Source organism: Ostrinia nubilalis, chromosome 18, assembly GCF_963855985.1.
Source record: "Ostrinia nubilalis chromosome 18, ilOstNubi1.1, whole genome shotgun sequence".
NCBI classification, from domain to species: Eukaryota; Metazoa; Arthropoda; class Insecta; order Lepidoptera; family Crambidae; genus Ostrinia; species Ostrinia nubilalis.
Window position 1 is genome coordinate 13,559,704 of NC_087105.1, and position 288,358 is coordinate 13,848,061.

A 288,358-nucleotide genomic window follows, 5' to 3' on the forward strand; every position below is an offset into this window, starting at 1 on the left:
GACAAAGGCCTCCCCCAAGGTTTTCCACAAAGACCGGTCCTGCGCCGCTCGCATCCAGGCACCTCCTGCTACCTTCACCATATCATAAAAGATTATAATTATTCATATTATTTTTTTGTCTCTCAGTTGTCTTTAAAGGACATACATGGGAAGAATAAGCGTGGTCCTATTCTACTATGCCGGAACCACATGGCAAAGTGCCTCAGAGGCTCTCTCTCACGTATAATTATGATCTTTTTCACTAGCTCCACTACATATTACGTACTAAATCTTACGTACAAAATAATAATTAGAATTAATTTAATTCCACAGAACCATGGTGTAAAATTGTTCCCCTAAATCCATTCTCTATTGCCTTTTAGCCACAGAAAAGACTAATCCTATGACTATACCTAAATCTATTTGCCTAGCCTGGTTTCCAATTTACTCTCGCCCGATCGACTTTTTGTGCGCCGGATTTGTTCGGCCGATGGTTACGGATTCGAATTCGGGCTGGAGCACTGTAAAATGGATATTTGTATAGGATTTTAAGCTGTAACCGCTTTTTTGAATGTAAATGCGAAATACCTTTTCGGGGAACGTTTTGAAAATTGGTGCAACTGGGTTCATTCAAATATTTTTAGGGCTAGAGAATTTATTTATTTATTTTAGGAATTATAAACAAAAATGTGTTACAGAAATTAACTTATCTACTAGACTTATGTATTATTTATGTGGTAACACATCCCACTACGTAATCCACATATTGATATATGAAACCATGTAATATAGAGCGAGAATAATTTGGCGTGAAGAAGATGATTGGTAAAGTTTTTTAAATATTATTATTTGGTTTTCTTAGGCTTAGTTAGTCTTTACAAATACAATTATTTAGGTACGTACCTCAGTTTAATACACCTGTTTGTGACATTTTATTGGGCTAAGTAGGTACTTAACTTGCTGCTCCATCGGCCTAATCTGGTAGGTCTGGTAGGGCCGATGGAGCAGCAAGTTTCTACAGTGGAGGCCATGTACCGGAAAATGTAGCGTGGGAAAAGGTGGACAGACGACCTCATAGAGATATCCTGTGGCTAAAATGATGATGGTGATGAAGATTTAACAAAAATAATAAAACAGTAGTTTGGTATTTTTCAGTTCATTATTTACCGTTTTCGACAATGTACGGTAACAATATTATTCATTATCTCTAAAAGCCTTTAGAGTTATAATTTAAACGAACTAATTTTGATCATCAATATCACTTAACAAGAACTATTTTTACCATTCGATTTGGTTAATGCGATCGAATTAGCGTATTCGCATTAAAAGCCGATTATTGTGAAATATGGGCTCGTATGTGCGTTCGTTGGAATCAGTTCTAATTAACTTATTAGCTCTGCCCTGATATTGGCTAATCCAACAAATTACTACTCATTCCGATTAGGTGAAAATTGATATTGTTATTAATGAGTGAACTAATTTCGTCGATGAGTTTTGTCGAAAATTGTGCGGATTTCGAGAAAATCATAATAGGGATTTCTCGAAAGTCATAATACGTTCCTACTTATTTACTACTTAACTACGTTAAGTCAAGATAATATAATCCATAAATTATTGACTTGGCCATCGCACTAAATAATTTAATTTACACGTGTTTTCATGCGATGGCCAAGTCAATATATTTATGTAAAACGTTAAAGATTTCCTGGCCTGGACTTGGTATTACATGGATCTCACAACTTTTTACCGTAGAACAACTGAGTTGCGAGACTTGGTTTTTTTGACAAGTATTGTTTTTGATGGGATCTCATTTCTTTTTGTATTTTGTAGACAGCAGTTATGTATCTAGAAAACTGGACCGAAATTGAAAAATTTTACTCGACTTGGCGGTTGCACTACCGTGCCCCCAAATATTTTAGTTTTTTCTTGATTCATACACCAAACACTACTTATATTCCAAATTTGAAGCTTCTAGGTCTGCTAGAAGTGCCTTAGAATTTTGATGATCGGTGAGTCAGTCAGTCAGTCAGTGAGTCAGTGAGTGACAAAATTAAGTAACTTTGACCCGTTATAATTCTTAAACTACTGGTTCAAATTGAATGAAATTTTAAATATACCGTGTCTTTACAATGCCTGCATAGCTAATGAAAATTCAGCCTTCTAGTTTTATCCACAACGAAGTTACAGGCAGTCGAAAATGGCCTGAATTGCTTCGAGAAAAGGATGGTACGGCCGTGCCGCTTTTTTGCTCGACTTGGTGGGGGCACTGCCGTGCCCCCAGATCTTTTGTGTAGATTGGGATAGCAACACACAAGTGAAATAAACTTAAGCGTTGTGAAGCAAATCTTCGTTAATATAGGTCTTACTACTTTTTTCCCCCCTCTGGTGAAGGTCGCGGGAAGTGCCTGGATGCGGGTAACTCAGGACCGATCGTTGTAGAAATTCTTAGGAGAGGCCTTGTCTAGCAGTGGACGTCATGGCTGAAACGAACGAACGAACGAACGAACTATTTTTTGATAATTAATAGGAATAAACAACCTATCAGACAATCGTTAATAACACTGACAAACAAAAGAAAATAGTCTGAGGTTCATCAAAATTCATGGTTTATTTGTGGTAATCTTTTTATCATAATTATCAACATCATCATCATCATCATCAACATCCTTAGATGTCGTAGAATAGGACGTCCATTGCTGAACATAGGCCTCCCCAATGCTTTCCATGTTGCCCGGTTGGAAGCGGCCTGCGCCCAATCTTTTTTAGATATTTTTTATTAGAATGATATGGTGGCTCATCAAGATTCAATCCAAGCCCTGAATATTGAAGTTCAACCAAACAAAACCCTCAATCTTTGCTTGAGATTGAGTCGAGTTTTAAGCTCCGTTTTGAACAGACCTTAGAAGGAACCATTATTATTAAGAAACCGAACACCTCAGGTAGCCGGAATCGATATAGTGATTATAACGCGGTCTCATTTCGGCAAACACTGTAATTTAATAATTAATATTGAGCCATTTTAGCCGTGAGAGCAAACAACGGTTAGTATTACAAGTGGCACTGGAAGCAATTTGAGTACCGACAGCAGAAACATCAAGTCGTGGGAAACATTAAATATTTCCTTGACCGCACAAAAGAAGAATGTCGCCGCTACCAATGCTGTTTGTTACCAATTTTTGTTGCCGATTCCTACGATAATTAATATGATGCAAAAAAAGATTCTTAGTCTGATTCCCCTAGGACTACTAACTTTTCAACATAGTGTGGGCAGGCCCTCCACTCGGTAAACCGAAGTTCTGGTGAGGGTCGCGGTAGGTGGCTGGATTCTGGCAGCATACCACCGTTCGTTATAGAAATCCTTGGGGAGGCCTTTGTCCAGCAGTGGACGTCATTTGACTGAACCAAACGAACGATCTCTTACATTGTAGACCAAATTGTGGATTCTGGCTTTAGATGGTTGAAGTTACAGGAACGACATGGAGTTAGTCATAATATATTGTTTGTTTTTTATTGATATTAGCAACCCCTGCCCTTTTAATCAAATGTTACAATGTTGTTGGTGAATTTATAAAACAAATTACAAACTACACACGTAATAGGCGGTTATCACACTGCGCTACGCTCCGCCGCGGAGCGCGTGATTTCATATAAAAAATCCCGCGCGCAGACGCGTTGTCAGTTTGTTGTGCCGCGCGTGTTTTCTATACAAACTGAGGTACTTGCATACAATGATTAAATCTGTCGTCCCGCGTACCGCGGCGGAGCGCGGCGCATTGTGATAACCGCCTTACGTTTTCGTTCTATTCGATGACTTTAAAAGTTTTAGGAAGGTGCTAGATGCGGATCGCTTCCAACCGGCCTATTTCGTAATCATTGGGGTAGCCTAAGTTCAGCGGTGGACATCTTGTGGCTGATAATGATGATGATGATGATGACACTAGACTGCCTTATAAAAAGGTGTTCAAAGACATTAACTCCCTTTTAATTTCATGACATAAGGCCCGACGGATTAGCAAGCTGAAGTGGCAATGAACAGGGCACATAGTACGCAGAACTGACGGCCGATGGGGCAGCAAGGTTCTGGAATGGAGGCCGCGTACCAAAAAACGCAACGTGTGACGTCCACCTGCAAAGTGGACCGACGACATAGTAAAGGTAGGAGGGAAGCGCTGGACGCAGGCCGCTACCAATCGATCAACATGGAAAGCATTGGGGGAGGCCTATTTTCAGCAGTGGACGTCCTATGGCTGAAATGATGATGATGATGATGAAATGGGAATTTCCTTAGAGTTTTAATACAAATTATTTTCTATTTTAACATCTATTATGCTGCCAGTACCCGTATTTTATATACCATTACTAATTAATGTAGAACAGGCGCCAGATAAGATATTTATTTATGGAGATAGTTCGAGTCTCGGGAAAGGACATAGGGTAGTTTTTATCCCGGTTTTTAAAACAGGGGATTAAGTTGTTCTGTTCTGTTTTGAACACAGACAGACAGACAGTTACTTTCGCATTTATTAGTGTAGATTTTCTATTTTAACATCTATTATGCTGCCAGTACCCGTATTTTATATACCATTACTAATTAATGTAGAACAGGCGCCGTGTGTAGGGTGGATCCATGTGGATCAAAGGGCATATTTTAATGAAGCGCGCATTGTGGCGATCGACGTAGCTATTTGCGATATTGGAAACTGTGGGTAACTTTGTGTTTGGGCCTGATGTTACTGACACTATAATCATTATTTATCCTCCAAATAACTATTTGCCGATAAAAGGTTTACATATTAAAGGACCTATGACTATGTATTTGAGTTATCGTAAAGTTTGGAACAAGGGCCGTCGTACCTAATTTATAATTTAGTTTAAAACTAACCCTTTTATAGGATAAGTCTCGCATTCGGCGGTCTTACATGTTATGTTATCATGAATACCTACAATAAAGATGAATAGATTATTTAGTACAAACTCGTATTAGGCCCTTTCCAGGGCACATAAACACGTCCCAAATATAGCGTGCCCTACCACCACTTCGGGACAACATATGGGCTGGTACTGAGAACTCAGTCACTTCTGTCAGCCTCGGATTTGCTTAACCTGTAATTTGAATTTATGAATATAACCTATTGTAACCACGATTGGTGTGAAATCCTCGAACACTCTGTGCACACCAATAAGATCCACAATAAATTCTTAGGTTAGCTTAGCTTAGATTTAAAAGCGGGAAAACATGAAAGTACGATTGTATATTCTCTTGGAGGTGAAAGGTGAAGGTTAAATCACGATAATAAATATTTACAAGTTGAAAATATCAATTAGCGAAATACTATACAAAACGGCAATGTAATCTAGGCTCTGTATTTAGAATTTATTTAATTGGTCCTCCCACTTAAGTGGAGTCGGGTTTCGACCGAAGATCAGTCTAAGCAAAACTTTATCAAATTCTAATCAACCTTAATTGGTTCAGTCTAATTTATACTTAATACTATAAAACTGAAGAGTTTTTTTGTTTGAAAGCGCTAATCAATCAATCATGAACAGGCGCAGAGCAGTAAAGATGTTGCAATGATGTTGAAAAAAATATTCAAACTATTTTCACGCGCACGAAGTCGCAGGCACAGCTAGTTCGGTTAAGTTTCGCATTTCATCGTCTGGAGTGATCAAACGGTTCCCAAATAGATTTGCTTTGATGGTTTTGTATGCAAGCAGATTCCTAAGTTAGTGTTTACCAATGTAAATACTAATTTAGATTTCTACGCACATATTTGGTTCTAGTCAATTGCAAAATTAAATGTAAAGGCATTTATTTAAACGATGAAATCTTAAAATCTTGACAGGGTTTTGTTATAATGGGACATGTAAGAGCGCCTCTAAAATACATACATTTCTTTTTTATTATACTACTATTATACCAGATTATACTAACTGCTATTTATCTTTATAATCATGAAATTCAAACAACCTTTATAATCAACTAGCTTTTTCCCGCGGCCTCACCCGCGTGAAAATTAGTGATCGTCATAAATTATGAAGTAAAGTTTCATCAACATTCGTTCAGTAGTTTTTACGTGAAAGAGTTACAAACATCCAGACATCCATACAAACTTTCGCATTTATAATATTAGTAGGAAGTAGAGTAATTTAAAAATAATACAGTTCAGCTCTATTTTTTCACTGTTCAGATCATCATTTCACTGCTATAACACTTAGTAAGGCAGCAAAATTACTAAGTAACCAACTAATGACTATTACTAATTACCGAGTTTCCCATTGAATGTTTTTCTTCTGAAGTGCTAACTCCAATTATACGCTGTCGGTGTGATTACTACTTGATATTGCCTACAACCTGTAATTATTGATTTCTTTGAACTTTCAGATAGCTCTTTAATACCCGACGACAAAATTCCTACTAATATTATAAATGCGAAAGGAACTCTCGTCTGTCTGTTTGTTACGGTTTCACACCTTAACCGCTGAACTGATATTGATGAAATCGGGTGCAGATAAGATAAGATAACATAAGATAAGATATTTATTTATAGAGATAGTTCGAGTCTCGGGAAAGGACATAGGATAGTTTTTATCCCGGTTTTTAAAACAGGGGATTAAGTTGTTCTGTTCTGTTCTGAACATTTCACGTTTTATTTGGAACGTGTAAAAGTGCCCTGGTTATTATAATTTCAATTTAAATACTTGCTTTATGTAAGACTAGCGGCCGCCCGCGACTTCGTGCGCGTGGATCCCGTTTTACCCCCTTCATCTATCTTGCGCGGTTTAGATTTTTTCATACAAATGTTTTTTCCCGCTAACTCCCGTTCCCGTTGGAATTTCGCAATATCCTGTTGTAACTAAGCTTTAAGTTTACTACGGGACCAGCATGCCAAATTTCAAGCGTCTAACTTAAGCGGTTTAGATTTTTCATGCAAAAGGATTTTCCCGGTAATTCCTGTTCCTGTGGGAATTTCGGGAATTTCTTTCTTAGTGCACCTCTACGGTACCTAAGCTACGTCCCTTATAAATTTCAAGTGCCTACGTTTAACCGTTTAGGCTGTGCGTGGGTATGTCAGTGAGTCAGTCATACAAAAGGAATTTCCCGATAATTCCCGTTCCCGTGAGAATTTTACAATATCCTGTTGCAACTAAGCTTTAAATTTACTAAGGTACCTGCATGCCAAATTTCAAGCATCTATCTTACGTGGCTTAGATTTTTTCATACAAATGTTTTTTCTCGCTAATTCCCGTTCCCGTAGGAATTTTGCAATATCCTGTTATAACTAAGCTTTAAGTTTACTAAGGTACCTGCTTGCCAAATTTCAAGCGTCTAACTTAAGTGGTTTAGATTTTTCATACAAAAGGATTTTCCCGCTAATGCCCGTTCCCGTGGGAATTCCTAAGTATCCTATAACCTGCCCAGGAGTATGAAGAATAATTGTACCAAGTTTCGTTAAAATCCGTCGAGTAGTTTTTGTTTCTATAAGGAACATACAGACAGACAGACAGACAGACAGACAGACAGACAGACAGACAAAAATTTTACTGATTGCATTTTTGGCATCAGTATCGATCACTAATCACCCCCTGATAGTTATTTTGAAAATATATTTCATGTACAGAATTGACCTCTCTACAGATTTATTATAAGTATAGATATTATGAGTCAATTAAAAAAAAGTCGTAAAGATATAAAAATCGCACCAGCAGAATGAGAATATTGTTATAAGGATATTAGTAATTTGTATTGCACAAATCATTAATAAATAGTTCCGTTAGCCCGTCCTACTAAGTTAAAATAATATGCTTAAGTTACGAGTGGGCTCACCACAATAGTCGAGTTGCGGTGGGGATGGAACCCACGTACCTCGGATGTCTCTAGTCGGCCATTCCAACTCTTTCACCATTTGGCTATCGTAGCTTCAAAATCTAATGCTACTAATATAATTTCATGAATCCGACCATAAAATATGGCAAACGATCGTATCCAGATCGCTCGTTGTAAACCGACCAATTGGCTGGCATCCTTTCTCATGGTTTTTGTTCGCCATTCAAGTTTGTTTTTGCGCAATTATTGTAACACTACCGCAAAATTGTTGCGCGGCATGATAGCTCTCGTGTCTGCCTCTAAAGAGGATACGGGTAATAGCCCCTATAGAAATAGCTTGATTTAGACTAAGTTGCACCATTACTTTAACTTTGACAAACGTCAAAAATCTGTCAAACTCCATACAAAAAACACCGGTTATCGTTAAAGTTACGGTCAAAGTTAGGTGATGCAACTCAGCCTTAGTGTAAACACAGTGATAACATAGATGTATTTGTAATAGATGAAGCTATTTTGCAATAAATGTCCGATTTGCTGGTACCTACTGTATCCTTTTGCTTATTTCAGTTGACTGATTTGATAAAAACTATTTGGTATAGATGATGGCACATCAAGCTTGATAGAAAGGTACTAAGGACTTGATTCTCACCTATTAAGGTGCGATGTACTACTGAAATATGAAGTCTGGTGCTGTCAATTGCACATTGTCATCTTGTTTTAGCTTAGTTTGGAATTTGGATATCATCAAAACCGTGCTCAACTCTGAGGCGAGGTAAATTACATCAAATAGTTGATGATATTAGGTAGACTTTTTTTTAATAACCTTCCTTAGAAATTATAGTATTTAATATGTGGTATTAGAAGTGTAGGTATATTAGGGTTATTCGCCATAACTTATCCAATTTAAAACGTTTTAGTTTGATTGCTAAAAATCAACATAATTAGACGTAGTAGCTCGTAGTCAACGATAAAGCTTTAATGGCGTTTAAATGAGCCATAAAATAACTAATTGCACACGTTCCGAACACTTTTCGCCATAAACTAGTGGTAATAAATGCCATACGGAACACTTTACTATGACAATGACGCATGCGGACTATGGGAAGTCAATTTAATTGTATTGATGACTCACAAATTGATTTACAAGTAGCTTTCAATGTGAATAATCGAGAGCGAATAGATTCTGCTATTAAAGTACTAGCGGCCGCCCGCGACTTCGTACGCGTGGAATTTTGTCTGTCACAGAAAAACTTTATCGCGCGCGTCCCTGTTTCAAAAACCGGGATAAAATTTATCCTATGTTCTTTCCCGGGACTCAAACTATCTCTATGCCAAATTTCATCAAAATCGGTTGCGAGGTTTAAGCGGGAAAGCGTAACAGACAGACAGACAGACAGAGTTACTTTCGCATTTATAATATTAGTTGGGATAGAACGCCGATTATCCGAATTAATTGGGACCGGGGTCGATTCGGTTAATCGAAAATTCGGATAATCGGACATAAACTGGTATTAGAGAAAAACCAACTGTCTTCCAACAATACTTGGCGTTATTGTAGAACTGCTACAAGAACGCTCAGTTGAAATATTTCCGAATTCCAACAAAAAATCAAAAATTACTTGAATCGAATACTCGACGTTCTACTGTACTAACAATTTTGAACTCAAATTTGCAGACTCAAATACCTGCTTAGTTCTGCAAAAAAGAATAGTTTTAAGTGCACCTGCACTACCTAAACCTATGTAGCTAACCTCGGAAAATACCGTTCGTTCGTTTCAGCTGAAAGACGTCCACTGCTGGACAAAGGCCTCCCCCAAGCATTACCACGAAGACCGATCCTGCGGTCGGTCGGTCCACCTAGTGGGAGGCCTGCCCACGCTCAGGGCCGCGCCGACCGCCGGCAGCGCCTGTGTGCGGAACCTATGAAGCGCCTGTTTTCTAATGAATCGTCATAAAAAAACGAATTTAAATTATTTTTAACGAATATTTTAATTGTTAATTTTGACTAAAATAAATGTTCTTCAGTTTTACAGTAGGTACTTAGATAATATTATCATAAGTGTATTAAAACTGAAAACCACTTAGGAATTAGGATACTAAATAGGTAAATCCCGTTCGTTCTGCTTGCCAATTACTACGAAAAAGAAAACTCGAACTAAATTTTTACATGCTTAATACAAAGAATTGTATATTTAAATATTAATAACAAAGAAGCTTACTTGTTTCTAATCATAATAATACTAATATGACTATTACGTACCTACCTATGCTATGTAAAAACAGCAAGAGTCTAACTTTTTTTTTTATATTTGTGCTACTGAAATGCACTTGCAACTGGTGCTAACAAGAATATTTTAATCATACTTAAATTATAATACAGGGTGTTTGGCGGAAGATTAAACATACTTCGTGGGTGTATAGGTAAGGTCATTTTAAGAATACAAGTTCGCCCATTTTACCCTAAGTGGGCTATTTTTTTAAATTTATATTTTTGTTTTAATTTAATTTTTTCCGAAATTTGACCTAAAAACTGCTTTTTTTTCTCGCCTGTTTTGAATCGCTTTTATTATTTCAAATTAATATCGAATATGTCTTAAGTCAAGTAAAATAAATTTCAGATCCAGATAATGATTGGATAGCTAGTTACGAGCCGCCAAAGTTTAACAAAAGTACGAACCATGATAAGAAAAACTACTTGGAATTCTATTTAAAAAAAAATTAAAGATGACAGTGAATTGCCAATGATCTTAAAAACATCTCTAGCTTCTCTTCTTTCCAATGATATTATGTCACATGTAGCCTAATTAGATGTTGAAATTCGTCAAAAATTCAAAGTTTAGGGAAGAAAATGGAACAGTAATACAAAAGTTATCCATGCAAAGTAAATTTAGAATTTTTTTACTGTTTTTTCTTCATAATGTGGTTATTATTTTTAAATTGATTTTGAAATAAAACAAAAAAAGTAATGAAAATGAGTATAGCAGAAAATATAACGACGTTGGAAGAAGCTTTGTATGTGTTACTGTAAAAGCTCGAATTGCAGTAAATCCTAAGATATGCCAGTAAAACCTAAGATCTACCAATTTCTAATGGTAAATGTCCCAAAAGATTTGCGATTCGAACTCTTACCACCATTTCGTTGGTAAATCTTAGGATTTACATTAATGGCACGGTAAATGTTGAAAAACAAAACATGTCATAACGTGCTCAGCGCATCTTATCATCATCATCATCATAGTCCAGTCATTTAAGCTTAAATTAGGTAAGAATCTCGGAATTCGAGATACCCAGCTGTAAGTCTGTAAATACTTGTATATTGACACCCTAAAAGTTGTTTCAAAACCTACATATGGTAGGGTGTAAGCAACTATGTATTTAATTTTAAGGTCAAAGGTAAAAAAAATCGGTTTTTTGCGCTTTTTTTGGAAATATCTCATTTCCTATGGGTTTTTTGCTATTTAATTATAATTATTATTTTTTGCTATTTGTATTTATTATCAATATTGTAGAATACAAAATTCTCTACAAATTTTGTTCAAAATATTTTTTTATACGGTGAACCGTTTTCGAGATAGAGGGCGGCCGCTAGTAGGTACTTATAATAAACTAGCTGACCCGGCGAACTTCGTACCGCCTTAGCGTAGAGATTTTCTTTATATTTTTTTCCGTAAAAACCTTGTACAGAGTATTAGAAAACTACAAAAAAAAATCAGCCAAATCGGTCAAGCCGTTTTCATGTTATGTCGTGACAACGGAAAACGGGTTTCATTTTTATATATATAGATCTGTAGAGAGGTCAATTCTATACATGAAATATATTTTCAAAATAACTATCAGGGGATGATTAGTGATCGATACTCATGACAAAAATGCAATCAGTAAAATTTTTGTCTGTCTGTCTGTCCGTCTGTATGTTCCTTATAGAAACAAAAACTACTCGACGGATTTTAACGAAACTTGGTACAATTATTCTTCATACACCTGGGCAGGTTATAGTATACTTAGGAATTCCCACGGGAACAGGAATTAGCGGGAAAATCCTTTTGTATGAAAGATCTAAACGCTTAACGGAAGTTAGACGCTTGAAATTTGGCATGTAGGTACCTTAGTAAACTTAAAGCTTGGTTACAACAAGGAATTCCCGAGCGGGAAAATCCTTTTGTATGAAAAATCTAAACCGCTTAAGTTGACCTGAAGTGATGCAGTGACCACGCGCTCTCCACCCTCTATCTCGAAAACGGTTCACCGTATAAAAAAAATTTTTAAACAAAATTTGTAGAGAATTTAGTATTCTGCAATATTGATAATAAATACAAATAGCAAAAAACCGGCCAAGTGCGAGTCGGACTCGCGCACCGAGGGTTCCGTACAAACCTGCAAGGTTTACAAAGTTCGTTCATTACGACAATCGAGTCATAACTATGGTATTTTTATTGCAAAATGAAATTCATAAGTTTATATTTATTAAAAAATATATATTTTGTAATGTAACTAAAAATTTAAGGTTTTCGGAATTTTTCCTTCATGTGTGCTATAAAACGTTGCTTCATGCCAAATTTCAAGATTCTAGGTCGACTGGAAGTACCCTTTAGGTTTTGATTCCCTTGCGAGTACTTGCGAGTTTCAAAATATGCAGCTTAAATTGCTGTTTCTTTTGATTGCGTTGACATAGAAGTTTGATTTTGTTACAACTTAAAGGTATTATAGACCTGAGTATTTGGTATGAATTTCAATTTAATACCTCTACGCGTTTATGAGGAAATGGGTAGTAAGTTTAAAATTATTTTAAAAAAATAATATTATGTGATGTAACTAAAAATTTATGGTTTTCGTAATTTTTCCTTTATCTATGCTATAAGACGTTGCTTCGTACCAAATTTCAAGATTCTGAGTTCACGGGAAGCACCCTGTAGGTTTTGATTCCCTTGCAAGTGTCGAAAATTTGCGGCATAAACGGCTGTATCTTTTGATTGCGTTGGCTTAGAAGTTTGATTTTTTCACAGCTTCAAGGGACAGTAGACCTGAGTAATTGATACAAATTTCAGCTTCATACCTCCACGCGTTCCTGAGAAAAAGGGTCTTGACAGACGGACGGACGGACAACAAAGTGATCCTATAAGGGTTCCGTTTTTTCCTTTTGAGGTACGGAACCCTAAAAACCTATAGGAAATGAGATATTTCTAAAAAAAGCGCAAAAAAACGATTTTTGTGACCGTTGACCTTGAAATTTAATAGTTGCTTACACCCTACCATATGTAGGTTTTGAGACAACTTTTAGGGTGTCAGTATACACGTATTTACAGACTTACAGCTGGGTATCTCGAATTCCGAGGTGAACTTACTATAATCACTGGACTATCATCATCAGAAATTACTTCAATTGAAAAAAATCGAATCTATCTTAATATTGAAGTTGCCCTCTTTGTATTTCTAGTCGCTCACTTAGTAATGTAGTCGCACGGACAGAATTTTAATATCTAAAATGGATTAAACATAACCCACTTTTTGTGAGCTCGTTCTGCACTTGATTATACTATTAATCAATATTCGTCGTTAGTTAAGTTAATTTTTCGCTTACGCAAATTCATACCGCTCAAGTTATTAAAACAGTAAGTAGGTATGCCATCATCAGTCGCTAAGTTATTTTTTAGTCGATCGTGTTATAATTCCCCATTAAGAATTACTCATTGTTTTATTCCTAAAACCAACATCTACCAGCTGACAGAGGTAAAACCTAGCATATACTGAATTCGAATGGTAAAAGCTCGAAAAAATCGTCGTATTTTCAGAAATACTTACATTTACCAACTCATGTCGGTAAATCCTAAGACTTACACTTAAATCTTAAGATTAACCGTAGTTCGAGCTTTTACAGTAACATATGGATAACTTTTGTATTATTGTTCCATAGTAACGGCAAGTTTATTTTTGTTTAAAATAAATTTGCCGTTCCAAAGTAAAGTTATGCAAATCGCTCTTTTTCGTTAATTTATTTTTGCGAACATAACTATTTACTTACTTCAGTAGTTACTTACGTACTTAGTAGCTCACTGGGTAAAATGGGCGAACTTGTATTCTTATAATGACCTTACCTATATACCCACGAAGTTTGTCTAACCTTCCGCCAAACACCCTGTATACTGTGGTTTTGGCTTGGCTATCTCGTTCGTTAAAATCCCCGTGGCGGGGAATCCCCGGGACCCCATCCCGTTTGTGTCGCAACTCGCACGCATCGCATCGGGTTGCGTTCATAAACTCACTCATAGTCATAAAAAAAATGTATTACAAACTTGGCGCCTCTAAGGTTCAAAATATGTAACTAGTACTTTATGGTTCAAAAGAACTGCCGCCGTTTTAACGTTGAGCTCGTAAGTAATCTATACTTATAATAAATCTGTAGAGAGGTCAATTCTGTACATGAAATATATTTTCAAAATAACTACCAGGGGGTGATTAGTGATCGATACTGATGCCAAAAATGCAATCAGTAAAATTTTTGTATGTCTGTCTGTATGTTCCTTATAGAAACAAAAACTACTCGACGGACTTTAACGAACTTTGGTACAATTATTCTTCATACTCCTGGGCAGGTTATAGTATACTTAGGAATTCCCACGGAAACGGGAATTAGCGGGAAAATCCTTTTGTATAAAAATCAAAACCGCTTAAGTTAGACGCTTTTTGGCAAGCAGGTACCTTAGTAAACTTAAAGCTTAGTTACAACAGGATATTGCAAAATTCCCACGGGAACGGGAGTTAGCGGGAAAAAACATATGTATGAAAAAATCTAAACCGCGTAAGATAGATGAAGGGGGTAAAACGGGATCCACGCGTACGAAGTCGCGGGCGGCCGCTAGTGTAAACTAAACTAAAACCCTAAGCGTAAAATGAAACCATAAACGTGAATCATAATAAACATATAAATATTGAGAGACTTGTTTAATAAGCGTAATATTTGTTTTGTTGCGCTTGCGCATACTGTACCTACTTACTTATCAATATGTACTCCATTTAAAAAAAAATTGGTGGCAGTAGCGGCGCGGCGCCCCTATTGTCTTGGCGCCTGTGTGCGCCGCACACATCGCACACAGGGGCGGCGCGGCCCTGCCCACGCTACGTCTTCCGGCTCGGCTTCCGGAAAAAACCGTAAACTATCTTATTTGTAAGAAACAACCTCATCAAACGATAAGAATTTTCATTCATTTCAACTAGATTTTAATTTTATTTATTTTCCACATGACTGCTTTTACCAATTCTTTCTTATTTTACTCAAGTAGGTACCGGAGCCTTACCTTTGAAGTAGCAGGACATTATCGTAAAAAGGCTTAAGAATCATTTTTGCAAAATAAGCTTTTAAAAAGCACTTTGTACATGTCGACTAATATTTAACCCTACTACTTCGGGACAGTAAGATTTGATCCAAGCTAGGCAATTTCGAATGTTTTTGTCATTATTAAAATCTTGTATTACAAAATTATCAAGTGATTTTTAAGCTATAAAAGCGAGTTAGTATCTCTTTCGGCTCTTTCTTTTATTCAACATATATAGTTCAATCTATACTAATATTATAAAGCTGAAGAGTTTGTTTGTTTGTTTACTTGATCGCGCTCATCTCAGCAACTACCGGTCCGATTTGAAAAATTCTTTCAGTGTTAGATAGCCCATTTATTGAGGAAGGCTATATACTCGTACCTTCACGCTACGAGTAATAGGTGCAGAGCAAAAATGAATAATGTTGTGAAAACGGGTATTCACGCGTACGAAGTCGCGGGCACAGCTAGTATAGGTATATAGAAGGCTAATCACTAGCTACATGTTCTTCCCCGTTATCACGGTATCTATTTGAGTCAATATCAGTAGGCCTAAGATGCGCGCCGTGATAGGCGGTTATCACGCCATTTTATCGATTTTGCCCATACAAATTGACGTCGATAAAAGTTATCACGGCGCGCATCTTAGGCCTACTGGAGGCTCGATATATCACCGGCTGGAACTTTCAATTACAAACTTGCCCAAGTTAGCACCTGGCCTGCTGCCAGCCGATGCCATGTGGAATCGCGAACTGCGATAAATTCAATTATTCCATTTAAATTGCATCGCAGACAGTTGCGTCAAAGTTGCAGGAGCTTAGTTGCCTTAGTTGCTATGATGTAAATCATGGTTCCTATTCCAATTTGTTTTTGGTTGAAGTTATTATGATAGATAGATAGAACACTTTATTCTATACCACAAAAAACAGATAATCGCTTAAGGCTTCGTGTTTTAAATTGATATAGGGTGATTGCTATAGTAATTAGCCAATACATAGTTATTGGCCAACTTGCCTAAAATGAAAAGAAACAAGCCTAATGGAAGTTATTAAGAGAGGAAAAGAGACAAATATTTTTTCTGACCAATACGCAGTCCAATGTAGTAAATATTTTTGTCTTTTACTTATTAACAATCCAATATGCCAATAACTATGTATAGGCTAATTACTATAGCAATAACCCTAACTGGAACTCAAAATTTGTAGTTCAGTTAATCATGTTTCAGCTATCAAAACTACGTAACGTAACGTAATCGTAGCTCTTAATTTGCATTTGCGTTAATGTTTAATGTCGATGCAGGAAGAGTAAGAGAGAGAGGAATACAAATTAGTATTTTGTAACATAAGTACAAGAACAAAAAACAGAAAGAAACGTTTAGTATAAGGCGGCAATGGGCCAATGGGCCAATGGGCCAATGGGCCAATGGGCCAATGGGCCAATGGGCCAATGGGTGTCAGATTGGCCAATCCGAATTTGCCTAGAGTCGATAGTTCAGACCCGGTACCCCTAGACTATTTGTGGTCCCATATTAAGCATTTACCTATTTTTTTATTCGTTCGTCTCAGCCAAATGACGTCCACTGCTGGACAAAGGCCTCCTCCAAGGTTTTCCACAATGCACGGTCCTGCGCTGCCCGCATCCAGGCTCTTCCCGCGACTTTTACCAGATTGTCGGTTCACCTAGTAGGAGCCCTGCCCAGCCATATTTTTTTTTTAAGTAGACATTTATATACGAGTATGTATTGAAGATTTAGTAGTTAAGACTGACATTCATACTCTTGTCATTTCTTTCTGATTATCCTCGTCGGTTCCAAGAACAATTTAGCTTTCTCTGGAGACCACTTTACCCTTCACTGATATGGTTTCTGTATCTATTATATATGATTTCGAGAGAAAGGTTTGAAGGATGCTTGCAGCAAAAGTAATATTAAGAGCGTTTACGTCTAGCGTGGCATGTCAAGTTTAGGTAATTTCGATGCTATTTTTATTCACACTAAAATAATTATGACTGTGTGCGTGTTCTCACGCTCTATAGTCAAACCAAAATACTTTGATCCACCATCGTAAAAGTGTGCCAGGCTGTCAAGTGACAGCTCAAGGAAACTATAAAATCTTCAAATATTCCAACACCGACTCCATAATTATAAATACTGGTATACCTACATTAGTCCTAATCAATAATAAATACGTAAATTCTTTATCAAATAGTAAATTATCAAAGGTTTTTTACTATTTTGAGAATATTTTATACAGCCTATGTTCAGCAGAAAAAAAAATTGAATTTTAATGGTGAGAGATTTTTTCAAATCGGTTCTATTCAAAACAAACTTTTCCTGTTTACTATTCTTTTTTTGTCCGGAAAATGCATAACATTTCATACCCACCAGCTGCGGGGGCAGCTAGTGGGTTTTGTGGGGTTCTTCCTACCAGAAGGTGGGTAGCCCCTACACCCACTAAAAACCTGACTGTTTCTGCCATGATCCATATGAGTGATATGAGGGAACGCGGGACATCGCCATTGGCTGTTGCCTGTAGCATTCGTCCTTAGCCGCCACCAGACACCTCCATGTCTAGCGACCGAGGCCTGTTAGGAAGGGACAGTTGGAGACCATAAGCTGTCCTCTTGCGCCCAGGGTGTCGGCGGCGGATAACCGGAGTGTCGGCTGAGGCCTCTCGCTCCCCCTTTCCACTGCTTCTTTCTGTGAAAGAACACTTTCACAGAAAGTAAGCACACTATACCATAAGATTATTTGTCTCATCGTATATTTTATACTAATGTAGATATTGTTTCCGAAAGCGAGCGGGTTCATTCCGTACCTGTACGCTTCATGCGTTCTCTAGCAAAAGCTGAAAATCAGTGTTCTGCCCTTTTGAGGGTAGTGTTTATACTGAGCTCTTTGCTTTTTGCATCGCTGCGGCACACATCACTCTGACGCAGGGAACTATTTGAAACGCTAGTCATCTTTATCTTATGTTGTTTTGTCACTTTTGTTATGTTGCAACTGTTGAAATTATTACTAACCTGTGTAACAAAATACCAGTGGTGTCACCTAGTGTGTTTCTTGACTAACTAACTTTATTTCGATATTGAATTGAATTTCAATAGCAACTATACATAATGTGTGTGTTAAAAGCATTATAAAAAGTGTGTTACAACAAATAAACAATTTATCTATCAATCTCACGCCTCTTCCCGATTGGTAGGGAGAGGTCATTTCCAACCGCCACTCGTTCGCTTAGGCTGGGCACTGTTGGAGCGTGTCAGTCTGCTGCGGTGACTCACGTGCCAAGACTACAGTGTTAACTGACAACCATCCACAGGCTCTCGGTCTATACGGTGGAGGAATGGCCCGAAGCACCCATGGCCCGGTAGAACCTGGGTCGCCCTATGTGTGAGGCGATCATGCCGTCGCACCCACTCCTCTAATACAGGCAGAACTGCCTCTATGGTGCGACGTAAAATTTGACTGACGGCCAGGCGTACCCTTCAGCACTCTAGGGCCTAGATCCTCAAGCCTCTACCTTTTGGTTTCCACCTCTCGTGGTGCACGTACACGTACATTCCCCTTGGGACCTATGGTCACCTCGCAACTGGCGTCTATTCTCGGTTGTCGACACTAGCTTTGTCGCCACTGAGTATAAATGGCATAAATAATATTGTACAGTAAACGTAACTATTTCAAATCATGCCGCGTCAACATTCGTTTAAAACTTCATTCGTTTCGCTCGTTCTAATCAACCAATAGCAACGCTCGATTCCTACGAGCATATCGAGGGGAGTCGATCCTGATTGGCTGAAAAAACGAGTGTGATGGCCGTCCTCGCTGCGAGCTGCAACGTTTAAATTGCTGTTGCAAATATTTTCAACTAGCTTTCCGCCCGCGGCTTCGCCCGCGTGGAATTTTGTCTGTCACAGAAAAACTTTATCGCGCGCGTCCCTGTTTCAAAAACCGGGATAAAAACTATCCTATGTTCTTTCCCGGGACTCAAACTATCTCTATGCCAAATTTCATCAAAATCGGTTGCGAGGTTTAAGCGGGAAAGCGTAACAGACAGACAGACAGACAGACAGACAGACAGAGTTACTTTCGCATTTATAATATTAGTTGGGATTTCGCTATATTTTGACTGTATTTCCGTCTGAGAAGTGTTGTGGTGTGTTCTGGGTGAATTATCTCTGTGCCCCATCGTTTGCACCTGAATCCGAAGACTACCAGCTGGGATCCGACCTGCGCGTGAAAACCGCGTGGCTGCAGACCGCACTCGCTAGATTTCAAGAGAGGATCAGAAGAAACTACCCTGTCCACTCGTACGTGGACGCCTGCTCCCACCGGCAAGTGGTTGTTTATTGGTGGTGGGTGGGCGAGCGAACCGCGATTCGTAAATTTGTTGGCAGTGCTCCTTTCAGGGGTTCTGACCCAGAGTGCTGCAATCGGCCTGTTCCGGCAGGGCCATTGACTGCACAAATATCGATTGTTACCAGTGGCGACACATACTTTCCCATTTGTAGCTACAGGCTTTCTCACAACTTATGACAAATTAGAAAAATACATCCCAATTATGCCTAGTGGGGACGTACACAAATATTGACGCAAATGTCATCGTGCATGACATACGTAAAGTAAAAGTCAAGTAAGACCAGATGAATACAAATATTATTAATTTTATTTTGAACTAGCGGCCGCCCGCGACTTCGTACGCGTGGACCTCGTTTTACTCCTTAGTTCGTAAAATCTGTTGTTTGATATCATGTTGATAGATGGCGTTTCACGGCTTCCCCCGCATGAATATTACGCATACGAACGTCAAAAACAGTAGTTTGTGCGCTTTTTAGACACGTCTTATTTATTTATTGAAATTTATTTGTCACATATTATCGTCACAAATTATAGTCTATATTTATGTTAATCTGGTTTATAAACAATAATACTGTAAAGTTTCAACAAAATCCGTTCAGTAGTTTTTGAGTGAAAGAGTAACAAACATCCAAACTTTCGCATTTATAATATTAGTAGGATTGTTATACGTCGCCACTAATGACAATAATTTTTTTCCCAATATCCTCAGTAGGGACATAGTCAGTGTCCACAACCGGGAATAGACGGACTGCGGATACTATGCGGTATCCACGAATTACCTCAGCCTGTGCCTCAGTGATATCATGCGTTGCGCTTTTTTGAAAAGTAGGATGCTCCACGACTACACAGCACTGTGCCATACTCGAGCCCCATATAGGACCATATAACGCGCGACGCAAAAGTATAGTCAGCGACTCAGTGCGGCCGGGCCTCCGAGATTAGGCATCAACCGGCTTAGTGCGCCGGCGGTAGCCAAAAGCTTAGGGGTGAGACGATTCAAGTGGCCGTCAAATGACCACTGTCCAACTAACTACAATCCGAGGTACCTACCGCAAAGATTTTCCGACTGTAATATGTTGTGTATGTCCCCCCTACAACTAGGTGGGACCCTGCTGGCAGAGCATTCCTATTAACTATTCTGTAAACACCTATTTATGGCAAATAAATTATTAGTATTATTCCTCTTTATAATATTAGTATACATACATAACTTGCTGTTCCAAATTTTCGTTTCATCGCTAAAAATACCTTAATTTTATTTTTCATTACGTCTGAAATAGAATTTGTAGTAAAAATAGACTGTAATTTAAAATAACAATAAAATATTTTAATTACCACGTAATCGCAAAATCTACCACCAAGATTTTGCGGATAAACTATAAAAGTCCAGCTACCTGTCAAAGATCAACGTACGCGTGACACCTGTCAGCAGAGCACCGAGCGACGTGACCTCACTCTGGAACGCCTCGAGGCGGACTGAATTTGAACTTTTTTTTTTTTTTTTTTTTTTGAAGGGACGCGCGCTGGTAGCTTGAGGAGCTTTTCCAGCTTCACCGGGCAGAGTGGCGAGTACAGAAGGTACTCTAGCCGTTTGGCGATCGTCGGTGCGCGTGCCGACGAGGCCGAGTGTGGGCTTCGCGTAGCGAAGCCCAGGCTCGTCCGCGTCGGTCGCAGACCGACGTTCGCGATCGGGCCGTATCGAGCGCATAAGGCGCCCGATCAGTGGCGAACCCAACTAGAGGGTTGCCCACCGCGGTGTTGGACCAAAGCCCAGCCTACGGCGGGCTCACTCTAGTGGGCCCGATCGAGGGGACTACGGACGCGGCCTGAGGGCGCCACGGTAGGCTCGGACCTCGGCTCAGGCCGTGTCCGGGGGACGGATAGGGGAGAACCGGCCCGGTACATGTCTGTACCGTCCGAAATGGAAAGCAGGGCCTCGTACTCGCCGGCGAGTACGGTGTAACGAGCTACTGTGTTGTGGAGTATTTGGCGTGCTTAAGGCAGTGATGTCTGTGTTCAGAAATTCGGTAATAGGATCGTCCGGGTCGTCTAGGACATGCCTAGGTCGTCGGTATTGGGCAGCTACATCTTTCTGGGGTGTATACGTGGCGGCGCTAACGATAAGAGGGTTCTTGTGGTTGATCGCTTTATCAAAGTAGCGGCGAGAGGCTTCTTTCATAAAGTGATCAATCGATGGGATCTCGAAATCTCTATGGAGATTCGTATTACGCACGAACCACGGGGCATCCGCGGCTCGGCGTAAGAATTTGTTTTGGAGGGTCTGGAATTTCTTAAGGTCTGTGCAGGAAGTGTGAGCAAACACCGGACTGGCGTAAGTCAACACTGGACGGATGCAGGTTTTGTAAATTGTCAACTTATTTCTAAGTGACAATTTACTTTTCCTTCCAACTAGGTGGTAGAGTCGGTGGATGTAGTGGTTCGCACGGCTCAAGACGCGTCTGAGGTGCGGAGCGAACGATAATCTCTGGTCGAGAGTGACACCTAAGTACTTGGCCTCACTTTTCCAAGGAATAGTTTGGTCAAATAAGGTGAGATGGGTGGGGACATTAGGACGAGTGCGAACCGGAGGACGTTTCGCAGACAAAGCCCTAGAAAAGTACACTGCTGCACTTTTTTCGGGATTTACCTCGATACGCCACTTCCTGAACCATTCGCCTAATTGTGTGACTGCGCGTTGGAGCGCCAAGATGACGTAATTCCGATTACGTCCGGACTTGTAGAGTGCGGTGTCGTCCGCAAAGAGGGCTAAATCCGTATTCGGATATTTGGGGACATCATTGACGTACAATGAAAAGAGGATGGGCGAGAGCACGGAGCCCTGGGGGACTCCGGCTCTTATGGGGCGGGGGGAGGAGAGGGAGCCATCTACTCGGTAACGAAAGGTGCGATTCGATAAAAAGTCACGTAAGATGTGCACGAGACTGTCCGGCACACCGAGTTCGTAAAGCTTGTAAATCAAGCCATTGTGCCAGACTTTATCGAATGCCTTCGCTACGTCGAAGAACAGCACTCCTGTCCCTACGGGTGGCTTAGCAGTGAGGCCGCTAAGTATGTGCTCCGTTAAGCGGTGCACCTGTTGTACGCAGGAATGTGAGGCGCGGAAGCCAAACTGTTCGTTTATTAAGAGATTATTAGAAAAAACATAATCTCTTAATCGAGAGACAATTATACGTTCGTATAACTTACCCATGGTCTTTAAGAGACTGATGGGTCTGTAGCTTGTGGGGTCAGCCAGTTTCTTACCGGGCTTCGGGATGCCAATGACTTCTGCCTCTTTCCACGCGTCGGGAAAGATGCAGTGAGACATGGCCGCGTTGAAAATAGCCACCAAGAGGTATACTAGGGGGGCGGGCAGGGCGCGTAAGACTCTATTAGAGATACGGTCCGGGCCGGGGGCTTTGTTGGGACGGAAACCTTTGATTATCGTTCGCACCTCGTCGACGTTGGTCGGGTCTAGGGTTGTGGTCGGAGGGAGGGCGGCTCTACGTTCGACTTCGCTGTCCACCATGCGGAGGTGGGCAGAGTCTACTGGGAGGGTACTGGGGGAGCACTGTGCTTCTAGACTGTCGGCTAGACATTCGGCTTTGGCGTCGTCGTCAAACGCAAGCGTTTGATCGGGACGTAAAAGCGGTGGCGTGGACGCTACGGTGTCAGACTTAAAGGCTCTCGTCAACTTCCAATAGGCTTGGTGAGATGGCGAGATTTCTTTAAGTAGATCATCCCACTGATTGTTACGGAGTTCCGCGATACGAGCCTTGACAGCGCGCTGTAAGGAACGTAGGCGGACTCTGTTTTCCTCGGTTGGATAAGCGTCATAATCGCGAGTGGCTGCGTTCTTTGCCCTCAATAGTTCTCGCGCGTCGTCCGGCAACCTGAGACGGTGGTTAGCCATCGCAGGCACTTGCCTAGACGAGTCGCCGATGGCGACCGAGATGTGACTAGTGAGCGCATCGATCGCGTGAATAGTTTCGTGAGGCGAAACTATATCGTCGGGGATTGAGGACAGTTGTGGGCTCTGACAGTTCCCAAGTTTTACCTTGAGTTTGTCCCAGTCCACAACTGTCTTCATAGTGGGTGTAGACTCAGGAGAGCCTAGTTGGAGTACGACCGGGCGATGGTCAGAAGTGAGCGCGTGCATGGTTTCTATAGAGTGTAGGCGGAGGCCTATATTCTTTAGAATTGCCATGTCAAGAATGTCGGGCCGATGCTCGACATTGTAAGGATAGTGAGTGGGCGTCATAGGGACTAAGATGTCAAAAATGAGTTCCTCAGAGAGTTCGCTTAGCATCATGCCGTTGGCAGTGGATGTTACGCAACCCCAATGAGTGTGTTTGCTATTAAAGTCGCCGCCAAGAATGACTGCACTATTCATAGCAAACAGGGCCTCAAAGTCGCTCCTTAAGGGAGTCTTGTTCGGGGAGAGGTAAACCGAGCCGATGAGAATGGGCTCGTGTCCAGTCATGGCTAGCCGACAGAGTGAGACTTCTAGGTTAGAGAGAGAAGGGGGATCGACTAAAGCACAGTGCAGAGAACGCTTATAGTAAATAAGCGTGCCGCCGCCACGTGTGGGCCTATCGTGTCTAATGATATTGTAGTTCGCTATCCTAGGATTGCGAATAGAGGGTGTTAGGAGGGTCTCTTGAACCAGAAAGATGTCGACCTGGTGGTCGGTAAGGAACTGAGTAACCTCGTCCTTCTGCTGTCTAAGACCGTTAGCGTTGAAAAAAGCTAAGGTGATTGACCGGGGTTTGATCCTAGCGGTGGGATTAGCCATTACGGAGCGTGGAAAGAGGAGATAGCGTAGCAAAAGTCTACGTGTTCGGCGAGGATAGATAACCTATCCATGATGTTGCCTTCGCCATTAGTCGCGCGCAGTTTTGCGGCGATCACAAACATCTCGCCGACATTAATTTGGCCAAAGAAGTCTCTGACCAGTTTAATGTCAGCCGCAGGTGAATGTGACGGCTGGGGCTTGGCTTGAGGGGCCGGGACTTTGTGGGCCGGTGCCTTAGGGGCAGGGGGACTTGGGTTAGGCGCCTGATGGGTAGGTGCCTTTGGCGTGGCCTTAGGGGCTGGGTGGGGTTGAGGACCCTGCTGGGGCGCGGGTGGGGCCACAGCTGTTTGGGCGGGTGCGGGAGTAAGGCTGGCAGCCTGGGTGTAGGCCAGAGGCCTAGCCCAAGCATTGGGCCTGTTGGGGCGGAGGCTAGGAGCCTCATTTGCTACCGCAAAGTTGCGAGTAGCATTGATCTGCCTGGGGGCAGAGGGGATGGGGGCACGCGGCTGAGTGCGTGGGGCCCGGGGACAACCGCGATAATTCGCAGGATGACCCTGGCTACCACACAGTATGCAGCTCGGTGGTTCGGTGGCTGTGGCCTTGTCACGGACACAGTCGGCTGTGCCGTGATCGCCTAGGCACTTAACGCACCTAGGACGGGCGTGACAATTACGGGCAGCGTGCCCGTAATGTTGACAGCGGTGGCACTGGCCGGGAGCGCCGCGCTTACGGGGTGGCTCGACTTTGAGCCCGGAGATAAAGCAAACCGATTTCAAATTGAAAATCGATTTTGCTTCATCGGAATAGTCCAAGACTACTTGGACAAGGTCAAATGGTTCACGAGTACGAGTCCTGTACAGACGATGAACCTGTTTGACAGGGAAGTTTTGGGCCTTGAGGTCGGCCAAGATGGAGGCGGAGTCTAGCTCCTTGGGAAGGCCACGGATAACAACCCGCAGCTCCCTTTCCTCCTCGCGGGGGAAGGTATGATAACCGATACGGTTTTCATCTAGGAATCGTGTTAGGGCTCGGTGCTCGTCCGAGGTGGACAAGGACACCTTAATACCTACGTTGCACGACTTAGCGTGCGAGAAGTTAATGTGACGCTCCTCTGAATTTGAACGATTCGTGCGCGGCGTTTTATAGTACTTTTCAAATACTCATAGAAAAAAAATTACAATGAATTATATTTTAAATTTCAAAGTAAATATTTTAGATAAGATATTCTTCTATTATATTAAGCTATTTTTGTGTTGAATAAAGGAAGAATATTGGTGAAAAAATCACTTTGATTTTTGCGTATTTCACGTTCTTTTAATTTGTGATTTCTTATTATAAAATGCTTAAATCTAAAAATTTTCTCAGATAACTATTTGCCCAAGGATCTATGCTATAGGATATAAATGTTTGTTAAATCGTTTTCACAGTATTTTTATAAAAATTTCAGCTTGTAAACTGACGCTAAAGTGGAAATTTACAAAACCTGTGTGGACTTATCTTGATAGAATTCTTAAATACTAAACTAATCGCAATATTTTCTCAATTAACTATTTAGACGACGAAATTGCCTAACTATTTATGCCTATAACATATTTGTAGTATTACTGGTTAATGATTGTAACGAGTTGAAAAAGTACTGTTTTCGCGCCAAACGGCGTAAACGCTCTTAAGGTAAAAAGAATACTCACTTCTAAAATCCCTTGTTACTTTTTACTTGTTATTATAATAACCATCCAAAATAAAATATGAAAAATATTACAATATCGTATAAATACGAGTAACACATTTGGAATTAATTATGGAATTAATTAAAAATGTATAATAACTTGTACCTATAATGTTGCAATGCCCTTACATGGCCATGTTTCGCGACTCTGTATTATTATTTAAGATCCAAATGTACCAACATGATGCAATAAACATTAAATGACTATGACTAAGTCATACATCATATCTTTTCATAAATATCTCATTTAACGATTATTCCAATCTCTTTCACGATCAAAATCGCCATCAACTTGATAGCGACTGTTCCAGATGACATCTAAACAGTGCACTTGCCATATTTACAAGATATATCACAAGCAGGGATGTTATGGATATGAAGTTTCGGTTATGGATACGGTTACGGATATTAGAATATTATACCGGTTTCGGTTATGGTTAAGATATTAGAATTTTTTTTTACATTCAAATAGCAAGACGCTGCTCGAGTCGCGACCCACCTAGTCACTTTATGTAAGTACTATGACGGCATCTATGATAAAGGTATATCAGATAGTGCCAGGGAATGCCAGACAAGTAACAAATATTAAATTAATATATTAATGTCTATATTCGAAACTATCTGAAACTTTTGAATCAGTTTCAGTTACGGTTATTTCAGATATCCGATAGTTTCGGTTACGGTTACGGATATCCATAACATCCCTGATCACAAGCCGCAACAAACACAGCGCAGGTGGGACTCTTTGCGTTTCGAATAAATGTTCAAACGTGACGTCAGACGACAACTTTGTTTGGACATGTTTGTTTGGACCAAAACACGCCAAAATCGAAATTTAGGTGTAATCATAATTTTAACATATTTATGAATTTGTTTGTTACGTACAAAATTTTAACTGTAAGGCTGAGTTCCACCAACTTAATTTGACGGTAACTTTAACAACAACAGGTGTTTTTTGTATGGAGTTTGACAGATTTATGACGTTTGTCAAAGTTAAGGTTTAAGATGGTACAACCCAGCCTAAGGCTGAGTTGCACCACCTAACTTTAAAGGTAACTATGACGATAATCGGTGCTTTATGCATACAAAAATCTCCATAGAGTTTGACAGATTTTTGACATTATTTTGTCAAGGTTAAAGTAAGATGGTGCAACTCAGCCTAAGTGTGTATTACTTCAGAATAAGAGTCACAATATGTGTACCCTCTTGTACCCTGACTGTACCCAATCCAAGGCCAAATCAGGGAACACGCACGACAAGCCAATAATAAAATCGACTGCATTTGTAGTTGAATTCCTGATATAAATAGACCTAACTTCCTCCCCCAAAGATTGTCAAAAATGTCCCATACAGAAGCGTCAGTTCATATTTTTATTGAATATAAAATGTTTAAGTGCTTTGTGATGATGTTACGCTGAAGAATTGAAATGATAAAGACGTGTCCATGTTACCTTTCTGCTGAAAATTAATATTGATAAAACATTATTGTAAAGAATGTCTTTGTAATAGTTAATGAAAAATGATTTATGGTGTTTCAACTGGGCAGCTCTTGACCTGAGAATGTTTGCCAAATATTAAGGTTAAACAGTAACTTATTAGTAATCTGTGGCTAAACATAAGTGTCTGTCTAGCCTCAATACTTGGCAGTAGGTAGGTAAAGGCAGTTCTAAGTTGGTTAGTTAAGAAAGTGCAAGGATAGATAGAATCTCTATTACTTAAAATTGTAACAAATATTTGGCCTTATTTGGTACTACTTGTATGCATATAATTGTCTCTAAAATGCAACTGGCTCTTCTGTACAAAAACGAAAACTATTATTCTTTATCCAGACTCGACAACCGTTCACAAATCAGTCGTTAGTATCGGCACAAAGAAATACCTTTTACTTGTTATTTATTCAAGTATTCCACTGCTAGGACGCAACGAGCATTGTTTATACTGTGGCTAAATTAGGTGCAATTAGTTTAGGGGATATTTAGTCTTTGAAGATACAGTACGGTTAGTTACATACACTTTTGTTGTTCAGGTATTTTACAAACCACAAGGCATAACAATAAAATAGAAGTTAACTGTAATATTTATTTCTTTATAATATTTTGATCATCTACGAGCTTGCAAAGTCAAAAAGTGCCGATATGCATACATAAACATTACCTACTTTAAAAAAAAACTCATTTCCTATTAGTAGTATCGTCTTTCATATCGTTGTAAACTATGAAATAGCATAAAATGTAAGACAGTTTATAAAGTCGAATTTCAGGATGTTAATATCAAAATATTAAAAAAAGTGTAGTATTTTTTTATTCTTTCCCACATTTGGACATTTTATAATAAAAATAAAATCTTTTTAAAAATCAACATATAAATAACTGTTTATACAAGTCCCTGTTAATTTAACAACCGACTACCCTCGCCTCCAACCTTTCAGAAATTCAGCACACATCCAAGTATTGAATGGCAAATCATTTCGAAGCACCTCGGGTTCGAAATTAATAAAGCGACGACAAAGAACGAAGGCCTACAAATTATAACGTCCAATTTGCCCTCAATCAGCCGAGGGAATAGGGGGCAAAGGGGGGAGGAAAGAGGGTTCCGTGATTCCAAAATCTTACATGTTGAACTTGTATGGAATCATACACTCATATATGTAACTCAAAAGAGTGGCAACGCAATATGCGGGAAAGAAAAAGTTGTTATCTCTGTACGTAACACTCAAAATCAGTATCAACAGTTCACAAATAAGAAGAGAGAGGCGGCACAACATCACCAGATACGAGAGTGCAAAAAGTGCTCTCTCTATACCACAGTCAAACTCGACAGCAAAGATAGAGACAGACAAAATAAATCTTGAAGACTAAATCCACTTGGTCTGTGGTCGTGTTGAACTTCCATGGATCTTAATTGTACTTATCTAAGTATTGGTTTAAGACAAAAATCTAGAGAACCGCATAGATAGATAGAAATATTGAACGTTTTTATCACGAGCTTTGAAGACAGTTTTTAACTCAAAAACCTGTGAAAATATCAGGCAAATATCCTGTATTTAATTTTTCAGAGCAAAATAAACGACTAATTTCTATGCAAGCAAGTGTAGTAAACAAAGAATTAATGTATTATTCTTAGTACTGTATGAGGTAGATATCAGATTTTTTATTAAACAAAGGGATTGGGCATATGGATCCCTAAAATACTTATTACGGAACTCACCGACCAATGAAAACACATACGCATAAGTTAACTCTGTACGAGATTGAAATGTGTTTTATTACTTTGGTACACTTTTCAATTTAATGTTATTGACATTTCGATGCTGTTGCTAGGAAGCAATCCAAAAAAAATATGACAAAACATTTATTACCGGATTCATTCCATTATTTCAACCGGTAATAGGATAATATTATTGAGCATGAGTAGGTTATAATAAACATACCATTATTACAGATTATTTACATCAAAAACGTTTTGTCTTTGTTTTCCTTGATCATTGAAATCTTTTGATATTCTTTTCACGATTTTCAAAGCTAAACTCAAGGACAAACAATTTTACGTTTTAATTCTATTGTCCTTTAAACTCAATTCTGTCACTAATAAAATCACACGCATTGAACTATTTGATTTTAAGTTAGTGTATCATCACTTCTTAGTTGTAGTCGTGGTTGTAGTTAGTACTTAGTGAAATAACTAAATTGTTGGGAAATAGGGTAAGTAGTGTGAGAATTACTTGGAAAAAAAGTTAGTCACTATTTTCCAATGGGACGTCTACTCACAAGGTGGACCGACGACATCATAAGCAGGGTAGCACTGGACGCAGGCCGCTACCTTTCGATCAACATGGAAAGCATTGGGGGAGGCCTATGTTCATGGACGTCCTATGGCTGAAATGATGATGATGATGACTATTTTCCAGAATATTGCTGTAGAATCTTATTAAGTTTCAATGAAGCTTCGGCCAATCCAACGCGTGCGGCTCGCGTTGGCGATGGCGATGGCGATCACTGCGCGTGTATAGATCGCCGCGACCAATGACAGGACGCGTTGATGTGAACTCATTGCTACAAATTCATACACGACATCTGATCGCCATCGTCAACGCAGGCTGCACGCATTGGTTTGGTCGACCCTAAGTATTTTGGAACAAAGAAGTTTAACCTGATGTATACGTCAACGTGAAATTGTGAACTCTGTCAGTTTATAATACTATAACGCGTTAAATTGTAATTACAATCTAACCTAAACTAACAGTGGGTTAGGTTAAGGTTAGATTGTAATTTAACTACGTCAGATTATAATCTGACGGAATTAACAATTTTACGGTGACATATATATGTCAACGTGAAATTGTGAACTCTGTCAGTTTATAATATAACGCGTTAGATTGTAAACTAACAGTGGGTTAGGTTAGGTTAGATTGTAATTTAATTACGTCAGATTATAATCTGACGGAATTCACAATTTTACGGTGACATATACATTACCTGATTCTATTCAAGCAAAAATAAAACTATACCACCGATATCAAAGTTCAGATCGCAACTAATAGTTTTCGTAAATGGCCTACAAGTTATCTTAATAAAGTTAATAATTTCTTTATGAAATGATTACAGGTAGACTGAGGTCTTCGAGGGCATGCGATCCGCTCGTTTGGCCCTAGCCATTGTTCAGGTGGCCTATTTATTTGCTTAATAACAATTACTGTGTCGATTTTAGGTATTTTAGTTTCTAGTGCACGAACGAAAGTGAATTGTTTCGTATTGCACGGCATTTTACACGAGATTTTATGATTACTGTGTTTCACAGAAATATGAAATAGTAACTGTAAAGTTTTTATAGCAAAAGAGATCTTAAATGGAATGAGGTAGGGATTAAAACTTTAAGTCTAGGCGCAGACCACCGACTTTTAGTCGGCCGATAAAATTGGATCGGGCTGTTAATCAGTATGGAGATGTATGAGAGTGCGCACATTACACCGATTTGGTATCGGCTGATTCTTCATACAAATTAAAATCGGGCCCAACTATCAGCCAACAAAAAGTCAGTGATCTGCGCCTAGGCTAAAAGAAAGAAAGAGAGAAAGAAAAATTGTTTATTTAGTCCAACTTTGCATCAGGAATCTATAATTTCTGAAGTAACTTTTATCTTTTATACGGTAAGAAGATTTGGTTGCATTTAGCTCTACCTTTTGCTTTTGTGATAGAACAAAATATAAGAGGGCAAAGCAGAGAGTAAAAATAAATAGTACAAATTAAATCTATGATTTGATATTATCAACTAATTACATTTTAAATCATGTTTCTCATATTGCTGACATTGAACTCTTTAATACGCTTGTATGTTTACTCCAGCTGAACAACATTCAACTAGTAGCTATCATTCTGACTCGATCCAGTTCTTGTCATCTACACAACATAGTTTACTTGGGTAGGATTGCTCCAAATCAAAAATAATAATAAACGTTAAGCTTCATTTTAGTTCCTTTCTTCATTTCAGTTTTAAAATCCGCCATAAAAGCAGACATCTCAGCCAGTACTTAGGTCCATTTTTAGTGGAAATCTAAAAATTACATAAAACTATGAAGCCCCGTTAATTCTAAGGACTCCCGAACTTTCAAAAGGTTCACTTTGCATAGACCCCGTGGAAATCGCTATCGATTTCTGGGTTTCGAAATAAGCCAATTTAGTTCTTCTACTGACGATCTAATGGAGGCTACTGCTTTTACTCCTATTGTAGTTTTGTACACTGACCGTGCGCCGGCGCTCCGTATTGTCCATCTACTCGTTACGTGTAAACAGAAACCCTTTATTGACGATGTGGGACGTGGCTTGTCTTGAAGCGAGAAGTCTGAGGACGATAGTTTTATTGAATTATCATTTGAGTCTACTAATTCATTGTTGAATGCTCTTTTACTTGTCAAAAGTTGACGAGTCTTTTGTCCTCTAAATTACCAAAGAAGCGCAAGAAAAATAGATTCACTTCACATGAACTTGATGAAATAGAAACTTGTTCCCTATTTCACCATCTGAGCGCATTAAAAATGAAGCGAGAAATTATGAAATCTCATTACTTACATAACACCCACTAAGTAATACTGACTTTAGATTCTATTATGCTCTTAGATGAAACTTTTAACATTTTCACTGAGTATCAGATCACTTTGTTCAAATTTCAAAATATCCAGCCATGGTGTCCTTGAGTTGTCTTTTACCTATTCGGAGTAACTTTCCACTCACCGCTACCTCAAAGCCCCAGCCTTAGTTTACAAGTCGCCTCCTGAGCTGGTACAGTTTTACGCGGGCCATGTGTTTTATTTGCCTACGTTTATTTGGAATTCCAGCATTGCTGGAATCGGAACAAATACGCGATGAAAGACTTACTTATCAGCTTTTATTAGATTTTTGTTTGCAAATATTTTACGCGCCAGAGTAAAGCCATTTTTAGACTCTGGAGATAGAGGTACTAGTCTGACGTCCTTTGATGGTCACAAGTTTCTGGTCTCCTCCTTTTGAGTTAAAACGAGTGTAATCGGGATCAGTTTTATTCTACTTCTGTTTAGATACGATGTTCGTCAACTCATATTCATGCTTATCTAATATCTGTACAGCACATTTAATTTTTTTCTTTGATGTTACTCTACAAACCTTAATTTTAAGAAGAGAATGTATGAAATGATATTCGCATTATAGCCGGTGGCTGCTATCGTTACGAATACTTCTGAAGCCGTCTTCCAATAAAATATAAAATGCAGGTCTTTTATAATGGGTTTTCAGTCAACTAGGTATTTAACCAGAAAAAGAAAATGTTTAGACAATAAAGTACATGAAAATCGAGATTTTTTTTTCTTTGCTTACTAATACTCTAAAAATTTATATAAAAATACTATGTACTACCTCAAAATGATTCCCCAGGGGCGTGTCTTTATTTTTCTTGGAACCTAATTACGGAGTCCATTTGCTAGGGCCGATTTTTACGGCCCACCGTAAGGCACCGTTCCGTCGCTGGCTTTTGTTTCTTCCCTTTGTTTCGATTTTTGCGGTTCTCTTTTGTACCCCAAAGAAATCTCTTTATTTTCCGTCACCGAAGCTTTTTCTTGCCATTACCAAGTTATATTTGCGATTACAAAATGCCTTCTCGCCGTAACATTAAGGCGAAAATTAACCTTATTAGTGGTGAAGATAATTTTGTACCGAACGATTCTCAATGAGTCTGACAATTCCCGTTAACAGTTCTTACGTCTATGTCTTAGAGCCTAAAATCGATCGTTGGCTGTGTAGGCTGTAATGATATAATAAGGCATTGTTTTTGCTCATTGCTGGTGTTTTTACAAAATTCCCTCTAAGTGATGCCAACAAAATGTTTCTTTCACGTCGCCACTCCCTTTTGATCTATTGTTTTTGATTTTCTAACGCGTTTTTTTCTTATAATTAATACAACCGATTGTTTTAGGTTGATGTTTGGAAAGTGATTGATTTTGTAGCAATACCTACTAAAGTTTAGAATACTGTAAATAACACAAGGTTGTCGAAATAAAAATGTTATGGAACATTTTGTTTTTGGTACTTTCAGAAAAAATAATAAGCAGTAAATAGGCATTATAGGCATAATTAATAATCGCCAATTCCTATCTAGTAGTGGACGTCATCATTTGGCTGGAACGAACAAACGAACGAAAGCACATTCTGTTAAATAGTGCTGCAAATGTTAATGATATAAAATAAAACTTTAAACGGAGATGCGTTTAATATCATTGAACAAAACCAGAGTATACAAATAAAAAGTGTAAATATTTATTTCTAAGAATCCGGATTCTTGTGCAATCTGTGCAGTGCCGGAGCTTTCTCAGTGCAGTTACGAGAAAAAATTAGATTCCGAATCAAAAATCCCGCTCTTATTTCAATATCATAAGGTACAAAATTGAATACAAATGAAAGTATGTTATTGCTTAAGTATAATGTCTCGTTTCCCTTTGATTGCGTACCATACAGTGAATACCGACTATTAACCTAAAAATGTGTAAATAAATAAAAAAACGCTAGGAAAAGTAATAAAGCTGATTATACATTTTTGTATGGGAGCCCTATGATTTTCAGCAGTGGACGTCATATGGCTGAAATGATGATAAAGATGAGGTTGGTTCAAATCTGAAAATCCTAATAATTGGAACCATCCCACAAAGATTTTTAACTAGTGTGTCCTATGTTGTAAGAACTATTTATTAGTCCAAACAGATAAAGAAATGTTGACTTTGACTTTGACTATGTGAATCCAAGAATTTGGAGTTTACAGAATTCATCATCATCATCTTCATATTTTCAGCCACAGGTTGTCCACTGCTAAAAATAAGCCTTCCCCACAGATTTCCAGGTTGGTTGGTTAACATACAGCGCCTTTTTCGAACCTATAAGAGGCCGTGGTAAAAATGTAATAACGATATCTGGCAACCCAGAAGCGTTGTATGCTCTATGGCCCCTCTCATTGGTCTCTTTTTCCTACCATTCAAGTGTGTGCACATGGTTGTAAATTATCTTCTCAATAAATAGAATATCACTGAAGTTAAGTGTCTTTTGTACCTGCCGCATCACTCTGTTCATGGTCCTTCAGAGCTGGATGCAGGAGTCTGTACTTGGAGCAGTTTTTTCGTGTTGTGTGCTGCCGGCCCGGAGTGACGTTAACGCATTGCATACCACATATTGCGTGCTTTCAAAATGCCCCTAACCGGCGAGGATACCAGCAGTGATTTTGCTCATCAAGACAAGCAAAAATTGATAAATGTGAGAAGATACATCAAAGGCCGCATATCACTTGTGGAAAATGAGCTGGGGGACATTTCTACCGTAAAATCCACCGCCATGTTGGATGTTGCCGCCGAACGAATTAGCAGTCTTTTTACGAGATTGGAGGACGTCAATCTCAATTTGGAATCGATGGATACTTCAGAGACCGCTGAGGGATCGAAAATCGAGTCAAGGTGTCAAAGAATACTAACTGACATTCGTGAACGTCGTGAGGCGCTGAAGCATCATTGTAACTCATCGGCGAGTGACTCCGGATCGACGCAAGAGCACCAGCATAAACCGAATCTTCCCAAGATATCGTTGCCCAAGTTCAGTGGAAGTTATGGAGACTGGTTGTCGTTCAAGGATTTATACGTCACTATGGTACACGGAAATGAAGATTTAAGTCCCGTGCAGAAGTTCTATTACTTGAAGTCGTGTTTGGTCGGCGAAGCTGCCTCTTTGGTTACGACTTTGGAATGTACGAACGAAAACTACGTGAAGGCATGGTCTGCGATTACATCAAGATATGACAATAAGGTTCTTATAGCTAATTATCATTTGCAACACATTTTGTCTTTACATAAAGTCAATGGTAAATCTTATACACTAAGACAATTAACAAATGAATTTATGCAGTATTATAACTCACTATTATCACTGAATATTTCAAACTTGCAAGATATTATTCTCATACATATTTTGTCAACAAAAATTGATTACAGTTCTTTGCGTGATTTTGAATTGCAAAGAGATTCCAGTGATTTCCCTAGTTTGCAACAATTTCTTAACTTTATACAGCAGCGCTGCCAAGCATTAGATATGCTATGCCGTGATGAAGCAGTGAGCACTACAAAGGTTGTGCCTCCGGCAAAGAGCACTAGTCATGTGACTGTTGGCAGCAGCAGTAATGCAAATGGTAAGTTATTTTCTTGTTTGTACTGCAACAAAAATCACTCAACTTACAAGTGTTTTAAATTCATTAAATTGAGTCCCAATGACAGACAGACATTTGTTAACAAAACTAATTTGTGTGTTGTTTGTTTATCAGATAAACATTGTACTAGCAATTGCACATCCAATATTGTCTGTAAAAAGTGTTTACAAAAGCATCATCACTTATTACATCTTGATTCGCAGACATGTAATGAGACTTCTGCCCGTAGCTCTACTTCAAATGATTCTCACATCAATTCCCCGAGTAATGTTGTAATGACATCTTCAATAGTTACACAAAATAGTACCTCTGTATGTCAAGTGTCCCTTCTGCCCACTGCATTAGTGAATGTGTGTGACAGTGATGGTAAGCGATATGACTGCACTGTGCTTTTGGACATAGGTAGCCAAAAGAATTATATTAGTTCTGCGTTTGCTAATAAATTGGACTGTGTTAATTTTGAAGATGCTAGTCAAACTGTGGCCGGGGTGGGAGGTCATACTTGTAAAATAAAGCATAAAGTTGCACTATCAGTTTATTCTAACTGTTCTGATTTTAAATATTGTTCAGAATTTGGTGTGTTAGATTTTATTACTGATCCTTTACCAATGGTCAATGTGTCTAAAGAGGCACTGCCATCTCTCATGCATTTGCATTTAGCTGACCCTAATTTCAATGTGTCTAAGGACATTGATATGATTCTTGGTGTTTCATGTTTTGCAAAATGTCTTCGAGAAGGCAAGATCGATCTAGGTCCAAATATGCCCACATTAATAAATACTGAATTTGGTTGGGTATTTTGTGGTGAATTGTCTGTGATAGGTCAACATGTTTCGGGTTTAAAAAGCCAATTTCATTTGTCTGTCCTACATAACGACATTAAAAAATTTTGGCAATTAGAAGAAATGCCTAATGATAATATGTTGTTATTTCAGGAGAAAAGGTGCGAACAGAGCTACCTTGATTCTGTGTCCAGGGATGAAGAAGGAAGGTATCATGTCGATTTGCCAATAAACAAAGAACTTCTACCAAAATTAGGTAATTCTTACAATGTTGCTTTTCGTTGTCTTATGTCATTGGAGAAAAAATTCCAAAACAATTCTGACTTTTTTAAGGCCTATAAAGCTTTTATTGACGAATTTCTTAAACTTGGCCATGCTCACTTTGTTCATATAAATCCACACAAAAGTGATGAAATTGAATATTACATGCCTCATCATGCTGTCTTGAACGAAAGTTCCTCTACTACCAAGCTTAGGATTGTATTCAATGGTTCTCAACCCACTTCTACGGGCTTGAGCTTAAATGATGTACTTCTTGTGGGTCCTGTTGTTCAACCTGACATGTTTACCATACTTCTGAGATTTCGTACCTATGTTTATGTTTTTGTGTCTGATATAACTAAAATGTACAGGCAAATTCGAGTGAAACCTCAGTATCAAGCACTTCAGCGCATCCTGTGGAGAGATGATCCATCGCATGATATACAGTGTCTTCAGCTGGATACTGTTACATATGGAACAGCATCAGCCAGTTACCTTGGTACACGGACATTGGTGAAATTGGTTGAGGATGAAGGTGATAATTTTCCATCTGCTTCTAAGGCATTACTTCAAAGTACCTTCGTTGATGACATTTTGCATGGCGAGAATGATCTTTCCTCTGCATTAAATACCATAAATGAGTTGCAAGAGTTGTTAGCTAAAGGAAGGTTTGAATTGCACAAATGGTACTCTAATAGCTCAATGTTAATGTCGCAATTTCCTCCTGAAAAACTTGAAAAATGTCATTTTTCCTTTGACAATAAAGAAGGTTCTTGTATTAAAACGCTAGGTTTGAAGTGGGAGCCAAACTCAGATAAATTTCAGGTCGAGGTACCTAAATATACTTCCACTAGTCATACCAAAAGAAATATTTTGTCTGATATTGCTAAGGTCTATGATCCCTTGGGTTTTATTGCTCCAGTTACAGTCTATGCTAAGTTGATAATGCAAGATATCTGGAAGGCAAACGTTGACTGGGATTCTGAGGTGCCTGACGCTATTTTATCTAAATGGAATTTTTTTTGTGCCAATCTTGAATGCTTGAATGTCATTTCAGTGCCTCGTCTCATGGTTAATACTGACGCAGAGAGGGTTGAGCTTCATGGCTTCGCAGATAGCTCCACGAAGGCGTATGGCTGCGTCGTGTACATCCGCTGCAGTTGTCCTGAAAAAACTACAGTCCACTTAGTATGTGCGAAGACAAGAGTTGCTCCTCTCAAACCTGTCACTCTGCCTAAGTTAGAACTTTGCGCTGCACTGTTGCTTGCTAAGCTTATGAGCACTGTTTCCAAGACTTTAAATATTAGTTCTGAGAACTCATTCTATTGGACTGACTCCATGATTACCCTGTGTTGGATACAGAGTGATCCCGCTAGACGAGATGTTTTTGTATCGAATAGAGTTGGCCAAATACAAAATTTGTCTCCTAAAGACAATTGGTTTCATGTAAAGTCTTCAGAGAACCCTGCTGACATGGCTTCACGTGGTTTGGAACCACAGGATCTTTCCAATTGCAAATTATGGTTTAATGGACCTAACTGGCTTTTTCAAAGTGACTCACCTTGGCTTCATTCACCTCAAGTGTTTTCTCAGGATGACTCAATGGGTGTTGACAATAGTAATGACATGCCAAGTGTAGCACTACCTACCTTTGAGGAGACTAAAAACGATTTTCTTGAATTATTTGAGAGATATTCGTCTTGGAGTCGATTGGTTAGAGTCATGGCTTATGTACGTCGATTTATTAACAATATGAAAAATGCTAAATCTAAAATCACTGAATTTCTCACAAGTAAGGAGCTTAATCAAGCATCAAGTTGTATCATCAAATGCGTGCAGCATGCTCATTTTCAAAAAAATGCTAATGGTAATGTTTCCTCGGAACTTGGTTCTGGTTCTAAGTCTTTGAAGTTTTTAAACATATTTTCAGATGGCGAAGGAATGTTGCGCGTGGGTGGTCGCTTACGTTATGCTGATATCCCTGTTGATCAAAAATTTCCATTGCTACTGCCAGCACGTTGTCATGTCACTGACTTGTTGATTAGGTATGAGCATGAGAGGTTGTTGCATGCTGGAACGCAGACGACTTTGTCCAGTTTACGAAGATTTGTGTGGCCGCTAAACGCTCGAAATTCTGTGCGTCATTTCATACACAAGTGTGTACGTTGTTACAGGTTTAAGGCAGGAACTGCTTCACAAATAATGGCTGACCTACCCAAATGTCGTATTACTCCTTCTCGACCCTTTCTGTTCACAGGCATAGATTTTGCTGGACCGCTGTCTGTCAAAGTTGCTCGTATAAGGAAACCTATTATAACTAAAGGTTATATTTGCCTTTTTGTGTGCTTGAGTACTAAAGCTATTCATATCGAACTAGTGTCGAATCTCACTACTAAGGAATTTCTAAATGCATTGCGTAGATTCATTTCTAGACGAGGTAAATGTGCTAAAATATTCAGTGATAATGGTACTACTTATCATGGGGCAAAAAATGAGCTTCATGAGTTATTCAACATGTTTAAGAACGATTTTGAACAAGTTTCAAATTATGTAATTTCAGAAGGTATTGAATGGCGGTTTATAATTCCTCATTCAGCTCATTAGGGCGGGTTATGGGAAAGCTCTGTAAAACTTGTAAAGCATCATTTAAAGAGAGTGTTAGGACACACTGTACTTTGTTATGAACATTTGTATACCCTCTTAACTCAAATAGAAGCTATTGTAAACAGTCGACCAATAACTCCATTGAGAGACTTGGATGGTGATGAGCAGTGTCTCACGCCAGCTCATTTTTTAATTGGGAGCAGTCTGACTTCGTTTCCAGAGGGTGATTTTGCAGAATTTCCTGATAATAGATTGGATGTATATCAACAAATATGTAAGCTACGGCAAACCTTCTGGAAGCGTTGGAAGACTGACTATTTAAATACATTACAAATGAGGTATAAATGGTACAAAGAAAACCCAGATTTATTGTTAAATACTATTGTTTTATTAAAGGATGATAATCAGCCACCAATGTCTTGGCCATTGGGTCGTGTAGTTGAATTATATAAAGGTAAAGATAATCATATTCGAGCTGTTGTTGTAAAAACTAAAACTGGTTTGTATTCTCGACCTATTACAAAAATTGTCCCATTGCCTATTGAGCAAAATAATTAACTTAAGAACTGATAAATGTAATTTTATAATTACTGTCTAAACTGTAAAAGTTAAAAGGTTAATTATGTATTTGTTTAACTTTCATTATTAAAAACATAGTTTGATTTGTTTCTACACTATGAGTGTATACTATCTTGTGTATTAAACTAAATATTGTATACATAATTACATTGTTATATTTAAAGGATTTACAATAGGCAAAACTTGTTTTACTACTAGTATGTAACTGGTAGGCTATTATAGCTCGTAGGACACCTTATGGTTGTGTACTTATGTATGACGCCAAGAGCTTGTACTTATGTATGACGCCAAGAGCGCTTAGGTTTGTTGAACTTACTTACCTTAATTAATTTCTTTCTTGTTAAGTGCATTTCTTAACTAACTTAACTTACTTTCTTCTTGTTTTGTAGGTGTATTTCATTGCTTAAGTATTATATTGCAAAATGTAAGCTGTAATGTTAATAACTTTAACTTCTTTGTTTGAAGATTGAAATGTAATTTCAATGGGGCGGGTGTATGGTAAAAATGTAATAACGATATCTGGCAACCCAGAAGCGTTGTATGCTCTATGGCCCCTCTCATTGGTCTCTTTTTCCTACCATTCAAGTGTGTGCACATGGTTGTAAATTATCTTCTCAATAAATAGAATATCACTGAAGTTAAGTGTCTTTTGTACCTGCCGCATCACTCTGTTCAGGCCGTCTGTCTACCTTGTGGGTGAACAAAATTCCACTCTTTACCACTAGATGTTATATCATGAGTACAATGTCTGGTCAATGGAACTAGCAATTACCTATACGTGTGCCTTTTAGAAGACTGTAAGCATTTCAATTTAGTGCTTATAAAATGTACTCTACATTTTACGGTCGCCATCTTAATCCACACAAAATTAACCGTTAGTTTGAGGGCAATACATTCAACTAATACAACTTTATGCCAAGGATACACTCGTCAAAGTCTGAGTGTCACTGTTAGTTATTAGCTAACGTTCGTCACAGTTGACACAGTTAAATTTATTTCAGTAGGCTCATGCTCTTTACTACCATATAAGTTTGAGATACTTAGGTAGGTAGATACTTCAGTATAAGTAGGCTCTTAATATTTATTGTGCACCACACCACAGACTATCTAACACTCTTACGCAATATCATCGTGTAGGTTTTATGTGTTTTAATGATACTATTGAAGTTTTTCCAGATTTAACGCTTGTAAGATCTGAATTCATTAAAATTCCTGTCAAATAACAGAGCTAACCCCGAGTTGGTCATCTTAACAAACGTCAAAAGTATCTCAAACTTCACACGAAGAAACCGCTTTTAGTTTAAGTGACGGTTAATTTAAGATGGTGTAACTGAGGATAATTAAGTATGATGAATTTTATCCGTAAAGGTATTGTTTGCTATAATTTTATAAATTTTCGAAAAGTCGACTGTTTTATGAAAATCATCTTATTTACTGCTAATTATTTTCTCTGAAAGTCCCAAAACAAAGTTTAACATTCTCTTGAGATTTCTCTCCTTTACTCAATGGGTTTTGTTGTTGTTCTAGGGCCTAGCTAGTTAAGTGGGTATAGATAACTTAAAATAGCCCTTCTAGCTTTGCCAGTGACTTTCACAAACTTTAGCTTGCAAACTCTCTATATTATATATTATAGAGATTTGTTTGTATGCAATTAGTGTTTCAATCACTGTCAAGTAAAAATCGAAAAACTACTCCCGCGTATTCCCGTGGATTTCGTAAAAGCCAAGTATGGGACAACTATGAGATCGTCAGGCTTTCTTATCCCATCTGGCTGGCTAATTTAGAAGAGAGTCGTGCTTTTCTGAACTTGACTATGATGAGACTATAGGAATGACAGGAAAAACATAATCTACCCCCGAGAAGGGGGAGGGAGTAGGAGGCCTATCATATGTTCAGCAGTAGATGTCCTGTGGCTGAAATAATGATGATGATGATTAAAAGCGCATCGAAATTTTTTTTGATTTAGGTTAAACTTAAGGTCAGGGAACAAACCATTCAAATATTTTTAAATCTTTTTTTATCGGCGCCGTTTTGATTCGTTGTTACATACGTTTTTTTAACTATCGGGGGCATAATTGTCTCGCTGTACTTTGACGTCAAACCTATAGACCTAGGGACTTCTTCATATTCCTACACTGTGGCTGGATTAACTAGTGGTATAACTTGACACCGCCTATGACCAATTACCCAGGGGCCGACGCTGACAACTTGTTATTACGGCTTGATTAGACTAGTAATGCACACTGTGGCTTATTGCTGTCTCTTAAATGATTTATTATGAAAAATATATGTCTACATTACTGTTTACATTCACCAATTTTAATATGGAAGGTATTCGATGAGAATTTCTGTCGCTTTCGAATTTTGTTGCAATGTGATGTTAAATTATTCATAATTTTCGTGGTATCAAATCTCATTTATGTTAAAATAATTAATTGGATAGCGGTCAATAATACAATGATGAAATAGACAAAAGCCCAACTAAAACGTTTAATTGTATGGTCTGTCGATGAATAATCCAATAACTTGCATTAATTATTATTTATTCATAAGTACCCAAATATTGGTCTACACCGAATAAAATATTTAACATTTTAAGTAAATTCTAAATTCCTCTTTTCATATAAGATCAGAAGAATAAAAATATTTCTTAGTAAAAGCCGCAAAAGTCGGCCATTGTTATCAAATTGATGAAACGCCGTAATACGAACAATCCGCTATTGAATTTTCAAGTTCGATTCCGTAGCGTAGGAAGCTTCGCTAGAGCTTCCAGCAAAAAGCACACGACCGCAGTCAAAAGTTCAAAGCTCCTGGTCTAAACTTTCGTGCTTTTCGAGCGGCGTGGCGTGAAATCGAGCCTGCATTGAAAACATGCGCAAAACGTGTTTTAGGATTCCCTTGATTTATAGGCCTGGCCTTAGTGACCTTCTTTCTCACGTGGTACAGTGATCAGCACATTTTAGCATAGCACATAGCATTACACTATCATTACAAAATCGCCATTATTACAACTACTTAAGACTCTGACAACGACTTACTCGCGTGGCAGGTCACTTAAGCGCTGGACTGATCAAGTGAAATCGGCAATGGGAAACGGCGTATGTGACTGCACCAGACAGTCTGCCAACAGAGAGAGATGGCGGGAGATCGTGCGGAGAGTTGTATCTGCCTCTACAACCGATGTGAACAACGCCTCAACGTGACCACGACCGCTCTGCCGAGAGCAAAACGAATAATAAGAAGAAGAAGACTCCAGAATGTTAAGTTCGATGTGCCGTTGTGTGTACAGCCACCGTATAATTTTACCTTTTGTAGCATAAGATTAGCCTAGAGTTTAAACTGTCAAATAAGTTATACAATAAAAGAATTTATTATTATTTATTATTATTATATGTTTGCGATTTTTTCATCTCAGCTATAGAGCTGGTATAATATAAGATCAGCTACGGGCATGGCCAAGTACCTGATCATCTATAAAAATATTTGGATTACGTTGCCATAGCAGGCTCATCTTGAAGGAATCGCCGTACTATTCGGCACGTGTTTAATATAGCTGCTTTTTGCATTGTTATGTAACTGTTTTCCGGAAGGTCAATGAGTTTTAGGCTATGGTGTAAGTGTTTAGGTATGATACCTGTACTAGAAAGAACCAGGGGCACAATGTAGACTTTTGATAAATTCCATATTCGGAGTACTTCTTCTTTCAATTCGGTGTATTTATGTACTTTTTCTGATATTGTGTTTTTGATGTTGTGTGTATTAGGAACTGCTACGTCTATTAAATATGCACATTTATTGACTTTATCAACAAGAGTAATATCCGGTCTATTGCAGTGGATTGTTTTATCCGTTAAAATTGCTCTGTCAAAATACATTTTACAGCTGCTACTCTCTAGTACAGATTTTGGTTCGTATTGGTAATAAGGTTTGGGATCTGGAGGAATCAGTTTGTGTTTTATGGCTAACTTTTGGTGAATGTAATTTGCTACCTGGTTGTGGCGGTGAGTATAATCATTTTGTGTGAGCAATGGGCAAGCGTTAATAATATGCTGAATTGTTTCTGGGTATCTGTGGCATTTTCTACAGCGGTCGTCTTGTGTATTTGGGTCTTTTATAATATACTTCCTGTAGTTTTTCGTATTAATTACTTGGTCTTGTATGCCTATTAGAAATCCTTCTGTTTCCGGAAACAGATAACCTAGTTTTAGCCATTTATTGGAAGAGTCTGTGTCTATGTGGGGTTGTTCTAAATCGTAAATGTGTCTGCCGTGTAGTTGTTTTTTACGCCAATTATCCATCTTTCTTGTCTCTGCCTCTAATGGTGTGCGGAAAACTATTTCAAAATCATGGAGGTTAAGTGGAGTGAGGTTTTCATCAGAATCTATTACTGCTTTGTGCATCGGACTATTTGTTTTGGTGTAAAAGAAATCACGTAGACTCTTTACCTGTGATTCCCAAAGTATATTATTATTATTATTATTATTACCGTCAAAGTTCGTGATACCCAAAGCGGTCAAAATGTTGATAACACAACCTTATTCCAATTGTAACAAAGACGTGTTGCGATCTTTTTGGTTACTTTGGGTGTTACCAACTATCTGACGCTGACTGTATACAGCTCTTAGTATCCATCCAAAATGTGGAATGCACTTTGAAGCTCTCAGGCATAGGAATAGGAATGTTTTGTAGGACATCGCTGCGACGACGTATTTTGCACTTTGTTATGTCTTTTTGAAGGAAAAGTGACGAAGGTTTTACTAATTTGTTTGGATTATGCCTAGGTACAAACGATAAATATCTAGCTTAAACTTGTGGCATCTGTGAAGGTGCGATAGGTGCTATTTAAAAAAAAATGTGGTGTAAATTAAGAAGACGACTGTAATTAAGACTCTCCACAGACGAAAAACTTTTAGTCGAACGATAGTTTGGCATCTAATTTGTATGAGAAATCGGCCGATACCAAATCGCTGTAATTTGCGTTACTTTCCAGACTAGTGAACTGACCAAACCAAAGTATCTGCCAACAAAAGATCTGTAGTCTGCGGGGTATCTAATCTAAATATAACTCAAAGGTGACTGACTGACTGACATAGTGATCAATCAACGGACAGCCCAAACTGTTTTATTTATGGTTTCTGAACTGAATGTCATCTGTCAGATTGCCCGCCATTGCATGTTCTGGCATTCTTTCATGTTGTCTTGGTTTTTACAATAAAATGTGTTGATTAAATTTCTTAGAGTTTTCAATATTAAAACATGGCGCAGCCGTTGTGAAACGATCCTAAAGTGTGATTGGATGCGAAAATATTGCTTTCTACTGAAAGTGTCCTGTTAAATATGGAGTCGTCGTCGTCGTCAGTGAAATTGCCTCCAAATTTCGACATCCGCTCTTCGCAATCAGCTAATGATTGGAACTATTGGAAATGTTTGTTCGAGGACTATTTGATAGCAACTAATCAAGATGGAGCTTCAGACAAAATTAAACTGTCATTGTTGCGAAACATGATGGGTCCGGAGTCTACCAAAGTCATCCTAACCTTTAAATTATCGGAAGAGGAGAGACGAAGTTACGACAAAATTGTGTCTGAGATCGATAAATATGTGAATCCCAAAAGTAATCCGGTATTTGAGCGATTTAAATTCAATGAAAGAAAACAGGAAGTTGGAGAATCATTTGAATCATTTTATACTAGCCTGAGGGAATTAATAGGCAAGTGTGGATATAATGACAAATGTTTAGAATCTACAGAAGATCAATTATTGCGAGATAGGATTGTACAAGGGATCCAGGATCACAGCCTACAGGAAAGTATGTTAAGATGTGAGGACTTGACGTTGGATAAAGCTGCAAATATGTGCCGAACAAGCGAAAAGAGCAAACTACAAGTAAAGGAAATGAACCCCACCTTACTAGTGGATACAATAAAATCCAGAAAAGTAAGGGACCAACAAGGTGTAAAATATAAGGAGTTTAGCTGCAGACGCTGCCAGACAAGACATGGACCACGTGCATGCCCTGCTTTTGGAAAAAAATGTAACAAATGTGGGCTGGAGAACCATTTTGCAGCCAGTTGCAGAGTTAAGAAAAAGGTACAGGAAGTCAAATGTGAGGAGTCTGATTCGGATGAAGGTGCGTATTGTAGAGCTGTTCAGTCAAAATGTGGTGAAAAGAAGGCCTGGTCTGAAAATATAGAAATTGAGGGACATAGTGTTCAATGTAAGCTGGACTTGGGAGCAGATGTGAGTGTCATGCCAATTAAAGTTTTTAATAGAATAAATACAAATTTAAATTTAAAGTTAAGGGAATGTAATTTGAAAATTGAATCTTTTGCTGGTGAAAAGGTAAAACCTAAAGGGATGATAAGTTTACGGTGCAAATTTAAAAATTTTGAGTGTTATGAGAATTTTATAGTACTGGATTGTAGTAATGTGTTGTTGGGATTATCAGGATGCATAGCTTTAAATTTAATTAAGCGCATAAATAATGTGGAAATAAATAAAGATAAAGATAAATTTATTAAGGAAAATATAGAAGTTTTTGAAGGGGTAGGTAGGTTGCCGGGAGTATTTGAGTTTCCTGTTAAAAATACAGATGATCAAATTTGTCACCCTTCGCCAAGGCTTCCAAATAGTATGCTTGCACCATTAAAAGCTGAATTGTTGAGATTGCAAGAAAGAAATGCTATTGTAAAGGTAGAGAATATGCAAAGTGATGCTTGTGTCAATAGGGTAGTCATTGTGGAAAAGCCAAATAGAAATGTAAGATTATGTCTTGATCCTTCAGATTTAAATAAGTTGATTGTAAAAAAGCCTAAAATGTTGCCCACTTTGGAAGATTTAGCATTCAAACTTAAAGGAAAGAAATTTTTTACTGTTCTTGATTTAAAGGAAGGGTTTCATCATCTGAAACTCACTGAAGCGTCTTCTTGGAAATGTTGCTTTGCTACTCCATTTGGGGTGTATAGATATTTAGTTTTACCATTTGGTTTGATGAATGCACCAGAAATGTTCCAAGATGTGCTCGAAAATCACTTCGGAGACCTGCCAAATGTAGTGGTTTGGGCCGATGATATTTTAGTGATGGGAAGTACTGCTTCAGGGCATGATACTGCACTTGCAAGTGTTATAAATAAAGCAAAAGATCTAAATATTGTGTTTAATAAAGATAAGTTGATGAAAGATGATGATGATGATGAAAGATAAGTTACAATACAAGCAGTCGGAAGTTAAATATGTTGGTCAAATTTTTAATAAACATGGTATGTCTATGGATAGGGATAGGGTAGAATCTCTAGTAAATTTAAAACAACCCACTAATAAAGATGAGTTGCGGCAAATTTTAGGATCATTTAATTATGTTCGTAGATATGTTCCTGGGATGGCCAGTCTGATGTCACCTTTATGCAAATTATTGAAAAAGGATTGTGAATTCATATGGTTACCTAATCACAAGAAAGCTTTTGAAGAACTTAAGTTAAAAGTAAGTAGTGCCCCTGCTCTTTGTCCATTTGAACCTAATAAAAAAATAATTTTACAATGTGATGCTTCTAAAGATGGCCTCGGATGCTGCTTATTCCAAAGTGATAAAGATGTATTAAAACTAGTAGCATGTGCCTCAAGATCAATGAACCAATCAGAAGTTAACTATAGTCAAACGGAGAAAGAGCTATTAGCTATTACATTTGCTGTAAAAAAGTTTCATAGATACATATATGGCCTAAATGTAGATGTACAAACAGATCACAAACCAATTGTTTCAATTATGTCTAAATATATTTCCAAAATTGGATCCCCTAGATTAAAGAGGTTGCGATTAAAGTTGTTAAATTACAATTTAAATGTTTATTTTGTTCCAGGTAAATTTGTACATTTTGCAGATATGTTATCTAGAAATAATTTAAGTGTTACTGAACATGATAAAGAAATGTTGCAAATTGTGCACTCTGTGTCCATACATTTGCCCATGTCGCCTGAAAGAAAATTATTGTTTAGAAAAGAAACTAATAATGATGAAACACTTTCATTACTATGTAAATATTATCATGAGGGATGGCCAGAGGAAAACAAAGTTCCTGCTGATTGTCAACCATACTATAAGTTGAGGAATAGCATATACTTTCAATCAGGGTTTGCGTTTCTTGAGGACAAAATCATTGTACCTAAAAATCTTAGATCTGATGTAGTAAAATTAATACATGAAGGCCATATTGGTATTGGAAAATGCTTGAACAGGAGTAGGAAACTGTTTTATTGGCCAAAAATGTCCCAAGAAATATATCAATATGTTATGCAATGTCACACATGTGAAAAGTTTAGATCTAGAAATTGTCATGAACCATTGTTACCACACAAAATACCTAAATTAAGATTTAGTAAAATAGGTGCTGATATATTGGAATTTGCTAAGAAACCTTATCTTGTTGTTGTCGACTATTTTTCACACTGGCTTGAACTTATTCCTTTGCCTGACAAGTCAGCAAAATCTGTAATATCAGGATTCATTGAAATTTTTTCTCGATTTGGTTTTCCTGTTGAAATTGTGTCTGACAATAATCCGTTTAACTCAAAAGAATGTTTAGATTATTTTAAAAGTAAGGACATATGTTTAACTACAAGTAGTCCTCATTATCCTAGAAGCAATGGTATGGCTGAAAAAGCAGTAGACATTAGCAAGAATATCTTAAAGAAAGCTGCAGAGGATAGTGTGGACTATAGAGAATATGTAATGTCATATAACAATGCACCTTTGGCTGGAATGGTAGTATCTCCATCACAAATATTAAACAGTCGAACCATGCGAACACTTGTACCAATTACTGAAAAAGCATTGGAGCCTGTTGTTATTAAAAATATACACAAATTGTTAATCTTGAAGCAGTCTATAAATAAATCTAAATTTGATAGGTCAGTCAGAAAAAAAGAGGTTAAATTTAATATTGGTGATGAAGTGGTATATCGTACAGGAAAGGATGAATATTGGAAAAAGGGTAAAATTGTAAAGAAATGTAAAGAGCCTAGGTCATACTGGGTGGAAAGAGATGGGAGCTTTCCAATCCGTAGAACTACAAATCATTTAAAAAAATATTTTTCAAACACTAAGCAATTTAAGACAAGTTATTATAATGATGATTCCAGGGCTACAAAAGACAATACTACACTGAATTCTGATCCAATGATTTCATCCCCTGCTCGGGTATCTCCACCAAGAGATGTTGTCTATGATAATAATTATTGTACTAGAAGTGGCAGGGTAGTAAAACCACCTAACCGATTAGATTTGTAATTTAGGGGGGAAGGTGTTTTATTTATGGTTTCTGAACTGAATGTCATCTGTCAGATTGCCCGCCATTGCATGTTCTGGCATTCTTTCATGTTGTCTTGGTTTTTACAATAAAATGTGTTGATTAAATTTCTTAGAGTTTTCAATATTAAAACACAAACCACTGGACGTATCGGGCTGAAAGGCATGCTGGTAGATGTTATGACATAGGCATCTGCTAAGAAAGGATTTTACGAAACTCCACCCCTAAGGGAGTAAAACGGGATCCACGCGTACGAAGTCGCAGGCGGCCGCTAGTTGTAAATAATATGTAGCGTCAATTTACTTATACTAAACTAAACCATGATTTTATCATTAAATTGGTATCTTCTATTGAGAGATAATTAGACTTTCTTAATTTGAAGGAATTGCTACGGCAATTAATCCCGTAATCCTATCTACATTCAAAAGCGAGACAATCAACGTCCAATAGAAAAACAACTGGAACGTCTGCCATAACAAGATCATTAAATGGGTTTGAAAGAATCGAAAATGTTCAACAAAAATTGGCTTGTTACAAACTTAGAGCGAAAGTTCTCGAAATAATTAGAGCTTAAACAAAAAGTAGCTTAATTGGAGTCGTCGAATGAACTTAATGAACCTCATTACTGGGGATTTCACGAAAAATAAACTCAACAATTTACTTATGTAAAGTAATTAAAATTTATTTATTTCCGTCCTTCAAACTTTTCAGGTGGGTAAAGCATAGAAACTGGTATATGAAATAGCAAACTGGATTTAGTTCAAGTAAAGAATAGCATGCCTGTGATATTGGTAGGTATACATAATTATAATAGCATCATCAATCGATTTTCAACAAAAGAATAAAAACTGAAATATTTTCATTATTTGAAAATATTTCAGTTTTTATTTTTTTGTAACAGATGAAGATAAATCGAGAAATAAAAAAGTTCCAACGGATTTGAAGGGTTTCCATTTTAGATAGCACATAGTAATCTTACTATGATTGATATCCATAAATACATTTTATTCCGAACTTCGAAGGCTAGACTTCAGTCTGATATTAATTAAAAGCCATGTCAGACACCTATGGCGTCTAATTAGTCACAAACTAGGGATGTGGTCTAAGTTATTTCAATAGAAACCAAGATAGTTTATAATAAAATTAAGGCAAAACGTTCTAAATTAATTTCTATCCATAAACACCTAAATCTCACAATGAAACAAACTCGAACGAGGCTGTTTGCGTAAGACGTTTGGATTTATAATTGCTGCGAAATCACTGAGCGAGATGTACGCTCGTTTTCTTTGAATTAATAAATGTGTGTAAACGTAATGTGTGTCTATGATAATTACACGAGTGTGGAACACCTAAATCGTTTTAGGGTTTTCGTACACTTTATACTTTTTGCAATCTGCCCGACATAAATGATAAACTATGAATAAAAAAGAGTTTTTAAAACCTATTTTCATTCGTTATTAAAATTTCTTAGAGAATAGAGTCATTCCAAATCTCATTTTATAAGATATTAAATGGTATCGTCTTTGCATCCAATATTCTGTTTTCATAACGCATTTTTGTTCTAGGTCATGCCAGTTTCCTGATCATAAAACTTTTTAATCATACCTACCCAAGTCCATTCAAAAAGGTAAAATGCGCCTTGATCTATTAATTTCGGCTGTACTTTGGGTGATAATATTGATGTTGTGATTAACGATATTGCGACTTTATTGATACTCCATCTAGTTATAGGAAGTCTCTGCGTTTGACAGCAGGAAACTGTTTGCTGTTTGCTGTGTGCAACATTCATAGGAATATAATTTAAATGTGAAACCTAGTTAAGTTATCATTGTAATTTTATTGAATTGTATTCTGTGGTTGTGCCTTTAAATAAATAAATAAATAAACACCACACAATTTAGTACTTGTAGCTATCCTGAATCTCTACTAAAGAAATATTCTGTGTGCGCGAACCCTTATCGCTTGCTTGTTCGCTCATTATCTTAAGGGCGCTGCGATCGTATCGTGTATGGGTGTTAGGGAGTTTTGCTTAGGGGATTTTAATTACGAAACTATCGCGTAAAGTGTTGGTTAATGTTCTCGAGATAATTGTGTTTACGCAGTCGTGTGATATCTTAATTCAATGATATTGTGCTTCTTTGGAATTCAATTATACATGGACTTGTTTAAATATGTAATTGTCAAAAAATATCGGATATTTTGTCTGTAAGTGTTTTATTTAGGGGCCGGCATGCCATCTGAATAATGTGCCATTATAAGTAACTTATATTAATTAAATAGTTAATTAAGAAAAATAGAAATACTAACTGAAAATACATTTATTATTATTATGTTTGTACGCTTTGGAGCTCACGGGTCAAAAGTGGCCCGGTCCTTTATAAGGCTTGCGTGGGGATACAGATCCAACACGTAGAGGCCGTTTTAAGCGCAAAATAATCGACAAAAGTGAGAGTGGTGCACATGCTGGATCTAGTCTCTGACTATATCATGGGATGTAGCCAGAGACTATCCCCAGCCTGTGCACAGGAGCTATTGCAGTTATTGGAGAATGGACTAGGGTTATGGATGAAGGATGGATGGACTGGTTACTGGGCTATGGATGGAGACTACGGGTCACCTGCCTGGTTCATAGTCTCGGACTGAAAAAATGACAGGCGGTGACTAGCCAGCGACTAAATGGCCCCCCCCTGGCGTCATGGGTCGTATTGACCGGACTGAGGGGAACATTGGCGTCTGCCGGCTCAGGGGTGTAGAGAGGTGTGCTGCGCTTTCTCCGAAGTTACTCGCGGCGTTATGCCCTTTAACACTTCCACCCCTGGAGCATATAGCTCTAGCGACTCCACTCTGGCCGGCCGGTTAAGGCAAGCCAGAGGTGAAAGTCCTGCAGACCCTCTCGGATTCCACTTCGGCAAGCCGAAGACGAGGGTCTTAACCGACTCTCGACTATTATTATTATTATTATTTATTAATTTCTTGCACATAATCATTGTACAATGGCGGACTTAATGCCGGCTGGCATTCTATACCAGTCAACCACAGTGTCAATATGGGTCCCTATTAAATTATGATGTAAGTTGCTAACTAGCTACCAAGACATACAATTTTATATTTTAATCAAAGTTTATTTTACTTATGAGTAGCCGCTGTAGACTAACCCTATATCACAAGTCTCGCAAAATAATTGAAACGTCACATCGAGTATCAATTACTGCAAACTTGAACATTATGTAGGGGCAGGGATATTCAAACTTGGAACTGCTCCTATTTGCCTCTGATTAAACCGGAGTCTCCGGACAGTTAGCCTTCGGGCTCGCAAACTTGTGGAGTTCGATTGGCGGTTGCCATGGAGGCTATATATTCTGACAGAGGCATTATAAATAGATAGACTTAAGCCCATTTTCACCATCATTCCCTAGTTTTAAGTGACCCCTATGGTAACACATAACAGGAATTTTGTTTTTAAAGGGGTCACTTAATAATTAGGGATTGATGGTGAAAACGGGCATACACCCGTATTCAGGTGAAGGTCGCGGGAGGTGCCTGGATGCGAGCGGCGCAGGACCGGTCTTTGTGGAAATCCTTGGGGGAGGCCTTTGTCCAGCAGTGGACGTCTTTCGGCTGAAACGAATGAACGAACACCCGTATTCACAAACGATGCTTGATTAAGTAAAGCAGCAAATCGAACGCACAGCGTTGAATAGTGTTCTGTGATTGGTTCGTGTGTGACCTTGTGCTTCCACGCGCACTGTGAGACCCTATAATAATGTTTGTGAATACGGGCGTTAATTCGCTAAAACAAGTGGGTCACAGATCCTCACTTATACACTGGTCATCATAAAAATCGACCCACCCGCGACAAGCACTTTCAAACGTATGCATTCCCACTTCCCACCAATATTACTATACTATATTACCATTTAAAAGCCTAGTTCTAAACTTTTTTCTAAGGTTTTTACCCCAAAAATGTGTCTGTAGAAGAATCCAGAGTCACTTCTTCAAAAAATAGGTAGTTACGCTTGAGCCAACTTTTATGGCTATAAAATTGTTAAGTTGGGATTAATCGCTATCCATCTGTTAAAGAGGACACGTGAGATTATTATTTGGTTTTATAACCATAAAAATTGGTCTAATTGATCCCAGAGGTGAGCCCAAAGTGAGGTCTTTTTTCAAGTTTTTCAAGTCACATTTATTGTTATATGTTTATCGTTTATTAGGAAATTAAATGTGTTTTTCTTTAAGGATATTTATTGGGCTTTCAAATAATACCAATATTGTTGGGGCACCATGATTGTGTCAGTAGAAACGAGTTTTCCTGTAAAACGTAGGTGGGCCGATTTTTGTGATGACCAGTGTATTTTGGTGATAAGAATTAAGTGCTACAGGAGCTGTACAAGATAATTTTAAGAACGAAAAGTCCTATAAAGGCGCTAGCACTCGATTTGGTGGTATAGCGCGATATAACTGTCTTGTAACCCCGAAATGAACCCCTAAAGCTTACATTATCTTTTTCCAGTTTAATATTAAAACCAAATAAAAACATTGATTAGTGGTTTTATAAGTGGTGCCCTTTTTAACTGTTTTTCTTTATAGATTTTAATGTAAGTACTTCTACTTTTCCAATGGAGAAGAGCTTGTATTCTAAAACAGTGCTTTAAAGAAGATGATTGAGTTGGATGGTGTTTGGATATTTTTCACTAATAGATAAAACTGGAAAAGCTGTAATTTTCTACTGATCTAAAGTAGATGCATGGCTTGTTTAATTTTTCTCTCTAATCTTTAATACCCAAACACCGCCAAAATCAGCTACGATATTAATAATTTAATATTTTAACCAAGAAAATTAGTTTGAGAATTTTAATCTCGCCTCCTAAGATAGCAGAGCACTATTAAATGCCATTATTCCTGCCTTTGTGACTACGAGAAGTATTAATTGGTTTTTAAATTGTGTTTTCTTAGTGTTTCACATTAAGTACCTAACCTTTATATTTAAACTGGTTGTGTTCTTAAACCTTTTAAAAATACCTCGTAGACATAATATTGTAAAAGAGGTGTACAATTTTTGCGGAGGATTCATGAATGAATTGGTTTAGTAAAAATAATCTTCATCAAATTCTCATTCACTGTGTTTTCGTCCCAACATTGTTAAAAATAATATTTTTAAAATGTCTTGATAAGAACAAATTAAGATCTATTTAGGTATGTAATTGCAGAGAAATTCTTGAGTGGCGACCGCGAGCCGGAAGACGTAGCGCGGGCAGGCCTCCCACTAGGTGGACAGACGATCAGGTGAAGGTCGCGGGAGGTGCCTGGATGCGAGCGGCGCAGGACCGGTCTATGTGGAAATCCTTGGGGTAGGCCTTTGTCCAGCAGTGGACGTCTTATGGCGATGAGTGACGTTCCACTTTTCTGTGCGCGAGCGTTTTTAAAAACGCGCAGTCCGCCCTGACACATGGTCATTCACAATTTATTAGGGTAGACGTAAACACTGTGGAGACGCACAATCGCAATACCGCTAATGGATGGCGATTCATAAAGCAATAACGTTCTTGCTGATAACGCAGAATGTTCTAGAACCAACTTTTGGGTACCGATGATAACGTAACTTAGCGAAGTGTAGGTGTAAATGTTATGTAAAACTTTATTACACAACCAATTAGGTAAATAAAACAAAATCATCCTAAGCGATCTTAAGATTAAATACAGAGGAACAATTTTATTGTAAACAAACACCTTTCTATAGTTAAAACAGTTTAAGGTTGTGGAAGCGTATAAAATATGTTTTTTTTTACAATGAAAGATCTTATTTAAAACCTATAACTTCTAAAAAATTCGTGAGTTATTTCAAATAATGTACTTCGTAAATAATCTTGTTTGATTGAAATAGTTAAAAAATAACTTTGTAATCAACTTTTAAAACTCACGCGATAGAATGAACCGCCAAAATCAGAAAAGATTATGAATGAGTTAGTGATACAGTGAAATTAATGTATAAATTTCTTATTTAAAAATTAACTTGTTAATCACATTTAATAACTACTACTTTCCCCAAATTTACTTCCGTCACTGGAAACCCCGCGTTATTTATTCATGAGATTCCGTTATATCTTATTAGATAAGCGGGGTAAATGATTTCACCACTTCCCGAGATAACGGCTTAAGTGGCGATTCCTTCAGCAGTAATGCTGGTTATTAACGTAAACAATTTACAATTGTTTGATAAGAAAGACGTAAAGTTTTAGATAATTGCCCAATTTTCATTGCGAGACGAATAAAATTTAACCACAGTTAGTTTACGTTTTCTTGGATGTCGTAAAAGGCAAATATGCGAATATTAGGCCTCCCAAACTCAAGGTTCTGGAGTGGAGACGGGATGGGGATACCCACCCATAAGGTGAACCGACGACATGGTAAAGTTAGCAGGAAAGCGCTGGATGCAGGCCGCTAGCGCTACCAACTGAGCAACATGAAAAGCATTGGGGGAGGCCTATGTTCAGCAGTGGACGTCCTATGGCTGAGATAATGATGATGATGATGCATTTAAAGAGAGTCGTGCTCTTATACTGGAGCTGGAGACTAAATAACCTGACAGTTTTTAAAAGGATCTGTTGCAATCACTTCGAGCATAGTTAGAAAGAGTCGTGCTCCTATAGTAGAGACTAAAAATGACCCGATTGTTTTTGAAAGGATCTATTGCAATCACCCACTGAAAATCAGTGTCTTGGCAGTCACACTGTCAAGATATTACTGAGTGGGTGACCTTTTTTGGCAACTGCTATTTTTTTTTGTATGTCTTTGTTGCCTGAATCTGTTGTTGCCAAAATAAAGTTATTTTCTTTCTTTTTTCAATCACTTCGAGCATAGTTAGAAAGAGTCGTGTTCCTATAGTAGAGACTAAAAATGACCCGATTGTTTTGAAAGGATCTATTATGATCATTTTGGGCATAGTGCATCTATTACTGCGGCAATACAAATCACTGTGACGACCGTGTTTATGGGCCAGTGATGGATGCGATAGTCATATTGATAGCTATTGTGATAGGGGTTTAGTGGTACTATTCGGTTGCATCGATAGTGTACACACATTGACGACAGAAAATTGTATAGCCATTTATGTATATTGAGATTAGATTTGGAAAGCTAATTTCGATAAAAAAGTAGTTTAGATAGTAAAAGAGCTTATAAACTTTTTCAAAATCTTGTACTACTGCGACTAAATAAATAGTTGACAAAAAAAACACTTTTTTAAACAATAAAATCCCCCAATGGGATTCAAATCTCTGGCCTAGGCTGTAATCACCTCTCGTTCCCAGCGCTGCAACTCCTATGTAGCCAGGATCTACAGCTTGACCGCCAATAAAAACTCGGTCCGATAGTCGTCACCAAGCCATCATTTTTGATTCATTTATGATGTCAAAATTGAATCATAAGTCAGCTTTATGGATCACACCAATGGCCTAAACATTCCACGAGCAGCTTAGCTTTACCCAACGCTAGAAATAAATACCGCCTCATTTGACTTTCAAAAGCTAATCCCCGCAAACTCAGTATTTCAGCATTGTTTGCGTCAAAAAACCGCCGGTATACAACGCCCGGGCGTGCGAACGACACCGTTAAAAGAATTATTTATGGAGGGCCATAGACAAGTTTACTATTGCTGCAAACATCACCGTAAAGGCCCACAGTTTGTGGTCCGCATAAAAAGTTGGTTAATGCGATCACTCTCTTTTATCTTGGTTCCGTAATTGTTAAAGATGACACTTCGCGTCTTTATAAGATCGTCAAGTGGAATAGGGAAGGTGCTATTCATGCAGGTGCTATTTTGGCGGGTGCTCTACGGAATACATAAGAAACGACCTGCCCCGGGTTCACACAATATGCCTATGTTAACCAGAAAAAAAAACCAATGGTGAAGGATTTTTTAAATCAGCCCAGTAGTAAGTACTAGCAATGCAAACATAAAATGTTTTCCTCTTTATAATATTTGCATGCGGTACGTTAATGCTCAACGATATTAGCATTTTATTTTATTTTTATTCTCGTATTTAAAATGTCCTGTACTTCAGTTATGCTAATAAAAAATAATTTTTCCAAGAACTGCCCGTAAATTACTTTTAATTACTTTTAAGTGTTGTAAATACTAATCTGAATGAAGCAATTCCTGTAAATTATGGCCATTGTATAGCTGGTAACTTTGTTTTCGATTGCTTCATACTCTCCCTTAACATAAAATATGTAAAGTCGATGGATTTTGATAATTTATTGAAATGTTACAATTTATCATTGAAATATGCGCTGAATAAAGCAATTTAATTCTTCTTCTTAAGAGTGGTCAAGTTGTCACTACTATAACTTATTGTGCAATGTTTTATAGTGTACGATCTTATCTATTTCACCTTTTTGTGACAATAAAAGCATCAAATAAGTTACCTATTTTATTCTATTCTATTCTATATTAGAAGTTACGGGGCATAATAATTGTATAAAATATTTTTTGCTGATCACCAACCTTCAAGATGATGAGGGCGAAGCTTGGTTTGAGATCAAACAGAACTAACCCTAGTGACTTTTCTATTACAGAAACCGTTTTCCTATCTCTCCTAAAAACCAGCGGAACCCTAGTTAGTTGACCGATGACCCTCGTAATTTTATATAGTCTCCGGAACTCTTCTAATTCACCGCCCTCGAGGCTCATAATGTTAATAACATTATCTGTCGGGAAGCTTACATCAAGCTGAAGATAATGTATTATAGCGTTTAGTTTAGTATATTCGTCTCCCTCAATGTTTACAACCCTACTCTCTTATTATTGAAAAGTTACGCCAAGCATGAACTATGGATTAAAATGTCATTTACAATCCAAAATCACAATTTAAGCCAGAGTTCAACTAGGGTGTAACTTTTATTAATAATATGAGGGCTAGTGTCTAATGTTGTATTTAGTATTTTATGCAGAAAAACCAGCTACCGACATAGCCCGCAGAATTAAGTGGTATATTAAATGGCAGTGGGCGGGGCACATAGCTCGAAGAAAGAACATTTCTTTGGGGCAGAAATGTTCTCAAGTGGCGACTACGGACCGGAAGACGCAGTGTGGGCAGATCTCCTACTAGGTAGACCGACGATCAGGTATAATTGTCAATAAAAAGTAAGATGACCATCGTATCATACATCTTGACGCTTCTTCAAATTAAATACTTCAACTTAGTTTCTGCGCCGTAATCTGACAATGTAAGAGCGGTTTTATTTTTATCTTGCTCTTAGATGGACGCAATAAAATTTACGGCTTTGTCTAGCTCTGACGAGTATTTGTAACATTAAGGTTTGTGGGGATTCAATTATCCACTGCACATTTCAGTTTAGCCGCTAACTTTGTAAGATGAAGTTTGATTTTTGTGCGAGATGTCTAATAAGTTTCGATTTTGCCTAAAACTTTTATCTTACTAAGGGTGGATTCGACCAAACAAGAGTAAATATTAATCGCAGAATCAGTATGGGAAATATGTCAGTTTTGACATATTTCCCATACTGAAACTATCAATGTCCCAGTTATGCCATGAGTTATTCTCGGAGTGATTTGCTGAAATCAGGCATCCTTCAAAAATTTCACAACGGGCGGACCTTCACCAATTTTTACTCATTATGTGGTAGTGGTATACAGGGTGGAATTTTGTAATGCCACCTGGAGGGAAAGAACTCTTAATATTGTAGATAGAAAAAAATCTCAAAGAATACATTCCTTTATTTTTGAAATGAAATAGAACTGCATTCAAAGATTTCCAAAAATTTGCTTGCCACACCCGGGAATCGAATCAACTAAAATCTGTTAAAAATTACACCCTGTATTTTTATTACATCGATCGTTAGGGTTAAGTCTTAGTATAAAGATAAAATCTCTCTAACAAACTTGATAAATCAAATGAAAGGAAAACTATGCAATCTTAAATTACTTTAATTATGTTACAGAAAATTGTATGGTATGGTAGTGAATTTTCCAAAAAATTTCGAAAATCTTTGAATGCAGTTCTCTTTGTTTTCAAAAATAAAGGAATGTTTCCTTTCAGTAAAATTTTTTATCTACAGTATTAAGAGTACTTTCCCTCCAGGTGGCATTACAAAATTCCACCCTGTATAAGTATAGTTTGTAGAGCTGATGACCGCTAGGACAGAAAAGTTCTCGAGTGGTGACCATGGGCTGGAAGATGCAGCGTAGGCAGACCTCCTACACGGAAAAGTGTATGACAACTGCTTTGTAAATAAAACTAACAATATAATTTTATTACCAGCAGAGAGTACGGTCTTGCAAACACGACTGACGTCCTGCTCCAAACGTCTTAATTTAAAAGGCTCTAAGTGCTCTTTCAAATTAGACGTTTGGAGGTCTAACTGCTACTCAAATTCCACATATCACAAAACTAACTGTAACTATGACATTGACATTGTGATAAAGCTGTAACTGTTAAGGTGTGACCACACCGAATCGTTTGACGTGCGCAGCGTAAGCCCGCGACCCTATTTGCAAATCACATATTGTTGGGATAGCGCGCGTCGCAGACAAACGAATGCGGTTACAGGAATATACAGAGTGTGCTGTCTACTTTAAAATGCATAGAGCGAAGCGAGCGATAGCCGGAAAATAGCTAGAGGAAAATATTTAATTGTTGCTGTCTATTTTAAAATGTTTGAAGCGAACGGAAATCGCTAGAAAGAAGGAAAGATTTAATTATTGACAGAAATGGAATAGTTTCGCTAACTATGGTTAGACAACCTCCACACACACACACACACACACACACACACATTAATGTAGGTATGAAAACAAAGCTTGCAAATTAGTTTTTAAAGAATGCAACCTACAAAAGTTCTTCAAATATTTTTCACCACAGATTGCAATTGAATTCTAGCGGTAGTCTGTAACTGCAAGTTACTAGGTACAAAATTTACAACTTTACAAGTTTAATTTATTCTCTGATTTAAAGATACTAAATACCAGGAAAACAGAAGTAAACATACGAGTGTTAGCGTGCCAATAACGGAAATCAGCAGAATGGAAACATCTCAATAGACACTCGGCCTTATCTTCCAAAATTACTTCTACTTGACGAAACACTACAGTACACGCTTAGCGGAGATTTTTTACTCTCAGATTTGCATCTCAATAGAATAAACTACTTGCTTTGTGTAGACGAAGTAAATTGATTTCTGAGAGAGATTGTGTTCAAAAGTGAGACGTATGACAATGGGGTAAGATCGCAATCTGTTGTTGAGGTATTTTCAGCACGCGTTATTTGAGGATGGGACGGTGTCACATTTGATGTGCCAACAATGATAAGCGGCAGTATAGTTATAGTTATGAGCTAGTTTTGAAACTTGGTCTAGAATTAGATGTTGACGATCGGATTGAACTATGTTGGGAATTTGGCGGTTTGGGGGAAAGATAAAGAGCTTATTAAATGTTGCTTCAAGCGACAATAATATTTGCTTAGATTATACTTTATAATCGTTTAATTGAAACATCATAAAGGTAGCAGGAAGACGCTGGAAGCTGGCCGCTACCAACCGGGCAACATGGAAAGCATTGGGGGAGGCCTATGTTCAGCAGTGGACGTCCTATGGCCGAGATTATGATGATGATGGTGAATTGAAACATTATAAGTGTCAAAGTTTTCATATTATTTGTATGGGCATTCAATGGTATCTGCAAGAATCTACTTTACATTAATTTACAATCTTCTTTTACAATTTAAAAGGACACATTTTGTAAAACTTAACAAAATCAATAGAAATATTTTTTTTCTGATACAAAATTGACTCGACTTTACGAAAAAATGCTACACAAGCTTTGGAGTTCGGCACATTCGGTTTGAAAAATAAATGACACAAAATATCATTATGGAAAAGAATACGTAGTACCTACGAAACTGCAACTGCTCTACCATCAATTCTTAAAAGTTGGACTCTGAGAGTTTCATTTGGCTAATTCAGGAAATTCCTTCGTTATCTACGCAGTTAATCTAATAATAAGACATGACCGATTTTTATCTCCATCCCAGATATTACAGTCAATATACCCGTATTTACTCGTTGCAATAATCTGTCGCCGCACAGCTGGAAATAACTCGTCCAATTTATTTATAGTAAACTCGCTTCGCGCGCGTAAAACCATGAATTAGTGGAATCTGTAGTCTAAGCTCGAGCAGCGGCGCGCGCGCTCGCGTTCGTTCTAAATTCAAACGCCGGTTCTGGATTCCCGCCGATTTCAGTATTCCTTTTTTAAAAGTTTCCGTTGTTTTTAAAAAGTTTTGGAATGTTTTTGGAACGAAATGGTGAATTGGTGATCAGTTGAGCTGATGCATAGTTTCAGTTGTGATGTTTTTTTGGATTTTTCGCAATGTTACCTGTAAGTGTTTTTTGATGACAATCCATTTAGAAAGCAACATTTTTATTTGTTTTGGTTTTGTTATCTACCTAATGACGATATGAAGTACATAAATTATAAATGCAAAACGTGTTTATTTAAAGTTTTTGTTTATTTAAGATAGGTATCAAAGATTTTAATTTTCAAACGTCTGAAAAATGCCTTTGAAATCGTCTGTTTAACTCAAAAACAATATTGTAGATCTTTTTATTTCTTATGTTATTCTCAAATAGTACATTATCACATAAATCATGTAAATTACATACGAGTAAATAAAAAATTCTTGAGTCTCTGACCCAGGGGTTCCATATAGAATTTATTCAGCACCTTTTTATGCCTATTACGATCTAATTCGACTATAAAGGCCCTCGCGAGTGTGATGGAAGGCGATATATTACGCCTGGTCATAACACGGTCAAATAAAGATGAATTGACAACAGGACTGTCGACGAAAATTGATCCGACAATAAATAATTTAATGTAGAGGTCCTAGGTTCTTTTCTTAGATGGGGCAATTAAGGAATAGTGATTCCACGGCATAGTAGGTACCTGGATGCGTAGGACCGGCCGTTAAGGAAATCCTTGTAGGAGGCGTTTGTCCAGCAGTGGACGTCCGTTTGTCCAACAGTGGACGTTATTTGGCTACGATTCCACGGCAGTAACCAGTTGGGGCAAACGTGGAATAGGACAAATCACATGGCAATTGGTATTAACTTAGTGGTTTGGAGATTGAACTAAAATAGCTGCTGTAGTTGTGGATTCATTCTAAATAAGCAAATGTTGGTAGGAGTACGAACATTTATATCCGAGGTCATGGGCGTTTGTGATGTGGGATGAGTTTATGAATAAATTTATTTTCATACTTATAAAAACGTCAAAAGTATGTTATGATGTACCCTTTTAGGCTATACATCCTTTATTACTTTAATATTCTTTTGCTAATTTCGCTTACATAAAAAATAGTATTTTAGATAAAACGGTTTAAAAGACAGCTTAATGTTTTATGAATACTCGTTCATCCTACATTATAATATTCTGTTTTGAGACAAATAAATACATTCTATCTATATATCTAACTAGCTGACCCGGCGAACTTCGTACCGCCTTAGCGTAGAGATTTTCTTTATATTTTTTTCCGTAAAAAACCTTGTACAGAGTATTAGAAAACTACAAAAAAAAATCAGCCAAATCGGTCAAGCCGTTTTCATGTTATGTCGTGACAACGGAAAACGGGTTTCATTTTTATATATTTAGATAACCTAAACAGAACTACTATACGTCAGATCGTAAGTGATTAACTGGTAGGTAAAAACTATCACTTACTACTATTAATCCACAGACATAGTAATTAAGGATAATATTGTAAGATTGATCATGCAATCCGGTTCGGCTTCCGTAGTAAACGGAATGCAGTTAAATGTAATTTTCCATGTTGTAAACTGAACTCTAACTTGATTAATAACTCTTTTAAAACTTGGGTGCAAACGTAATTAGAATAACTAATCTCTATTTAGTTGAAATTTCATTGATGAAGACAATAGTAAGTCGGTTTAAAAAGGATAGCATATTATGAAAGTAAAAATGATCAATGTTTGTTTGTTACGTTATCACACCAATAAATGTTCAATGAATATTCATTTAAAAATAGATGAGACTTTGGAAAAACACTTTTAGGTTGAATAAAAATTGGAAGAAAGAAAATGTAGAAGAATGAAAGTTTGAAAGAAGGACTTAAATACATTTCAGTTAATAAATGACAATAATTTCCTTTCAGTTTTACATAAAAAGTGTTTTAAAATAAGTAGTAAAGATTTTGCTACCAATTCTTGATCTTGAGACGCGCAAAATTTCCATGATAGCTCAAAATCCACGCAGTTATAATCTAGTCTTAATACATATACACAGAATACCTAAGTATCTAAATCTCAGTTTCACAAAAACCGGGCCCATTCCGCAGCTCGCGTAGTTAATACCAACAACGTACCAATTTAGAGGCCGACCTGCTCCCAATTCTCGGTCGCACGGGAGGGATACCTGCTCAATTCGATACATCCTCCCTTTCCTCCGCGTTGATTCATGATACTATGTTATGTAATGAATCAAGGTCACGCTGAAAAAATCCTAAAGGGCAGATTAATGTGACATTGAATCTTTGTAAAAGCCAAGTAGGTATATTGATTTACCAGTGAAGTCAATTATCTGTACATATCTGTCTGGACCAGTGACATCAAAATGTTTGCATATGTACGAGATAGGTATTTTTTTTATCCACAACGAGGAAGCTCTTGGCCTGTATCTCACCTGATAGTAAGTGACGATCAGGCCCAAGGTGGAAGCGAGCTTCACCCGGAATCCTCAACCACGGAGGAACTGGCTATCTTACTTCTATCTGCTGTTCTTAATGGGCTATCTTGAGCCGTTGAAATTGGTAGGTACACTACTCAGTGTCCTTAGATTATTAGACCTTTAAATTAAACCAGTTAAGCTTCAAGCCCTGTGTATAAAAACCAATTGAAAAAAATCATGTAAGTATCAAAATATTGGAAAAAAATATAGAATATTATTATGACTTTGATCCCATTCTTCAATACATGGATGGTGACCAAACAAAATGAAAATAAATTGATTATTTTTTCATTCTGAAATTCATTTTTACTACTTATAAGTGTACTCCGTTCCAGGCCATTTAGTTTCAAATCTATCGTGTAAACACTACCACCCAACTTAAATCTAAGACTATGAAAATAGCCCCATCAACACTCCAATAAAAATCCTCAAACAACAACCAATAAAACGCCCAGCGCCCAATAACCGGTCAATGGGAGGTGAATTTGTCAAACAAACGGCAATAACAAATACATTGGCGAGCGGATCATTAATCAGCCGTTTAGCTATCGGGCCATTGTTATTAATCGTCGGATGCCCGGATCATCTTCGGTTCAACCGGGCATGGGAGCGTGACCGGCATTTTTTGAGCAGTTCCTTTCAGAAGGTTATTCTGGTTCAGATATGGGTTTACAGTTGAAATGAGCATTTCACGTATTGGAAAGTATAGAATAAGAGTCGTAAAGTGAGCTTGGAATGACTTATAGCTGGATTCCTGAAAAAGTTAGATCTATGAGTCGATTGTAGTAATCATTTTTTTCTAGCCCCTGGCGGTGCGAATACCAAAGGGAAGGAAGTCTAATGGCAATTCTGACGATTCAAAACGATTTATAGAACAACTACCTGACCACCCAGAAATTTATATAAATAAATAAATATCCTTGGACATTTTACACTGCGCCTCTAGTCCCAAACTAAGCAAAGCTTGTACTATGGGTACTAGACGACGGATATAAATATCTTTTTTACTACTTATTTTGCACTCAGTTAATGTTTGACGAAAATTCTGACGAGTACTTATGACTGGGTGCCCACCAGCTTAATTAATATAAAATTGAATTTAAATAACAATAAAGTTGAATTCGTATACAATATAATTATACTGCTCGCTCATTCTAAATTATTGTCCAAACGAGCAATTTTAATGAGATTTTAATTTCCACGTTTAATTTCAACAATTGGACAAATTCTCTCAGGACATTAAACTATTTTGCAAGCGGAAAACACTGTCATTATTCTAATTGAACGTAGCTTTGTAGTGGACGTAGTGTATTCAATTTTAGTTGCAAAGCCTTTGAGCATGTTTTAGTGTTTTAAACGCAAATAAAACGGACTTAAAAGGCACTGGGTAAATCCATTTCGGGATAATTGCAAAACGTTAATGTGAAAATGTATATTAGATTTGGTTGAAGGAACTTTTTATTATATCAGTCCCTAATTTTTTTTTAATCCTCAGGCGTCTTACATGTTTTAATTGGACTGACGACGACAACTTTGCAACGTCATAACAAAAACAAATACAAAAATGTAATAAAAAATACATACAGTCGAATTGAAACCTCCTTTTTTTAAGTCGGTTAAGAAGTGATTTCCTCTATCAGGGAATCTAACCTCAAACTGCTGTATGAAGAGAATCCAACTCTATTGGGTTATGGGGCGACTCGTTCTCAATTGAAACATAGAATAGAGGTGTATTAAAAAGGGCTAAATATACCTACTTATGTGCCGATTATATACTCGTAGTTACTAACGCTGTAATATCTTTAAACGTTTCTTCTATTAAAATAAGACTAGTATATTTTTTGTAAGGACAGACGGCGCGCCTGAAATATCTCATACAGGCTCAAACACTCTGCAAAGCATTTTATTTACTTTTGAATGTTAATCTTTGTCACAATTTCGGACATAAGCGCTTTAATTTAGACATTCCATTAAGGGAAAGCCAGACGAAAATAATATAAATCGCAAAAGATTTGCTTTAAGTGTGAGCAGGGCTTTGTGTCTAGATCTGTCTTTTCAACCGACTTCAAAAAAGGAGGAGGTTCTCAATTCGACCCGTATGTTTTTTTTTTTTTTTTTTTTTTTCTATGTTTGTTACGCGATAACTCCGCCAATTATGAACCGATTTGAACAAATCTTTTTTCGGCGTATAGGTAATACCTCAAGGGTGGTCCCATTTAAATTTAATAATAGAAAAAACAACCCCCAAGGGTGGAAAATTGGGGATGAACTTTTTTATACGCAATATCTCCGCCGATTGTAAATCAATTTGAACGATTATTTTTTTGTTGAATAGGTATTATCAAAAGGGTTCATGCGAATTTGAAGAAAATATTTCACCCCCAAGGGTGGAAAATTGGGGATGAACTTTTTTATACGCAATATTTTTAATTTTTAGTTTTTTTTTGTGTTCACGCATTTGAAGTCGGTTTTATTTTTTTTAAAAGTTATTTGTCGTTGTCTCGTCGCTCGTTTCGTTTAAGATGTTGTTAAAAACGAAGACAAACATTATACGCTACGGTCGATTTAGACAAAAGTTTATGCATAGTTTGAGACAAGGCAAAGTAAACCTAATGTATATTAATATTTTGCCCGCGTTTTCCCCTGCGTGAAATTTAGTTTGACACATATCGTCACAAATTATAACCTTTATGTTATTCTGGGTTATAAACAATAATACTGTAAAGTTTCATTAAAATCTGTTTAGTAGTTTTTGCGTGAAAGAGTAACAAACATCCAGACATCCAAACTTTCGTATTTATAATAAGTATTAAGTAGGACTATAAAGAAGAAAGAAAGATTTTGATTGTCTGCATTCAATAGGCTCTGCAACTACTGGACTGATTTAAAAAGATAATTCTACATTATCCCTGATGAACATCTGTAGATAAATTAGTTTAGACAACTTTTAATTGGCGGTACGAAATTCGCCTGGACATCTAGTGTTTAAAATTCTCAAATAAAATATTGTGTAAGAAGCTGAAGTTAAAGACGTCCTACGTCTTTTGTAGTAGTGACCAATTTTGTCTGTGACTCATGTAATAACTTCCTTAGACACTCTACTGACTATAGACTTTGTGTGGCCGATAGTTGATTCGGGCTGCTAATCAATATGAACATGACAATAATAATATGTTCATTTCATTGTATGGAAGTGCGCTCAAGACACCGATTTAGTATCGACCGATTCCTTCCTCAAACTTAAAACATAGAAGCTGACCAAACTTTCGGCCAACTAAAAGTTTGTAGTCTCAGTTCTTACTTTGTTAGCATATCTTATGCAATATTAAGGGCTGATTTTTCAATCGAATAAGTTTGGCACATTGACAGTTTTAGTATGGAAAATATGTCAAAATGACAAGTTTATTCTTCATTTAAAAGTTAACTGATGATTGAAAAATCGGCCCTAAACTAAATTACTTTTTATATTGCGATTATAGAACTCTAAGACCAACTAAATGTACAGTTTGACCTACTTGTACAAAATTAAAACCCCCCTAATAAAAAAAGTTAAACCCGGGACGAACACTGGTTTAAAATGACATTTCCATACTAAATGTCAATTTAAACTAGAGTGCAACCAGAGTTTAACATTTTGTAATAAATTAAGGAGTTTTATGTTTTTTTGAATTCTCGAGTGATTTTCATGAAATTTTTGAATTATTAAATTCGAATATTTTTGTTCCATTGGAAGGCCAGACAAGCAGAGTCGCGGGAGTCGCTAGTGAGCAGTATTTCCGCACTTGATAATGTTGGTTAGTGATTGTTCCTCTAGGACTCCGATTGGGGGTCTGAAGTGCTGCCCATCCTGCTTCAATTAGTGCTTGACCTGCCCGATATGGCACCGGTGTTGGCCAACTGTGCAAGGATGTTCCTAAGAATAGGTAGTATGAAAAAAATGAGATCAATAAATATTAAGGTATAAAATTATTAGAGGTGCATATTGTCACTTCTCCACAAGGAGATTTGTAAAATTTTTTTTTTCTTACTAAATCGATAACATCTGTCATTGCACGTGGAGAAAAACTGACTGTGATTTTGTCTAAAATGAATTACCTATTAATTGTAATAAGCTGATAAAAGCAGGCAGCAAACTTGACCGTCACTGGCTGGGTTTTTATTGGCGGTCAAGCTGTAGATCCTGGCTACACAGGAGTTGCAGCGGTGGGAACGAGAGGTGGGAATAGTCCCGTAATTACAGCAGGTGGCATAAGGTGCATAAATAACAGATAATACCTCCAGTTGTCCGTAATGAAATTATTCATCATCATCATCATCATCATCTCAGCCATAGGACGTCCACTGCTGAACATAGGCCTCCCCCAATGCTTTCCATGTTACTTGGTTGGTAGCGGCCTGCGTCCAGCGCTTTCCTGCTACCTTCATGAAGTAGTTGTTCCACCTTGTCGTCTTGGACGTCTCACGCTGCGTTTTCCGGTACGCGGCCTCCACTCCAGAACCTTGCTGCCCTATCGGTCGTACTATGTGCCTTGCCCACTGCCACTTCAGCTTGCTAATCCGTCGGGCTAGGTCAGCGACTTTAGTTCGTTTAAAACATTAATATTGTGTAAAAAAATGTCACGACTCTCTCTACATGAAGGAGGACTATCAGTCTCTCTCTCTCTCTATCTGTAGTTCTGATCAATACAATATGCAACGTAGTAACATATCGTACGGCACCTATTATGTTCTAATCTGGACAGATTAACCACTTAATTATGTACAAAGTTGGTCTCCAATACAGCAGACTTACATACATACATACATACTTGGAGACTTGTTGCACGAGTTCAGCTATTAGTTCTGACAAGTTGCAACTGTAATGAGCTGGAGTTGGGAGAGCGGTCCAGTAAAAAGAAATAGTAAAATATCTTGGTAGTGGCGCTTTACTACTAATTTTAGTTTTGGTTATGGCCTATTTATTGTTCCAGAGCAGTGGTAGGGTTAATACAAATAGGTTTTTAAAAGCCTACTTGCAAAATAAAATGAGTTTTTATGTATCAGTTGTGACAAGTTACAGTAAGAAATGAGTTGTCGTACGACCCCAGTAAATAGACAGGGAAAATATCATCTTATTAGCTCTTTGAGATGTGCGACAATAATTGGGGAACTAAACTTATTTCAGCTTGCTAATATAATGTTCATAATGTTTATTTATAATGTTCATAACTGATTTAAAATTGAAACAATATTTAATTTTACCATAGTGAAGTAGTTTTTGTACACGCAGATTTTTTGTATGTCCATTTCAGGCAATAGTATGAAGAAGTCATACTTTTCTCTTCAACTGTGGCATCTACTTCGTACCTGCATATTACTCGTGTTTGTTGTTTGTTTATTCAGTCTTATCACATTCACATCACTGCAACCGCCTGATTATTCTAAGAAGAGAAGTAGGTAAGAAGAAAAATATTTACTAAGAAAGAAAAGAACATCGCCGGCAAAATGGAGAGAAGGATTCCATTTCGCAAAAGATAAAATAAAATAGTATATACAAGTATAATAGCGACAAAAAATAAAGCACGTCCGTAGGGTACGAAGAAACCGTATTATTATGTACCTACCTACAAGGCTACAACTACGTAAGGAGTAGATTTTTTTCTTAGATAAAATTTTCTGAGGTTATTTCGTTTTGCGCTAAGTTTGTGTTTAATCTAATATAAGGACATAAACATGTTTTTCACGTTAAAATATCCACTGCCTCGGAATCTTTCGTTTAAGTAAAAATCATATTAACAATATGGTATGAAGCATCGTAACTAGGTCGGCAATGTACCTAAACAAAAACATGTTGTATGTTTTCTGTGCAGGAATTCGGAATTCTGGAAATGCAATGAAAATCTTGGTATATACTTTATATTCTTCTCTACTCAAGTATGGAGGTATAGCAAGGCATTGGGACGGGACTATTCCCACCACTGTAACTCTTGTGTAGCCAGGATCAACTTGACCGCCAGTAAAAACCCTAACCAATGAAGGTAACGGTGAGACGTGTAATAATAACTTTACAGTTCTTTTGCTATTCTTGATTGGGCAAAATAAGATAAGTAAGACAATTAATTAGCTGATCTACATACAGGATGTCCCAAAATTAGCACGTCACACTGACACTGGAGGTAGCCGAGTCTAAGACGCATCGAACAAGCTTAATATGTCCATAGAAAAGTTTCATAAGATAAAATATGACCTATTTTAGTTTGATGAGTTTTGAAATATGACTCATATTAGTTATTTTTTAAAATGGACTTAATATACTTGTCAGATGCGTCATAAGCTCATTTACCTCTGGCGTCAGTGTGACGTTCAAATTTTGGGATACCCTGTATAAGCTGCTGTAAGATGTAGACAATTATTTTATGCAGACAAATGCATGTCAACATGACGTCTTAGTGCGGAATTCCAACCAATCAAACATCGCAAGATTATCCTCAGCTATGCGCTCTATACGAGCTGTAATTGGCCGGCGGCCGCGAGGTCGCTCTATTGGTACTGACATTGATATCATTATTATGCATCTCTTCCAGTGAGTGCAATAAACATTATGTCTTATCTTTCATTGTTTCTGTTTGGAATTTTACTGCAAAGTGTGACAGTATTATCATGGTAACCCAGGGTTGCACCATCTTACTTTAACTATGGCAAACGTCAAAAAGTCTGTCGATACAAAAGATAAATGAATCGCACTTTAGCTACTTGATCAATAACAACATAATACAGGCTGTAGACACTATGAAAGATCTAGGTGTTATATATGACAAAAAATTAACTTTTCAGTCTCATATTGAGTACATAAACAAAAGAGCATCTAAAATGCTGGGATTTGTGCTCCGAAATATTAAGTGTCTTAAACGACGCAAGATCAAAATACTTTTATATAATTGTTTAATACGAAGTATTCTGGAATACTGTTGCACAGTGTGGCGTCCTCACTATGCCGTGCATTCACTTCGTCTAGAACGCATACAAAAGCGCTTCTTGTGGCATCTTGCGTTCGCAGAGGGTAAAGCTAAGAAGCTTTCCTCATATAATAGTAGATTACTGCAATTTAACATTATGTCACTTGAAAAGCGTAGGGATCTAATGGATGCACTGTTTCTACATAAAATATTCCACAACAAGATCGACAGTCCACAATTGTTGGGTCTATTCGCGCTTCGCGTCCCTCTTAGAACACCGAGGAAGCCAATCACTCCACTATATCCCCCTCTTAGAAGAACCGTATTGGGGACTAGTTCTCCAATACCCCGGCTGAGTAAGCTTGTCAACAGCATAAGTGATCTGGTTGATTTACACGCGGACTCTCTGACATCATACCGTAAAGCCATTTTTAGTCACTTGTCCGGTCCCAGCTCTGCGGAAAACACGTCTTCATGAAAATAAAATTCTCTAGATACTTACTTGCTTAATTAATGTAAAAAATCTGTACAACTTTGTTTCTGTTAAAACTTAGCACATGTCTGTTGGATTGATTTATACCTATCATTATAAAATTATATAATGTATAATATTAGTCTTCACGTTAAATGCATGCTGTGTTTGCCTGTAATAAGTTAATACATTGAACATGTACCTATTCTTCTTAAGATTTATACAATTGTATTGGTGTAATTAACTGTTGGTGAACCAAATAAATAAAAAAAAAAAAAAAAAAAAAAAAAACTCCGGTTATCGTTATAATTACGGTCAAAGTTAGGTGGTGCCACTCAGCCTAAGTATTAAATACTTTTTTTTTAAATTTCAATACTTTTTAACCAAAATAAGTATGCAAAGAAACAATGAAAACACCCAGACAGATATATTTATGCACTCAAATTGTTGTTTTGTCCGGACATCGAAACACTCTTTGTTTCAAGTTCCAAACATCATGGGTAGGTACTAATCGAAATAAAAATGAAATGGAGAGATAAACTAAAGACGGGGAATGAAAAAGAGTACTGTATAAAAAGTAGCTCAATTGAAACGGAGTAACTACCAAATTCCTCAACCTAATTCTACATGCTTCTTTTCTACTCCAAATATGCAACCATAACATCGACTACGATATGCAAAATGTGAGTGTTCGCCGTACAAACTAATACATTTGAAAAATAAACCAAACACTGGTTCAACTCCGAAGGAATTTGAATTTTTATTCAGCAAAACACGCGCACAAAGGAACCGCTGACCGAAATAACAGCAGTAGCCTATATTTTGGATCCTAAACTCAACGAAAATTCACGGAATCTACTCGAAACTAGTGATGGCGAAAATGTTATTATCGATAAATATTGATTACCACTTCAAGTCAATCTCAGGATTCCTTTTCAACCAAAAGACGTCCCTACTCTAAAAAAAGGCTTAATCCCTCTAAGAACAACGAACGATTGCCTACATCCAAGCGCTTCCCGTGACCTTCACCAGATCGTTGGTCCTCCGTCATCGTCTTCTTCTTCCTTCTTCTCCATCCTTTTTCTGCTATTTATTTCATTTTCTAAAGCCTATAAATCTTCAAATTGCGCGTCGTCAAGCGCCTTGTCGCGACAGTGTTAAAACCTGCTTTAAACGAAAACCTCTTCGCCACGAAATTAAACAAAAAGGCAATAGAAACTAACCAACCCTATACTTTTATTGGCAACAGATTCCAATAGGTATTACTGAATAATAGCAAAATAAATCTCGTTAAGAGCTTCCTATCATTAAAGAAGTAAGTACTTTTGATTGATAGATTGACTGTGTTTTGATTGATAGATTGACTGACTGATTCGATATCCATCAATATCGTGATGTTTGTAGTGCAGCACTAAATTCAATATAGCTCTTGAGTTGTGACAGGCGATGTTCTATGAAGCTATTGTTAGAACTTGGTAAAATTTTCACAAAGGCTTAAAGAATAGGAGGAAGAAAACTTTAATTTCGCTCTTCACATAAGGTAATGGTTTATTTAGTACCTACATACACAAGTGCGACAGACAATATGGCTGTAGACAATATTAGTGAATATAAATGAGATGACAATGAAGATTACAGACATTCATTTTCAGAGTCATCTCAAGAAATACAATTTCAGCGTACAAAATTCACATGGATAACTTTAAAACTAAAAATTTGTCATTTGTGCTGGACTGGTGATTTTACGAATTAAGTAATCTAAATCAAGCTCAGAAAGTCAATTAATAATCATACATTTATTATAATCTGGGCCTTTTCAAGGCGAGAGCGAATAAGCACTTAGGTACAGGGCAGGTATGAACCATCCTATCATAACATCAGGCGCGATTGCAGTCAAACTGCCTTGTTCTGCTTAAAAAAATCTAGCCTTTGATTTCATTATAGAAATCGACATTAGTAAGGTAGAGTTGCACCACCTTATCTTAACCGTGACTATAACCATAACTGGTGTTTATTTTATGGAGTTTGACAGACTTTTGACATTTGCTAGAGCTAAAGTAAGTTGGAGCAATCTAACCTAAGACTTTTCTGAAACATGACCGTCACAATATTGAGAGTGTTGACTAGAAATATTTTTAGAGAGGCTTTGTTTAAAAAGACAAAAGTACACTGACTACTTAAATTAGCGTAGCGCAATAAACAAGCGGTGCGTGCTTGACCTATTTTGCTCACAATCACTGAACGAAAACAGTGAAAATAGATAAGCTAGGCCACGTTTTTAATTTAACTCACTGTAAAACCATTGAAGTTTGAAGTTTACATTGTAACTTTGTGATTATCAGCGCACTTTATTTTCATTTGTGCGTCTACATTAGGCTGATTTGCACCACCTAAATTTGACCGTAACTAACGATAACCGGTGGTTTTTGAAAGTAAGATAGTACAATGACATTGGCAAACGTGGAAACACAATAGCCATAGAGGAGAAGAAGAAGAACCCAGCCTTAGATGAAAATATAGATAGAAAGAAACTGCTTGAAAATAAACTAGAAAACTGGTAAAAGTTTAACAACAACTAATAAATCTCATAAAATAGGTGTTATGAGATTTATTAGTTGTTCTCAAACCATGTTCCTGTATAATTGATTGTTAGGGATATTATGAATTAAAGTTTAATTTCATGCCTTTTAGATTAACCAATTTTTACTACAATTTTTTGGCGGAAAGGCTGCTCTAAAATACAAATCGACTATACAAAAAAAAGTGTTTTGTTTTCAAATCTTTCAAACTCTAGCATCAGAACAGTCTTCTGTTTTTACAAATCCCCACGAAATAGTCTGGCGTTTTTCCTTTGTATTTTGCAATTGTTGAACGCAACACTGTCTGTTGCAGACAAACTGGAAATTCAGCCGTTTCGCGAAACGTCACGCTTCAGTATAAGCTAGAAAACTGTGTCGTTCTGTTAGAGTTTTATGCCACGTTTACTGCGTTTTCCGCACTGTGCAGTTTCTTTTGGATGTGAGAATTTGGCGATATTTTTGGTGTTGGTTTTTATTTAATTTATTAATGGAATATTTATTTATCCACTAGCTTTCCGCCCGCGGCTTCGCCCGCGTGGAATTTTGTCTGTCACAGAAAAACTTTATCGCGCGCGTCCCTGTTTCAAAAACCGGGATAAAAACTATCCTATGTTCTTTCCCGGGACTCAAACTATCTCTATGCCAAATTTCATCAAAATCGGTTGCGAGGTTTAAGCGGGAAAGCGTAACAGACAGACAGACAGACAGACAGACAGACAGAGTTACTTTCGCATTTATAATATTAGTTGGGATGGGATGAGAGATGATGAGACTAAGTACAAGAAAGGCTGTATTTTTTTTAGCTATACTAATATTATAAATGCGAAAGTAACTCTGTCTGTATGTCTGTCTGTCTTGCTTTCACGCCTAAACCACTGAACCGATTTTGATGAAATTTGGCATAGAGATCGTGAATTCCACGCGGCCGAAGCCGCGGGCGGAAAGCTTGTTTATTTATAAGTACTTGTTGCACAATATAAACACTTGTACAGTAGCGGTGTAACGCGGGAGGAATGGAGACGGATTTTGAAGCATGCCACCAAACCAAGTGTGACAAGACAACCACGAGCACCCCTGCCAAGAGCATAGCGACGAAGAAAAATAATTTCGTCAATATTCTCATATTGATGAAACCAACCTTTTTTGTTGAAATTCAAGAAATATCTCAAACTATAATTTACTCTTCTGAAAATAAGCCAATTATGTATTCGTAGAATACCTGTTTTTGTATTATGAATTTTAGTTCGTGAAAATTCTGAGAAAAACTTAGTACCTACCTATTAAGTTAGTTGTTCTTAAGAAAATCTAGAGTCTTCGCAACTGAGAAGTAAAATTATTAAGGCTACCTTAGATAGTTATTTGTCTGACGTAGAAATAACGGGTTACCTACGCCATATCGAATGACAAATGATCGAAAATCAAAATATCGAATACGTTTCATCGAACGATCAAAATATCGAACGATCAAAATATCGAATGCTCAAAATATCGAACGTTCAGAATATCGAACTATCAAAATATCGAAATATCAAAATATCGAACGATCAAAATATCGAAAGTCGATATAGACGTTTTTATTTAATTCATCTACCTTGCTCGGCTCCGGTGCATGGTTGTGTTTGGTCGTACAGTTTTGTTTTGCCAGTTAATCTGTGCCTTAAGTATTTTTGTGCCTGAAAAGTTTATAAATTTGAAGAATAATGTCCGTGGGGACCTATTATAAGCCTAGCCTGTCCCAAAAAGGAAAAACAGTCCTCATTTTGGAGGGCTTTGTAATGGCAATGAACAACACAACCATGCACCGGAGCCGAGCAAGGTAGGTAGATGAAATTTAATAAAAACGTCAATATCGACTTTCGATATTTTGATCGTTCGATATTTTGATATTTCGATATTTTGATCGTTCGATATTCTGAACGTTCGATATTTTGAGCATTCGATATTTTGATCGTTTGATATTTTGATCGTTCGATATTTTGATCGTTCGATGAAACGTATTCGATATTTTGATTTTCGATCATTTGTCATTCGATATGGCGTAGGTAACCCAGAAATAACATGAAGAGCCTATTAGGCATCTTGTGACTTAGCTAAAATGTTTTCGCTATTAATTCCTACAAAAGTATCTAATTTGAAGTTTCTTATTTAGTGCTGCTCTATGAAAACCTGAGGATACTTTTTTCTAGTCTAATCATCAAGGAACTGATTGTTTTAATTTATTGTTTGCTGTTAAACTTAGTGAAATGTTTATTTAAATAAGCTGTTAAGTACGTATTAAACAATAATAAACTCTGGTCCCCTTAGTATAAGCTCTTTAATATAATAAAACCCAAACCCATACTTGGTGACATTATTACCAGATACTTAGTTACAATTTATGCATCACCTATTTATAAATCAATACAGAAATGCAGTAAAACTAAACTGAGAACGCTACCGAGCTTGAAATCATCTATGAGGGTGAAGGAACCAAAATAGCCGTCTAAAAAAACCACGACACGTCACGACAACGTCACGACAACTCCCGATCCCAACGTCGTGTCATTAGGGAACACATTTGACGCCGGATTCAAGTTTGTCATCACGGCTAAAAAAAGATGGACACAGTGGAATAATGGAGAAAAGTAGTGCTTGCCTTATTTAATGGAAAATGTTTATAAGTAGGTACAGAGGGCCACAGTTCCAGTTACCCATTTCCGATTTTTCTCTCCCTCTCATCAATTGATGATTCCTTGCGATAGAACGAGATGACATGACCGGTAGCTGGAACTGTGGCCGATAGTACATTAAATTACATAATTTTAGATTTTAAAACGAAAGCACTGCGAGTTTCAATCTTAAACTAATCGTCAGTCTACTGGTGAGCAGTATCCTAAGCAATATTTATGATGAAGATTTATTGACTTTCTAAGCTGAATTCAGTGTCCTAAAAATAGCCACTTATAATAAAAAAAATAAGACATGAAACTATGAATGCAAAAAATGGGAGTACTGAATTACCATGCGTTACATTGTCGTACAAACCTGTAAAACCACGTGTTCTAACGATTCTTCAGTCATTACAGAGAAAAACGAGCTCATTGGTGAAGTCATAAGCGAGGATTTAAAAGCAAATTACAGGTTGATGCTAGTTATAGTGGTGTTTGATGTAGATCCCTTTGATCTATGCGACATTTCGTAAACTACAGATGATTTGCCCCGGTCGGTAGCACTTTTCGAAGCGACGAATGACGTATTACGTACTGTCGGAGTCATTGTAGCACTATTTTTAGAGTTTTAAAAGTAAGAAAGATTTATGGCTCGCTGAAAGATATGGGTTGGAATTCCGAAGGAAGCAAAAAGGATTGTGTGATTGATTACTTTTGATAACTGAAGAGATTGAGACTGTGTGTGTGGTCGTAAAAATAGTGCACTCAAAAGTACTATGTGTGGTCTTAATCTCACAGATAGCATAGTACTAATAAATAAACTAAATGTGCGTAAGCACTAACTATAACTAATGTATTAGCGTTGTAATCAAATAAAGTAACAGACGGTGAAATGTTCTCTAGACTTGAATAATAATAAAGACAATGTAATTTCTAAATTCTCACTTGGTAGTGAGAATTTAGAAAGTACTATTGTCTGGTTAAAATACATGACATACTTCGAGCTGTTCAGGAGTTGTAAATGGCAGATAATGGGATGACACTCATTAATTTTACAATATTATTATTTCTAATCTAAGATGCTTTGAGCTCAGAGTTGTAATAATACGACTTTAATTAATAAAGAGGTCGAAATTAAGTACAACCAGAAGAAAATCGCTTAACTGTAACCCACATTATTAATAGACTATCTTAGAGCTTAACTATTCGTGTTAAAGTAACTACAAGTATCTACTAACTAAAAAGTTAACAAAATAATTATCCATTATTTTTGACATGTTTGTTTACCTTACCTATACGCTAAGGCAATTTAGAAGCACAATTTAAGTAAGCATGAAAGATATTTATTGAGGCTGTTATGAGAACAGGAAAACTTTCAAAAGAAGTAGCTATACAAATTAATAATGATTCTATTAAAGAAACATCGGACTCCTTTGAAGTGAGAGTAAAATATGAAGATTCTTGGAGTTATTTCGGGATGTTTAGTCAAAGTAAGCACGTACACGAAAGCGTTTAGTTCTAATTAGTGACAGGAATTTAGTGTTATTATTAGTTGCCGATTTTGTTTCACAATTTGGGTTACTATGACTTATGGTTATTTGTTTTTATTTCAAAATTGAAGGCATAATATTTTTAGTATCAAAAAGTTTTAATCTTTACAAACTAAAATATTTCGAAATTTGTCCAATAGTTGCTATGCCCTAACTCGGTTCACAATGTGCATCTGCTTAAATTGTAAGACCTAGTGTGAATGCGCCAATGTGGTTATGCAATAAAGTATTAAATAAAGGTTGAGAATAATATGTAATTTCCAACAAACAATGGTAGTTTTATGGACCTGCATTATGCTTTGTAGCATATAAGAAGTACTTCCATAAAAACAAAAGACATTTAAGTTTTATATCAATGTCAAAGCTCCACAAATGAGATGCCCCATCCATAACCTTTTTCTCAATCCATTTCTTGTTTCTCAGAATCTCGAGTGATGTTTAAAATATTCGCTGTCTTGCCGGCGCCTGCGCAATTAGCCGCGTGACTATTCCGGAGGGAATGCCGATGTCATAGCAATGTGGACTGACAATATCAACATACTGAGGATATGAGAGTTTCCGTCATACTTTTGAGATAGAAAATATCTATGAATCAGGCACTGAAAATCCTACCCTACTTCCTACTTCTACATAATAACAGCATGACCCATGGTTGACTGGCCACAGTGCATTGTTTGTATGTGTGCTAAAAGTTTCAATAAATAAATAATATTATGAAGAGGAAATATTTGGTTGTTTATTTGCAGTGAATAGGTTCCGAAGTTACTGGATCATTTTGTAACATTCTTCATCATTAGAATCCTAAATTATTTCTGATGAACATTAACGCAAAGTTACCGATCAGATTGTGATAAAACTTTACAGTAATATCGTTTTGTACTGTAACATAACAATGATATTAAGATACCATATTGGTCAAATAAGATGGTCTTTATGTGACAAATTGTACTTGACATGTGCAATAACTATTCAATTATGTAAAGATTGGTTTAAAAAACTGAGGCAGATATAAAAATCATGCACAAACTTTTCTAATTCTATGAGAAATTTTAATATGGGTAATTCTGTACAACTAAAATCTATCTGATTAAAGGTGAGTTAAATGGACTTTCAAAGTCGATTAGAGACTTGAATCTAACTTCGGTTTAGAAAGATTTCATCTCTATACAATTGTGATGTTCCAGGAATCTTCATACTACTAGTTAGGTACTAAATTAGATGTACAGTAGAAGTGGTTTCTAAGAATGGCAAAATCTAATAGAAAGAATGTTTGCTTCTTAGGTAACAAAATTTTTGTCCTTACAAAATAAACATTGAGTACAATAATTGAACATAAACAATATTATATTAACTGCACACATTTATCATACCATTAAACTCAATATTATTCGAATGAATATACCGATATTTTATTTTACAGGATGTGAACTTGACAGATGGATATAAATCACAATAAACATAATAATTGAAGGCAGTTAAGTCTTACGGCCTTAATATAAGGTCCAGAATTGGATAAAATCATGTTAAATAAGACGTAAAACAGAAAAATATGGAATTTGTAACCCAATGACATAAGGTTACAAATCTAATGCCCCCTAAACGTGTCATCATGACGTATTGTATCCTTCCCCTACTGCACCCCCATGATCCTTATCTGAAGTGACGTGACAATAAATTTGATTTGATGACGCAGATAAGAACGTTTCTTTACAATCATGGACACCATCAGTTTTGCAGTAGGAAGTGTTTTGTTTGATATTATGGGGAATTTATGGCGTTTGATGACCTTGGTGGTAAATGTGATGCGAATGTAATGATTATTTCAGTAGATAGGAGAAACACTCTTCAAATAAACATAACAGTCACAGAAAACGCAATAATTTGGAAATACACAATCCGGTAATCATAATTTATTAAATCATCAGCAAGCAAAAATCTAAATCCAAATCCGAAGTCTAAATAAATCCTCTCATCTACCTCTGAAATGTATCACCGACAAAAGATCCGTTTCTTAAAAATTTGAAGAAATGTCCATACAAATCTCAAATCCAGCATCTATTGTTAGTTTAACCACATAATGATCATGACCCTTAGTGCCTAATCGGGAATGCGATCAAGAAGAGGATTCATGAGATAAGGCAGATTGTTGCGTGACCGAAGTGTTTTGACGAAGGCACAGATAGCACGAAGGTCTTTGGCAAACTATACGCGATATTTACGGTCTATACATTAGGATCTTGTTTTCGATGACCAAATAGAGATTAACAAGCATTTTGAAAATTGTCGACAAATTGACAACTTATTTTGATTCCTTCTTCTTTTGTATCAACGGCACACTATGCTGGCATCGACCAAGTCAAGCTAGTCAAATCACATGTATGACCTTAGCCAGTTCTTCAATTGGACTTATGCAGACATAATATTATAATACACAAGGTAAAATTAATTTTCCATCTAATGATCTATCTGCCTCTTAAAAATTTCAACTATTCTCATCCATTTGGGCTTGAAAAAGAATTATTTCCTTCTTCAAAGCAAATATCTGAAGCTGCACAAGTTTTAATTTTATTCTACTTGCGTTTCACACATTTACGAGAGCATTCTTCTTCTTCTTATCAGGGCGATAACAAACCTACACAGTGTCAGCCCAAAACTCCGCTACAAGAGTGGCGTCGTCAGCAGCATTCATTAAATCCTCCTATGAGAGTATTATTGAATATGTTCACTAAGCTCTCAGACTAAATCCCTCTCAAATTTTTTGATTGACGCAAGATTATCTCCGACACTAATTATATTTACATCAACATCTAATACGTTCAAAGTGCGCATCACATTCAATTTCACATCTCCAGATATTCCAATAATCCTCTAATTAGACCTACGCCATACATATCACCTCCCTTATTACGGTTATGGGAGGGCCCTCCGCGCGTTGATTGATTAAGAGCCTTATTAGTAGCATCCAAACAAGGAAGGGGATGTCTACGTGGGTATAGACTGTATAGAACAGAAAACCCACGTGAAAGCGTTTTACAATATAATACGGTAAAAACTTGGTCGTCACTGGTAGGGTGGGTGGTCAAGCTGTAGACCCTGACGGCTAACCGAATAGAACAGGATACTCACGTTGAAGTGTTTGCTTCGGTCTGTCAATACAGTACGGGACAAACTTGGCCTTCACTGGTTGGGTTATGGTGGTCAAGCTGTAGATTCTGGCCACACACGAGTTGCAGCGGTGGGAGAACTCCCGTCCAATACTAAACTTCAGGATGTAAGCATGTATGAAATGTCGATAACAATGTAATGACACTTCGAATCTACCGGTGTTTTTAACACCGGTTATCGTTAAAGTTAGGTGGTGCAACTCAGCCTTAATGATTTCTATTTCTAGTGCACAATTTACACTTGACAAAACATGTTTGTTTTCAACTTTCTGCGAAGTTTATCCAAATGGACTTACAGTCTGATAATTTACCTGAAGATACTGAAACTATAACTGAAGACTGGTTCTTAAATTTTCTGAGAAAATGAAATGGCTGTTCTATTCTATCTATGCTCAGTGCGCCCTTTTATCCCTAACCGTGTCTTTAAGTGACGTGGCGATGAAAGATTGTCGAGCATACGTTGACACCTACTCCTATGTCTTTGGAAATACGCGACTCTTTTTAATTAAGCCTATTTACATTGCAGCAGCTCTACTTTGTAAGCACCCTCGTGCTTGGATTTTTTTCCCCCTTTTCAACCTATAACTTTTAATTTATAGACATCGTCGTCTTGGAAATGCATTTTAGTGCGCGCGATATTAAAAGATAATAACACATTGTGTCAGAATGTTAATATTAAACATGCAATTTTCAGGGCTTTTCAATAATTTGTATATTTTCTGTGGCTTAAGAGGACTTTAGACTAGTGTTCAACAGTAGACATCCTATGACTGAAATATTATTTTTTGTAACGATTTAATCACGTGAAGTGTTCACGTTTTTGTATAAATATGAGTAAATAGTCAATAAGGAAATCATTTGGGGAGGCCTATGTTCTGCAGTGGACGTCCTGTGGATGTTGAAATAAATAGTGGTAATAAAATGGTTAGTTGTATCAACGAAGGAACTTTGTTTCTACTATCACAGAGAGGATGAGAGAGCTTGCTAATGCAACTAACTACAAACATAGGAACCTATTCGGTATACTCGTAGTTCTCGTTTTCATCACACATTTACCCCCAGCGTAACTTACACTCATAACAGTCGATGAGCATTTCCCCGCCCTGATTTTAGCTTTGCAACTAGCTTTTCCAGCCAATGTCTATTTAACCTCTGTACTAGTTGTGTTGTACTAGTATAACTACAATTTCTTATGGAAACCTATCCACTGATGTTGTAAATACATTTTACTTCCATACATAAACAATAAACATATTAAAATTTTATATCCCGCCATAAATGGTTTAAAGATGTCTCCAGCCAAATCTGTTATTACAAGTTTATATCCGAAAACTTAAGCGCTTTCAGTCTAGTAACTCGATAAAAACCCCATAAAGTGTTTTAGTAAAAATATGAATGCAGTGTTTAAAATGTAAACATCTTCCCATTATTTACAAGGGTACTGGTGCAGTGAAGGTGGATACAGTAGACTTTTACTGTGTAATGAGTCAGACTTAGGCTGGCTTGCACCATCTTACTTTGACTTTGACAAACGTCAAAAATCTGTCAAACTCCATACAAAAGACAACGGTTATCGTCATAGTTACAGTCAAAGTTAGGTGGTGCAGCTGAGCCTTATTATTATAATCTTGACGATACTTCAGCATAATAACATTATGCTGAAATACCGTCATAATAATTAGGTAAGTAGAGAATTTGAATCTTACGAATTTGAAACATTTTGCGAAGTAGATATTTTGCTAAGCCTCGTAGTCACAAGTACGAGTATAATTCAGTCTACTGTTGTAGATTCTGACAGACGACGCCGCCATCGTAAAGTTAGTGTAAACTTGATTCACGCTAGTTAATAATTTTTTTTGAAATGATTCATCAGCCCATGTTGATAGGCTCTAACAACACTTTTCAAAGCATTGAACGATTTTTCTATTTCGTATGCTTTCCCGACCCATTGGCCAGTGTGAGAAGTGCCGGCCAAGTCCTTCATTTGCCTCTGGTAATTTAGAGAAAGTCATGCTCCTACAGTAAAGCCTAAATAACCTAAGCTAGGTTATGTAACTTTACAAGCAGTGAGCCTATTGTACAAACTTCTACTAAGCCACGGAACCCGAGTGTAGTCAACTGAGCATAAAACGCTGTGCACATTGTCATGCAAATATGCGAGCAACAAAAATACCTAAAGCGGAGAGCTAAAATGACAAACTCAAGAACGCACAGTGCTCCATGCTCTAATATTACGAGCACGAACATAAAAATCTTATGCATCGTTTGTGGAAAGTTTTGACAAATATATTTTACAAATCGTAAAGATGTTATTTCAGTGGGGTTGAATCTTTACTTCGTGCAATGGATCTGTATTTTTTGAAATAATATTTTTGTTAGGAGCTTGTTGCGATTGAAACGAAAATAGGGTTTGATGGAATTGTTTAATACGAGTTTGAGGAGACAGTGTAGGTATGAAACACATATTTATGTTAGGTATTTTAGTTTAAACAGAATAAAAACGCATTCGCTATCAAAATAGTTTTCAAAAAGTTTTTTACACTTTTCAACATTACCTATTTTTCACAGTAGTTGGAGGGTGCTACTACTGGTTCAGTTAGAGATTAATAATTTAATAATAAATAACAATAAGCTATTACAAGAGTACAATATTTAGACACATTTTCATTTGTTTTTATCCTATCTACTTACCTCATTTTTTTCACAAAAGACAATATTTTCTGCGCTAACCACATAATTCACAACTGTGCAGCGCTTTATTCACGCGCACTAATTAAAAACAGCGAGTATGCGGTTTAAATAAAACTGCAGCTTAATCAAAACGTGTCATTTGTAATGTGAAAAAAAGCTGAGGGCGTGTGACGAAGCGTGCATGGAGGGTTCTACAATTATAAAGTACCTACTACATACTTGCCCATACTTCGCACTGGTGTGGTAAATATTTTAACAGAAACTTGACTAGGTATGATGAAATCATTAAAATGCATACAGTAGACTTCGTCATGAGCTAATGATGCCGTTTGAATCCCTCTCATAGGCCTCCCCCAATGCTTTCCATGTTGATGGATTGGTAGCGGCCTGCGTCCAGCGCTTCCCTGCTACCTTTATGATGTCGGGCAGCAAGGTTCTGGAATGGTGGACGCGTACCGGAAAACTCAGCGTGAGACGTCCACCTACAAGGTGGACCGACGACATCATAAAGGTTGAATCCCTCTATGAACTTCAAAAATATCGCTACATTCCATTACTTTCAATGTTCGTTTGTGTGATATTAGCAGATCGCGAATTTTATATTGCAAGTGAAAAGAATGATTTACAATTTGCAGGAGAAAAGGGTAAGTGGGCGTATGTGCAATGTGCGTCTTGCAGAGAGTTTTAGAGAGTTCAAAGTGTAATAATTACATCCACTCCACGATGCATGCTCTGTCAGTATATTCACCGCAGGTGTTGCAGATATTCAGCATTAGCGGCAAAAAGCCGCAGACAACAATCGTAGCGGCGATATGCCGCCGACAACAATCGTAGCGGCGAAATGCCGCCGGCGAACAATCGTCGCAGCTGAATTAGGCGCGCATTAGATGAATGTTTAATTTGTCCCGAACTCAGATCATAGAAAGAGAATAGATATGAAGTCGCGCGTAACTACAACGAGAACCAGTGTCCCCACATTTCCCCCACCACAGCTCCCACACACACATTCAACTGTGTAAAAACAAAGCGACTGAGACTACGACAACATGTGCAACCGGCTTAAAAGTGCTGTGATTGGCCAGAAGGCGTGCCTTATGGCCAATCAATGGCCGCGTGACGTGACGCACACTTTGAAAAAAGCAATTAGAGAGAAGAAAGATAAAATGGAGTCGATAAGATATCGATACTTTAAATCCTGGGGGCAAGGCTCGAAATTGGTTTAAAAAATGCTTGTATGAAAACCTTTTTATTATTATACGTTATTATTATGTTCTTTAACGATTTTTGCATGAAGGAGTCAGTTCCATTTTGTATGGACGAAAAACTCAGAATCAATTATTGGGACTAAATGAAGTTACCTTATATTAATTTACCCCAACCAAAGCTCAATGTCGTTATCGATGGAGTATAGAAGTTATAGACTGACAAAGTTTGTATGAAAAGTCATGGGTTAAGTAGGTACTTGCGATTTTTACCAGTATTTACAATATTGGTAATATATTATTATTTACTTTAATAATAATAACAGGATCACTGTAATTATTATTAACTACTATCGCGCATTAACTTTTTAATTATGGCGAAATTCGTACCGCCTATGTTTATCAAAAATAATGCCTATATTAGGCTTTCAACTAGCTCTTATAGTAATTACATAGTTGACAGTTACTAATCCCTTCTACTATTGTTATTGTTTTTGTAAAAACTTAAAAATCGCAAGCAACTCATGATTTTTTCATTCAAAATTAGAAAATAGAAAATAATAATTTACTTCTATTTATCGATAATAGGAAACCGTATTAGAACACGAGCCCTGCACTATGTTACGACCGGCACATGCGGCCGTACTGTGTATTTTCACGCGTCAGTGGATATCGGAAGAAATAAAATACATTGCGCAGTAGTTACGCATGACATAAAGTGGTTGCTAACTAAATCGTCAATGTACAACGTGTTTGAATTTTTATCCCCACTAATTTCGATATCGCAGTAAATGTCACGGCACTGAATTCGTTCGTAAAAATGTTTAGTTTTTTTTATTTATAAGCAAAATACCAATGGATTTGCAATACTTACATGTGGTAAATGACTTCATTGTTCCTGTAGTTCTTCGTTTCACTTATGTTATTGCACGTTACGACGCATTATCCAACAATATCGGAGAACATTTCCTCAGTACGACTGAATCGCGACTAACCTGGCGTCGCGGGCGATGTTCGTTTCTGGGCATATCGCGGAGACACGCGCCACGCCCCCGTTTCACATCTATTCCCTTCTATGATCTGAGGTCCCGAATCACGCGACGCGCGAAATTGAATGCAAATTGCGCGCGCGCTAATATTTTGTTTATTGCCGCTGTGGTGATAATTTTAGCAGGATTATACGGTGGTTGAAGCACTTCTGGTGGGTGGTCTCTTTGGGATAATAATATGAACATATTGAATACCAAATTTTAATAGATTTTTGTTTTGCAATTTTTTTAAGCAGCATAAAGCAGTTATTTTTGTCTGCAATCGCACCTGATGGGGTGAGAGATGCAGTCAGGATGATAATATAATACCTGCCCTGTAATTGCCTATTCACTCTCGCCTTAATGTTTGTGTATTGTAATCTAACTAAAAATTGAGGACTAAACTATAAATTGTTGTTATGGATTAGGTTCATAAAGATCGTCATCATACAAAAATGTCCATAAGTTAGTTTGTGTTAATTTAACTCTTCCGTTTTGTTTCCCTTTACATAACTTTTATGCGCCATAAAATGAAAAAAAAAAGTAAATAGTAATTAATTTTATTAAAATTCTGCAATTTTATGCAATTACTAGCGGCCGCCCGCGACTTCGTTTTACTTCTTTAGGGGTGGAGTTTCGTAAAATCCTTTCTTAGCGGATGCCTACGTCATAACATCTACCTGCATGCCAAATTTCAGCCAGATCCGTCCAGTGGTTTGGGCTGTGCGTTGAAGCTTAAAAAATGGAGTAACTTCTCCCGTTTTCCCAAAATTTCCCTTCACTACTCTGCTCCTAAGTATTCTATAACCTGCCCAGGAGTATGAAGAATAATTGTACCAAGTTTCGTTAAAATCCGTCGAGTAGTTTTTGTTTTTATGAGGAACATACAGACAGACGTACAAAAATGTTACTGATTGCATTTTTGGCATCAGTATCGATCACTATAATCACCCCTTGATAGTTATTTTGAAAATATATTTCATGTACAGAATTGACCTCTCTACAGATTTATTATTAGTATAGATAGATGAGCTTTAAAATTGGAATTAACCTCAATTAGTGGCGAACCATCCCAACAGTAAAATTTTTGTACCGCAACATGCATTGGACTGACCACACGAATTATGGGCCCTTTCCCACAAACAAATTGGCACAAATTCTTTGGGCTTAATTGGGCCACGTCAATTAATTTGGTTGATTTATTGTAGGAGTCACAACCTTGTCTTTATAGTGTTGCTTCACTAGCCCTACACGAGGTTTGGGCTTATTTATTACTAGGTATTTCGTACGCTTTAGAGATTACGGGTCAAAAGTGACCCAGTCCTTTATAAGGCTGGCGTGGTCTGATGAAAATATCACTTTTTCGCTTTCATTATTTTTAGGTGCAAAGTTTAACTTCTTGAATATTCGAATTTAGTTCTATCTAAAGGACTAATTACTTTAGCATCTAATAAAATTATAAGAGAATAGAAATTAGACCATAGGACTTTTTGACACTTTATTTTACGCATAGTTCTATATTACGTCATACTTTATTAACACTAATTTCTATTTTACGTTATCATAGAAGCATCTTTGCTTTTTATTTAAAAGCTGATCTCTGATCTTTGACATTTTCTTAGACTAATACCTAGACAGGGCATGTATTGCCGTTTGAGCTAAAAGTAGTCGCAGGACCGGTTTTCTTAAAAGGAAGTGTCAGTAGGATATATTATTATGCATTTAAGTAATTAAGGAAAACTAACGCCGTTGTACAAGGTTTTATACATTAAACTTTATTGGATTGGGTAAGCTGACCTTTCTTTTTTTATTATTTTCTGTAATAATATTTTGACGTTCATAAGTGCCACTTGTGGTCCAAACTGAATAAATATTTTTGATTTTGATTTTTGATTTTGACCACTAGTTGCTAGATTGCCTGTACCCAGACTACTTAATATTAGTGCAAAGTGATTTTCTTTCCCAACTGAAGTACTCAAGTTGCAATGGTTTTCTATTTAGATTTAGTACCGGCTTCATACCTGATTCTGAACTTTCATGTCTTTTTTGACTCTTTTACTAACTTTTTACAGTTAAAAAGTTAGGCTGGGTTGCATCATCTTACTTTAACTTTGACAAATTATGTCAAAAATCTGTCAAACTCCATACAAAAAACACCGGTTATCGTTATAATTATGGTCAAAGTTAGGTGGTGCAACTCAGCCTAACTGTGTTCGCAGAGAACACAGTTAGGCTGAGTTACAGTCAGCGTCAAATACATACATAGTTCGTGACATCCAAAGGGGCCCAAAAGTTGATGACACAACCTTATCCCAATTTAACAAAGACGTGTTACGAACTTTTTGGCCACTTTGGTTGTCACGCACTATTGACGCTGACTAGACTGTACAACCGCTCTAACAAAACAAACATCGGGAGAAATAGAGGCAGATTGTGAGATCTACTCGTACTATGAAGGACGAAAGACCTTATTTAACGTGTAAAGGACGAAGCACCCTCAACCCGGAAACGGATCGTAATCAACTCGAGGCGGTCAGTATACTTTGTATAAAACTCCGTACTGCAACGCGACTTATCCGAACCGTAACGTAAACGCCTCGCCTCGCGGTTTTCAGCGTGGCGAAAGAAGATACGGTGTTGATCCCTTTCCGGGTCGATAAGTGTGTTATTTAAATACTAATCTTACATCCCACCTCGTATTTTCTTAGAACAGTAGGCGAGCCCTAAATAATTTAACGGTCAGTTTTAACGACCTATAATTTTCCACAAAAATTTCAGGCGCATAAAAGCCCATTACCGGCTATTCCATAAACGTGTAAAGTGCGCTTCATAAAAAGCGTGTCTATTAAATGTCCCGCATTTTGAGTTAATTAAATAAGGTAATTAACGGTTCGGGGGAAGCGGGACTTCCGGTACAATGGAGGGGCGATTAGCAGGTCCACTGCACAATGGTTTTACAAGTAAAATTGAATTCAGCAAGCTATAAACTCTAATAAAATATTCAAATTCAAATTTGACTCATAAAAAACTCTTTTACTTGTCCCAGTATCACTTTAACCCCACCACTGCTTTGGGACAGAAATGGGCCAGTGCTGAGAAGAAGTAAAAGACAAGCTCAAAAAATTATACAAGTAGGTAAACATAAAATCAAAATACAACGTTGATTGGAGCAAAATTAGTATTCTCCTGATTGTTATTCAATATAACCAACTCAAAATAGTTTCTTGATCGCGAAAGATAATTACTTATGCTCTTGTGATTATAGTAAATCGTTACGCATTTTCTTACATAAGAGGACTACCATTTGAACTTTCAAATATCAATTGCGTTTTGATGTAACATAAAATAATCAATAGTTGAAGTCATGCCGAATTTTTACAATTCCAAGTTAAGTAGGTACTTGGAATTGTTAAAAATTCGGCATTCGGCAATTCACACACTTTATGTCCTGTGCCTTATTCGTTTGTTTCAGCCGAAAGACGTCCATTGCTGGACTATGACCTTAGTGTAACATCTTACGCTGGGTTGCACCATCTCACTTTAACTTTGACAAACGTCAAAAACCTGTCAAAATCCATACAAAAAACACCGGTTACGGTCAAATTTAAGTGGTGCAACTCAGCCTTTATATTCTGTAACCTTGAATATAGTGAGCCTACTTCTCATTCCTTCTCTATTCTTCCGCCGAGGATATTATTGCTCAGGGGAAGTGACGCATCGAGCAAGGTGTCAACTTAGTGCTGCCGGTGCGGTGGGTTACAGGATTGGAATGCAGACAATGTGGGTTTAATTTGGTATAATATTGTACCTAATATTAACAGGGATATGGGAGAGAGAGAGAATTTTCAATAGTATGCTCAAACTGTTTAGCTGTGTGTACATGTTAGAGTCGTTTTGTTTGATAGAACGTAGGTATGGATCTCACTTTCCTTGCATTTTTATGGGGCATAATAATAATGTCACACTTGGAGACAGTGTTTTGTTGGAAACCATTAAAAAGTTGTAGTAGGTACTTTGAAATGACCACTATTTTAACGATGTACGAGTACATTTTTCTGCATATTGAATATTATACTAACATGTTGATACTTTGTACCTAATTTTTAATTTATCCATCAAAATAACCATAGAAAGGCATGACAATTATACTAGGAGACCATAGAGACACATGCAAAAATAACATTTTTATTTAGACTAAAAAGCTCTTATAAGTACGAGTACGAGAATGTTCACCTTACATAAATTTACTCAGTACATCTTAGGTAGGTAATCTTGCATTAAATTGTCCAAACTCTATCATTAGCCTATTAATACTAGCAATGACGTGTACCGCAGTAGAGGTATAACTCCACCTGCGACATAACTGTCGGCGCGTGTCCACTACATCACGATACACTGGTATTTATTACCCCGAAATGGCACTAAATTGAACCATGTTAACGTTATCCGAATTAGCGAAGGTGTTAAAATAGCTGCTCAATCAACACATGCCAGATAACAGTATAAAGATTCACTAATAACCATGCTTTGATGTCAAACATTCAAATTCAAATTCATTATTTATTAGGCACTTTTTATAGCACGTATAGGTACCTACTTACATGTCCAATGTTTATTTTGCTCTAACACCACTTCAGGACAACTTATCCGATGGTGCTGAAATAGGATGGAAAAATATCAGTCACCTTTGCCAGTCTCGTCATTCTGTGTCAAATTTAAGGTTTGTAATTGTATTTTTCGATAGTTTTTGCGGTAGTCAAGATATTTATCGAGTTCTACTAATAGAGAATACCTAATTCCGACCTAATTTCCAGGTGAACCTAAGCTTATTTAATAATTTAAGCTACTAAGATTAACAAATTACACAAACATCAAGAAAGATTACGAAAGATGCACAAAAATAGTACAAGTTCCTTCATCATTTTTCAGGAATAGCGCCGAGTGTATTTTTGGATCAGAACTTCATGAAATGATGAAACTACGTTTATTTCTGACTTCTTGTATTTCCGTTGGGTGTTTACATTTCGTCAGTTACTCGAAAAAATTGTTTACTATTTGAATTTAGGCAGACCACTCATTAGTCTAAATTTTCTGGCGTTGCAATTAATGAGGAGTTCCGCACTATATTTGGATTGAGTTTATCATATCAAAAGTATTTTAAATATTTGTTCAGATTATTGGAGAGTCGCCATTTCATTAACATCTCAGATCATTTAGTCTTTACCGCAGAAGCACAACCGAATCTCATTTAATGGGAGAGAAATAGAGAATTTTGTTAAAATAAGACCACTCTTATTCTTCTCCTGAAAGTTGCAGGAGGCGACTAAGGGACAAAAAATGCGAATATTGGGCCTTCCAAATGAAAGACATGGTTCAAAATAATCATGTTTGTCGTTAGTTAGGGACATAGCTTGTCAAGTGGAAATCAAACTTTGGTTGAGCGTCATTGAGTAAAAGTAATTTATTTTCGGAAAATAGGCTTTTGAAAAGCGCTTTCACAATCAATCAACTTCTTAAAAAGCATACGGAACTAGAACTACACTCGGCATCAAATAAATCGCACCTCCCGCGACAAGCACTTATCAAACGTATGCATCCCCACTTCCCACCAACATTGGTACCATTTGAAAGCCTAGTTCTGAACTTCATTTCATTAAAGGAAAGATTTTTACCCCAAAAATGTGTTTTTACAAGGATCCAGAGTCACTTCTTCAAAAAATAGGTAGTTACGCTATAGCCATTTTTTATGACTATAAAACTGTTAAGTTGGGATTAATCGCTATCCATCTGTTAAAGAGGACACGTGAGATCTTTATTTGGTTTTATAACCTTAAAAATTGGTCTAATTGATCCCAGAGGTAAGCCCAAAGTGAGGTCTATTTTCAAGTCACATTTATGGTATATGTTTATCATTTATTTAGAAATGAAACGTATTTTTCTTTAAGAATATTTATTGGACTTTCAAATAACACCAATATTGTTGGGGCACCATGATTGTGTCAGAAGAAAATCTTTAAAGTTCGCGTCGCGGAAGGTGCGGTTTATTTGATGTTGAGTGTATTTGATATAGCCTTGGGTCGTTTTTAATCTTTAATGCTTCTAGACTCAAAGAGAATCCGGCCTTAATATCTAGGCTAGCACTAGCATTATTTATAAACTCACCGAGTGTAATAACTAAAATAATATTTTCTTTTCAGATACCCAGTTCCGGTGCTCTAAGAAGATCCGCGATATCAAAATAGTTATTTGGAGTGTTTCCAAAGATTACTGGTGATAGAGAAAAGAATTGGGAAAATTAAACAACGCAAATGTGTTCGGTGAGCTTAAGTGATGAATCGGTGATCAGTTATCTGGTGATAGGTGATGATGATGATGGCGAGGGATACCAGTGTGTGGGCGCTAGTGCTAGTGATACAGACTTTGATCGGGGGGAGTTTGGAGATCATCGACTCTCGTAAGTATTTCTTGACATATTATTTTGAAGGTTGTTTCTTATATTATTATTATGTTCTATCAACGTTTATTAATAGTCCAGTCAATAAAGCATTATAGATGGAAAACTGTAGAACACAATTTCTGACCTCGGGACTTTATTTAGCCTAGTTAGGAGGTGAACATAGCAAAAGTCCCCGCCCTTAGCCCTTGAGCCGGCGGGGAGAGGGGGGTTTAAAGGTACCACTTTTCGGTTTTTCGCTTAATCCTCGGAAACAATGCGTCCTAGTGACATGACTACTATGAACCAAATAAAGCTTATTCAATTTGCTACAGGCGAGACCGTCAAGTTTTTCTATATCTTGTATAGTTTTTGCGGCATCTGCTCTAGAAGGTCTGTAAAATTGGAAATTTTATTTTTGTCTTATGTGTTTCTATCAGGAGAAAATCGACTAAATCAACATTGAGCAAACACTATAGACATGCGGGAGCATGTTAAGCCTAGTTCCAGGGAGGGGACTGCACCGTGCGTATATTTAGACGAACCAATTGTAGCCACTTTTGACTCCTCATCATTCAAAAACTACTGTGCATTAACACTTCAAATTTGGCTCATATGTTGAGACTTGCAAGATATACATCAGCTTCAAATTTCATGAATATGCCTTAAACGGTTCTTTAGGTATTGACGTCCAAAAATCTACATGTCTGACCTATAGACCAAATTCTAACCACTTCCAGATGACCTCGAAGGTTCAAATTTTGCATCCAGAAAGGTAGTTATGTAAATACAAAGGAACAAATAAAAAACCAGTAAATTTTAACATTTCACAGGTGATAGATAGATTTTAGTGTCCTAAATGTCGATTTTTGAACGTCAATACCTAAATAACCGTTTGAGGTATATTTATGAAATTTGAAGCTGATGTATATCTTGCAAGTCTCAATACATGAGCCAAATTTGAAGTGTTAATGCACAGTACTTTTTGAATGATGAGGAGTTAAAAGAGGCTACAATTGGTTCGTCTAAATATACGCACTGTGCAGTCCCCTCCCTGGAACTAGGCTTAACATGCTCCCGCATGTCTATAGTGTTTGCTCAATGTTGATTTAGTTGATTTTCTCCTGATAGGAACATATAAGACAAAAATAAAATTTCCAATTTTACAGACCTTCGAGAGCAGATGCCGCAAAAACTATACAAGATATAGAAAAACTTGACGGTCTCGCCTGTAGCAAATTGAATAAGCTTTATTTGGTTCCTAGTAGTCATGTCACTAGGACGCATAGTTTCCGAGGATTAAGCGAAAAACCGAAAAGTGGTACCTTTAAACCCCCCTCCCCCCGCCGGCTCAAGGGCTAAGGGCGGGGACTTTTGCTATGTTCACCTCCTAACTAGGCTAAATAAAGTCCCGAGGTCAGAAATTGTGTTCCACGGATTTCTCTCTACACCGTCGTTAAGGCATTCATTGACTGGACTATAATGTAAGTATAAGTCTAGTATTGAAGAAAATTGCATTGAATTGTTGTAGATATTTAGTGACAATATGAGCAAATTGATATTGTTTTTGGAAGAGCGTTTTAAGTTTAGTCCTCCAAGATCTAACATGGACATAATTTTGTGACGGTCTTCATATCAATGTATGATTATTGTAAGGCAATTTGTAAGATTTCCCTCTAAGAATGTACTGAGGAAGTTAAGATGTGCCTCAAAATATTAATACCTACTTTAGCGAAATAAACGCAATCGCTTCACTTCAAATCGTATTAAAAAAAATCATAGTCTAGGCAAACCAATTTCAACTGAATCGAAACAAAGTTTCAATATCTTTCAAAGTATTCCTAGTACCTTTGAATACCTTAAGTAGTACAGACGTGAAGCAATTACTACCAATCCATGTAACGTTAAAACACAATCGACGTAATATAGACATTAGATTCCATTTACTAAACCGATTAGCACCCCGTAAACACAGTTTATCCTGAAACAATCAAATGTGCAACATTCCCCTCGTAAACAATCACGAATAGTACAATTTAACTAGTAAACACACCATGAACTTTTAGTTTATTTCGGCGTCAAAGTGTACGGGCGACTAGAGATGATGGAGAGTCGATAGATCGATTATTTGTCGATGAATAAATTTACCTGGAATAAATAAAAAAGTAAAGAAATAGTATCATAGAAAGATAAACTTAGAGTGCGTCCAGACACGGCGCGCAAGGTGTGCGCAGCAGCTACGCGCGGCATTCGCAGGACACAAATTTATGTGGCATGTCCGAGACACGCCGCACCATGGATCGAAAATGCGATTTTTGGACATAGCGATTTTTTTCATTTATTATTAAAAATTACCAATGTTTTTATAGTAAGTTGGGTAAGACCGAGAGATATGGCCATACGGGAGAGATGGCCAGTTCTATTATTTACTACCTTATTTATTTGATTTTTCACTTTAAAAGTCAGATAATAAGCCACCTATTGCTTTAACGTTAGTACTTACAATCAACAGATTTTTTAAATGTGATTCTTCAGTCTAAATACGCCTTATTTTATTGTTTACATGAAACTATGTATATCTCGTTTATAAACAATTACTAGGATAAAAGATAAAGGTAAAAAAGGATTTATCAAAATCCTTACAAGAAGCGTGGTTCAAATGAACAATACTAGGCTTTGAATACATTTTTATCGATATTATCGATGTTTTATCAAGTACTATCACTACGTGCGACCTGATTTCAGTAATTCTGGAGCAGAGCCAAATTGGACGGATATATCGTTGGGTGCGCCGATTTTGTCATACATTGTCAATTGGGAATTTCAGCCCGAGTTTTTAGGTAAGGTGACCAATCTTTTTGAAGTGCATCACTCGAACATTGACTGCCGATGCAAAAGTTATTGGATAACCCACGCTGTGCAATTGGCTGAATGTCCTGGTAGTTGGACTATCGGATATACAATACCAGCTTTGTGGGATTAAGTCCCGCGCGGGATCAATAGCAGAATGATGAGCTGGTTTTTATACTCTGCAGCTCTGTTATAAATAAATAAGTAATAAATAATGACAATGGTTTTTTGTAGCACTTACATAAATCCTAGAAACATAGGTATTGAACTTGAATGAATTCATAGTTTCGATTTACTCATGCTTATAATTATCTTAACCAAGTGATGTTATTTAAAATTTTAAATTACAATGACGTATAACAGTTCAAATACTTATTATTGTTCAGAGCATAACTCACGAACTAGTCACATAGGTGTAAATAAACATAAAGTTATGGCTAGTTGGGCAGATGGCGCTAGCGACTTCTCATCATCAACAATCCAAATAAATAACAAGGTAAATGTAAAACTAACTAATTACTTCTCTCTTTCAACAATTTGTAACCCCTTCAATATAATTTAGTACCTACCAGTGAATCGGGACACCACAATAGAAATTAATTATTATTGTTAACGCGGTCTCATACGACCACTCGTTAAAATGAATTGTATTCTCTAGAATCTACGAGTATACTAATCTATACTTATAATAAATCTGTAGAGAGATCAATTCTGTACATGAAATATATTTTTAAAATAACTATCAGGGGTTAGATTAGTTTAGTGATCTATACTGATGCCAGAAATGCAATCAGTAAAATTTTTGTCTGTCTGTCTGTCTGTCTGTCTATATGTTCCTTATAGAAACAAAAACTACTCGACGGATTTTAACGAAACTTGGTACAATTATTCTCCGTACTCCTGGGCAGGTTATAGGTGTATTACCTATAATACCTATACTACCTATAGTATACTTAGGAATTCTCACGGGAACGGGAATTAGCGGGAAAATCCTTTTGTATGAAAAATCTAAACCGCTTAAGTTAGACGCTTGAAATTTGGCATGCAGGTATCTTAGTAAACTTAAAGCTTAGTTACAACAGGATATTGCAAAATTTCCACGGGAACAGGAATTAGCGGGAAAATCCTTTTGTATGTAGCGCGTTTAGACGCTTAAAATTTGGCATGTAGCAAACTTAAAGGTTAGTTACAACAGGATATTGCAAAGTTCCCATGGGAACGGGAGTTAGCGGGAAAAAACATTTGTATGAAAAAATCTAAACCGCGTAAGATAGATGAAGGGGGTAAAACGGGATCCACGCGTACGAAGTCCCGGGCGGCCGCTAGTAATTATAAATGCGAAAGTAACTCTGTCTGCCTGTCTGTCTCGCTTTCACGCTTAAACCACTGAACCGTTTTTGATGAAATCTGGTATATAGATAGTTTAAGTCCCGGGAAAGGACATAGGATAGTTTTTATCTCGGTTTTTGAAACAGAGACGCGCGCTATAAAGTTTTTCTGTGACAGACAAAATTCGACGCGGGCGAAGCCGCGGGCGGAAAGCTAGTAATTTTAATAAACAATATTCGTAACCTAATACTACTACTAATTGCCACAAAAGCACTAAATTATTGGCACAGATTAATTCAAACCCCTTAGCGCGGAACAAATTATGAAACACCTTATAATCCAACAAAGAACAATGGCCGCTGGTTTAGTTAGGACGTAAGCCAAATTGTGTCACTTTATTTGGTAGGATTATGCAATGGCATACGGGTGGCGGAGCGATAATGCTACAGATGAAATTAAGCACAGAAGGTCTGTGTTAGTTCAAAGCTCTTAAAGTTACCAGCGCACCTAAAGCTGGAAAAGCTCGCGCGTCCGTTAAAAAAATGTAGTTCAAAACTAGATTGAATTCAACGAGACTATTCCCACCTTTCGTTCCCATCGCTGCAACTCCTGTGTAACCAGGATCTACAGCTTGATCGTCAATAAAAACCCAACCGGTGAAGGTCAAGTTTCAAGTGTCCCGATTGAATTATAGCTATTCAAAGCCTCAATCTATACTGAAGTTTAGATTGCCTGAATTTCAGTATTTGGACTAATCACTGCACAAATATCAATTTCAACAATGTTTGATATGCTATGATAAAAACAATTAAAAACTAAGATTTATTTACTTCAGTGGTACAATACCATTTGCTATTAAATACAGGTTAAAGTATTTAAATTACTAATGATAAGAAGTAAGTTAACTGAAGTGGAAACAAGGTTAAAGGTAAAGAATTATGAGCTTTTTGATTTTAAATGAGGAAGAAAAGATTTTTTTGTGATCTGACTACGACCACAAAAAAGTCTCTAAAGGTGAGTGACAGTAAATAGAGTTTCAAATTTGTTCATTTTAAAAAGTGACATAGATTTTCCGGGTTCTCTGACCCTTCTTGTAGTACGTCGGTACCTTTATCTAGAACATTAAAATAGTTTATTGACACTTAGCCCACCGCCAGGCCGTAATATCGGAACATTATGACTGCCAGAAATTTTGCATTCAAATGTTTGTGTACCAATTATTGGGATCCAATTTCTGGCGAAATTGAAGTTTGGTTTATTGTTTTGTTTCTGAATGAATTTGTTGCTTGGTAAACTTTCAGGTATGTATTTGAATGTCTCGACAAGTTCATGATAAATTTATTAATCCGACAAGGTAGTTAATTTTCACATTGTGTTAATATTTTCATTGGAAGGATTTGCGCATTTAATAAAAATAAATGCATATAAAGGTGACTGACTGACTGACTGACATATGATCTATCAACGCACAGCCCAAACCACTGGACGGATCGGGCTGAAATTTGGCATGCAGGTAGATGTTACGACGTAGGTATCCGCTAAGAAAGGATTTTAGGAAACTCTACCCATAAGGGGGTAAAACGGGATCCACGCGTACGAAGTCGCGGGTGGCCGCTAGTTTTGTTTTGTTATTTAGTTTGAAACCCGCGAAGTGCGGCAAATAACGTAGCAATAAATAGTGGGTAACTGGACTAACGTGATTTGTAATATTAATTTAGGGTTAGAATATAGAAGCTAATGCAAGTTTCACTTTTCTCAAATAAATCATTCAATATTAAATTTACGTAAACACTAAACTGACGACGGCAAGCAGGTGGCAATTTATAAATAGCCGGTCCTGAGCCTCGGGTCGTAAACCCTTCTAATTGAGCCACTATTGGCAACGCATAGCCAATAAGTAATTTGTCAACGTACAGTCAAATGCAAAAGTAGTGGTATTAGTTACAACCCCTAGAAAGTAGTAGTCACACCGCCTAGCTGCTATCTTTAAGGACATGTCACACTTGATGCGGTCTGCGGTCAATGTAATAATATATGATGCGGGCTGCGTTTACTTTGTCCTGACCGCAAACCGCATGCAATGTGGCAAATTCTCTCTGTGTGGCTCCCGTTATACTTTGTGCGCTTTGATCTTTTAAACTATGTAACGGATTGCACCAAACGTATGTGACTGCTCCAGACAGTCTGTCAATAGAGAGAGATGGAGGGAGATCGTGCGGAGAGTTGTATCCGCCTCTACAACCGATGTGAACAACGCCTCAACGTGACCACGACCGCTCTGCCAAAAGCGTAACGAATAAGAAGAAGAAGAACGGATATAAGATTTTAAACTTTTGCGTATTAAGTAACATGCAAGGATATTTAAATTTTGGTACTTTGGTCAGATAAAGGAACTAGAGTCAAAAAAATATTGGTCAACTCCTATCAGTAGTAAAATGAGTGACTCTACCTTAGGATACCAGTTTGTAGGTACGCATTTCAACTTTAAATACGATTAAGTAATGCAATACATCACGATTCACGAATAAGCCTAGTCGCAGACTGGCAAACTTTTTGTCGGCCGATAGTTTAGTCGGGCATGTATGGAAGTACACATATTACACCAATTGATTCTTCATATAAATTAGATCGGGCCTAACTATCGGCTGACTAAAAATCGGTGGTCTGCGCCTAGGCTAAGTATGATTAAATTTTATGCCTAGTCCTTTTTAGGTTAGGTCTGTTAATCTATTTTTGCAACTAACTGTACAGGCTATTTTCTAGACAGCCAGTCGGCCATGTGGTAAGTAATCGTCATGTTGTTGTTTTAGGATATGTGAACTTAGAGGAATTCTCAATGTTATTATAGTATTCATTTCAAGCATTGACATTTCATGTATTTATTTAGAAAGGACATTTATTTACCATTGATATTCTTGTGTAATTATAAGTAAATAAAAAACTTTTTGTGATTTGTGAGTTCGTTGGTAAATGAGTATTTACTTTGAGTTACAAGCAGTTTTAGCATTTGTTACATTCTCATCTAAAAATATTGTATTTACACAAACTATACCGTAATGTAGAAGTTCAATAACCTCACCTAGATGGCAATCTACCAACTCATCCCAAAACTTGTCATTCACTATTTCAAACGACCAAAATCTTTCTAAATCAGACCCATTTCTAATTAAAAGCCCATCGCAGCCGTCACTCGTATCACCTGTCAAAACTTCCCATACAACTGTCAACTGTCACCTGTCAAATCTGGGATGCGTTACAGCATCTTACTGTGACGCGGCCAGCGTGTTTCGTATATCCTATTCTAAATTCGTCTTTATCTGGCACGGTGCCAGAAGCTTACCCAAATGCTTCCTTTTAGGTTTTCACAAGTATCTTTATTTTGATTTAGTGGGTGTTACTGTGTTTAGCATTTTTATTGCTCTATTTGGGCAGCTGATTAAAGCTATGCGGCAGTTTGATTAGAATTGAAAGTCGTTAAGAGTCGTTTGAACACGAGGAATTGGTTTTAAGTATACTGTTTTGAGTCTAGTTTTACACGTGAGTTTTTAGAAAAAAAGTTTAGCTTGACATTCATACGAGTATACTTAATTCTTTTACAAGTCTCACTGTACATTTTAACATTACCTCTTACACTGCTTCGGGACAATAATGTTAGAGCGCTTTCACATTTAGGCGAATTAGCAGCGCGACAAACGCGCGACAGACGCGCTGCTAAAATTTCATACTATGTGACAGCTGATGCCTTCACATTATGAAAACGCCGCTGTCGCGCTGCTGTCGCGCTACTAACGCCCTAAAGTGAAAGCGCTCTTAGCCTAAGTGAAACGAAAAGTTAAAGTTAAGAATACACCTACCTATGCAATATTGCCGATCAGTCGAACTCCGAAAAGTGGGTCAAATTCATGCTTTTAAAATTTTAATTACTCACAGATACCGGTTACAGGAATAACTAAATAAAATAAATCTACTTCGAATTAATTTATCACCTCCATCTATAAAGGATAACGTCTATTTTATAATTGGACTTGTTTTGTTTGTCTTTTTTAAGAACTCTTCCTTGATTTCTTATTCCGAATTCTCGAGATTAGACATGAAAACTCTGTAATTCATATTATCTCCAAAAGCAAGTCTTAACTCGCACGTAATAAGTAAATTCGTTGTCAGACAGTGAATTGTCTTCGCAACTGTTACATAATGTCGTGTTAGTTACCCCTACTGTTTTAATATCTTCATTACTGTGTAAATCATATTAGAAACGCTAAAGAGAATATGGGACTGATTTTGGGACAATAACTGAGTAAAACGGGACTATTCCCACCACTCGTTCTCACCGCTGCAACTCCTGTGTAGCCAGGATCTACAGCTTGAACGCCAATAAACGCAACCAGTAATTGAGTAAAGGGTATTTTTCTTTATTTTATTGTATTGTAAAACAAACAATACCCTTACAAAAAAACACTTACAAATACACCAATTGCATAGATACAACAACATAAGCCTTATACTTTTCGCCTCTATGTACCTAACTAACTAACTCTATGTATCTTTAAATCAAAAAGAAAATCCCAATAAGTAACTTGTAATGCAAAAGCCTCCTCATAATGCAAAACGTTCTGTGTATTTAAAACGCATCACATGATTTAAAACCTGACGACCTGATAAAGGTAGCAGTGGAAGTCATTGGGGGAGGCCTATGTTCAGCAGTGGACGTCACGTGGCTGAAGCGATGATGATGACATGATTTAAAAATAAATACCAGTTTACAATGCTGCATCAGCTGCAGTTAGTTCTCAACTTAAAGTGCTATTTCAATGTAAGTAAAGTTAATCATAAACATCTCATAACTCTTTAGATCCTTGTACTTTTATAGACTATCTCTCATCTGCGGACTTTCAAAGCCGAGCTAAGTCCCGATGACAGATCATACTGTAAAACAATAGTCCTTCTAAGAACATGCTATTTTGATAACCTCGGTGATTTTAATCTCTCTTTTTTTGGTGGCGCTTAGGTTTAATTTCATCATTGATCTTTGGCGTCTGTCCAACAGATGCCGATCCAAAAATATTGTCCCCGAGTGCAATTCTACGTTTAGATTCTTTTTGGAGGGGGGCACTATAAATAGATTTTGGGGTTACGCTGTTGTTCTTTTGGACTGCTGTTTTGGGGGATCTTCGTTGAGGTTACTTTCTGCGGTAGTAATAAAGAGTGTTGGTTTTGTCAAAAGTAAGGGGTGTCTACTGTCTAACTGTATAAGCTGTACTGACAATTACTTGAAACGTGACGAAAGTAATATGGCGATACTCATAGGTAATGCGTTAAGCCGTGACGGCTCGAAGGCCGGGCTTATGACGTCAGCTTTCTAGCAACAAAAATAGTAAAATAATTTTCTTAAAAAAAAAACTTGTTTTGATAATTATTTATTAATACAAAACACTTGTATAAAGAACAGTTGTTTTAAGTATTTGGATTCAAATTCTCGGTCCCGGTTATCTAGTTAGTTGTTTATTTGTTATATCATGAAACATTATAAGAGTTGTCGTTGAATACCTATCTATAAAATAACTAAATTAAAAATTAATTATTACTCCCTTTGTACTCAATCAGTGTAAAACACGTAGCGAATAATTTAACATAATAAAGTCATATTTTGTTTCACTACATGACGGGAACGAGAATAGGCTTGTTAAAACTTGATTGATACAATTACCTTTTGTTATTTATAACGCCGTTTATGTTTCCACTTCCATGTACTCATTAACTGGATCACAATATAAATGTAAAGTGATACTTATTTTGTGATAGGATTACTTGTTTTATTATATTTTGCATGTTAATGACAATCGTCGATATGTTACTTAAAAATGAAGATATAAATTAAAATAGTGGAGTGTTAATAAAGCCCGCCACTGACCGCTCAATTTATTAAAAAGGGCTTTGGTTTTTTAACCGACTAAAAAAGGAAAAGGTTTCTGAATTCAGTTTATTTTATTACTTACTAGCTTTCCGCCCGCGGCTTCGCCCGCGTGGAATTTTGTCTGTCACAGAAAAACTTTATCGCGCGCGTCCCTGTTTCAAAAACCGGGATAAAAACTATCCTATGTTCTTTCCCGGGACTCAAACTATCTCTATGCCAAATTTCATCAAAATCGGTTGCGAGGTTTAAGCGGGAAAGCGTAACAGACAGACAGACAGACAGAGTTACTTTCGCATTTATAATATTAGTTGGGATTGATAAACTTTTGGGAGTATCAGACAGACCCAGTGCTCTGAAACTTTGAGTCTTGTGGATAACATTACTTAGATTCACTATCAAGATATCACTAATACCATATTTACTAATTTCAAGAGCAATCTCTAACATTCATCAGAATATGCGATGTTATTTAATCATCGTAGCATTGATTGATAATGTTTTCGACAATCACTCAAGCCAGCAATATTCATGAGTAAATAAACCCTTTAAAATTACTTAAACATGTAAAAAACAAACCATAACAACAGCGATTATTCCAAGTGAAATCAAAGTTGCTCCATCATAAGGATTACGTGTAATTAATTTGCGCACGTGTAACGACCCTCATTCGAGACAGGTGGATTTATTAAATTCCCGCTCTTGTGTTGAACTAATACAATTTTGAAATGGATTTCCCAATTTGAAATTGTATTTTTGGATAATTAATTATTTAGGTTACGGTCAGCGCTTCGTGTTTCACAACGGTCGATAAGGGGTACAATTACCTTAGTCTTTATTATAACGAATTAAAATTATATGTAGTCCTTTTTCGATCTCTTATACATGCTACCATGATACAGCTTGCCCTGTCATCACATCGGGATAAAATATTGACTGGTGCTGAGAAGAAGTGGCGGAAAAAGTACAGTAAGTATCTTCTCATATGATAGGAGTTTTAATAATTGAAGTCTCGAGCCCTGGTGGTAGATACTAAAAATGTTCAAGTTTGGGCAATAACTCGCGGCTCCATTTCATTGAGCTACATTGGACGCTGTCTGGTTTTAGTAGGTTGGCCCTGCCTTTAGTGGCCATTCGGGGAGAGTACCACATAACCTACTGGCCATCGACCAGTGGGTATTTGCAAAGCACTTTCCGATGCTAAAAACACATTTTTACGCATGTTTTGAGTTATGGTCATTCCACCAATCATCATCATCATTTCAGCCATAGGACGTCTACTGCTGAACATAGGCCCCAATGCTTTCCATGTTGATCGATTGGTAGCGGCCTGCGTCCAGCGCTTCCCTGCTACCTTTACGATGTCGTCGGTCCACCTTGTAGGTGGACATCCCACGCTGCGTTCCATCAATGTAAAGTAGTAATTATCACAAAATCACTACCATAGATTTGCTGCACCCCAATGCAAACAGATCTCCAAGTCCAGTCATCAGTTACCGGAACTTATAATGAAATCGCCTCGAACTATCGCAGCGACACTCAGCCATTCAAATTACCAATCTTCGTGCAAAAAGCGATTGCGGGATATAATTGGCGGGCCGCTCAAACTATGGAGGGTCCTAATTGTGTCCTCGAGCTGAATATGCATGAGTATCGAGCGGACATCGAGGGCGGACGTTATGTACCCCTTTGATACTCATTCATACATTTTGAGTGGGATACTCATAACTCAAAATGTTTCGTCAAATTTTGGTGTATTGAGGTTTGAGTTTTTGTGGAAATCCTTGGGGGACGCCTTTGTCCAGCAGTGGACGTCTTTCGGCTGAAAAGAACGAACGAACGAGGTTTGAGTTTGATGGAGGTTTGACCAACCTCCGTGGTTGAGGATTCCGGTTGAAGCTCGCTTCCACCTTCAGCCTGATCATCACTTACCATCAAGTGAGATAGGAGCTTCCTCGTTGTGGATAAAAAAAATATACGAGCATTTGCGTGAAATGATCTTCGATTTAGTTTAGAAACAGACCAACCAAGTCAAATAAGAAGGTTTAGAAACTTTCCTTTTTTGGGGAACATAATTATCCGCACCAATAATCGTGTAGATTGGTTTTTATGCGGGATTTCCTCTTTGATACTCGTACATTTTGAGCAGAATAAACTCAAATTGGTGTTTCGTCACATTTTGGTTTGATAAAGGAGAGAGGAGGAACTAATCTTTTGGTTTGGTTTAGATTCTTACCACCAAACTTTAGAGACGAATCAACACAAGTGTATTTAAACCTTTCCTAAGAATATACTTTTAGGATTTATTGAAATTCTGACCATTTATAAAATGACATTTCTAAATTATTTTAGAGACAATAACCGAACGGTAAAGGGGTCGGACTGGCCGACTCGAGATCCAGGGACTGCTAGTTCGGACCCGCTGCCGCTGGACTATTGTGTAATGAACCCATTTGCAACACTGGTATAATATTTAGCTTACTAAGCTTATTATTAGGGGTTATAGAGACTATTGCAAAATATTAATACCTACTTATTCTTGAAAATATAAATTGACTTTTAAGGCTGAGTTGCACCACCTAACTTTGACCGTAACTACCTATAACGATAACCAGTGCTTTTTGTATGGAGTTTGACATATTTTTGACGTTTGTTAAAGTTAAAGTGAGATGGTGCAAGCCAGCCTAAGTCTCAAAACATAATTTGATGTTTTTTTTATGCATAGCAAGGCAGGTATTTGACCACCATCGCACATGGTATTAAGTGGGACGCAGTCTAAGATGGTACATATTTTATCTGCTCTTTGAGTGCTTTACTATGTGAACATTTGATTACGATTTCCATCACATAAGCTGGGACGACTTCACTCTACCATATTACGGAGAATAATTATAAGGCCTGCAGTTGAATATGCATGCTAATATCGAGTGACCATGCGAGTGGAAATAGAGTTACGCATACATCCTCTTTGATGGAAATGTTCATGATGTTATTGGTATGTATTATTGTATGGTATGTGCTAGTATTCGCTGAATTAATGGTTATTGGTGTTCTAGAATTATTAATGAAGAGAAATGACACGTAAACAGCTCTATATAAAATTCACATAAAAAACTGACACAGCTGTGTGAGGTCTTTAGTTGTAGCGTTAAAAATCAAGCTCTATTTTTAGTTGTTTGTTTAGCAGACAAGTTGATGCTTTTATTGGGAAGCCACTCCGATTATCAATAACACAGAATAGTCTTGAGGCAGATTGCAAATGCACGCAAAAAGACCACTGCTGTATTTCCCGAACACTCTAATCCGAGAGTGAACAAGCACTTACAGGGCAGATGTACCGTCCTAAACAGCATTTCAATCAATATCGGTGCGATTGCGGTCAAATACCTGCCTTTTTCTGCATAAAAACTCCAGTGCTGGACGCAGGTGTTCGACAAAGATAAATCCTGGGCTGCGTAAATTAATATGCTCAGTTATGCAGTCTAAACTAATAATCGCCGTTTACCTAAAACTCTAGATGATCCAAGAAGCTGAAACCCTCCTAGTCCCAACGAATCGTCAAAAAGATCCTCTACTGCGCTTCCTCTTCGGGCATTACTTTCACATAGCTAGTATTGTTACCTATTTGTTACTGTTTATTACTGTTAATTAAGACAATATAATACTGTTTACGCAATATTTTAACCATGCTGTGTGTACACGTTATTTGAGTGATGATCTAGATCTAAGCATAATAAGTTACTTTCTTTATGTATTATTTGTGATTGTTACTTGTTGTGTATGCCTAATAATAAATAAATAAATAAAATCCTGTAGCAAGTAAAAGTGCGCGCAGATAATTAAGCTGCACATGCCTGTAATTTTCTACTTGACAGACCAACCGTCGCGGGCGCCTTAACCTAACGAGATAACGCAGACGACGGTCGGACGTGTGTTTTGTGGCAATATAATAATTTAGTGCCGCCCGTCCGGGCAGCGGACGGGGTCTAGTGATGTCCGGATGTCGATAGTTTTTACGATAAGTTCATAATGTTCACCGAAATTATGTACATTGCTGAATGAAGGCGGATGCTCGAGGATTTCTACAACGATCGGGCCTGCGCTACCCGCATCATACAATAAGTAGAATCTTGGAATGTGGAATGAAGTTATTACTTAAATAGATGAAAAAGTTTTCGGAGTCTAGCGCAAACTTGCATTCAATTGAAAACGATGGCAAAATGAGTGAATAAAGTTGTTATTTTTTTCTATAAACATAAATTCATCTCGTTTTGTTATGCTTCACATATTGCAGTTTATGTAGTTTAATAAGCTGTGGAGGAGACAAAAAAAAGACATTTATCTCATTCTATTTACTCTTGGCGTTTTTCCTTTATTTCATATTCTAGAAACAACTTTCTAAAACTAATCTGTAGCAGCTGTAAAGTAATAAAACTGATGAAACCATCATATTATTATGTTACTACATATACATGTTACGGTCAAAGTGATAAATGTGAAAATTATGAATAATCGCCGGTTATTATGAATAATTACCGCATGATTTGGTAAATGTGATTAATATGAGGTCATTTATTTATGTATAAAACTAAATAGGCGGCTTAGGGGTGGCCCAAGGGCCACCCCCGCCGCACCTTAACCTATTTTTCACTTTAAATCAAAACTTTATGTTATAGGCATCATGGAAAAGTAATATTATGCAAGAAACATTCCAAACTCATTATGCCAAATTATATTAATATATGATATCAAAACGTTCAAAAGTTTGGCTGTACACGAACACGTACACAAGATGTTGTTCTCTTTTATGAAATTTGTTAGTACTAAGGTTGAATTATTAAATAATCACTGTTAAATGTGATTAATTTATCACTTTACCCGCGACTGTCGGTAATTATTCATAATAACCGGTTATTATTAATAATTTTCAATTTATCACATTAACCGTAACATACATACATCAGGTTATTTAGTCTTTACTGTAGAAGAAAGATCTTCTCTAATTTGCCAGAAACATATGGGGGTTTGGATGATACACAATAATTAACTAAGTGGGGTAATAAGGTATCGATATTCGGCTATCGATGTACATCACTACAGGAATCCTTTGAGGTAAAGGGCCGAATGGGAATTTGTACGGAGCAATTAGGAATGATAAAAGTAAGGACGTTTGGGAATAATGTAAGGATTGTAGTGAATTTGGCGGGACGTGTTTTGTGAGATAAGTGATTATTATGTAAAAATAGATTAACCTAATATTAGAATTACTAAGATTTCATTTAGACCAAGACAGTATTAGGCAAGCATTGATGTACAAAGTATCTAAAGGATTTCGTTTCGTTCGTTTCAGCCGAAAGACGTCCACTGCTGGACAAATACCTCCCCCATGGTTTTCCACAAACCAAATCTACTTGCATAATAGTTATGTACGAGAAAGAAATGTCCCATCGCCCTGAAAATATGGACTAATTAAACTAATGAATCCAATGCCTATCCTAATATCCATTTCTCTCTCTTACAGAATTACAGACACTGTTTCAGTAATACAGAAATTGAAATATCAAAGAAATTACTTATTTCTTCATGCTCATACATGTTGGTCCCTCAGGAAAAGTTGTTCTATTACGGCAGGAGAATAATTCCATAAAGGAAGTTACTTTATAAAATAGGGTATCATTGCGAAAACTGCTCGCATTTTGAGCCTTACGCAAAAGACATTGGGGATATTCGTAATTTTGGCAGGTTGACCTGTTGACCGCAGTACTAAAAAATGCCAGCTTTATAAACTGTCGTACCACCCTCTCCCAAAGCAATAAAACACATTATATTTCAACAAAGTCCGGTTACACTGGAAAGGACATTGTCAGAAACCGCCTAAAAACCGCCCAAAAACATTAACCCATCATAATTATTTTCTATTTTTTTTAATACATTAAGCACCCATTTATTCTAATGGACACTTAAGCATTGAAAAATTAAATAAATAAGTCTTTTAACGTTTATTCTATAATACTATTACAACTTCCGGACGTTTTGGTGCGTGGCATGGTCTAAAACCTATCAAGTTCCATAATTTTTGCCGATAAAATCTGTACGAGGCATTACCGTACTTTATTGCTGGGAGTCCATGTATAGTGATGTTCCTGCGGCCATCATAGACAATAAAATATCGATTTTGAAAATAAAATAAATCGATTAAACTGCTTTGAAGACTTTGAAGAAGATTTGCGTTAAAAGCTAAAAAGATATTGACACTATTACAAGAAGCTATCTAAAGTGTCCAACTGGTCGAAGGTCGAAAATAAAATAAAAATAATTAGGACCATAAACTGATATTCATGGTATCATAACTGTAAAAGTGTCAGAATCCGATGTTGAATCCAATGCCAGTTGAAGTGAGAGAAACATATATCAACCTAGTATAGTTGCCAGTCTCTCATAATCAATGCCAATGAGGGTTTTCGCGATTGAAAAATCCGCCAGATGGCAATACGTAGACGTGAGGTCCAAATGCTGCATGATTGGTTATTTTTGACATGACATTGACAGATATGTCAAAATCCACCAACCATGCAGCATTTGGACCTCGCGTCTACGTATTGCCATCTCGCGGATTTTTCAATCGCGAAAACCCTCATTCATAGCACATGTATAATAATAGACCAAATGAACTTTTATAGATTGTGAAAGAGAAGATAAAGATTTTATTATTTTATTAAAATCTTGCCCCAAGGTAGTTTTTCAGTAGAAACCAGGATTGGATAATCGCTACAGGCAAGTATCAGAACATTTTATAAATATTTTTAATCGATTATATCCTTGTGAATCGTTTTAATAAATTGTCATTTTACTTTTTCAATTAAAACTTTTTCAATCCCTAGTCTTGTCAAACTGTCATAATGTCAACAAATTATAAATGTCACGTCAGTTGACTCAATTTCAGTCTTCTGTGCGTTTATTGTATTTTTATTTCAATGAAATAGTGCTAAAGGGTTAGTACTAAAAGTGAAAGCCTTTTTTCAGAAAGAAAACCAATGTGGTGCCCTTATTATTCGTACTGTTTGAAAGTTACAAGTCAGTGATACATAGTTGCCGCCATTATAACTCCGTGGTGATACCATACCAAAGAAGAAGTTTTCCTTAACACTTGTGTTATTTTTATATGTGATCAAACAAAAAGGATTAATTCCACTTACGTTAAGCTGAAGAGTTTGTTTAGTGTCAAAGACTTGTCACACAGTGTAACTTAAATTGGCATATTAGGTATGATAATGAACATAAAAACTTAAATAAATATTTATGTTAATATTTTTTCTACTTATTTATTTTCCCAAAGCTTCACAGTGACAGCTGAAACAGCAATACTGTTGTAAAACTAAACTTAGAACAAACTGTTACAAATATTTTACAAATGAAAATAAAACCGCATGTTGCTTTACTTTCTCGTATACAGGGTGGAAACGTTAAGTGATCTCACTCGATTATTTCTAAACTATACAAGATATTAAAAAACTGGTTACTGATCCTGAAAGTGCTTCATGAGCTCTTTCAAACGGTACCAATAATAGGTTACAGAATAAACTGGATCTATCTGAAAATTCAATGTTTCCAGCTTCCATACTAAATGTATGCCAGACACACAATATTAGAAGTGTATTTTTTTTTATTTAAAAATAAACTTAAAATAAACTCGTAAATTGTATTCTTATTTAAAATTATTCATGGAAAACATTGGTTTTAGGCTTTACTTGCTATAATATTGTCAAGAGATGGGTGTCATCACTGTGGTAGTACTAAATGTATGGAAGAAGGAAACATTTAATTTTTGGATAGATCCAGTTTATTCTGTAACCTATTATTGATACCATTGGATAGAGCTTGTGAAGAACTTTTAGAATCAGTAATCAGTTTTACGATATCATGTGTAGTTTTTAAAATAATGTGACTTTACCAAATGTATGGAAGCTGGAAACATTGAATTTTCGGATAGATCCAGTTTATTCTGTAACCTATTATTAATACCGTTTGATAGAGCTCATGAAGCACTTTCAGGATCAGTAACTAGTTTATTGATATCTTGTATAGTTTAGAAATAATCGAGTGAGATCACTTATCGTTTCCACCCTGTAGGTAATAAATGTAATTAATGGCTAGATTATTAATGTTACTTTGTTACCCTCAATAGTGAGGAGATCTTATAAAATGGTAACCCTGATTTTCATTGTCATTCAAGTGCTCTTTCTTCGCATAGGCTTCTGTGATTTGGCCAAGGGCCACACACATTGCGATAACATTATGCGACATTGATTTGACAGCTGCGGAGTGAAGTCTTGCGACTATGCAAAATGATACCCTGTAATCGTAGCGCATATAGACATAGACGGGGCGGGGCACATAGCTCGTAGAGCTGATGGCCGCTGGGGCAGGAAAGTTCTTGAGTGGCGACCACGAGCCGAAAGACGAAGCGTGGGCAGGCCTCCCTCTAGGTGGACCGACGATCTGGTGAAGGTCGCGGGAGGTGCCTGTATGCGAGCGGTGCAGGATCAGTCTTCGTGGAAATCCTTGGGGGAGGCCTTTGTCCAGCAGTGGACGTCTTTTCGGCTGAAACGAACGATACGTATTACCACTATTTACCAGACATTACTATTTATTGTATATTCGCCGGATTACACGTAGGAGCACGCGCGTTACAGCTTCGACCTTGCATTATTATAAGATCTTGTTCCGCCATTTTTCGAACTTCCTCCGTGAGGATATCCCCGCCGAATTCTATGATAAACCTATCAAAAGTCATATTCTGCAATGTCAAAATTAATTTGCCGAAATTCGCCGAGCCAGCTATGTCAAATAATAATGATTAGGTGTCAAACAGGATACGTTCAGAAATTAATATTACGATTTTAAAGATAAGACAAGACAACTTTTTATTGACGAAGTTGCTGGGACAGCTAGAAACTATTTTTTTTCTGGCACTAAGAAAATAATAAATGAATGAAAACGCAGCGTGGGACGTCCACCCACAAGGTGGACCGACGACCTGATAAAGGTAGCGGGAAGGCGCTGGATGCAGGCCGCTACCAACCGTGCGATGTGGAAGTCATTGGGGGAGGCCTATGTTCAGTAGTGGACGTCCTGTGGCTGAAATGATGATGATGATGATGAAATGAATGAAAATGACAAATCTTCGAACGTGTATAATACCGTGCCAAAGTAATCATATAATTTTGGCACCTTAATAACTATTGCCGTTTTTGTTGTAAAGATCATGCAGCGCTACTTGCGGATATTATTGGAAAGAAAACTATGTAGGCTCTAGATCTGAAGCCACTTTAACGAACACGAAGTGCTCATACAATGCGGCGTATTTTCTTCCAGTCTTTAGTCAGGACTTTAGTCGAATTAAAACCCCGGTTGAACGTGATATAGCCGCACTAGAATACGGTGCTTTTTTGCATAATCGCAAGACTTCGTTCCGGTGTCGACCGAATGTTATCACGATGTATGTGGCCCAGGGGTTACTGTAGCCGCTAAGGTTTGAAACTTCTTGCTTAAAATATTGTAGTCTTTGACATAGACTACGACGGTAGTCATGGAGATAGGAGTTTGTTATCTCATGTCAGATGTAAATGGTGAAAAGAAAACTCATGATTCGTGTTATTTTTATGCAATATGTAGGTATTTTATAAAAGTGGAACCCCGAGTGATCTCCAAAACCCATTCTATTATTATATACGATTCGGCTTCGATATCTATAATACAATAGGAGTTTATTTCATGTGTCAGATGACAAGGGTGGAAACAACCTACGATTCATGTTGTTTATTTACGTGCAATATGTGGGCATATTATAAAAGTGTAATGCCGAGTTGGAATTTCTAAAACTTGTTCTATTATTTTATACTATTTGGCTGCGACTCGGCGTGACGACAATACAAAACATTTTTCGCGAATCGGTGTTCATACATTCACACAATACATTAGACGCCATGTTGTCATAAACGACATATTATAAAATCGCTGTGATTTAATATTCTTAATCATTAATTTTATGGCAAGTGTCCATCAGGAATCATTGTTCTTACACACAGAATCGTATTATTTCGCTTTCGGGTAGTAATATGTCAAAATTGTTGGTTCTTAGGCGAACAATGTATGGAGAACGAACATTGTCCTTTCGCAACAAGAATTTCGAGTATTCCACACCAGGGTTGTACAGTCACGAAAAACTCATCTGTAACTCAGCCTCGCCGGAAATTATAGACGAGTGATATATCGAGTCACGTGATATTATGTCATGTGATATATGGAACATACGATGGAGCTAGTATTTGAAATGGTGTACGTTGCAAAGTTATTTTTACGCTAGCGATACTCGTGATAAGTTGAAACGATTGGTCCAGTTGCAGGCAATAAGAATTGATTTTACCTTTAATAGATGACGTAAGTTTCTAGCGCTGCACTTGCCTATTTATTGTCCCGAAGTAGTGGTAGGGTTAAAATAATACTATGATGTGTAAAAACTCTTTTAAAGGCTGATTGCTAAAGATAAATGACTTTATGACTTATAACCACGATAGAAATTCAACAGGAAAATTATATAGATACCTAAGGGCCGCTTACAAGATGGGCAGATGACATGAAAACAGCTGGTCTAGGCTGGATCTAAACAGCTGAAAATAGAGACCAGTAGCCTTATTTACGTAACAAAACTTCAACGACAACAAATCGCTGAGTTGCGATCCTATCGAGTAATCGTTCTATCAAAATGACCCTTTTGAATAGGGATTTAGAACTGTTTTCAACCGACTTCAAAAAAGGAGGAGGTTCTCAATTCGACCCGTATGTTTTTTTTTCTATGTTTGTTACGCGATAACTCCGCCAATTATGAACCGATTTGAACAAATCTTTTTTCGGCGTATAGGTAATACCTCAAGGGTGGTCCCATTTAAAGGACAATGTTCGTTCTCCATACATTGTTCGCCGTTAGATCAACAGTGCCGAAATAATACTTTCTAGGTTCTAAATGACACAAATCTTTATGTAAGAACAATTATTCCTGGCGGACCAATTCTATAAACTTATTGATAGCAATATTGTTATCATAACCTCTTACTTACTAGTATTGTATTATATTATTTTATGCACATCGATTTGGGAGATGTTCTGTATTGTAGTTGTCGCAGCCAAATTGTATTATAATATTGGACGGGTTTTGGAAATAGCTCGGCGTTCCACTTTTATGATTTACTTACTTACATTTTGCACGTAAATAAATAACATGAATCCTATGTTTACTTTCCACTCTTGACATTTAACACGTGACTTACCAAACTAACTATCTCCATGGTTACCGTCTTAGTCTATGCATGACTAGGGATTGAACAACTTTTAATTGAATATTATTAACAATTCTCGATAATTATTATCGATTGAAAAATATTCGGTATTTGAATCGAAAGATATATTCAATTTTATCAATATCAAAATATTCAATTTTAATAATAAAATAAATATTATTTACTACCACCTATGAAATGTTCTAAAAATTGCCTGGAGCGCTCCCCCAATCCTGGGTTTTCCCTTTCCAAGCTGAGAGGATATCATTTTGGTTCTATCGATACATTATAAAGGTACTTAATATTTGAAATGTATTACCAATTATTGTTATAAGCATTTTGAGCGAATAAAACTTTCAATTCTATTAGAACTTTAGACATTTCTCTCACTTTAAGCGGCATTGGATTTTTCATCAAATTTTGAAACTGTAACAGATATATTAAAGATGATCCCATATTGTTGTCATTGTCTATATCAGTGTTATGATCACAATTCTTTTTATTTTATTCATGACCTTCGACCAGTTGGACACATTAGATAGCTTCTTGTAGTATCGTGCAATATATTTTTAACTTTTAATTAAAATCTAGTCATACTGTAGCAATTTGGACGATTTATTTTATTTACAAGATCGGTATCTTATTGTCTATGATGACCGCAGTCAACATCACTATTACATGGATTCCTAACAATGAAGTACGGCATTGCCTTGTGCCGATTTTACATAGATTTTATCGACACAAATTATGGAACTTCATAGAATATGGAGCAGGCCACGCCCTAAAATGTCCGGATGTCGTCATAGTATTATGGAATACATATAAAATACTTTTATTATTTCATTTTTTAATCCTCAAGTGTCCGTTACAATCTAATTAATATTTAAGTATTCAAAAAGTAAGATATTAATTTTGATACTTTACTGCTGTGCCCAGGAATCTAAGGCGGTTTCTGACAATGTCCTTTAATAATAGAAAAAACAACCCCCAATGGTGGAAAATTGGGGATGAACTTTTTTATACGCAATATCTCCGCCGATTATAAATCAATTTGAACGATTATTTTTTTGTTGAATAGGTATTATCAAAAGGGTGGTTTCATGCGAATTTGAAGAAAATATTTCACCCCCAAGGGTGGAAAATTTGGGATGAACTTTTTTATACGCAATACGACAACTGAAGCATGTCGGACTGTTGTCGTTTTGCTGGAATAAATAGAATGCTAAGGCTGGGTTACACCATCTTACTTTAACTTTAACAAACGTCAAGTCTGTCAAATTCCATACAAAATACATCTGTTATTGTTATAGCTACGGTTAAAGTTTGGTGGTGCAACTCAGCCTCCCACATTGAACTAGCTCTTTTAGAGCCTTTTTTTTTTTTCTTTTTTTTTTTTTCGGCGGTAGGCGTTAAAAAAGTACGCAACACTCTCTTCGTAAAATTATATTTAAAAGTAGTAAAAGTTAATATTATTACCTTTTTGCTTTGCCACCGTACTTAAAAATCAACAACTTAGACGCACTGTCGTTTGTCACCACTTCTATGGTGTGACACTAGCACTTCACTGCACTCCTGTACCGGTTCTCCATCACATCAACTTATCATCGCCATGGCCACACTATCCGATGTGCAACAGCTCCAGTCATCTCTTGAGGCTTCACTGCACCAGCGCATGAGTGACTTCGAATCACAACTCAAGACCTCCGCTGAGCCCTCATCGCTTGTACGGCTGTATGAAGAGTTCAGGGCGTTCAAGGAAACTGTTCACGGCATCCTGCAGCTGTTACGCAAGCAAATATGTGAACTTTCTAAAGTCACAGATGCACTGGAGATGAGGCATCGTCGAAAGTGTCTACTGTTTGGTGGTATAGCGGAGGATCCTAAGGAGCAGACCACCGCTGTGATAAGTGACATCTTGTGTGAGCGTTTTGACATGAAGGACATTAGCTCCTCTACATTTTCTGCATGCCACAGGCTTGGATCCGCATCTAAGGGTCGCACACGACCCATTTTGGTCCGGTTTGTGGACCACTCCATAAAGTCAGCGGTGTGGTGAAAGAAGACTGTCCTGAAGGGAACCTCTACTGTACTGTCGGAATTCCTCACACGTCCAAGGCAAGAACTTTTTATGGAGGCACGCAGGCGGTTTGGTATCACAAACTGCTGGACACTTGACGGCAACATCTACGCCAAGTTGCCGGGTGGGATGCGTCGCCAAATTCATAATGTGCAAGATCTCGACTGCGACAAGCAGCCTGTTCCTGCCGGACCGGCAAGAGAGAGTCCAGCTACAGCGGACAAGAGGAGCAAGACCGCGTCCACCTCGGCCCCGCAGCGCTCCAAACGTGCGGTCACCAAACAGGTTGCCGGGAAATGATAACTACCCGACAGTACTTGTTTTCACTGTATTGGCTCTGGAGGTACCTATACCCACATTTTATTCTTACTTAACTCAATGTTTACCTATCGTTTATGACTTCTTTCCACTTTTAAAATATATTTCTACACCCATTTATTTACCATCACCTATCAATTTTGACATTGACAATACTACTGTTTGTCAATGTGACATTAGTACGTTTCGTTCGGAAACTCAGGTACGTTTCGTTTCGCGTAAACATTTTTTTTTTTATAAGTTTTGTATAGCCTGACCGGGAACATAAAAACCCTCGCCATGTTGCGGAAAACTAATGGTACTAATTTCTTTTAATGGCAAAAGTGGGTCTAGTCAAAACGCACTTTAAAATCGCAAACCCATCGCAAACCAGTCGCAAACAAATAAACAAATCGCAAAAGAGGTCGATAACAAAAAAGGCTTAGTCAAACGGCAAAAAATCGAATCGCGAAGCCCTACCTATCGATAATCGAAAGACTGGATTGAAATTTCCCATACAAATGCTTAGCCAACATGCATTTAAGACTCAATCAAAATCGAATCGAATCGCAACACCCGCCATTTTCATTGCGATTACTAAAACCCCGGTGATAAGCTTCGATTCGGTCGAAAACCAATAGGGTGAGTTGTACCACCTAACTTTGAACGTAACTATGACGTTAACCGGTGTTTTTTGTATGGAGTTTGACAGATTTTAGACGTTTGTCAAAGTTAAACTAAGATGGTGCAACCCACCCTAAGGCTGTTTTGACAAATCCGTATCGCGATGTCGTTTTGACAGCTAGTTTGACAGCGAAGCATAGACGTAAACAGAGAGCAGAAAGAAGGAAGAAACTAATTTAAAAAAAAAAAGCTAGAAAAAGTAAAAACAATCGCAAAGTCATAGACATTTTTTAACTTTTATTCGATTTTGAATGAACTTTTATATCGCCGCGTCGTTGGTGGTTCAATGTGCATTTTGGCTGCCATTTTCCGATCGAATCGAATTACTGGTGACGCGGCGACTGACATTAGTGAAAACTTCCTATTGGTTTGCGATGGCATTTTGACTAGACCCACAGTAACTGAAAACTTCATTGACATGTCACCTTGCATGTCAGTCTATTGCTGTCAAAGTGTAAACAAACTTTATTTTAAATGTGCGCAATTGGTTTTATGAATTAAATTGCTAAAATATTTTTATAGTCGTGAAAGAAAAGTGGTTCACAATGTGTTAAAGTATTTGTCGAAGAGAAATACTAAGGGTTCGGACAATATTTTCATTGAATAATGTTTCCGACAAAGGTTGTCAAATTGACTGACATGTTTATCGTATAGTACAGTCCACTGTGAAAATTAGCTGTGGTTTGTTTCAACTACCTATTTTAAATTTTTTTGTCATTTTCTAAGTGTTGAATTTTATGGGATTGGGAAAGAAGTACCGAGTTTGAAGCGTTCATGAGCAGACATTGCAGTTGAATATTCAAGTTCTGAATTTGATTATTGATGAATAATAAAATAAATTCTACTAGCTCGATTGATGGTTTCATTTAATTTATTTAAATCAGGTTACCTATAATAATATTTTTTCGTTAATTTATGAAAATATCAAATTAGCCCGTAATCCTGAATCCTGATACATAAAGTTAGCCTATTAATTTAACACAGGTACGACTGTACTCAGTGTTGCACTATCAAATGCAATTGACGCGCCTCTATGCCAGGGTTTTTATGTTCCTGGTCAGGCTATAATCTTGTTTAATCAAAGTGTTGTTATTGTAATTTCTTTTAATAAGTCGAGTACCTCCGAGCTATTTTTTTTTTCTTTTAAATGTTTCGATTTGATATTTTTTTTTATCTCTTTTGTAAACCGGCAGACCCGAGTGCAGTGAATATTGAATATTGAAATATTTTATTATAATTTAATTAGTGTAATTATTATTATTAGTGTAGTTTATAGATTAACGAATATTTTTATTTTTATATGGATGACGAATCTTTCTTCTCAGCTCACGATTCCCCTTTATCTGACGACGATTCCTTCTGTGATACGCTAACTCTTGGAGATGCGTTAAATCATAAATTTACGAACTCTAAACGTTTTTTTAACCCTTGGCTACTACTCAAAATATTTTTTACACGGTCGCTACTCAAGGGTCATTTTGACCCTGCTATAAAACTTTGTATATCTTCATAACTATTGCGGATTATGGAGTAAAACACATTATTTAATAAAAAGGATTTATAATGCAATGAAATAACAACTTTAATTGTTAACTAAACAGTTTGGAGGAACATTAATTGAGCATATGATTGCAAATGGGTATTTTACAGTAAGAAAAAACACTGTTGGGTTTGCGATCTTTTTTATAGGAACAAATGCTGAAAAGTTTCCTTTTATATACCACATTAGAGACAACTGGAACAGATCTTTCAGGCATAGGCAGTTTGTATATCCTTGAAGTTATCAGACGCAATTGTCGGGGAATCTTTTTATTGCAAATTCGCTGCTATGCGTAAGGTAGGCATATCTTCATATCAAGCCCTCGTAGGAAGTTTGGCCGATTTACTGATGCTGTGTAAAGAAGCAGAGGTGGAGGGGCCTTGTATCGTGGAAGTATCCACCTCATTAAAATCACCATCATCAAGCAACAAAACATTGACAATTTCTACATCCGTGAGCGTATTTCTACCACCCATACCTATGACAAACCAAACCAAAATGAAGAAAAAGACGACGACAAAAAGCTACATAGTAATTACAAAACAAACCCTCAAACAAATAGTATTTTACACATAAAAAGAACCTTAAAAAAATATCACATGATATTTTTTTATCGCCTGTCCCTGCTACTCAAGGGTCACTGTGACCCTGTCTTTGCTATTTTGGCGCGAATAATGCACTAATCCACTGGAAACACCCACCATGCGAAGCAGCGAGCGCCGTATTGAAAATACACGGGCGGGGGACTCGCAGTCGTTAGGGGCCATTACCAGTAAACGTAGGTTTTAAAGTTGGCAGGGTCTCACTGACCCATGAGTAGTGACCAAGGGTTAATGTTTGCCATGTTAATGCCCAAAGCATTCCTTCCCACTACGCTGACGTCCTTGAGACTTTCTCCGCTGATGACCTACATGCTGTCCTCGTGTCTGAGAGCTGGCTCAAGCCCTGCCTCGAGTCCACATCATACTCTCTTCCTGGATTTATCCTAATCAGAAATGATCGGACTGGTAAGGGTGGTGGTGGTGTCGCTATATACCTGCGCAGTGATATCCCGCATAAAGTGCTGAGCATGTCGCCATCTCCCTACAGTGCGTCCGCCGAGTTTCTATTCATTGAGGTCAGCGTGAAGGGCGTCAAGGCTGTCCTTGGAGTGGTATACTGCCCTCCAGGTGTAGACTACTTCCCACAACTTGAGTCTGCTTTGGAACCCATTTGTTCGGATTACATGCATCACTTAATCATGGGCGACTTCAACACCAATCTTCTTGTCAAATCTTCCTCTTCCACCAAATTAACTTCCTTGGTCACTTCTTTAAATCTCTCCATTCTTCCTCTACAGCCCACTCATCACAACATTGATTCCCCAGATACTTGGTTGGACCTTATCCTCACTTCTTCGCCTGAGGGTGTTATTGCACATGGCCAAATTGCTGCACCTGGTTTCTCCCGCCATGATTTAGTTTACGTGACCTACAGGCTCCACACAACCAAGCAAAAACCAGCCACGGTGTTAATGCGTAACCTCGCTAAGGTGGATGCAGATGCCATTAAGCGCGATGCAGCATCGCTTGACTGGGAGCCTGTTGTGTCTGCGTCGACTATAGACAATAAGGTAGCCCTATTTAACTCCAATCTGCTGTCTCTATATGATGTGCATGCACCGCTGCGGCCTGTAAAACTGAAACGTCTTCCTGCCCCTTGGATCTCGAGGGGGGTGCGTGTGGCGATGACTCGTCGTGATAGGGCTTTCCGCAACTTTAAACGAGACCGCTGCGACTACAATTGGAGTAAATACAAGGCCGCAAGAAATCTTTGCAATCGGATGGTGAGATCGGCCAAACGCCACTATATCCATGACATGTGGTGAATGGAAGTTCCTTAAAACGTTGGGTATTGGAAAATGCCCTACGAAGCTTTCTCACTCCTCGTTCAGTGCTGATGAGCTAAACACTCACTTTTCCTCCGCTTCCACCTTAGATCCGCTCATCAGATCACATACTATCACTGAGGTAACTTCCACACCTCTTCTAGTACCGGAAGTCTTCATGTTTTCTGCGGTGTCTGGTGATGAGGTCAGGAAAACCATCCATTCCATCAAATCAAAAGCGGTAGGTTTTGATGACATTGGCCGGACCATGATTCTCATGCTCCTCGAATTCCTCCTTCCTTTTATAACCCACATCATAAACTTCTCCTTGTCCTCTGGCTCATTTCCTCGCATCTGGTGCAAAGCCTTTGTAACTCCTCTCCCAAAAATACCCAATCCTGCCACCTTAAATAACTTCAGGCCTATTTCCATACTACCTTTCCTGTCAAAAATCCTTGAGGCGGTTGTCCACTCCCAACTGTCAAAACTCATCTTCACAAACAACCTCCTCAGTCCTTTCCAATCTGGTTTCCGGCCCGGCCACAGCACCAGCACCGCATTACTCAAGGTGACGGAAGACATTAGGATGGGAATGGAACATGGCCAACTAACACTTCTTGTACTCATCGACTTCTCTAATGCCTTCAACACAGTTGACCATGAAGTCCTCCTTTCCATGTTATCCCGCTACAATATGTCACCTGTCGTTATGAATTGGTTCGCTTCCTACCCCTGCGGTCGCCAACAGGCCGTACGTTTAGATAAAATTATTTCCCACTGGCGCGACCTCGTGACTGGTGTTCCGCAGGGTGGTATACTTTCTCCTCTTCTTTTCTCCATTTTTATCAATTCTATTACCTTCGGTATTGGTTCATCTCACCATCTGTATGCCGACGACCTCCAACTGTACCGGCACTGTCGCTTCGATGAAATTGACCAGGCTGTCCAACGCATAAATGATGACCTTGAGCATATCAGGGTATGGTCATATCGTTACGGCGTCGCTGTTAACCCTAACAAATGCCAGGCGATAATTATCGGTAGCCAACGTCAACTGTGCCGTTTAAATCTGGATGGTGTCGCTTCTGTCGCCTATAACGGTGTCGATATACCATACCGTACCAGTGTTAAAAATTTGGGTCTATATCTCGATTCTACTCTAAGCTGGACGACACATGTTTCAGAGGTTAGTCGAAGGGTCACCGGCACACTGCGCTCTCTTTGGAGATTGAAGTATTTTCTCCCTGTTAAAACCAAAATTTCGCTTGTCCACGCTCTTATTCTTCCGGTCATCGATTATGCTGATGTGTGTTATCCGGACCTTAATCAAGTTCTCCTCAACAAACTGGACCGCCTTCTGAACAATTGCATCCGGTTCATATTTTGTCTTCGCAAATATGACCATGTCTCTTCCCACCGGTCTGAGCTCCATTGGCTACCTGTCCCTGCACGGCGCAATGTTAGAATCCTTACCACCCTTTTTACCATCTTAAATGACCCTAACTCCCCTTCCTATTTGAAAACACAGTTTAAACTTCTGAGTTCGACGCACGCACGTCAACTTCGTTCGTCCAACACGCTCCTTCTCTCCACTCCTTCCCACCGCACTGGTTTCCTCTCTAATTCATTTCTCCTCAATTCCATTCGCCTTTGGAACGCTCTTCCCGAGAACATCAGGCAGGCTCCTAGTAAGTTTGTTTTCAAACACTCTGTGCGCAAACATTTTCTTGAACGCATCATGTCGTCTTGATCTCCCTTATTCTTTCCTTTTCTCCCTTACCTCTCGTCATCCATTTTATATAAATTATATGTATGTATTTATGTATATATTTTGTATAAATATATATTATAATATTTTATGTATTATATTGTGTACATTTTTGTAGCTTTTTAGCACCGCCTACTAAATATCTCTGTTTTGCTCAAGGTCAGCTGGTAGAGAATGACGTATGGCATTAAGCTCGCCTTTTTGTACAGAACATTGTTGTGTGTGCAATAAAGTTGTAAAAAAAAAAAAAAAAAGAAGTCAGCCAATTTAGAAGTTAATTGGTAGGTATCTTAGTTAATTAACTAAAATAAACGGTCAATTAAAAATAAATCTACTAAATTATGTGTACTAAAATCGGTCTACCAAATTCTATCCAAACTTTCAACGAAACTGTGCCAATATCTAGTTTCGGGAATCACAATTATTAAATAAATATCTAGCCCCTGAAATGGATTCAATAATTTAGGGAATGTAATATCAGGCAAACCTTTTTATCCTAGAATATAAAAAAAACATCGGCTATGAATGAAAAAAATGTTTTTCGGGCCCAACAACAGTTTAATCTTCCCCCGGGACAAACTTGACCTGGTTGAGTTTTTATTGGCGGTCAAGCTGTAGATCCTGGCTACACAGGAGTTGCAGCAGTGGGAACAAGAGGTGGGAATAGTCACGTTATAGCATTGCTTCAACAATACGCGTAAAAATGTAAACCAATTTCTGACTTGAGAACTGCATGTTAAGAGACTTACCTAAGACTGAAAAATGTTCAAGTGAGAATAAAATTATGAAATTCATAGTATCCTATTACTAGCGGCTGCCCGTGACTTCGTACGCATGGATGCCGTTTTACCCCCATAGGGGTGGAGCTTCGTAAAATCCGTTCTTAGTGAGCACCTACGTTCTAAAAGGAGCCCTCATGCAAATTTTTTAGACTTCTAGCACTTACAGTTTCTGAGATTTCGTGATGAGTGGAGTCAGTCAATCAGTGACCTTTTGCTTTTATACATAGAACGAACTTTATATAATATCGAATAGCGGCCGCCCGCGACTTCGTACGCGTGGATCCAGTTTTACTCCCTTAGGGGTGGAGTTTCGTAAAATCCTTTTTTATCGGATGCCTACGTCATAACATCTACATGCAAAATTTCAGCCCGATCCGTCCAGTGGGTTGGGCTGTGCGTTAATAGATTACTATGTCAGTCAGTCAGTCAGTCACCTTTGAGTATATACGAGTATTTAGATATTAGATTTACTTAAAGAAATAGTATGGAATTGAAAACAAGCAAGATCTCGGTCAGCATAAGTGACGAAGGACGAGCGACATTAATCAGCATATAAACGAGGAGTTATTATACTTGCCAGTGAATGTTCATTTACTGAGATAGCATTCAAAGTTGCTCGGACGCCGATATCTTTGTTCTCGATGTGTTGGACGGATGTAGACTCTAATAGATGTGAAATAATTATATTTATTTTTACTAAGATGTCTAATATTGATACTTTAGAAACTCCAGTTTCAAGATTTTGAACACAAATCCAAATAATATTAATAGCAATAGATAAAGTCCATAGCACATCATATTGATTAATAATATTAATAAATAACTTACTGCTACTCAAAGCAACAATGAGTAGCTTAATGTGATCTATAAACAAAACAAAATTGTTTCGCGCCACTGCTACCTATCTACGTTACTGAGAATAACGTATTTTAAATACTGAAATTAACTAAGCTATTGCCAAATTCATGAACACTTTGTCGTCTGCGAACATAGTCTGAGTCAAAATATTTTCGCCTGTACCTACTTACAAAATCGAACGAACACATTGTTATTAATTGTTGTGACATTGTTTCCAGCACAATTAAATTAACATTTTGCTTTTATGGCTTCGTCTATTTGTCGAAATGTGTCTACGAAAATAACAATTGCAAAGTGTTACGGTACCTTATTGAAAAGTTCGCTATTTATAACGAAGCTAAATATAAAGTCGTGTGTTGTCAACAGCATCGTCACCTGGTCTCAGCCAAGTGTCATTTAGTTCAAAGTTTATCGTTTATGGTTCATCGTTATTCCGATATTCGATTGTTTCAACAAAATATTCTTTATAGATAAAAATAACATCTATATTTCATAAAATTTTTACACAAATATTTTTTGGTATCTTAAAAGTTAGGCTCGCGTGGTAAAAAAGAGTATTTTTACATTCAAAACTTCCGGAAATAGCCAAGCAATTAGGCACGCTACGACGACATTCTTTGAACTCTATTTTAGTTGAGCATCATCCCAATGGACAACACGCATAAGTTGTAATATTAAGTTAAATTATGACTTAATTTAAAGTTTAGATCACACTCATTACACTAGTTTTTATTTCACCTCAATCCATCCAGTATTACCGAAGATAGAGCCTCGAGAAGTTTACGGACTTTTTAAAATTTTCAAAAATTTCCAATATTCGCGCGTGACGTCACAACATGATTTTGCAGCCCCCGCACGTTAACCCATTTACCACTTTTTGTCTTTTTCCAACTAAAATAAAATTTTACCTAACTGACAACTGTTGTTAGTTGTCATCGTTCAATCACATTTCAAACTAGGCGCTAAAAAGTAACCATTATTATGCCACCTATTGCCAATTTTGTGCACTATGAAGCCATTTTTACATTTATGCACTTAAATATAAATTTTCTGGAAAAATAACCAAGTTTGTGTCTTTGTGCTCAATAACGAGTAAATAGTCCAGTTATTTGTTAATTTTACTTGGAAAGTTTTCCGGAATTTTTGAAAATTGGTGAATAAATAGATTTCGCTATGTTCTTTCCGAATTTTGTGACCTCGTTTATAGACGCGCGCGCGCCCGCCTTATTGAAAAAAATCCGCCTTAAAAAAAGTTTTTGACAACTACTTTTTTCATTTTATAATTTTTGGGACATAGACAAGCTAAGAAGCTTTGATAAATGTGATTTTCATGTAATGTAAGTTAAATAGATTTAGAGTTGTGAAACAGTCAAATTAATGTACCTGCTAAATTGCGAGTTCTTTTTTCTTTGATCATGGCAGGACACGCTGCCGGGTGCCCTAAATATGCTGAAGTATAAAAAAATTCGCGTTGCTGAAGTATACATTTTTTTTTGTTTTGTTTGTTTCTACATTACATAATTGTATCCTACTAATATTATAAATGCGAAAGTTTGGATGTCTGGAAGTTTAAAATAAAGTAAAGTAATGTTTATTTCTCACCAACATAACAGATAATATTATGATAACAAACAATCAGGAAAAACAAAAAGTAAGAATGTTGGTGGGTTGATACCTGAACTAGGAAGATTCCTGTGTCTCAGGTTTGTTACTCTTTCACGCAAAAAGTACTCAATGGATTTTGTTGAAACTGTACAATATTATTGTTTGTAACCCAGATTAACATATAGGCTATAATTTATGCCGATCTGTGACACTAAATTTCACGCGGGTGAAGCCGCAGGCAAAAGCTAGTCGTGAAACAAATAGGAAAGTTTAAGGTTCTGAAACGTGGTCGCTTACTATGGGCCTCATAAGAAGGCTCAAGGTCACCCAAAGGGTAATGGAGCGGGCTATGATCGGGGTTTCCCTGCGTGATCGAATCAGAAATGAGGAGATCCGCAGGAGAACCAAAGTGACCGACATAGCACGCAGAATTGCTAAAATCAAGTGGCAGTGGGCGGGGCACATAGCTCGTAGAGACGATGGCCATTGGGGCAGAAAATTTCTTGAGTGGCGACCACGGGCTGGAAGACGTAGCGTGGGCAGGCCTCCTACTAGGTGGACCGACGATCTGGTAAAGGTCGCTTGAATAACCTGAATGCGGGCAGCGCAGGACTGTTCATTATGAAAAACCTATGGAAAACCCAAAGGCCTCTCGCCTTTGTCCAGCAGTGAACGTCATTTGGCTGAAACGACGAAATAGGAAAGAATGTAACTATCAAAAATCTTCTCTAAGGCAGCATTTTTCCAATTTCGCAACGAGCGCGGCAATCACACTTAACTAACAGACTAACAGAGAGCATAGCGAAATCTATTTTAATCACCAATTTTCAAAACTCCCGGAACACTTTCCAGGTAACCACGTTAATTTGTACCAAACGACTGGACTGTAATTAAATTGATATAAATTTTGGGTACATCTTCTCAAAAACAAAAGAACTGGTGCTAAAAGGGTTAAGTGACGTTTTGACATTTGTAGAGGGCCTTGTAGAAGGGGAGGCTATGGTGCTGAATGTGGATTAACTCGAGTGTCATAGTAACTTATTAGACTGCTAAGCTTGATGATAAAAAGAAAAATATTTTATTCAATGTACAGTCGCGGAATGAAAAGGTTCGTCACCTTAGTGTCGGTTTTCGCTTGCACTAGGTACTGTAAGAGTCAAACCTGCCAACATAACAGTGCAAGAAACAGTGCTGCTAACATTTAAATAAATATGACGTTTGCTAACGAATAAGGTTTTGCTTGTTTATTTTTCTATTCCATCAGTGCAATGCAATGATGACATTGACCAATTGACAATAGTTTGTTTTTATTTTATAAGAAATAATAATGGCAGGTTGAACCAACAAGAAGGTTTTAGTTTATCAATCATAATAATCTTCTTGACAAGATAAATCGTCAAACAACTTTGATCTGAATAATTTTGAACTTTACTGACGAACAGTTAAAGATTATTTTCTCTAACTCGAGATTATTCTGTAACATAGTTTCAAAAGGTAATATGTGCTCGCGATTCGTTGAAGGAATCAATTTGAAAACTGACGAACCTTTTCATTCCGTGACTGTACATAGTCTGGTCATAAGTTCTGTCATATGATCATAACTTTTGAATTTTGAATGAAGGTTTCAAAAACATTTTTTACTGAATTAGAATTAAAAAGAAAAAATGTGCGATAGTTCGAATTTTATTGTATGTGTAGTAGACGCATAAAGAAGTCCGAACTGCAGTTGTCACGTTGCATTGCTATGCGCCAAAGCAGATTTTCGTTGTACTGAAAAATTAGTTTATCTTTTCATTAAATGATAGGTATAGGTGTACCAGAATCTCATGGCAAACAATAATATTGGAAAAGTGTGTCTTTCATATGGCTTTATTGTCACCTGTCAAAGTAAATCAAGTGAACTGTCAGTCGCTGCAGAAATTTTGTAATCTCTTCATGCCTATTTGTTATTTTTGTGAAAAAGTCGAAAAAGCTCAAGCAAGTCATATTGTTTTCAATGTGTATTATAAAATAAGGCAGGCTACCATGTACCTTAGTTTTGAGTTTCCAATATTTCGGCACTGTTGCAAGCGCCATGGTCACGGAGTAACTGAAGAAATTAAAACCAGACATCGTTCAGATGTGCGTTCAAAAGACCTGAGATTTAAAAAAATCCCACGTTTTGTTTAAACAGTAAGCGAAAAAAAAGTGACTTGAAAATGGAATACAAAATGATAAGGTATGGTAAATGATAAGTCTTTATCAATGAAGAAGCAGAAGTTCAATTTCATGTGTCCTTCATCTAGGCTAGTTTCCATCGTCACTCAAAGTTTGGCTGCGGTCTCAAATTTGGGCTTGAGGTATTTTTTGGGTGAGAGGCATAAGAACTAATGCCGTTTTATATCAAAAATTCATACTTAGAGGTAATCAACCAGGTACAAAGTATTTCCTTGTATGTTAGTCTGCCACTCTTTAGTAAGTCCCAAAATCCCCGCTTCGGCTCCCCTACTAACCATTCTAACCATTGTACACAGATAATATCTTACATGCAGCTTTTCATGTTACTACGTCACATTTTCAAAATCCGCGCGTAAAATCGCTCCTAGCGAAAGAGCGCACTTTGAGCTTGAATATTTCAGTCATTTTTAAAGATATCAAAAAAGTAAAAATACAGTATTCATTCTAATTTTTTGTAGTATTTTTTGGCATCTTCAACAAAAATTGTGCGCCATGTCCATTGGTACCTACTCTATAATTTACAAACAAGCTGAATCATTTGACATTTTAGTGTCTCAATATAACTGCCCGTAAATAACACGTCTCCAAAATAGATTTGTAGTGTATTGACATTTCATCGAACAAGTGGAGTATAGCCACCTGGCGATTATTAATAAAATTGCTAGGTCATTCCAATTATGAAACGTGACACGATAACTCAAAAATAGCTGTATCACATCAATAATTCCAAATAAGTACGACTTCTTTATACAGTACTAGCTGACCTGGCGAACTTTGTTCCGCCTTAATGGCAATAAATAAGCAGACTTTTTTTTAAATTTCGAACGGGATAAAAAGTATCCTATCCTTCTCCTGGCTCTAAACTACCTCCCTGACAATTTTCAGCTAAATTGGTTCAGCCGTTCTTGAGTTATAAGTGGTGTAACTAACACGACTTTCTTTTATATATAGATTTTCGTTCGTTTCATCCAAATGACGTCCACTGCTGGACAAAGGCCTTCTCCAAGGTTTTCCACAATGCACGGTCCTGCGCTGCCCGCATCCAGGCTTTTCCCGCGACCTTCTTTTCTGGCTTTTCGCGCGCATAGAATTTTACTGTAATATTATTTTATTCTTAGCAGCTTTGAAATCAATTTTTCAGTTTAGTTTGCGATCTGATGACGACATACATAGTCCCCTTTGTGAATCAAAATCTATGGGACGTGTCACGTTTTGACAACTCACAAAAAATGTCAATTTAGTCTAGGGTATTGTTGGTAAATAATTAAAACCTCCCGCAACCTTCACCAGATCGTCAGTCCTGGATGCGAGCGGCGCAGGACCGGTCTTTGTGGAAATCCTTGGGGGAGACCTTTGTCCAGCAGTGGACGTCTTTCGGCTGAAACGAACGAATTAAAACCTAGTCCATTCTAACCGTCCATAGCTCTACAAACGGCGCTCCGATATGATTGTTCCGAGCACTTCCAAGTTGTGCATTCAATTTGCATCCAACGTGACTGCAGCAGTCATTTTTACGAAGTGGGACAACGTTGAGGGACGCCGTCAGTTCCCTGTCCCTTTATGTGGGCGCGGAACTTTGACTCTACGTTTTGCATTTGTTTTAGTTTAACAGACTAATTTATGGGTAGAAATGACGTGTCATAAAAAGTTATGTGTTTGTTATCAATATTTAGTGACATTTAGCAGAGTATAGGCAATATGAAAGAAATGATACACTAATCAAAAAATCTTCAACAAAATCAAAACTGCTTTAGTCGTATGAATCGCTCTAGGTGACGTTTGACGGGAATGGTCTATGTCCCCATGCCCAGCAATGAACTTTTGGAGAATTGTAATGATGCTGGCACATAACAATTCTAATTTACTCATATCTAACTGCCTTTATTAGGTAACTGCTTTACCAATCCATGTACTGGGTAGGTATGGTTCGTTTCATCCACGATGACGCGCCCCACCAATTTTTGGTGCAATCTGAGTGCCATTATTGTTTTGATCCGAGCAATCTGAGTGCCATTATTGTTTATCATAACATAACTCATAGATGATTTAGCCTTTACCGATAACACTCAAACATTGGCGGAAGAATGGTGGGGCGCGTCTTCGTCGATGAAACGATCTATATGTATTAGTTCAAGCCCTATTGTTTGACTGTTCTTTGAGTATGTAACTAATGAATAAGTTAAGCTTAAAATTGAAGCAGTTCATTAAGCAACATCTTTCACGGATTTTAAGCGCTGCAACAAAAATATTATTAATATTATTGCTACCGCTTGAAACAGTTTCAACCGGATGCCTTGCCAACCATACTGGTGGGTCGCTCTAAACGAAAACTAGAAATTTCAGGAGCACTTAATAAAATTCATTTAGAGCGTGAAATTCCTGGCCCTACCACCAACTCATATTGCGAGTCCGTTTAGTCCGTACCACCGGCTTTTGATTTCAAAATAATAGGTATTAACATGTATTTTTATACTTATAACCTTCTTTTTCAATAAACGAGGCGAAACGCGACTTTCCAATCAATTTCAAAACAAAAAGTTTTTTTTTTAATTTAGCATCTAAATTATCTAGTACCTACTAACAAATCGAGATTTTTTTTCACAGCAAAAAAGGTAGTTAAAGACGTTTGTCATTTTGTTTGTACTCGTATTTGTCAAGTTTTTGAATCTTATCATTTTACAGAGCACTGACGCGCGAGATTATTAATATGTCCTGTCTTGACGTTTAATTTTAATTGTAGTGTATCAAAATGCTGGAAGAGACGACATACTTATTTTGTAAACTTAGTCACATACCTATACCGACTCATATATTAATATGTCGTAGTACATGTATTTTGCTCTAACAGGCTTTGACAGCCACCCCTCCCAATTACGTTTTGATAAAGCTTGTTCAGCTTAGATAGTTTCTTGCATCTTCCAGAGTAACGCCCGTATTTACAAACATTACAATGAGGGCTCACAGTGCGCGTGGACGCACAGAGTGACACACGAACCAATCACACAGCTCTATTCAACGCCGTGCGTTCGACTTGCTGCTTAATCAAAGCAAGCATCGTTTGTGAATACGGTCACTTTTCTTGATCTCTTTCTACTTCAGTCATTTCGTGAAAACCCTTAGTAGGTGTGTCCTAGCGCCGCACCATTGCCGGAAATTGCGCAAACGTCTCACAATTCTCTATTAACTTGAGAATTAATTTCTACACGGTTGGCTTCGGAAAACATTTGGTTTGCTGTTTTTGACTGTTCAACGTATAAAGGGGGAAAATTAAAGAGTATACTTAATTGACTTGATTTAAGTAACTTTGTTGCAGATGATAAGTAATGTGTTAATTTTATTTATGAATCATTATCATTAATATGTGCTATACAAGGTGTCCTTTTGAGTATGGATCAAACAAAAAGCATTGATTCTTTCACTCAAATACAAAAACTTTCTTCATACAGAATCTTACAAAACAAATTCTCAAAAAAATATTGACATCCCCGTACTAATTGGCTGACTAGTGATGACAATACATATGGAAAATTGGAAAGGGTTTTTATTTAATTTTTGGGAATTATACTTTTGGTAATTAAAATATATTAGCGATAAAAGTCTCATCTCAAACTAAATTTAAATAAACAACTTGAAAAAATCCCGCATTAGGCAGGTCGTTTTTTTTAAGTTGTTTATTTAAAACAAAATCAGTCTGGTAGCTTGTATCCCTATTACCCAGTTGTGGTTGTCCATTAGGCAGGTGATTATTTCATGCTAAAATAGCCGTTTCATGGCATAGAAATAACAACAGATTATTTTAAATTTTACTAGCTCATAACTTAAGTACCTATTAGAATGTTAATAATAAATGAAATCTATTACGTTCGTGGGTGGACCGACGACATCATAAAGGTAGCAGGAAGGCGCTGGACGCAGGCCGCTGCCAATCGATCAACATGGAAATCATTGGGGGAGGCCTATGTTCTGCAGTGGACGTCCTATGGCTGAAATGATGATGATGATGATTACGTTCGTACACAAGAAATAATTATAACATTGGCTCATTTCTGATGACGACAGTATGTTCTCGGATATAACAGAAAGGAGCCCGTGTTAGAGGAGTGTGCATAGCACTTACGTACCTGCATATGCACATGCATAGTGCAAACATGTCTAGTATTCTGGCTGACGTCGCTTCGTCACTATGAAATTTAGATTAGTCTTCTGGGACTAAATTTATTGTGAACCATCTGGCTGCATACCAGATAAAATGATCTTAATGATATCGTTATGGCTAGTGCTTGTTTCATAAAGTGTACAATCATTTAGTGTTTATGGTTAGTAAACGTTTAATTACAGAAAAAAGTGAATTAAAAACAAAATTGAAATTAAAAATTGTTTATTAACAAAAAATCTACAATTTTGTGCCAGGGCTGCCCAGTAAGTAATCAAAGATTGTATTGGGAATGTGGGAATCTTAAAGATTCTTAGTTTTCAAAATATTATAAACTAGCGGCCGCCCGCGACTTCGTACGCGTGGATCCTTTTTTACCCCCTTAGGGGTAGAGTTTAGTAAATTCCTTTCTTAGCGGATGCCTACGTCATAACATCTACCTGCATGCCAAATTTCAGCCCGATCCGTCCAGGGGTTTGGGCTGTGCGTTGATAGATCACTATGTCAGTCAGTAAGTTAGTCAGACCTTTGAGTTATATATTTAGATTGTAATTGAGCTCAAACATTCTTCATAATTCGTTATAATAATCACTAAAGGTTTATAAAAAGGATAGTGAACTACCCACCAGTGCTATAAAATCGAACTCGTAACCGACCTAAGTTATATGAAATAGATTAGCCATAAAAACGTTATAAACCCTGAAAACTTTAATCAAAGGAAAGATCGCATAATCAGAGGAATAGAGCTCATAACGTCGCTCGTTATTCAAGAATCATGGAATTGGATAAGAAAATGGAGATGCAATATGGCGTCACAATATGGCGACGCACACATGGCAATTTCCGAGGCAGATGAGGAGAATGGCTTTTTAGGGTTCTGTAAATCAGAAGGAAAAAGTATATAGAGTCAACCGCCTCTGTGGTCTAGTGATAAGACCACCTGCTTCAGACGCAGATGACCCGGGTCGATTCCCAGTGGGGGCAGATTTTTCTGTTCGGCAGTGGTAGGGTTAATACTAGGACAGGTAAAAGTGCTTTTTTAAAGCCTACTTACAGAAATAAATGAGTTTTATGAGTTTTTTTAGTTTTATGGTTGGTGGTAGGGCTTGTTCTAAGTCCGCCTGGCTAGCTACCACCATCTTACATAAGTCTGTTGCCAATACAACAATGGTAACAGCATTGTTGTGTTCCGGCAGTTAGAGGTAAGATAGCCAGTTCCTCCGTGGTTGAGGATTCCGGGTGAAGCTCGCTTCCTCCTTCGGCCTGATCATCACTTACCATCAGGCGAGATACAGGCCAAGAGCTTTCTCGTTGTGGATAAAAAAAAGTAACTTCTTTATCTATTTGTCAATCATAAATGCTCACTACAAACTCTGCTTAGTTTGGGTCTCACTGGCAAATATTTAAATAGGTCAATAACTAGTGCATAGTTTAAGTACATTTTAGTCAAGAATATGTATATCTTTTTGGAAATAAATATTATTATTATTCCTTTATTCATCTTACTTTCTTATTTTTAATTTTTTCTTTTTACAATGTAATTATTATCAAAAAAATAAAAATACATTATAAAAACAAAAATCTTAAAAATAGTTAACCCGCTGGCAGCGGAGCAGGGCCCAGGCTACCGGTGGTCAGGGTCACAGGCTGAGGAACCTCCGGACAATGCGTGCCGTGCTGAGGATCACCGCCTTTTGAATCTGACCCTTGAGCCAACCATCTAGCGAGAGCTTCTTTAGATGTTGGTCGAAGCTCTTCGCTATTAGCCCGTTTGCCGAGACAACTATCGGGACAATGATCGTCTAATTATTATTATTATTATTTTTCTAAATTTTCATATCTCAGCTCGGGGCTGGTATTTTTTAAAAATCATTTACGGGCGTTGCCAAGTGAATGATTTTATTAATTTGTTGTTTCTGCTAAATCTGGTGAAATTGTAGAGTCATCCTGAAGGAAGCGGCGTACTATTCGGCATGTATTTAAGATAGCTGCTTTTTGCATGGTAATATAAGTGTGTTCTGGGAGTTCTAGTAGTTGTATGCTGTGATGCAAGTATTTTGGTATTACCCCGGTACTAGAGAGCACCAGAGGCACAATATATACTTTTTGTAAATTCCAGATCCTTTGTATTTCTTCTTTTAATTCTGAATATTTGTGGATTTTATCTGATATGGATTTTTTCAAATTGTGTGTGTTAGGGACGGCTATATCTACTAGGTAAGCAATTTTGTTATTTTTGTCTACTATGGTGATGTCTGGTCTGTTACAGTATATTGTTTTATCGGTTAATATGGCGCGGTCAAAATATAATTTGTGACTGGGGCTCTCTAGAACGGCTTTAGGTGTATATTGATAATATGGTTCTACTTTAGGGGGCAGTAATTTATATTTAATAGCAAGTTTTTGATGGAAATAGTATGCGATTTGATTGTGTCGGTGAGTATAATCGTTTTGGGTCAAAACTGGACATGCGTTAATTATATGCTGTATGGTTTCTGGTTGTCTATGACATTTCCTGCATCGATCATCTAGTGCACTTGGGTCTTTGATTATGAATTTCCTATAATTTTTGGTTTTTACTACTTGGTCTTGTATTGAAATTAAGAAACCTTCTGTTTCGGGGAACAAATACCCTAATTTAAGCCATTTATTTGACGCTACAGGATCTACATGTAGTTGTTCTAGGTCTTGAAGGTGTCTGCCATGAAGTTGTTTTTGACGCCAAGTGTTTAGCTTCTCCCTAATACTCTGCTCTTCTGAATTAAAAGTTAACTCTCTATGTTTTAAATTCAATGGTGTCATGTTGTCGTCTAGTTCTACCACAGCTTGGTGTAAAGTACTATTGGTTTTAGTGTAGAAAAAATTGCGAATGTTGCTTAGCTGGCCTTCCCACAGCACTTTCAGATCAATCAGTCCCCTACCTCCTTTTTCTCGTTTGATGGTCATTCTTTCAATAGCTGATTTGGGGTGTAGATATTTGTGCTTTGTAAGGGTAGTTCTTGTTTTTATTTGCAAGTTTGATATATCTGTATTGGTCCACTTAATAACTGCAAAAGAATAAGTAAGTATAGGTATTGCGTAGGTATTTAAAGCTTTAAATAGGTTTTTAGAATGTAGATGTTTTCTGCATATCAAATTGACGCGTCTTAGGTATTCCGCTATTAGATCCTGTTTTATATGCTTGTGATTTATATATTTATTTTGTTTTATGCCCAAATATTTATAAGTATCGTTAATGTCCATAGATCTAATATTTATTTCCTCATCAATGTTGTAATCGCCGGCCAGTATTTTACCCTTTTGTATATGTAGTGTTTTGCATTTGTCTAGACCGAACTTCATATTTATGTCCTTGCTAAAGTTTGATGTAATTGTTATTATTATTATTATTATTATTAACTTACATCTGCAACAATAGAGTACGAAAGAGCTAGTACAGTCAGCATAAAATAGTTCGAGACACCCAAAGTGGCCAAAAAGTTGACAACACAAACTTATTCCAATTTTAACAAAGACATTCTGCGAACTTTTTGGCTACTTTGGGTGTCAAGAACTATTTGATGCTGACTGTAGTATTTAAACTTTGAAAAAGCCAGACAATGCTTATGTTATTTAAAAAAAAAAGGTCGTATTAAAAAATATAAGTAAAACACTTAGTTATCGAGTCCGACTCGCGCTTGACCAAATTTTTAAATGATTCTTGAAGACGTTTATGCATTCAGTATAAAATACACTCAACATCAAATAAACCGCACCTTCCGCGACGCGAACTTTAAAGATTTTCTTCTGACACAATCATGGTACCCCAACAATATTAGTGTTTTTTGAAAGCCCAATAAATATCCTTAAAGAAAAATAAATTTCATTTCTAAATAAATGATTACCATATACCATAAATGTGACTTGAAAATAGACCTCACTTTGGGCTCACCTCTGGGATCAATTAGACCAATTTTTATGGTTATAAAACCAAATAAAGATCTCACGTGTCCTCTTTAACAGATGGATAGCGATTAATCCCAACTTAACAGTTTTATAGTCATAAAAAATGGCTATAGCGTAACTACCTATTTTTTGAAGAAGTGACTCTGGATCCTTGTAAAGACACATTTTTGGGGTAAAAACCTTTCCTTTAATGAAATGAAGTTTAGAACTAGGCTTTCAAATGGTACCAATGTTGGTGGGAAGTGGGGATGCATACGTTTGATAAGTGCTTGTCGCGGGAGGTGCGATTTATTTGATGCCGAGTGTAGTTTATGAATGTTATACGATTCGAAGCACGCCACGTCTGATGGCAAGAGAATATTACGGTTAAAACCAATGATGCGTTAAAACTGCATGAGCTATCTACTTAAAACTACCAAAAATAAGTAAATAACTGCCTATGAGTTATTATGTACACATTTATTATTTAATTTTTTAATTCATTTAATAGGACATCAAACAAAAAGTACTTATTAAAACGATCTTTACAACGTTGTTGACTTAATCTAAGTTTTTTTATCCACAACGAGGAAGTTCTTGGCCTGTATCTCACCTGATGGTAAGTGATGATCAGGCCGAAGGTGGAAGCGAGCTTCACTCGGAATCCTCAACCACGGAGGAACTGGCTATCTTACCTCTACTGCCGGAACACAATAATGTTTTTAACATTGTTGTTATGGCGACAAACTTACGAGTACGTAAGTTTGTGGTAGCTAGTGCTGCCTTTATAAGTATTGTTTGTGTAATGTACAAAAAAAAATATTATGTCACAATTTTTCCTCATTCAAACCACTTCATAACCACCACGTTCCCATTTGTTCCCATTCCCCAATCCATTCGAAATATACGTATAGTTGTACATTAAGCCGAGTGCAGACGAGCGCTCTCATCAGTCCGGGTTATAGGGCGGGAATGCAGTTGTCTCGTAATATCCGCCCGTCGCGCCCGCCCTGGCTGTGTGTGCAGTGTGCACCCACCCTTATGGGGGAAATTACGTAGTTAAGCTTTTAGAAATTCGCGGATGGGATCCGTGAAGCTCTTTTTGTGATGCGTGAGAGAATGGGGATGACTTGTGATTGATGGTTTTGAGTATAAGAAAGTTAATGATGGTTGATAATAAAAATTCTATTGTTGTTTTTAATACTTTTGATGTTTTTGTTTTTTTTTTGTTAGGTTTGTAGGTTTATTCATAATCTTCTCACAATTAATTTTCCGCCAAAGACTATATTTATTTGAAATGCGAAAGGCATAAAAATATGACCTGTTTGTAAACTTACAAACATACATATTTTGCCCAAAAATAGTTTAAAAACGACTTTGAACAGTAAAATGTTTGTTTTAGCCGAGTCAAGGACGTAGTTTACTAAATCTGAATTTTATTCTCGCATCCTAAATATCATGAACCGAAAATAAATGGGTAAGACCGCCCTATTCTTGTTCATCTTTGCCTAATTTAATAGGACAATAATGTACGAGTAACTATACCGCGAATAAATGATCGTAAAATTCAACTATCATACCGCTCACAAACACCATTTGTCATCATTAATAGAAGCTGCACGTCCTGAAATTAATTTTAGAAACAACAATAGTGTTACTCAACGCTTGCTCATTGATTCTTTGAACTGGTTGATTCACCGACGGACAAATTACAAAGGTTTTTTATGGTAACAAATCAAATACAAATACAAAAATACAAAATTGTTTATTCAGAATCAGGTTTGAAAAAACAGGGTTTCGATTGGGGTTTTCTTTTAAGTATAAGTAGATACTTGTGTTAGAAAACCCCGCTCTCCATTTACAGTAATTTACATTATGAAATTATACAGCTAGGAAATACCATGCATATCTATTGACTTATTTTACGAGTAGGAACTGAAAATTGTGTGTGTGTGTGTGTGTGTGTGTGTGTGTGTGTGTGTGTGTGTGTGTGTGTGTGTGTGTGTGTGTGTGTGTGTGTGTGTGTGTGTGTGTGAGTGTGTGTGAGTGTGTGTGTGTGTGGTGTGTGTGTATGTGTGGTGTGTGTGTGTGGTTATTATGTAGTAGTAATTTTATTAATTTATTTAATGAAAAGTTAAGTTATGTGTTTGCATAATTAATTAATATTAATTTTAGGTTAAATTCGTTTAGGGAAGCCTATATTGTAAATTATATTAGATTTAAATTTTTAACTTTACCTTAGTTTATTTCATGCAAAAATGTTTCAGTCTTGTCATAGCTCCAAGTTTTCAATCACTCTATCAAATCGATGTTTGTCTTAATTTGTCAGTTGGGTCTTGTCAAATTGACCGATTATTACATCAATGATCTGATTGATGGGAACGAGCAGCGTAGAAGCAGCCTATTGTGTGTTGCAAGTCAGATTCGCGACTTTGCAGGTTTTAAAATGTTACCTATCAACTCTACCAGAAGCAAAAATTATGAATATCTTTTAAAAAAACTTCCTTCCTATATGAAACTGGTAGTTTTTGAATGAGATTCTATTATTAATAAATATAATAATAAAATAAATATCCTTAGACATTTTACACTGCGCTTCTAGTCCCAAACTAAGCAAAGCTTGTACTATGGGTACTAGACAACGGATATAAACATACTTAAATACTTTTTTTTTTGTAAATACATACTTATTATACATAGAAAACACCCAGTCCAGTACAAACAAATATGTTCATGCACACAAATGTTTGTACTGTGCGGGAATCAAACCCGCTACCTCCGGAATAGTAGTCCGTTTCGAACCACTACACCAAACGGCCGACAAACCAAAAAAGATTCAATATAATCATGGTCACTTTCATTGCTTTTATACTTTGACTTTTAAACGCTTTTCAGAGCCAGTGTGTCTTTCGTGAATGATATAATGTACAAAACACTAAAATGTATCAATATTTTGCTATCCTAACATTGTATATGTCTTTTATAGAATCTGAAGACATGAATAAACATATTTTATACGGACTCAAGAATGCATTTTTCTTGAAATTTCTCATTCGCCTATTTGTGCTACCCTTCATTTTACTAAACTACGTAACACGTTGGACATCACGCGGCTCACCAGCGAGTCTCGAATAATATAATTTCCAGTGTCGGCAGTCAAAATCTACGAGTAACAAAATATTAATTATTTTCTTCAATAATTTCGTTAACCGTCTGATCTCTTCTAGATCACGCCTTGAGATACTATTGATATAAAGTGACTAATCCAGATTAAGATCTGCGGACTCAATTTGGGTTGTCATAGCATTTAAATAACAATTACTCATGTCTCGTTACTGGATTACTTAAGAGGGATTGGTATTTTGTAAAGTCATTGTTATTTACGAGTTTCGGAGCTCAACTAACACCCGGTCGCATGACAAAAATTAATGACTTGTTTGAGATAAAATCTCACTTTTTTCTATTAAACTGACAGTTTTTTGTGTACTAGTAGGTACTAGCTTTCCGCCCGCGGCTTCGCCCGCGTGGAATTTTGTCTGTCACAGAAAAACTTTATCGCGCGCATCCCTGTTTCAAAAACCGGAATAAAAATCCTCTATCCTATAGGTATCCTTTCTTAGGACTCAAACTATCTCTTTGCCAAATTTCATCAAACTTGGTTCAGTGGTTTAGGCGTGAAAGCAAGATAGACAGACAGAGTTACTTTCGCATTTATAAGATTAGTATAGATATTGGTTTTAGGCTGTCTGTCCAGTGAAGCGGATAGGATAGGAGCTGTACAAAGATTAACCAAAAGGATTGCTTGAAATCTTTACTCCACTACGATTATTAACAGCACATCACTACAGTCTTCTTCAGTAGAAACACCGCTTTATATTATGAGAGTTTAATGCCCATTTTCACCATCAATCCCTAATTTTTAAGTGACCCCTATAAGAACAAAATTCCTGTTTTATCATAGGGGATCACTTAAAAATTAATTATTTTTCTTATGCCTAACAAGGCAGTTATTTGACCACGATCCCACCTGATGTTAAGGGGGATTGATGGTGAAATCGGGTATAAGTTCTATATTGCCTACAAAATTCTTCATCGACCTATGCATGTATAGCCCGACATTCATCGTCTTTGAAAGCCGTTAGAATGGCTTAGTCCACGCGCTATGTTTTGATACCACATTGTTTCAGCCAAATAATACCATAATAAGAAATTAATGACAAAGCGAATGAATTTAATCAAATTTTCCGTCATTTACGACACCAATCCAACCCAGATTAAGCGGAAAAGACTTGCAAATTAACGTTCGAAAGACATTCCGTAAGACATAAATTCCCCTATCATCCAAGTTACCAAAGTGGGTAACAAAACGCCCGTCTTCAAACTGAATGTATAATACGAACGTGACATATGCATAAGTTTGCGCTGCACTTTAGCGCAGGATTGTCTGCAGTGTGCAGAACATCTGAAAACCGAGCGGCAAGTTTTGATACGAATTCTGAAGTCGGATGATACGACAAAGGTTATTACGATCAAAATTATTGTAGTTTTAACACAGGATTGAATTAATTTAAACAGGTTTTAACGTGATACGCGTACCTACTGACGTTTCGACCGAGTTGCACCGGCCGTGGTCACAGGCTGACTGAATTAACTTAAAACTGTTTAAATTAATTCAATTATGCAACGCGAAAGTTTAAAATAATAATTAATTATTAACACAGGATGTAAGAAATAATTGACATTTACGAAACCGTGAACTTGGATTAGAATTTGATAAGTTTTGAACAGGATTCAACATGATTAGGCTTTCGTGGTAATGAAATTAAATACCGAAGAATGTTAATTTGTTGTTTAAGATAGGTATACGAGTAAGAAAATTATGTTCGAGTTTCAATATGTAGTTTCGTTCATAGTGCTAGATCAAAAATTCAGTTAGAAGCATTTTCATTAGGCATTAGGTAAGTACGTGATAATGCTGCAAATAAAAAAGCGGACAAAACATCAACACCGTTCTAAAGATTATCCAATCACTAAAATATACTAAACATTGCTTCACACCTGTATGAAAATATTTATTTATCCGCATAAAATTGGATAATGAATCAGTTCTTGTAGGTTCATAAGGAATAATAATTTCTGTCGTCATCAATTATTAAAATGAATATTTCAAACTCACCATCAGCTCCAGGAAACCTGAAACAAAAAACAGCTATTAGAACTAATCGTTTACATTCCAAATGTTATATAACATCATTATACAACACATCACTAACGTCCTAACATACGGTCGAGGAAGTTCTCATTTACAATTGTGTACAATTTGTTCGGCATCGGCTGAGGCGAGTCATACATAAAACATCGCCTTTACCGCGCAGCGCTCGCTATGATCTAATAATATGGTGCGTAGTGGGAATAAGTTTCCATTGTGCACTTTGACAACGTCAACGTAAATGTCACGATATAGGAACATCACGATATAGGAACGTCACGATATAGGAACGTCACGATATAGGAAAATTATGGCTCTTCTTTTTACTGTTTAAGAGCTACCGCCCGACGGATTTGCAAGCTGAAGTGGCAATGGGCAGGGCACATAGTACAAAGAACTAACGGCCGATGGGGCAGCAAGGTTCTGGAATGGAAGCCGCATACCGGAAAACGCAGCGTGGGACGTCCACCCACAAGGTGGAAAGCGCTGGACGCAGGCCGTTACCTATCGATCAACATGGAAAGCATTGGGGGGCCTATGTTCAGCAGTGGACGTCCTATGGCTGAAATGATCATGATGATGATGAAAAGCTACCGCACACCTGCTACTTTTAGCATCGGCAATCGGTGATTGAGCCGCTTTTTAGAAGCTGAATGCAGTGATCACACACCGCACACTTAAAAACGCTAGAGTAAGATGCTGCATCGATACCGCCGATTTTATTATTACAGACCACTAAGCAGACTCCAAAACACACACGCAGCACAAGTAAAGCAGATCGCCATACCCAACACATTTTTGCTTAGTATTTTCGCTTTCGCTCTACGAATTAGGCGGCTGTCATTCATGATTTTGAACTCATAAAAACTCATTTATTTATGCGAGTAGGCTTTTATAAAGCACTTTTACACGTCCCAGTATTAACCCTACTACTGCTTTAGGACAATAAATGAGCCAGTGCTGAGAATAAGCAGCGCAAGAAACTCAGTCACTTAAAATAAACACAGTTATAAATATTTATAACCAAAAAAGATTATCGTCTTGCAACGAATAATTCTAAACCATCGGTAGGTACAGCGACACAGCGTGTAGCTTGATCTTAGTAGTCTTCATGATAGAAAATAGTTAGAAACCCGCACCACAATGGACCCCTCGCCCACTATAACTCAATTCGCGGCGCTCGAGTCTTTTGATGTGCTGTCTCTTAGTGGAACCTTTTGCCGTACGTCGCGGAACACTCACGCTAATGCGGCCTGGAGCTGAGAATGGCACGTTTAGGGACCCGCTTGGCAATAAGAAACCCTTTGATTCGTATCCAAGAAGAAATGCAACAAAAACATCCTTATTTTAATTTAATTTAAGATGTATGTAAGCGGGGAATGGTACAGTTTAGGGAACTGGTAGGTGATAGAACCTTTGAATTTGTATCCTAGAAGAATTGCAACATAATATCCGCATTTCGCTTTAAGATATAAGTATTTTTTTTCTGTCATATTTTACAATTCCTGACTAAATTGAGAGCCTTATTTCATCATCAGGTCATGAAATCTCCACTGCAGGAACACGACACTTTTATTTTCAGAAGCAAATGGAGGATTCTGCCAACACTCCCCACGTTGGGGAGGTCTGATGTTTGCATCTTATGACATAAATGTAAAAGTGGGCAGAGTAGAAACTCTGCCTGAACTATACGGATGATGCAATCTATGTGTTCCAATTAAATCATCCTCGTCCACATAGAAAGTCCAACAGACTTTAATGCCCGTTTTCACCATCAATGCCTAATTTTAAGTGACCCCTATGGTAACATATAACAGGAATTTTGTTTTCAAATGGGTCACATAAAAAGGGGCATAAAGCTCATAAAACAGTTGAACTAAAGAGCACTACAGGACCTCCTAAAGGTGTATTCAGACGATACAGAGTAGCAGTGAGAGTGGTTCGCTGCACCTCTCACAAAATGGCACCATGACCGCTCGCAGTACAACGCGTCGTTACTCGGCCCGCTTCATGGTAGAGCGGGTTGCTGAGTGTTGTCAACCATGGAACGGGGGCTATATTTAAATTAAGCTGAAGCTTGCCATGATTTCGTGTGGATGTAGGAATATTAGAGGTGTTGCATTGTTTGGATCTTACTGGTTAGTCCATTACCATTGAGACTCTATTTAAGATTCAACTTAAGAACTTGATAGAAAGACTACTGTATTATGTATTTAATGTAATAATATTTCTTCACACACAGCGTTATAATGATCTTGGACAACTGGAAATAGAAGGTACTTAAGAATAATCTATGAGTAGATCAGTTGTTTTTAAAAATATCAATCATAAATTTCATATCGCGTGAAAACAAATTAAAGTTGAGTTTCTATAAAGTCATTTCTTCTTAGGCTCCGATTATTCCAATCCTATAACCTATCATTGAATTTATAAGCTGACTTTTTAATCTTTTTGTTACGTTTCATCTTAACTGAAACAAAGAAACATAAAACAAAATGTGTCAGTTTCATGTACGGAACCATTTAACCCATGTGCAGCTTTAGTGCTTTTTCAGAAACTAGTTTAATCAGACCTGATTACAAAGCTGCTCTGACGCGCCAATTTACACGGGATGGTATACTTTGCTCGCATGATTCCTGCTAAATGACATTTGCTATGATTTTCTGAGTAATTGTAACTCAAGCAAGCAACTAATCAGTTGCTTGAGCTTGTCCTGTTTCTCGCTACTAAAATTAATTAAGTGAAGTTTAATAGAGCAAACTTGTAGTTTATTTCATGCATGATTAGCTGTCACAGAATAGATTTTTGGTCGTAAATCCAGGCTACATAAAAATATACATCAACAATTTCACTTTATCAATCTTCACTAATTATTCACGGTTACGTGTCTCCTTTAGCTATCTTTATTGTACATAAAACCGAGCTTTCATGTGCCGTACATAATAAACCCAAGCTTCGAAATCAAGCACAAAGTCTTCAGAAGCCGATAATTAAACCCTATCAATATCTGAAAGACGTTATTGTGTCGTCGACTGCAAAGTCCCCGTCCTGTAAATGTATACAACCAAAATTGAAGCGTCTGCATTGAGGGGTTAAGAAAATGATTTTTATTGCGATGTTTTGTGTTTAATTTAAAGGAAAGGGAGGGTTTAACACAAAAAACTTAAACAGACGTTAAGCACGTGTTTAAAGTGACATACCCATACTAAATGTCAATTTAAACTAGTGTTCAACGTGCGTTTAACTTGTAGTAATAACGCCTATTTAGATATTTTATTTGTGATTAATCTAAAAACTACTATGATCCTTGGAGAGGCCTTTGTCCATCAGTGGATGTAATTTGGATGAAACGAACGAACAAACAATACTTTCCAAGTTAGGTACTTGACACCCTTTAAATTAGATAGAAGATAAGCTATTATATTATTATCCCCAAAATGCAGTGTTTTTAATTGAGTTTTAACAACATTATGTTAATATACTTTTTTACAAACAAACACCGCGGTTAAAGCTTTGTCCAATTAAATGTTAATCGGGCAACGCGATGGCTGCGTGTCGACGACATCTGGCGGTGCGATGTATCAGAATTAACGAGCATTTAAGTAGGCGCTGTATAAATCATTATTAACATTTTTCGCGCCGCGAAATGAAGTGCTCCACTCAAAATTATACAGTATTCATGCTCGTAAATAAGTGCGTACAAAAAAAGGTTCTGAGTATATTAATGTTAGAAGAAAATGGCGTGTCCCTAAAAAAAATTTACTTTGCTTCAAATACAGCTTTAGAGCGCTTTCATATTACGGCGTGAAGCGCGACAGCAGCGCGGCAGCGGCGTTTTTATAATGTGAAGGCATGCATCCGCTGTCAAATAGTATGAAATTATTGGCAGCGCGTCTATCGCGCGTTTGTCACGCTGCTAAAGTCGCCTAAATGTGAAAGCGCTCTTAGGGACTATTTTCACCTAATGTTCCCACTGCAACTCCTGTGGAGACCTCCCTTTTAAAAGTAACCAAGCATAGGGAGAAAATAGTGCAACAATGTACCTTTTCAGATACAATCATTGAATATAAAAGTTTCAGCCAAATGACGTCCACTGCTGGACGAAGGCCTCCCCAAAAAATTTCCACAACAAGAATTTCTTTGTGAAAAGTTTTAGTAAACGGCAATAATTTGGTTCCATTTATGGTAAAAAACATACCAATTAAGGATTGATATTTCAATCTGTATAATTGCTGTGAATCAGATCTAAATGGCTGGTGATTGCGTGTATTCCATACAATGTCCACAGCCAGGTTCAGCTGCTAAATGGGGGTAATTCTGAATGATTGTATGGGTTCCTGTCACGATAGACCACCGCAAGGATCAGATAGCAAACGACAACGTATAAGCGTTATGAGGGCTATTAGAAGATACATAAATATGGCCCAAGTGGAGAAAGGGCGCGGGGCAGAATTCAAACTAAATTCTGAGATTATTCTCTTTTGTCTTGATTCTCTTTCAAATTACTGTTAAGTCCGAGGACATACCATCCACTTTGAGATAAACAGCTGGTAAAACAAATTCTATAAATGGTACTTTAAGTAACTAATGTAAAGTCAAAGGGTCAAAGGTTCATGGTGATCTAATTATATTCTGTAAGACCTTATCTACACTGTGAAATGCAATAAAGTATTGAATATTGCAAAAAGAGTAGGTAAAAGGATTTTCTGGAGATACAATCATCTTTTAAATAGGTCCTAACATACGTACGTCCAATCTACGGTAGTAATTTACCATCAGGTGATTCGTCTGCTCGTTTGCCTCCTGTCCATAAAAAAACTCTTATCCTACTACTGGCTGAAATCTAATAGCTTGTACTGTTACTTGTGATAGTAAGAATTATATGCTCGATGTAATTCATTTCTCGTTGTGCTATCATTGGACCACCCCAGTGCAAAATAAAAGCACGACGCTAATTACGGAATAAAAAACATAATCACTCGAATCTCTTCGCTTGCACCATTCCCCGCCGTTCTCTCCAATTTGTGTTACGGCCCATTAATGGGTAAAGAAGAGCAAAAACTCGGCATCAGCTGTTGGATCGCTTTCTAGTAATATTCCATAAACTTCAACTGATCATGATGGACGACGGAATGTCACAAAAATTATGGATATCAAAACAAAAGGGAAACTTTGAGTTTCATCAATTTTGTAATTTGATGAGGAATGGGAATGCTTAGCCGCTTGAGGAAATGCCTCACTAAATATTTATCTAATGAGGCATTTTACTTGCTAAAATTTTTGTGGAGTAAATAGGTAAGATGTTACGGATATAACAATAAATTATATTGATATTTTATTTTATTTATTAGGACAACCAACAAGACAAACACGCATTCATGGAAATGAATTAATAACTAAAAGTGCTTAGAACTAAGTGTTGTCTTAATTATCGTAACAACATAAATAACTTAGGGAAAAATATAAGCAAAGACGACTGATCGATAGCATCACAATATAACAGTAAACAACTCGTGATAATTAATTAATATCGGGATAATTTTGTATAGTTTAGTAATTCCTAACCTTAAAAAAGTATAGATAATATTAAATGAAAATAAGACAAAGAAATTCTTCGTGCTTCAACTCTTACGGATCGATACTCAAAAATTAATACAAAATTGTCACATCAATATTTCATAGCTTGTTTAATTACCCATTAACGCAATTTCCAATCAAAACGTTCGGGCAAAAGGCGGAAAAACAAAGGGAACTTTCAATTACCCGAAAACATAATTCAGGGCTTAATCAACGACGAAGGACTTCAAGGTGGTATCTCACTTGGTGGCTACGGTGTCGTTCCAAGCTTTAAAAAACAGTGTGAGCCGAACTCGCACACTGGAAAATGTCCTTATCATCATTTTTCTTGGGTACTTAAAACCGTGCGCTTTCTTTGTAAACGAAATTCCCGTCTGAAGTCTGTAGGTACCCCATATTTTTACGAGTTATTTTTTCTTATGAGGGATGGAACCTTTTAAATAATATTATTACGCGTACACTTTTGTTTTTGTTTTAAAAATTGGAATTAAGTTGAAGTTGGAATGTCCGGTGTCCCTTTTTTGCTTACCCCTTTTGAGAGATATCGAACTCGAGTCGATGTCTCTCCGAAAGGATGCGCGAAGCCACAACAAGGGCTCTCACGGAAGACCAGTTTCTTGGCATGCCCTTACGAGCATGTCAGGATAAATGCTGAGCGGGAGCCTATTGACTCAGTGGCCACTATTTTCTATATTCGTTTTGTGTTGTTATTGTTTATAATTTGTGCTTACTGTGTTCAATAAAGTCTATTTCTTTCTTCTTTCTTTCTTTCTTACACAAAATGTATAGTGCCCATACGCATGTACTTAGATTAATATACCCGTAGGCCTTTCTATCATTTTCAGATACAGATTGCAAAAAACAGAGGAAAAAAAATTCTGCAATTCGATACGGATATTCATTCTTCCAATCCTTTCATAGGCTTTACCTGCAATGCCATATTATGTCCGTAGGATTAGATTTTTTCACAATACCGTGACGTACATTTTAAAACAATGCAGCTTCCCATCGGCAAAAGAGCTCTATGGTTAAATGAAACGAACAAAGAGAAGGTTCTTGCTTTTGTAAGGGAAAAAATTACCATAATTTAGACTTAAAGTATGGCCATTATGGCCATTATGGCCAATTCAAACGTGAACTAAAACTGAATCTATGTTGTTTTTATTAAACGCGTTAATTTCCGCTCCGATTGAAAAATAATTATTTTTGTGTTGTAGCCCATCCATCGAGAAAGGCTTTAGCACTCTTTAAGCTATTTATAACATCACCTTACAGCAATAGGGGCGGAGCAGTAAAGAAAAATTTTGCAAAAACTGGAAATATTATTCAACTTTTTTCACATACAAAGTCGCGGGCCCAGCTAGTATGAAAGATGATTAATTATTAAAACAGCTAAATCACCAGCTGCCGGCAGCCAGCAAAGCTGATTTAAATCCAGACTAAGACTTGGATTTGAATCAGCTTTAGAAGTTAAGCTACCTACCTGAAACGTATTCTTAACTGAAAATTCTCTATTTCCAAGTCTGTTGGCTATGAAATTGTTATAGCAATTATTTCCTTATATTTATACCGCCTTTGGCACAATACCATCATGTTCCTAAAACAAAGAAGTGAAAGTCTGCCAAAGCGTCTTAGTGAGACGTGGCTTCTAACGAAAGGGTCCTAATACTACGTAACAATGACATCGAGACAAAGCAAGCCTTGAGGATGCTAGCAATTATTCATCTTTGAACATGAACGGTTTCGTCTAAGGCTCAAGGAGACACAATGATAGTACATTATTTTCAGTCTGGCACTATTCAGAAACTCCCTATTACAACCCCTAAATACGCAAACAAAGGTCTAGACAACGAATAAACCTGCCTATTAAACATTCTTCCAACATTTGACCCCAGCGGGACTAGACCTGTAACCATAGTTTTGGCATTTCGTAGTCTGGTACGTAAATAATCAGGTGACGTGGATAACAAAGACCCAAAAAAATCTTTATTTGAATAGACTAATTAGCTTACAAATCGTCAAATACTTAGGTACTCTAAGGAGCCTAAATACATCGTCGCTAGCCTCTCTAACTGACGTAACTGACATTTAGCAAAATTTTCAGGCGATTAGACAGATCGATTCGTCTTGCGAAATTGATTAAGATGGTTTAGACAACTCAGTTTCGAAAAAAATGTCAGATACGTCAGTTAGAAAGGTAAGCGACGACATACCTCATTCTTTTTTTGCCCTACCAGCGCTTCGAGGCAAACATTTGGCAAGTGCTGAGAAGAAGCGCCGCAACAAACTCAACCGTAATCGTTTAGAATTGACGTGCGATGATTGGAGAATCTAGTTAGATTTCAAGTTTACGCAGTTTTTCACTGAGCATCGAGTAAGGAAGATTTTGACTATGCGCTTTGAGGCTTCTAAAAATATCCTTAATGAGTTAACATCCCATTTGATGACAAAGTAACCGACTCCTCAGAAGTCGCGAGAGCTCTCTGACCCGTCATTAAATTTCTTTCCGTATCGCCGACCGGACAATACGAGTACATGCCATTCTTTTCACGCGCGTTTTCGATGATTTTGGTTCAAATTCTTTTATCTTCTACAAAAATAATGAGGCCCTCACTCGTAGATCGTTGACAAAGCATCTGAGTTCGCGTCAAATCGCCTAGTGATGATTATTCTTTGTGGGAATCGTTTGCGCGCTCTTTGTGAACATTTGGTGAAAAACCGAATTCTTTTTTTAATAAACTGAGGCGCAAACCATCAGTCTATTGACGTTTTTGGCGCTATTGTGGGATTTCATCAAGCATAGATGAAGTTTTTCTTTATAATCTTAGAATTATTTTAATGTGGTTTTGTGTTGGATAAAAATACGGCTGGGAATGACAAAATAAGTGACTTGCATGTTTTTGTCACCTACTTTAAGAAATTTATTTTCTTTTAAGTCGAGAAACTAAATGGTTTCACTTTTAAAATATTTTCTTTACTTACTGAAATCTCTGAAAGAATAAAGTAGGTAGAAGGTACTACATAGTAAATTTCTCCCTCGGTTGCATTAGACTGAATGAGTTGTTGATATTTGTCAACATCTTATTGAGCAATATTTCAGTTCGGCACAGCCTGTCCAGGACCTAGTACACAAAATACTTTGAAAAATACGCAAAACGCACCCACTCTACTTCACGTGGGGACGCGCCTTAAAGCACCCTGGTCCTTGGACAGATTTGTCGCAGTTAGTTATAAGATATCCGGGTGAAATAGTGGCGCAATAAGTCAAGGAGGGTCAGGGAAATTTGTCACGGATAGGTGAGGGCTCGTTTTATTGCCAGGTATATCACGTGACGTTGTTTATAGAGCTAGGTATGTTTACTCATAGTATTTGTTCTTATGTAGGTAGTGGAGATAAACTATGATAAAATATGTGTATAGTCGTATGACAAGTGACATTATTATTTAAGCTATTGTTTATCAAAAGCCATAACTCCTGATCCTGCGCCGCCCGCATCCAGGCGCTTCCCGCAACCTTCACCAGATCGTTGTTTCATCCTGAAGCCTGGCTACACTACGTCTTCCAGTACTACGTGGTCGCCATTCGAGAATATTTGCCCCAATGATGTATTATTACAACATTGGGGCAAATATTCTCGAATTTATAAATTGTTATCAATTTGTTTACTTATTACCTCTTCATTTCACTTTTGTCTAAAGACGAAATTCCGTTTAGAGGTACTTCCGTCTAGAGGTGATCCTATCTAGAAGAAATTCTTTCTAGAGGTAGTTTCGGGTAAAGATACTTCCGTCAAGAGGCAGTGTCATGTAGAGGTAATTTTGTAAAGAGGCAAATCCTTCAAAAGACGTAATTTCGTGCAGAGGAATTCCGTAAAAAAGTAAATCTGTAAAGAGATAATTTCGTAAAGAGGTAAATCCGTCTAAAGAGGTATTTCCGTTTATAGGTAAGTCCGTAAAGAGGTAAACCCGTCTAAAGAGGTATCTCCTTCCACAGACGTGATCCAAGTGTGGTCGGCGCCGGGCGGCATGACGCGGCTGCCGTGCGACCTGGCCGCGCCCGTCGGCGACGTCGCCATGATGCTGTGGTTCAAGGATGGCGACAAGATGCCTATTTACACGTAAGTTTAATTTGGATTTTAGAGTTTATGCGTTTAGAATAACGCTGTATTTGAATATTACGCGGAGTTCAAACTCAGTTGTCCGCATCAGTGAGAAATCTGTAGCTTATACGTGAGTTTTCACCAAACGCACCCGTTAGCGAGTGCGTAATAAAATCTATGACGATTTTAGTTCTTGAAGGTAGCCGCTTGGGGCGCTAAACAATATGTCATATTCAAGTCATTTTTGACGCAGTCGCTAGCGAGCATGTCATTTTAACCAAAGCTGCAGATCCGTAATTTTTTTATCAGTTTGCTTTTTAGTTCAATTATCCTTATTAACGACAACCTGCCTGCCTGCATCTCACCTGATGGAAAGTAGTGATGATTAGGTCGAAGGTGAATGTGAACTGTAGGTACCTGGGATCTAGCTTAATATCTTTGGTACAGTTCGCCAAAAATGCAATACAACATGATGGATAGTGATGATAAGGTAAACTGGTTAAGAATGCCATAAGACATTAAGTTCGCCTTATGTTCCAATTTATCTGGCATTAAAGATTTAATAAATAATAATTAAATAAGGCCTAAGATGGAAGAGCTGTACCCGGAATCTAGCCTAATGTATCCTAGTATAGCTCGCCAAAACTGCAGTCCATTCGAACGCGGTGGCCATGTGCTCACGTATCGCATTGTCGTGGCTTGATTAACCTATTCACACTGAAACAATAGGCTTATTACTGACGTCACGGACCCAGTGACTATTCCACGTCCGACACAATTTACGGGACGTAGCTTAGGGATGAGCAGTTGTCTCACTCGCACTTATGTAGATATAGTTGTGTCTCTATTTGATAGAAGCGAGAAGCTAACAGACTAAGTGATTATCAAATGACATGGTCCGGTTGTTATCATCATCAGTCATATCAATTATCAACAAGCTCTTTCATTTTGATCAATTAATAAGTGTAATGTAAGAAGCTTTGAAAATCTAAACTCATAATTTATTCCTTAGTCCCGTCTGTGAGACTTATTGAATAAGAATACATGCAGAGTTCCGCAATCAAGCAGAAAGTATATTACTAATGTAGACTGCCTACATTTTTATTGCAACTACATAAAATACCACAGTGCTTAGCTAAGCAGTAAGCAAGTGATTTCCAGCTTAGCAATGCTATTTAATCATCATCATCATCATTTCAGCCATAGGACGTCCACTGCTGAACATAGGCCTCCCCCAATGCTTTCCATGTTGATCGATTGGTAGCGGCCTGCGTCCAGCGCTTCCCTGCTACCTTTACGATTCACACGCTATTTAACCTTTAACCGACGACGTGCGGTCTCACAGACCGCTCTGGATTTTGAAATTTCTGGATTGCAATGTTCTACTTACTCCCGTGTCCCGAGCGTCTCAGTACCTTCGAGTTTAGTTACCCATACGCCATTACAGGTAGTGGTTACATCAATGAGGGCAGTTTTAATAAGATAATTCGATTCAAAGTTCAACAGCGGTCTGTGGGACCGCACGTCGCAGACTACGTAACATTTTTGTACCATACTAAAACTTGCGTTTTTGTTTTAGACGACTGATTTTTTGTAAAAATGATGGATGGATGGGCTATCACAACCTAGAGAAAGACATTCCTTATAATATATTGATATTAGGACATAATATTGTGTAAAAGATGGTAGTATGTAAAAAAATACCGCGGAACGGGTGGTAAAGCAAACAGTGACATGATTCTTGGCTCTGACATGCCAAATCAGCCTGATGTCATTGCACCAGCTGCAAAAAAGACGTACATTTTAGTCCACCCAAATTGAAAACGAAATTATCTTACAGGTGTTACCTATGCATACCGAAAATGCTTGGCATGCGGTAAAAAAATATGTCCAGATTGTGCCTAATGTTTACCCTACGTCAATTTTTTTTTGTGCATGTAATGTACGTGTCATTTATTTTTATTTTATTCATTATGTTCACTATATTTAGGAAAGAGTAAAGTTTTTCATGATTTGGTTAAAATTTACAAGTTTTAAAGATATTATTGAGCTCTAGTGTAATTTCAATGAAATTAAGGGTCAAAAAAGTTTTAGCCATATTTAAATAAATAATATACATCAATTCCTTACAAATTATAAGTATGTTTATTTGTAATACTATAATGTTCTCAAAAAATATAACACCAATATACTTTTAAACAAAAAATGATTATTTTTTGAGTAAACAGTATAGCGGTCCCACAGACCGCACGTCGCAGACGACGTGACAAAAAAATCACGTCGTCGGTTAAAGGTTAATCACTACTAATATTTTACGGAGATACCTACAAAGAAAAAAATATTATTATTATGAGTAGGGCTCGTTAAGTATAAGATAGGTATGTATTTTTAGTTATTTTTTTTTTTCTTTAAAATATGAGGCTTTTTATAAGCACTTTTTAATAGTCTTATCTAATACAGATACTTTTTTTACTTTGGACTATGACAGAGAACGATGTTACTACATTTCCTAGACTATGAAACGCCAGAGGGTGCCTGCCAATTAAAGGTACTGGTGGACGAATTCGAGGCATCCCTTTGTTGGGGTGATTCGGCATTCGGCCTTTGATGAGGTCAGTGTTTAGAAACGCATCACAAGAAGACGGAATGTGTTTTAAAATTGATCAGATAAAAGGATCCGATCAAGTGGAACGGATTAATTTTGTTGCTTGTTCGAGATGTTTCTTTGTTGGTGTTAAGGTTTAAGAATAATAGATACAGTCTATAGTATATTAGTTAGAGTAACATGGAGAAAATAGTGTGATTGAGTGCACGTAATGATGAACTTTTATAAATCAATTAAAAGTTGATTGCAAAATAGAAAGCAGTGTGCTTACCATAAGTTTACGTTAGGTGTGCTCGCTAGCGACTATCTCAGTTTGTATAGAAAACACGCGCGGCACTTCTCACTGACAACGCGTCTGCACGCGGGATTTTTTATATGAAATCACGCGCTCCGCCGCGGAGCGCGGCGCAGTGTGATAACCGCCTTAGTTCTTGAAAGTAGCCGCTGGGGACGCTGTACAATTTGTCATTAACCTAATGTCATTTTTTTACGTAGTCGCTAGCGAGCACACCTAGGTAAACTCGTGGTAATCACACAGGTATATCTATCCTGCTTTCTATTTTGTCTATAGAAAGAGAAAGAATTAAGAAAGTACAGAAAGAAAGCTAAGCAACTTGTCTAAAATAATGGACAACCCATCTTGGGAAATTAAAAGAACTTGAAATGTAACTTAGGGAACTCAGGGAACTACGTTATTACCTAGTTAAGTATTCTTAAGTCTATAATAATATTAAAATAGTTTAACTCTCAGAATGGTTTCCAGAAAAGAATAACTTTCGGTCACATACGAACTGTAGTTGAATTTAGGCAATGAATGGACGATTTAAGTGATATATTCGTATCTTACCGTCCCAAGATATTGGAGTATTATATTTTACTCCGTAAATGCAGACTTGGGACGATATACTCTTTGTCGAGAATAAACTATTTGATATATTAAAAGAATATAATATCTTACTATGTAGGCATTGCGGAAATGTTCATTTTAAATCTACACATCATTTACGTATGCTAGCGGCTTATTTTAATGTACTCGTATGTGAAAATACGACAGCAGAACTTATCAAAATTAAATATTTCTACACAATTATACCCACTAAAACTATTACTACCTTAAAGTAAGTTTTACTACATTTTCCCAAGTGTTTTTATGCGACAAACCAACAGGACAAAAAGCAAAAAGTAATACATCTTTTTTTTTAAACTAGCTAAACATGTGAATGACGTTGCTTAGAAAGTCCGTGGAATAACATAGAGCTCTAGGATTAAAATTGTCTCATAAATGACATTTTACAATATTTTTTCTTCAAAAGAAAGATACTAAGTATTTCCCACGTTACAGTGTCTTATTACTACATACCTTAACAACTGCTTACATAATGTGGTTTAGAAAAAAGGGTATCCTTATACCTTGAGTAAAATCAGGGTATCTGTAATGCGCCCCCATAGTTCTGTTTGCAGACCTCCAATCAGCGGAATGTTCCTATTCCATTAAACAAATGAACCGGAGGAAAGAAAATAATGCGGGTTCAGGGACACAGCGTAGACTCTTTCAGAAGTACTAGTTCATAAATACTTGATTAGACTAACCTCACCTGCATACATGTGGCGAAAAATCATTATACCTACTCGTATAGAAAAATTGGCCATAGTTAAGAGGCTAAGGGTATGTAAGGTTAAGAAGTATGCGAACATTATTTAGGCCTCCCCAAATCATCAGACAAGGGTGGTGAGATCAGGCTAAGTCATTCCTTTTCCCCCTCTCCTTGTCTCTGGTATTAGAGATTATTTAATATCAGAGGCTCCTACAGAAGAGGCTGAATGACTGATGATAATGATAAATTGATTCAAGACCGAAACAGTACTACGTGTATTTAAATAAAATTGTAATACATCGGTTTCTGCAATTGATTCGGGTATTAGTTCCTTGTTTGGACGCAAAAATTCTTCAAGGATATTTTTTGGAGTCTGCTGCTTCAGTTAAAATCGTTCTGCTTCAGTTAAAATCCTTGGAATTTTCTATTTGACCTCTTAACTATTTGATTTGCATATGCAATCATTGTCTAATAGCTCCTTCTTGTGTTCGGCAATTTTGGAGTGGTCTGCATTCATAACGTCAGCAAAAGTTTAGAACGATTTGTATGTACAGTCGACATCACATTAGACTACATTTTTGTTGCAAAACCGATCTTATTACAACTATACATATACGATGTCGCAGAGTTAAGCTTCATGTGCTGTCATCTGTACTTGACTTAAGGTCCTATGTCCCCTAGATGGAGCAGAGGGCGTCCACAACAGTCCTCCATCGCGTTCGGTCTTGAGCTTCGCGTTTGATCTCGCTCCAAGTCTTGCCGATATCATCTATTTTTTCTGTAGTTACTGATGAGGATCTTCTGCACCTATTTCCATTGGGTCCGAGGGTCGGGAGACAGCGAGGGAGCATACATTTGTCATTTTATTTGAACTCTAGGTATTCTCGCTCGGGCGTGGGTGATTTTTTATTATTGAAGCTGGAGCTCTTGTTTATGTAACTAACGATATGAATCTTAGCGACGTTATTTAGTTTTTACTGGTTTTAATATATTCTACATTCTTGTAAACACTTTTGTAATATCTGTAGATTTGAGTTTGTATTTGGTCTCATTATTAGAAGTAGAGGCGTGTATATTGGTTTAAAAAAGAAATAAAGATAAGCTTTATACAAATACGGTTTGTAAAATTCGTTATTTTTGTAACATTGTACCTGAAACCGACATTTTTAAACCGTGTCATAGAGAATGATACCCACTCATGGTTTGTGGTAAATAAAATGCTCCAACTACAGTGAGTACCTACCACTGTAGTTAGAAATACGTTAAATGTTTAACGAATTAGATACTAATTAATTGAAATGTGTAACATTATAACAAAGTTACGGTCTACTAAATTTTAATAAAGAAGCCGCATCAAAAACTATTTTTTCCATATGACAGAACAACACACGAGTGTCATATTACCACAATCTAATTAAAATTCAATCAACCAACTATGAGAACCTTAATCAAAATTTCTACCAGATGCTCCTTAACTTTTAACGTCCCCGTCACACCATTTAGCATTCCCATTCATCCTCACATCAGTCTTCAGTCTTCGGAGACAAAGCCTGTCGTAAAAATGACATGATTAATATAGACCCGGCCATCCGTGAAATATAGTCGCATCACCATACGGTCTAAAACAGACGGTTTACCCGACAGATAACTAATTAGTTGAACATTGATCAAAACGGATCGTGACTGATTAAGGCTGATTGATTAATCATATTCACTTTTGTTTTGGACGTAGTTTTGAAGCTGGGATTAATGGGATGGTGGTAAGATGGGTGATAGTTTGTGTATCTGGTTTTAATGGATGCAGGAAATGTGTTATATCCGTAGCATTACCAAGTGAGTCATATAGTACGACAGCGTCCCATCACAGATTACAAATCTGTATGTCTTTGGTCTGTGATACAATCCGCCATTGCTGCGCTCATTGCTTTCACTGTTATGTACGATGTGTGATTTTTCAACTAAATACTGTTATTAATGGAAATACAGGAAACCTCTGTTCATAAGCGCAGTCTTTTATTATCTGCCAAAGATAACAAAATGGTATCGACTTTATTGGAGATATGGAATTTTGAGCAATTCGCACCCCCCCTGGAACAAGTATGCAAGTCCACTTGTGCGATATTTTTTTTTATTGCACTAAAAAATCAATAAGGAGGTAATACATATTGTCAATTTTTTTCATAATTTTTCTCTTAAAAATGAAGAAATTATGTACGAATATGTAAAATATTGCAACATTAAAATATCTAAATTTCCATAGCAAAAACGAAGTAAATACATTTACACTTAATTGTTTAATAAAATTCCGTATGAATAATAGCATATTAATAGTTACGTACATCTTCCACGAAGATTTTAAAAATTATTTTCGCGTATCTATTGTTGCATACTTATTTTAGGATATTATTTGGTGGGTATCGTGGTGCAAGTTTAGTTGCTTAGTTTTTCCACGAAACTTTTGTGCACATTATGCTGGTAATTTTGTGCAAGTCTAGATGCCTAATTCTTCCACGAAACTTTTATTCGAATAATAATACATAACAATGGATACGTTATTTTCTACGTAGATTATCTTTATGCAAGTCTAGTTGCCTAATTTATTTTACGAAACTTTTGGCGATGTTGTGTTTTATACCGATATTGATACATTTATTTAGATGTAATTTAGTTATTAACAAAGCACAAATTAACTTAGTTTCAGCAGCCTTGATCTAGTTGATCTTATGTGAACGGCTGCAGTATATTGCACTTACAGAGGCATCGCTAAATTTATTATAATTATTATATTTTTACTCGGCCTGCATCTGGCCTTCCAGCAACCTTTATCAGGTCGTCGGACCACCTTGTCGGTGGATGTCCCAACGCTGTGTTTTACGGTACGTGGCCTCCGCTCCATAACCTTGCTGGCCCATCGGCCGTCAGTTCTGCGTACTATGTGCTTCCAACGGTGCGATGTCGAAGTCATTGGGGGAGGCCTATGTTCAGCAGTGGACGTCCTGTAGCTGAAATGATGATGCTGACGTTTTTTTTTCTCTCTATCTATACCAATCTATATCTGTATTTTGTCAATATGAATCAAATCCTGCCGTATCTTAATCCAATCTTTTTCTAATGAGTTACTTATCTTTCTATCCTTATTATTTTTTATCAGCCAAAGTTTTTGTTTTGAAACAAATAAATACTTTCTATTCTATTTCCATTAGAATCTTAGCCATGACAGTACTTGGAGCTAAGCTCCAGCCAAGGGGATCAAAAAGTTTGATCAGATGTATCAGATAAAATGTTACGTTTCATGATTGGTGTTGCAATTTGTGGTATATTCACATTGTATTTAAATCTGTCCTCAAATTCTATTCAACACCCAATGTTTGGACTGTTCCATCAAGGTTCATGAAACTACTTTAGCACTAGCTGATCTTTTGTTGCCTTCTATTGCTGACTTCATAAACTCAACGCAGAACTAGGTAGCAAAAGGTATTTGACCGCAGTTGCATGTGATGTTAAGTGAGATGCAGTATAAGATGGTAGATATCTACCTGTAAGTGCCTATAAGGTCTGCATTATAGTGTTCAGGAGAGAGCAGCAGGCAGCGACCTGTTCGCATTATAGTATTGATGTGTAACCTGGTGGATGGTCATATCAGATGTATTATTATCTGTAAGTTCTCATTAAATTATAGCATTATAACTTCAATTGACCAGTCCGCTCCTGATAAAAGGTCTTTGATATAAAAATATTGTTCTATTATTTTATAGAAATCGGCACTCTTCGGTAATTCGGTCTCCAAATAATGCACTGGTTATCCGAATCATTTTTTGTCACATAAATCTGAAGATCATCTTCATAATGTCATCTATGAAGCAAACACGTTTCATCTCTTTATAATATTTCTCGGGTCTTCTTGCAGCTGAGAACTGCTTGTGGGTTCACTCACAAGCAGTTCGTTATTCAGTGAAATATAAATCGAACCCTAACACGAAGCATCAAATACAATCGTGGGTGTGAGTTGTCTCCGTATTATTCCAGACGACCGCATGAAGTATACTGTCATTCTTGTTTCTTCTTCTTTTTCAGGTAGGTAACTTGTTTTATAAAAAAAAAAAAATGTGTTCGTTAATCTTTTTCAGGTCTGATTTCTGCAACTTTCTTTCTAACTGAACGGACCTCTGTGTGGTTATTTTTTGGGTGTTTTTAAGGGAAAGGAGGCAAACGAGCAGACAAATCACCTGATGGTAAGTGATTACCCGCCGCCCATAGACACCCGCTCCTCGGTGAGTTACAGGTGCGTTGATATTCTTTAAGGTATTAGAGTCTCCTCTTGAAAGATTGTAGATCGTATTGGTCCGCAAATACTGCAAACGGCACTTCATTCCTCGGTTTGGTGTCTGCAAATGGTGATTGTGGATTTTCTGTTTTAAATGGTAATTTTACAACATAAATCTATCTACCGTTACCGTAAAAAAAATGTCCTGAAGCAGTGGTAGGGTTTATACTGGGGAGTGTAAAACTATCAGTGCTTTATAAAAGTCTACTTGCAAAAATAAATGAGTAATATGAGTTTTACGCCCGTTTTCACCATTAATCCCAAATTTTTAAGTGACCCCTATAAAAACAAAATTCCTGTTATGTATTACCATAGGGGTCACTTACAAATTAGGGATTGATGGTGAAAACGGGCATTAGTCCTTTTGATAGCTTGTCTCTCCCTAAAAATGCAATTTCCGAAAATTATAACATTGTTACGCAAAACTATTGTAACATTTTTATTTTGAATAAAGCTATAATTTTAAATACTACCATAAGTAATGTAATATTTCACAAGGTAAAAGTACGTTATCCTTTTTACGAATTTATTTAATTACGAATAGTTCGAGGAAAAACTACGTAAACCACACTTACACGTTGAATGCACGACTAAATCTGAACGCCAATAAATAGTTATCAGCAATAACACCAAACAGCAAGTATTCCTTAACATGTGAACAATGCAATATTCATAATTACAACAACAAGTGTTAAAATTTGTTTCGCGGAATAAGTACGCAACGCTCTTTTTTAAGTTTTTCTCAAAACCTATTAAGTGTATTTTAAATATAAATACATAGGCCCCTCACAGACATTTTTAGCTATCTTTTGATGTATAACACATATTTTTAATAATGGTAATACATTTTTAAAACAGTTTTTTTACGCTCCTGAAAAGTTGGCATTTTTCACTTACGTACTTATTCCAGGAAGGGTGCGAATTTCTGGGTAGTTTAGATTATTAATAATGTTTTTCAACCTCAAGACTATGCACTGTCTAGTGACGTCACATAGTCTTGAGGTTTGTAAAAAAATAAAAATATTTTTTTTTCACACAACCAGTTACATTACTAGTTATAACAAATGGTCAAATTGCTACAGGTAATGTAAAGCTGATTTCAATTACAACTTACAAAGCTTTTGTTTGGTACTCTATACATAAATAGATACTCGTAATTTACTTTGGGAAGAAGTACGTAAATCTATGGCAACTTGAGCATCCAAAATTCAGAATGGAATTTTAAACAGAATAAATAATCAAAAAGTCTTGGATATGGACTTTTGCCTGCAGAGAGTGAAGCTCAATAAATGTTTCTAGCAATATTTTTACACATCACAACAGATAAATGTGTTATTTAGTTTCCGTTGAACGTAACGTTGAAATAGGAAATAGTTTCCCCTGTTCCTTTAAACGCGCAAACAAAAGCCCACACTTCATACGCAGACATTTTTCAAAATTAAATAACGTTTACTGCAATAACTTGAGGCTCCCCAGTAATAAACTGCGATTCAATTACAACAGAAGCCTTCCGAGTACCTGCACTATATTCCGGCGTACGAGCGTGTGATATAAAAATTGCAATGTTTACGCGTACGTGCCGCGAATGGGCAGCCTTAAGTTGGTACAGTCAGGTAAACTTTTTTGTTTTGCTATTGTTGTGACAGAAAATATTACAAAAACTAAATATTCTTAAAAATGGAGGCTTTAAAGGTAGCAGAAAGGCGCTGGGTCCGCCGCTACCAACCGGTCATTATGGAATCATTGGGGGAGGCCTATGTACAGCTATGGACGGCCTATGGCTGAAATGATGATGATGGAGGATTTAAAAATGTTATCCTGACAGAATAATAAACATTAACCAATATTGGAACGACTAAAACATAAAGTAAACACTGCTCCATATTATCATAGTTAAATAGGTGTTATTTTTCAAGAAAATAGTAAGTATAGTCAAATAATACTGCTAGATTTGGAGCAGTTTTGGGCTGACACTGTATAGACAGGTTTGACACGACAAGAAGAAGACACATAAAAAATATCCGTTAACAAATTCAAACAACCCTATAATATGAAATAGGGTTGTTTAAAAACCATCTATCTAACATAAGGATTCCATAATCGTTCTTATGTACAAGCTCGTAGCAGCCTGTTTCGTGCTTAAGGCTATGGCTTTCTAAAACCTAAATCAGATCGTCCGTCCACCGAGCAGGCTTACACTCTCGTCAGTCGAATTTCGCACTACCAAAAGCCGTATTAAGCCGTAAAAAAATAATAAACTAGCACGCTCGTATAAGTAATTAAAGTTTGTTTTCTACTTTCCCTTTGGTGTAATCCTCGGGGTCAATCGGTTTTCATATTAGAGCTCTCGAACATCAAATCAGCTTAGTAGAGGAGTCAGTCAAGGAGTTTGACCCAATTCGTATTCCTGCGGGACCGGCCGAAAGTTGATGCTTAGTACGAATAAATGCTGGGAAAAAGACGGTTATATCTATTTTGAAAAATAAATAGTATTTCAGTTTATATTTTTTTTCTGGCATTAAGAGTCGCAAGTAAGCAAGGCAAGCGAAAGGTCGAGGGTTCGATTCCCACCTTAGACAGTTCGATTCCCACCTTAGCCAGTGCCATTCCCACCTTACGCAGTGCGATTCCCACCTTAGGCAGTTCGATTTTTTCAAGCTATTTTAAAAGTAAATACTTTTTTTTTTGCATGAAATTCTGTCTCTATCGCAAAATGTTCACATGTTTTGTGTAAACAACGTAACATGGCGAATGATAGTTATTATTTGTTTTGATCAAAGGTTATCTGAAACAGAAAGAAGTATTAAAGTTTAAATAATTACGAGTATATTATGCTACTATGGTCGTGTGTATGGTATATAAAAGCTCGTAAAGCAACCAGTAAGCGTCCCTTAAAAAAATTTATGATTATTATCCACTAGCGGCCGCCCGCGACTTCGTACGATTGGATCCCGTTTTACCCCCTTAGGGGTGGAGTTTCGTAAGGATCTTAGTGGATGCCTACGTCATAACATGTCATCTACCTGCATGCCAAATTTCAGCCCGATCCGTCTAGCGGTTTGGGTTGTGCTTTGATAGATCACTATGTCAGTCAGTCAGTCAGTCACCTTTGAATTATATTTAGATAAGAAAGCAAACCAGGAAGATCAATAGTTCCAACAAGTTTCAGAGATGGCGCCCGTCATATTAGGACAAAATGCTGACAGGATTTTTTGTATAAACGTTGAAAACACTATTATTAAACAGCGTTTTAGCCTCATAGGAAACTTTTGTTAATCAAGCTTAGTTCAACGTTACACGAGTAGACCTTGGCTATACATAATTGAGTTGTAAAACCTCCGAAATTGACCTTTAGGGTATACACATATTCCATTCATCGAAATAACCGGTTCTTCAAATATTAATAAGGCCGAGTGTACACTTGTAAGGCGGTCTGAGAAATGTTTGGCCTAGACTCCTTTGTTATTGCCTGGTCCTGGCCTAAGTTAAACAAACGTACGCAAACAGAACATGTGAAATTTCATGATTTATGCGACAATTTTGGATTGGGACAAGGAGGTTGGGGCTGATTAGAAATATTGAAATATTTGTTGGAATGTTCTTACGATATAAACTTTTTACCCTTAGTGCTATATTAGGTAATAATATTATGTACTTTGAGTGTAATAATAATATGCTTGTGTTACGAGCTCGCGTTCCTCGGATCTAGTGTCAGTCAGTCCAACACACTTGAGCTATCGTCGCCAATGTTAAAGGAAACTGTATTTTTTCAGGCAGAACCTGCTTTTTTATAACGCTTAATAGCTCATGAAGTAAGGCTCATTTATTGTTAGGCGACATAATCTAGAGCAAGCTTTTCTTTTCAGCGCCTCTATTTCGAGGCTAGAGTAACGATGAATGTCTTTCACTTTGACAACAGACTATACGAAGTCTAGTCATCAATAAGTCTTTAGTGGCTTTGCTGTTATACAGGGTGATTTTGTTATTAATATCCAAATATTTTTATACTCTATATAACAATTTAACAATACAATTACTTTATCTTAATTTTTTCTTAATTTAAGTATTTTTCGCCTAAAATGTCATTGAAAATCTAATTCGCGGGTGCCCATATCTTATTTTTTAAAGGTTATGGCTTATTTTCGTGTATCATTATGTCTATTATGCTTTGTAGTTAATAGGCTAGTTTCCTAAAAAAATTTTTTTAGTCCGTCATGTTTAATATCAAAAAATATTGGACACGTATATTTTTATTTGTCAATCTAACAAATAATTACATAGTTATGGTGCGTTGAAGTTCCGCACGACGTCACAACGTGCGGCACTTTTATGCAAGCATTGACGTCACGGGCCTCTTCTTATGAACATTGGCGCGCTTTATCTCTTTAAATTTTCATTAGTTTGAAAAAGTGAAAAATACGTGTAGAGTATTTTTTGATAAGTTAACTGACGGACTAATTAAAACTCTTGCTTTTTGACCCAGGAAACATCCCTATTGCGAGTACATATTTTTCTATGTTCGAAGCAAATTATCCACGTGAGCTTATTTTGAAACCGCGCGCTGCGGATAAAAATATTTAGTAAACATGAAAAATTCTTGTTTTCTTCACGTAAATCGATTAAGTTAGATACTGATTTTGAATCGCTCCTAAAAATTTGGACACCCTGTATGAACCGCGTTAAGTTATAACGTACAAGTTAGAGAATTATCCTGGCTTAATTTAGCATAGATGAGAACGTCAAACGCCTGTCTGGGCCATTCATCACGGTGAAGGTGCTTGATGTATGATACGAGGACAGTAAAGTAAATGCTTATAAATTATGGATAGGCTGATGTTATTATTAAGGGTGTTATATCTTAATTAGATCGTGCTCATAGGCACTAAGTTAAATAGAGAAAGAGTAATTAAATTAATTTATTTTGTATGAGCTATTGGTTTTATGAATTAATTTCTTCGAATTCGTTAAATCGACGAATCTAACTATTCAGTAATTTTCTGTTCATAAAATAGTTAATGCAGTTAGGTAGTATAGGAAATAAATAAATTAAAATGGAAAAAATATGATCATAATAATATTTTTTCAAACACTCATTCGAGTTAAGTTAATAACTGTCAGAACTTTTCTAGTTTATTAGCTCTGTACACATGTATCTCACACCTTTCTTTATAAATAAAGATATTTACACTATACCTGCGTTAAGTACCGTGAATAATTTTTCTTTGCCGGTTTGTTGCATTTTGATAGAGACATTGACATCACTCGTGTCTTTATGTCCAAATAAATTTTGTATTTTTTTTATAAATGTAAAAATGCAAAAGAAAATGGCTTCACATTATGTAACAATGACGCGCATTTCCCCGTTGAAATTGGCTTGGTTTTAATTATGGAAACAATTTTCCAGAAGTGAAGGGTAATCGTCCCCCATTTTGGGTTTTAATGGCCGTACCATGAACAATGTCAAAGAAAACACCAAGTTTAAAAACAAAACAGTGTTAATATTAAGAGCTGTTTTCACCGGTTCTTGGTTAGGGCTTGTTCTCACGGAGGCATCCCGTTTTTTGCAGTATCTCTTTTAGTAGTATACGTGTTTTATCATTAACTTTTACACAAACATCCCGTTTACAGTGTCCCGCAAAAAACCGATCCGATTTGTATATCCAAACTAGCTGACCCGGCGAACTTTGTTCCGCCTTAATGGCAATAAATAAGCAGACTTTTTTTTAATTTCGAACGGGATAAAAAGTATCCTATGTCATTCTCCTGGCTCTAAACTACCTCCCTGACAATTTTCAGCTAAATCGGTTCAGCCATTCTTGAGTTATAAGTGGTGTAACTAACACGACTTTCTTTTATAATATATTATATAGATATAGACATACAAGTATGTTCACATTCGGTATTTCCAAACATACAAGTATGATCCTGCATTATTGGATCCCAAAATACTGGATTGCCATAGGAACGATCAACAAGAGCGACTGCGGAAAATCAATGAAACATTTTGTGAAAACAAGAAGAAATACGCAAGCTGTTTTCACGCGTGAAGTCGCGAGCACAGCTAGTTCACCTTAGGTTCAAACCACACGTGAAACTAATAAGTAGTTAATTATCGATAAAATGCCATAATTGCGTAGGTATCTAACATCAAATTACGACCAATAGCAGCAAAAATGTTGCAAAAACGGTGAAAATGTTATTGCAAATATTTCCCGCGTAAAGTCGCGGGCATAGTTTACCTTAGGTTCAAACCACACGTGAAACGGCGTTAATCAGTTGAGTGCATGCGATTACAAGTCGTTTCCCGCGCCGCCTCTAGGGTATAAATATTGACACCGCCGCTAGAGTAGTGCCGCAAAACTATCGATGAAACTATATTATACCAATGAGGGAATATTACTGTAATGCTGTATTATACTGTACTTAATTAATGAGCCACATTAGCAGAAGTTGTTTAAAAAATCATATTGAACAGAAATAGTATAAGTATTACGAATAACGATAAAGGGCCTAAATTAAATGTATAATAGTACCTTTACTGTTTACATGATGACTGTACAGTGTAATAATTATGAATGATTATTTCTAAGTACTGAAATACGAGTAGATAGCTTAAGACAAACGATTTTGTCTACCAGCCAGGAGAATTCTCCTCTTCGATGTCATTTCATCATGCTAGGTAGTCTTGTACTGAATTAATAGTAACGTATTTGAAAATTATAACTTGACAAAAATCGAACTGCTTCAGGCAGGAATTGAACCCACGACCTTCCGTTTGCCGGGCTCTTCTATTTGAGCTACTTAGACACTGGATGAAGAAATCTTCAAAAATACTATCTACTACTAACTATTATAGTACCAAAGTACTATGGGTACTATGAGTATCTTACGTCTCAGGTAGAAAAATTAAACTTCAAAGCTGTTGCCTCATTTTGATGTCTATAATTTCGTCTACAACATCCGATGATTATCTTTTGAAAATATGGATGCGAAATAAAAAGCAGTCCTCAATGCAATGATATTATCGATACTTAGTATCGACTAGCCCTAACACTTATTTCCTATCGTTAACTGGATAGTCGATTTTTCAGTAGCACTGATTTAAATTGCCGACGGAAATAAAGCTTCCCTCATTGACACCGCTGTAAAAATTACATTATGTAGGTACTAGCTTTTCGCCCGCGGCTTTGCCCGCGTTGAGTTTTGTCTGTCACAGAAAAACTTTATCTCGCGCGTCCCTGTTTCAAATACCGGGATAAAAAATATCCTACGTCCTTTCCCGGGACTCAATCTATCTCTTTGCCAAATTTCATCAAAATCGGTTCAGTAGTTTAGGCGTGAAAGAGAGACACACAGACAGACAGACAGAGTTACTTTCGCATTTATAATATTAGTATAGATTCAGTTCACAGAAGGAGCACATTTTTAATTTTTTTTTATATTATACTAAAATAATGTTGCAATAATTATTTCTTACCCCTTAAGAACCCCTTTTACCTTGCAATATTAAAATCAAAAATTACAATAAGCCGCTGACCACCGACTTTTAGTTGGCCGATAGTTGAGCCTGATTCTAATTTGTATGAAGAATCAGCTGATACCAAATCGGTGTAAGAGTAGGCGCACACCGTTGATTTTTCGTCGGCCGATAGTTTAGTCGGGCTGTTGATCAGTGTGGGCATGTATCGGAGTGCGCACACTACGCCGATTCGATTTGGCCGATTCTTCATACAATTTGAAATCAGGCACAACTATCGGCCAACTAAAAGTCGGTGGTCTGCGCCTAGACTTAACAGTTTGTAAGCTGTATCTATAGGCCATTGAATCAAAGTCAATTGACAACGGCTTTGCAGTACTGAAATCAGGATTAGGTAGCTTACAAAAGCTAGCTCGTATCGGTGTATGTATCTCATTGGTCTTAGTACTCGCACTGTATCATAATAAAGCAGCGCTTGCCAACCTTTTGGGACCTAAAATCTACTTTGTAATATTGTAGGTCTAAGATGTACCCACTTTGGTTTAATTTTAAAGAATTGACTGATTGAAAAATAAATGTACTGGTCTGGAACTCAAAGGTGACTGACTGACTGACTGACGTAGTGATCTATCAACGCACAAACACTGGACGGATCGGGCTGAAATTTGGCATGCAGGTAGATGTTATGACGTAGGCATCCGCTAAGAAAGGACTTTACGAAACTCGGGTGGGTGGGTGTAAAACGGGATCCACTATAAATTAATTTTCTCTAATGAGATTACACTACCCTAAGCTAAATTTAAAATCTGCACTTAAACGTAAATTTTTAATACTTAGTACCTCAGATTTTGAACAAAGTTCATGCTTAATTCAAGTCACTATTTTATACAGAAAAGAAATCAGTATCTATCACCTTTTTTTTAAGTCTAATTCCGGTCCAATGTAAAGATCATTGGGACCCAGAGGTCCCAGGTTGAGGACATCTGCGATAAAATCTCAGTACAGAATCGGGCCAATCAGCTAAGTGCAAGTCCTTACTTAGTTTAGCCGATTAGTTTCACTTGCTTGTAAATAGTGACAGGCCGTGACGCTTAGGAACGTGGATAAAGAAAAGAAGGACCAATAGGATCGATTCAAACGAAAGTGGAATTATTACTTAATTAACAAAGTTATTCATCACTAAGGCTGAGTTGCACCACCTAACTTTGACCATAACTATAACCGGTGTTTTTTTGTACAGAGTTTGATAGATTTTTGACGTTTGTTAAAGTTAAAGTAAGACGGTGTAACCCAGCCTTGTAGTGAGGGTTCGCAATTCAGTTTGTCTTCTACTTGTATTATTTAAAAGGTGCCCAAATGATAATTATCGTATCATAATCCTTTCACTTGACAAAAACGCTACATATTTACATATGTATAGAAATGACTAAACTTGATGACATAGAGACACAGTTATAAAACCTTAGGCCTTAAGCACCATAGGTCCCGAATTGAAATGGAAAAAACGACAGCGCATGAAGCTTAATACGCATAATACGTACAACAAAAATGTAGTCGTGTTAATTCTGTCGACTCTACATTGCTCCAAGAAAGAGTCACCTTTTAAAAAAACTATCTATCTCTACTTTAACCAGAATTCACTTCCCAAAAACAGTGGCTCCATCTACATCAGTAAATGGGACCGTCTGGTTGTTTATTGAATCCGCAGCCGTGATGCGACCGCGTGAGTGGCGGCTGGAGCGGCGCCAGGGCTCGCCGTATTAACTCCTGGAATTCAGCCTGCTTAGTCGTAGCGAAATGTAGAAATGTTGCTGTTTAGCCTTCTGCAATTTGGATGCTGTTAAGGTAGCATACTATGTTGCAGAGAATATTCTGATGCTGTAGTTAGGTTTTCAACCGACTTCAAAAGAAAAGGAGGAGGTTCTCAATTCGACCCGTATGTTCTTTTTTTTCTATGTTTGTTACGCGATAACTTCGCCAATTATGAACCGATTTGATCAAATCTTTTTTCGGCGTATAGGTAATACCTCAAGGGTGGTCCCATTTAAATTTAATAATAAAAAAACAACCCCCAAGGGTGGAAAATTGGGGATGAACTTTTTTATACGCAATATTTCCGCCGATTATAAACCAATTTGAACGATTATTTTTTTGTTGAATAGGTATTATCAAAAGGGTGGTTTCATGCGAATTTGAAGAAATATTTCACCCCCAAGGGTGGAAAATCGGGGATGAACTTTTTTATACGCAATATCTCCGCCGATTATGAACCAATTTGAACGATTATTTTTTTGTTGAATAGGTATTATTTGTGTTCACGCATTTGAAGTCGGTTTTATTTTTATTTTTAAAGTAATTGTTTCAAATAATTACTCCCCCTTACTGAATTGTCTAGAAGTTGCGCTTTTATGCGATAAGAAGACTGCCAAATCGCGCATTTTCAGCATTTAAAATTCTTGTCCTGATTGACCTGTGCCTGTGGTATAATTTAGAAGGGATCGTATGCCTGCAGATTTGATAATGATAATGATGAGATAGTGTACATAGAGTATTCATTGTGGAACTTTTTGTTGGAGCATGCCTCCAGCAGTAAAATGACTTAATGCAAGTTGAAAATACATAGGTTGTAAAATGGAGAAAAGTATTTACACGTATCATTTCAAAACGATTAATACTAGACCAACGAGAACAATGAAAAATAAAACATAAAAATGCGTAATTGCCAATGTTACGGAGGATTATATTCTTTTCGAGTGCACACGACTTATAAACGCTTATAAAACGCATTTTAAAATTTTACTTGCAAACTATAAATGACTATACTTTTCACATTCTACAGCCGAATTTCCATTTAATTGTCTCAAACAGCGTGATAATTATGTCTAGATCTTTACACCAAGGACAAGATCTAAGCAGTATATTTAGTGCGAACCAAATAGAGTAGTATTTAGGCAGTAAGGCCACTAAGCTGATTGGCGGCCAAGTTCCCTGGAGAACTGCCAGCTCCCAGGATTAACTTTTGAAGAATTCCCTGTCTACTTGATGCAACTTGTTTGGGTTGTTAGTTTCGTCGGTTTAATTTGTGTGTTTTAATAGAGTATGAAGTCGGGGCATTGGGAAGTGTTAAATGCAAATGTAGATAATAACTTTTTTCACTAGACACACTAAAAGGTGTCTCAAGGATACAAGTCGGTTTATTTGAAGTAGACGGAATTCTACTTCTACTTGGGAACTCAACATTTTTTAAACTAAGCAATCCTACTTATTAAATTCATCATCATCATCATCATTATTTCAGCCACAGGACATCCACTGTTGAACATAGGCCTGTCCCAATGACTTTCAATGTTACCTTAATAAAACGAAAAAATAACCAAGACTATGAAGGGTTTTTCGTAGTAGGCACGAAAACGGATCACTAACTGCATGCACTACGGTATTAAAGACCTCATCAAAGAGTGTATACCTAATATTACATAGTACAGTAGTGCTAATTGCCCCATACCTACCTCCAGTCGGTTTTTATGCCTAAGTATCATCCCTCGCCACTCTGGCCGAGGTCCAAAAAACTTACACCTAATCGGAACGATAGCTTGCTTTCGCTGCAATGGACCCGGACGCCGAGTAATTGCTGCTCCTGAATTAATGGCTGCGTTTGAACCACTTGTGTATTATAAAACCTTATTTACTACAGGGAAAACGTCATCATTGTATCTACAATAAGTCTTTGTCTAAAAGCTTTACGTAAGTAGTTTGCATTGTGACTTCTAGTTTTTAAAAACAGTACCTATGTTATTCAGTAGGTAAAATTTAAAAACACTAAAATATTATGTCAATAACATTCTGTACCTGAATCATTGTGCAAATAACTAAAAAAAATGTTTTGTCCTAAGCTGATAGTTTTGTAACTTAATTGAGTTGTAACTTAATTGATAGGTTTGACATTGCTGACTACCTGGCAAAAGTTGAGACATGAGTGTGAAATGGTGAAAAGATGATTACAATTTTGTACAGTTAGGCTGGGTTGCACCATCTTACTTTGACAAACGTCAAAAATCTGTCAAACTCCATACAAAAAACAACGGTTATCGTTTTAGTTACGGTCAAAGTTAGGTGGTGCAACTCAGCCTTAAACTTAAACTAACACATAGTTATTATGTACTCTGCCTATACTATACATACCGTCGTTACATAAATAAAATAAGACAACGACAATTTCATCAACTATATTGATACATTGTCCCTATGTTATGTCTTTAATTTTATTTTTAAAAGACATAAAAAATATGCTACCGTATAATCAGATAGCAGGGAAATCTTTAATAAACCGGAATACCTACAGCATGAGACGGTTATACCGCCGTAAACTGAATTTGAAAATGCACTGTTTTATATCTTAGCACAACATTGTAAAGGCAAGACTGGGGAAGTTTGTAAATTCTTTATTACAGATTAAACATTGTAAGAATCAGGTTCAGTTTGCTTTAGATAAATGTCGAAATATCATTGTAAGTTTACTAAGATTTAAAGTAAATTGTTTAGAAGAATAACATTTTATAGAGTCAATTGCTTTATTTTTTTACGTCCTCTATCGTATGTTAGTACCTACCTAAGGAAAATCTGTAAGGTTTATTTTTAACTGAAAATTTTCTTAAAAACAATGTTAACCAGCCATTAACTGCCAAACGCAGTGAGTTAACAGTGTGAGATTTTAAGGTTAGGAAACAGATCATTCATTTTCTTTTCGAGGTAATCTTGAGTTTATAATACTCAGTGGGATATAGACTAATATGATAAACTATATTTCAAAATCTTTAAACCCTTGAAAAAGAGGCCGAGAATAGTGACTGAGTTTCTTGCACTGCTTCTTCTCAGCACTGGCCTATTTATTGTCCTGAAGCAGTGGTAGGGTTAATACTGGGACGTGTAAAAGTGCTTTTTCAAAGCCTACTTGCATAAATAAATGAGTTCATGAGTTTTATAATATTACCGAAGAATATTCACAGAAAACATAAGAAAATAAACAGTTTAAGAATTATCTAGTTGCCAATTTAAGCGCTGTCGTTTACCTAACACAAATAGAGAACAAAAGCAGATCCCGCGAATGGAAGCAATAAGGCATTATGAGATCAATCGCGGCGCCAAGATCAGCCGCTACAAATCCCGGGATCTCCGGGAACTGGGACCTCTATCCCGGCTCTGTACTGCTTATAATAAAAACATTTGTTTCTTTAGCACGTTTAACTATTATTTTATCGGATGTTGTAAAGAGGAGGTTAGCAGGTAATCTCTGGAGCAGGGAATGTGCCTGTTTGAAAATTTGAGGAGACGCGAGATGTGGTAATCCTTTACTAATACTTAAATAGTATACATTGTGCCCGAATATTAATACCCGTAAAGAATGTAATAATGACGGACCGGCACACCTATTACTCAATTTAACCTAAAAATAAAATAGCATTTGAAACAGGAAAGCACCTGGATGCGGGCAGCGCAGGATCTATCGTTGTAGAAATCGTTGGGGAAGACGTATCCCTCGTCGGAAAAGACATCGGCTGGTGCTCAGAAGCTTTGGTTGAAACGGCAAAGAAATAAGATGAACCTACGACCTCCAGCTCGAACCGAAAACTCTACTAACGACTAGATCACAGAGGCGTTGACGCATCCTACTGATCTTTGCTCTCAGAAAAATAATGACTGTTTCCATTTCACCTTGTGAGAGATCACACACGCCCTTAATAAAGTTTACTCTATCACATTCATAGGTAATCCTTTGGCACAACATATCAGCTGGTGCTGAGAAAGTTTGGTTGAAACGGCAAGAAATAAGACGAGCCTAGTTCAGCCTAGTGCCCGTTTTCACCATCAATCCCTAATTTTTAAGTGACCCATATGAAAATGAAATTCCTGTTGTGTTACCATAGGGGTCACTTAAAAATTAGGGATTGATGGTGAAAACAGGCATAGGACCTCTAGTTCAAGCGAGTCGAGGCGTAGACGCATCTCACTGATCTTTACTCTCAGAAAAATCGACTGTTTTCATTTCACCTTGTAATAAATCACTTAAATACGCCCCCAAATATAATACTACACACATTCGGCACAACAAAATATCAACTGGTGCTCAAAAAGTTTGGTTGAAACGTAAAGAAATAGAAACTCGTAGGACCGTCGAGGCGTTGACACATCCTGCTGATCTTTGCTCTCAGAAAAATCACTCTTTACATTTCACCTTTTAAGAGAAGCACAAGTAACGCTGCAGCGCTCGTAAACTTGCTTCGAGCCCGTTTTAATGCGGCGTCCGTGCCGCAATAAACACTGTACGATGAGCTACGAAAGAAGGTTCCAGAAAATGATGGATTGTAACTCTTTAGGTTGTTACGACTCAGTCAACAAGGCTGGGGTCAGGTAACATAATCCATATAGGCATGATATGGCTCAATAAGACTAGCATACAATTCCTGCATAATTGTCTTACCTACTCGTTTTCCGAGGCACTAAATTAAATGTTTATTTATTTGTATTTAGTTGGTAAAAGATAACACCACTGCATGCTATTCATCCTCGATGAGTTTTTAGCCCAGAACTCCAAGTTTTCGATATAGTGCAAACATTAAAATTTGGTTTTTAGTTGAATTAATGAATGGCGTGTGCAGGGGTACAAATTATTTTTATCTTGCTTTGAAAAATTTGTGAATTAATGTTTTATATTTATATTCAGCTTTTTGTAATATTTTCTCGCTAGGGTCGTTTCAAATTCAAATTCCTGATTCAATTTAAACTTCGATAGCCCTGAAGTAAAATATAAACACCTCCATAGGTTCATCCTAGCTTCATGGATTACTAAACAAAACCAAGTCTCGAAACCTTTAAAAGGCTCCTTGTTGTTTCTTTTAAGACCTTTTTCTTCAGACTCCAACGGTCTGAAGGAATCAAAATGCACTACAGTTAGATATTATGACATCCTTTCATCTTTATTGTTCACTTTGAAGACGCAATGAATATTGCATCAACAATTTTCAATATAAAACTAATAAGCCTTTTATAATATTGGCCTTTGTCTAGTTAAAGATGTTAATTAATTAGACTTTTATTAATATTTACTCGTCCAACCCTCTTGGGTCCAAAAACTAAAATAAACCTGATAAATATCACATAGAAAGTATCTAGTCACTCTAAAGTCGAAAGTCTAGAAGACAACTAGTGAACTAAAAGATTAATGAAAATTGAGCTCAATAATGCTAATGATGAACTTATTTTTAGGTAGGTACCTACTATAAAAATCTATAGATACTTAATTTTATAAAATTTAAGAGATTGTTTCTTTGCTTTAAAGGCGCTAATCTCAGGAACTACTAGTCCGATTTCGAAAAGTATCTTTGTGTTGGATAGCCCATTTGTCGAGGAAGGCTTTAATGTATAACATCACCCTACAACCAATAGGGGCGTAGTAAAAAAAGAAAAATGTTGCAAGAACAGGAAATATTATTTAAACTATTTTCACACATAAGAAGTCGCGAGCACATACAGTGAAAAATATAAGTTAGAAACTTTGCTAAAATCAGGAACCCAATAATAACAGCTGTCTACATAGTGAACCCCCAGTCAGTAAAAGTAAAGCATTAAGCAAACTCAATTTGAGATTTCAAATTAATTGTAGCATCATTCCTGCTGCTGGGCAAATTTAATTTTGACAGCGAGAGTGGGACCACTTGATTGCAATTAGCCGGGTTTATAAGACGTTCAGTTGTTTTAACTAAGTTTAAAATTCCAGTTCGGAAGGTTCCCGAGTCTGTTACGATGCGGTTAGTTAACGATTGGGTTTAAGTTAAACGTATTTTGGGATGAAGCGAAGTTTAAGGTTACAGATTAGCGGGATGTAGAAGATACTACGTAAAACATTTTTTTTTTCTCTTTATTTGGGACAACATTTTTAAATACCTAATACATTAAAGAATTCACTAAGTTTCATGGCATAATTATATTATATCTTAATAACCATCAGTCAAAAGAAAATAAAGAACGAGTTTCTCTTTCTCTACTATTTTAGTTTTGACAGCTTTTGCAGTTATAAAAAATGTGATAGGTATTCATTTTCACACCTTATCCATAATAGGGATGTTTCCTGGGTCAAAAAGCAAGAGTTTTAATTAGTCCGTCAGTTAACTTATCAAAAAATACTCTACACGTATTTTTCACTTTTTCAAACTAATGAAAATTTAAAGAGATAAAGCGCGCCAAAGTTCATAAGAAGAGGCCCGTGACAATGCGTGCATAAAAGTGCCGCACGTTGTGACGTCGTGCGGAACTTCAACGCACCATAACTATGTAATTATTTGTTAGATTGACAAATAAAAATATATGTGTCCAATATTTTTTGATATTAAACATGACGGACTAAAAAATTATTTTAGGAAACTAGCCTATTATACTAACACTAGCAAACTGTTTCAAAGTAAACTTTCTTTTACACATCTAGCAATTGCGTCATACCTAATAAGAAAGATTAAAGTTGAAAATACGGGCACTGAGATTGCACATCCGACACTAAAATACTTAGAGTTCATGAGATTTCATTTGTCGCTTCGCGCACTTTTCGCTTCACTCATAAATTGTAGCTGGTCGTATGAAGGATGTATCTTTGAAGCATTAGAATTCTAATTCGCATGAGAAAACTTTATGAATCCGTTACAATTTGCACAGATACGTTTGCGAAATGGTTGTTAAAACTCTACATAGTTTCAAAAATATGCTTTCAATCCCATGTTTTTCTTATTATGGCACATTATTAAAGCGTACCTATCTATGTTTTGTGAAAAGTATAATTATGTATTATTTAAATAAATCATTATAAACTTACCATCAGCTTCCCGTTGGGCACCAAACCTCCACTCCAGTCTCCATCCTCCTAAAACAATGAGAAAAATAATTAAGTAGGTATCAGTATAGGATTTTACTTAAAATACATTAGATTTCTCTTAAATAAAAATAATGCCTGAAAACACCCTAGTGTACTTATGTGCGTATTTTTATTATTTTCATGAAACTTCATGAGTTTTAGGTTGTGGTCGGGCCAGGAACCGTGATCTCCAGCCCGACCACAATCGTATTCTTATTGCTCAAAAAGTACAAGGCACAAATTCTTGGGATAAGTGGCACAGTAAAACACAATTAAAATTACCATTTTGTGCTGCACTAAAAACTCCGTTCCATGTCGTGGTCGGGTCAGGAATCACAACACGTTTTTTGTATGGAGTTTGACAGATTTTTGACGTTTGTTAAAGTTCAAGTAACATGGTGCAACTCAGCCTTAGTTTATCCGCTACAACCTCGGTGGATCCCGTGACACATCAATAAATCTTGTTCAACAACATAGATCAATAGGTCAAGTTATTTTTTAATTGTGCCAATTTTTCTACCGTCTGGTTTGTTTTTTGTCAACCGCCCAATATTTACTAACTGTTGTAATCCGGTAGACCAGCAATTTTCCTCCCAAGTACCAAGCCCAATGTAGGCCAAAGAGCTCCAATAGGGTATTTTACACCACCAATCAATTGACGTACTTTTTAAAACTGTCAAAACGACACTCTCCCATAGATTTTGTACGGCAATACTAGCATGTGACGTCACAATTTTATCAATTCAATGAAACTACTTTTTTCAATAATAATGCAACCAAAAATCGTAATTTACAGGTAATTAAAAATTAATTTAGTTTTTAAGACCAGAAAGAAGTGTCTTTTTAAAAACGTTGTGCTTTAGATTATTGGGAAATGGTGTCAAATACCCAATTGCGAGCTAGTCCCACGTATCGCCGAGTAAGTTGCGGATCAGGTGGTCATTAGCGGGCACCGGCATCGAACCCGCTACCTTGTCTGGCCAACCGCCAAGAGTTGGGGTCGCCATGGAAAATGCTATCCTGGGATTGCACAGCAGTAGGTAGGCTTAGTGCGCGTTTACATCAAACGTCATAGCTAGTGACTGCGTAAAAAAATTACATTCAAAGTATTAGACTAAGAGCTAGTGAACGCCAGACCTACGTCATTTTATAAAAGCTGAAGGGTCATGGTGGCTTTGGGAGCTACCCTAAAAAAACTGTCTGGCAAGGAGTTGGAACTGTCAAAACTGTCTGGCTGTTGGGGAAAATACTTCTAATCATTGCCCAAATATTATACATAAAAATCAGATTTTATGGTATAACGTTAGTCTAACTTTTACGGTGGCTTTTTCTGTATATTCAATAGACTGTAATTCTACTAACATTATAAAATGACGTAGGTCTGGCATTCACTAGCTCTTAGTCTATATGGTAGACTAGCGGTCGTTTTACCCTCTTAGGGGTAGAGTTTCGTAAAATCCGTTCTTGGTGAGTACCTACGTTGTAAAAGGAACCCCCATGCAAAATTTGAGACTCCTAGCACTTGTAGTTATGAGAGTTCGTAATGAGTGAGTCAATCAATCAGTGACCTTTCGCTTTAATAGATATACAAAGATATAAGATAGAAGATTGTACAGCGTCCCTAATGGATAGTTTCAAGAACTAAAATCTTCACAAATTTTTTGACGCACTCGCTAGCGACTACGTTCAATGCAAATTCGCACTAAGCACATAGTGTGCTTACCATAAGTTTACGTTAGGTGTGCTCACTAGCGAGTGCGTCAAAAAAATACATGAGGAGATTGAGATTGTAGTTCTTGGAAGTAGCCACTAGGGGCGCTGTACAATTTGTCATGTTATATTTTAACGTAGTCACTACCGAGCACACCTAACGTATACTCATGGTAAGCACACAGCTCTACATATTCGTAGTACGTAGCTCGTAGTATAACAAAGTCGCTACGGCTACGCGCTGTCTTTTAAACTGCGCAACCGATTTTGCTACTATTTTTATCAATAGATAGGTAAGTAAGGTGCTTAATATTTGACGATTTTTTTTGTATAAACGAATAAAGATTTTTTTGACTTTGACTTTATTTTAAGTCAAAGTACTACGAAGCCGGGGCAAGCCGCTAGTGGATAATACTTATTATTTATCATGTTACCAGCCAAACCTGCTAGTATAGGCCAATTTAATTTGGTCTAAATTTATCCTACCCATCATGTCAGGAATGTAGCCTATGAGAATGTAGTCTAATAATATAGAAAGTAGAAAAAATATTAGCGTAGAACGAAATTGTTTTACAGATAACGAAGTAAAAACGTCTGGACAATCGTCTTTTTACCCGACTGAGCCAGAAGGAGGGTTATGTTTTAATAAGCTTTTTCAAAATCTAATTTTCCCTACAATTCGTAAACTACGAACACCGCAGTACAAACCTCTACAATGGTTCGGCGGTACAATTTATAGGAGCCTTTGTCCCACTTCCGGTTGCATTTAACGTTTATTTATTACCTTATAATAAATGTAAGGCTTTAACTGACAAATGACTTTCGTTTTGATTCCCTAAATCATGGAGTTCTCGTATATTTTATTGTAAGTTAGGTTATAAAATAATGTCACTCATTCATTTCGTAATACAATATAAACCTCTTAAGTAACTAGTTTGCTAACTTAATTATTTTGTAACCAAACTATTTATTTTAATAAAATACAGTAAATAAAAGAACAAGTGTTTATGCTGTCTCTTACATTTATTTATTAGATATTTATATATTTATTAGATGATTAGATACATCTAAATGTATATAACTCAAAGGTGACTGACTGACTGACATAGAGGGCTGAAATTTGGCATGCAGGTAGATGTTATAATGTAGGCATCCAAAAAGAAAGGATTTTACGAAATTCCACCCCTAAGGGGGTAAAACGGGATCCAGGCGTACGAAGTCGCGGGCGGCCGCTAGTCTTTAATAAAATAATTAGGTACAATCTCAATAACATCATCGTTTTATATTACAGAGTAAAAAGGAACAAACCCCGTATATTATACGCAAGTGCCATTAAAAATTCATCATCAAACAACAAACATTAGGGTGCCCGAAATGTCTTTTTTTATATTTTCGCTACACAAGACCCCTCAAAAGTTGCGTCATAAGATGTAGATTACCGTAAAAATAATTAAAAAAATATAAAATAATGTCTCAAGGGCTCTACCGGCATTTTTATGTCTCAAAAAATCACTTAATCAGCCCTTCACTGTTTGTCATCGATTATATTTTTTTCACAATTATTTCATTTTATTTTGTAATAACAGTGGCAGCTGAACCCTTAGATATGATTTGCAGGCAATGATAGACTGTTTCCAGTGAGGAATAGGTTTGGTTCGAACTAGCAGAATTCATATTTTGACTTGTTTTTCTCAAATTTTCTACTCCTTCGGCGAGGCTGTTGGTATTATTTCTGTTATGGTTTTATTGCTGTAAGGTATCGCACCGCAGTTTATTGTTATAATATTACATACTTTTAGAATATATTTAACAAAAATTTAGCAATATATGGTAGTAATATACTTTTTGATTTTTTTCAGGTAAAAACTACCTAGCCACAAATCTTTATAATATTATATTTAAACAGAATACTAATTAACATGTTAAATAGTTATAGCATACTATTAAATATAAATAACATTTATGTACGTTACATACACTTTCTAGCTGAAGTTTTTGTTGTCTACGCAGTTTTTTACCAATGGTGAACTTCAACGGAAGTAAAAATATATTTTTAGTTATGAAACGCATACATATTATATATCAAATTAAAGACAATTTAATACACTTCATTGGCTCATGTAAAACTTTTAGTAGAGTATAAGACATTTTGTAAAAAAATGATTTAAAAAGTAGTATCACAACAATGTAAAAAAAATCAATTTTCCTTTAATTACTAACTAAAGGTTGATTTTATCGATACAATTTATACTACAAAATATCAAGCGCACACGTAAAGCTATCATATAAATAAAAAAGTAATGAAATCGGACAAATGGTTTTCAAGTTATGGTTGATTTTCTAAAATTGACTGCCATTTTTGTTAGCTTCCACTTAGAGATGCCAATCATTGTTTTATAATAGCGTAATAAAATTATTAACCTGCTGTGAGAAGGGAATTGAGTATCCTCAAATTAAATCGATATCTTGGCTGACCCATGGATTAATTAGGAATACATTAACATCGCGCGCGTAAATGCCTAATTCTGGTCAAAAAGCCAATTCTGTTTTGAAAGTATTTATGGATTTATTGGTTTTTAAACTATTTTAAACCTTGATGTGACTCATTGTGTACCCTTAAATTTAATAAAAACGCTATTTTTGTATTATAAATAGTTTTTGTTAGGAAACCCTAAAATAGCAATTTAAAAAAAATTTAAGGACAGGTAGAGGCCTCAAGATGACAGATATCTCATTAAATTTAATGCTAATCGTAATCTATATTTCAAAACGCAACTTTTGATACCTCTTGCGTAACCGTAGCTCAAAAAAATTTTTTTCCCATACAACGACGGGACACCCTAACAAACATCCATTCTCAAAGTTTAGGCAACTTTAAACCAATGTTATAACCACTTAAAGAGTAATTTCGTTTAAACTCCTCCTCTGTGCCAAAAGTCCGCTTCGCTAAATGTCTCAAAAAGCCTATCAAAATGTCTAGACTATTTTCCTTTTTAACTTAAAATTTGTTACTAGGTATGTGGGCCTAGACACTGAAAAGTAGATACTCCAAGGGCTTATTACAAAAAGTTAAAGGAGCGTTAATTTAATTTTAAAAGAGAGTTCAACGTGCGTTTAGTTTTTTGTTATAAGACCCAAAGTTTTCGAAGCTAAACGATATACAGAGACCACGGTAGGCCGCTTAATTTAGTACTTTACATATTATGTTAGATCTTTGTACAAGTGCGAGAAAAATATTTATAGGTATTTATGTTTTTGCATAAAAAATACCTACCTAATAAGTACATATAAAATCAGCTGTAGTAGTTGTTCATTCGTTCGTTCATTTCAGCCGAAAGACGTCCACTGCTGGACAAAAGCCTCCCCCAAGGATTTCCACAAAGACCGGTTCTGCACCGCTCGCATCCATGCACCTCCCGCGACCTTCACCAGATCGTCGGTCCACCTAGGGAGGCCTGCCTACGCTACGTCTTCCGGCTCGTGCGTAGCCGGAAGTCGAAGTAGTTGTATTAGGAAGTTATTTTAATTCACCTGTCGGCTTGATGGCGCCATTTAAAATGTAAAGCGTGATTATTTTATTTGACTATCCCGTTTAGTCTAATGTCCCTTTAGAAGTGCACATACACACAATGAAAAATAGCACCTTTTAGTTACAAGATACCGGATTTAACTTGATTTTCGTTCACTTCTCTATAATTTTTCTCGCTAAAATCATTTGTTCGTTTGCTAAAAGGAATGCGGACTCATTGGATTTGGGCCAACCCCGGTGATTTGACCAAAGAGTTATGGTGTATTCATAAATGTTACACAAACTGTTTTCTGTGGTAAATAGAAAGCTATATTACTCATTTACTGCGTTTTCTTAGATATTTCGAGTGTTCTATTGTGTGGGTGGAGAGTTTATTAGAGTTGAGTAAATATCTCTGTTTGGCCTTCGGGAGTACTATGGTTTTTAAAGATTCAGTTCTGCAGCGGTAATTGCATTGATCTATGAAGTTTCTTGGTTAGATAAGAGTGCTGTCTTGTTTGTAGGTATCTGTTGCAGCAAGATTACCCAAAAAAATTCTATTAGTAGATAGGTACTCACTGCCATTACATTGAAGACGTTTAGATTTGAAGGTTTCGGGAATATTCAATGGGATTCCAGTTCTTGGCTGTAACCAAAACTTATTAATACTGATGAATTTCCAGTTTCTAGTTAAAACTAAATAATTCCCTACCAAAATCTAAATCATTTGTTGAACTCAAAGCAAGTTAATCATAAAAGAAATTTAGTTTTCTACAAATAGATTTTAATAAAGCGTTTTTATACTGCTTAGTATAACTTTAGCCTTAAGGCCGCTTCCTGACTTGGCGGTGCGGTATCAGTACGATTTCGTTTCGGTATACCGTATCGGTACCGAAAGCTTACCGAGCGCTTATATTTGAATGCACGCTTCCTGATTGGCGCGGCATGTGCGGCAGGGGCGCGGCACTGACTCAATTAGGAACGCTCCATTGAAATATAGGCGCTCGGTGAGCTTTCGGTACGGCGTATACTGAGCATACCGATGCCGCGCCGCTACCGCACCGCCAAGTCAGGAAGCGGCCTAAAACTACTAAATAAAATGGACCTGTGCAGAGTGCTGAAAAGATATTGCGTGCAATACAACACAAAATTGCTTACGTAAAATATCTACAAAACTTTTTAAAATCTGTGTAAATAAAGTCATTCCACCACCCACGTTGATAAAACATTTTTAAGTGTGTTTAGTAATAAATAAACATCATGTCAGTGTCTAGATGAAAGCAAGGCTAGTTTTTTAGACTATCTAATAATATTTCCGTCTAATAAATTGGTCTGAAGACTGGAAATTAATATACGAGCATTATTTAGCGATACGAATAATGTTTTTTTAAACCCGGTACTGTTTGTTATTGCCAAAAAGATTTTGACAAATCGTTAATGTTTTTATGAATGGAAAATGCTAGGTACATAATGAAATTTCGTACATCTACGTCATTTGCTTATAATAAGGCCTTCTGAGAAACCACATTTTTTAAATATTCGTTAGTTAAAACGATCTCAGATGTAAAAAAATATATAGCTCTTTAAAAATACTTAAAAAACTTCAATAAATTAAAAAGGAATTTAAAGATCTTACGAACCCCTCCAAAAACCCCTATGCATTGAATGTAGATGTATGCAATACTTTTTGTACTCAGTATGGTTTAACTTACCTCATTAACTGTTACCGTGCCAACACAACCCAATTCAAAGGAGTTAATTCCCCACCTAGATAGACAAACGTTAGGACTTTTGGTTCCTGAATTTCACGCGAGGGAATGGACATGGCGCACAATTTTTTTTGAAATTGCCAAAAAAAACTACAAAAAATTAGAATGAATACTGTATTTTTACTTTTTTGATATCTTTAAAAATGACTGAAATATTCAAGCTCAAAGTGCGCTCTTCCGCTAGGAGCGATTTTCCGCGCGGATTTTGAAAATGTGACGTAGTAACATGAAAAGCTGCATGTAAGATATTATCTGTGTACAATGGTTAGAATGGTTAGTAGGGGAGCCGAAGCGCGGATTTCGGGACTTACTAAAGAGTCGGACAGACTAACATACAAGGAAATACTTTGTACCTGGTTGAGTACCTCTAAGTATAAATTTTTGATATAAAACGGCATTAGTTCTTATGCCTCTCACCCAAAAAATACCTCAATTAAGCCTAAATTTGAGACCGCATCCAAACTTTGAGTGACGATGGAAACTAGCCTAGATGGAGGACACATGAAATTGAACTTCTGCTTCTTCATTGATAAAGACTTATCATTTACCATACCTTATCATTTTGTATTCCATTTTCAAGTCACTTTTTTTCGCTTACTGTTTAAACAAAACGTGAGATTTTTTTAAATCTCAGGTCTTTTGAACGCACATCTGAACGATGTCTGGTTTTAATTTCTTCAGTTACTCCGTGACCATGGCGCTTGCAACAGTGCCGAAATATTGGAAACTCAAAACTAAGGTACATGGTAGCAATCCCGTCAGTAATAATAATAGGAAAATGTCTTGAAAAATAAGTAAATCGTATATTACTTTATGTAACTAATTTTATTATGTATCATACTTATAACTAATCACTTCATTCAGAATTAGAAAATGATTCCAAGGATTCCACTTTTCTTCAATAGATGATCAAGATAAAGAGGTATTTATTATAAATTGCTCTTCCAGCATTTCAATTATTCTACCTTGCTTGATGAAATCTTTATCAATTTTATTTACATGGTCATAACATTTTCACCATACCTCTGCACCAATTTGTGAGGTACACCTGAAACCCCCGATAAAGCAGCTATTATAAGAATAATATTTAAAAAACTCTCCTTCTGACGCAGTTAGGTAATAAACTAAATGTATCAAATTTCACTCCAACTTACTGTCAACTCAACGACGCGCTTTAAAATCAAAGATTGACTTTGATTATGCCTTATTTTACAATACACATTGAAAACAATATGACTTGCTTGAGCTTTTTCGACTTTTTCACAAAAATAACAAATAGACATGAAGAGATTACAAAATTTCTGCAGCGACTGACAGTTCACTTGATTTACTTTGACATGTGACAATAAAGCCATAGACATTTGCCATATGAAAGACACACTTTTCCAATATTTTTGTTTGCCATGAGATTCTGGTACACCTATACCTATCATTTAATGAAAAGATAAACTAAATTTTTTTAGCACAACGAAAATCTGCTTTGGCGCGTAGCAATGCAACGTTACAACTGCAGTTCGGACTTCTTTATGCGTCCACTACACATACAATAAAATTCGAACTATCGCACATTTTTTCTTTTTAATTCTAATTCAGTAAAAAATATTTTTGAAACCTTCATTCAAAATTCAAAAGTTATTATCATATGACAGAACTTATGACCAGACTATGTACATTGAATAAAATATTTTTCTTTTTATCATCAAGCTTAGCAGCCTAATAAGTTACTATGACACTCGAGTTAATCCACATTCAGCACCATAGCCTCCCCTTCTACAAGGCCCTCTACAAATGTCTAAACGTCACTTAACCCTTTTAGCACCAGTTCTTTTGTTTTTGAGAAGGATGTACCCAAATTTTTATATCAATTAAATTATAGTCCAGTCGTTTGGTACAAATTAACGTGGTTACCTGGAAAGTGTTCCGGGAGTTTTGAAAATTGGTGATTAAAATAGATTTCGCTATGCTCTCTGTTAGTCTGTTAGTTAACTGTGATTGCCGCGCTCGTTGCGAAATTGGAAAAATGCTGCCTTAGAGAAGATTTTTGATAGTTACATTCTTTCCTATTTCGTCGTTACAGCCAAATGACGTCCACTGCTGGACAAAGGCGAGAGGCCTTTGGGTTTTCCATAGGTTTTTCATAATGAACCGTCCTGCGCTGCCCGCCGCGACCTTTACCAGATCGTCGGTCCACCTAGTAGGAGGCCTGCCCACGCTACGTCTACGCCCGTGGTCGCCACTCAAAAAATTTTCTGCCCCAATGGCCATCGTCTCTACGAGCTATGTGTCCCGCCCACTGCCACTTGATTTTAGAAATTCTGCGTGCTATGTCGGTCACTTTGGTTCTCCTGCGGATCTCCTCATTTCTGATTCGATCACGCAAGGAAACCCCGAGCATAGCCCGCTCCATCACCCTTTGGGTGACCTTGAGCCTTCTTATGAGGCCCATAGTAAGCGACCACGTTTCAGATCCTTAAACTTTCCTATTTATTTCACGACTAGCTTTTGCCTGCGGCTTCACCCGCGTGAAATTTAGTGTCACAGATCGGCATAAATTATAGCCTATATGTTAATCTGGGTTACAAACAATAATATTGTACAGTTTCAACAAAATCCGTTGAGTACTTTTTGCGTGAAAGAGTAACAAACCTGAGACACAGGAATCTTCCTAGTTCAGGTATCAACCCACCAACATTCTTACTTTTTGTTTTTCCTGATTGTTTGTTATCATAATAATATTATCTGTTATGTATGTTGGTGAGAAATAAACATTACTTTACTTTATTTTAAACTTCCAGACATCCAGACATCCAAACTTTCGCATTTATAATATTAGTACAATTATGTAATGTAGAAACAAACAAGAAAAAAAAAAAGTGTACTTCAGCAACGCGAATTTTTTTATACTTCAGCATATTTAGGACACCCGGCAGCGTGTCCTGCCATGATCAAAGAAAAAGAACTCGCAATTTAGCAGGTACATTAATTTGACTGTTTCACAACTCTAAATCTATTTAACTTACAATACATTAAATTTATCACATACAACGTGTCCCAAAATTCAAGGATAAGCCGGCGCCGCAGGGTGGACATAGTCATGACTACTTTAGGAAAAATAAGAAAAAAAAATCTGTCTCAATTATTTTTTAAGTTACACAATAAATTATGAAATTCGTCGAAAATTGACACCCCTTATGATATTTTACATTACCACGACTACAATTTTTCAAATACTTCTGTTTTTTTGTTTGTATCGGCAACTTAAGTAGTGCTGCTGTCCACTCCAATGCTTAAAACCCCCTGAATCCTTGCAGTTTTTACACAAAAGTTAATCAAAATATGATATTTCCTTAAAATTTTGAACGATTTTTACGTTCACTCCACTTTGACTCGTCGTTTTGTAAAAAAACAGTATGAACACTACTGTGGCAAGTTTTTTATAAAGTTGACGCAACTATCCAAGATTCCAAAATGGTATAATACTCTAAGAAAACTAGTCGCAAAAAAGATATGCGTACCATTTTTACAAGCACTTCGCTTGTTAATTAGTATGGGATAAATCTTGCAATTAAATTTAAAACCAGTTCTCCTCAACCAATTGAGCTGAAATTTGGTATACTTATGTAAGTACGATGACATTGCAATATTATGGTATCATTTTGGAATCTTGGATAGTTGCGTCAACTTTATAAAAAACTTGCCGCAGTAGTGTTCATACTGTTTTTTTACAAAACGACGAGTCAAAGTGGAGTGAACGTAAAAATCGTTCAAAATTTTAAGGAAATATCATATTTTGATTAACTTTTGTGTAAAAACTGCAAGGATTCTGGGGGTTTTAAGAATTGGAGTGGACAGCAGCACTACTTAAGTTGCCGATACAAACAAAAAAACAGAAGTATTTGAAAAATTGTAGTCGTGGTAATGTAAAATATCATAAGGGGTGTCAATTTTCGTCGAATTTCATAATTTATTGTGTAACATAAAAAATAATTGAGATAGATTTTTTTTCTTATTTTTCCTAAAGTAGTCATGACTATGTTCATCCTGCGGCGCCGGCTTATCCTTGAATTTTGGGACACGTTGTATATCAAAGCTTCTTAGCTTGTCTATGTCCCAAAAATTATAAAATGAAAAAAGTAGTTGTCAAAAACCTTTTTTAAGGCGGATTTTTTTCAATAAGGCGGGCGCGCGCGCGTCTATAAACGAGGTCACAAAATTCGGAAAGAACATAGCGAAATCTGTTTATTCACCAATTTTCAAAAATTCCGAAAAACTTTCCAAGTAAAATTAACAAATAACTGGACTATTTACTCGTTTTTGAGCACAGAGACACAAACTTGGTTATTTTTCCAGAAAATTTATATTTTTTTTAAGTGCATAAATGTAAAAATGGCTTCATAGTGCACAAAATTGGCAATAGGTGGCATAATAATGGTTACTTTTTTAGCGCCTAGTTTGAAATGTGATTGAACGATGACAACTAACAACAGTTGTCAGTTAGGTAAAATTTTATTTTAGTTGGAAAAAGACAAAAAGTGGTAAATGGGTTAACGTGCGGGGGCTGCAAAATCATGTTGTGACGTCACGCGCGAATATTGGAAATTTTTGAAAATTTTAAAAAGTCCGTAAACTTCTCGAGGCTCTATCTTCGGTAATACTGGATGGATTGAGGTGAAATAAAAACTAGTGTAATGTGTGTGATCTAAACTTTAAATTAAGTCATAATTTAACTTAATATTACAACTTATGCGTGTTGTCCATTGAAGACGGCTGGTCTCCTGTTAGCCAACATTATTGTCCCAGAGCTGTGATAATACGACTACCAATTAAGTTTATTGGGATGTAAGTGGCTTTTAAAATAACGCGCGTATTCACAAACGATGCTTGCCTATTCATCATCATCATCATCATTTCAGCCATAGACGTCCACTGCTGAACATAGGCCTCCCCCAATGACTTTCACAGCGCACGGTTGGTAGCGGCCTGCATCCAGCGCCTTCCTGCTACCTTTATCAGGTCGTCGGTCCACCTTGTGGGTGGATGCTTGCCTATGTGAATCAACTCTGTGATTGGTTCGTGTGTCACCCGTGCGTCCACTCGCACTAGGAGAGTTCATGGTAATGTTTGTGAATACGAGCGTAAGTTTTGATTAGAATTGGGTAATTGAATGAGCTGTCAAAACACACCAATCCCTTTATGTGTAGCACTTTTGAGTTATAAAGGTAGAACCAACCGGCACATCTGTAAATCATTAGGGGAGGCATGTTCAGCAGTCTGTAGTTGTCCTGTGGCTGAAATGATGATTATGGTGAATTCTTAGTGATGATGTCACATTTCTACCAACTCAATTGAACTAGGTATTTATTGATTTTTAAGCTATAGCTATACTAAAATCAAAATTTACAGGAAATTGTATATCAACTCGATTTTCTGGGCTAAATAGCAGTGTTTTATTCAAAGAAGTGTCTTAGGTTTAATGATATTAAGTACCCTATTCCTATTGGATTACGATTATCGTAGTTATTCGCAATTTCGAACCACATTATTTAAAACTACCTACCTACCTACTTTGGATAATATACTCTAGTATTCGGCATTGGAACAGAATTACTTACCTTCGCAAAAACAAGTAATATTGCGTCTTATTGATTCCGGTAAGAGCATTGGGATCTAAGCAAATATTTCCCCTTAGATTCACTGGTCCATCTCTTGGACTGTATCCAAGGAAGGGTGGATCTCAGACTATGAACAGTGATGTAACGATTGACAGTTCGACTATCGATAGTCTGACCTCTATCTACGGATTTTTGAACCTATTGGTATAATTTCTGAAAGTATTTGAAATGCACGTTGTCCGACCGAAGTCAGTAAAGTTTTGTTTTACAGACAATGGCAAAATTTCACGTCACTATACTTTAAACCAGTCTAATTGTTCCTTTTAAATTACAGCTTAAGGCCGGGTAGCAGAGAAAATGGCGAAAATGAGGTTTTCATTTTTCATTTTTGAGGTACTAAACAGTAAAATTAAAGGCTAAGATTTTTATTGGGCATAGTTGAGGATATTTTCTAGGGCTATTAACGGATGGAAACACGATTTGATGAAGTTGACTCGATAGAATAAATTCCCAAAGTTACCTCTATTCGTTTTCTATTTATGGTTTTATTTTTAAAATAAGCGATTTGAGATTCTAAATCTTTTACTAAACTAAAGTTCAGAAATAACTTGAGGGCTTTTAACGGATGAAATTTTTATATTGCGTCTTATTTAGTTACTATGTTAAAAAATGTGGAAAAAAATCGTCCATGACGGCTTGGATAATCTCAATCAGTCGCGCGGTGGCGCTTACGGAGGACGGACGCGTGCCAGTTTTTTGGCCGTGACAGTTCGCGATTTGTCAATATTTTTGACAATGATGACTTTGATGAGTCACAGTATAATAATATCAGTGTTACTGGAGAAAGCTTAAATTTTTGATAATTAAAACTTATCAATTTTGTCTACCTATTGAAATTTAAATCGTTCGCATCCTTTTAAACGAAGACTCTACTCATGATACATAGTACATTCCTCAAAAATGAGACAAAACCAATGAGTTAAAATTACATTTTAATAGTACCTACATACAATCGTCTTACACTCTTAGCTCTTAGAGCACACTGACACAAATAAATAATAAAAAATACTGTCTAAGGTCTGTAGCTAAAGGTCTAAGCTGTAAGATAGAAGAATCTTCTAGCCAAAAAGATGGCAGATGCAGCAGATGTCATCGGATTTAAAACTGGAGTTGATGTGACTCCTTGTAGACTTGAGTGTCTAGAGCGTCCCTTCCTCCATCATGCGTAAGAATTTTCGCAAAAATACTGTCTAAGGTCTGTAGCTAAAGGTCTAAGCCGTAAGATAGAAGAATCTTATAGCCAAAAACATGGCAGATGCAGCAGATATCAACGGATTTAAAACTGGAGTTCATGTGTATCCTTGTAGTTTTGAGTCTCTAGAGCGTCCCTTCCTCCACCATGCGTAAGAATTTTCACAAAAATACTGTCTAAGGTCTGTAGCTAAAGGTCTAAGCTGCAAGATAGAAGAATCTTCTAGCCAAAAAGATGGCAGATGCAGCAGATGTCATCGGATTTAAAACTGGAGTTGATGTGACTCCTTGTAGACTTGAGTGTCTAGAGCGTCCCTTCCTCCATCATGCGTAAGAATTTTCGCAAAAATACTGTCTAAGGTCTGTAGCTAAAGGTCTAAGCCGTAAGATAGAAGAATCTTATAGCCAAAAACATGGCAGATGCAGCAGATATCAACGGATTTAAAACTGGAGTTCATGTGTATCCTTGTAGTTTTGAGTCTCTAGAGCAGTGGTTCTTAACCTTTAAGTCATGAGGGACCATTTTACCAAATTTCTGTCTTGTCAGGGATCACCTCATAATCGGTCAAAACCAGTTTGACTGAAAAAACCAGTTAAAAGTGGTTTTGACCAAGGTGTGCAAGTGCACATCGTGGACCACTTGGAATGCCTCCAGGGACCACCAGTGGTCCGCGGACCACCGGTTAAGAACCACTGCTCTAGAGCGTCCCTTCCTCCACCATGCGTAAGAATGTTTCAAAAATACTGTCTAAGGTCTGTAGCTAAAGGTCTAAGCTGCAAGATAGAAGAAACTTCTAGCCAAAAAGATGGCATATGCAGCAGATGTCAACGGATTTAAAACTTGGAGTTCATGTGACTCCTTCTAGACTTGAGTCTCTAGAGCGTCCCTTCCTCCACCATGCGTAAAAGTTTTCCAAAAATACTGTCTGAGGTCTGTAATAAAAGTCTAAACTGCAAGATAGAAGAATCTTTTAGCCAAAAACATGGCAGATGCAGCATATATCAACGGATTTAAGACTGGACTGGCACCACCTTGCAATGTCATCCTCTCATTGTTATCTGTAATGTAAATTATTTTTAAAATGTATTTAAAAAATAAAATGTTCGTTTTATTATTTCAATAATCTGACCTCTCAACTCAACTACACTACACAAACACCTTTGTTCGCAACTGTACTGACGAAACCTCGATATTATACCGTTCATTTAAGATGGCAAGCTTTTTGCTGCGGTAATGCACTCCAGGTAACCGTGTGTGATGCTTATTGCTCATAGTGATTTTCGATACAGAGCTCCGTACATACGTTATACATAAATTATGGAAAGAAAACACCCAGACCAATACAAACAAATATGTATGCAATTTTAGTATGATATTTTTATTTATTAATAAACAAAAAGACTGAACAAAATTGATGCGTGTACTGATTAATGTAATTAACCACATGCAAAGCTTTGTGAATTGCAACAACTATAATTTATTATCCAAGCTCTAAATAATCGCTACTACGAGTAACATAACTGATCATAAAATGTTTTTTCAATCGCTCAAGCTCCCGAGGATCTACCGATAGGTCGGGTGACGTAATCTTGAAATTCTTTTAGCCGGCGCGGAACTTCCGGAAGGTCGGGTGACGCCACGCCTCTTTGAACCGTGTTTACTTTTGCAGTTATATTCTATATTTATTCGATTCTAAAATATATTCCCAAAAATTTTGAAAGTTGTTTTAATTTGTATCACTTGGATATGATTTGTATTAGAAAGTGCTGTGAGTGTGACGCTTGAACGGAAGGAAGTCAACCTAACCTAACCAACTGCGTATTTCTAAACTGCGTATTTCTATACTGTGTAGCCGCGAGAGCTCTTTGGCGCGCTGTCTTCGGCAAAGTATTGCGCGCGCAGATTTTGACAGCGCGAAATACCTACTTTAGCAGAAATACCAAGCCTTAAAGAGACACCAGGCTATATTTTATTCGCCAATTAAGATCTTACAGACATATTATGAACCATAATGAGAGAGTTATTATGTTGTACCAAGTGGTACTAAAAGCTGTTTGAGTTTGAAGTGGTGCATCGTCAAAATGCAAACGTATTGGTCGTCGTTTCAGCCAAATGACGTCCACTGCTGGACAAAGGCCTCCCCCAAGGTTTTCCACAATAAACGGTCCTGCGCTGTCCGCATCCAGGCTTATCCCGCGACCTTTACCAGATCGTCGGTCCACCTAGTAGGAGGCCTGCCCACGCTACGTCTTCCAGCCCGTGGTCGCCACTCGAGAACTTTCCTGCCCCAACGGTCATTATCTCTACTGAAACGAAACGTATTGGTATTGGATCACATTACACAATGTTATCGATACTTGTACATCAGATCGGTCCCATCACTATTGTAGACTGTATTGCTTCCTTCCTATTGAGTTTTAAAGTGTGAGTCACTTGGTGGTATTGTACTTTTGGCAGGAGCGCGACATGAATTAAATATTTGGCTGCGTTCTGGATGCATTTATTGAATTTATGTGATAGTAAAGCTTTCGCCTTTTGTGTTAAGTACCATGAGTTATTGTTATGTAACTCAGGCTATGAATAAGAGAGGCGAATCAAGAGGGTATGCGATTGAGTGCGGATATATTGAGTTTACGTTTGGAATCTCTCAAAACTTTTTTAGTATTTATTATTTATACATAAAAATGTATAAACCGCATCACAATAAATTAAACAACATACTATTTTCATGCAGTATAGAAACACCCCCACAAGGCGGACAGACGACCTCATAAAAAGCGCTGGAGGTAGGCTGCTACTAACCGGTCAATCTGAAAACTATTGGGGGACCGACGATCTGGTAGATGCAGGCAGCGCAGAGCCGTTCGTTGAGCAAATCCTTGGGGAGGACTTTGTCCAGCAGTGGAAGCCATTTGGCTGAAACTAGCGGAGTGAAACTAAACAAACTTTTTCTTCACAGTGTCGACTTCAGAAACGGACCGCCAGTCCACTGGGCAGTCGCCGGCGAGTTCGGGACCCGAACGCACTTCGTTCTAAACGAGTCTGACCCATCGTCGGCCCACCTCTCAGTTGAGAAGGTGGCTCACCACGACGAGGGCATGTATAGGTGTAGAATAGACTATGTGGACAGCCCTACCAGGAATTATAGGGTGAATTTGACTGTTATAGGTGAGTTGTTGAATAGCTTAGTTATTATTAAAATGATGTAATCCTTTTTACTATTTATAGTAAATTGTTTAAATACTAACATACGTTTTGCAGTCTGCGTTAATTGTCTGAGCTTCAAAATAATATCAAACAAATTATTTACCTACACTGATTTTGTAGTTAATAACAGCAACTAAGTAGTCGAGGGAAGTTATAAGTTTAATAGAGGTCGATAAATTCGATTCTATAACATCGAAAGTATTGAAGATTTCTTATAGGAAGGCGTTGGATGCAGGCCGCTATCAACCGGGCGATGTGAAATCATTGGGAGAGGCCTATGTTTAGCAAACTAGACGTCCTTCATTTTCATCATCATCATTTTCAGCTACATGAAATGATGATGATAAAAATATTTGAACATGGAAGTTGTAGTACATAAGTTCAAATATTGAAAAGATAATTTCTTTCAGTTCCGCCAGAATCGCCTCGGATATACGACTCCGAGGGCAGAGAAATTCTAGGCCCCATCGCCGGACCTTTTAGGGAAGGTCAGGATTTGCTGCTGTCCTGCGCAGCCGCTGGAGGTAAGAGCGTTTTTTGACCTTTCATTAAAATACAAAATAATTTTTTGTAAGTTAAAATAACTTAGAGGTTATCTGATGAGAAAAGTCGCATCTTGATGAGTACACCACAGATAAATAGCTGTGTAAATAGCATCTAAAGAATCGGTATGCTCCTAAGAGATCGTTAAGATTGAATTTTGGTAAAGTAAGGAAGGTATTTTATTATTTATTTTCCGGTGGGCGGGAGTTTGCATCGTGCGGTCCACACAGCTTATGACCGCAGTCTGTGGAGGAACACTACTGTGGTCGCAATCCTCATCAGTGAGGGACCGAGGAAGAAGAAGAAGAAGGAAGTGGATAATTATGATCGCGGGCGTCTGATAAAGTCAGACCGAAATGTTCACGAGCAAACCGAGAGCAAAATCTTTTCTAATTCTACAAACATTACTTTTAATTAAATACAGTTCGTCCGTTTCTATCAAATAGCGTCCACTGTTGGACAAAGTTCTCCCCTAACGATTTCTACCACGACCGGTCCTGCGCTGCCTGCATCTAGGTATTTCCCGCGACCTTCACCAGATGGACCGACGATCTTCTGCCCACTACGTCTTCCGGCCCGTGGTCGCCACTCGAGAACTATTCTTCTAACGGTACTAGGAGCTATATGTCCCGTCCAAACATAGCTCAAAAAATAATGTTTTTCCTCCAGGCAAACCTCCACCCGACGTATCCTGGTGGAATGGCAACGACCGGCTGGCCATCACAAAAGGAGGGTCCGTATGCCAGCTCCTACTCCAGAGTTTATCAAGGGAGACCTCAGGAACACGACTCCATTGCAAAGTGGAACCCCCGCTGTTGCAGCCGATAGTTAGGGAGGTCACCGTGAAATTGTTTTGTAAGTATTCATTATTATTTCTTATTTTTTCCCCTCGTACTAAGCTAAATATTTTATGCTTGTTCCACGAGTGAGCTCACCGCAATATTAAAATCGAGCGGCGGCGGGAGCCAATTCGAGTGTTTTATTTTAATTGTGACCAGCTGGATCCATGATAAGCTATAAAAAACTAGCTTGTAATAATTCATATTGTGAATCTGTTTGTGGTCCAAATTAATAAAAAATAAAAATAATAATCCGAGGACCACTGGTTTGAATCCCGTCGTCCACTGGAATATTATGGTGAACCCAAGACTAACACAAGCATAAAAATTTTACTGTAAGGGTTAACAGAACTATTGGTAATATTTGCAGTACAAATAATTAATATTCTTATTAAAAATACGCTAGTGGAGATTAAAGCAAAAGTGTCTACATTTGCGCATCCTCTAACCGATTAGAATCGATCAGATCGCAATTGTTTTGTTCCTAACATTCTATCGTCCGCAGTGAAGCCGCAATTCGTCCGGGTGTCCGGCAAAGGCGCCGTCCGGGCCGGACAGGACCGGTCCTTCGTATGCACTACGCGTGGCTCCAAGCCGCCGCCGAACATCGATTGGTTCATCAACTCGCAGCTCGTCGACTCCACTTTGACTCAGGTTGATATTTATTGTAAACTATTATAAAAAAAATCGTTGATGACGACTGTTATGTGTGGAGTTCAGTTTAGAAAGAATAAATCTTTTGCGAAATTTTGTATTTAGGTACTTTGTAAGACATATGGATGGACGTAACTGGAATTAATTATATCAAAATCACTTTTTTAAGTACGTATTTTGAAACTTAGGTGTCTCACTAGGTTATTAGATGGTTAGGAGTTACACTAAAGTTAAGCAACTAAAACTTTTTTATTGAACGAAGTTTTAGACCATTCATAGGTAGTCCATACTCTATGCAACCGCCGCGGGCGTGGGTGAAAATAGCGCCGTGTGTTCTTAGCCTATGAACGAAAATTTTACTAACCAAATTGGGCGTTAATGAGGATTCAAAAGTTAAATGATGAGCATGAAATGGACTGACTGATTTTGAAAGAAGAATAACGAAATTGAAAACGTGACTTATGAAAGTTTTCACATTTTCAGCACGGGAAATAAGCAACCTTACCTTTAGCAGTATTAATAAAAAAAAACTTTTTTCTAGATGGACGTCGACGGCGATGTGACCAAGAGCGAGCTAACGTGGCACGTCAGGAGAAAAGACAGTGGCAGGCAGCTGGTCTGCCGCGTCTCCAACCCCTGGTTCCCTGCCTACACGCTGGAAGACTCTGTGATGCTTGACGTCATGTGTGAGTATTTGTTTTCTCTTTAGGAGTATTGGGGATATCGTAGGCAGAGTGACTAAGAGCGAGCTAACGTGGCACGTCAGGAGAGAAGACAGTGGCAGGCAGCTGGTCTGCCGCGTCTCCAACCCCTGGTTCCCTGCCTACACGCTGGAAGACTCTGTGATGCTTGACGTCATGTGTGAGTACTTGCTTTCTTTTTAGAAGTATTAGGGACGTCATAGCAGAGTGACCAAGAGCGAGCTAACGTGGCACGTCAGGAGAGAAGACAGTGGCAGGCAGCTGGTCTGCCGCGTCTCCAACCCCTGGTTCCCTGCCTACACGCTGGAAGACTCTGTGATGCTTGACGTCATGTGTGAGTACTTGCTTTCTTTTTAGAAGTATTAGGGACGTCATAGCAGAGTGACCAAGAGCGAGCTAACGTGGCACGTCAGGAGAGAAGACAGTGGCAGGCAGCTGGTCTGCCGCGTCTCCAACCCCTGGTTCCCTGCCTACACGCTGGAAGACTCTGTGATGCTAGACGTCATGTGTGAGTGTTTGCTTTCTCTTTAGGAGTATTGGGGATATCGTAGGCAGAGTGACTAAGAGCGAGCTAACGTGGCACGTCAGGAGAGAAGACAGTGGCAGGCAGCTGGTCTGCCGCGTCTCCAACCCCTGGTTCCCTGCCTACACGCTGGAAGACTCTGTGATGCTTGACGTCATGTGTGAGTCCTTGCTTTCTCTTTTGTAGTATTAGTTGTAAAGGTTATGATAATATTAGTATAATGCTTCTAGAGCCACCGAACAGATGGTCTAATCTGTTTATTAATAGGTTGATTTAAGCTATTATTTTCCAAGGAATTTAACCCCAAAGGAATATCGGTTACACCCTTATTCACAAACATTAATATGAGTTCTCATAGTGCGCGTGGACGCACAGGGTGACACGCGAACCAATCAAATTGCTCTATTCAACGCTGTGCGTTCGATTTGTTGCGTCACTTATGCAAGCATCGTTTGTGAATACGGGCGTAAGTTAACATTGGTGTAAGGCTTCAAGAGCCACCGAAGAGATGGCTTAATGTGCTTAAGTATTTAAAGGTTCATTCAAGTTAGAGGTTCCCGTGTTAAACGTGTAAAAGTTACTGAAAAATGTGAAGCTGTCTATCAGTACGAGTAGGTATACTAAGGATTAAATCAAAGGTAAGAATTTCCTCGCTTTTGGATCAGTTGTTGCCAAAAAGACAAAACTTTTATACACTTTCGTCATGCTGGCAGTTGAAATATTCATAATACTTATGTACGTCCTGTGGTGACGCTGTTGCCATTTAATTATCTCTTAAAACAAAATAACTTAATTAACGTTGATGAAAATTTTTAATTTTATTAATTGCACACAATCCAAACAGTTGAAAATCCGTTTCATCCAACAAAAAGCATTAATAAGCTACAATTAATAATTCCTTGTTTTAAACTGCACTTTACAATTGAGGACAAAATAATGTCGCACGGCAAAAACAAAAACGGATCCACTAAAAACCACGGACAATATATCAAAAGCGCGCCACACACGAGATAGGGAGCGGGAGTTCCGGCCAGTCCAGGGCTGTCCAAGACTGAGACAAGTTTGGGAAAATTAAGGATAATTATGGAATTATCATTAATACGTGTATATTGTATTGTAGTGTATACGCCTGAAAAGGTAGAACTAAGAGATGCCTGTAACCTATTTATAAGAACCCTTGTAACCTTTGTTCATACACAATAAAGACTTCATTACTTTATTACGTTAATGATATGAATGAATAAAACATTGTTGTTGGTCGCACGCAAACAGTGTTTTTTTACAGAAAAATGAAAATAAAGGCTGTATTATTCCAAAAAAGCGAAGAGAAAAGAAAGTAGTCACAGCTAAGTAGCAAAATCCAAATATTGCAGAAAGTCACTGAACGTATCGGTGAACTGATTGATTTAAAACAGGAGCTGATCGATAAGCTACCTACATATTGATTATCAATAAAAAAAATGTTCTACAACTGAAAATTGGATTATAAAAACTTTATATTGTGTGTAATCACAATTGCAATTTCCTAGCAGCCCTAGTTGCGCGGTTTGAGCTGTGTGCCAACAACTTTGTCCCGAGTTTAAATATTATCGCGGGCGGGTCTTGTTGCGCGTTATTATGTCGCGTTCGTGCTCTTAGCGCTTTACAGATAAGGCGGTTTTTGTGGCAGGCACTGTACAGCTACATGAAAGTTGGTTGCCGACTTACATAAATCTGTACAAAAAAAAAACAATAACACTACAATCGGTAACAGTCTATGTCTAGCTTTGAAGAAGAATGCAATGAAAAAAGTTTCTTCAGGCCACTTAAAGGAATGTTGTTGCTATTTCATAATTCTGAACAAATCAGTGCAATTCATGGAACAAAACTTCATTAAATAAAAATTTGGGCAACAAAAGCTCCGTTTTTGTTCTATTTTACAGCATGTGGGGTTCACTCGACGGGAAAAAAGCACATTTAACATTCACCCTGTGACGCTGTAAAGGCCACAGTGACAAATGATAGGCAGGTCTATAGAAAAGGGATGGATCGCGTGGAAAAACGCCCAATCTGTTACTGCCTTGCGGTGTGTATCTTTACAATGTAACTTGAGGTGTCAGATTTGGTACGAACCTCGCCTTGTCGCTTTTAGTGCTATATACGTTTTAAGAAATCTTTTACGGGCTTAAGCGACGGTTTACTTGAAATAAACTGGGCCTTTATTAAAAAACTCGACTGTAGTAAGCAACTTGAGTGATTTTCTCTTTTTTTACTTTCAAAAAAGAGGTGCTTAGATTGTTGGTCTCTTGATACGTGAGGGTCAAATCAAAGGAAGGGAATGCAAATTGAAATATCCTTTCCAATTGTTCCCTGTTTGTCCTTAACATTGCAGGTACGAATCAATAGTAAGTGGTATAAAATACATTCTAAGCCAGATAACTTCGGGTCATTCAGCTTTACTAGTTCAAAGATCACTATCAACCGAATGGCACAAGATAAAGAGGAGTGAAAAACCAGATTGGTACTGGGAAATGATAAAGCAAGTTTACCCACAATCACTGTCTGCAAAACGTTTCTGCAGCTAGCAACAAATGTTAGAAAAATTCCCGGCAAAGTTTATTTTATAAACATTTCCCATTTCAAAACTTCTGAAATTATTCAAAAATACACACTAAAAAGGACATAAATCACGGTCACGCGAGTCCCCTGTGTATTATTTCGTTTTCGAAGTTTAATAACAACACCTGGGTTGTATTTCTCGCAGTGCGATAACTTTCGGATTTGTCCGTGAAAAATACAACTTTATTTCAACGAAATTATTTTATGCACGTACAAAACGCAATAATACGACTTGCAAAACAAACAAACAATGTAATAATTGTACCGTTACCTACTCCCTAGACATGCTTGATGGCATAGAATAAAAGGTACAGAAGTGAAACGCTATCATTTGCATAAGGATAATTAATACTAAGCCTAATTACACCCAAATTTAAGCGGCAGAAGAGGTATTACCTAAAAGAGTTGATATTCAGTAAGAATCATCTTACCTACTTCATAATTTGCCTTTGTTATGCTCAAAACAACTTAACTTATTTAAATAATATTTCCCAGAAAGTAAGGCTTTTAGTTGATAGGATATCTTTTGGTTCATTAATTTAGCGAACCTAATGGTTTCTTCTAAATTACTCTAGCAATATCTGTTCTAAATTAGACTTTGCCAAGTAATTAGCCATAATTGTTTATCAAAAACTAACGACAGATAAATTGATTTGAATTTCGATGAAACCTTCGAAAATCAATTTTGAAGCGAGTTATTCGAAGTACTGATTAGAGTCTTGGATAAGGCCTTTTTCAGCAAAGGATGGCACTAGGTGGAAACTAGATTGGAGACTCGTAGTAATTTTACGAATACTTCAGATAAATTCGACAAAATTCTGTACTTCTTTAACTAAAGACGCCATCACATCAAGCTACCTGTGGTATCCTAAGTAGTTATATTTTTTTATGCATGGCAAGGCAGGTATTTGACCGCAATCGCACCTGATGTTAAGTGGGATGCAGTCTAGGATGGTACCTGTAAGTGCCTATTCACTCTCGCCTTGAAAAGGCCCGGATTATAGTATAATGGATGCTGTTGCTACAAAAATGTATAGTTAAACGTGCATTCGACTGAACAACGTATTTCAGCGTTTATTCTTTGGCCAAGTGTTGGTGCGGGCTGGGCAGACTTTGTCAGTGACGCCGTGAGCGGAATAAACAATTTCGCCGGCTGCCTGCCGAATACCATTCCGTTCGGCTTTGTTCAATTTTAAACCGTGATTGGCCTGCATCTTCTGCTAATTGATGCTAATTGTTCTTTGTTATCGGTAAAGGTGTTATTTTAATTACGGATACCGAATGCGAAATGAGTCAGTTAAATAAAATGAGGCATCTGGTTTAATATCGAACTATGGGTTACAGGGTACAAAAGCTTTTTTGCGACTGTAAATTTTTTACTCATTTAGCGAAGTAGTTACCTTCGTAACATTGTTACATACAACTAATTATGCTACGAAAATCACGCCAAAATTATTAGGGTCAAACAATTTTCTCACACCATTTGACACCTTATAAGTAATAGTCAAAGCCCGCGTTAAAAATGTATATTATAAATCTATTAGCTGCTAATAACATGGTTAGGGACTTACAAAACGTGAATTTAATCTATTATCCCCATGAATTAGGAGGCTCTACATTCTCAGTCCCTCTCAAAAACTCTTCGATCTCCAGTTCTTCTACTCCGCTAACTATTCTACTTTGTTTCATCATCATCATCATTTCAGCCATAGGACGTCCACTGCTGAACATAGGCCTTCCCCAATGTTTTCCATGTTGATCGATTGGTAGCGGCCTGCATCGACGCGCTGGACGCTGACCGCTACCAATCGATCATTCTATTTGATCATTCAATAATTAATACTTGTTACAGATCCGCCAGTAGCTCAAATATCGCTGATAGAGCCCAAAGACCCTCGTATGCTGAGGGAGGACGAGAATGCTGAACTGCTCTGCTCGGCTGACGCATCACCGCCTGCTACCAACTTTACCTTTTACAAGGGAACTGAGGTAATCTTTAATTTGCAGTTCTACTTTACACCACCAATAACCCCTCAAACACAAAAAACTGGATAAGTCCCAAAGGTCCCAACTTAATTTCAATTAAAAAAGTGGTTGATCGAACAGGCGTTCTATAAAATTGACGAACTGTTTGGAATTGAATTGTTATTGACACTGTTACCCACTATTTATTTTGACATTTAATTGACATTAATTCTATTTGTATTATTAATTTATTTGGACATGATGTGTATTTCTTTCTTATTAATACTGCAATTGTTTATTATTAATAAGAAAATATATTGAAAATTTGACATGTAATGAACATTATGAATAAATTTCTTATTCTTATTCTTAATTTTGAACATATTTTTTGGACACAATTTAGTGACAGAAGGTTAAAAAAAATACTCGTAATCTTTTTTAATTGCTTAATTTAGTATTTTCTCGCTTCATGTTCTATGCTTTGATGTAAAATTACAAATACTTTGTAAGTTACTCGTTCCACTTAAGTAGGGGAGACCTAGGAGAGTTGTGACAGAGGTGAGTTGTGACAAGGACGATTTCTCCTTACTTAATATAGTTAGGAAGCTGGAAAAAAAGCTTGTTTGTCGCTTTTAAGACGCTCTTCTTGACTAAGTACCTGCGGGCGGCGCTAGAGGCACGGTTACGTTAATATGACGTCTGTGTACAGAAAAATGCGAAAAGTAAGTTTTTCGTCAAAATTTTATATCAATTTATATTATGTTTTAGTATATGTGCACTGTTGTGTTATTTTTTCTCAAGTTGCATGGTTATTCAGGTCTCAAAACGTAGCATTGATTTTTTGTGTGCGCATCGTGTTTAGAAATTAAAAATTATAATTCGAACCAAGTCGTCATTTTAAACACCTAGGAGAGTTGTGACAGGCTGTCACAACTCTCCTAGCTTACTTAATTTTTCTGATGGGCCATTTCCACGATGTTTTTAGATGTTTTTTGTGTGTCAGTAGGTTCATAATTTGTATAATTGCCTGCTGCTACTTTTTTGATTCCGAATAACTATACATGAATGCCATATAGAGGAACTGCTTGCTGGAGTCGAAATACATATAGGACCTGGCTTATGAAGTGATTAGGTTAAAAAGGGTCAAAGTTTAAGATAAAATATGCTGCGACCACTTACAATCTAAACTTGTCAAGATATAATAAGAAGAATGAGGCTTATCAAGTAAACCCAGAAGGCGAAGCTCCGTCTATGGATTATACCACCGCGACTATTTAATTTTTACAGAAGAGGAAGAAAATAATATACTAAGTGACTATATTAGCTAAAAAATATAATGTGAAAAAATCCAGTGTCGTGGGAGAAACATGAAAGCTGGAGAAATGTGGCTCAATCTGTGTAACGACATCTTATAACTATTTGTTTTAATTGTTACTAAAGGATGATTATAAAGTACTTTTTTGCTAAAAAAATCATACTTGATTGAGTATTATGGTATTTTTATATCTAACAGATGAAATACAATGCTGTCACAACTCACCTCTATACCTGTCACAACTTACCTCGGTGCTAGGAGAGTTGTGACAGAGGGAGTGGTCTAAGATTTTGGTGATTTTCTTAGAAACCCTAATACTTTAGTTAACTTTGGTGATTGTTTTGAAAACAGAAGGAACGGCGCTACATTAATTTGTATGATTCATAGCTGTGGAATGTTTTTTGAGTGAGATATGGCCCCTAAAGTAAAAATTGTCACAACTCTCCTAGGTCTCCCCTAAGTAATTCGCCAGGACCTATTATTTTGTCAGAACCTGTAATTTCAGCTCACGATATCACAAAAATGAGCATCTACTTCACATTTAAATTAAGACATTTAAAGCTTCTAAAGCTCGACTTAAAGCTTGAAAACACGTGATTGCCTCACTTGGTAGCGTTTTTGATGGTGGGACTTAATCTTACAGTTTATTTTGCACCTCAGAAACGATTTTTCACGCGAACAGAAAATTTCTTTCACGTACGTAAGCCCTGAGTGGCGTGTCACGTGCTAAGCTAATGTTATTTTAATTATAACGTTATGAAAATTCAATTTGTTATAACGGAAAATAACTTTATAATAACCGACTATTTTGTCCAGGAATATTAGTGTGAGAATAAAATCTGGAAAATGTTATAATTGGTTTTATAGAATAACTTTGCTTTTGGTTTTACACAAAGCAACTCTTTTTCTGTTGAAATTAATATAAAGCGTTAGGAAAATGATTTTTCTTGTTTGATTTTTGGTGGAATTATAAAATAAATTGTACCAACATCAAATATTTACTAAGCTATTAAGTTTGTTTTGTTAGTTAAGTTTTGGATTGAAAATTAATTAATTTGAATTAGATTATAAGATTTTCAGGCAATATAGTAATTATGGCACGCAGTGCTTAGTAAATAATATAAACTAAATAATAAATGTCACCATTTATTATGCTGACATATTATTATCTCTGTAGAGTAGATAAAAGCTCCAAATAAAAAAAATCATTATCATCAAGATGTGATTCAATCTTCTCTAATTATGTACTAGGAACAAACATGACCTTAGTTGGGTTTTTATTGGCTGTCAAGCTGTAGATCCTGGCTGGATACACAGAAGTTGCTGCGGTGGGAACGATAGGTGGGAATAATCCCGTAGAGGCAACATTCTTACATTGTCTATGCTGGCTAGATCCAAGACTTAGGAATAAGTTTTATATTGAAATTATTTTCTGTTATATTTTTTTTTTTCATTAGGTGCATCTGATACGCGACGACCCTATCGGCGGGATAGCGGTGGAAGGCAGCAAGTTGATCCTGAGGGGGCTTAGGAGGCACCACTCCGCGATCTACCGGTGCCGGGCGAGGAACTCAGAGGGGAGTGCGCTGAGTGAGCCACTCACTTTGAATGTGCTTTGTGAGTACCAAAGAAACTGTTTATAACTGGTCATAACTACTGAAGTTAGACTTTCCTAAGCAATACCTGCATATCAGCGTTGAAAAAGTTATCGCAAATTATTCGACACCAACTTTCAGATGCAGTATTTTTAAGGAACTATTTCATCAATATTGTTTCATTATAAAGAATTGGACATAGTTTATGAAAGTTCATGAAAAATTTACATTTGATTCTGGCAAAAGCAGCGGCAGGACTGTGAGTTGTGATGTTTAGCAGACTAAAGCATAAAAAAGAAATGAATCAAATCTAGTTTAAATACCTAATGTGAAATAATAATTATGTGATGTGTAACGTTTTTCCGATTTTTGTTTCCATTATATGCATGTACGAAAATATTGTTCCCGAAACCTTCGACTCGCACTTGACCGGTCTCTAACTTCTTCTAGCCCGCCCAGAATGCGCGACAGGCAGCGTGGTGCAGCAGATAGCAGGTGCCCCTGGCGGCGAGGTCAGGGCTCGGTGCTCCGTCAGTGCGCCGTCGAGTAGGGACGCGGGCCCTTTGCACTTCTACTGGACGTACAACGGCACCAGGGATGTATTGCCGGTGAGTTTCATCATCTCTATAACTTGCACTTTATGATAGGTATTCAACAACTTCGAATAGGGATTCCTACGGGGACACACTGTTTTTCACAGGTACTATTTTTTGGAGGACCCCGTTTAGTGGTAGGTATATTTTATGTGTTTTGATACTAAACATTCCATGTTCCGCATAAAATCGATCTGATCCTGATTTATTATTCGATTTTATCATTAAACTGGGCCAGTAAAAATCAGGATCCAGTTAAATTACAAGAGTATTGTATAATAGATAGAAGCAATGCAGTATCCCGCAAAACTGTATTGCCATGGAAAAGAGCCCAAGCGCATGTAACATAATCTATCGAACTTGGCAGTTTTAGCACCCAATTAGAACACTTTTTTTCGCTACTCCATATTCTCAACTTATTCGCTAAACTCTCTCACATCCATGATGGTAGTTTTCACAGGATTCTCTCTTCCAGATCCCAGCGTCAAACATAACAGTGATGGGTTCCATCAGCACAGTCATCCATGGTCTACCCTCAGAGAACGTTGACGACGACCTGGGCTGGCTGGCCTGTTGGACTAGCAACGATATAGGCAACCAGAGAGAGCCTTGCTTGTTTAGGATTATGCCCGCCGGTAAGCAGATTGGTTATGATTTAGGTGGAGGGTCATTTTAGAAGTTTTACTGTACCTATGAGTACATCATCTTGAGTTACCGAAAGAAGGATTGACCAAGATGATCGGAAAAACTTTGTTGTCAGTCGTTCTCTTAAAACGATTGTCCATTGTCTACATTTATTGGATCTTTGATCATTAAGAAGTGCGATCAAAAAAAAAATCTGGTAATGAAATGTGTCGAATAGTCACTTTAAGATTTATAGTTCTGTACCTTTTTTAGTCTCCCCAAGCATGTGCATTCTTTAGTACTTGACGAATTAAAAAATCCTGTCTAGGTATCAGCACAGCTTAAAAGCACATAAAATCATGAGAGTGAGAGTGAAATTTTAACGTCAATCGACTTATACTTTCCTAAAAATATTCCCTATTGAAATCCATACAGCCCTCCCCGAACCGCCAAGCAACTGTGAGATCCAGAACGAAGTCCTCCGCTGCGAGCCGGGCCACGATGGAGGGCTGGCCCAGAGGTTCCTGCTGGAAGCCCTGGAGGTACGCCCCGCGGCGCCCGTGCAAGACAATGAGATCTCCACGCTGAACGACCAGGTGAGAGCGTGGAGTGATCTGCTTTACTAACTCCACTAAATAGGGTCATTATTAAAGACCCGGGCCACGACGGGGGCTGCGACTTTGGTCCAACACCTCGGTGGGCAACCCTCTAGTTGGGTTCGCCACTGATCGGGCGCCTTATGAGCTCGATACGGCCCGATCGCGAACTTCGGTCTGCGACCGACGCGGACGAGCCGGGGCTTCACATAGCGAAGCCCACACTCGACCTCGTCGGCACGCGCACCGACGATCGCCAAACGGCTAGAGTACCTTCTGTACTCGCCACTCTGCCCGGTGATGCTGAAAAAGCTCTTCAAGCTACCAGCGCGCGTCCCTTCAAAAAAAAAAAGGAGCTGGAACAGAGGTTCCTGCTGGAGACCCTGGAGGTACAATGAGATCTCCACGCTGAACGACCAGGTGAGAGCGTGGAGTGATCTGCTTTACTAACTCCACACGTCACTATATAACATAGGGTCATTATAAAGTGCGGGACCACGACGGGGAGCTGGAACAGAGGTTCCTGCTGTAGGCCCTGGAGGTACAATGAGATCTCCACGCTGAACGACCAGGTGAGAGCGTGGAGTGATCTGCTTTACTAACTCCACACGTCACTATAACATAGGGTCATTATAAAGTGCGGGACCATGATGGGGAGCTGAAACAGAGGTTTCTGCTGGAGGCCCTGGAGGTGCAATGAGATCTCCACGCTAAACGACCAGGTCAGAGCGTGGAGTGATCTGCTTTACTAACTCCACACGTCACTACTTAACATAGGGTCATTATAAAGAGCCGGGCCACGACGGGAAAGCCCAGAGGTTCCTGCTGGAAGCCCTGGAGGTACAATTAGATCTCCACGCTGAACGACCAGGTGAGAGCGTGGAGTGATCTGCTTTACTAACTCCACACGTCACTGTTTAACATAGGGTCATTATAAAGAGCCGGAAAGTGCGGGACCTCGACGAGGAGTTAGAACTTAGGTTCCTGCTGAAGGCCCTGGAGGTACAATGAGATCTCCACGCTGAACGACCAGGTGAGAGCGTCGAGTGATCTGCTTTACTAACTCCACACGTCACTACTTAACATAGGGTCATTAAAAAGAGCCGGGCCACGACGGGAAAGCCCAGAGGTTCCTGCTGGAAGCCCTGGAGGTACAATTAGATCTCCACGCTGAACGACCAGGTGAGAGCGTGGAGTGATCTGCTTCACTAACTCCACACGTCACTGTTTAACATAGGGTCATTATAATGCGGGGCCACAACGGGGAAGCCCAGAGGTTCCTGCTGCGGGCCCTGGAGGTACAATGAGATCTCCACGCTGAACGACCAGGTGAGAGCGTGGAGTTATCTGCTTTACTAACTCCACACGTCACTATTACATAGGGTCATTATAAAGTGCGGCGCCACGACGGGGGCTGGCCCAGAGGTTCCTGCTGGAAGCCTTGGAGGTACAATTAGATCTCCACGCTGAACGACCAGGTGAGAGCGTGGAGTGATCTGCTTTACTAACTCCACACGTCACTACTTAACATAGGGTCATTATAAAGTGCGGGGCCACGACGGGGTAGCCCATAGGTTCCTGCTGGAGGCCCTGGAGTTACAATGAGATCTCCAGCCTGAACGACCAGGTGAGAGCGTGGAGTGATCTGCTTTACTAACTCCACACGTCACTATATAACATAGGGTCATTATAAAGTGCGGGACCTCGACGAGGAGTTAGAACTTAGGTTCCTGCTGGAGGCCCTGGAGGTACAATGAGATCTCCACGCTGAACGACCAGGTGAGAGCGTGGAGTGATCTGCTTTACTAACTCTATAGTATAGAGACCACCATATCACTACCACCACCATACACTACCATTCTACTCTATACCACAATATAGTCACACCTAACAGCTATTATAAAATTAATCGTATAAAGTAAAGGGCTCGCCCAAGAACGAGCCGTAGCCTGAGACGGAGCCGCGGTCGAAATTTTAGGACGGCTCGGGTTACATCTATTATTGCACCGATCTCCTCTTTTCTGACACTATTTTAGAGCACATTACTAATTTTTTTTATTACTGGACATGTAAAAAATATAATAAAATACAATTTTAGCACGTAATCTAGTCAACTATAATGACTATATCAGCTAGTTTTCCCCAGGGCATCTCCGGGCGAGGTCTCACCGAAGCGGTGTACCGCGTCGTCAACGACAAACCACAGTTCGCTCTCGATCCACTACCTCCTGGGAAGTACACTTTGATGGTGTACGCAGAAACACCGATGGGAAGATCCACTCGACCAGCGGCGTTACATAGTGTGACTATAAGAACCGCTGATGACTTGGATGTCCCTGGTAAGTCCACTTTCCATTTTCTTTTACTATCATGCGCAATACCGATCTTATGATCTACCTATACAGATGTCCGAATGAGCTAAATCCAGCTGGGTGGTCAGATGGATTAACTAGTTCTCCGAGGTACAGCAACATCTTTCAAATCAAGCTTACGAAACCAAAGGGTTATGCGGGCTGAATGATTTCATGACTAGACCCTAAACGAGCCCTTAAAATTATTACAACATCTTTCTTGTCAAGCTTACGAAACCAATTTAAATCTGGGAACACTACTGTACACTTTGTTGGTCTTTACTGAAGATTTTTTTATGTAGTGGTTACTGTCTCCGAATATTGGGGTGTATTGTTCAATGTCTTACATTTTACACTAGCAAGTAATCAGGTATTTCAACCTGATACATATTGAAAGTTCACGATATCAATTGAAAAAAAAAAATGATGTGATGCAATCGTGTTTTTCTAGTACACTGTAAGCTATCACATTCACAAGTGGTAAACTGTTTAATCCAGCAAAAAACCGAACTCCAACAGTATTTATTTTCAATTTTTCCGTTTTGAATTTTTTCAAAAGTGGATGGAGGCTTGATGCTCTATCCATCTCCGTTATCAAGAGGTTCTCCACATAAAACATGAAACCTAGCACTCGATCGGCACAGCGCCAATATTTAGCGCGTTTATTTTTTAGCTGGCACCACAGTTTAGACTATAACAGCCAGTTCTTGGATCATTCAGTTAAGATATCAGTTTAAAACTGTAAAAGCATCGAGAAAGAAAATTGAATAAATCGATCAAAGTACGCCATTGTTTACATACTTAAACAGCAAGTTAAAAAACACCTGCTATCCGATATAAAGGGTAAAGACAAAGCCAATATTAGTTTATCAGTCCTTGCTTAAAGTTGTAGAGTTTCAGGTATTTTCAGTGCAGTTCATATTAAACACTTCGATTTGTTTTTTTTTATGATAATTTGAAAGCTTGGTATTTTTACATAATGGGAGATCATACTATATTCGAAAACATTTATCGATACTTTCTCGCTTTAATTACTCATGAAAGCGGTATCGAATGCATAAAAGTTACGAATATCTTCATCCATATTGCCATCTTTCTTCGCATTGAGTTAGGGCTTTGCAATAGCCACAATCAAGAGACAGTGGGCATGGCACATAGTTCGTAGACACGATGGCCGCTAGGGCAGAAAGTTCTCGAGTGGCAACCACGGGCCGGAAGCCGTAGCATAGGCAGGCCTCCTACTAGGTTTTTTTTTTTTTTTTTTTTTATGTGATAGGAGGCAAACGAGCAAACGGATCACCTGATGGTAAGTGATTACCGTCGCCCATAGACACCCGCAGACCCAGGGGCGTTACAGGTGCGTTGCCGGCCTTTAAGGTAAAGATACGCTCTCCTCTTGAAAGCTTGCAGGTCGTATCCGTCCGGAAACACCGCAGACGACAGTCCATTCCACAGTTTGGTTGTACGGGGCAGAAAGTTTCTAGAGAAACGTACTGTTGTGGACTGCCAACCATCTAAGTGCTGGGGGTGGAAGTGCTGTCGGGTAGATCGGTGGCGAAAAGTGGCGGCAGGAATAAGTCCGGATAATTCTTCGGAGCACTCCCCGTGATACATGCGATAGAATATGCACAGTGAGGATACATCTCTACGCAGCGCCAAGGGGTCAAGCCGATCCGAAATGTCCTGGCAGTCAACGATTCGAGCTGCTCTCCGTTCAATGCGGTCCAGAGGGAGAAGCTGGTACTGGGGTGCACCTGCCCAAAGATGAGAACAGTATTCCATATGAGGCCGAACCTGCGCCTTCTGAGGTAGACCGACGGTCGCGGGAAGAGCCTGGATGCGGGTAGCGCAAGACCGGTCGTTATGGAAATCCTTGGGGGAGGCCTTTGTCCAGCAGTAGACGTGTCATTTGGCTGGAAAGAACGAAAGAATAGCCACTGAACTGGCTGTTCTACGCAACCTACACGGATATCCCTGAGCCGACGAAAGGTACGTTGTTTCGAGCGACTTACCGAGTAAACACGTGCACTTAGCTGATTAACAAACATATCGCCGCGGTTTTTGCCGCGAACCGGTGCAATTAGATTAGAGGGCTTATTGGATGCGTGATAGGATGGAAGAGGGTAGCTAATGAAAAGGCCGCATTACATTATAGTGCCCACTCGTTTCGTTAATTCATGCGCTTTTCATGTACCCTGAATTAGATAAATGGTTATTAAAAAAGTGGGTTAGCAAAAATACTGTTCTGCGTTCGTTCGTTTTAGCCGAAAGATGTCCACTGCTGGACAAAGGCCTCCCCCAAGGATTTCCACAGAGACCAGTTCTGCACCGCTCGTCCATCCATCTTCAATTAAACAAAAACTTTAAAGCTTTAAAGAAATGTATTTTAACTAGCGTTTATAGTGACTTTTTAAGTAAACAACGCAATAACACAACGCACAAAATAGGCATAATTTGAATAATTACAAGGTACAGCCAACATAATGTCATATTATGAACGAGATAACGAGAACTACATCCTGACCGCCAAAAAAACTAGATAGTTATGTAATATGACAAAATCTGAAATGTTCTCAAATCACATAATCTCATTTTTGACACAGGTTCCCTCCAAACCATGACTCCAGCACCTCCCCCACCATCAGTGACCGACAACAGCGTGGCGCTGCTAACTGGGGCAGCACTGTCGCTGGTACTGCTGACAATACTGACCACGCTGTGCGTGACACTGGTGGTCATGTGTAAGAAGAAGAGTCCACGGCGCGATCCTGAGCAAAGGTATGTGAACTGGCTAGGTATTGGGTGTGGTTTAAACGTAGCAATGAGGAGATCCGTAGGAGAACAAAAGTAACGGACAAAACTAACTAACCAAGATAGCAGAACCAACCAATCTCCACTCCGGTCTTTTCTGTTAAGTAACCAACTTATCTCGCAGAACTGCCAAACTTAATTGGTATTGGGTGGGGTACATAGCTCGTAAAAGTGATTGCCGGTGGGACAGAAAAGTTCTGGAGTGGTGAACCAAAAGCAAGCCTCACTCGATGTAATGAACATCATGGAGAGAACTTGAATGCAGTAAGCGCAGGACCTGTCATTTTATGAATTCTAGAAGGCCTTTGTCTAGCTACTATGGACGTCGTATGAACGAATTCTAACATCCCTGCTACAAAAAAGATTTTTGGAAAGCTTAGACTTCGATATTTCGAGTGATTTTAGGTTTCTCGCTATCTAACAAACTTAGATTTTTCTGGGGAGGTAGACGTTCAGGTCTGTACTGCCGTTCATTGGCTCAAATTATGATGTCAACTTTTTGTTTTAGTACAATCCTACGCAGAAATGTAGGCGTGTCCATGTATGGAGGGTCTTCCATCTCCCCGAGCGTGGTGCCAACGGTCGTGGTGAGGGGACACCGCGGTTCCAGGGTCCTAGCTGCCAGGTGGTCAGGAGTGCTGGACGATGCTCCGCTAGCTGTTCTCGCATTGGATACTAGACCTCATGGTAAGGGTCATAAAGTTTATTATCCTTCAATACGTTCTTGCGTGTCTTCGATTTCCCCGAGCGTGGTGCCAACAGTCGTGGTGAAAAGACACCGCGAGTTCAGGGTCCTGGCTGCTAGGTCGTCAGGAGTGCTGGACGATGCTCCGCTAGCTGTCCTCGCGTTGGATACTAGACCTCATGGTAAGGGTAATAAAGTTTATTTTCCTTCGATACGCTCTTGAGGGTCTTTTATTTCCCCGAGCGTGGTGCCAACGGTCGTGGTGAGGGGACACCGCGGATCCAGAGTCCTAGCTGCGAGGTGGTCAGGAGTACTGGACGATGCTCCGCTAGCTGTTTTCGCGTTGGATACTAGACCTCATGGTAAGGGTGATAAAGTTTATTTTACGTAGGCCCACGGTTGTGGTGAGAGGACACCGTGGATCCAGAGTCCTGGCTGCTAGGTGGTCAGGGGTGCTGGACGATGCTTCATTAGCTGTTCTCGCGTTGGATATAGACCTCATGGTGAGCGTGTTAAAGTTTATTTTAGCACAATTCCACGAAGGTGGTTCGTCTATTTCCCCGATTGTGATGCCGAAAGTTTTAAGGGTATAATTAGTTAATAACTATAGAAACCTATTCCTACCTCGCAACAACCAGTTCAATGAACTCAACGTCTTTGAAAGTTTGTTTATTCGAATTCGATTCGGGTCTTGAAAATAATTTATTCTAGCAACGAATTGTCTAAACGTGCCGAAATAAAGTTGGAATGCAAGTTGTTATAAAAAATGGATATTAATGAGAGAGTCAGACGAAAAAAAAGACATTATAATAAAATTGAGTGTCTCTAACGCCATTTTAAAATAGAAGTTATGTTTTCATGCACTGGTGATGAATACAAAATTTTAAAATAATGGTTACTTACGAATATCTTAATTTACAACAGTATAAAAATTAAATACAATTTACGAATCTTTTATTCAGTCATCATAAAACATTCTGTGTAATCTCAAGTAACTTAATCAAATCATCTTATTAAATTTCTGTTTCCATCATATTGGAAACTTTATATTTTTGGGGTAAAAGTGTTTCATATTATAAAATCAAATCCAAACTGAAATACGATCCATTAATTTCCTTTAACGTCGTTTACTAAAGCAAAAAATAAAAAAACAAATTAATTAATATTTTTTTCCAACTTGGTTTTTGATTTGAATTTTTGTTTTCAGATAATGATTCCAGCCACAGTGACTTAGAGCAAGAAACTGAACTTACTAGACACACGGACCATATGGAAACACAGACGGACACATAAAATGCATTTGATATGAGAGTTTTGTTTGACTTGAAGTCAATTTTCGTTTGGTCCTACCTCGCTACCTACAAGTGAAGTGAAACTTGGGAATTTCCTACAAACGATAGAAAGAAGTGTTTCTTCATTCGTTTTAGTGATTTTAGCTTAAAAATTACCCCAATGACTAGTGGTGTCCGATGAAACAAGTTATAATATTAAACAAACCATAAATTAAAAACCAAAAATAATGTAAGGTTTGGTTGTTCTGTCTTAGCATTTATTACAGTTTTTCAGTTCTGTTCAATTACTTGAATTGTGTAGCTTTTATGGTGGCGTAAATGTTTATACTTATTGAAAATATTAATGTTTATGATAAACTAGTTTATCAGTGAGTGTCAAAACCATTTTGTGACCTGATGGACTTATAAATAAAAATATTGAAAGAAAAATATCTTACGCTTCTAGTGTACTATCAACAGCACGTATTTGTAGCAAAATTGCACCTGTTACAACTTAATAAGATACTATATCGTATAACTTTATGTGCTGTCTGTATTAGGCTGTAAGGCTCGGTTTCCTCCAAAAGCGGAGCGGAGAAAAGCGGAGAAGTGTCGTGCGTAGGGATGTTATGGCTATGTACTTTCGGTTACGGTTACAGATATTGTTTTATTTCGGATATCCGAAAGTTTCGTTTACGGTTACGGATATCCATAACATCCCTGGACAAATTTTTCCAAAGATTTTGACAGCGGCGGCGGCGCGTTGCGGAGCTGAGAAGAGAATATGTGGAAAAAATGAAATCTAATTGGTTATTCAGACCGCTACCAATCGATCAACGTGGAAAGCATTGGGGGAGGCCTATGTTCAGCAGTGGATGTCCTATGGTTGAAATGATGATGATGATGAATGATGATTGGTTATTCAAGTCACTTCTCTGCTCCGCTCTGCCTTGATGGAAACCAGGTCTATTGTTGAAATAAGAGAATGTAAATTAATGTACGCATGCAGTATTAAATAGATAGTGATATTTATTGTAAGTATGATTGTTCGACTAAGTTTTTATTATTAAGTAGGTACAGTGTAAAATGTGTTATCTAAAGCAACATCCAAATACTATACTTATACCCTGGGTTGCAGTATCTTACTTTTACAATAATAAACGTCAAAAGTCTGTCAAACTCCATAATAAACACCAGTTAGGGTAATAGTTACGGTTAAAATAAGGTGGTGTTACTCAGCCTTGTAAATAAATAAATGATGATTACTCGTAGATTTTTATTGTATTGTTGCAATACCAAGAAAAAAATGGACATAGTGATTGATAGTATAGTAGATATACCCACAAAGTAGTACAACTTTGTATTTTAGCAGAGTCTAAACTTTGAGTGTTGTTTTAGTATAAGACTAAGGCTGGGTTGCACCATCTTACTTTAACTTTGACAAACGTCAAAAATCTGTCAAACTCCATACAAAAAACACCGGTTACCGTTATAGTTACGGTGCAAGTTGGGTGGTGCAACTCAGCCTGAGTAAAGTAAAGTAAAGCATAATACTAAGCTTTAAACTTTGTATAGCAGTAAGTAGAAATATCACAGAGTAAGAGCTTTCTCTGTACAAATATTTACTTATACGGAGTTTATTAGACTAGGGGAGAATGTAAAAGATTGCGTATTTCATGATATGACTTTATTTTAAAAGCATGTTAGTATAGATTAAGGTAAAATACTTGGCTGAAACCAAAAGTGGAAAAAAAACTTTTTTAGTATTATGCATGTTAATTAAAAACCTTTTTTATCGCGTCATGAACATGATTTTAGAATACTGCTATTATTTTTATAACAGAAAGTATCTGTAATAATTAAATAGAATGGTTCAAAGACTTTAACATATCAGCAACTTTAATATTAATAGTTAAATTTGCCATAATACATTTGTTATTTTAATATAAATAAAACGGGTATTACTTTATATTTTGTTTGAGTAAATGCAACTTTTCTTTTAGGTAGGCTTATACATCTCACCGAGTAGTGTTTTTAAAGCAGTTATAATAATGTAAAGTAGATAGATAGTTAATTGTTTTAAATCAAACACCTAAAGAAAGCCAGCTGAAGGCAGTTCAACTTACTCCAAAATGACGATGATTTGAATTGCATGTCTTTAAATACAAGGTTCAAAATCAATTAAAGGAATTCATTATTTTGTAGTAAGTTGATGTTTTTTTATTCGTATCTTTTTTTTACAGTTTTTTAAACTTATTCAGGAAGGAATTCAGTATTTAATAATATTGGTTAATATTTAAGCCTGTAATTACAATTGAAACTCGATTCAAACTTAATTTAATGTGTATGTCTTATGATTGGTCTTAAGACTAAATTTTTACTTATCATAGACTTGAATCTATTGTTAAGATTGAATCGAGTTTTGAGCATTTTTTTAAATGCAAATGTCTCTATACTTTGACCCATCTTATTTTCATGTATTTCTTCTATGTTGGAAAGTTTTTATTCAAGTAAATTATATTCATATACAAAGTAGGTACCTATTTTATTATGTAGCCTCAGAATACGGAACAAACCAGAAACCGTCAACGGGCGTAAATGTGTATTCATATAAAGTACTCCAAATCGCACTACTTTGACTTTAGAGCAATCAGTCAATGGCCGGCGCGCGCATTGTTTACATATCCGTCAGATTGACACTTTATAATTAAATTATGCCGTCTTGTGCCGTTCCAACATGTAAGAATGCTACTGGAATTACGAAGAAAGTGCATGGGATCATGTTTTATCCGTAAGTAGCACATTTCCAATTCATTTTAATTAAATAATAATTTTCAAAAAAAATCACGGTTGTATTTTGTAAGTGTTGCCACAGGTCAACGGAATATTTTACCCTACTTTTTTATATTGAATTACATTTGTCTACTTATAAAAAATTCACGCGTTAATTTTGTTAGCGTTACCACAGAATAATGGAATATTTTCCCCATCCTTTTTGTTTTAATTAGTTTTTAGTGTAATTTCATCCATGACATGACAACCTGATTAATTAAATTATAAGTGCCACTTGTGGTCTAAACTGAATAAATATTTTTGATTTTGATTTGATTTCAATATATTGAATTAATTTATAATATTACTCCCTAATAATGAGGAGATAATAAATTACTATCGTGAATTTCATACTTTCCCATTTATTCAAAAGTAAGGCATTGGTATCAACAGATCAGCAGCAGCAATATTTGTATATTTAATAATAATTTTAAGTAATTAATTATTGCTTACATACTTACTCTGTTTTTTTTTTCAGGATACACAGCCAGAGTTGCCTCGCAATCAAATTTAAGTATTGGTGATGTTTTTGATTTGGATTCTGTTTTTGACTCCAAGAAAAGTTAAACTAAAAGCACTACTGCGCCGTAAACAAATGTTTTGTTGTCGATATGTTTACATAATAAAGAACCTTAAGTTTCTTTTTTGTTTTACTTGGCATTCTAAAATTTATATTCGACTTTTGTAATTGACTTTTAAATAACATATTATACCTACATAAAATATAGTACATATATTACACTATTTAATAGAAATAAATAATCATCTTACACTTAATTACTTCGGAGTAAAAATTAAATTCATAGGTAGGTAGGTACTATCTATGCCTATGGCCAGTCATGTCGTCTCGTTCTATCGCAAAGAATCACCATTTGATAAGAGCGAGAGCAAAAACGGAAATGGATAGTTAACACTGGCCGTGTGTACTTATTTCACTTACTTATTTTTTACTTGTTTAACATCTCTTTAAAAAATTACATAATTTTACCCCAAAAATGGGGGTGTCACACGGCGCTAGTAACACTAAAGGGGGTAGAGGGGCGCGGGAGGGGAAGTATTTTGGACACAAGTTGCCGCGTAGAAATGTTATCGAACACTCCTTCTGGTTTGTTCTGTATTCTGAGTATGTAGCAAACCATCATCTATCTTTCTCTGTTACGCATGCAAACATCTCGCTGAGAATGAGAGAGAGGGAGAAACTTTGTTAGGAAGTAGCCTCGCTTGTTTCAATATGAGTAAAAATAAACATTTTCATAGATTTTTTATAGTGATAGTTGGAGATGAAAACTATGTAGGGTTAGATTTGCTTTTATTAAGAATCCTGGAATATTTTTTCCTGTAAAATTTGAATAATGTCAACACAAACTAACCCTGTAAAGAAATAATGTGAAAATGTGCGAAAATATGCAACGCAATTTTAAATGTATACGTTTTAGTATGACATTGTACCAAACATCCAAAAATAAAATTCTATATTTTATCTTTTTGTGTTTTCTTTTTTGAGTAAGTATTATTTTTTTCATGTCAGGTAAAGAAAGATATGCTGAAAAAGAGTCTTCCAGTGACTTGGCCCACTGTTAGCTTGGCCCGTGGACTAAGCTATAAGTGGGCCAAGTCACTGGGAGACTCCTGAAAAATATTGCAACTTGTCTGGCCAGCGTGGCGTGTAGACCAAATCCTACATCTTCCTTTAGTAAATTAAAGAAGATCGTGCACCTGTAGTGGAGACTAAATGACCTGACGATGCCAATATTCGTTAGTGTAATATAGTTCGTACAGCGTACTCAAGCAATCTTTGGCTTTTTATCGTCTGTCAGTCTGAGTATCGATTGCCTCAGAACAAAACCTACCCTCACCAATAGCACAGTATTGTAAAATATTGTTTGGTCCCTGATAATACTAAAAAGTACAAATACTGTCCAGTTGTGATCAGGCTAAAGACACTGGCTGCCGGCCAAGCGGCGGCCATAACTCTACGGACCATGTTCTTACATAAGAACATCGTTGTTTGCCTGCACGGAGCACATACTTCATAGCCGGTTATTTAGGGTTGCTCTTGATAAAATTGGGAATGTAATAGAGTTGGAAATGCAATAAAAAAATAGGAAAATTACAGGACTAAGTATCAGTGGTCCTTAACAGGTGGTCCGCGGACCACTGGTGGTCCCTGGAGGCATTCCAAGTGGTCCACGAAGACATCGTAATAAACAAGTGACGTGACGTGATGAATCGAGTCAACACAACGCATACGGCGCACAGTGGGCGAGAAATCGACGTCCCCTTTCATAGGATTTTGAAAAAAATCTAAGTGGTCCCTGACAAGACAAAAATTTGGTAAAATGGTCCCTCGTGATTTAAAGGTTAAGAACCACTGGGCTAGATAGACTCAAAAAACAAGCATGGGGTATTAAGCTCGAGCTCATGGAGTATGGAAAAGTTTGCAAGTAAAATGAAGTACCTACTTAAATGAAGTTTACCTTTTAATCTAAATTAAATTATAATAGTTTATTTTCAAAGTCCATAAGACGATTGAAAAGCCTATAGATTAAGATATATGTTACGGTCAAAGTGATAAATGTGAAAATTATGAATAATCGCCGGTTATTATGAATAATTACCGCATGATTTGGTAAATGTAATTAATATGAGGTCATTTATGTGTGTATAAAACTAAATAGGCGGCTTAAGCTTAGGCCGCATCTTAACCTATTTTTCACTTTAAATCAAAACATTATGTTATAGGCATCATGGAAAAGTAATATTATGCAAGAAACATTCCAAACTCATTATGCCACATTATATTAATATATGATATCAAAACGTTCAAAAGTTTGGCTGTACACGAGCACGTACACAAGATGTTGTTCTCTTTTATGAAATTTGTTAATACTAAGGTTGAATTATTAAATAATCACTGTTAAATTTGATTAATTTATCACTTTTACCGCGACTGTCGGTAATTATTCATAATAACCGGTTATTATTAATAATTTTCAATTTATCACATTAACCGTAACATATACACGATATTTGATGTTACTTTATAATTGATCGAAAGCCTACATTTTAGCCTATTGATGCCAAGGCACAGCTTAGAAGCTTAGTCGAACAATCTTCAGAGTTATTAACTTTGGATCGCAGTAAACTAAAGTGCGCCATATTTTAATGGCGAAATTAGGAAACATTACGCAGTACATAAACACACACATTCTCACATATTTACAGCTCTATTAAGCGATTATCAACTCTATTGCTTTTGGAATAAGACAAACAATGAATGATGCATCGTTCTTTGGGATATTGCGTTTATGGTATGCTTTAGTAGGGAAATATACGGTTTTTATGGGGTAAGAAGGAAGGGATTTAGTATGGAGTCGGATATTAGGATTGTTTATTTAGTCGTAAGCCTGGTTTTTGAGGGTATGACGAGGATGATGGCTTGCTTGTATAGTTATTTGAACATCGTGACAAAGTTAGAAAATGTAAGTAAATAAATAAGAGTACTTTATGTAAGCATAAGTATGCAATGACTACTTATTAATTAAGTAACTCTAGCTTTACTTTTTCCTTAATCTTTCGCCTTAGCTCTGATCAGGACGAGACACGGTTATTTTATTTTGTTTTTATTTTCCTGTATTTAGAAAACAACCAGCATGAAAATTACTTTCTTAAAGTGTCTAGAATCTAGACCAGTGGTTCCTAACCTTTTCGATGTCACTACCCCTGTGAACAAGTATGAGAATTGAGTTTACCCCTAGCTAAGCTTTAAAGTAGTTCATTGCGCGGCCGCGGCACGCCACCGCGAGACCGCCGGCGGTCTCCTGCGGCTCTACAGAATCTAAGAATTTCGTGGTGGAAGTAAATTTTCCCATGGTAAAATGTACTACTCTGTAACCGAAGGCATACGATCCATTTTACGACGGCCAAAGGACATTGTCAGAAATGGCCTCAAAAACCGCCAAAAAACATTAACCCATCATAATAATTTTCTTATTTTTTTAATACATTAAGCACCCTTTCATGTTAATGGACACTTGAGCATTAAAAAATTAAATAAATAAGTCTTTTAACGTTTATTCTATAATACTATTACAACTTCCGTTCGTTTTACTAGAAGTCCAGGTAAAGTGATGTTCCTGCGGATGTCATAGACAATGAGTTATCGATTTTTAAAATAACATAAATCAACTAAATTGCTTCGAAAACTAGATTTGCATTAAAAGCTAAAATGATATTGACAGTACTGCAAGATACTATCAGAAGACAGGCAACAGGTCGAAGTTCGTAAATAAAATAAAAATAATTGGGACCTTATTACTGTGATATTGGTAATGACAACATCATGGAGTCTTCATTAATCATAGATCTGTAATAGTGTCAAAATCCTATGTTAAATCCAATGTCAGTTAAAGTAAGAGAAATGAATACAAAAAACAAATACATATTTTATTTTAATCGATAATTCTTAAATTAAGAATCGTTATTTTTAATAATTCAATTAAAAGTTGTTCAATCCTTATTTGTGTCAAATTGTCGATGATACTGATTAAACATTTTTTCTTTCTTTCTATCTTTCATAATGCCGACAATGATGTCACGTCAGCTGTCACTAACTCGATTTCAGTTTGCTATGGCATCAGGCTTCTTGTATTTTTATTTCAATAAAATAGCGTTTTAAGTTAATTGACGTATTGCTAAAAGTTCCAAATATCTCAAACAATGTGGTGCCCATTTCGTACCATTGGAAAAAGTAAATGAGAGAGGTGCCGCCGTTACAACACCGAACTAAAAGTTGTTCCAAACTACGTACACTCTACGTAAAAAGGTACGTCGTAGAGTAACAAGAATTTTAAATTGGATTGAATTAGTTAGGTACATCAGAATATTTTAAAGAAAAAGGAAGAATGATAATTATTATATATAGACTACTTTGATCCTGGTGTTCTTAAACATGTAAGTGTCTCTTCAATGTTTATTTTTGATTTGATTTCTGTTCAGTGTCTACACCTAGATAATGTAACTTATAAAAATAAATACATAAAGGTAGCAGGAAGGCGCTTGCATCCAGCGCCTTCCTGCTACCTTTATGTATTTGCTGATGCTGTTATGATGAAAATCGGATACTGTGAAATCGATGTTTTTTCTTAAAAACGTAAATAACATTGTTATTTCAGTATCTACCTCTTTTTAAAAAAAGTTATCAATACTTTTCATATGTGTCACAGAAAAAGACATTGATTAAACGAAAATAATGGACAAGACGTCATAAAAACAAAATATAGTACGTGGCGGAAAAACTGCACATCGGCAATCATCACATATTATTATAGGGAATTTAGTGCAATTGTTTGTATGTATGGAGACACCTCCACTTTGGTATAGTAGGCTCATTTTTGCAACGGTGGTTCTTTGGATGCTTCTGAGTGGATTTCCGTCGGTAGACATCGGGACAGGGGGGGGGGGGGGGGGGGGCAAGTTTCCTTCTGCCGCGCTTCACTTTCAAAACTATGGCTGGTTTTAGAGTCACGCTGACCGTCAGCGCTGACAGCCGAAATGTATGAAGCGTCGGCGCCGAGCGATCAGCGTCACTCAGGAACTTTCCCTTCAATTACATACATATTGATCTGTCAGCGCCGAAGATCAGCGAGCAGTCAGCGCGATACTAAAACCAGCCTATAGGTATTAGGGCAAGTGTGGTATCATTTTTGGATAATTCAAGGATGGCAGATTCATTTCGTTCATTTCATTGAGCACAATAAAATTCACAAAAAGTAAAAAGTATTTTTTTAAACCACTGGTGATAATCTAATAAAATAAAGATAATTATGTCCTGAAAGCTACATTTATCAGGATTATAATATAGGTATATAAACAAAATAAAACATTTTCATAACCGACTAAGTGACATTATAAGACTTTCGTCATCAGAACTCTCAGCCCATTTTAACGCGAAAATTCAAACTGTTATTTCTGGGAATGCCGGGTGGCTCATGCAAAATGATTTCAGAATTTAGTGGAGTTTTAAATCCGCCCCTGCTTCGCACAGGCACAATCATCATTACCATCATTTCAGCCACAGGACGTCCACTGCTGAACATAGGCCTCCCCCAATGACTTCCACATCGCACGGTTGGTAGCAGTCTGCATCTGCGCCTTCCTGCTTCCTTTATCAGGTCGTCGGTCCACCTTGTGGGTGGACGTCTCACGCTGCGTTTATAACCTGCCGCAGCGTATGGATGTGGTCTATGATACTATAACCTTTCCGGAAACTGGCTTGTTCGGAAGGCTGGAAATCATGGCTCAAAAGTGAGATGGGTCTGTAATTCTTCGGTAAAAGTGTTATCTCCTTTCTTGAAGCAGAGCACCACCACGCTTCTGTTCCATGCCTCTGGCGTTATTCCCTCGAGTAAGACGGAGTTGAAGAGCCTCTGAAGGACCTTCAGTATCGGTGTACCACCCGCGTTCAGAAGCTCCGAGGTTATTCCGTCATCATGTCACCGGCTTTAGTTCGTTTACGGAGCTTCTCATTTCTGATTCGATCTCGTAAAGAAACACTAAGCACAGCCCTCTTCATAGCACGTTGTGCGACTTTAAGAGGCCATGTTTCCGAGCCGTATATCATCACTGGTAACACACACTGATTGAAGACTTTCGTCTTTAAGCACTGAGGTATTTTGGACGAAAAGATGTTGTGTAGTTTCCCGGAAGCGGCCCAGCCGAGTAAGATTCGTCGATTTACCGCTTTCTCGAAATTGAATCTACCTAGCTGAATCGTTTGTCCGAGGTAGACATACTTGTCAACAATCTCGAGAATCGAGCTCCCAAGCGAAAACAGGTAGGGTGCAACATGGTCATAAGCTTCGTTTTGTCCATGTTCATCCGAAGGCCTACCTGTTGGGAGATTCGATTAAGGTCTTTGAGCATTGTGCCGAGGTCTTCCAGCGACTCCGCCCTAGCACGTAAAACTGATGGCCGATGGGGCAGCAAGGTTCTGGAGTGGAAGCCACGTACCGGAAACCTTCCGATATTACATGCCCTAATCAGAACCGAAAGTATTTTCTAAAATCGGTTTTTCGGTAATCATTGCCGATTTTCCGTGGTTTTCAGTTCATACGGTGTTGGACATCTATAAAGTTCCGTGTGCAGTTTTTGGTCTGCCATAGGACGCATCTCCGGGTTGTGAATAGGGAAACGCCCTCCAGTCACCGGGGGGCCTACTAGTTTACCAGCGCAGACAGAAACCCAAGCGCGGCAGATCTCTCGGTGAGCCTGTCGGGCAACCTGTAACCCACAATTTGAGTGAACAGGGGGCCGTCGAGGCATTTGCCCGAACTACGATGCAGGGGACATCTTTAAAAACCTTCACAGGTGGGGGCTGGCGGGCTTTGTGGCAGGTTTGGCGGTCATAGCTAGTTTTAACATACTTGTAATAAATTGTAATCTATTCTACATGGGGTTCTTTAATATATATATACGCATAATTAAAAACATTGCATGTTCCATAAATCTCTTTCACAAAAGGTCGATGTGCGATTTTCCATGCCAGGCACTGTATCCATCATCCAGCAGTTTCCCATTTGGAAAAAACAATTTCAAATGTAGGATGTAGGTATTTTTTATAAATAACAACTACTTGAATAACTGTATCGATATCTCTCTTTAAGGACCTATGTGAGTTGAATCACGGACTGTACTAAGGTACATTATCTGCATTCATTACAAACGAACGATGGAAATGATGGAATCTATATTTTGTGTAAATTGTGGCTCAGCTAGTGGCTCTATGGTGCTGGAAGATGAACAGATTCTTCACTGCATTCAACAATGGAGGGCTCCACTTTCGGTTAGTTATAAAATACTTTTCTTTAAAAAATAGACAATATGTTTTATAAAATTATTTAAAGCCTTTAAAAATTATATAAAATTCCAGGTGCAGCCTCATGATTTAATATGTACGACTTGTTGGACTGAAGCCAGTCAAGCAACTACAAACTCGAGCTCAGGTGGGAGGAACTGTGCTCTTTGTAAAGTGGTTTTGCCACCTCGTAAACGATCACATCAATTAATTGCATTGAGAACAGATACTGAACATCATGTGAAAATCAGAAACATTATCTTGGAAAGACTTCTACCATTGCAGGCATGAATTTTTTTAAAATACTGAAATTATTTTCAGAAACTCAGAAATCAGTAATTAATTCATTTACAATACGATTTTAGGTTCGTGCATCACATCACATTTGTCATCCTTGTTGGCAAAGAGCTGACAGATCTGCAAAACATTATTCATTGCCATCATCATCAAGGGATACTGCAGCTTCAGGCGTACCATTGAGATGTATTAACTGTAATATTGATGTGACCCGATTGAGACGACATGTTTTAGTAGAAAATAATGCAATCCTGTTACAAGTACAACAACAGATTACACCAAGAGTGGTAAGTGTTATGCCTATTTAAAAGAGTAAAACAATTTGTTTACTTTTATCACTTTGAGATAATTTATGAATCTTATTCTTTTCTTGACGAAATAATTCTTTTAATTTACAGGCTACTTCAGCTGACTTCATTTGTGATGCATGTCATACATTGATATCTGAAAGATTAAGTGCTGCAACAGCCTCAGAAGATACTACTCCCATTGTGGGTCACCAAAACATTTGCATAATATGTGGTCGATCATTGTTTAATGCTCGAAGTCACGATTTGCAAGAAGAAGTCTATCGCCACATTTCACACGTTGTTCAAAATTGGGTTCAACCTCGTCAGGTAAAACACCATCAATTAGTAATAAACTCTATATCCATATCTATTACAAAAAGTCGCGTTGATCACTAGTTTAATTAACATTTGGTATGGAACTGTTATTTTAAACCAATGTTCATCACGCGTTCAACTTTTTTGTATTAAGGCACTATGTATTATAATATTATTTTTTTCCACAGCTTCAACCGTCAGACCGCGTATGTCATAGATGTTACCAGCGAGCAGAGGCCGCTTTGAATGAAACAAGAGCTAATAATGTTCCACAACTTGATAGAATTATACTACAAAATTACTCAAGAGCTCCTTATACACATGCACGCTGCATGTTTCCAACCTGTACCAGTACATCTCAACAAGTCGTTCCACATATGTTACGAGTAAGGCTTTTTAGTGACCACAAATACTATATTCCACGAGATTGTCGCATATGCAGCTTCCATTTAGAAAGACAGGAATGGTTACAATTGTTTGAAGAAACTTCAAATCACTGTTTTACAGCTGCATATATTGAAGATTTTTGTGAATTACTAAAAAGTGATAAAAACACAATTACTTTTAATGATATTGATGGGATGGATGAAAATCTATTTTATTATTGGTTGGGACATACAAAACAGCAATTCAGAGACTTAGAAGCAGAATTGCCTGAATTCCGAAACCGTGCTACAGCACTTGGTGCATACTTAATGAAATTACGAACTGGAGATTCAGACGAAAGAATTTCCACATTGTTGAATATGAGTAGAACGACTTTAACAAAGCTATTAAATAAAGCACGAGATGTTATGACAGAGCATTTCGTTCCGCAACATTTAGGACTTCAACATATATCGAGAAACCAAATTGCCGAAAAGAATCTATATATTCCCAATGCCTTATTCGGAAACCCAGGAAGTAATATTGAAGATAGAAAGGCAATTGTAATAATGGATGGCACATATATATATGTACAAAAGAGCTCCAATTATTCTTATCAAAAAAAGACGTATTCTTTGCACAAGTACCGGAACCTGGTCAAACCGTTCCTCATTGTATGCTGCGATGGTTATATTGTCGACGTGCTAGGTCCGTTTCCTGCAACGAAATCAGACGCTGACATATTAAAAGATGAGGTCAGGGACCCTTCACAACCTCTACGACAGTATTTTAAAGAAGGAGATATATTTATTCTTGACAGAGGATTTCGAGACTGTATTCCGATTTTAGAAAACCTACATTATTCGGTGCATTACCCTCTATCACTAGAATCGGGGGAATACCAAATGAATACTGAAAATGCCAATGAGTCCCGTAAAGTTACTCTCTGTCGATGGGTCGTAGAGGTTGTGAACGGGAGATTCAAAAGAGACTTTAAATTGCTACGGCAGGATTATTTTAACAAAGCGTCGAAACATTTAATGGCCGATTTTAAAGTAGCAGCAGCTCTAATTAACAGATTCCATCCACTTTTAGTAGACAGAGATGACGCTAGAGAAATCGTCTCAGTTATTCAAGAAAAAATATTTACAAATAATACGTTGGCAGAATTTGTGGAAACCAATAATTTAAATCGAAAGAGGGCTAATTTTGAAAGCATAACCGTTCAAATAAATAACCTCAATAATTTTCCACAACTGGAATATAGCGATTTAATTTTGATATCGTTAGGCGTATATCAAATTAAACAAGCGAGATCTTACTATGGGGAGCATATTCGCCAAGACGGAAACTATATTATAGAAGTTTGTCGGGAGGTTGACCGACAGTTGGTCACTGAATTACATTTGCTTCATTCTGAAAATGTTTGGCTACTGAGGGGAAAAATACACAGCCGCCACATCAGTCACAAAACTTATTTTGTTTATGTTTTGGTTGACGGATCAGAAATTGGGACATACGCAATTAAGCAATATTGCTGCAATTGTGTTGTTGGGCGCAGAACCATAGGTTGCTGCGCCCATGTAATGACCATTATATGGTATTTAAGTTGGGCCCGATTCCAAGAGAATCTAAACCCCCCGGCACAGTTTTTGGACGACATTTTGCTTCAAAATATTGATGAAATGCAAAATGATAGTATTTAGTTATTTTTATATATAAAAACCACAAATATGTAAGTGTAGTTTTTTCATCTCGGCTTTAGGCTAAGAACTCACGGCGCGATTACGTTTGTGTTTTTTCATCTCGGCTTTAAGGCTGCGTTTCTACCAGACATGTGCGAGGATACGTAGCAAAGAATGTGTTTGTAAAGAATCAATAGAATCGATTCATTTACCTCGAGGTTGTTTACAACACATCCCTCGCTACGCATCCTCGCACATCTCTGGTGGAACGCAGCCTTAAAGCCGAGATGAAAAAACACAAACAGGTAAAAATAACTAAATACTATCATTTACCTCTGCTATTGGTTCGATTCGATTCTGTTGGTTCTTTACAAATACATCATCTGCCGTTTGGTGTAGTGATTCGGAACGGACTACTATGCCGAGAGGTCCCGGGTTCGATTCCCGGCCGGGCAGAAATTGAAATAATGACTCTTAATTTCTGTGACAGGTCATGGTGTTACCATGTATAATATGTGTATTAAAAAAGTATTAAAGCAGAATATCCGTTAAGCTAGCATCCAAAACACAAGCATATTAGTTGTTTACTTGTGGCAAGATAGCGCTGTGTGAAATTGTCCAAAGATATTATTAAGATATTAAGTATATCCCCCTTACTTTCCTTACACATCTCTGGTGGTTACGCAGTTCGAGGGCTGGTATAAGATCAGCTACGGGCATGGCCAAGTAACTGACCCACATTGTTATAAAAATATTTTTATTACGATGGGCCCACTGAGGCATCATGCTCATCTTGAAGGAAACGCGTACTATTCGGCAAGTGTTTAGTATAGCTGCTTTTTGCGTTGTGATTTAAGTAACTATTTTCCGGAAGATCGATAAGTTTTAGGCTATGGTTTAAGTATTTAGGTATGACACATTTATTTTTGTTATTATTAATAAATATACTTATTCGCAACCTGAGTTTCACTTACTAATTCTTCTTCAGATAAATTCCAATGAATAATATTTGTATTGCATTAAGACACATTGTGTCCTAACAATTTTCGAGACATTGTTATGTTTAAGAAGTTAGAATTTTAAAATATCACTATTATACTTCTAACCTTCATTACAAAATATTATATAGGAACATGAGGTTTTTCCTTTGTTGTATGGAAAAATCCATTTACGAGATTAACTAGATTTTGCAGACCAAACTTCTTGCTCCTTGCATAGACTAAAGATGGTATGGCCAAGGAGATAGGAGTTTGTTATTTCATGTGTCAGATGTCAAAGATGGAGAGAAAATTGATTCATGTTATTTAATTACGTGCATATTTATTTGCAATATGTAGGTACTAGGTATATTATAAAAGTGGAACGCCGAGTTATTTCCAAAACCATTTCATAAACGATTTGGCTTCGATAAATACAATACAATAGGAGTTTGTTATTTGCTGTATCAGATGTCAATGGTGGAAAACAACTTATGATTCATGCTATTTATTTACGTGCATTATGTAGGCATGTTATAAAAGTGGAATATCGAGTTATATTTCTAAAACCTGTTCCATTATTATATACGATTTGGCTGAAACTACAATACAAAACATTTTTCGCATGTCGGTGTTCATACATTCACACAATACATTAGACGCCATGTTGTCATAAACGACATATTATAAAATCGCTGTGATTTAATATTCTTAATCATTAATTTTATGGCAAGTGTCCATCAGGAATCATTGTTCTTACACACAGAATCGTATTATTTCGCTTTCGGGTAGTAATATGTCAAAATTGTTGGTTCTTTAGGCGAACAATGTATGGAGAACGAACATTGTCCTTTACCCCCACCACGCAATTTTTTGCTAAATAAGTTTGGCGCGACCTATACCGTACTATTATTTTGTTTATTGCTATTTTAATACTTTTTCGTGCCATCCTGTGTTACCCCTCTAGAATTTCTGTTTTACCCCTGCGGGGGCAATTACCCCCCCAGGTTAGGAACCACTGATCTAGACATTCAAATTAATGTTCCTGGATATTATCTATTTCAGAACCAACGAATCTTTAATTCAAATACATCATTGTACGCGCCAGCATTAAAACCTCATACATTTCGAACTCATGTCACACTATTCTATCACTCATTCTGACAGTCCTTTTCCTATCCTCTCCCTCCCACCTTCAGTCTCGCTCTCGCATCGCAACGCGCCGCTTCGCCTACCTATCTGGGCGTTAATACTAAATAAGTATCCAAAATAAACCAATTCAAATAAACCCAAATCGCGCGCTAAACTCATCTCAATAAAAATTCAAGTGTTTGTGAAAGTGAAAGAAGAACCAAGCTTGGACCGTCCTGTGGAGTCTGCTCAATCGAAGGTATCCCATCCCGTTCCTATCCCAATCTCCTACAACTCCTTTCTGGTCCTACCGAGCCGGATGGTTCATTTCCTATCCTTTACACTTACAGAAAATCACAACTACACATTTTCACGCATCCGTCATTTTGACAACTCTCTAGAAAATTCTAGAAAATTCGCTCGTTTGACACATTCTTTCTGGAAAGTTCGATTCGTTTGACATTTGACACATTCTAGAAATTACTATTCGCTCAAACGTCAACTCGTTGTTTGTAAACACGTGTATTTTTTAAATTCAATTTTTTAAAATTTTATTTCAATTCAATTTCAAATTCGCTTACATACGCTACGCATTTTATTTTCCTACTGGATTATAAATAAATACGCACAACTCAACTCATTTTTAACGCTAGCTCTCGTGCGTGTGTTTGCTCACCTACAATACAATGGAGGGAGTAAAACGCAAAATTAATTTGCTTGAAGCTAAAAAAGAAGCGCTTTTTCAGAGGGTTCAGGAACTATACGACCTCAGCCTAAAGGTCTCCGACCCTCAGATTGAACAAATTTTCATGTCTCGCATGCATTCGATTGAAAAAACAAGATCGGATTTTCTTGATACCATTGACGAACTTAATTTGTGTTATATGAAAAATGATGAGGAACTCAAACCTACATTTGCCGCACTCAACTCGTTTGACGATTTGTACTGTAACATCCTTTCGGTGCAAAGCTTCATCGCACAACTAAAGGCCAACACAGAGCGTCGCAAACAGGATTTCGTAAAAAAATTACCGCCTTTAGAACTAGTCTCTTTCGACGGAGCCCCTTCCAAGTGGCCCGTTTTCTACCAAAATTTTAAAACGCTTATTCATGAGAACACTGGTTTGTCTCCAGGTGAAAAGGCTCAATACCTTATAGGAAAACTTTCCGGAAAAGCACTTACAATTTGCTCGGGTATTCCACCGACTGGTGAGAACTATTACATAATTTGGAACAACCTATTAGAAAAATACCAAGACATAAGAGTACAAGCCTCTATGTATTTGGAACAATTAATAAACTTCAAATCGCAATCTTTAGATGAATTTTTGGAACAGTATTGCTCAGCTGAAGCTGCCTTACGACGTTTACAGATTGATGACCTTTCCGATTTCATTTTGACTCATATTGCTCTCAGTAAATTAGACAAAGACACTCTAAATTTATTTGAACAATCCATTAAGCACGTAAAAATGCCTACGTTTAATGATCTCAAGACTTTTATAAAAGAACAGAATAAGATCCATTCTTTACGCTCATCTTTTACGCAGAATAAGCTGTACGTTAATAATAAAACGAATTTCGCATCGCAGTCTAAAAACTCGAAACCGACACAGTCGTTTGTTTCTAATACAGCTTCTGGAGTAAAACCCAATCAACATTACTTCCAATCTCAACCGAATTCGCAAGGCTCATACACTCCATCCGCTGTACGCAAGAATTGTCAACTTTGTAAGACGGAACCTGAACATGCCCTGTTCAAATGCAGTTATTTTCTCTCGAAAAATGCGCCAACTCGCCACTCTTTAGTTACTAAATGTAACTTTTGTCTCAATTGTTTAGGCTTTCATAACATCAAAGATTGCAGATCTCAAAATCGTTGCTCAGTTTGCCAACGTAAACATCACACTCTTATTCATATAGATAATTTTAACGTGAATAGACCTATGACGTCACAACAGCTGACTTGCAGCGCGACGCTTTCGCCGACCGACGCGTCCATGTCCGCGCCCGGTCCGGTCACGCCGCCGTTGCAATCGATGCCAACCAACAATGTATCTCTCTCTGCAGTCACGCCGTCGATCGCTGATGAATCTAGTACCACGGTCTTATTACCCACCGCGTCAGTGTATACTTATGACAATAATAAGACGTGTCAAAAATTACGCGTGTTTCTAGACACAGGTTCGATGAGCAACTTTATCACAAATAAATGTTGTGCGCGACTGAACTTAAAAGTCAATCCGCTACCTACCACTATTAAGGGCATAGGTCAGTCTGAAAGTGTGTCGCTAGGATATGTATCTTTCACAATTGCCTCACGCTTTGATCCCAGGTGTAAATACACTATTAACGCACGCGTCATTGATACAATAACCGATTATTTACCTAATGTAAAGGTTGACATAACCCAGTTATCGCATTTACAAGGTCTTCCTATGGCTGATGACAGCTTCGATATCCCTGCTGAAATCGATTGTTTGTTAGGCAATGAGATATTCCCGCTTCTTTTAGGTAGTAATAAAATAACTTCACCGCAATCCTCTGTCATCGCTATCGAAACCACGCTCGGATATCTCGCTATGGGACGCGCTCAGTGCTACTCAGCTCATTCACGCAATGATAATAAAGCATTCTTTTGCAATGTAGACTCGCACTCATTAGAATCACTCACGCAACGCTTTTGGGAGCTTGAAAGTGTACCTACTAAGAGACACATCAGCCCTGACGACGAAATATGTGAAAACATTTTCCAATCAACTCATTCTCGCGACGACTCTGGGACGTATACCGTTTCTTTGCCATTTAAACTCGACCCATCAGAACTCGGCGATTCTTACTTTACTGCTAGGCGTCGCTTCTATAACTTAGAGAAAAAGTTAGACTCAACTCCGGGCTTACGCACTAACTATAATGAAAATATTCAAGACTGTATCGATCGCGGTTTTCTGTCAAAAGTTGAAAACGCATCGAATTCAGAGGAAAATACTCCAAATTATTATATACCTCATCATGCAGTATACCGACCAGATAAACTCACTTCAAAAACTCGAGTCGTTTTAGATGCAAGTTGTAAAACAACCTCTGGAAAGTCGTTAAATGATGTTCTTTACACTGGCCCAAACTTACAAAGTAATATTTTTGATCTTTTAATTAACTTACGCATTTTCTCAGTCGCTTTATCTGCTGATATTGAAAAGATGTATTTCTGTGTAAAGCTTGATCAAAATCACCACTCGTTTCAACGCATATTATTTCGATTTGATCCTGGATCACCGATTGATACTTACCAATACAATAGGGTTTCTTTTGGCGTTTCTAGCTCGCCTTACCTCGCTATGCGTGTCGTTCGCCAACTCGCTGAGGACGAGCGCGCGAGTTATCCTATCGCCGCGTCTGAAGCTCAATCCTGTATGTATATGGACGATTATGTCTCATCGATGGACGGGTTAGAAAAAGCTGAACAATCTTACCATCAAATGGTTAAGATGTTCATGGCCGGGGGGTTTAAAATGGTTAAGTGGATCTCGAACAACCCTGAGCTTTTAAATAAGATTCCCGATTCGCATAAAAATCCTCAGCTCGTCGATTTTGACACTGACTCAGAAATTACGACAAAAATCATAGGCATGCAGTGGCAACCTAATGATGACGTTTTTCTTTACAAAATTAACTCTACTAACTCTGACCAATGCACAAAACGCACGATTCTCTCCGCAACCGCTAGATTATTCGACCCTTTGGGTTTGCTAGGCCCTGTGACAGCGTTTCTTAAACTTTTAATTCAAGAATGCTGGCAGCGCGAACTTGAATGGGATCAGCCAGTTCCAGACTCAATAAAAAATAAATGGAATCGGTTTGATAGTGAGATTAACTATTTATCGCAATTAAAAATATCTCGTCATATAGGAATCACCGCGGGTTGTCACGTCACTATCATGGGCTTCGCGGACGCCAGCGAAGTATGCTACGGAGCTGTAGTTTATGTGCGCGTGAGCTCTGATGCAGATTCACCCGGTGAAGTCTTTCTTATCGCATCCAAATCGCGCGTCGCGCCTTTAAAGAAAATATCTCTTGCGCGGCTTGAACTGTGCGCAGCGCTGCTCTTGACAAATCTTTTATTATCGGTTCGCGATAGTATAGAGAATCGTTATCCTGTTAACTCAATTTACGCATTTTCAGACTCGACTGTCACTCTCACGTGGATACATTCTCCCGCGTACAAATTTCACACATTTGTTGCGAATAGAATTACTGAAATTAATTCGAAACTCAACGCCAAAATTTGGTATCATGTTAATGGAAATGAAAATCCTGCAGATGTAATATCGCGACCTGTAACTCCTAAAGCATTATTAAATCAATTAAATTGGTTTCACTCTCCTCAATGGACAGCTCAGCCAATCTCGCAATGGCCTATCGAGCCATTTCAAGTTTCATCTAACAGTGTTCGACTGGAAGAGAAAACTATCGCTCTTGTTTCAGAGACAAACTCTCAATCGAACTCTCACTTTTTCGATCGATTAATTGATCGCATTTCCACGTACCCAAAATTATTACGCGCTACTGTGTACGTGTTACGCTTCGCTAAAATACTACGTTCAAACGGAGTGGTTACATCCTCTGATTTAGAACTCGCTGAACTCTATTTAGTACGCCATATACAGGCACTATTTTTTACTCAAGATATGCACGCAATTAAAAATAATAAACCCTTTAACAAATCGCTTCTCAAACTTAACCGTTTCATTGACTCTGATAATATACTTCGTGTCGGAGGTCGACTCACTCACTCTCAACTCAACTATGGACAAAAGCATCCAATCATTCTATCGCCTAAACATCGCTTCACTCAACTTTTAGTTGATTACTTTCATGTATGTAATTTACATACTGGTCCTTCACTTCTACTCAGTCTGCTTAGACAGAAATTTTGGATACTTTCCGCACGTAACTTAGTACGTCAAAGAGTGCATCAATGCAATATCTGTTTTCGTTTAAACCCTAAATCTACAAACCCTCTTATGGGCGACTTGCCATCATTTCGCGTTTCAGAAGCTAAAGCCTTTGTTTATACATCGGTCGATTATGCAGGTCCCTTCTTTATTACTCACATTCGCCGCAGAGGTGTTAAAAGCCAGAAGGCTTATATTTGTTTATTTTGCTGTCTTACAACTAAGGCTCTACACATAGAGTTAGTTTCAGACTTAAGCTCTGATCTATTTCTCGCCGCTTTTCGTCGATTCATTTGTAGAAGAGGCCCCGTTTCCATGATATATAGCGACGGAGGTACTAACTTCATTGGCGCTAAACGCAAGCTTGACGAAATTTACGCTTTTTTAGAATCTGACTCTCACAAAAATTATTTAAGTTCACATTTGGCTGAACAACGCATTAAGTTTCTTCATAGTCCACCATATGGTCCGCACTTTAACGGCATCACAGAGATAAATGTTCGTTATGTAAAAACGCATCTTTATAAAGTTATTGGTCTTCAAGTGTTAACATACGAAGAGTTCAACACTGTACTTGTACAAATAGAAGGCTTATTGAATAGTAGACCATTGTGTGTTCTTAGCTCTGACCCATCTGATGTATCCGCTCTCACTCCCAATCACTTTCTCAATATAACTCCACTGAAATTCTTACCAGTAGAGGATGTCTCTGATATTTCTGACAATCGGTTAACGCGTTATCAGTTAGTCAATAAATTAGTGCAAAGCTTTTGGCGTCGCTGGAGTCAGGAGTATTTAACTTCTCTACAACGCCGTGAAAAGTGGAATACGGTGACCAAACCGATAGATGTGGGCTCTGTTGTTGTTATAAAAGATGACAATGCGCATCCTCTTTGTTGGCCATTGGGTGTGGTTGTGGAAGTATATCCCGGAAAGGACAAAATCATTCGCACCTTAAAGATTCGCACTGCAACCGGTACTTATGTTCGGCCTGTAGTTAGAGTTTGTCCTCTTCCTTTACAGTAACTCAAATAATGTTCTTAACTTTATTTTAACCTTAACTTTAATTTAACACAACTTTAACGCTAATTTAACTCGTTTAGTTCTCTCTAACGCATGTTTTTTTACGTTTTTAACTTTTTTTTTACAAACGCTACTCAATCTAGAGGAAGACCTCTAGGCCGGGGGAGTTGTACGCGCCAGCATTAAAACCTCATACATTTCGAACTCATGTCACACTATTCTATCACTCATTCTGACAGTCCTTTTCCTATCCTCTCCCTCCCACCTTCAGTCTCGCTCTCGCATCGCAACGCGCCGCTTCGCCTACCTATCTGGGCGTTAATACTAAATAAGTATCCAAAATAAACCAATTCAAATAAACCCAAATCGCGCGCTAAACTCATCTCAATAAAAATTCAAGTGTTTGTGAAAGTGAAAGAAGAACCAAGCTTGGACCGTCCTGTGGAGTCTGCTCAATCGAAGGTATCCCATCCCGTTCCTATCCCAATCTCCTACAATCATAAGTTAGATTTTAAGTTGTTTTGCAGTGGATTGGTACCGCTTTTACGAGGAAATAATAAGTATACCTATGTCGTTTCGTTTAATTTAGGAATGATAAAAGTTTGTTCATCTAAGCCACGATAATACTCATTAAATGGAAATAATAATATCGCGATGATTCTAAAAACTTGAAACACATTCTAAACATACGAGAATGTTCATTTTGCTATGATTTTGGACGATTGGTAAATTGTTTGAAAACCACACATTAAACGAAGTGTATTCTTGTCACGCTTTAACCAGCAAATGAACGTAACATAATCGCCCAACAAGACACCATATTTTAATTTCCAACGCCATAAACTAAGACAGTCCATTCCCACACGAGGCTGTAAATCCACAATAATTACTTAACAGTTCCCTACTTTGTACGCGGTATAAAACATAACAGCTCTTCACAAACAGACGGTTTACTGCGAATGCACTTAGAGCTTATATTGTTGCAAGTTTACGAATGTGCTTGCTACCTTGTTGGATTTTAGGTAAGTTTTCTTTAAATGAAGCTATTCAAGATGTCTTCAAAAACTTGCATATGTACGTTCTGTGGTCATACTTGTATTTTATGATACTTTTAATTAAAAGTTTATTTAATAAAGTACTCAGCTACCAAGTCCCTTACGACTTTAGCTTCAAAAACTTTTTATTGATTCTACAAGTGCCCGAAGAACACACGAAAATTATTAACTACTTGCTGCAATTGGATCTGAGCCACCGTGACGTCTTTCTGCGAATCCTAAACCTACAGTAATCCTAAAATAACTGATAATGATTAAATGATCAGTTTACATTGACAATGTTCTAGAAAAAGTAAAGGTACTTACCATCAGCTGACTGCGAAGAAGCCTGATCTCTCCAAAACTCCTTTAAACGCCACCTGAAACAATAAAGTGTTTAATATTAGATAAAAAATCTAAATTACGATGCACGTAATATTTTTAATAAACAAAATCATATCAATATATCAATCAATAACCAATCCTATGTCATAAATGACCAAATAATAGGTGCAATGTTTTTCCAAAATGGTGATATTGGAAAGTCTTTGACCAGTGTGTGTTGCCAGTGATGGTATATGGATCTGAAACGTGGTCGCTTACTATGGGTCTCATAAGAAGGCTCAAGGTCACCCAAAGGGCGATGGAGCGGGCTATGCTTGGAGTTTCCCTGCGTGATCGAATCAGAAATGGAGAGATCCGTAGGAGAACCAAAGTGACCGACATAGCTCGCAGAATTGCTAAAATCAAGTGGCAGTGGGCGGGGCACATAGCTCGTAGAGACGGTGGCCGTTGGGGCAGGAAAGTTCTTGAGTGGCGACCACGGGCTGGAAGACGTAGCGTGGGCAGGCCTCCTACTAGGTGGACCGACGATCTAGCGGGAAGAGCCTGGATGTGGGCAGCGCAGGACCGTGCTTTGTGGAAAACCTTGGAGGAGGCTTTTGTCCAGCAGTGGACATCATTTGGCTGAAACGAACGAACGAAAAATATTGGAAACACATTTTTGTGATGCGTAAAATAACCCTGTAAAAGCTATGAATTTGTGATACAACAATTTTGGGCTGTTTCAGGCAAAGGTATAAAATGTTTATGCATTTTCTTCAAGATAACTCTCAAGTGAATTTCAATAACCAGAGCAACATAGTCTACAAGACCCAGGACCTCACCATCCCAGGTTTACGAGCTCAAGTTTTAAGCACAGGCTTGGTAATCTACCTCGTGTGCAACTACGTTTACGTTTCAATTATATTGTAGAACAAAGTTATAAGGATTATCGTTAAACTTCAACATGGTTGTTGGATGATGTAGCTGAAAAATTACGAAGTAAGCATTTGTAAAGTTAAATAAGCTTTATTCAACTTGATGTTAACAATTAATGATTTACTAAAGACGTCTGGATTTGAATTTTCCATTAGGTAACTCAAAGGTGACTGACTGACTGACTGACTGACTGACTGACTGACATAGTGATCTATCAACGCACAGCCGAAACCACTGGACGGATCGGGCTGAAATTTGGCATGCAGGTAGATGTTATGTTGTAGGCATCGGCTAAGAAAGGATTTTACGAAACTCCACCCCTAAGGGGGTAAAACGGGATCCACGCGTACGAAGTCGCGGGCGGCCGCTAGTTACTGTAGTTAGTCGGACATGATATAACCTAGGAGAGCGAGGACAGTTGTAACAAAGGTGAGTTGTCACAAAGTGAATTTCTCTGTACCTATGACTGTTAGCGAGCTGACAATATCACGGAAACTGTGTCGTAAGAGCAACGAATTCGTGAGATTGCTAGCTCGTTATACAATAACGATAAATCTATACTTATAATAAATCTGTAGAGAGGTCAATTCTGTACATGAAATATATTTTCAAAATAACTATCAGGGGGTGATTAGTGATCGATACTGATGCCAAAAATGCAATCAGTAAAATTTTTGTCTGTCTGTCTGTCTATCTGTCTGTCTGTCTGTCTGTCTGTCTGTATGTTCCTTATAGACACAAAAACTACTCGACGGATTTTAACGAAACTTGGTACAATTATTCTTCATACTCCTGGGCAGGTTATAGGATACTTAGGAATTCCCACGGGAACGGGAATTAGCGGGAAAATACTTTTGTATGAAAAATCTAAACCGCTTAAGTTAGACGCTGGAAATTTGGCATGGAGGTACCTTAGTAAACTTAAAGCTTAGTTACAACAGGATATTGGAAAATTCCCACGGGAACGGGAGTTAGTTTGAAAAAACATTTGTATGAAAAAATCTAAACCGCGTAAGATAGACTCTTGAAATTTGGCATGCAGGTACCTTAGTAAACTTAAAGCTTAGTTACAACAGGATATTGCAAAATTCCCACGGGAACGGGAGTTAGCGGGAAAAACATTTGTATGAAAAAATCTGAACCGCGTAAGATACGCGTAGTTGAAGGGGGGGTAAAACGAGATCCACGCGTACGAAGTCGCGGGCGGACGCTAGTAAATAATAAATCTTTGGACAATTTCACTAGCCCCAAAGTAAGCAACTCAATGCTTGTGTTGTGGGTGCTAGCTTAACGGATATACTACTTATATACTTTTTTTTTAAATACATACATATTAAACATAGTAATACTCAGACCCGCCACAGAAATTAAAATTCATCATTCCAATTTCTGCCCGGCCGGGAGTCGAACCCGGGACCTCTTGGCATAGTAGTCCGTTCTGAACCACTACACCAAACGGCCGAAAATCTTGGGTTCAGTGAAATTGACTTTGTTACAACTCTCCTCGGTCTCCCCTGCTACCCCCACTAAAAAAACCGTAATGTTATTGTTTGTTATATTGACGCATTATTGAAAAGAAACAGCTACTCGTATTATTTCAATAGTCCGTCTGAAAATACCCGAAACTTTCAAAGCTGAACAAGTTTATGTCACTTTCTCAAATGCTTTTTGCTGAACTTTTTCTGACAAGTCTTGTTAGGCTAACTTGTCTGAATTTGTGTTAAAGAGTTAGGCGAGACTTGCTAACTTCAAGATATGTCTAAAGACTTGTGAAAGACGTTTATATTTTAAGAAAATATCATCTTACACTTCGCTTATGTAAATCACAGTAGCATCTTTTAGGGTTAAATGTTAATATTTTGTCAAATTAAATCACGTTTCTAAGAAAAAGGAGTTCTAAACATAAAACTTTTTCTAGCGCAGTTGGGTAAAAAAAATCTTTTATTTAATAAACTAACATAATTTAACCATAAAATACTTCTTACAAAAATAAACGGTTGAAAAATAATCGTAGAATACCTCACTTTTGTTGAATGTCAAAGGTTGCGTTAAAAGTTTAAAGATAAATTTAAAAAAAAATGAAGAAAGAACAAGAATGAAAAACAAAATGGTTAGGACTCCCTTCAACAAATAGTTAAAACTTGAAAATACTGCAAAAAAAATTAAAGATGGCCAAATAAATATAAATAAAACAAGTCACAATCACAACACAGCCCAATTCAGAGCGGGCCGGGTCCAGAACAAACAAATATGCCAATGGACAAGTTCAAAGCAAACACGAAAACATGGATCTGAGAAGCGAAGAAATTTTGAGTATCTATCGATAAAATTATTGACCTGAAAGAAAACATGGCACAAACACGGCCAAAGCTTTTTTTTATCTGAAATATATTAACATAATTACGTAGAGTACGTAAGTTGTTTTCTCTTTTTTTAATAAGTTAGATTTAAAAAATCTACGTTACTTCACTAAAAAGGCATCGCTTTGTTTATCAATACAAAATTTTTTGTCTCAAATTCACGTGTTTTTTTCTCTATTCGTAATAACGTTCTTTCGTTGTTTTTAACCGACTTCAACAAAAGGAGGATTTCAAGCCGTCGCTTTTTACAAGCTTTTTTTTTTATTTATTTAGAAAAACAAATCAGTCTATGCAGAAATTATTTTCAATACAGACACGGAGAAATGATTCAGAATATTCAATTTTTGCAAGTCCCAACATGCCACCTCCACGCAATTCGTACCTTTAAGCAACAACTGTCACAAACTACCAATCGATGCCTTTTCCTCGTGTTTTTGACTTGGAGTCAAGTATGGCAGCTTGACCCACATTTCGGTGTGACATCAATAACACTTGGACCGAGAAAAAATAAGAATTTCCATCGTAATATATTTACAATTTATTGTTTTGGGAAATCGTTATCATTCAATATCAGCAACATAAGCATAGCATAGTAAGTGTAGATTACAAGATTTTTTTTTAACTTATAAAGACAGATATAATATTAGGCCGCATTCACACAATTTTCAGTAAAAGCTTTACTCGTACCTACTACTCCAGGTTCATTATATTTTGTGATATAATCAGAAACCTAAGCCCTAATATTCTTTTGTCCCATGCTAAGCTAAATCACTCCTAGAACATAAGATAAATAGATACATCATCATCATTTACAGTATAAGCGTTCAGAAGTCCACTAATGGATATAGGACAACCCCATAAAATACCGCAGACTCTGAGCTATTCACTCGCAACAGTTTCCCACAATACTAAGTCATCAGCCCACTGGGTGGGAATCTGAACCAACCGGGTTGGATCATCATATTGGTTATGGTATGGTATAATGGGTGCCTTTTTTATGTGACAGGAGGCAAACGAGCAGACGGATCACCTGATGGTATTTGACTACCGTCGCCCATAGACACCCGTTAGTCTCAGGGGCGTTACAGGTGCGTTGCCTGCCTTTAAGGTGAAGATACGCTTTTTTTTAAAGCTTGCAGGACGAAGTTGTATCAGTCCGGAAACACCGCAGACGCCAGTCCATCATGAATTTCAGTTTTTGTAAAAAAAATAGTTTTGACGGGAACGTTTTTGGGGGCATTTTTGTCGATAAAATTAACATCACAACATCGCCTTAAATTATCGCTAGCCTTATCCCAAACACACTGTATAGCTTAACATCTAAAACCGAACACTTGCCTAAATGGTGACCTTAACATTTTAAAACGAAAAACATACTGAGACATCTTTATATCAAATTAACAAGGAAATAATAACTAGAAAGTGATAAAAACTAAGTAAGCACACAGCCAAGTTAACAACCTTATTAACTTACGAGCTAGTTCGGTAAAAGGAGACTGAATGCAAAATCACATCTTACTTAAGTATCTCCCGACCAAAGAGAAACTTCAATATTTTATAGCATCCACATAAAATAGACTTTACAGTTTTCAGATTGAAGGCAGCGACGGAAAATTGTGTAAGTAAATATTTATAAAATATTGATTTATAGTGTCTTGACTTTTCTCAACTTAGTTGATTGCTGTCATTATGGCAGCAACAGATAAACCATGGATAAAAATTACGTCAAAATAGGCATAATGCAAAAAATGATAATATTCTAGTTTTTACTTTAAATAAGTAGGTAAGTCTTAACAAAATTATAATAAGCTCTCAGTCTAACAACTATGTATGTAGATGTCAATCATGGATGAGGCATTCAGAATACTTTTTTATTTATTTATTTAACAACTAAAAGACAGTTACATTGGGACAATTACATTTAGATAGCTTTAAAAACCACTAGGGTTTGATGTAAAGCTAACGAGTTTGCAGTGGGTACATTCACAATTTCACATACAATACTTAATGCCCATTATCTCATGTGATTTGCAAAATAAATGTAAATAACTAAGGCTAGGTTGCACCATCTTACTTTACCTTTAACAAACGTCAAAAATCTGTCAAAGTCCATACAAAAAGCACCGGTTATGTCAAAGTTAGGTGGTGAAACTCAGCCTAAGCGTCAATTACTGACCCAGTGTTTTATTTAAGAACTAGCTTTCCACCCGTTGCTTCGCCCACGTGGAATGTTGTATGTCACAGAAAAACTTTATCGCTCGCGTCCCTGTTTCAAAAACCGGGATAAAAACTATCCTTTGTCCATTTCCGAGACTCAAACTACCTCTATGCCAAATTTCATCAAAATCGGTTCAGTAGTTTAGGTGTGTAAGCGAGACAGACAGACAGAGTTACTTTCGCATTTATAATATTAGTATAGATTCAGACTGATTATATTATTAGTCTTAAAACTTACTTATTAGTAAGTAGATCACTCAAACGCTCTATGTTATTTTACAACTTCTGTCAATTTTGCATCTTCACCGTGCCTGAAGTTGTTTGTTTCGAAAATAAAATATAGATTTAAGAGAGCACGCGAGTCCTATTTAAAGTTGTAGAACATAAACATTTTAGTATAGTAGTTTCACTATAATTTCCTTGTTATAGGTATTTTAAAATGTATGTTTTTGATGGGAATATGTTTAATGCATTAACGTCAGGCTGCAAGTACATTTTTAATGAAATGTCAGAATTTTGTCTTAAGTTTATTAAATCTACCAAGAATAAACAAATGGAAGTAAAAGTTATTCAAAACATTTTTGTTTATAGTTACCTATATCAATTTAACACTCAGAATCGATTCAAACTAAAAACAACTGTAAATATTACTTCTCGAAACTGTATTACGAATCCCCTGGGAATCGAACTCAGGAACTGCAAATCAAAAGCTCAGCTGTTTAGCGTTTGTCGGGTAGATTGCAATTATTTTCCCCAAAGCTCAAAGGGTAAAGTTGTGCAAAGCTTCGAAATATATTAAAAATATAGTTTAGTGTGTCTTTTTCTGTAGTGTGTTTTATTATAACTTTGTAGAATACAACGTTACGAAAAAGATAATATAAGTATATCGTATACATAATAAAGTGCTAGAGATTTTCAATAATAAAGTCCTTTCATACATCCCCAGAAATCTAATTTTATTTTTATTTTTTTTTATTTGCAAATAAAAGACTTTGAACGTTATAACTTTAATATATTTTCCTGGAGGTTCCTGTGCGGTCGACTGTGACTATGAGATATCCATATTTGGTCATGTGTATCCGTAGCGAGTACCAAGTATATCACTCAAGTAGTTTCTAAAAAAAATCATCTGCGACAGTCGATTGCTTTCGTGAGTGATCTCGTAAGGGTTCCGTTTATTTCAAGATAAAGGAACCTCAAGAATAACTTCAGAGAACAGCATAATATCAGTTTCTTTCTCCCTTTCATTACACTCAAAAATACCGAAATAATTTCCGTGAACGAAAATGAAATTATTTTTAGCATCATTGTATTGATGTTTTTAGTTTCCCTTCGAGAAAACCGCTGTATTTCACGAAAATAGTGGTGTTTTGTAATATTTTACGTAAGCCCACCATTTACCTCGAGGATGGCCGAAAGCTTTCACGGCGCCATCGCCGATATTCGAACAATAATTCACAATCGCATCTTCCTTACACAACAATTCCATTTATTGAGCGTATATAAATGTTGCGGGCATGTTGGGGAATCGGACGTTATTGTGATTGCCTAAATAAACAAAGACAATGAGGTTTTCACTTATGACAATCAGTATCTATGTATGCAGGCTAGTGATGACAGCATCTGGACTATTTAGTCGTCACAAGAAGCAGATGTTATATGATGGTCCAAAAGACGTTATATTGGTATGTCATATCAAAAATAGGGGAAGAAAAGAAATCATTCTACATACATGTGATAAAAAGAATGTGATGGCAACGTTTTCCAGATTACAGCTATCCTCGTCTGATGAAATTTAATTAGCATACACTCCGAATACTCCCTGGGTCTGCGGGTGTCTATTGGCGACGGTAATCACTTACCGTCAGGTGATCCGTCTGCTCGTTTGCCTCCTGTCACATAAAAAAATAACACTAAAACTAGAAACGAGAGCTAAGTGTAAATTACACTCAAACTCCCCTGGATCTTTGTCACTGGATTTTTGATTCAAGAATTATTTAGTTCCTCTAAAGTACGCAACAAACACTACAAATACGTTCACCGAGCATACTCGTAGTTTGTGGCAGAGCAACGGGCGAACACTCTACATTTACTTTTCCTAATTTATTCCGGCCATTCCTCGAATCCATCAATTCCGCCCAATGCCCGCAACATATAAATACTGGCTACGTATACACGTAGCGATCTTTATTGCGTCTATATTTCAATCGGTTCACGGTACGCTACATCTGGATATTATTTAAGGGCTAAGTCTAGAACGGTAGGTGACCGTCCGAAGGCCTAACTGCCCTGATGGATGTGTGGCGTAAACCCTTGTTACCTTCACTCAGTAAATTCGGGTATAATCAATATTTACTTGCACTAAGACCTTTGTCAATAACGGGAATGAGTGTTTGAAATGATTTGACATCTACGTTTGGCATTTATGGTACGCAGAACTCAAATCCCTCGTTGGAAAGAGGGTTAAAGATCAAAGGTGATTTGAAATTAAACTGACACCCCCATGACCTTTATGATACAAGTGAATGGGCATTTTTTGAGCAAGTGAAAAGTGCTTTTTAAAATTTTATGAGAGTTATTTAAAAACCCTCTCCATAGATCACATTGGCAGTATTTGGGTGAGATACAATTCAAAAAATTCATTTATTTTTGCAAATAGGCTTTTAGAAAGCACTTTTACACGTCCCAATATTAACCCTACCACTGCTTCGGGACAATAAATGGGTCAGTGCTGAGAAGAAGCAGCGCAAGAAACTCAGTCACTATTGTCAGCCTCCTTTTCAAGGGTTTACAGTCTTTAAAATATACCTACAAAATATTATAGTCATAAGTATTGATGCGAGCTAGGTAGTTAAGGTAGTCAATAAATAAATACTTAGCACAAAATTATGATAAAATAATTTCGTAAACTAGAATAAATTAGTCGTGGTTAGTAAGAGTTACAATTATCTAGACTTGGAGATCCTGGATTCCTTTCTAAGGTCATCATCATCATCATCAGCTCAGCCATAGGACGTCCACTGCTGAACATAGGCCTCCCCCAATGCTTGCCATGTTGCCCGGTTGGTAGCGGCCTGCGTCCAGCGCCTTCCTGCTACCTTTCTAAGGTGGGACACGCCAATTGAAAGTTTTTTTTAATGTTAAAACTGCGATGGTGTCAAATTAAGTCACACCTTTTGCAGGGCACTTATACACGTCCCAAATATATCTTGCCCTACCACGATAAGAATTAGCTTCCATGCTTTAGAGAGTACAGAAGGATTTTTGTATATCCCTACTCCCTCAATCTAGCAGTACTTAGGTTGGGTTGCACCATCTTACTTTAACTGTGACAAACGTCAAAAATCTGTCAAACCGGTACAAAATACACCGGTTATCGTCATAGTTACGGTCAAAGTTAGGTGGTGCAAATCAGCCTTAATCTGACTCCTATATCGACTCGACAAGTAATTACAGGATTTCAAAGTCACCCTGCATGGAACACGATCGCAAACATGGTACATAATATACTCGAAACCTGTTACTATCGACTAATACATTGTTCGTGGGGATTATATCTGCATGGGTGATCTAACGCGGAGATGGTAACATGTATTGTTGCGTCACATGATATATTTGTAGTGCTGGCAGTAAGTTAATACCTACAGTTCGATATGACGTCATTTTACATATTGGTTAGAGAACTGTTTGGATGATAGACGGGTGGGACTATATTTTTTTCAGTTCAACTATGTAATCACCTGGCTGTATGATAGGTAGAGCTAATACTACAGTTAAATGTTACTGAAACTTAGCTCTGTATTCACAAACGATGCTTGCTTATAAGAAGCAGAAAATCTAACGCACAGCGTTGAATAGAGCTCTGTGACACCCCGTGCGTCCACGCGCACTTTGAGACCTCATAGTAATGTTTGTGAATACGGGCGTTACTTGTACTACAATGCATGCTCTAAGAGATATTAATAAATTGTATGTGCTATTAGAATCATTTAAAAATAAATTTATCTTTCTTTCAGTAACATTTATTTCATTTCGCTAATCTAACAATTTTTTGTTTATTCATTTGTACTAACCCATGGACCAATTGCAGTCTGATTAATAAAATATTTCAAAATTGGTCTTTTATGTTAATTTTTCACGAATCAGTGTTATAAAGTATTGTTAATGGTGTTTATTTTTAATTTCTGCTCATCAGCTTACCTATTTGTTATGCGATTTTAAATAACCGTAACAAAAAGTCAGAGCTTTCGAGCACCTGTGTGGGAAACGGAGGTTTAAATCAACACTAAGGTAGTAATGTAGGTACTGCAGTCACGAGATACCGGCCAAATTGATTAAAACGTAATAGACACCGGTTATATTTATATTTTAGCTAAAAATTTTAAAGAACATCTCTAAAAAGGCTTTATTACCCTACTAGGCGGACCGACGATCTGGTATAGGTTGCGGGAAGAACCAGGATGCGGGCAGCGCAGGACCGTTCATTGTGGAAAACCTTGGGGGAGGCCTTTGTCCAGCAGTGGACGTCATTTGGCTGAAACGACGACGATGAATGAAGAAGGTTGAAAGCACTAGTCTAGAGACTCAGTTAACAAAATAATGTAGGTTTTCATGTTTTCCTTCTTCCATACAATTTCTGGTTATTTCACAAATTAACAGTCTCCAATAAAAGTAACAATGACTTTTCAAAAATAAATTAAATCAAGTAATCCAAAGTACGTATGAAATTCCTATTTAACCGATACGTTTAAACTCCGTAACAGAAAAATCACAGCTACTACTCGTATTCCCAGATCTAAACATTGGTCCCAGCCCTATCACATTTCCACCACAAAAACTATCGCAGAACAAATATCAAAGAATCATTTGTAGATATGAAACGACGCTGAAATCCTGTTGAAACGCTTCCTGTAGTAAGAAGTGCAAAATTTCCTTCGCTTTGAAATAATATCGGTTTTTAACTCCCCTAAGGATTTTATGGAAGAACGATGTGTTTGACTTTCAGACAGGTTAAGTTGTTCTTGTTTCGAATGTGTGCTTACTCGAAGTGGAAATAAATACGTCAATTGAACGTTTTAGGTTGTGTAATAATGCTGTGCGTCAGACAGTTTAATATTATGACGCAATTTAAATAATAAAATTGTATCTAGAGACGTAGTGACTCCTCCAAAGCTTAAAGGCACTAGGGTCATAGAAATACGAACCTTTTTAAATGAGGAAATCATTACACAGTCAGTGTCAAATAGTTCGTGACCAAACATTTTACAACACATCCTTATTCCTATTGTAACAAAGACGTGTCACTAACTTATTGGTTACTTTGGGTGTCACGAACTTATTTATCGTTGACTGTACGATACTAATTATCATTGGTATTGGTGTTAAGACACTCGTTTGTTTCAGCCGAAAGACTTCAACTGCTGGACAAAGGCCTCCCCCAAGGATTTCCACAGAGACCGGTCCTGCGCCGCTCGCATCAAGGCGCCTCCCGCGACCTTAACTAGATCGTCGGTCCATCTAGTGGGAGGCCTGCCCACGCTACGTCTTCCGGCTCGTGGTTGCCACTCAAGAACTTTCCTGCCCTCTACGACCTATGTGCCCCGCCCACTGCCACTTGATTTTAGCGATTCTAGTTAACGCATTGTTTTTGACCCGAATCAACAATGGGATCCGTCATCAATCGAAGAAAGACTAATATTGTTTTGACATCATAAAATAACATTAACAATAATAATATCAGCTTTTAGGTTTCAATAAGCGCATTAAGTAGAGTATCTTTTTATTACTATTTCTAGCATCTTAAGCTGTCTATTTGAAAATTAATTTTGCCAAACCGTCTAGGTCCCAGACGGTATTCAATCAGCGCTTCCTAATTACTTACGCACTTATAAAAATAATTTCCTCCAGCTTTATCAGCTCCGTGCACGTGTGTTCTTATAGTTTATACTTTAAAATATGCTCTGAAAGACGACTAGTAGAACAGATTAAAGTGTCCCGTCCTGCCTAGCTTATGACATCGTGTGAGAGCTTAATTACTGCTTCGAGTCCCAGCTGAGGCACAAACAGCCAGTCCTACCATTATTGAGTAGTATCTGTGGTAAGCTTTGCTTAGTTTGGGACTAGATGAAACTAATGAAGAAGTATAAGGTTATTTTAATAATTTAAGTTGTTATTTTGTCACTATCATGACTTATTCATATTCAAATTTCAAGCCTAGAGCAGGACTTGTGGAAGTTTGATGAAAATACATAATAATAATATAAAAGACATAAAATATCCTATATAAAGATAATATATTGCGGTTAGAATTACTGTGAAAGACAAGACGCTTATTGTTCTTTGTATCAAACACAGCTGGCTGACAAGCTGGAAAAGCGTAGTACCTACCTAGCGATCAACAGTGACCATAAATATTATTATGCTATAGTAGTAATGGCAGTAGGCGTCATATCTAGCTAAGAGCTTACAGGAAGATAGATAAGGTCACCCGGGGGAAAGCAACTATGAGGCTAAAGTGACTATTTGGAGTTTGAATATAGTGTCATCTGTGAAAGCATAAAAAAGCAATGATTGATCTATGCTTCAACAAATGACACTTGATTCAATTAAGAAAATAATAAATTAAGAATAAAACCAACTAGTCACTTTAGCCTCATAGTTGCTTTCGCCTCGGGTGACCTTACTCGTAAGTTTTCTTGCAGAGATTCTTTCAAAAAACTGTCTGTTTCCTATGAGCTGTGCCCCAAGCTGCTTGGTACATCGCGATCAAAGCCTGACTTGTTGGGGCGTGCGCTGTTAATTTCACATATGAGCTGCAGCTTAGTGCGTGCGAGTGCCGTGATGAATGGCAGTGATAAGTTAATCAAGCCCTTAATGGAACAGGTCTTCCTGGAATCCTTAATGTAGGTACTAGGTAATACCTATGATCTTGTAACACAGTGTTTACATGAGGCTGTCATGTGCAATTAAAATACGAGTATGTTACAGGACGGTCAAAAAGCTTGTTCAACGTACAGATTATACAGTTTTTGTTGACAGCTTTCCTTGATGCGTTAGAATTTTTAACCCCACAATTTATAGTGTATTTTCAATTTTAATTTAATGCAGTCTGACGGCTAAATTTTAAACTGTAAAATCGTTTGTGAAAAGGACAAGGAAATCATTATGAAAAAATTTACAAAGTTATAAGCAAATAGGAGGGTTAAAAGGCCGCTAAATGCCTCCTTAACAACTGCGAAAGGCAGAGGGTTGGACTTATCACTTCACACAAACAAACCAAATGATAAAACAAGCATTATTGCCTTAAAGATAGGCAATAGTTTCAACTCGAAACTCCATCCCGACCGAAACTATCCTAAACACAGAACTACATAAAACATACTAGGTCAAAGGCTCAATATTAATAACCGGGCAAAAACAAGCGGCATTACACTCGAGATAGTTCGATACTAACATAGTTGAAGGGCCACGGTATTGTCATAGTGGTCCGGGTGACTTACTGAGGGATAAAGTTGGGGATTCCGAATTCCTGGAAGCGACGAAGCGATTTCATTTCAGTTCGGATGTTTAGACGGTTGCTTTTGGATGTAATTAATCGGGTAATGGAGGAAATATCCGACGTTCAAATGTTTTGTATCCGGTGAAATGACTTTTGTTCGAAAAGTAAAAGGAATATCGATAGAAAAATGACGATTTCCACGTTTAATACAAAATTAAGATTATTTAAAAAAGAACTAATATTTTTCTTTTCAGAAGCTGGCCAGTTCCAAATGATCGGTTTTTAAAATCGAGTATGAATCGAATAAATATCACTAAAGGTGCGATCAAGGTCAACAGTTCTTTTCAAACCTATTGAATGGCGAAGGACACAAACAAGCAAGTTTTCTTATTGAGTTTTCAAAACAGATCTTAGGTTTCTTTTTGTTTAAAAACTTGGAATTCAGAAACAAATTAAACTTAACCGAATTTTTAAACTAGTTTCAGTGGTTATTCTTCATTTTATGCTTAGTGAGTATTCTTTTTTCTTTAAAAATATTTCTGTTATTATCTGGGCTACATAATTCTAATTAAAATTCTTTATTGGATCCTACCGCCTGTATTCACAAACGATGCTTGCTTAAGTGAATCAGCAAATCTAACGCACAGCGTTGAATGCAGCTCTGTGATTGGTTCGGATGTCACCCTGTGCGTCCACGTGCACTGAGCGACCTTATAATAATGTTTGTGAATACGAGCGTACGTATCCTTTTTCAGTGCTCTTAAAAATTATTGCTATTTTTCCAAACCCACAGATTCTTAGCACAAAAATGGCCGCCAGCTTTTCGCAGTTATTTCTCAGCAGGTTTAAAATAGGCTACCGTCTTACACCTGAGCGGTACATGCATTACCGCTTAGTTTACCATTCCCGGCGGGTCCAGGCACAAATAGCCGATCGGTCTAAACTCTGGACGTAGACTGAGCAAAATGGAAGTACAGATCTTCTAGGAAAATAGATTTTCAATTGAAAATTTTAGCGCATTTGGTGAGACTCGAATCTGCGAACTTTCACTGTCCTTATGACTGCTTTAGCCTACTGATTTACCTAAACAAAGTAATTATTTTTGTAATTTTTATGATATGAGTAGGTACATTTCTGAAGAAGCCCTAAATAGTAAAGCAATGTCAATTTTTATGTTTGGTATTTCTACACTCAAAAATCTACCTTAGTCTAAGTAAGAAAGTAGGAAGGAACTATTTGAATAGAATAGAAAAGAAAATGACTATTCTTATTTTCGGGCATGGCAGTAATACCAGGCATGTTCATCTCCGCGAGTTTACATCGAAAACAAAACACGCACGATGGCCCACCTACAGGATACTATTCGACAAGGCGTATTCTTATGTATGATGGAAGAAAATAAAGAAAATGGTGTACTAAATACTGTGCAGTATTTAACTGCCTAAATAATAACAAAAACACAGAATGTACTTTTTTAAGTTGCCTCAAGACACTGAGAGGTAAATAAGTAATATTATTCATGATAATTCATGCTAAATCATGTATTTCCTCCGCCATTTTCCGCAGTTTGGCACCTCACGTCACATCATTTTACCGAAGTCGGCCCTATAGCTTCGGCGTAGTGCCGATCACTGATGTTTGTCAACAAAATAGTGCTTGACTCTTGAGACAGGCTAAATTACACCATATTGTTAATGCCATTGAGCATACATTTTTTTAAATACCTTCGCGAAGTAAAACTTCTGTACGTAGTACTTATTATTATTCTGTGGTAATACAAACAAAAGTTGCTTTTAAAATCTCTTTAAAAGTTGGTATTGGGACCGAAGTTAAAATCTTGAAGGATTAAAGTTAATCCGTGGATGTTTTTAAGCAGAAATTATGGCGATCCTGATGAACTAATGAACTGGAAAACTCGGGAAAAAGCGGACAAGTGGGACTTTAGAGTGTTCTCAAACGTTCCGTAGGTTCGGTCATCGACATTGGAAGTTTCAAAAGGTTCTACCCTCGAGTTGGAGCGGGACGACAAAAGTTAATGGCTTGTTAAACCGTTGTTAAATTTCATTGACCAATCACAGGCTCCGGCATTGAATTATGTCAATAAGGCGTGCGCCACTCCATTTTGTACGGTGGTATACTTTCCAATATTCTTTGGATAAATATTTTGTTATAGTTTCTAAAAGATTCCTTAGATTTTGAATGAATTTATTGAGCTCAGACAATTGCCAAGCAGGTACATGCCCACACAATACTACAATGTGATCGAAAACAAGTTTATATGGGGACAAACTTGGCCTTTACTCCGGCAATCCATATGGTTAACACATAGTGTGAAGGTCTAGCGAAGAGTTTACTATAGAAATGATCCTATGAAGTAAGGTCGCAATCCACTGTATGCTAGAAAGCATGGCTTCCAGCTTTGACAGCTAATGTCAGCTACCTTAAATACTAAGGCTAAGTTGCACTACCTAATTTTGACCGTAACTATAACGATAACCGACGTTTTTTGTATGGAGTTTGACAGATTTTTGAAGTTTGTTAAAGTCAAAGTAAGATAATGCAACCCAGCCTTAATCTTGTTGCTACAACAAAATAATTTTCATTGTAATTTTAATTGTCTTCTAGAAGAGATCGCTTAAATAAAACAATAGGACCGCCATATTGTGTAAATAATTGTGAATCAAGGATATTTATCCTGCCACTTAATATAAAATAACTTCAGATGAGACTATACTCAAATATTTGCTTACGTTCTAATAATAAAAAAGTGATAATTTAAGCCTAAAACATACAAGTATGACTGACGATGAACGCGGTTGTATGATGTTAACCGATAAGATAGATAATGATTTTTATTTGCTTGTGTTTTACTTTTAATTTCCACTTTAGATAGCTCTTGCAACTATGTAATAATTATTTAGATCCTTCTTTTTTACAGAAAAAAGACCAGTGATCATCTTCGTGAATACTTTGGTCGTCTCAGTCACATGACGTCCACTGCTGGACAAAGCCCTCCCCCAAGGATTTTCATACGACCGGTTCGTTATGGAAATTCCGTTAAGAAAATATTATGCTTAAATCATTTTATTTTAAAAGCTGAACTAATATCAAAAATCGAACTTATAAAATGTATCTTAATGATTTTTTCCAGTGTCTTACTTGCTAGTAAGTATAAATACCTTCTCGTAGCTAGGTAATAGAGCAAGGTACCTATGTTAAATTATACATAATTTTATTCGTTTAGATTTTTTCAAATTATTAATTCTAAGTATTTGTAAAACTATTATGAAAAGACGTTAACTAAAATAAAGGTAACCCTAAAATATTTCGACGAACGCCAAAGGTTGTAAAATGGTTTCGCTGACTTCGAAAGGTTTCCCAAATTTAAAATTTCATAACTTGCTTGCAAAGTGAAAGATTTTGCAAATGAGCTGAAGTTATTCTTGTGTAATTGTGGCAACTTGAAAGAATTCAAGTGAATAAAAATTGTTTTCTTTGGAAATCATCATTATTTCAATCATTATTCGTTTTGCTTTCAAATAAAAAAGTGAGATTATGGCAAGTATCAAGAATGGCAATTTGAATCTACGTTAATCAATATCGATTGGACCCTTAGTTTCTCATTTTTATTTTTGTTATTTTTATAAACCACTGACCTCACATTGAGGGTAAAACTGAATTTATTTTGGCGATCAACCATGTTACTAAAAAGCGCTTTTATATGTCTTGACTTAGTACCTATTACTTTAACCCTTCCACTGCTTCGGGATAATCAATGGACCAGTGCTGAGAAGAAGCAGCGTAAGAAACTCTGTGACTATTTTTTATAGTACGAGTAAAACCAGATTTATTATTCACAACATACGGTGCTATAATGTGTAACTTGAAATGATGTCATTGAACTATGATTAACTAAAAACAGTTTAATTCCTGGTCTTAAAAAGGAGCTACAAATATACTGTTTACATAATCGTTATGTCGCAAAGTTTTGACGTCAATTTGGCATAAATACTTTAATTACTTTGCCAAATCCTATTTACATACTTGCTAGTAATTTAACACCGGGTAGATTATAGGCTTTCAGTTGTATAAACCTCGGATCGTTTCCGAAATTAACATTTCGTACATTTGTAAATTAATTATCAAATTCTGAAACGTAAATTAATTGAAGCCCTGCTTTTCTCTAGGTACTAAATTAATGAAAAATTTTTGTTTATCTCATAAGTACTTATTATTACCCGACTGCGTCAGAAGGAGGGTTACATTTTTTAATATTGTCTTTCAATAAATGAGGTCATATCTTTGGTGTCTGATTTTATGAAACACCATAAGCGTTATGACCATTATTCTACATAGCATGATCAGACCTGCAATAACCATAATGAGTAGGTAGAAGAAATACATCAAGTAATTAACACTAACGCCCGTATATTCACAACCGATGCTGCTTAAGTGAAGCAGCAAATCGAACGCACAGCGTTAAATAGAGCTTTGTGATTGATTCGTGTGCCTGTGCGTCCACGCGCACTGTGAGACCTCATAGTAATGCGGGCGTAAGTATTGTCCCACCATTGTGTTTGTCCCACCTGAGAATAGAATTCAGAACTCTAAGTCGAGAAAGTCTAACTTTTACAAAACTGTTAGAGTAGGCGCACACCGTTGATTTTTCGTCGGCCGATAGTTTAATCGGGCAGTTGATCAGTATGGGCATGTATGGGAGTGCGCACGCACACCACGCCGATTCGATTTGGCCGATTCTTCATACAATTTAAAATCGGGCACAACTATCGGCCAACTAAAAATCAACGGTGTGCGCCTACTCTTATACTTCAAATTTTCAAGGCTATGAAGGCACGATTCGTCTTATAACATCAAATTATTTCAATACATCTCCTCTTTAGATCCACATAAAACCAACCCTTTAATCTTATATTTTGAACCAACGGATTATGTATTATTTATTTAGGGTCCGATGCACTTAACGATAAACATTGGGGCCCTTTGGAAACTGATCTGAGACTATCAGCGCCCTCGGAGGGATGTGGGGTATCGAATAATTCATTATAACATTAGCTACGTAAGAAATTGTTTGGCTACCGTCAAGAGGGAGGGTCGGGAAAGGGCGCAAAGTTTTTTTTAATACCAATTATGGGAGTATATTTAATTTGTTATTAAATATTTTAATATACGAACCAACATCATTGTTATAATAGTAATTGGCAGAAAAAACATTACAAAAGTTTTTCTTTTATTTTATAGCCTTATATGAATAATGTAAAAATAGAGATTGTATTAAATCATTTAATATTTATAATCGTAGTACAATTATTTGCCTAAATACTTTTATTTCATTATCTTCAATTAACTAGGCAGAGTAAAAAATTATATCCTGGAAAAACCGAATAAATTAGGTTTCTTTTTATTTATTGACCTGAACCACAGAATAATAATAAATACTAAACTAAGTACTACTCTAACTAAGACAAAAGTCTTCGAGCAGTGTGTATTGCCAGTGTTGATATATGGATCCGAAACGTGGTCGCTTACTATGGGCCTCATAAGAAGGCTCAAGGTCACCCAAAGGGCGATGGAGCGGGCTATGCTCGGAGTTTCCCTGCGTGATCGAATCAGAAATGAGGAGATCGGTAGGAGAACCAAAGTAACCGACATAGCTCGCAGAATTGCTAAAATCAAGTGGCAGTGGGCGGGGCACATAGCTCGTAGAGACGATGGCCGTTGGGGCAGGAAAGTTCTCGAGTGGCGACCACGGGATGGAAAACGTAGCGTGGGCAGGCCTCCTACTAGGTGGACCGACGATCTGGTAAAGGTCGCGGGAAGAGCCTGGATGCGGGCAGCGCAGGACCGTTCATTGTGGAAAACCTTGGGGGAGGCCTTTGTCCAGCAGTGGACGTCATTTGGCTGAAACAAACAAACTAAACTAAGTAAAACAGTTTTATTTAGGTATAAATAAGTAGGTAATGAACAAATTTCAGACGGACGATTTCTGTGTAAAAAAAAAGAAAATAACTTATAATCTAAATTAAAAAACCCATGTATTAAAAACTTTAGCTCATCAACCGACTCCACAAAAATGTCAATTTCACACTTATGCTATTAGTCGTTATGGCCTCATTCCCGGTGGGAAAGATCGTCTGAGCAGGAACTCTGACAGATGACAGGCAATCCCCCACAACGTGGATGTTTGTCATTCTATTAGCAAGGAAAACATCTTGCCAGCTCGCCAGATGATCCTTATCACTAAGATAATAGAAGCGATAGTAGAATGGTGTTTGCGGTTTGTATTCTTCTAACTGGATTTGGATGAATTATTGATGTAATTAAATGGAGTGAATGTTTCGGCGACCGATTCTGAGTCTATTGTTTAAACTAAAAGTGAGTGCGCCTCGTTTTCTCTCGTGCAAATGAAAAGAGAGAAAAGAACGGGCAGGGAGATATTGAGAAGCACATACCTACTTAATTTTCAATATTCAAACAACCAGAAGACCCGAAGAATTTTAAAATCTAAATCTATTGGTTATTAAATATGTTACAAACATTACTATGAGGTCTCGCAGTGCGCGCGGACGCACAGGCTGACACACGAACCAATCATAGAGCTCTATCCGTAATCCCAAGTTGCTAATAGAAAAATAAACAAAATCGCTTCTGTGAATTTGACACACACGATTCCTACATTTCCTACCGAAAACAGTTTCGGAGTCAAATAGAACGTCACAAACATGCCGTGTTCATTGTTTACAGGCTTCTAAGGCCCGTATTATTAAAGCTGAAATGCGATTCAATTTCAAGCATTGATCCAGCCTGTGGTTGACTGAACTTCTATATTTAGATCAGGCTTGAATAATATATTCCAAAGCTTAGTTTAGAGAATCACTCTACAGTCTTATAAACATAAGTATTTCCTACAACTACCTACTGAAATTCTCATGGTTGTTAGTCTACGAGTATCTATAAATAGAGAGGCACTATAATATACCAAGATTTTATATTCGTTCGTTCGTTCGTTTCAGCCGAAAGACGTCCACTGCTGGACAAAGGCCTCCCCCAAGGATTTTACCTTAAAAGCTTTTAATTAGTTAAACTCTTAGGCTGAGTTTCACCATCTTACTTTAACAAACAATATTATGTCAAACTCCATACAAAAAACACCGGTTATCGTTATAGTTACGGTCAAAGCTAGGTGGTGCAACTCAGGCTTAATTAGCTACATTTCGGATCGGATCTTTGCTTGAGTTTGAATCGAGTTTGCAGCATCGTTTCGTAATACGGGTCATAGAATCATCTGACCCTGATCTTCGTTTATTAATTTCTAACTGCGACCTCCAACTATTTATACAGCAATTTCACCTTGCTTGGGCTTCTATTCTTACCCTCACTACCTCTCCAATGACATTTATACTCAAACAAGTAAATTCCAGATACATTGTTGCAAAATCCACGCATTATCAGATAGGTATCAGTAGTAAGTGACAGGTAGTCAACTAGGTACCTACGTCATATGGTTTACGTAGAGCAAACACCGAAGCAAATAATACGTTTAATACTACGCTAGATATTCATATCAGTGGTTGATTCCACAATGGGAGACAAAGCGAGTTGCACAAAACATTTGACTGCCGAAAGTTGTGTGCGATTGAACAGGAGGTGAATTTTCGTGATAATTGCAAAAATTACCGAAATTCTTGATAATAAGGTTGGTTTTTTGTGTGTGACGTTTCATTTTGTTATTGTGTGAATTTTCTTATCAAAACCATCACGTGGGGTGTTTTGTATATTATGTCACCGTAATATTGTGATCTTCGTCAGTTTATGATCTCACGCGTTAAGCTGACGGAGTGACATAATAATGGTAACTATAAGTTTTGCTTTTGAGAAATGTCGGGAGTTTTAATTAGATTTTGAAAAAAATAAAAATATGTTGAAATACATGCAATTTTTTTTTTCATCAACCTCTTCTTGTTTTCAGAATGATTTCAATATGACGGCCAAGCTAGACGAAGCAGTACAAACGCAAACGAGTAGCACAGAGAGTGACGTTACATGTATAACGCCCGGCGTTTACATTCCAAGATCAAGAAACAGTAAGTTTTACGAGTACTTCATTATGAAAGTTGTTTTCTGAATTCACCTACAAAATACACACAGTACACACACAATAGGATACTCAGTGTCACACTTTCACTCTATCCGAGTGATTCCGACTTTATAATATTAGGTACAATTGCCATATCATACTTTTCTTGCAAAGCAGAACGCATTGCGAAATATGTCATCAATTGGCAGTAAGTCTCACTAAATTAAACTAAACTCTTCCGCGTTGATCGATTGGTAGCGGCCTGCATCCAGCGCTTCCCTGCTACCTTTACGATGTCGTCGGTCCACCTTGTAGGTGGACGTCCCACGCTGCGTTTTCCGGTACGCGGCCTCCATTCCAGAACCTTGCTGCCCCATCGGCCGTCAGTTCTGCGTACTATGTGCCCTGCCCATTGCCACTTCAGCTTGCTAATCCGTCGGCTAATACGTCGATCAACGTGGAAAGCATTAGGGGAGGCCTATGTTCAGCAGTGGACGTCCTATGGCTGAAATGATGATGATGATGAACTAAACTCTGCTCTGATTTCAAAGTACTCCAAACTTAATTTGGTTTTCACCAAACCGTCAGATCTTTTATAGGTATAAAGGACATTGTAAAATTAACTACAGAATAACCTGTGGTCTTTTTCAGGGTATTTCACCCACTGCCACCGCGACTCGTACAGGACTAAATGCGCCCGAGCTGTATTGAAGAATGGAGAAATTAACGTCGAGAAATTCCTCAATCACAAAATTAGATTCTTCACCAACTGGTTCATGTCAATGGTCGAAGGAAGATGGAGGTGGACCCTCTTGAACTTCTTCCTAGCATTTACTGGGAACTGGCTGACTTTTGGTTTTATATACTGGTGTATAGCCATGAGTCATGGAGATTTGACTGAAGATCATCTACCCCATAATCAAAACGAGTCTAATTGGACTCCGTGCATCGAAAACATCTACGGATTCACGTCTACCTTCCTGTTCAGTGTCGAAGTCCACACAACTGTAGCCTATGGCAAAAGGTCGATCACACTAGACTGTCCTGATGCCATTTCCGCAATGTGCCTACAATGTATCATCAGTTCTATATTCCAGGCCTTTATGGTCGGGATCCTCTTCGCTAAATTAACCAGGCCTAAAGCCAGAACGCAAACTATACTATTCAGCAGACACGCGATAGTCAGTTTACGAGATGACAGACTCTGCATGATATTCCGAGTGGGGGATATGAGGAAATCCAGGATATTAAACATCAAAGCGTCTATGTACCTCATTAGATTGAACACAGACTTCCATTACTTGGAGAGTAATGAGCAAATTGAGCTGAAGACGTACATGGATAGCTGTGAGTCCAGCTTCTTCTTATGGCCTGTGTCCGTTATCCACGTTATAGATGAATGCAGTCCGCTATACGAAATGTCTGCAGCAGATCTACTTTGTGGACATTTGGAGATAATAGCAGTTTTTGAAGGAATAATCGAATCGACAGGACAACCAGTCCAAGCCAGATCGAGTTACAGCGAATGTGACATTATTTGGGGCCATAGATTTGCCCCTATGGTCAGTTACGACGAAGACAGGACAATGTATGCTGTAGACTTCGCGAAATTGAGTGAAACTGAGCAAGTGGATACACCGTTGTGTTCGGCCAAGGAATATGACGAAATTCTGACAGTTGTGAACTCTGTAGCCTTAAGTGATGACTGTTCTTTGGAAAATCAAGATGCAATAAGGTGACCTAAACCAAAATTAGTGCTACTAAAGTTCCGGATTGTAATTTCAATGTTTCGATAGAGAAGCCACAAGTTGTGGATAGTAATTTTAATCGTTTAGATAAAGGAGTCAGTGCAAAATATCAGCCATAAGACTTTGTCAATGTTGTATGATAAAATAATGAAACTGAGTCACAAATATTTGCAATATTTAATTTTATTCACTTTACAGTCAAAGATAGCTTATTCAAATACCTAAGTAAGGACAAAGAATGTTCAAGATTATTCAGTTTCCAAGATTGAAAAGGTCTATTACCTACCTACCGCGACCTAGATTTATATTTTAATGGTGCAAAAGATTTTAATTTTAGCACAAAATCTATTTTTGTGGACTAATATTTATTTTGCCTTTGCTTAAAAACTTTTTGAATTCATTTTAAATGGTTTTATTTAGATGTGTGAAAAATTCCAAAGATATTTTAATCATCAAACTGATGGACATAACAGATACGTTGGCATACTAAAAGCTCTAATATTCAAAGCATTTTCAAGTTGCATATTGGAGCATCCGAAATAGTTCATTGTTTTGAGCATAAACATTTGCAGTTAATTTCGGGAAGTTGCTCATTTAACCGTTTAGTGTGAGAATTTATTTCGCTTTAAACATTCGAAAGATTTAATTAAAAATGCAGGTTTAATTATAGGTAACTTAAAGTAGTTATTAAGTTATTTTCATTAAGAACTTCTGAATTTTTAAGAATAAAGAACAGATAATAAATGAAAAAAAAAATTAACAAACATTTAAATTATACAGTTGAAGGAAATAAAATAAAACAGGGTAAAGTAAAAATTCTAAGAATATGCCCACTTACCAAAATCATTTGGTCTCGTCACCGGTGTCCAGCAGCATCATCATCCGTTGTAATGCTAAAAAGAAAAAAAAAGAAAATTACACTCACACTGCACACACAAACCATTAACTACCTACGTTTAAAAAGGATAAAACGGGAGTCTAAAGTTCATCCTCATCATCATTTCAGCCATAGGACGTCCACTGCTGAACATAGGCCTCGCTCAATGATTCCCGACGACCTCACAAAGGTGGAGGCGCTGGATGCAGCCGGTCATTATGGAAATCATGGGGGAGGCCTATCATATTATTATGGTCTATAGTTTAAACAGGAGTAAAGCCGCGGGCCAAGCTTGTGTCTCTTAACGGCTAACACCAATAATTACAGCCAGCGCGGTAGGTTAAAAAGCAATAGAAACGAACACAGGTAATTATTATCAGATTTTAAATAAGAAGAAAAAAACAGGTAGTATCAACAAAATAAAATGTTATCTACGGGAGTATTCCTACCTACCTCTCGTTCCCACTGCTACAACTCCTATGTAGCCAGCTTGAACGCCAAAAAAAAACCAACCAGTGAAGGTCAAGTTTGTATCGGGGGAAAGTTAAACTGTCATCGTTAAATGTCAGATCTACTTTGTGGACATTATTTTGGAGATAATAGCAGTTTTTGAAGGAATAATCGAATCGACAGGACAACCAGTCCAAGCCAGATCGAGTTACAGCGAATGTGACATTATTTGGTGCCATAGATTTGCCCCTATGGTCAGTTACGACGAAGACAGGACAATGTATGCTGTAGACTTCGCGAAATTGAGTGAAACTGAGCAAGTGGATATGTCGCAGTCAAATTGTATAATCCGCCGTTTTACATTACAGCTAGGCATTTTGCATTACAGCTCTGTTTTGTAATACGGCGGCTTAACGTTTAGGCGGATTGAATACAGCTGAATGAAAATCCGCCGGAATGTATTCGGCGCCAAACGTTCTTCAATACGGCTAGCCGTAATGTAAAACAGCGTGTCATTACCCGCCGCTTTGATAGTTTTTAGTTCCTATTTTCAATACCGTGGCGCTGCCGGACAAAGTGGCTATGGATTCTGGTGTTCGGCGGAATCCTACACAATAATATTATTAGTGTAAAAATATGAAATCATGGCTGTGGCCGGTGAAGATAATTTTATCTTAAAGAAAAATAACCCAGAAAAATGACTAAAACTTTATTGTTTTGAGTTACCTGCTCCCTGTGATCATTTTTAATGGCTAAAAAAGACTAAAGCCAAATATCTAATTAATTCTTAAAATGTTTAGAAAAGTCTAATTGTTTTGAGTTACTTTTTTTTAGATGGCTATCCCTTGTGATTTATAAATAAGTAAAAAAAAATACTGAAGCCAAATATATTATTTAGTATACAGTAACGAAGATAATAATTCTTAAAATCTGTCTTATTAAAATTTATTTTCATTAAACATTGTTTTATTTTGTAAGTATGGTCACCCTACAATCTATAGTAGTACGATGCGGCTAAACGTGGGCCGCCGTATTGAAGAACGTATCGCAATGACAATCCGCCTAAACGTTAAACCGCCGTATTACAAAACAGAGCTGTAATGTAAAATGCCTAGTGGTAATGTAAAACGGCGGATTATACAATCCGACTGCGACAGATACACCAAAAAAAATTAACAAACATCTAAATTATACAGTTAAAGGAAATAAAATAAAACAGGGTAAAGTAAAAATTCTAAGAATATGCCCACTTACCAAAATCATTTGGTCTCGTCACCGGTGTCCAGCAGCAGTTAATCTGCCTATTTAGTCAGTATCATTATTAAATGGGTAAAAATATTATGATTAACACGAAAAAACTGTAAACTTACCCACAATTTTCCATCATGTAGGTAGGTACAGCGGCTATCATCCATTAGGTATATTTTTCACAGCTCACAGTTCATTTACTAAAAAGACAACAAATCCAATTACAGTCACAAGTTCACAGCACACAGAAACACAGAACACGGCACTCAACACAAATTACAAGAAATATTATTTTAACAAAACACTATCCGCATCCCGATGGATGCGAGACCGCGGCGAGACTAAACTCGCAGGACAAAGCACACTATTGGTAAGTTTACCGAACTACCCCACAATGGGATTTTTAAAAACCACAATACGAAATGCTGTATTCACTGACTTACGGAGTAAAATATGGTTTGTTTTACATTATGACTGAAGTTACAAACTATTAAAACTGCTGTTCCGGAATAATTGTTCCAAAATAAAAAAAATGTTATAAAAAAGCGCCGCAGAGATCGACATTTCTTATTTTTTGTTCACTAATCTTTTGAGTTTATATCGGTGTAGAATCAACCTCAAGAGATCCTATCTTATGATTATCATCATCATCATCATCATGTCAGCCATAAGACGTCCACTGCTGAACATAGGCCTCCCCCAATGCTTTCCATGTTTATCGATTGGTAGCGGTCTGCGTCAAGCGCTTCCCTGCTACCTTTACGATGTCGTCGGTCCACCTTGTAGGTGGACGTCTCACGCTGCGTTTTCCTATCTTATGATGGCACACTAAAATTGATCGTTAAGAAATAATTAATTTATTTTATATAAATATCTTAGTTATTTCTCTAATACTCTCTACTACAAAACAATAACCATAACAGTTAATAAGCACACAAATGTACACACGTGTAAATGTTTGCTATCATTTTTCACCAGGCGCAAACGTTTCTCATACTAATTTTATGTTACATTTCTTGAATACCTTTTCGACGTAAAGTGCTTTCATGCACGATATTTCAAAAGCACAGACGGTAAGCTGTGATAATGTTATTTTATGACGATTTGGAATCGTGAATCGGCTGCTAGGGCGAAGGAATGGCGAGCCAATATAGTACGTGACCGCGGGCTGCAGTTTGATTTCATTGATAAATCTTTCAGCGTCGATCGATGTAATTGTTTCGCGATTTTTGAAAGTGTTTTGCTGAGGTTACAGCTTTGTTGGTGTTAGAGGTAAGTGGTGATAGTAATTGAGGCTGCTTCTTAACACTGGCCTTTGTGTCCTGTAGTAGTGGTAGGGTTGGGACGAGTAAAGAAGCGCTTTGTGAGAGCCTACTTACAAAAAATAAATGAGTTTTTTGAGTTTGAGTGAGAGCGACGACGGGCTAGAAGACGTTGTGTGGGCAGGCCTCCCACTAGGTAGACTGACGAACTGGTGAAGGTCGCGTGAAGCACCTGGATGCGGGCAGCGCAAGACCTTTTGTTGTGGAAATCCTTAGGGGAGGCCTTTGCCTAGCAGTGGGCGTCATTTGGCTGAAACGAACGAACAAACGAGGATCTCCTGTGAATCCTAAGAAACGTGAGTGATTACAACATCGGCCATAAGATGGAAGTAGTACACAATGGTCTATTCTATTAAATGCCAAAATATTTTTGATTTTATTGATTTGATTTGATTACAGTCCTGAAGAAAAATGACCGCTCTACCTACTTTACCCAACGTAGTTACAAAATTATATCTCCTCATTACGATAATATAGACTTTCAGTCGATTCTTGTAAAATCGCAATTACATGTTACAAATACATAGAAGCCACAGTGTTTATCCTGTGCCTGTACATTGTACATGCAAGCCACTTGTGTAAGGGTGGAGTGACGTCAGTGCGAAGTTAAATTAGGGCGTATCGCACCGGCAATATTGTACGTGACTGTACCGGGATGCGCTGATCGAGGGCTGTCAGTCAGGTGCGAATGGGTTAATGTATTTATTATATTTTTAAAAGTTAAATAAATACTTTAAAAATAAAATGACCACATTTTGGCCCGCAAGGTACATTTAAAATGTTGCTAGTAGAAATTCGTTGATTAGTTGATGATCTAAATTACATAATTGAACATGAAGTGATGTATACCGATGACAAGGAAGAGCAAAAGATTAAAAAACAAGAGCGCTCTAAGGTCTTTTCCAATCGCTTTAAAATTTTCAAATACAGTTCAAACTTTAACACAGCTGTCTAAAGCTACGACCATGACCAGTAGGGTGGAGCACGGTTGTATGGGAAAAAATTTTTTTTTAGTTTCAAAGTTCTAATAGGGGGGGATTTGTGCCTTATATTAAAGTAAAAATAAGTGTCATTTTTTATCCCATTCAATGAATATCTTCTGCCTCCGCAGTGACCTCAAAATTTAAAAAAAATATTTAAAGTTTAAAGTCGTATAAGGTGAAATATTGCGCTCTATTTATTGGTAAAAAGGCATTAAATGACAGATATTTTATAGTTTATACATTTACTAAGGTAATATAAGATGAAAATATATCTAAGAATTAGATAAATTGCTTTAATTATTAAGCTTGAAAATCCTTTTTTAATCAAAATTTAGGCATCACGTTCCGCGATTCCAACTTGACTTTTATGGCACCTTATAGTGACTTTTTGGATGCAGTAAGAAATAGAATCTTTGATTATAATCTTCACAGGTCTCTCAACAGCTTGAGTGAAGTAGAGAAGCCTTAAAAACAAAGGTTTGCTCTCAACACCAAATTTGATAATGTGCTGACTTTCTTAGTCAGATAAGTTTCTCAAAAGCGGCGGTTTGGTTAAGTAAACTAAATTTATATATAAAATAGCATTAAAACGTATCAATGGTACTTAAAAAAGTCTAGGTATTGACGGGTGACTCCCACTGTGTGACTTTAGTATGCGACAAGCGGCCAGCTCTCTGACATCGTGAGAAGACTGCTTTCAGGATACGCGTAGTAATTGTTTCTTTCGGTAACTAGTTCTATAATCTTTCAAATAGTTTCTGGCAGGCCTCTCGAGGCCATAATAATTTTAAACAGATGACGGGTGCCATCTTTGCATGATGGTTTAGTCTTAATTAAAAACCAGGAAGGAGCATAGACTTTAACCACAAAAGTAGCCAGTTATAAAAATTTATATTGGAGCTTAGGTTCCTACAATACAAACGTAGTATTCGGTACGCTCGTGTGATTTAACGGGCATGTTACAGTTCACCAGGAGAGATTATTGCGAGATTTTGTGAGAATAAGCCTAATTACCGCCGAAACAATTTTATGCAAGTTCTGCTGATCAGTACTCAGATCATTGGCCATTTCCGATCACATTTGTCCTTCAATATGTTCAAATTTATTGATAGGCAGTTTCTCACATGTTTCCAGAGCTTTTCCAGTAGACTAACTGACAAAGACGCGAGTCGCGAAAAAGGCCAGAAAAAGTCTCTTCGCGCTCCCTCACTGCCTTTATTAAAATTATAAACCCAAAGCCTGGCTTTTTTTTGTATTTTACATTGAAAATATAGCATACCAGTCAACGATTTGTGATAAAAAAATTGTATTTTTATTTAAATATCGCACAGATATGTGGCGCCTAAGTGAGGTCTAAAACCAACTTTTTTTATAAATTCAGTGTCGATGCGGAGGCAGTTACTCTAAACCGAATTGATTAATATTTTGCATGGCTTAATTTAAGCCCTAAAGGCACAAAATTTTGACTATTACATTACAGTTATATGAAAAAAAATTTTTCGCTCCACCCTAATGACCAGCTGAAGTAGTGATCTACTACAGACTTTCCCTATATTGTATATCCTACTAATCTACTAATATTATAAATGCGAAAGTTTATGTGGATGTCTGGATGTTTGTTACTCTTTCACGCAAAAACTACTGAACGGATTTTGATGAAACTTTACAGTATTATTGTTTATAACCCAGAATAACATTTATAGGCTATAATTTATGACGATCTGTTACAAACTAAATTTCACGCGGGTGAAGCCGCGTGTTTTATATTCTGAAGTAGAATCATTGCCTACCAGCGGTTCCCGAAAGGTGGTTTGCGGAACCCTGGGGTTCCGTGAAAAGGCCGCAAGGGTTCCGTAAAAAATATTATCCCACGTTTCGTGACCGACGTTGTTCGCTCGCACCGACTTGTTTACGCACAAGGGAGGGGCAGGGCGTGCGGGCGGAGTAGTACGGGGGTTCCGCTAGGAAAAGTATAATCAATTAGGGTTCCTTGGCAAAAAAAATTGGGAAACCCTGGCTTAGACTGTCTAGAGCTTCATAAATCCTTAGCAACAAGCATCCAGTGTGACAGATCCTTCACATGGCAACCCTGGTATAGCGTAATAACATTTGGTGCCCACATTAAAAAGCCGTGTCGTGTGTTGTGGACCGTGGTTCATTACTGACTGTGTTAATATTACGCGCTCAATTCTACAGTTAACCGTATAAATTGCTTTTACTGCCTTCTTTTTCAGGAAGGCAAAAGTTTAAAATGCTTATCTACACACGTGTGATATGTACTCGTAATAAAACTTCGGGGTTGTGTATCTGTCGCAGGCAAATTGTATGATTCCGCATTTTACAAACGGCGTCGTCAGTTTACAAACGCTCGCTATTCTGTGAAATGCCGAAGGCAAATTGGCGACTCGTTCAATTGATAAAATTTCGACTATAATTGTTGCAATAGGGTGACCATCATAAAACACATGTTGGATAAATCGGACCTTATTCCAGTAATTCAAATTCTATTCAAATAGACAATATCGATCTTTAATTTGGTACTGAATTTTGTCTCGACTACCATGTCCACTGTCCCTATGAATATCTAACAATATTTATTTATTTGATCACCAACAAGGTTACACTTTAGCGTTCACATCACATATATATCATAATAGTCTTCCATAGGTATGTTTTCCGTTGGGCTCTCAGGGCTGTCTTTTTTCAGAATAAGATAGTCCACATCGCCAATACTCACACATCATATTTTTTATACCATATAACATTCCGCAGCAGTCCTCCGAGCACCAGATCCCATTGTCACATTAGCGTTTTTTACATGCCTGATAACCTCAAAAACGTTTTCATTTGTCCACGGCTTTTTCACTGCTCCTATTTTTGAATCGTAAAATAAATGTCTTTAAAACAATAGTTTTTTGTGAAAAGTCCTTTGAATACGTAGAATTTGCACTGTTTTCAATATTTTTCTGTATCACAACACCACTACTCGACGCCATTTTTCTTGTTTTGATTGGCAGCGCCTCGCGTGGTAAGAAAAAGAACTAAATTCTTCAATTTGCCGCGGCATTTTGTAAACGGCGATTGAATTGGCTATCATATTTTGTGGCATATTATAAAGTGCCAAGGTAATTTACATTTTGCCTTCGGCATTTCGTAGAACAGCGAGCGTTTGTGAACTTACGACGCCGTTTGTAAAATGCGGAATCATACAATTTGCCTGCGACATATCCACCAAGAATTAGGCTAACTTTACCACCTAACTTTAACCGTAACTATAACGATAACCGGTGCTTTTTCTATGGAGTTTGACAGATTCTTGACGTTTAAGGATATAGTAAGATGGTGCTATTAATTTTGTGACAAGAAAACGTATAATTTTGACTGAGATAAAATTGTCAAAACTATTACTTACATTATTGCAGCTACAACGTCACGGCATTTTCACTTTAGTCACTTTATTATTGGTTTAGGAGTGAAGTTAAAGGAGAAAACACAAAATATGAAATTATTTTACACCATTGCACCTAATTTAGTTTTTTTTTTAACAATTTTAATGCACAATGAAGAATGTTCACTAATTTTGTTTTTTAGCTTTCTGTATTCTCTGTTAAAAATAAAAAATACACGTGAAAGAATTATTTCGATACGTTAATTAGTTTCCAAGATATTGAATTTTAAAAGTGCGGGCGGCGGCCGGCCCGCCATTTTATGCGCGTGACGTCATATTACAACGACTGGCTCATATTTGTATGGGTGGAATCTTGCAAACTGAATTAAGACCCACTTCCAGGCAACCGATTAAGCTGAAATTTCGCAAACACATGTGATTTGGATGACCATGCAATATTATGATGACATGGAGCTGATCTGATGATGGAGCTGGAAGGTGGCCATAGGAACTCTATAATAAAACGACTTAAATGCATCAAGTTTGGGCTCGTTCGTTTTGTATTGATGAGTATTTTAATTCTATATAGTAATCGGGGTCTAATGATGGAGCTGGAAGGTAATTCGCAATAAAACGACACAATCGCATCAAGTTTGGGTTTGGTTTAATTTTAATTTCTGTGATGGGTCTGGGTGTTAATATGTATAATAAGTTTGTATTTACAAAAAAAAATTATTTAAGTATGTTTATATCCGTTTTCTAGTGAGCGGACGCTGTGAATGTACGTCACACGGGGTCACGTGACCGTCGGCGGGACTCAATATTTAAGCGAACTTTGAATGCCTATAAAATCATAACTACTGGGTATTTTTGAATGAAATAAAAACTTATGTATTTGTAAATGTAAAAGCTTAACTGTAACATAGGTTTCAAGTGATTTTGCATACCTAGTAACATTCTCAATTGCACAGATTAAACGTAATTGTTTGAAACGTCACAACAACACTCAGTCTGCATAATTTCAAATTTAGAATCACGCGTTCCAAATTCAAACTTTTAATAATCTAGTTTGCAGGCATTTTTTTTTATTTGTACATGGTGGCTTTTAGGCTAAGGCATTAATCCATACTGCCTAGCTTTCGCTGCACAGGGATGTAACTTAAAGTTAATATAACTAGCGGAATAGAGCAACACAGAACTGAGCGAGCGAGATGTGACTAGCAGCAACACTGTGTGATAAAAAGAGATGCGTGATGCCGTCGCATAAAACAGAAACGTTTTTTGAAACTATTTGACAGTTCCTTATTGGCATGCTGAAAATTTGAACTCTGCGATATTTTCCGATTTTACGTGGATGTTTATAAGAAATAGTGCTTCAGAAACATGGTGAATGTTTCAGTGATTGATTTATTGTATAAAATAGTGAAATAATCCTGACAACTGACACACAAATGACATCCAGTGTCATCCAAAATTCGTTGGAGAGCTCGTGGTCGTTGCTTTCAAAAGGAATAATAACTGTAAGGTATGTAAAATACGTCCCGCGCAACAAATCGTACGTTTCCCGCCAAATTCCTTCAAACAGTAGAATGTCAGTGTCAATATGCTGACCAGCCAGTTAGATTCCATCTCTAAATTAAATTCTAGCATCGTCACATGACACGACCATAATTCGAATGACAGTCTTTATTGCATTTCTAACGATGGCCGCCGAATTCCGGGAACTGGGAAAATCGATATAAAATTAGTTATGAGCGAATATAATCCGAATGATTAAGCGAGTAATTCGGTAAATCGATGTTGGTTTGGAAACTCTCAGCGCATTGTATTTTAGTTTGATTATGATTATGTGCTACTTATTCAAATATTGATGCAGTCTATTATGATCGCCATGATTAAATTTGGAAATTAATTAATTAATACATACATTTTGGCATGAAAGACGGAAAACACTAATATTTGAGTTCATTTTTTCTCAGTTTAATTATTCGATTGTTCATCTAAGCAAATTTTTACTCATTTTAAGTATTTGATTGTTAGGTGTTTGTTTTGAATTCATTAAGCATTCGGCTATTTGACTCAACTCTATGAAGGAACAACGTTTTTACAGCTTAATAAAGGCAATTGACTTTATAACCTATATATTCAATGTTACAAACATTTTGATCGTTATATTTATTATTTTTTCTCAACAAATAATTTCCATGCAAAGTTCTCACTGTAACTTGTATATGTCCATAAAAGTATCATACGAAAGTCTATCAAAGATTTTAAGAGTTCACGTACGTTTACTAAAGGGCGTGCTCGAATAAATTCTGCTCGCACGTTCTCGAGTGGTCTCGCGAATTTATTGTGCTGAGACGTCCACAATACCAGGCAAGTCCATTAACGGATAACATGGACTCGCCCGTTGTCATTGATCCCATATTCGTGCACTTAAGTTTTTCTTCTTTTTATCGGTAGCAAGGTTCTGTCCACAAAAGCAAGATAGATTCTAATTATTGCATTCGATTTTTAAATTTTGAAAGTGTAACCAGCCAGTTTTTTACGTTTTGATACGGATTACCTCCTCGTACGGAAAGGAGACTATTTTTGTCTTTATTTAATTTAAAATTAGAACTTAACCTCTTTCATTTGTTATTTTGCTTTTGGTACCATATTATTATAAACTTTTTTGTTTCTTCTTCTTCTTTTTTGATGATGTTGGCAATACACGTCGAGGTCGACATGATTTGTGCCATTTTCAAGTTTTAAATGAGACGAGTTACAAAATGAGACCAAGTAATGATTTAATGAAGGATGATAGACGATACCCCTTCCCATCCTTTAAGTCTCAGTAATGTTGTGGTGCTTTACTAAGGAGGTTTCTTCTTAGTATTGCCGTATGCAAAAATCGTTATAAAAGTCCTAAGCTGCTTACATACAAAAATAAAAATTCCAATTACATAACAGCGTTGATTTCAGCGAAACAAAAAAATAGTTTAATTCCCAGCTTTCAGCGGAGAAAAACAGTTGAAGCGTACCCAACGACCTCTATTATTGCGATATAACAATAAATTCAACAGTTCCAACCCACTTCAATATTCAAAGTGCGTATAAAAATTACGTAAAACAGGCCCATTCCGTGGAACTTGGCGTAATAAAGTGGCGAAAATTCTTTATCCTTATATCTTATTCACTACGGCCTGTATAGGCATGCCTATTATGCAAAGCGAGCTGGTCAAAGGCACACAGTCAGTACAGTTTTGGAATAAAATACGTTATGATGTATTAGTAAAATATCGAGAGGGTTAGAATTATGCAAAGCCCGGGGGTAATCTCTAAAATCACGTAGACACTAAAAATATTTCAGATAGACATAGACTACTGCATGTATTACTATGTCATAAGTAATACCTACATGTGACTGATAGCTATGTTGTAAAGCTTAAGTCACTACTTTTTAAAAAGATGACAAGAATAAAGTAATTTTACTGTGACGATGCATGGGATGTAAAATTATAATATGAAAGCAACTTAAAGAAGTATGTTTGTCTACGTTTCTAAGCAAAACTAAGTCCTATTTGATAAATATGTAAGTAATATACGAAAATTACATACATGGGCTGCCTTTTGTCGTCGTTTGTGAAAAAGTGGTTGGTAAGTTAATTGGAAATCATTATCATCATTTCAGCCACAGGACGTCCACTGCAGAACATAAGCCTCCCCCAATGACTTCCAAATCGCCCAGTTGGTAGAGGCCTGCATCCAACGCCTTCCTACTACCTTTAAGTTCAAGTCTACCTTATGGGGATTCCATTTTGTGTGGGTGGACATAATTATCAATAAGAAAAGAAAATTAATTTAAGCTTTTGGTAAGAAGATAATTTTAAACACTTAGTGATTCCTCCTACGTAAAACGCGATTAATTTGAACGCGATTTTCACGAGGCAAGCCGCGGGCAGAAGCCTGTATTTAGTAAACTATTAATAGCCTTCAATGGCATGTCGTAAAGGCTTCACAAATAAGTTCTGACAATAGAAATATATCATGGTGTGGGATTAAACATGTAAACCTTCGAAAGGCCGCTTGACAATAGTGTCTGCGTTTTTTCAAGTTTTTATGTAGTACCAACACTACCAACCCATAGATTAATAAAACCTTTATTGATCTACTAGCTGTGCCCGCGACTTCGTACGCGTGAAAATAGTTTGATTAGTATTTACAGTCTTTAACAACATTTTTTGCAATATTTTTCTTTACTGCTCCGCCCCTATTGGCTGTAAGATTATCTTATATTATAGCCTAAAACTTTCCCAATGAACTGTCTATTCAAAACAAACATAATTTTCAAATCGGATCATTAGTTCCAGATATTAGCGCGTTCAAGCAAACAAACAAACTATTCAGTTTTACAATAGCAGTATAGATCACAATATCGTTTCCACCCTGTATCTGCGACTAATCCTTTGATGAGGTGTTTTGTTAATAATGATTCCGGTAATTTCCCTCGAAACTTAACGGAAAATACTAATCAATGTTCCAAGAATTAAGAGACAATGAGACGGTAGTTGTAAATTGATGGCTCGAAATTTGCTTTGTAACAAAATCGGAAACCTGATGTGGATAATTAATAAATTTATTGTACGTACAGTCAGCGCCAAATAGTTCGTTACAACCAAAGTATCCAAAAAGTTCGCAATACTTACGTCTTTTTTACTTACATAGAATAACGTTTTTTATCAACTTTTTGGCCACTATGAATGTCACGAAATTATTTGGCGCTGACTGTAAGTACATTATCTGAATAGTTAGGTGTATCTCGGTCATTCTCACGATTAGGCGTTCTCAGCCTAATTACCATATCATTTTTGAAATTAGGCTTAATTGACTTAAACGCATTTAAATATAAAACACATGAAAAGTACGAATTTAACAATCGTAAAGGCGTCAAATTATTCAAAGCGGTTTTCGCGTAATTGAGACCCAAAAATTTGATGGTCACGGTAATTAGATAAGGCTAATACTTAATCTAACGGTAATTAGAAAATATATATAAAATTGCAAAAAAACAACATCTTGCATTGATAAATTTGTACACAAATATATAACATCATAAAAAACGCTGTAGGTACTCATAATAACCCTTTGCAAAAAGAAAAACACTAATTTCCATTATTTATTGTATCAAGATATTTTCAGTATACCTACTGCAAGAATCGAGGCTATAACAGGAACACTTAGTTTCAGCAAGAAGGGGCTACGTGTCACATTTAAAATGAGAGCATTTAGCTGAATCAGAATCTGAATCATCATTTATTTGCTTTTAATGTGGTACAAACGATGGATACAGATAATGGATCAGGAGGTCTCACAAATTTGACTTTTCGGATATGCATATATCGAAAAATTAATTAATGATATTAGTGTTTTTTCCTCTTTTTAATCTATCTGCGATCAGCCATCACCCATTATCAGATTAAATTGAATTTGTAATAATGACAGTTCCAGCTCTGCATATCCCATGATTTGTCACCTCGATTATTTTATAATAAGTTTTCAGATTGATGCTATTCGCTTTCTCTTGAGCCTGAATGCAGAATTCTCAGAATTTAGAAGGGATGCAGCAAATAGATTTCATGAAGGTCTAGTCTTTGTTTGTAAGCTTTACAGGAATTTTCTACACCCTCTTTGACGTTTGGTATCACTTCAGTGGACTTTGTAAACCAAGGTGCACAGCTCAAGATTTTTAATACTTTATTTTGAAAACGTTGTATTTCTACATTTGCGAGGCTGGGTCGATGCCATATGTCTACATGTGTCTTAGGATGCATTTGTATATAGTTTGTTCTCCAAGCTTTTTCTGCCCAGAATCCATTGCATATCTCAAAGTTTTTTCTATGCATAACAAAGCAGGTAGGATGCAGTCTAGGATGGTACAAAGTGCCTATACATTGTCGTCTTGAAAAGGCCCATTGTCTGTTCATTTGTTGCCTTTTGTTCTTAATGTGATCACGCCAGGTAAGTGTTACTGTTGAACAATCTCAACTTCTTAGGGTAAACATGGATAGATTTTAATAGTATTCAATTAACTGATTGAAATCGAATCTATTTCGAGGTAACTCTAACGAAAACTTTTCAAAATTTTGATGTCAGATTGAAGAGAAGCCCGTAAAGTTGTTATGCGAAAGTCTATTTCATATTTTATCATCATACTTATTCAATCGTGAGTGCAATTTGTAGTTAATAATTTCATACAACGGTGATTATAAATATATGGTAATTAGTACATGGAAATTATAAAACGATAGTTTTTCTTCAAAATTTCCATAATCTGCAGGGTATGCAAATACTGTCTTACTATAACGTATGGAGGCCAAAGTACTGCTTCTATATAAATTAACAACGTGGATCTACCTTCAAAAATCTAGTATAAAAATAAAGACATGGTAAATAGAAAAATTGAAAACCAAAGATATGGTAATTATACTCTTACGCAATTCATCGACGGTACGCCAACGCAATAGACGTCTACTTGCTAACAGGTCATAGAACTAACTAAGGGCTCGCGCCGCGCGTGTAAATGATGTGTCAAATATTATTATTTAGGCTTGGAGGCCCAAAAACAAAAAACGTCACGGGAATTAGAATTTTCCCTCGGACAAGCAGTTTTTTAATTCTAATTATTTACAGAATGGTTCTATTGAATAGATATTTTGCTATGCATAAGACAATCTTTTATACTCTTTAAAATGTTGAATGGAGTAAACCAAATCTATATGAAATAAAAATTACAGCCAACTTTTAACATTAAGTCGGTGTGCGGACGCGTAACGGTAATTAGAGAACAGAGGTTCAAGAAATTAATTTAGACACAAATACTTAAAATAGAGGCCTATGATTTAATGCACAACTGGATAGGGTTGTTAAGTAACATATAAAAATACTTGCATGTCTCTAATTTGTCATTTTTAACGATTTAACAGCCCGGACACGCAAAAACTAGCTCATCTGAGAATGGCCGATCTAAGTATTGAATAATGAAGTTTATCATCGTTTGAGAGATTAGACATATAACGGGACCAAAAAAGTGTGAGCAGGCCCCACTAGGTGGATCAATGATGTAGTGAAGGTCGCGGGCGGCTGCAAAATGTCAAATGTCAAAAAGAGTGTAGAAAGATTTGAAAAACTATCAAGCATGGTCAAAGTCTGACACCAAGATTGTGACGACAGATCATACATATAATTTATTTAAAAAACCTACAAAATTTTGTATTGGTTTCCGTACATAATTCCACCATACTGAATTCAGAAAATGTGAAAAATACTGTGGATAAAGCAAAAAAACATGGGTGAACATGAAAAGAGCGGAAATTTCCTCTAGCACACAAAACAAGAACAAATGAGTGTTAGTTTCGTTTCTCATTAACGAGTAATTTGCATCAGAAAGGCTCATCGAAACTTTGATCGGACAACTTTTTTACCTGCAGGAGTGGAGGCTGTCGAAAGGTACTTTTATCTTTGTTATTATTATCTTTTTTATCCTGCTCATGACCATGATGGGTTGGTATTTAGTTAAACTCTAGACTTAACGTCGTTATTGAGTAAGTATAAACTTTATAAGGTACGAGAAATGAAAAAGAAGAATTATTGGATTTTTCAGATGTAAAGATATCACTGTAAGAAACTTTAAAGTCAACTTGTGTAAGCAAATGATTGTTTCTTAATGTTGATTTTCAAAATATAGTTTCTATTTCTGCTATCTTCTTACTAAAACTAGGAGCAGGTACTTAGTTTCAGAATATTTTATTCAGTACGTCGCAAGCCAAAATAAATTCTTAATTCATATGTGGGCGACAAGTACCCGCGTCCCTTTGTTTCATATGCCAACGTCTTAGGCCGAACGCTAAAAGACACTAAGAAAAATACTGTCCAAAAATACAATAGCAGAACTGGAAAAGAAAAATCTATAAGCATAAATCCTAAAGATAATAAGGCGCGGAGATTAAAGGATCCCGTGTCACGTGAACTCTAAAAAGATTTCGGAGCGAATCTGAGTGCGCCTTAACGGGCAAACTTAAGGAAGATTTTTCACGAGTTAGGAATTAAAGCCATTAAAAGCAGAAGGTATATAACTCAGAGGCATGTGATTTTAAATAAAATACCGGTGTGCGGCAGACATGATAGCGATTAATTCGATATGTTTGGTTTGAAAATATCGGCGTCTTCGTGTGGGTGTGAAGCCGTGTGTGAAAGGGCCCGCGTTTTCCGGGAAAGGGGAGTTCTTAAGAATATTTGAACTTGATTAAAGTTTTACGAGTTAAATATCAATTTTGAAGCATTTGGGGTGATAAAATGTTTTCTACTTGAGGTATGCATGGATTTTGGTGGTTCAGAAAATCCATTTTTATAGACCACGTCTGAAACGGGGTTAGCTTGGTTTAACCAGGCTTTTAATTAGTATTAAGTGTAATAAATGTCTATGGGCCACAGTTCCAGCTGCCCATTTCCGGTCATGTCGTCTTGTTCTATCGCAAAGAATTCCCATTTGATGAGAGCGAGAGAAAAAAACAGAAATAGGTAGCTGCAACTGTGGTCCACTCTACATATCCCTCGATAAAGAATCTTCCTTTACCTTTATAAAGAAATATTATGAAGAACGTGCTCTTTCTACTGTCACTTCAGCTTACCGGACTAAGTATAACATTATTAGCTGTGCTGTTTTTGAAAGCACTTAAATTAAACGTTACAAGCATATATTTTTACTAGCTGTCTCTCCTGTCTAGTCTTTACCCACGTCCTGCGATGTGGAAAATTGTAAATATTGAGTTACTCCTTGAAGCATCGCATTAAAGCAACTCCCGGCAAAAGAAATGTGAGATAAGCTCCCCGGCTAATTGAGTAAATTGTCCAACGCTTTCAACTTCTAAGACGTCGCTCTTTTTCCCTGTTTTTAAAATATTACCATCTCTAAATCCCATAGAAGCCTTGATTTAGTCCGTTTTACGGACGCAAATTTTAACAAATAAAAATAACATCAATATTTAAGCCTCTTACACTCAGTATTTATAATTACTGTAAATTACGAATATAACTAGAAAAGACCCACAACTTAAATTTTAAATTTTTTATCCATAGCTACAACTTGTAGCTCACCTCACGTATATTTTACTATGCAAAAATTTAAGATATTCTCGACGTTCTTCCAGTGTCTCTTTTGTGTTATTTTACCAGCAATGATCACAGCGGACATGAACCAGGAAACGCTCTTTAGTTCCAGCAGTCACGAGCGAAAATTAAGTCTCACCACGTAGCTGAGCTTAGCTCCAAAACCCTAAAAAATGCACCCAGAAACATCGAAATATTGTCCGACGATAATATTCGCAACGCTTGCTGTCCGCCAAATGAAATTAACCCGCACGTAGCGAGGCGAAATTTCCAGAAATATCTGGAAATATCCAGTTTCTGCTGGCTGCAGCCGGCTTGAGCCGGTCCTAACCGGCAGGTCGCACCTGAACTGGGCACTAATTGGATATGCCGTGAATACCACTGTTTTCATATACTGCTGAGCAGTTTTGATGTGTTCCCGGTTTGATATTTTGCCAAGCGTGTGATGAAGCAGTCTATTTCATTATGTCTTATTACTTTATTTTGCTCGTGCATTTCCCGGCGTAACTTGCTGTCTGCATTTGCGTAGGGAAAATATTATGTTATGTTTCTTTGCTGTTTGTTCATACTTCAACCTTTGAAGTTACGTTTGTAAAGGTATTTCATTTCTGGACTATAGTCAAAAGGTGGCTCAAACAAATTTAAGGTCATGAATATTATACTTAAAGTGATTCTGAGAAAAAATATGCTGAAATAATTTCAAACTGTTTAAATTGATAGCTGTAGACCTACCTAATACCTAGAAACCCAGAGTCCATTTATCTACGCAGTAATAGTGCTTAGACTCGCTGTCAATAGCTTTAATTATCTATTATTATATTTTTAAAATTCAGAATAAAAATCACAATTCAATATAATAATATCAATCCTAAAAACGAAATTCCGTTTCAAACAAAACAACATTTTCCATTGCAAGGACAACTTGAAGAAGATCCACGAAACCCTTTCGCAATTTTCCTCTACTCAAGTGAAATCCTAAACAACTATATCGGAATCTTTTAACCAATGACAAAGTCAACAGACGTCAAAATACGGGAGATATAAGGGATTGATTCCAGCTGGAGATGGTGATCGAACGCCGTGTTTACACGGGATCAATCAGGGCCACAATAACCCGTCCTCCGGCCAACATTGGCCCTACTATGAAACGTAGTCGTAAAGTCACTGCTGTGGGAAACAAGGCAGTGTGTCGTTTTTTTTACGCTAAGAAAATTGGAAAATGTTTATAAAGCAGTGTAGATAATTATGTAGCTAGACTGTAAGAAAAAAAGAAAAAATATCACATCCTTACTTATTAAGACATTATCAAAATTGCGAGACTGCTTGCGATGATGCACCTCAAGTATTCAGCCTCACCAGCTGTCAATTTATGTGAGTTATGAATCCTTTACTAACTTTAAAAGATGCTTTTCATTTCTTTATGTTTCAAAATCAATACAGTTACAACTAGCACTGACACCAATTCTTAAAGTAAAACAAAACAGCATGTTTTTCTTAAATTCTATCACATAAACGAATTACAATAGGATTCCAAATAAACAGACCCGAATGAACACAACGACCCTGTTCTTAACCTCTAGGGAGTCCTATTTCCACAAACTCGCATTCAAACAGCGCCAGGAGTCAATAGTACGGCCTCAGTTCCTTGGAATCAGCTTTGAAGATGCTTTCCATGGAATGGGATTTTCTTCTGAATTCCGCGATGTGTATTTGGTGCAATTCGAATACGGGTCGTATTGTGCGAAAGCGGTAGTCTATAAATAAAATAATGTACAGTAAATTGTTCCAAATATAATATTTATGGAGCCCCTACAATAGCAGTTTACTTACAGAGTGAAATAGATTGAAACATACAGAACTAAATACACATTGATTCTTGGTATTGAGTCCAAACTTCGAATTCAGTTGTACCACCACTTCTTGAAAACATAATATCGGCTGGCAGGTACTGAGAAGAACTAACGGAAAAGAACTCAAAAAAGTAATTTAGCACACTTCATTGCAAATCGTTCCAACACATCCAAAACATCTTCACTTCGAATGTACACAAAATGTATTCAAGACCTACTTAAGTTATAAATTGTAGTTAAAATGCCAATCTGCTTAAATAAAACTGACGTATTTTAAAAAACAATGGTGAAAATTCCCATATGCCTTATGGCACCGTAGACTAAGATTAAATTCCAATCGAACCTTAAAAGATCGGGTCCTTAATCAAGCAACGATGGGAATTCATAAGCCGATTGTCGGAGACTGAAAATGGATGTCCCTTAGGACATAAAAAGGCTAATAGTGAACGGTTAAACTAATTCCAAGATAAAAATCGTGCTCATCCTTAAAAGGGTTATCCTGGCCCTTATCTTAATTTATGGGAGCAAACTTTTGATTAGTTTTGACCCTAAGTTTGACCCTAAAAGTCAACTCTTCGTGGGATAAGAATTTCATAAAGTATTGAAATTAATTTGAGGGTCACAACCAATTTTCCGGAAGAGATTTTAACTACCGTTACGGAGTTGGGGTATTGCAGTAAAGTTTTTCATTGAAAAGAGACTAATAATGTGCTAATAACTCAAGGCAAAATTATGACGGAAATGTTTCTTAGGAATGCCCGACTGGCTGCTACTACTTGGTTCAAATGAACCAAGAAGTGCAATAGATACTGAACATAGTAAACTATGCCCTACCATAAATTGGTACGCGTATTCAACGGAAACTTCATTGAACCCTTTGCAAGCTTTTATGGTTTATGGTTTAAGATCTTTATTCTCATTAAGAATTACAAAAATTCGCTTACTTAACAGATCTTATTTCAAACATAATGGTATTCATAGAAAATCGTAGAAGTTGGGGGTAGTACAATAAAAGTCACAGCGTCAGGCGTAGATGTTTTTGCAAAACGAAACTTCGACTGCGGATAGCTTTTATTTTATGGAAAGTGTAGTAAATACTACAAACAAAGAACGGTACAATTTAGGTCTTATCTTAAGAAGCAATCTCCATCAGAATTAAGGTTTTTGATTTAGGGTGGATTCGACCAAACAAGAGTAAATATTAATCTCAGAATAAATCGTCAGTTATTCGACATTTTGACATATTTCCCATACTGAAACTGTCAATGTTATACCAGGAGTTATTCTCGGATAAAAGTTTGGTCGAATCGGGCCTTACAGAACAAGGACTTGATAAAATTAAATATACTTCGATAGTAATTTTGCTGAGGCGTTACCGCTATCACTTCGGGGCGGCCATCAAAATTGATACACTTCAAGCAGCATGTCGTCCTTTGCCAACAATTAGTTTAGATACTACTGGACCTTAGTAATTACTTCTGGTACATCGTTTACAGAGTAAAATCTGAAGCGGATTATAGAAAAGCCAAGAAAAATCCAAGAAAAGTGACTAGTATTGTATATAGCAACGTTGAAGAAGCAACGATTAGAGCGAGCCTAAAATCTGAATTGCTCATGTGTAGGGCAGAAGCAATGTTAAATTGAATTGTCTAGGATAGTGTGCGCTTACACGAACTTAACCCGACTTACAAATAAAGATCACAAAATTGCTTCACGTATCACCATACCATGAAATAAGTAAAAAAGTCTTAACTCCGATGTGCCACTTTACTTTTCGTCTAACGTTAATTTTTAAAACAGTGTTTAGTTACAATGAAGTGAATAAATAACAATTTGTTTAAGTTTTTACCAGCTAATGCTAGAAACATAAATATCATTTCATTGTGTTGCTTAAATAGATAGAACTCTAATAATTTTCTTGGTATGGCAATGAATCCATACATACTTTTTTAACGCATAAACGCTCGTCACTTTCCCCAAACACCCGAGGGTCCAGTGCCTACATATTGTGTATATTATGTAGTACATGTTCCGTCGCATGACCAACTTAACAAGTTAGCTCAACTCGGACCGTCACGCAAATATGGCGGGATCAAATCGCACTTTAATTGTTTAGCTAGCACTACACCATAATATAGAGGGAGTTAGTAGGCTACTGGTATGATGAATGAAAATGCAAAAATGAAAATTAAATACACTCGGCATCAAATAAATTTTTTTACCCCAAAAATGTGTCTTTACAAGGATCCAGAGTCACTTCTTCAAAAAATAGGTAGTTACGCTATAGCCATTTTTTATGACTATAAAACTGTTAAGTTGGGATTAATCGCTATCCATCTGTTAAAGAGGACACGTGAGATCTTTATTTGGTTTTATAACCATAAAAATTGGTCTAATTGATCCCAGAGATGAGGCCCAAAGTGAGGTCTATTTTCAAGTTAATCATTTATTTAGAAATGAAATGCATTTTTCTTTAAGTATATTTATTGGGCTTTCAAATAACACCAATATTGTTGGGGTACCATGATTGTGTCAGAAGAAAATCTTTAAAGTTCGCGTCGCGGAAGGTGCGGTTTATTTGATGTTGAGTGTATTTTATTCAAAGACAAAAAACAACATCAAAAAAATGAAAACAAAACTAAAACTAAATAGAGTAGGTAATGTCCGTGTCACCGAAACGGTATCGACTCAGCATCATGCCGAAGTATCGTAAGGGACACCATGACAGTGATCTTCCGTGGATATTCGAAGGGCAGGAGGCACTGCTATGACATAGCAATACTACTCCGGTTGCAGTACAAGTTAAGGTTAAACTTACACTCAGTCTCCACGGCTAATTTACACTTTACTTATAAGAGGAATTCTTGTACTTACTTGAAAGTTAAATAAATATAATATTATATTATATTATAATGATGAGGGTTGAGGGTGTTCGTAAAGGAATCACTGGTTCATTCGTAATTCATTTTATGGACGATCTTTGCGCTTTTGTGAATTTAGAGCCAATTCTACGATATGACATTTCATAATGACGGCCTACTTTAAGATTTTTTTGTTAAGACCACGATTACATGTAAATAATAGACATTTGCTGAATGAAAAGAAATACAGGTATTAACGCGATGCTACATTATCAAGTCATAATACAAATAATGTCAAAGTCAAAGTCAAATTTTTTTTATTTGTATAGACTATATATTATTATAGTGCTTACAAATCGTCAAATATTTTGCTCTTAAGGAGCTTCTACATGTCTCATAATCTTTTTACCCTACCTGCGTTTCGAGACCAATTTAATATTTTTACTCGCCTTAAAATAATAAGAAGAATGCACTCGGTAATAGTTTAATTCTTTGTCTCTTCTTCTAGTTAATTACCGACAAAGGACAGGCAATGTGTTTATTCTAGCAACGAATACTTTATTCGTGTCCAAATCAAGATAGTTTGTAAGTAGGCTTTATGTAACTACCTCAAAAATAAACGGTCACAATAGTTCTTGTCTCTAGAGTCACTGGCAGCCAAATTATTTTACTGTGGCCGTACGCGCAGATTAGTGATGTGCAATTATGAAGATGTTACGGGCGGAGTTGCTTAATTAGAACGTTGATTAATCCAGGTAGGGATGTGGGTGTTTTGAACATAAGGCAAGTTTGAAGTGGAAGTAATTAAGCTAAGATTGAGTACCGACTTTTTTTAACTTAGCTTAATCCTAAACGAAACTCGTCAATGATCAAATTGTGAAACCAGTAAACTTTAATGTTCGTCAGATTAGTTGATTATAAAGACACAAATTGTTGCAGGGCCTACACTGGTAGTGTGTAGTGCTACCACTACACTCATTGTGGTTTAAGATTCTTATTAAAAATCACAAAAATTTGCTTCGTACGAAAATATAATAACAAATTCATGGTAGGAATCATATTCAGAGAAAATCTAAGAAGTTGGGGGTAGAACCAAAAAAGTCAGAGCGTGACACGTAGATGCTCGGCAAAAAAAACTGCGATAATAGATTCAAAGTAGACTCAGCGTTTTACAAGTCACTCTTATGTTTCAATAAAAATAAATGGACTCAGTTATAAGACAGATTCCATGATAAATCCTTTTCATTGCAGATTACCTCCGCATGCTATAGTCTACGTTCCAACTTATACAAATACGCTCGTTTCTCTATTTGCCATCTGATCGAGGGGCACTCATCTCTCGATTGCGTTCACATCGCAAAATGCGCCTCCATTATCTGGATTGTTCAACTTAATACTGCACAGCTAAATGCTGGAAATGACTGAGCAGTATTTTGTCTTGAAATGGATAGATCAGCTAGGTGTTTAGGCAAAAGAGATCTATAAATAAAACCTCTAATTTCTGCGAAGGTCTAAAACTTTTTACCGTACGGGTAAAATCCTGTAGTAGTTGCTATGCTTTGCTTGCTGATGAGGGATGGGTTACTCCGAAAAATGCTAAATAAAACCGATTTGAGTGCTGCTCATAAATTGATTTATTACTGAGTGATTTTACAGGCGTGAATTATTGAAACTCGGTCAAACCAAACTTATACGTAAACTGTTTAACGCCTACTTAGCAATAAATGATCTTACTAATATTAATGATTACTAATATTATAAATAAGAAAGTTTTAATGGATGTCTGTATGTTCACATGTTTGTTACTCTTTCAAAAACTACTGAACGGATTTTGATGAAACTTTACAGTATTATTGTTTTAACCCAGAATAACATATAGGCTATAATTTATGACGGTCTGTGACAAACTAAATTTCACGCGGGTGAAGCCGCGGGCAAAAGCTAGTTTTACTATACTATAAAAAAGAAATGTGCAAGTAATAATGTACGATAGCTCGTAAAAATTCCAAAATGTAGGCATTTTCACATAGGTACCAATTTTTTTGATATATTTTAGGGTAGGATTTCTATGAAAATAAATTAATATTTTATAAAATTAAATGTTTAAAAATCACGCTAGGAGATTTAAAGCTTTTTATTAGCTTTAAAATCATCATGGGGATATAAAATTATATTCTTACGCATGCTTCTAGGTGATTTTTGGTAGACAACCTGACCCATCAATAAAGTAAAAATAGTACACGAAAGAAGTTAACCCCGCTGACACCGAAACACTTGGAGGGTGGGAACGACTCGGCAAACACACTTTCAAATATTTACTTAGGAAGAAGAATTTGTTCGGACGCGACCGGCCCCGGTCCCTACGATACGCCACACACTCGTTTATCTGAGCAAACAGACTTGCAATCGATATAATTTATCTATTAAGAGCCATTTTACATTTTCGTGCGAATTTCTAAGATTTTGGAAGCATGAATTACTATCTTAAGCAACACCCAGAGATTATTTAATAACTGCGAAAGATAGGTCAATCCTTGGTGTTGACCATTAATGAAACGGATTTACTAAAACTCTTTTGCTTAATTCACAGTGCCCCATCTCCCACAACCATTTTACGGAAAAATTGCCGCAGACTCATTTTCAAAGTCCTGTATCTATTATTTATGCTCAAATAATAAGCTTAAAAATATATAGTAATCATCGGACATATATTCTTGTAGTCCATTAATGAAATAGATTCTTGAATTTCATTACCATTATTGAGTAAAATCTAAAAATAATTTGGCAAATTTGAAGATTAACGTCACATTTTGATCGTGGTTTTTGGTTTAAAAAAGCAGCAATAACTGCAATAAAAGTATCCCAAAATAAAGAATATTCAAAGTCAAAGTCAAAAGTCAAAGTCAAAATTTCTTTATTTGTTTAGACTAATAAATAGTTCTTACAAATCGTCATTTTGCTCTTAAGGAGCCTCTACATGTCTCATAATCTTTTTACCCTACCAGCGCTTCGAGACCAACATTTGGCAAGTGCTGAGAAGAAGCGCCGCAACAAACTCAGTCACCACTGTCTGCCGGTTAATATAAATAAATAGAAATAGCAGTAGTAGGTACATTCGATTCAGGAGCAGTTCACTGAATTTACCATGCATTCTTGTATAGTGTATCTTATAAGAATGGGTATACAAAATTGCGTGGCATATTAAACAAGGTAGTGACGTGCTAATATCTAGACTTACAGATTACACACTCAAATACTAGTAGAAATGACTCGCATACATAAGTTGGAATAACTTGGATTGACCAGTCCCCGAAAGCAGCGCCTGTTCACAGACATGACGAGTGAACCAGCCATCGCTTCACTCGACCATATTAGAGGGAATGTAACGACCCGCCTCACTACGCCACCACCCCAGAGACATTTTAGTGAGAATGACAATACCAAGTTATCTCTTAGAGAAAAAAAAACTAATAATAAAGCTAAGTAACAGTCCAGATTGAGAAGCATGACACTATAACATTTTAGAAAATTAGATTAGTTTATACATTACTTTTCATAGCACGATTTTAATTCTTTTTAGTGCGAGCATGAGAGGACCATAATCCTACTCCCAGGATGACTTATCATTAAGAAAATCTCGAGTTGTATAATAGGCTTTTTTAAGCATGTGATCTTTAACTATACCTTTAAATTTATTGTACGGTAGCTCTTTATATTTATCAGGGACTTTGTTATAAAAATGGATACCTTGTCCCATAAAGGTGGCAAACACTTTATTAAGTCTAAAAGCGGGTATAGCCAATTTATTTTTATTTCTAGTATTGATTTGGTGAATATCACTTTTCTTTTTGAATTCATTAATATTTTGTTGAATAAATAGAATACAGTTTAAGATGTATTGTGAAGCGGCCGTGAGAATGCCAATTTCTTTAAACAATTCTCTAAGGGACGCTCTTGATTTCGTTTTATACAAGTATCTTATGGCACGTTTTTGCAGAATAAATATTGTTTCAAAATCTGCAGCTTTGCCCCATAGCATGATTCCATATGACATTAGGCTATGAAAGTAGCTAAAGTAGACTAAGCGAGCTGTTGAAACATCGGTTAATGACCGTATCCTTTTTATTGCAAAAGCCGCTGAGCTGAGCTTTCCCGCCAGAGTTTCTATATGGGAGCCCCACTGGAGTTTTGAATCCAGGGTAATTCCCAGAAATACAGTAGATTCTACCAGATCGATTGCATTATTATTAAGTTCTATTTGGGTACTAACTGTTTTTACGTTAGGCAAAGAGAATTTTATACATTTTGTTTTCTTTGCATTCAGTTGTAGATTATTTGTAGTGAACCAACTTAAAACTCTTGTTAGTGCATTATTTACATCGTCAAAGTTATTTTTACTTCTATCAATATTAAAAATCAAAGATGTGTCATCAGCAAATAACACGATTTCGCAAGAGTCTTTAACAAAATATGGTAGATCATTAATGTATATAAGAAACAAGAATGGACCCAGAATGGACCCCTGCGGAACTCCCATTTTCACAGGTGACCCAGAAGACAAAACACCATTTATGTCGACTTTTTGAACTCTAAAGTTTAAATAGGATTGTATTAAATCCAAAGCCGAGTCCTTTACCCCATAATAGTGCAGTTTGCGAATTAGCGTTTGATGTTCTACGCAGTCAAAAGCTTTTGAGAGATCACAGAAGACCCCTAGTGCATTTTGAGAATTTTCCCAAGCCTCGAAGATATGTTTAAGTAGTGCAACCCCGGCATCGGTGGTGGAACGACCCTTGGTAAAACCATATTGTTCACTATGAAATAGTTTATTAGAGCCAAAGTGAATCATAAGTTGCTCCTGTATGATTTTTTCAAAAATCTTGCTCAAAGCGGGCAAGATAGAAATGGGTCTATAATTGCCAGGGTCGGTTTTGCTACCAGACTTAAATAATGGCATTAGTCTACTGTGTTTCATGAGGTCGGGGAAGATTCCCTTCTCTATGCAATTATTGAATATTATCGCTAACTGTGGGGAAATTATATCAATAATGTGTTTGACTATCTTGACAGAGATGCCCCAGATATCAGTTGTACTCTTTACATTTAAAAGATTAAAAGTTTTAGTGATATCTAATGGAGTAATATGTTTAAAAGAGAAGTGCGAGTCACAGGGTGTCACGTGGGTTTTCAATATTTCTTCAGCCTCGGAGGGAGATGACTTTAAGTTGGCAGTTGTTGCTGAAGCTATATTAACAAAAAATTTGTTAAAAGCTTCTGCTACATCTTTATCTGCAGATATCAAATTATCGTGAACTTTGAGAGAAAAGTCATTATCTCTTGGTTTTAGTTTACCAGTCTCTCGGTTGATAACATTCCAAGTTTCTTTTATTTTATTACTGGCGTTTCCTATCTTGTCCCGAATATAAAAAGACTTAGCCATGAAGCAAACTTTCTTAAAAATTTTTGAATACTTTTTCACATGCTCAAGAAAAGATATACTATTATTATACTTTTTCATGCCATAAAGCTCATATAACGTATTTCGACTTTTGTATATTCCCTTAGTAGCCCAGTCACTAAACTTAGATTTGGTATTTGGTTTTAATGGCTTTACAGTAAAAACTTTGTCATGTTCGGTTTTAATACATTCGAAAAGGTTATTGTAAAGAGCATCTGGGTCTCCCTGCACGTACGGCACTAAATGCAATTTATTTCCAAGATTATTCTTAAAACGTTCTAGACGACTAATGGTTACAGGTCTACATACGGCATTTTTGTTACTTGTATTATTAGAATTATTAAAAATAAATTCTACTTTAATACCACAGTGATCTGACGTAAGATTGTGTATGACAGCTTTTTTGTCAGGGACACAGCTAGAGAAAATATTATCTAGACAAGTAGCTGTGGTTTCCGTAATTCTAGTTGGCTCCTTAAATTGACTAAACAAATTAAATGACTTAAAAAGGGAAAGTAGTCTTACAGAATATGATGATGAGCTATCTAGTAAATTGACGTTAAAATCTCCACAAACTAAGACCTTTTTGTTGCTGTTACAAGTTTTATTAAGAGCATCCTCAATAGCCGCTTCAAAAATACCAAAGTCCCCAGAAGGGGGTCTATACACACATACAATGATGTAACTCTCAAGCTCGACACAGGAAATTTCGATAACACGCTCAACTGATAGCCCTACTACATCTTTGCGTTCTTTACATTTAATATTATTATTGACAAATATTAAGGAGCCTCCGTGAATGGCAGACTTCCTGTAAAACGCGCTACATAACTGATAATTATCTATGTAAAGAGAGCTTTCATATTTCTTAAGCCAGTGTTCAGTAATACACATTACATTAATGTCAAAACTTTTTAAGAAAAGCTCTAATTCTAAAACTTTGCTGGTCAAGCCTTGAATATTTTGATGAACAATCTTGAATGTTCCAGACTTGGCCTTTGTCGAGTGCCTCAGTTTAAACAACTAGTAGTAGGTACAGTCTTAATATTATTACTATTTACATAGTGAGAAATCAAATTATTAGTACCCTGATTATGATTATTTTTATGAATATGATTACATTTAATATTGAATGCAATCAAAGAGGCTAATTTATTCTTTAATTTTTTAGAGAGATACATTGTATCTACAGTCAACTTAAAGCTAGAAATAAATTTATTTATGTCAAAAAGTAAAAGTGCGTCGCTATGACGATAAGTCAGGTTATACATTAGTATATTTAAATCAAATATTTTCTTGTTGATCTTATTGAAATTATACCCTGAATTTACATAGGGTAAAGCACACAAAATTATCTTAAATTTTAATCTATTTTGCAAATCCAAGAGTTGGTCAATATTCTGAATTATACTCTTTTTATCTACTAAGTAACTATTACCATACATTATGATAACATTGGAGTTCTCATCCAATTTTTGGTTTTTACTAATTTCGTAAATTATCTCTGTAAGAAACCTACCCGGGTAGCAATAGTTCAATACTTGTGTATTCAAGTGCTCCCTGAGCATAGAACCTAACCCTTGACCAAGTTGATCAGAATAAATAAAAGTTTTCCTTTCATTACAGGTAGCACTAATTTTTTTAGGCAAATCAGTTACATTAGTTTGGGATTTAGTGAATGTGTCCTGCCCCGACTCAGATTGAGTAGACTTTGGTATTATAGTGGGCTGAAGGCCATTAATACAGTTACAAGAATGTTTATTTGATAAGGACTCAAAACGCTCAGTTTTATAATTACATAGGTCAACAAGTTCGGAAGTGGCCAGTACATGTTCATTGATTTGTTTCTGTGCCATTTCATACCGAGATTGGATCTGTTTAAGATAAACTTCCAAGTCATCGATTTTCTCATGTAAGATTAAAGTATTGTCATCATACAACTTTTTGTTTTGTTCTATTATTAAGTTGTATGATTTAAGCTTTTCTTTTAAAAGATTTTTCTCTTTCATTAGAATTGACTGTTTAGGTATACTACGTTGAAATTTAATTAATTTTTTGGTTTTCTTGATAAATTTCTTGATTTTAATATATTTTTTAAGTTTATTATTACTATTAAATTGATACTTTACTGCTGGACCGGAACAAGACACATCACATGTCAAGTCTATTATAGGTATAGTTGGATTCTTCAATTCGTGATCACTGTTAATCAATTCATTATACAGGCTCACGGTTGAGTTCAATTCTTGAACCTGTTTTTCCTCCTCCATAGATTTTATGGTTTTATGTGACTCACATAGGCTCTTTTCAAGGTCATGGATGCGATCCAAAGCCTGCTCATGAGTGTTGTTGCATTCACTGAACGAATTCACTGTTTGTTGCAACTTCAAACATTGCTCCGCTAAGTCTAGATATTTGCCATGAAGCTCGGCAAGCTCATTC

At 37.1% G+C, this 288,358-nt stretch overlaps 3 protein-coding genes across 5 annotated transcripts; all 3 read left to right on the forward strand.

Moving 5' to 3' along the window:
- The first annotated feature begins 61,427 nt into the window (after positions 1–61,427).
- LOC135080782 (nephrin-like) lies at positions 61,428–215,867 on the forward strand. The gene is made up of 18 exons (XM_063975510.1): positions 61,428–61,622; positions 92,453–92,709; positions 150,667–150,790; positions 192,483–192,691; positions 193,141–193,254; positions 193,943–194,128; positions 194,618–194,766; positions 195,308–195,452; positions 200,441–200,577; positions 203,326–203,485; positions 203,914–204,071; positions 204,532–204,691; positions 205,116–205,276; positions 207,423–207,615; positions 210,231–210,405; positions 210,947–211,125; positions 212,331–215,185; positions 215,705–215,867. Exons 2-17 carry the CDS (start codon positions 92,619–92,621, stop codon positions 212,414–212,416), a joined length of 2,427 nt encoding a protein of 808 aa, XP_063831580.1. The 5' UTR covers positions 61,428–61,622; positions 92,453–92,618; the 3' UTR covers positions 212,417–215,185; positions 215,705–215,867.
- A 4,848-nt stretch (positions 215,868–220,715) lies between these two features.
- Positions 220,716–226,992, forward strand: LOC135080779 (uncharacterized). The gene is made up of 5 exons (XM_063975504.1): positions 220,716–223,069; positions 223,157–223,366; positions 223,447–223,665; positions 223,777–223,995; positions 224,172–226,992. Exons 1-5 carry the CDS (start codon positions 222,956–222,958, stop codon positions 226,053–226,055), a joined length of 2,646 nt encoding a protein of 881 aa, XP_063831574.1. The 5' UTR covers positions 220,716–222,955; the 3' UTR covers positions 226,056–226,992.
- A 29,056-nt stretch (positions 226,993–256,048) lies between these two features.
- LOC135080438 (G protein-activated inward rectifier potassium channel 2-like) lies at positions 256,049–258,499 on the forward strand. 3 transcript variants are annotated; one of them, XM_063975076.1, is made up of 3 exons: positions 256,049–256,203; positions 256,477–256,591; positions 257,236–258,499. In XM_063975076.1, exons 2-3 carry the CDS (start codon positions 256,489–256,491, stop codon positions 258,321–258,323), a joined length of 1,191 nt encoding a protein of 396 aa, XP_063831146.1. In that variant the 5' UTR covers positions 256,049–256,203; positions 256,477–256,488; the 3' UTR covers positions 258,324–258,499. The 3 variants fall into 3 exon arrangements, with proteins under 3 accessions (XP_063831146.1, XP_063831147.1, XP_063831145.1); XM_063975077.1 differs by having other exon boundaries at positions 256,058–256,154; XM_063975075.1 differs by lacking the exon at positions 256,049–256,203 and adding an exon at positions 256,238–256,359.
- The last annotated feature ends 29,859 nt before the right edge of the window (positions 258,500–288,358 follow it).

Bases quoted from the DNA above. Each gene is read 5' to 3' on its own strand.
- LOC135080779 (XM_063975504.1), top strand. From the start codon at position 222,956: ATGGAAATGATGGAATCTATATTTTGTGTAAATTGTGGCTCAGCTAGT. The intron at 223,666-223,776 runs GTAAGTGTTATG...TTTAATTTACAG, and splicing joins AACAGATTACACCAAGAGTG to GCTACTTCAGCTGACTTCAT. The intron at 223,996-224,171 runs GTAAAACACCAT...TTTTTTCCACAG, and splicing joins ATTGGGTTCAACCTCGTCAG to CTTCAACCGTCAGACCGCGT.
- LOC135080438 (XM_063975075.1), top strand. The intron at 256,592-257,235 runs GTAAGTTTTACG...GGTCTTTTTCAG, and splicing joins CATTCCAAGATCAAGAAACA to GGTATTTCACCCACTGCCAC.
- LOC135080782 (XM_063975510.1), top strand. From the start codon at position 92,619: ATGATGATGATGGCGAGGGATACCAGTGTGTGGGCGCTAGTGCTAGTG. The intron at 205,277-207,422 runs GTGAGAGCGTGG...AGTTTTCCCCAG, and splicing joins TCTCCACGCTGAACGACCAG to GGCATCTCCGGGCGAGGTCT. The intron at 207,616-210,230 runs GTAAGTCCACTT...TTTTTGACACAG, and splicing joins TGATGACTTGGATGTCCCTG to GTTCCCTCCAAACCATGACT.